This window comes from Meles meles, chromosome 6 (genome assembly GCF_922984935.1).
Source record: "Meles meles chromosome 6, mMelMel3.1 paternal haplotype, whole genome shotgun sequence".
Taxonomy (NCBI): domain Eukaryota; kingdom Metazoa; phylum Chordata; class Mammalia; order Carnivora; family Mustelidae; genus Meles; species Meles meles.
This window is the reverse complement of record NC_060071.1, coordinates 22,512,841-22,801,198: the sequence shown is the minus strand read 5'-3', so window position 1 is coordinate 22,801,198 and position 288,358 is coordinate 22,512,841. Positions and strand designations below refer to the sequence as shown.

At 40.5% G+C, this 288,358-nt stretch overlaps 2 protein-coding genes across 2 annotated transcripts; both read right to left on the bottom strand.

The window, feature by feature from the left end:
• Window positions 1–77,972: 77,972 nt before the first annotated feature.
• LOC123944937 (heat shock factor-binding protein 1-like) lies at window positions 77,973–78,203 on the bottom strand. The gene has a single exon (XM_046010413.1). It carries the CDS (start codon window positions 78,201–78,203, stop codon window positions 77,973–77,975), a length of 231 nt encoding a protein of 76 aa, XP_045866369.1.
• A 62,536-nt stretch (window positions 78,204–140,739) lies between these two features.
• CHRNA7 (cholinergic receptor nicotinic alpha 7 subunit) lies at window positions 140,740–274,348 on the bottom strand. Its single transcript, XM_046008917.1, has 10 exons — window positions 274,262–274,348; window positions 273,855–273,994; window positions 213,212–213,256; window positions 193,658–193,767; window positions 159,721–159,800; window positions 154,478–154,645; window positions 152,832–153,026; window positions 151,730–151,816; window positions 148,917–149,026; window positions 140,740–144,671 (listed from the first exon to the last, which is right to left on the bottom strand). The coding sequence occupies exons 1-10, from the start codon at window positions 274,305–274,307 to the stop codon at window positions 144,147–144,149; spliced, it is 1,506 nt and encodes a 501-aa protein (XP_045864873.1). The 5' UTR covers window positions 274,308–274,348; the 3' UTR covers window positions 140,740–144,146.
• Window positions 274,349–288,358: the final 14,010 nt, after the last annotated feature.

Here is a 288,358-nt window from a genome sequence, read left to right as displayed (position 1 = left end):
CAGTTTATTCAACTTTTATTCCAGTTACTTACATGGTTTTATATGTATAGTATGTGCTGTGCCATAATATGTACTGTATTTTTTACTATGGAATGATCCAACATATTCAAAAGCCAGTGCTCTTATACTACAGTAAACTAAACAACAAAAGGGTCTGTGTGGTCAGCTGAAAAGGCCAATACAAGAACATCCACCCTTTCTGTACTGTAAAAACACAGCAATAACTTCTCAAGGCTAGGCTATAATCAGTCTTTAATAGGCTCTTAGGTTACTGCTTTGGCTTTTCAGATTTGCAACCAAGCAGCAATCTTTGTTTGAAAGAACTTCCCCAGTTTCATGTAACTACCTTCAAGACTAGAAATTCTGGTTGCAGGTTCCCAAATATTTACAGCTGTGCCATCAGTTTAGAAGGCGCTGTCCCATCTTTCAAATCTTTATTCTGCCTACTCAACATAGAACAAACTTCTTCACCAAAAATGTAGGGATACCATTGTCTCTGCCTATTCCATCAGTCCAGTCCCAGCCTAGCAAAGCAATGTCAGGATGAATCTATAAACATGAGTGAATCTTATACTGTAATTTCCAAAAGGTATATGGTTTATTTTAACTATATTGTGTGGAAGGAGTTTATATTCATTTAATATAATGCATAGGCAACTATTCTATTTTCTGTGAGTAAACCTGTAATTATTATTTTTTATTATGTTATGTTAGTTACCATATGGTACTTCATTAGTTTTTGATGTAGGGTTCCATGATTCATTCTTTGTGTATAATACTCAGTGCTCCAGGCAATCTTTGCTCTACTTAATAATACCCATCACCAGGCTCACCCATTCCCCTGGATAATGAAGATATGGTGCATATACACAATAGAATATTACTCAGCCATCTGAAAGGATGAATACCCAAATTTTGCATCAACATGGGTGGGACTGGAGGAGATTATGCTAAGTGAAATAAGTCAAGCAAAGAAAGTGGTTTCACTTACTTGTAGAACATAAGGAATAGCATGGAGGACATTAGAAGAAGGAAGGGTAAAATGAAGGGGGGGAATTAGAGGAGGAGGAAAACCTGTAATTATTCTGTAACAAATGTCTAGTATCATTTCTTTTCTAGAGAAGGTTTGTAAGTCTTTGAAATTGAAAAGACAACATTTGAACTAATATAGTTGAGATGGCCAGAAAAATAGTTTTTGGTTTTTTTTTTACAAAACTACTAGAAATAATAATAATGGAGAAGAACATCAGAAAACAACAGTATGTACAAAAGAGAATGTGTTTTTTCCAAAAAACAAGGAATGAGAAATGAAAATGCATTTTTGATAAGGGAAAAAATAAAGAAATTTTATTCTAAAGTAAAATGATTATTTCAGAATAAGAAAGGAAAAAGATAAAACAAAACCTAAATGAATATAGAAAGTTGTAGATGGTGTGTGGAAAATAAATCTTAAGAAAAGGATTTTATATGTGGCCATACTGACTAAATTTAGAATGGATTTATTTATGTTATTATGTATTATGTTATTATGTATTATGTTATTATGATATATTATGTTATTATTATATTTTTGATATATATATATATATATATATATATAATATATATATGTTATTATGTTATTATTATTTATGTTAAAACAAGGAAAAACTTTAATATAAAAAGCACACCATGCAAAGTTAGAACATGATTTTTTCCCTATTAAAAAGACAAAGGTTTCTTTTTTTAAAAAATTTATTTATTTTTTCAGTGTAACAGTATTCATTGTTTGCACAACACCCAGTGCTCCATGCAAAACCTGCCCTCCCTACTACCCACCACCTGGTTCCCCCAACCTCCCACCCCCGACCCTTCAAAACCCTTAGGTTGTTTTTCAGAGTCCATAGTCTCTTATGGTTCGCCTCCCCTTCCAATTTTTTTTTATAAACATATAATGTATTTTTATCCCCAGGGGTATAGGTCTGTGAATCGCCAGGTTACACATTTCACAGCACTCACGATAGCACATACCCTCCCCAATGTCCATAACCCCCTCCCCCTCTCCCAACCCCACCTCCCCCCAGCAGCCCTCAGTTTGTTTTGTGAGATTAAGAGGCATTTATGGTTTGTCTCCCTCCCAATCAAATCATTTATTCTTCCCCTATCCCCCTAAACCCCCATGTTGCATCTCCATGTCTTCATATCAGGGAGATGATATGATAGTTGTCTTTCTCCAGTTGACTTATTTCACTAAGCATGATACGCTCTACTTCCATCCACATCGTCGCAAATGGCAAGATTTCATTTCTTTTGATGGCTGCATAGTATTCCATTGTGTATATATACCACATCTTCTTGATCCATTCATCTGTTGATGGACATCTAGGTTCTTTCCATAGTCTGGCTATTGTAGACATTGCTGCTATAAACATTCAGGTACACGTGCCCCTTCGGATCACTATTTTGTATCTTTAGGGTAAATACCCAGTAGTGCAATTGCTGGGTCATAGGGTAGTTCTATTTTCAACATTTTGAGGAACCTCCATGCTGTTTTCCAGAGTGGTTGCACCAGCTTGCATTCCCAACAGTGGAGGAGGGTTCCCCTTTCTCCACATCCTCTCCAGCATCTGTCATTTCCTGACTTGTTAATTTTAGCCATTCTGACTGGTGTGAGGTGATATCTCATTGTGGTTTTGATTTGTATTTCCCTGATGCCGAGTGACGTGGAGCACTTTTTCATGTGTCTGTTGGCCATCTGGATGTCTTCTTTGCAGAAATGTCTGTTCATGTCCTCTGCCCATTTCTTGATTGGATTGTTTGTTCTTTGGGTGTTGAGTTTGCTAAGTTCCTTATAGATTTTGGATACTAGCCCTTTATCTGATATGTCGTTTGCAAATATCTTCTCCCATTCTGTCAGTTGTCTTTTGGTTTTGTTAACTGTTTCCTTTGCTGTGCAAAAGCTTTGGATCTTGATGAAATCCCAACAGTTCATTTTTGCCCTTGCTTCCCTTGCCTTTGCCGTTGTTCCTAGGAAGATGTTGCTACGGCTGAGGTCGAAGAGGTTGTTGCCTGCATTCTCCTCAAGGATTTTGATGGATTCCTTTCTCACATTGAGTTCCTTCATCCATTTTGAGTCTATTTTCGTGTGTGGTGTAAGGAAGTGGTCCAATTTCATTTTTCTGCATGTGGCTGTCCAATTTTCCCAGCACCATTTATTGAAGAGGCTGTCTTTTTTCCATTGGACATTCTTTCCTGCTTTGTCAAAGATTAGTTGACCATAGAGTTGAGGGTCGATTTCTGGGCTCTCTATTCTGTTCCACTGATCTATGTGTCTGTTTTTGTGCCAGTACCATGCTGTCTTGATGATGACAGCTTTGTAATAGAGCTTGAAGTCCGGAATTGTGATGCCACCAACTTTGGCTTTGTTTTTCAATATTTCTTTGGCTATTCGAGGTCTTTTCTGGTTCCATATAAATTTGAGGATTATTTGTTCCATTTCTTTGAAAAAAATGGATGGTATTTTGATAGGGATTGCATTAAATGTGTAGATTGCTTTAGGTAGCATAGACATTTTCACAATATTTATTCTTCCAATCCAGGAGCAGGGAACATTTTTCCATTTTTTTGTGTCTTCCTCAATTTCTTTCATGAGTACTTTATAATTTTCTGCATATAGATTCTTAGCCTCTTGGTTAGGTTTATTCCTAGGTATCTTATAGTTTTGGGTGCTGTTGTAAATGGGATTGACTCCTTAATTTCTCTTTCTTCTGTCTTGTTGTTGGTGTACAGAAATGCAACTGATTTCTGGGCATTGATTTTATATCCTGATACTTTACTGAATTCCTGTACAAGTTTTAGCAGTTTTGGAGTGGTGTCTTTTGGGTTTTCCACATATAACATCATATCATCTGCGAAGAGTGATAGTTTGACTTCTTCTTTGCCAATTTGGATGCCTTTAATTTCTTTTTGTTTTCTGATTGCTGAGCTAGGACTTCTAGTACTATGTTGAATAGCAGTGGTGATAATGGACATCCCTGCTGTGTTCCTGACCTTAGTGGAAAAGCTTTCAGTGTTTCTCCATTGAGAATGATATTTGCGGTGGGTTTTTCATAGATGGCTTTGATAATATTGAGGTATGTGCCCTCTATCCCTACACTTTGAAGAGTTTTGATTAGGAAGGAAAGGACAAAGGTTTCTTAGGTTATTGATTTGTGCTTAATAAGAAATTGTAAAGAAAGTTTTTCTTCATCTTTAATGTTTGTAATCTGCCCAGAAAACAAAGATTCTGTGTTTCATCTTTGTCAGGTCTTTGATTACTTAAGAAACTGAACCTTCCTTATTAGAAGAGCTAAGGCTTTTTTGTTTGTTGGTTGGTTTGTTACAACTATTGTAACTTTTTGTATATGTGAAATTTCCTTTTTTTTAAAGATTTTATTTATTTATTTGAGAGAGAAAAGTGAGATAGAACATGAGAGGGGAGAAGGTGAGAGGGAAAGCAGACTCTCCATGGAGCTGGAGCCAGATGTGGGACTCAATCCTGGGATTCCAGGATCATGACCTGAGCCAAAGGCAGTCGCTTAACCAACTGAGCCACCCAGACACCCCGTATATGTGAAATTTCATGGAAAGCATTGTCAAATAAGAGGTGATGCTAAACTTTCTTTAGGAAATATCTATATGAAATGTATGAATATAAATGTTCCAGAAGCTATATAAAGTTCCGGGGAATCTGACATTATATCAGGACATAATGTTATCAGTCATAATTATAGCTGTTGCTTTAAACATTATATAGACCAGAAATAACTCATTTCCTTTATCAATTTTGTTATAATGAACTCTCATCTGATCTTACCCTTGCCATTTTTAAGGTTTTGGCTGTTTACAGCAAAACGTTTGTTTTACTCCTTTTTAAAAAAAAAAAAAGGTTTTATTTATTTATTTGACAGAGAGAGACACAGTGAGTGAGGGGACATAAGCAGTGGGAGTGGGAAAGGGAGAAGCAAGCTTCCTGCTGAATAGGAAGCATGATGCGGGGCTCGACCCCGGGACCCTGGAATCATGACCTAGGCCAAAGGCAGACACTTAAGGATTGAGCTATCCAGGCACTCATTTTATTCTTGATGCTTTTATAAATATATTTTACCTTCAGATAAATTTATGGAAAATACCCTTATTAGTACTCTAGAATGAGAGTTTCTGATATATATGATCATAATGCTGAGCTGGGTAAGAATTTCCAAAACTGGGGCACAGGAGTGTCTCAGTTGGTTAAAGTCTGCTTAGGGCACAAGCCTTGATCTCAGGGTCCTGGGATCCAGCCCCTGCATCTGGCTCCCTGCTCAGTAGGGTGTCTGCTTCCCTCTCTCCCTCTTCCCCTCCCCACTTATGCACACGCTCTCTTTCTCAATTTCTCAAATAAATGAATAAAATCTTTAAAAAAAGAATTTCTAAAACATTGATGGAAATTTCCAAATTCATAAAATTGGCAACAAAAGATCAAGATCAACAAGGATTAATTACAGGAGGCTAAATGAAATAATGAACATGATTATAATTTTTATGACTTCATTTAAAGCATTCATCATTCTTTAATGTTTTGTTTTCCAGATTTAAAAGTGTCTATATGGCCAATCATTATTCTTCCTGCACGTGTATAAGTAATCAGGCCAACTTTATTAAAGCTAGACTTAATTTGCAGACAAATTAGTCTTGCTATGGTTGTCTGTGATGGAAATGGAAATACTGTGGAGGAAAAATTACATTTCAGTAATATAACCATTGTTATTGATGTCAGATACTGGCACTGTTCATTGTCTTTGGAGTTGTTTTTTTTTTCCTACCTATAAAATGGACTGGGTCCTAATTTCTAATTTTCTCCAGTATGTGGCTAGAATTGTATAAATCAACATTTCCAATTTTTTTTCCCACTATTCTGGTTTGGAATCACTATGTAGCTAAAATTCTGCTTTTCCCAAAGCTAAGCTAAAGTTGGACAACTTGATACACACCTCAGAGATGTCACCACAATAGCACATGTGAATGATCTTTACGATTGTTGCTATGAGGCCACTCAGAAAGATTGCCAGTGACATTCACACACCTAACTGGGAAAATCTGTGTGATGGCCACTGCTTTGCCCTTCCTCTCTCTAAACATGCTTAGAATCCAACATTTAAAAATCTTCTCAACTGGCTAGGTCTCCAAACTTAGAAAACTGAATGTATCATTTGCTCAAAGTATTAACATTTGGTTTTCTTTAGTTTCAATAGAAATGTCTCTCATTATATTACCTGATTGCTCACATCATAATAAGGCCTGATTTCAATGAAAGCCCACCCACAACACCTCTTCCTGAAAAGAAACACCCTGATAGTCATCCTATCCTATGTAATCATGAGCGTATGAATTTGCTAATACATCACATTGTGCCTATGCAAATAACATGAAAAACAATTTGTAAATTGACTTAGAAAGGTAGAACCTGAATCTGATTATAATCCTCTTGATTTATTTGATTGTTTAAATCTTGGCTCCTGGGAATCTCTGTTCTGGGGAACTGTTCAATCGTGGGCTATTATGTATTCTTTCTATAGTCATCATATTGTGTTGTACACTCTCAAAGGTATTAAATGCCTGTCGGCAGCTGCTCATATGCAAGTGGTATCCATCAGGATCAGACAACTAGGTGAAACACACAGTAATAACCACACGAATGATGAAGATGGTGATGGTATGGACCTCTAGCCTAATGACTCAACTAATAGAAACAGGAAATGTGTGAATCTTCAGCTTGACTACATCAACAGTGATAACTGAGAAAAAAAAAAAACTAACAACAACATTCTAATGGTCAGTCATACTCTCAGCCTGCTGACAGAATGACCAAAAAGGGGGACTTGTTAATAATAAAGACAGATGGAGACGAGGCTTGAAGATTCCCTGGGGAGACAGAACCCGTTTAATCATGCAGGCAAACCTTGACATTACTTTGCTAACTTTGCTAACTTGACCTGCATCATTTCTTACTTGTGCATCTGGAAATGATAAGCAAAAGTTGAACTGTTTCCCAAGATTTATATGAGGGAACCACAGAAAACTGTAATATTGAATAAATCACCATGAAGAATAATCAGCCATTGCCTTCTCACTATTTAAGCTGTTTTATAACAATATACCCCTGAGCCTCATTCTTTGTTCTAGTTTGAGTGTTCCCAGTTTGCAAACAGTCTTCTTGGTGCATGCATGATAAATTTTTACTAATTACTACTTTGGTGATTCACTGGTTTTACTTTAGCTGTTTTGCATTTTTTACAAAGCTGTGAACCCTGAGCTCAAACTGTATAGCTGTGTGGACTCCAAGTGATGCTACCTCCTGAGATGGGACTTATCAGCTGCAGAGACCTCCTAGACCAGGTTTGGAAAATTCCAATGGCAAGAGCTCCATTTGTGTAAAGCTGAATATTTCCTCCATGTAATTTTGACTTGTGGGTCCTCCCCCAAGGTCTGGAAATGCCACAACAAATGTAATTTTCTTTTCTATGATGGCTCTTCCAACCTTTGCCCTGGGAGAAGTGGCTGGTACTGTGAGAGGCATCTGTGAGCAGAGGTCTCTGGGGCCATTCATCTTGGTGTACTGTGACCTGGAGGGGACAGCCTGAAGGTGTCTGGGCTCTGTCACATGCAGATGTGAAACCTGACAAGGAAGAGTTATGTTTGGAGAAAAGTAGTGGAATTGCAGATATAATCTTCTAGGAATCCAATTTCTTCGTATTTGGGAAAATGACTTCCAGGTGTGCAAAAAAAATCTACTTTTTATATACTACAAACTTATATTGATAACATGACCAAGGCAAGCTTCAGGCATCTGGTCAGTGGCAGAGATGAAAATGAGACCCCAAACCCAATGCTTTTTCCAGCACTTGATTCAACTCTCTAACTTAATTTTTTCCGTCAAAATGCTGGCTTCCTTTTCAGTATCCTAGACATGGAGACCAGCTTAGCGCTGTTTCCCTGACTGATAGTTTAACACGTGGTAAATATCATCATTCTAGTTTTAAGGTTTCTCCCTAGAACCCTCTCCTTTCCCAACTCTCTACCCACCTGTCATTTCTACATCATTCCATTTCCTTCCTTCTTTCCCCTTTTTAGCACTTGTCCTCTTCATCCTTATCCTTATTCCAGAAGGACATTCCCAGGTCCCTTTGCCTAGAATCTATTCTTTCCTTTCACTGCTTTTTATCCTCATGTCTCTTTTACCTTCCTTCTTTCCTTTCTATCAGCTTGCTCCTCACCATAAGAGATGAGGAAATGCAGACACAGACATTGGCAAAGACCCCCTTTCCTGCACTTCTGGGAATCTCCAGGTTCTTCTCACACTTGCATTGTGGGAATGGTGAGAATGAGATTCTCCTCCACTATCCTCCATTATCCTTTGCTGCAAGTCCAGACTGGCATCATAGAGACCAGGGTTCATATAGCTCCATATTAGGAGCTCTCAAGCATTTTTTACTTTGCCAGCATTCCCTTTCTGAGTCTAAATGTTCCTGTCCTCCGTTCTTCACCTCCTCCCCTTCAATACATCCAAATACCAGATCCCCCAATAATTCATGTCCCAAGTCCTTAACTATGTAGAAGAAGCACCAACTGAAGCACTAACCAAGCAAAATGGACACTGGGGCCCCTTCCAGACAGTTGGTGTGGGGTGGGTTAGGAAAGGTATTGAGGAAAGCCAGGATCAGCAGAAGGTCCTGGGGAATCTCATTCTTTTAACAAGTAGACCACAGGAGTGCCTGTTGAGTGTCAGATCTGCTCATCAATGCTATTATGTTTCCTGCACTTTTGTCCTTCGAAAGATAAGTTTGGAGGAAGGAATCTGCAAACTTCTTGAATCAATTTCCCAGTCCACTCAACCTCAGAAACATTCATGGCTTCCACCGGGGGGGGGGGGGGGGGGGAGGATTGCCCCCACTGCAGCACCAGTCAGCAAATCCCAACCCCAACCAAGCTCTTTGTCCCTGAGAATTCTGTCTACTCTTTCTATACTAGCAAAGATAGTAGCTGTCTTCCCTCTGGCTGGAGGAAGTTCTAGGAACTGCTGACAGGGCAAAACAAAGCAGAAACGAATTTCACCATGAGGGCAAGGTTGCTGCTGCTTCACCCTATCACCTGTTTTACCTAAACATTGCTATCTATTAGAGAAAATAACCTAAAATATTTAATTATGTTTACCTCATTTTTTTTAATTTTTTTAAAGGTTTGTTTGCTTATTTATTTGAGGGAGAAAGAGAAGGAGAACATAAGGGGGGAGGAAGGGCAGAGGGAGAAGCAGACTTCACACAGCAGGGAGCCCAATGGAGGACTCCATCCAAGACTCCAAGATCATGACCTGAGCTAAAGGCAGACACTTAACAAACTGAGCTACCCAGGTGCCTTCTTACCTCATTTTTTGCCTTTTTTAAATTAATTATTTGTATTAACATATAATGTATTATTTACCCCAGGGGTACAGGTCTGTGAGTTGTCAGGCTTACATACTTCACAGCACTCACCATATTGTTACCTCATTTTTTTTAAATTTTTTTTTATATTTTATTTATTTATTTGACAGAGAGATCACAAGTAGGCAGAGAGGCAGGCAGAGAGAGAGGAGGAAGCAGGCTCCCCGCTGGGCAGAGAGCCGGATGCGGGGCTCGATCCCAGGACCCTGAGATCACGACCTGAGCCAAAGGCAGAGGCTTTAACCCACTGAGCCACCCAGGCACCCCTTTAAAGGACTTTTTAAGAGGCTAACTTGAACAGAGGAAACTCTGTCTCCAACCTCCTTCTTTGGTCAATAAAGATCTCTAGTTACTACAGGATCATACTTGCATTTTTTTTAATCAACACATTTTCCTATTGTTGAGGCTGGACAGGAAGGGAAACTCTTTAAGATGGCGGATACCCCAAAATGGCCGAGGTTCCCGTCATCACCTCCTCTTGGGACGCCAATGGATCAATGACCTGCTGACAGCTCGATGCAGGCCCCTACACCTCTCCTTTTGGACTTCCCCAACTGAACCCAATACCCCTCAAACCCCAGAAAAGGAAGTAACTCTGACTGGTCGGATTACAATCCTTCCTTTGCATAGAGGAGGTAATTCTGACTGGTCGGATTACAATCCTTCCTTTGCATAGAGGAAGTAACTCTGACTGGAAGGATTACAATCCTTCCTTTGCATATGAGCCAACCAGTAGGAAATAGTTCTGCTTTTCAACTTTATGTAAACCCCTGCCACCTTGTCTTGCGTGCGACTTCCCCGACTCACTGCCCTATTTTGAGTCGTGGAACCTCGCCCAAGGGCGCCCATAATAAAGATCTGTTCTCGGAACCTCGCTTGTCTTGGTGGTCTCATTTCTATTTAGTTACCGAGAAACCTGACATTTGGTGCCGAAACCCGGGAGGAGATCGAGCCCCTGCACTGGCACGGAGGCTCTCTCCTCCTTCATCGGACTGGGACTTCGCTCTCTTTCTCTACTCAGGTCACAGGACTCCTTGCAGTGAGTGTTCTCTGGTCTCCAACCCTTCCCTGGGGCGCCCTGTCCTAATCGCGGCCGCGTCAGGGCAATTCCTCCTCCGCCACCTGGTGGCTCCGTGGTTCTAGGAGTAAAGGAGACGTCCTCACTCCATGGTAACCATTTCCCTAAGCTGCAGCTCAATTCACCGACGAGGGGACGCCCTCCTCCAAGTCTTGAGCTGATAAGGGAAGGGGCCATGGGAACCTCCCAGTCCAAATTCGATCCCAAAATGCCTTTAGGATGCCTACTGGCTAATCTCTGAACTCTGGAATTAGACCAGGACCTACGAAGGCGACGCCTTATTCATTACTGTACCGTCGCTTGGCCTCAATATGGGCTGGACAACCAATCACAATGGCCACCTGAAGGCACTTTTGATTATCAGATACTTATGGACCTAGATAATCTCTGTAGACGCCAAGGCAAATGGTCTGAGATACCTTATGTCCAGGCTTTCTGGACCTTGTGCTCCAGACCAGAACTCTGCTCTAGCTGCTCAACCTCTCAAGTACTCCTAGCCCGCTCTCCCCCGCCAACTCTTCCCCATTCCACCTGTAAAGACTAACTCGACCTCTCTATCTCCCCTCGCCGAGCCTCCCGAAAATCTCTCCAGGCCCCCTGTAAGGGTCCCACACCTTCCTCCTCCTCCCTACCAACCTGCTCCCCAACAGTCTATGCCCCCAACTCCTTCTCCAACCCCCGAAGCTCCAGGCACAGCCTCAAGCACACCCTCTCCTACCACTCCTCCCCTCCCAGCCCCAGAACCTCAACCACCTTCCAGCCCCCTCCTTTCTTCCACTCCTATCTCCACCTGTACCAGATCCAAAAACCCTTCCCCGGACCTGGTCTGCCCCTTGAGGGAGGTTGCAGGGGCTGAAGGGGTTGTCTGAGTCCATGCACCCTTTTCTCTACAAGACCTATCCCAAATAGAAAAATGCTTAGGTTCCTTTTCAGCCAATCCTGACAGCTACATCAAGGAGTTCCAATATTTAGCCCAGGCCTATGACCTAACCTGGCATGACATACATGTCATCCAGACCACCACCCTCACCACAGAGGAAAGGGGACACATCCAGGCTGCTGCCCGAGAACATGCAGATCAGGTTCACCTGACTGATGCTACGATGCCAGTCGGGGCTCAGGCCGTCCCAGCCGTGGAACCAGGCTGGGACTACCAAAATGGCCAGGATGGTCATCGACGCCGCAACTGCATAGTCCAATGCCTCATTGCTGGCATGCAGGCGGCCTCTAACAAGGCTATCAACTATGACAAGATTAGGGAAGTCATACAGGCCCCAGAAGAGAATCCGGCCATGTTCCTTAACCGGCTGACTGAGGCATTAACCCAATACACACGCCTAGATCCAGCCTCCCCTGCGGGGGCGACAGTTCTAGCCACACCTTTCATCTCCCAGTCAGCCTCAGATATCCGAAAAAAGCTAAAAAAGGCCGAGGAGGGCCCACAGACCCCCATTTCAGACCTAGTGAGAATGGCCTTTAAAGTCTTTAACTCCCACGAGGAAGCCGCTGAACTTAAATGGCAGGCCAGGCTCCAGCAGAAAGTCCAACTACAAACCCAAGCCCTGGTTGCAGCCCTGCGGCCTGCCGGCTCCGGGAGCCAGCAAAAAGGGGAAACCAACCGCACCCCACTGGGGGCCTGCTTCAAATGCGGGGCTGAAGGTCATTGGGCCCGTCAATGCCCTAACCCAAAGACGCCAACCCGACCATGCCCTCTCTGCCATTTGATGGGCCATTGGAAATCCGACTGCCCTAGCCTTGGGGAATCCTCGGTGCCTCAATGGGGGGGAAGACCCGAGATGGTAAGTCCAGCCTTCCAACTGCTTGGGTTTGAGGACGACTGACGGAGCCCAGACTCAGCCACCCCTCTCACCCAGGCCGAGCCCAGGGTCATGCTCCAGGTAGCAGGTAAGTCCATCTCTTTTCTGCTGGACACGGGGGCTACCTACTCTGTTCTACCTTCCTATGTGGGACACACTCGACCCTCACAGGTTGCTGTTATGGGGATCAATGGGAATTCCTCCACTCCTAGGGTCACCCCTCCCCTTATCTGTAGCCTGGATGGGTTCCCCTTCTCCCACTCATTTCTGGTGATTCCCTCATGCCCAGTGCCACTATTGGGTAGGGATATCTTCCAAAAGCTAGGGACAACTATCCAGTTGTCTCCCTCTCCTCCCTCCTCACCCTCAGCTCATCTCATCCTATATCTCTCCACTCCATCTACTCCTGCCCCCGATCAATTACCCCTTGTGAACCCCCAAGTATGGGATACCTCAGAACCTGTAGTGGCCTCCCACTACACTCCCATCAAAATACAACTCAAGGATGGTTCCAAGTTCCCCTCTAGACCCCAGTTCCCTATCTCCCTCCCCCATCGCCGGGGTCTCAAGCCCATCATAGAATGGCTGAAACGTCGGGGACTTCTGATTCCCATAAGTTCTCCTTGTAACTCCCCCATCCTGCCAGTCCGTAAACCATCCGGGGCTTATCGACTGGTTCAGGACCTCCGAGTCATCAATGAGGCAATAGTCCCTCTCCATCCGGTGGTTCCTAATCCTTATACCTTGCTATCCCATATCCCTCCAAGCACCACTCACTTTACAGTGTTGGACCTGAAGGATGCCTTTTTTACTATCCCCCTACACCCTGATTCCTATTTTCTTTTCGCCTTCACCTGGGAAGACCCAGACACACATACCTCTGGACAGTTGACCTGGACTGTCCTACCCCAGGGGTTCCAGGACAGCCCCCATATTTTCGGTCAGGCCTTGGCTGCGGATTTATAGCAATGCATCCTTAAGGCTAGTACCTTACTACAATATGTAGACGACATCCTCCTCTGCGGCCCTTCCCGCATCACCTCCCAGGACGACACCTCCTCCCTACTTAACTTCCTAGGGAGCAAAGGGTATCAGGTCACACCCTCTAAGGCACAGCTCTGCACCCCCGCGGTCACTTACCTAGGCATCCACCTGACCCCCACCTCTAAGTCTCTCACCGGGGACCACATCCGCCTCCTACGAGAGCTCCAACCCCCTCAGACGGCAGATGAGATACTCTCCTTCCTCATGTTGGTTGGCTTCTTTAGGCACTAGATTCCAAACTTCTCCATCCTGGCCCACCACTTGTACCAAGCAGCAAAGGACACTCCCCAGGGTCCCCTCAGTGATCCCTCTTTGGTCCGCCACCTGTTTTCCAAGCTAAGAGACTGTCTCACTGCTGGGCCGGTACTAACTTTGCCTGACCCTTCAAAACCATTCCACCTTTACACTGATGAGCGGTCGGGTTCAGCTACTGGCCTTTTGGCCCAACCGGTGGGACCTACTTACCGGATTGTAGCCTATCTATCTAAGCAGCTAGACAGCACCGCCCGCGGATGGCAGCCCTGCCTCAAGGCACTGGCAGCTGCTGCCTCCTTGACTAAGGAGGCTCTCAAATTGACTTTGGGACAACCCCTCATGGTTTACTCCCCCCATCGACTTGGGGATCTTCTTAGCCACCTATCCCTGGCCCACCTAACCCCCTCTCGTCTCCAACTGTTCCATCTGCTATTCATCGAAAACCCTCAAATCACCCTCGCTACCTCTCCCCGCTTAAATCCTGCAACTCTGTTGCCTACACCCTCACCTACCTCCGAACCCACTCACTCCTGCCCGCAGCTCATGGAGGATCTCACCCCTCCCCATCCTGGACTCTCCGATCAGCCACTCTCCAACCCTGACTGTATACTCTTTGTAGATGGCAGTTCCCTCCTGGCTGCAGATGGTCAGAGAAATGCTGCTTATGCTGTAGTCACCTCGGAATCAATTGCGGAGGCAGCTCCCCTCCCTATGGGGACCACATCCCAAAAGGCGGAACTTATAGCCCTCACTAGGGCATTACATCTGTCCAAAGGACAATGAGTCACCATCTACACTGACTTGAAATATGCCTACCTCATTACTCATACCCACTCTGTCCTCTGGCAGGAGCGAGGATTTCTGACCTCAAAGGGAACACCCATAGTCGATGGACAACTCATTGCTAAATTACTCGAGGCCCTCAGTCTGCCCACTGAAGTCGCAATTGTTCATTGCAAGGGCCACCAGGCCTCCAACGATATGGTCTCCTTGGGAAACAACAAGGCCGACTCAGTGGCCAGGCAGATGGCTCTGAATAGCCCCACATCTCCCATCCTTTTTCTCAATACTCCTCACCAACCATCCTACTCAGAAAAAGAGACCCAAGCACTTCACTCCCTGTGGGGAAAAACAGGAGATAAAGGATGGATTTACATTCAGAACAAAATCGCCCTCCCAGAGAACCTGGCCCATACCCTAATTACTGATATCCACCAGTCTCTCCATATTGGCCCAAGGGCACTGAACCAATTCCTCCAGCCCCTGTTTTACTATCCATCCCTACCTAAGGTGATTGAGGCTGTTCATAGGGCTTGTAAAACCTGCTCGGCCATAAATGCACAAGGAGGAATCCACCGGCTGGGGCCTAACCATCAACTCCGAGGCCATCAGCCCGGGGAAGACTGGCAGCTGGATTTCACTCACATGCCCCACCATAAAACCCTTAGTTATCTACTGACTTTGGTTGACACTTTTACAGGATGGATTGAGGCATACCCCACAGCCAGAGAGAATGCAGACATGGTGGCCACAATCCTCATCAAGCACATCATCCCGAAGTTTGGGTTACCCCGGACCTTACAGTCGGACAACGGGCCGGCATTTATCTCCAGCGTGACCCAACAGGTGGCCAAAAGCCTCAACATTACCTGGAAGCTGCACATCCCCTACCACCCTCAGTCTTCGGGTAAGGTGGAAAGGGCCAACGGGTTACTTAAGGCTCAACTCACTAAACTTACCCTGGAGACTCACCTTTGGTGGCCCACATTGTTAACTCTATCTCTCACCAGACTCCGGGCGTCCCCCCAAGGACCATCAGGTTTAAGTCCCTTTGAGCTGCTGTACGGTCGGCCTTTCCTTATCGACCACAACCTCCTGGCCATTCCTCCACCTCTCTTATCCTACCTGCCTTACCTTACCCTCCTCCGGGCCCTCTTGAGAGCCCATGCTGATGCTGTCATACCGGCCCCAAACGACAATGCCTCCGAGGAAGCCTGCCCACGAGACTTATCCCCAGGGGACCAGGTGCTTCTCAGAAATCTGTGGCCAGGCTCCCTGCAGACCCGATGGACTGGGCCCCACATGGTTATTCTCACCACCCCAACCGCAGCAAAATTGCTGGGACATACCTCATGGGTGCACATCAACAACCTTAAGCGGGCACCCACAGGTAACGAATGGACCTCCCAGATGGTGGGACCCACCAAACTCTGCCTGGCTAAAACTCCTTCTCATATTCCTCCTAAGCCCCGTGATCCAAGCAATAGAATGTGAATGTATGAGGAGCACATCCAGATACTCAAAATATCTACCTCAACTAGCCTCCCGGTCCACTACCTACTTTTCCTCCGATACCTATAAACCCGCTATCTGTTACTCGGGGAAAATGCCAACTACCTGTACTTCGAAACATGCCCCAGAAAAAACCTTTTGGACCTCCGAACTCTCTCAAACTAGTCGATCCCCTTGCACCCAGTACCCCAAAACTGGTAAAGTTTGCTGGAACTCTCTGGGTCATGCCGGTCTCACTGACGGGGGAGGAGTCCAAGACCAGGCGGCCTGGGAAGTAACCAGACAAAAAGTCATTCAATTAAATAACCGGCTCCAAGCCTCAACCCAGCTTACCTACAAGGGTATTTCCCTTGACATAAAAAATATCCCCACCACTGAACAACTAACAATAACTCTCCTAAATGCCAGCTATAATTTATGGCAGAATGCCACTGGCAGTGAGGACAACAACTGCTGGATCTGTTTTCCATTCTCTACACTCTCTAACGTCGTAGGGATCCCTCTCCCAACCAGCTGGCCACTCCCTAATAACACGATCATCAACCAGACGGTCCACATTGGACCTATTGGAGGAAAAATACCAATCATCCACTCCTCCAACTCTCTCACCTTTGACATGACTAACTCCTCCCTCCCATACTGTACTCCCTCAGGTGTATTCCTCTCATGCCCTCAGGGTACCTATCGTTGCTTAACTGTCAATGACTCCCTAGACTGCACATTTATCTTACTATCCCCCTCAACTAACATCTATTCTGATCCTCAACTCCAGTCCATACTATTCTCCCAGCACTGAACCAAAGGGCTGCCTTCCTCCCCTTCTTGATAGGCGCTGGGATAACTATGGGAGTTGCAACCGGAGCAGCGGGGTTGGGGACTTCCATGGACTTTTACTATAAACTTTCCCAAGCTCCTAACAGTGAGATGGAGCGGATCGCTGATTCCCTCACAGCCCTACAGACTCAGGTCACCAGCTTGGCAGCTGTCACCCTATAAAATCAAAGGGCTCTTGACCTCCTAACCACCAAAAAAGGTGGAACATGTCTATACTTAAATGAACAATGCTGCTACTTTGTTAATCAGTCAGGTATAGTTACTTCCAAGGTCAAAGAACTCCGGGACCGGATCCACACCAGATGCCAGAGCACATCTTTCTGGGGCTTAGACCCCCACACTTGGGTAACGTGGTTACTCCCTTTGGCGGGACCCCTATGCCTAATCCTTCTTCTCATCTCTGTCGCTCCTTGCATGTTTCAATGTTTACAGGAACGCCTGCAAGAACTCATCTGGGTATCTGTCAACCAACTTTTACTTCAGCCCTACTCTCACCTGCCCACCTCCGACTACCCCTAACGACGCCCCACCATCAGCAGGAAGTAGTCAGAGCAGAGTCGATGCCCCTGACACCATTGTATAAAACAAAAGGTAGGAATGTTGGGGCCAGACAGGAAGGGAAACTCTTTAAGATGGCGGATACCCCAAAATGGCCGAGGTTTCCGTCATCACCTCCTCTTGGGATGCCAATGGATCAATGACCTGCTGACAGCTCGATGCAGGCCCCTACACCTCTCCTTTTGGACTTCCCCAACTGAACCCAATACCCCTCAAACCCCAGAAAAGGAAGTAACTCTGACTGGTCAGATTACAATCCTTCCTTTGCATAGAGGAACTAACTCTGACTGGTCGGATTACAATCCTTCCTTTGCATAGAGGAAGTAACTCTGACTGGAAGGATTACAATCCTTCCTTTGCATATGAGCCGACCAATAGGAAATAGTTCTGCTTTTCAACTTTATGTAAACCCCTGCCACCTTGTCTTGTGCACGACTTCCCCAACTCACTGCCTATTTTGAGTCATGGAACCTCGCCCGAGGGTGCCCACAATAAAAATCTGTTCTCGGACCCTCGCTTGTCTTTGCAGGCTCATTTCCATTTAGTTACCGAGAAACCTGACACCTATTAGAATGTATTGGGTAATCAAAATACCCTCCACATGGTATTCCTCTTAAATCCCACAGGATTCACTAAAAACACAAGATTTGTAAAAAAAAATGTCAGCTCAGGATTATAAAAATCAAGTGTCATTTGGTTGGTTGATGTTGAAAGACCTGTAACTGACAGAAGTGAGAAAGAACATTTGATGTAATGTGTAGATTTTTTTGAAAAGTCAAATTTAAGAGCTGCGTCTGTGACTAGTGTAGGAGAACCTCTTTTTTAGTCTTCCATATTTAATTGGATTAATTTGCTATGAGGTTGATTGAGCAGACTTACAAACTTGCTCAAAAATTCTCACATTTTCATTCCTATCTTTTCTGAATTGAGTGAAAGTTTCCAAAGTTTTGTAAAGGCTGAAGAAAACGGCTGCTGACTTTACAACCTGCTTCAGCCCAACTGCAAGGGCCAAAGGGTGAGCCAAGTTCCTCCCTGGGATCATCAATCATTACATTTAGGAGGGTAAGGCTGGACCCTCAGCCTCATGTTCACAGTGATGTTTGAAAAACAGTTATTTTCTTTTTCAAGTTTTGGTGTTCAGCAGTCTGGGAAGTGTGCAATGCTGCTCTTCTCCAAGGTCACAGGTAGAAATTTCAATGTTTTGTTTCTCCTTTTTCTCTGAGAGCTTTTCTTTCTCAGGGCTTACACCCCACCTCTCTCTGCAAATGACCCTCGAATCAGTTGTTTTTTATATTAGTCTCTCAGCTGTTTCAAAGAGATTTTATTTTATTTATTTATTTGACAGATAGAGATCACAAGTAGGGAGAGAGGCAGGCAGATAGAGAGAGAGGAGGAAGCAGGTTCCCTGCCAAGCAGAGAGCCCGATGCGGGGCTCCATCCCAGGACCCTGGGATCATGACCTGAGCGAAAGGCAGAGGCTTTAACCCACTGAGCCACCCAGGCGCCCCTCTCAGCTGTTTCAATGGCCTTACTTCAATTCTTTGTTTGCAGAATGTTCTGATGAAAACAGTAACCAATTCTGCATACAATTGAAAGGTCTGCTTTCAGTTTGTCATGAAGGTGGATGCACCCTCCCAACTCACTCCCTTCAAACTTTTATTTGAGTAGTTCCTTAAAATGAGGCTATAGCGGTGTTTACTATAACAACCCAGCATTCATGCAGCACAGCAGGGGCTGGTGATCCACCCCAGCTGCTTCTGTGCATGCCCCAGAGATCCCCTTCCCTGTCATTGAAGTGCTGGCACATATGTCCCCATTGATACTTGTCAAATTATTTCCTAGCTCAAAGCTGGATCTCAAAGGTAATTTTCACTAAATTACAAAGCAGATCCTCTGACATGTCCCTGGAAACTGCCACTTTCAGCTGCCTACATGGAGGAGATGACAGGAGACATCTGCAGATGTCACTAGGAAGGCAGACAGACCCAAACTTGTCAGGCCAGCCTGCATCCCCCTTTCCTGTTGCCATACTCATTAACAACCCTGGCAAACTTTCCCCTTGAGACTGAAAGATCATCTTCCTGTGGGCATTGTGATGACCTTTCTTCCTATGCCTCTGTGCAGGAGCTGAGCCACGGCAGAGTAGCGTAGGCCTTTTGTGGAAACCTGCCATCAAATTTCACCACTTCTTGTAACAAGTGTTGACTGAGCACTTACTTTATAGCAGGCGTTGGGTGAGTCATTGCTGGTACAGGGGCCTACAGCCAGGTAGTCTGTCTAAAGTCTAGCTGCATATAAAGAACATTCAACAAATAATTGCATATACTGGTGATAAGCACCAGAAAATAAAGTATGTATTGTCATAAAATATACTATAAGATGGGTTCCTGAATTGGGGTAGAAATGGGATGTCTAGAAAGGTTCTCTCAGAGAAGTGTCATTTTAGAGGGAACCAAGAAATAATGGACCTGAGCCAGCCAGAAAATATAGGCCCTCCTCACTGGATCCTGCTGTGGGGCAAATCCAGAACACTCTGAGAAATGGGGCTTGGGATGGCAGGAACAGAGGCCATAAAGATAATGATGCAGGGTCATTGAGTTCAATTGTCAAGAAAGAATTCTTGAGATGTTTTATGTTGAAAAAGGTGCTTTTATTATGGCACGAGGATGGCAGTTATGGTCAGAAAGAGCACTGCTTGTGATTATGAGATGGGACTGATTATATATATTTTTAAGTTGGGAGGGCAGGTAGAGATAATGGAAGCCTCCAAGGGATTTCTGTATATTAAAGAAGACTTATAGGATCCTGGAGGTCTGGCTATTGTCAAGATAAGCTTGCTTTTAGTCTCTAGCAAAGAATTTACAATAACACAGCTGTGAGTTCCTTGAGGAATGTCACCCTCTGCATGTCTCAGGTATTTATCAATGAGCTGCAGGCTGAAGGAAATTTAATTTTGTCTATATTCCTCTTGCCTTTGTTCTCCTCATCACAGAGGAGTCGGGTAGCTGTGCAAGTCAGGGGTAAGGCTTTGGAGTAGGCACAGATTGTTTTGGTGAAATTGAGTGAATTTGAGAATAGCGGGTAATGGAAACACAAGGGAACCTTTGGGGAAAGAGAGGAGAGAATAAATGTGGGCTGCATGGGCTCCATAGCTACAAGGGCAGCCTTAGAAGGTGGACAGATTGTGCTGGGTGTTATGTGGGTGAGATATGGAGAATCACGGTGCCAGCCAGACCTTGGGATCAGGAGCTCACAGCCCAGGGCAGATGAGAAGCAAAAAAGGCCCACAGGAGGAAATTTACCAAATGGGGCCAGTGAGGAAGGTGCGTAAGTGGGTTGGAGACTGAGGATCAAATTTTCCCTAATTCTGTGGGCCAGGGCCTCCAAAATGCTTTTTCCTCAATTTTTTGAAATATATATGATTATTGAAGTAAAATGAACTTCTACATGCAAAAATTAGCATAACATGAAGAAATGAAGTGAAAAATTAAAGTCTACTTCACATCTACCCAACTTCTGGGACACCTCCTGAAAGGCAGTTTTTATTATTTATTTATTTATTTATTTATTTATTTATTTATTTATTTTATTCCTGTAAAGGATAGATTACCCCACATTTCTTGATTTAGACACTTTCTATTACTCCTCACCTATTCTTAACTCTGCTCACTTCCAGATTCTTCACAGTTATGTTATGATTTTTAGTTCTTCTACTGGTAACCTTTAAAATTTTGTAAAAGTTATGTAAGGCTATTTTTCTTATTGCATAGATTTGACAATCTCTCTTGTCTGCCTTGTACCTGAGATGAGAAAATATTCATCCCTGTACTTCCCTCCCACCTCTAGCTTCTGCTGCTGTGCATGACTTTCACATTTACATGCTTTAACACTTATAGTGCTTTTCTTAATCCTCAGTGTGTGTCTGCTCTAGATGTTGACTGAAAATTAAGAAGCCGCTTTCACATTATCTTAATGACTGTCTTTGCCAACATGAGTACTGTAGTCAGATGCAGAAAGAGAGAGTGAGGTTTCCTGAGTTGATAAACCTGAGAGGTATGGACCAAAATTCAAATGAAGTCTCAATGAAATTGTAGCTTATCCAATGTTCTACAGCAGGGGTTAACAAGCATTTTCTGTCAAGGACCAAACAATGCTTATTTAGGCTTTGCAGTCCCATGGTCTCTATCAGAGCTATTAACCTCTGCTGTTGCACCATGGAATGAACCACAGAAACATTTTTTTGTAGTTACATGCATACAGTAAAAGTGTAAACAAAAACTGTCCATGGCCAACTGCTGATCTAAAGCAGGGCTACTCGAATTTTAATTTACATCAGAATCTTGTACAGGGTTCCCTAAAGTCATATGACAGGGTGACACCTCCTTAGTTTCTTATTCAGCAGGTCTGAGATGGGCCTGAAAATTTGATTTCCAGCAAGTTCCCAGGTGGGAATTGCTAGTGATGCTGGTCTGTGCCACATGCTTATTGCTTTGCACTAGAGCACGACCCCCTTGAACATATCTGTTCATATTTTCCTGGCATTCCAATATTCTTTTTTTTTTTTGTACTTGGAACATGAATGCAATTTGTCACCAAGATTTTCCATCATTATGATAATTGTTCTTTCATGAATTTGCCTTTTTCTTCAAATGTTTCCTACCAGCACCTTCAATCTTGCACTTTGGTAGACCAGGTGTTCTCTGAGCCTCCTGCTCAGCAGCAATCTGAGACTGTCCTTTATTGTCTCCAGGAAGGGCTACTGTCTCTCAGGTTCTGTGCCTTCTTCCTTCTGTCCTAATTTACGTTGGTTTTGCTATAGTATATCATCAAGCATTAACTGTTTCACTGAAGATGCAGGAGATGAATTCTGACACTTAGGATGACTGAAAGTATTACTTTAACATCACATTTAATAGAAATTTTGACCAGGTAGAGAATTCTAAGTTGAAAATAATTTTCCTTCCAGACTCTGAAGTTACTACCTTATTGTATTCTAGCATCAAGTGTTATTAGATTCTTTATTTACAGATCCCCTGATTTATGTCCTATCTGTTCTAAAACATCTAATATTAGGGGTGCCTGGCTGGTAGAGCATGCAACTGTTGATTGCAGGTGGTGCGTTTGAGCCCCATTTTGAGCATAGAGATTACTTAAAAAAAATCTAGGAGTTTTTTTTTTTTAATTTCTCATGTTAAACTGTCAGTGTCTGTAGAAGCACTCATATTCCTCCCCTAGGCTTTAGAAAATGATCTCCTGAACAGATACTCTTTGATCATTTCTTTTCTAACATTTTCTCTGTTTTCTTTCTGGAACTGTTGGGTCCCCAATGTTGGATCCCCCAATAATGGGTCTGTGATTAAAGGAGCAAGACTGATACAAAATGAAGGTCAAGCAAAGCTTTATTTCACACCAAGTGTCAAGAATCAAACCATCAAACAGACCGCACAGGTGGCCAGTGAAATTGTAACACCCAGAGAAAGCTGCCCAGTCATGCTAGGTGACCAATTGAATTACAATTTACCCTAGTAGATATTTGAACCAGCCTATCACCTTGTCCAGAATTAGTGCCCAAAAGGTGCCCAAAGGGTGGGGCCCATCCTCCTTGGTAACTAGGGAGACACTATGCATGCTTTACTGATTGCATGTCTCCACCTGACCTGACCCACCCTTGTATTTGGGCTTTGTTACCTGGGACTGGTTTCCCAGACTTGCTTTTAAGTAAGTTCCCCGGGGGGGCAGGCAGGATCAATTTAAGTTTTACCACATAAACAACAAATTGGCAGTTCAACCGGGGTGGGGCCACTCTGGCTGAATAGGCCCTTACAGAACCCCTTGGACATCTTGTATTCAATTTCTACTACTAGAATTTTCTTCTCATAGGTCTCTTCATTTTTTTTTTTCTTTTTGATCTACAAGTTGAGTGTTTTCCTTATTTTTTTTTTTCTTTTGGACATTATATCTCTATTTACTATAACAGTCATATTTATTTCTTTTCTGATTTCTCTGTTTTTGTTGCTGTATGCCCTTGTTTTATGGACACAATATTGCCCTGATTTTCTCTAAGGTCACAGGTTAGGATTTCTTTTTTTTTTTTTTTAAAGATTTTATTCATTTATTTGAAAGACAGAAATTACAAGTAGGCAGAGAGAGAGAGGAGGAAGCAGGCTCCCTGCTGAGCAGAGAGCCCGATGCGGGGCTCGATCCCAGGACCCTGGGATCATGACCTGAGCCGAAGGCAGAGGCTTTAACCCACTGAGCCACCCAGGCGCCCCAAGGTTAGGATTTCTTAAAAAACATTTTATTATTTATTTGACACAGTGAGAGAGAGATCACAAGTAGACAGAGAGGCAGGCAGAGAGAGAGGGAGGAAGCAGGCTCCCTTCTGAGCAAAGAACCCAATGTGGGGCTCAATCTCAGGACCCTGAGATCATGACCTGAGCCGAAGGCAGCGGCTTAACCCACTGAGCCACCCAGGTGCCCACAAGTTAGGATTTTTTTTAAGTATATTATGTTTTATAATCTTTTAGCCTTCTTCCACCTGTGTCAGCATTTCTGGTTTATTATTATTATTAAGATCCTTCTTTTGAATGTACAGTTGACCCTTGAGCAATGCAAGGATTATGAGCACTGACCCCTGCACACCTGAAAATGCCCATATAACTTTTGGGTGACTCCCCTGAAAATTAACTACTGATAGCTTACTATTGGTTAGAAATCTGACCCACAACATAAGCAGTCAATTAATACATATTTTGTATGTTATGTGTACTGTGTATTGTATTCTTACAATAAAGTTAGAGAAAATAAAATTTTACTGGGAGAAAAAATAAAGAAGAGAAAATGCATTTAATTATCTCTACTGTATTTATCAAAAAAATCCACATATAATTGGCCTCATGCAGATCAAACCTGTGTCGTCAACTACAGTTGGGTTTTTTTATTGTTATTATTGACTTTGTTTGTTTATTTGTTTTTAAAGACTTTATTCATTTATTTTAAAAGAGATAGTGTACACATGAGCAGGGAGAGGATCAGAGAGAGTACGCATCAGCGTGAAGTGCCACATGGGGCTTGATCTCACAACCCTGAGATCATAACCTAAGCCAAAACCAAGAGTCGGGCATTTAACTGACTGAGTCAACCAGACAACCCCACCGCAAATAGTTTTATTTAACATAGCATGCACTTTTAACTGATCTACAAGTTTATTCTCCCACCCTTGAATGACAGACTGCTGCCCAGTTCATATGTGAAAATGTATTTGTACAAGTTAATGATCAAGTACGGAGCCCTAATACCTCCCTGCAGTTTACTCAATAATGAATGTATTGACTGCTGTTGAATGTCTAAGTCAGTGTGTGCTCAAGTGATAGCCAACTCACATTTGCCTGCAGAATGGATGTGCTGTAAAGTATGTGGAATTACTAAAATTGATTTGTCCATGTGGTTTGGGAAAATAGTGTTGCATTTTCTTGAGTGAAACCTCAGCACAGGGTCTGGGGTTACCTCTTGGGAGATGGCCTAATGCAGGTGGAAGCTAAGCTGAATTCTGGTTAACCCTCTTAGCACAGTGTTTAAATAGGTTTTTTTGGTGCTGGATGGGAGTTCAGGATTCACACCTCCTACCCAAAGGTTTTTCAAACAAAAATATTTGGAAAATCATGTAAGGCATATCTCTCCACCTCTGGAGACATAAGGTTATAAGAAGTTTTCCATGAAAAAAAAATCTTACTTTAATCCAACACTTCTTAAATGTTCTTGGTTTCCTACATAGAAACTAGCTATATGAAAAAAAAAAAACTAATATTCAGAGAAACTCACTTTATAAAATGGGATTTCAGTACTATTATTGTTGCTGAGTCACAAAAGGAAGGTCAGAAGAACCAAAGCTCATATTGCAGAAGGTCAAGCATGAAGATGGTTCTAAGTGGAATCAGGTTTCAGAAGGCACTACATATTTTTTTAAACTTTTTATTAACATATAATGTACTATTAGCACCAGGGGTACAAGTCTGTGAATCACCAGATTTACACACTTCATAGCACTCACCATAGCACATACCCTCCCCAATGTTCATAACCCAACCAACCTCACCCTACCCACCTACTGCCAACAACCATCAGTTTGTTTTGTGATAAAGAGTCTCTTATGGTTTGTATCCCTCCCAGTCCCATCTTGTTTCATCTATTCTTTTCCTACCCCCCAAACCTCCCCCCATGTTGCCTCTCAGCTTCCTTATATCAGGGAAATCATATGATAATTGTCTTTCTCTGACTGACTTATTTTGCTCAGCATAATACCCTCTAGTTCCAGCCATGTCATCACAAATAGCAAGATTTCATTTCTTTTGATGGCTGCATAGTATTCCATTGTGTGTGTGTGTGTGTGTGTGTGTGTGTGTGTGTGTGTATATATATATATATATATATATATATATATATATATCTCACATCTTCTTTATCCATTCATCTGTTGATGGACATCTAGGTTCTTTCCATGGTTTGGCTATTGTGGACATTGCTGCTATAAACATTCAGGTGCACGTGCCCCTTTGGATCACTATATTTGTATCTTTAGGGTAAATACCCAGTAGTGTGATTGCTGGGTCATAGGGTAGCTCTATTTTCAACTTTTTGAGGAACTTCCATGCTGTTTTCCAGAGTGGTTGCACCAGCTTGCATTCCCACCAACAGTGTAGGAGTGTTCCCCTTTCTCAGCATCCTAGCCAGCATCTGTCCTTTCCTGACTTGTTACTTTTAGCCATTCTGACTGGTGTGAGGTGGTATCTCATTGTGGTTTTGATTTGTATTTCTCCGATAGAAGGCACTAGATTTACCTAGAAACTGAAGAAAACTACCAAGTTTTCCTTCTCCTAATCAAGAGCCAGGGAAGAATCCAACATGGACCTGGAAGCCAAATCATAGCTGTGGTGCAAACTGAACAGAGGATACCCTTAATGGGTAATCAGGAATTTCAGATGTGGCTTCTCAGGCAGAAGAAATGGGAGACTCTGAGGGGTGAGGAATGATATAAGAACCATTCTAGGTGTTATGGGATGAATTTGCATCCCCTCCAAATTTTTGTTGAAGTTCTAGCCTCTAGTAGCTCAGAATGTAACTGTATTTGGATATGGAGTCTTTAAAGAGGTAACTAAGGTTAAATGAGGTAATTAGGGTGTTCGCTAATCCAATATAAATGGTATCTATAAAAGAAGGGGTGATTAGGACACAGGACTCTATACAGAAGGAAGATGATATGAAGATGCAGGAAGAAGAAGGACATCTATAAGCCAAGAAGAATGAATTCAGTAGAAATCAACCTGTTGACACCTAATCTTGGACTTCTAGCCTCTAGAATTTCTGTCCTATATTTTGTTAATTTAATTTTATTTTTTTCAGTTTTCCAAGATTCATTGTTTAATGAACCATACCCAGTGCTCCATGTAATAATATGTTCCCTCCTTAATACCCATCACCAGGCTCACATATTCCCCCACTTCCTTCCCCTCCAAAACCCTCAGTTTGTTTCTCAGAGTCCACAGTCTCTCATGATTTGTCTCCCCACTCCAATTTCCCCCAATTCACTTTTCCTTTCTTTCTCCTAATGTCGTCTACAGAGTGGAGAGTCCAGATATGTACCTGTAACTCTATGGCCAAATAATCTTTGACAAAGTGGGAAAAAAATATCCAGTAGAAAAAAGACAATCTCTTCAATAAATGGTGCTGGGAAAATTGGACAGCTACATATAGAAGAATGAAATTTGGTCATCCCCTTACACAACATACAAAGATAAATTCAAAATGGATAAAAGACCTCAATATGGGAGGAATCAATCAAAATCCTAGAGGAGAACATAGGCATTAACCTCTTTGACATCGGCCATAGCAACATCTTTCAGGACATGTCTCCAAAGGCAAAGGAAACAAAAGTGAAAATGAACTTTTGGGACTTCATCAAGATCAAAAGTTTCTGCACAGCAAAGGAAACAGTCAACAAAACAAAGAAGCAACCCACAGAATAGGAAAAGATATTCACAAATGACAATACAAACAAAGGCTGATATCCAAGATATATAAAGATCTCCTCAAGCTCAACACTCAGAAAACAGATAATCATGTCAAAAATTGGGAAGAAGACATGAATAGACACTTCTCCAAAGAAGACATACAAATGGCAAACAGACACATGAAAAAAAAAATGTTCATTATCATTAGTCATCAGGGAGATTCAAATCAAAACTACATTGAGATACCAAGTTACACCAGCTTGAATGGCCAAAATTAACAGGACAGGAAACAACAAGTGTTGGAGAAGATGTGGAAAAAGGGGAACCCTCTTGCACTGTCATTGGGAATGCAGGTTGGTGTAGCTACTTTGGAAAACAGTGTGGAGAATCCTTAAGAAATTAAAAATAGTTTCCCTATCACCCTGCAATTGCACTACTGGGTATTCGCCACAAAGACACAGATGTAATAAAAAGAAGGGCCATCTGTACCCCGATGTTCATAGCACAAATGGTCACAGTCACCAAACTGTGGAAAGAGCCAAGATGCCCTTCAACAGATGAATGGATAAAGATATGGTCCATATATACAATGGAATATTACACCTCCACCAGAAAGGATGAATACCCAATTTCTGTATCAACGTGGATGGGACAGGAGGAGATTATGCTCAGTGAAATAAGTCAAGCAGAGAGAGTCAATTATCATATGGCTTCACTTGTGGAGCATAAGGAATGATTTCTGTTCTTTAAACCACCCAGTCTGTTTGTTATGGCAGCCCTGTCTACTCTAGGGGAGTAGAATAGATGAGGGAAGTTAGATGGGATTTAAAAATATCCAATTGCCAAGGAAAATAGTTGCAGAAAACAAACTGTTATTACAGTTTATGACAGTCAGCTTGAATCTAATATTAAGCCAATTGGCCAAGGAAGAGGTATACAATCAAGACAAGGTTTTAGCAGAGACTGGGCATTCCACAACTGAAAGACAGGGTAAGGACTCAGTCTACATCAGACTGAATCAGAGACTTACAGCCACAAGGAGTTCTTAAATGCTATAGCTACATCCATTGTCAAGATATGAATCCATGTAAGTAAAGGTGGGATAATGAAGAAACTGATCAAAAGTTGTTCTGATACGATCTTGAATATATGATACCGGTCACATGAGGAGATCCTAAGTATTTCAAACAATTTAAATCTATGGTTATTAAATGTATTTCCATTTTCATCTAATAATTTGGAAATCAGTGTAATAATAAAGAAATTACTGGCATGTAGTCTCAGGAGATCCAAATTCAACTTCTAAGCAAAGAAGAAGGAGAACAGGAGGAGAAGGCGGAGAAGGAGGGGGAAGATAATATATTTTCCAGTGTTTCCAAGGAGAGCTATCATACAGGCCCTCTACAAAAGGTTGTCTGGGGACCCACAACTTAAATATGCTTTTCACTATGCCTGGAGAAGTAACAAAACACATTATGAGAGTGAACTAGGTATTTTGAAATGGTGAAGTCTGTTAGCCAGAGATTGATTACTCTTGTTGAAAATAGCCAAGTCTTTAGTGCCTCTTCAACTCTTCCACTACTTATTTTTCATTTTCTTGTTGTTAGTTCTTATTCTAGAGAATAAAGAAGAAAAGGGCATAGAGGACACTATTTTGTGAATTTTTAGCACACCTGAAACAAGTGTAAGTAGGCATAAAAGCAAGATAACCCAGAGTTTTGAAATTTTAATTAATTACACTTTTATAGAATGAGTATGCAAAGTTACACTAAAAGAAAAGGCTGGCTCGAGGCAAGAACAAGACACAATTGTGTTCCAGGTGATAGTATTGATCCACTGAAAGAATAATGCATCATTTAGAAGGAAATAGTCCAGTATGCATTTTCTATTTTCCCCATAAAATTTTCAGATTATCATTTGACTTATTTTAAATCAATACGAATATGTAGTTCTGTGGTAGTTAATGCTTTTTTATTATGACATGAATAATTATTTAGCTTTATATTTTGGATTCTTTTCCATTATTTTTAATTCTCTTCAGTGATGAGACAGAGCTGTGTTAGGCTATGGAGAAAAGTTTTCATGTGGCAAAAGAGGTGTCAGCCCCTGAAATGCCCTGGCACAAATCAGTATTTATGGGGAAAGTGCCCCTCTGGAGCAAGTATGCAAGCCTTCCTCTGGTAGTATCCTTTCACATGTCCTTGGACTGACATTCACTACAAGTTTTGGGGGAAAAGACATACCTTTAAGTGACAGGGGATTTGAGGAATTTATGTGGTTCTACTTGTGTCTGTTCCTTGATTATTTTTGACAAATAAGATTAAGCTGACCATAAACTTTATTGTTGGAAGATTCCTGGGAAAGGGAATTGTTGGGCACATTCAAAGATGATATTAAATATGGGGTGCCTGGGTGGCTCAGTGGCCTAAAGCCTCTGCCTTTGGCTCAGGTCATCATCCCAGGGTCCTGGGATTGAGCCCCACATCGGGCTCTCTGCTCAGCAGGGAGCCTGCTTCCTCCAATCTCTCTGTCTGCTTCTCTGACTGTCAAATAAATAAATAAAATCTTTTTAAAAAGATGATATAAAATAATCTGGTTATTATTTGCTTTGTGAAATTATTAACTTAGATAAGTATCTCAGCTTAATAAAATTTCCAGGTGTGCTTTTATTTCTTGCAGCTAAAACCATTAAGGTGGTTTTATTTTTTTAAGATTTTATTTATTTATTATTTGAGAGAGAGAATAAGCAGAGGGAAGAGGCAGAGCAAGAGGAAGAAGCAGACTCTCCACCAAGCAGGGAGCAAGACATGGTGCTTGATCCCAGGACCCCAAGAGATCACAACCTGAGCCAAAGGCAGATGCTTAACCTACTAAACTACCCAGAACCCCCTTTAAGGTAGTTTTAATGAGAAGCTATTTGCAAGTGACATTACAGATAAAGGGTTGGTATCCAATATCTATAAAGAACTTCTCACACGCAACACCCAAAAAAAAAAAAAAGTCAAAAAATGGGCAGAAGAAATGAACAGACCCTTCTCCAAAGAAGACATGAATGGATAACAAACACATGAAAATATGTTCAACACCATTAGCCTTCAGGGAAATTCAAATGAAAACCACAATGACATACCACCAGTTAGAATGGCAAAAATTAATAAGGTAGGAAACAACAAATGTTGGCGAGGATGTGGAGAAAGGGGAACCCTCTTACACTGTTGGTGGGAATGCAAGTTGGTGCAGCCACTTTGGAAAATAGTATAGAGACTCCTCAAGATGTTAAAAATAGAGCTACCTTATGACCAGCAATTGCACTACTAGTATTTATCCCAAAGATACAGACGTAGTGAAGAGACACATGCACCCTAATGTTCGTAGCAGCAATGTTCACAAAAGCCAAACTGTGGAAAGAGCCAAAGGCCCTTCAACAGATGAATGAATAAAGATGTGGTTCATATATACAATGGAATATTACACAGCCATCAGAAAGGATGAATACCCACCATTTGCATCAACATGGATGGAACTAGAGAGGATTATGTTAAGTGAAATTAGTCAAAGAAAGACAATTATCATATGGTTTCACTCATATGTGGAATGAAGGGAATAGCAAGGAAGACAATAGTGGGAGGAAGGGAAAACTGAATGGGGGGAAATAAGAGAGGGAGAAATACCATAAGAGATTATGGACTCTGGGAAACAAGCTGAGGGTTTCAGAGGGGAGGGAGGTGGAAGAACGGGATAGCCAGGGGTTGGGTGTTAAGGAGGGCATGTGTTGTAATGAGCACTGGGTATTATATGTAACTAATGAGTCATTAAACACTACATCAAAAACTAATGATGGGGGCGCCTGGGTGGCTCGGTGGGTTAAGCCTCTGCCTTCAGCTCGGGTCATGGTCTCAGGGTCTCTGGGATCGAGCCCCGTATCGGGCTCTCTGCTTGGCAGGGAGCCTGCTTCCTCCCCTCTCTGGCTGCTGCTCTGCCTACTTGTAATCTCTCTCTCTATCTGTAAAAAAGAAAAAAAAATTAAAAAAAAAAAAACTAATGATGGTGGCTAAATTAACATAATAAAAAAGATTTTTAAAAAGATTAAAAAATAGAATAAACATTTTAAAAGTTGAAAAAAATGTGCATGGGAGTATTTTGGTTTTTTGTTTTGTTTTGTTTTTAACTTTTTGAGAAATGAAAATGAAAAGCATCATTTTCCTTAGGAAGCTGAAGCTTTGTAATACTTATTTTCCCTAGAGTTTTCTCTTTTTTTAAATTAAGATTTTATTTATTTATTGACAGAGAGACAGAGAGAGAACACAAGTGGGGGGGGAGCAGCAAGCAGAAGGAGAGGGAGAAGCAGAGTCTCTGCTGAGTAGGAAGCCTGATGTGGGGCTCAAAACCTAGGACCCTGGGATCATGACCTGAGCCAAAGGCAGACACATAACCAACTGAGCCACCCAGGCATCCCATTTCCCTAGAGATTTCTATGCCTTGTTTGTAAATTGAAAAACCAACAATGAGAACTTGTCTTTTAATATTTTAACTATATATTTAATAATTTTGCCTTTCAACTTCTTTAAAATTAAAAGTTTGCTGTTGTCTCCATACATCATTGAGAACTTTGTGAAGAATAAAAACTATACCAAGAAAAAAAAAAGAAAGAAATAACTAAAATGGTGGAAAATGGATTTGATATGTCTTCATGAAATAGTATTTTTTTTCAAAAAGTATATCAGAAAAGCCAATATTCTCTAAAATTATTAAGTTGTTCAAACTTTCCATAAATCTGTTTGTATTTGAATGTATAGTTTATAAAGGATGAAACTCAAGAATAGCCAGATGGAAGAAATGCATAGGGCAAAGTATGGGGAGGTAGACATTAGTATAGGGCTGCTCTATTCTCTCTAGGTGCACCACTCTCCCAGCATATTGATTTGTTCACCAATCCCGATTTGACCCAAATCTTGCTATTCAAGAATTTTTATTAAAGTTTCATTATGTAGGTATGATTGATGTAATAACTGGCCATTGGGAATTGAGTTCAATCTCAAGCACTCATCCCTTCTCAGATGTCAAGGGGTGGGGCTAATAGTTCTAACCCTCTAATCAAGTGGTTGGTTGCTCTGCTAATCAACCCTTACCCAGAAGCTACTAGTACTGCACACACCCACCAAAAGTATCTCATTAATGTAAACTTGGGTCTCAAGTATGGTTGAAAGGGACTCATTATAAATAACAAAAGACACTGCTATCAATTAGGAAATTGCAAGGATTTTAGGTGCTCTGTGCCAAGAATCAGGGACAAATATCAGGGGATATATATGTGACTAATAATATATTATATACCTACATTAAGACAGTATGCTTTTGACAGAGGCTTATACATATAGATCAATAGAATAAAATAGATACCCCAAAAAAGAAACACAAATAAGCCCAACTGAGTTTTGTCAAAGTTTTTCAAGCAGTTCAGTGGAGCCAGGGTAGCCTTTTTACAACTGGGGCTGGAGCACTTAGACATCCATAGCAAAACAAAATTTAAAAAATGACAAACTTTATGACTAACACAAAAACTAACTCAAAGTGGATTGTTGACATGTGTGCAGAATATAATTTTTTTAAAAGACATAGGAGAAAATCAAGACATATAGCTAGGCACAAATATTTTGGACTTGGCACCTAAAGCATGTTCTATAAAAAGAAAAATTGGACCTTATCAAAACTATTGCCCTGTGAAAGACCATGTGAAGTGGATAAGCAACTAAGAGAAAATATATGCAACCCATATATCCAACAAATGACATATCTATAATATAAAAAGAATCCTCAAAACTCAACAGTAAAAACAATCTAATGAAAAAATGAGCAAAAGATATTTTACCAAAGAGGTATCTAGATGACAAATAAGCACCTGAAATGATGTCATCATTAACCGTTAGGAAAACATAAATGTAAATGAAATTCACAATGAAATATCCATAAACACCTATCAGAATGGCCAAAAACAGAAACAACAGAAACAAAAAAGTGATAACATCCAATTCTGGCAAGAATGCAGAGTAGCTGGAATCATTCATAGTTTATTGATGGAAATGTGAATTGGTACAGCAGCATAGTCACTCTGGAAAGACTATGGCAACTTTTTACAAAATACAATGTACTTATTATAGAACTCAGCAATTATATTCTTGGACACTTATTCTGGAGAAATAAAAACTCATGTTCACACAAAAACTTGTATATGAATGTTTATAGTAGCTTACTCAGTAAACATAAGAACTGAAAATGACTAAAATGTCCCTCACTAGTTGAATGATTAAGTTATGGTACACCTATACCATGGAATTATCACATCAACAAATAGGAGCAAACTATTTTCATACTAAAAAAGATGGATAACTCTCAAGAAGATAATGCTGAGTGGAAAAGAAAAACCATGAGTTATTATATACTGTATGTTTTGTGCTTTTATGTATTATATACAAAAATTTATATAGTGTGTGATCCTACTAATATAACATTATTAAAATGACAAAAATGGGGGCACCTGGGTGGCTTAGTCAGTTCAGCATTTGCCGTTGGCTCAGGTCATGATCCCAGGGTCCTGGGATTGAGGCCTGCCTTGGGTTCCCTGTTGAGTGGGGAGCCCACTTTTCCCTGTCCCTGTCCCTCTGCTTCCTGTTCTCCCTGTTCATGCATTCTATCAAATAAATAAACAAAATCTTTAAAATAATGGCAAAAATGTAGATATACAGAAGAGATTACTGGTTGCCATGGGTTAGTGACAGAGGGAGAAGGCTGTGGCTACAAAAACTAGTAAAAACTAGTAAAAAATTCTTTTAATGGATTTGTTTTACATCTTGATTGTGGTGGTAGTCACGTAAATCTATAAATAAGGTAAAACTGCATAGAACTAATGTCTACACACATACCAATAAATGCACATAAATTGGTGAAATCAGAGTAAGATCAATGAATCGCATCAATGTCAACCTCTTGCTTATGATATTGTAACTACAGTTATGCATGAAGTTAGCATTATTGGGGAATGAGGTGAAGGGAAAATGAGATCCCTATAATTTTTTAGACTTTATGTGAACCTATCATTATCTCACACTAAAAAGTTAGAAAATATATAAATTTATCATGTTCTGGCTCCAAGTTTACCACTAAAATTTGAGGATGACAAGAACATAACCAGGGTCTCTGTGAACAAAGCCATGCTCATTTATGGGGATTAATAACCTTCTAATCATGTTAGGGTACAGTTTAGCTAGTCTTGGGATGAGGGAAGCATAGAGCTGAACAATTTTGATAGTTATATTTTAATAGATTTCAGTCGTCATTATGGGAGGGGTGGGGAATGGGAGAGAGAATAAGAGAGAGAGAAAGAGCTAATGAACAAATTAGAAAAATCATCATTTTTAAACTTCAGTAAAATAAGTGATTGAGACAATGATCATCAAGAAATGCTAAAAGCACTAGAGGAAAGGTGGTAAGGAGCAGCATATTTCTAGTTTCATAATATCACCCTATAGAGTACTTGCTAATTAGAAAGAGGAAAAACATACCTTTATGACAGAGCATGCAGGCTGTTACACTTAGCTATGTGATCAAATTAGCATGACTAACAGAGACTCTTTAATTATCTGCCTCCTGATATGATGTGTTATGAAATATATGGAAGCTGTATTATTGCCAAAAGCCTTTAGTCTAAGTCTATACAAGTTTTTAAATTTGATTTTATAGCTTCACAAAATATGGAAAATAGAACAAAATAGCACAATCAACCATACAAATCCAGAATATAAAATATTCTGTATTCTTTTGGTGATATTATATAAAATATAAAATATTCCATAAGCTTAATTTCTTCAATAAATCAGGATCATTTAAAAAAAAGGGGGGGGAGTGCTCGCTTCGGCAGCACATATAAAAAAAGGGGGGGGATAAGGACAACTGGGTGGCACAGGTGGTTAAGTGGCTGACTCAGTTTTGACTCAGGTCATGATCCCAGGGTTGTGGGATAGAGTCCCACATGCAGTTCTGCACTCAGCATGGAGTCTGCTTGAGATTTTCTTTCCTCTCTACCTTTGCCCCTCTCTGCTCTTTCTTTCTCCCTCATAAGTAAATAAATCTTTAAAAAATAGAAAGAAGAGAAAAAAATAACATCAGCAGGATGACAGAATAGTAGTAGTTCTCTGCCTTCATCTCCTGACAGATCATCAATTTTGATAACATCCATGGATAATAATACCTTTGTAAGAGTCAGAATGACCAGCAGAGAAATTCTAGCACACTGTTGAAGCAAAAAACTCCCTGAGAGGGGCGCCTGGGTGGCTCAGTGGATTAAGCCACTGCCTTCGGCTCAGGTCATGATCTCAGGGTCCTGGGATCGAGCCCCGCATCGGGCTCTCTGCTCCACAGGGAGCCTGCTTCCTCCTCTCTCTCTCTGCCTGCCTCTCTGCCTACTTGAGATCTCTCTCTGTCAAATAAATAAATAAAATCTTTAAAAAAAAAAAAACCTCCCTGAGAATAGATACACTGAGCAAGGTAAGAGGGAAAACTCTCACTTTGCCCACATAACCCCTTCCCCAAAGCAGACAACTCAGTGTCAGGAGAGGCCTCTTCAGTCTGTGATTTGTCGCACAGAGAAAATAAGAACATATGAGTGACTGACAGGTTATACAAGATGCTTCCCAAGAAGACCATTTTTTCTTGCCTCACCCAGATTATTGAGGTGATTTCCAAGGCTGAGGGGTTGAGAGCCTGTGAGCACAAGCTTGGAACTCATCAAAGAATGCTACTAACAGCTTCCTCAGCTCTTTCTACTATCTAATTTGTGGAGCCCATCAGGAAGACCACCCATGAGCCACTGGGAACACCTCACCTGCAGAACTTCCCAACTTTCCCACAGGAACTACCAACACTTTGCACACTTCATCCCAGCCACATATTTCTCCCCACCATGTAGAGCCAACCAGCACATACTCACCGTGAACGGTAAGTGGAAGCCAATTGCAGACAGCTAGCAAGCAAGTCCAGAAAGCCAGATCAACTCTATGGAATTGTAAGAAGGCTTACAAACTTGAGCATTCCAAGACACTATCTTGGGGGAAACAAATAGAAGGATCTTAGCAATTAGCATGGTTTTTTGGGATTATGGGAAGGCATACGATCTCAAGAATTTCCCAGGAGGGAAGAAGTCTAGAGTGGGAATATCCATAGAAAAGATATGAGAAAGCCTCAAAATCCTTAGCTGAACTGATTTGTGAAGTTTTATCTCAAAGTCACTCAGTTAAGACTAGAAGGGGTTACTATTTCTTTGAATGCAAAGACAATAATGCGAAACTTCAAAGAGCACACAACAATCAAAGACATGACATCACCAAAAGAATACAGTAATTTTCCAGTAACTGACTTCAAAGAAATGGAGATCTATAAATTTCCTAAAATAATTCAAAATAGTTGTTTTAAGGAACCTCAGTGAGCTACAAGAGAACATTGACTGACAACTCAATGAAATCAGAAAAACAATAAATGACTAAAAATGTCAAACTGAAAGAAATAAAAAATAGAAAACAGGGAGCTAAAGAATACAATGAATAAAAAAATGCCATATAAAACATCAGCATAGGATTTGGTCAAGTAAAAGAAAGAATTTGTAGACTCAAAGATAGGTCATCTGAAAGTATCTAATTGGAGGGGGAAAGAAGAAAAAAAGGAAGAAGAAAGATTATGTGAATTATAGGACACTACTAAGAGAAACAATATTTGTATTTTAGGGTCCCAGAAGAAGAGACAGATACAGGGACAGAAAGTGTATTTTATAAAAATGTTGAAAACTTCCCAAATCTGTGGAGAGATATGGATATCCGGGTGCATGAAGCTAATAGTTCCCTATACAGATTCAACACAAAAAGACTTCACTGAGACACAATATAATCAAACTGTCAAAAATCAAAGATAAAAAGATTTCTGGAAGCAGCAGAGAATAGAAGAAAACTCCAATAAGGCTCTTAGTGGATTTCACAGCAGAAATCTTGCAGGACAAGAAAGAACGAAATGATATATTTAAGGTGTTGAGAGAAAAACTGTCAACCAAGTATACTTATTTGGCAAAGCTACCCTTCATAAATGAAGGAGAGATAAAGATTTTCTGAGATAAATAAAAGTGGAGAGATTTATCACCACTAGACCTTCTGTATAAGAAATGTTAAGAGAAGTACTTCAAGCTGAAATGAAAGGATGCTAATTCGTTGCATGAAAACATAAAGTATAAAACTCATTGATAAAGGGAAGTGTATTGTTATATTCGGAATACTCAGTATAATCATGATATGTCAATCACTTAACCATAGTATAAGGAAAAAAATCTAAAAAAAGAGAGAGTAGCTTCAAACATATCACTACAGCAAATCAAAAGGACAATAGTAAGAAAGAAAGGAACAAAAAAAAACTGCAAAAGAAATAACATGGAGTACATGGGGAGATGGAGAGGAGAAGGAGGTTGGTGGAAATTGGAGGGGGGGCAAACCATGAGTGACTGCGGACTCTGAAAAACAAACTGAGGGTTTTGGTGGGGCAGGGGGTGGGGGAATGGGTGAGCCTGGTGGTGGGTATTGTGGAGGGCATGGATTGCATGGAGCCCTAGGTGTGGTGCATAAACAATGAATTCTGGAACACTGAAAAGAAATTAAAAAAAAAAAAAAAACACCTACAAATCACCCAGAAAACAATGAACAAAATAACAACAGTAATTGCTTGCCTATCAATAATTATTTAAACAGAAATGGATCAAATCTCCAATCAACTGATATAGAGTGGCTAAATAGATGTCATGATCCAACTCTGTGCAGCCTACAAGAGACTTGTTTCAGGTCTAAGGACAACACAAACCAAACATGAAGGGGTAAAAAAAGATACTCCATGCAAATGGAAGCCATAAGAGAGCAGAGGTCACTATAATTACATCAGACAAAGTAGACTTTAAGTCAAAACCTGTGACAAGAGACATAGAAGATGAAGCACTAGTGGAATATTCTCCAGGATCTATTCTATATTAAGCCACAAACCAAGTCTTAGCTGATTTAAGATTTAAATCATATCAAGTATATTTTCCAACCACAACTGTGTAAGATAAAAATCTCAGTAACAGGAGGAAAGCTGAGAAATTCACAAATATAGGCAAATTAAACAATACGGCCTTAAACAACCAATGGGTTAGAAAAGAAATCAAAAGAGAAATGAAAAAGTTCCTTGAGACAAATAAAAATGAAAAGACAGTATGCCAAAATTTATGGAATGCAACAAAAACACTTCTAAAAGGGAGATTTATAGTGATAAATGCCTACATCGAGGCATAAGAAGGATCTCAAGTAAACAACCTAACTTTACACCTCAAGGAGCTAGGAAAAAAAAAAACAGATGAAGCTCAAAGTTAATAAAGTAAATAAAAAAGTAAATAACAAGGGAAGTAAATAACAAAGATCCAGGTGGAAATAAATGAAATAGAAACCCAAAAAAGACAGTAACAAAGATCACTTACACTAAGGGCTATTTTTTTAAAAAACAGATAAAATTGACACATCTTTCATAAACTAAGAAATAAAAGGGAAAGGATTCAAATATATAAAATTAAAAATGAAATAGGAGACATTACAACTGATACCACAAAAATATGATAGAGTATCATTTATTCTTCTCCTATCCCCCTACCCCCCCATGTTGCTTCTCCATGTCCTCATATCAGGGAGATCATATGATAGTTGTCTTTCTCCGATTGACTTATTTCACTAAGCATGATACGCTCTAGTTCCATCCACGTCGTCGCAAATGGCATGATTTCATTTCTTTTGATGGCTGCATAGTATTCCACTGTGTATATATACCACATCTTCTTTATCCATTCATCTGTTGATGGACATCTAGGTTCTTTCCATAGTTTGGCTATTGTAGACATTGCTGCTATAAACATTCGGGTACACGTGCCCCTTCGGATCACTATGTTTGTATCTTTAGGGTAAATACCCAGTAGTGCAATTGCTGGGTCATAGGGTAGTTCTATTTTCAACATTTTGAGGAACCTCCATGCTGTTTTCCAGAGTGGTTGCACCAGCTTGCATTCCCACCAACAGTGGAGGAGGGTTCCCCTTTCTCCACATCCTCGCCAGCATCTGTCATTTCCTGACTTGTTAATTTTAGCCATTCTGACTGGTGTGAGGTGATATCTCATTGTGGTTTTGATTTGTATTTCAAGATGGGATTGGGAGGGAGACAAACCATAAATGACTCTTAATCTCACAAAACAAACTGGGGGTTGCTGGGGGGAGGTGGGATTGGGAGAGGGGGAGAGGGCTATGGACATTGGGGAGGGTAAGTGCTATCGTGAGTGCTGTGAAGTGTGTAAACCTGGCGATTCACAGATCTGTACCCCTGGGGATAAAAATACATTATATGTTTATTAAAAAAAAAAAATTTGGAAGGGGAGGCGAACCATAAGAGACTATGGACTCTGAAAAACAACCTGAGGGTTTTGAAGGGTCAGGGGTGGGAGGTTGGGGGAACAGGTGGTGGGTAATGGGGAGGGCACGTATTGCATGGAGCACTGGGTGTTGTGCAAAAAGAATGAATACTGTTACGCTGAAAAAATAAATAAAATGGAAAAAAATATGATAGAGTATAAAATGCTACCATGAGCAATGATATGTCAATAAACTGGACAACGGAGAAGAAACATAAATCCTTAGAAACATATAACCAACTAAGACTGAAGCATGAATGCAACTCTGAATAGACCTATAATAAATAAGGAAATAGAATCAGTAATCAAATTCTTCGAAAAAGACCAGATGGCTTCACTGATGACTTCTACCAAGCATTTAATGAATAATTATTGCCAATCTTTCTCAAACACTTCAAAATATTGAGTAGAGAATCTTTTCAAACTCACTTTACAAAGCCAGTGTTACTCTTGAGACCAAAGCCAGACAAGGACACTAGAAGAAAATAAAATTGTAGACCAATATTCCTGATGAACATAAATGCAAAAATTCTCAAAACTAAATACTGGTAAACAGAATTCAACAGCAGATTGAGAGAATTATATACTATGATCAAATGGGATATAATCAAGTGTTGCAAGGCTTTCAGCACATGCAAATCAATTAAATATATACCATATTAAGAGAATGAAAGCTAAAAATATATGATTATCTCAATAGATACAGAAGAAAATGTGACAAATTTCAGCATCCATTCATGATAAAAACTCTCAACACATTAGGTGTAGAAGGAATGTCCCTCAATACAATGAAGTCCATATACAACAACCCCCCATCTAACATCATACTTAATAGTGTAAACCTGAAAACATTCCCTCTAGGATTAGGAACAAGACAGGATGTTTAACTCTTGCCACTTCTATCTACATAGTACTGGAAGCACCAGCCAGAACAATTTAGCAAGGGGAAAGGAACCAAATATCCATATTAGAAAGGAAAAAACATAAGTGTGTTTATTTGTAGATGGTGTAATATTGTATACAGAAAATCCTAAAGGCTCCACAAAAACAAAAACAAAAACAAAAGCAACAAAAAGTTTTTTAGCTCTGGGCCTTCCCAGGGGTCCTCGGCCCAGCAGAGCACCTGAGCCCATGGCCACCCATTCCTACTAGCAGGCCTAGTTCCAGGCGTGGGGCTGCCCCAGCAGAGCTTCTTGTGGAACGTTTTCCAGAGGGTTGATAAAGACAGGAGCGGGATGGATATCAGACAAGGAGTTTCAGCAAGCACTATTCAACAGGTTTGAGTTATATTTAGAGGCGTAGAAGACAGGGTTACTAGAAAGATGTTCAAACAAGCTTGAAATCCAACGGGCTATGATCTGGCAAATCTTGCTTAAAACTTTCTAGGTGTTGGGGTGCCTCGGTGGCTCAGTCGTTGAGCATAATCCTTTGGCTTAGGGCATGTTCCCAGGGTCCAGCCCAGGCTCCAGCCCCACTTCCAGCCTGGCGTCCACCTCCCTTCTTGGCAGGAAGACTGCTTCTCCCTCTCCTTCTCCCCCTGCTTGTAATCCCTCTCTCACTGTCTCTTTCTGTGTCAAATAAATAAATAAAAATTTAAAGAAAAAATTTTTTTAAAGATTTTATTCATTCATTTGGAAGAAAGGAAGGGAGAGCTCCTGCGCACCAACAGAGGGGTCCTGGGATCACAACCTGAGTCAAAGGCAGATGCTTAATCAACTGAGCCACCCAGGTGCCCCCCCCAAAAAAAAACCTTTTAAAACCAATAAATGAAATCGCTAAAGTTGTAGGGTTCAAAAATTAGTTTTGTTTCTATACACAAAAAACAATGTGACAAAGATTAAGAAGGCAATCCTATTTTACAATAACATCAAAAATACTAAAATATTTAGAGATGTATTTAACCAAAGAGGATAAAGATATGTATATTAAAAAGTGTAAGGAGGAGGAGTCAAGATGGCAGAGAAGTAGCAGGCTGAGACTACATCAGGTAGGAGGAGATCAGCTCAATAGCTAATCTAAACATTGCAAACACCTACAAATCCAATGGGAAATCGAAGAGAAGAAGAACAGCAATTCTTCTGTAGGTAGGACTGGCAGAGAAGTGAATCTAAAACGGCGGGAAGATAGACCGCGGGGGGAGGGGCCGGCTCCCAGGAAGCGGCGGAGCAACGGAGCACAAAATTGGGACTTTTAAAAGTCTGTTCCACTGAGGGACATTGCTCCAGAGGCTAAACCGGGGTGAAGCCCACACGGGGTCAGCGTGGCCCCAGGTCCCGCAGGGTCACAGAAGGATCAGGGGTGTCAGAGTGCCGCAGAGCTCGCAGGTATTAGAACAGAGAAGCCGGCTACAGAGACAGAGCTGAGGACTGAAGTCTCATCTCGGGGTTACCTTGAACTGGTTGCAGGCTGGGTGAGCTCGGAGCACAGCTAGAGGCTGGGGATACAGGAGTGATTGGGTGCTGTCCTCTGGGGGCACACTGAGGAGTGGGGCCCCGGGCTCTCGGCTCCTCTGGGCCGGAGACTAGGAGGCTACCATTTTCATTCCCGTCCTCCGGAAATCTACAGAAAGCGTTCAGGGAACAGAAGCTCCGAAAAGCGAACCCGAGAGGATTACTTAGTCCAGCCCCGGGTAAGGGTGGTGCAATCCCGCCTCAGGCAAAGACACTTGAGAGTCACTACAACAGGCCCCTCCCCCAGAAGATCAACAAAATATCCAGCCAGGATGAAGTTCATCTATCAAGGAAAGCAGATTTGCTTCCTAAGACAGCAGCGGAATTCCAGAGGAGGAGAAAGCAAAGCACGGAACTCATGGCTTTCTCCCCATGATTCTTTAGTCTTGCGGTTAATTCAATTTTTTTTTCCATTTTTTTTCTTTCTTTTTTCTTCTTCAGCTAAATTTTTAAAAATTTTACCCTTTTCTTTTTTTAAAGTTTTTTGACTAGTTTATCTAAAATATATATTTTTCTTTCTTTTTTATATTTTTTCTTTATTGGTTTTATTTTTTAAATTTTTTTCTTTTTTTTTTCTGAGCCTCTTTTTATCCCCTTTCTCCCCCCCACAATTTGGGATCTCTTCTGATTTGGTTACAGCGCATTTTTCTGGGGTCATTGCCACCCTTTTAGTATTTTATTTGATCCTTCATATCCTCTTATCTGGACAAAATGACAAGGCAGAAAAAATCACCACAAACAAAAGAACAAGAGGCAGTACCGAAGACTAGGGACCTAATCAATACAGACATTGGTAATATGTCAGATCAAGAGTTCAGAATGACGATTCTGAACATTCTAGCTGGGCTCGAAAAAGGCATGGAAGATATTAGAGAAACCCTCTCTGGAGATATTAAAGCCCTTTCTGGAGAAATTAAAGAACAAAAATCTAACCAAGTTGAAATCAAAAAAGCTATTAAGGAGGTGCAATCAAAAATGGAGGCTCTCACTGCTAGGATCAATGAGGCAGAATAAAGGATTAGTGATATAGAAGACCAAATGACAGAGAATAAAGAAGCCAAGCAAAAGAGGGACAAAAAGCTACTGGACCACGAGGGGAGAATTCGAGAGATAAGTGACACCATAAGACGAAACAACATTAGAATAATTGGGATTCCAGAAGAAGAAGAAAGAGAAAGGGGAGCAGAAGGTCTATTGGAGAGAATTATTGGAGAGAATTTCCCTAATATGGCAAAGGGAAGAAGCATCAAAATCCAGGAGATGCAGGAACACCCCTCAAAGTCAACAAGAATAGGTCCACACCCCATCACCTAATAGTAAAATTTACAAGTCTTAGTGACAAAGAAAATCCTGAAAGTAGCCCAGGAAAAGAAGTCTGTAACACACAATGGTAAAAATATTAGATTGGCGGCAGACTTATCCACAGAGACCTGGCAGGCCAGAAAGAGCTGGCATGATATATTCAGAGCACTCAACGAGAAAAACATGCAGCCAAGAATACTCTATCCAGCTAGGCTATCATTGAAAATAGAAGGAGATATAAAAAGCTTCCAGGACAAACAAAAACTGGAAGAACTTGCAAACACCAAACCAGCTTTACAGGAAATACTGAAAGGGGTCCTCTAAGCAAAGAGAGAGCCTAAAAGTAGTAGATCAGAAAGGAACAGAGACAATATACAGTAACAGTCATCTTACAGGCTAAAAATGGCACTAAATTCATATATCTCAATAGTTACCCTGAATGTTAATGGGCTAAATTCCCCAATCCAAAGACACAGGGTATCAGAATGGATAAAAAAACAAAACCCATCAGTATGTTGCCTACAAGAAACTCATTTTAGACGCAAAGACACCTCCAGATTTAAAGTGAGAGGGTGGAAAACAATTTACCATGCTAATGGACATCAGAAGAAAGCTGGGGTGGCAATCCTTATATCAGATCAATTAGATTTTAAGCCAAAAACTATAATAACAGATGAGGAAGGACACTATATCCTACTCAAAGGGTCTGTCCAAGAAGAAGATCTAACAATTTTAAATATCTATGCCTCTAACGTGGGAGCAGCCAACTATATCAACCAATTAATAACAAAATCAAAGAAACACATCAATAATAATACAATAATAGTAGGGGACTTGAACACTCCCCTCACTGAAATGGACAGATCATCCAAGCCAAAGATCAACAAGGAAATAAAGGCCTTAAATGACACACTGGACCAGATGGACATCACAGATATATTCAGAACATTTCATCCCAAAGCACCAGAATACACATTCTTCTCTAGTGCACATGGAACCTTCTCCAGAATAGATCACATCCTGGGTCTTAAATCAGGTCTCAAATAGTATCAAAAAATTAGGATCATTCCCTGCATATTTTCAGACCACAGTGCTCTGAAGCTAGAACTCAATCACAAGAGGAAAGCTGGAAACAACCCAAATACATGGAGACTAAACAGCATCCTTCTAAAGAATGAATGGGTCAACCAGGAAATTAAAGAAGAATTGAAAGAATTCATAGAAACACATGATAATGAAAACACAACGGTTCAAAATCTGTGGGACACAGAAAAGGCAGTCCTGAGAGGAAAATATATAGTGGTACAAGCCTTTCTCAAGAAATAAGAAAGGGCTCAAGTACACAACCTAACCCTACACCTGAAGGAGCTGGAGAAAGAACAAGAAAGAAACCCTAAACCCAGCAGGAGAAGAGAAATCATAAAGATCAGAGCAGAAATCAATGAAATAGAAACAAAAAAAAAAAAGAGAGAAAAAATCAGTGAAACTAGGAGCTGGTTCTTGGAAAGAATCAATAAGATTGATAAACCCCTGGACAGACTCATCAAAAAGAAAAGAGAAAAGACCCAAATAAATAAAATCATGAATGAAAGAGGAGAGATCACAACTAACATCAAAGAAATACAGACAATTATAAGAACATACTATGAGCAACTCTACGCCAACAAATTGGACAATCTGGAAGAAACGGATGCATTCCTAGAGACATATAAACTACCACAACTGAACAGGAAGAAATAGAAAACCTGAACAAGCCCATAACCAGTAAGGAGATTGAAACAGTCATCAAAAATCTCCAAACAAACAAAAGCCCAGGGCCAGACGGCTTACCAGGGGAATTCTACCAAACATTTAAAGAAGAACTAATTCCTATTCTCCCGAAACTGTTCCAAAAAATAGAAATGGAAGGAAAACTTCTGAACTCATTTTATGAGGCCAGCATCACCTTGATCCCAAAACCAGACAAGGATCCCACCAAAAAAGAGAACTACAGAACAATATCCTTGATGAACACAGATGCAAAAATTCTCACCAAAATACTGGCCAATAGGATTCAACAGTACATTAAAAGGATTATTCACCACGATCAAGTGGGATTTATTCCAGGGCTGCAGGGTTGGTTCAACATCTGCAAATCAATCAATGTGATACAACACATTAATAAAAGAAAGAACAAGAACCATATGATACTCTCAATATATGCTGAAAAAGCAGTTGACAAAGTACAGCATCTCTTCCTGATCAAAACTCTTCAAAGTATAGGGATAGAGGGCACATACCTCAACATTATTAAAGCCATCTTTGAAAAACCCACCACAAATATCATTCTCAATGGAGAAAACCTGAAAGCTTTTCAGCTAAGGTCAGGAACACGGCAGGGATGTCCATTATCACCACTGTTATTCAACATAGTACTAGAAGTCCTAGCCTCAGCAATAAGACAACAAAAAGAAATTAAAAGCATCCAAATTGGCAAAGAAGAAGTCTAACTATCACTCTTTGCAGATGATGTGATACTATATGCGGAAAACCCAAAAGACTCCACTCCAAAACTGCTAGAACTTGTACGGGAATTCAGCAAAGTGTCAGGATATAAAATCAATTCACAGAAATCCATTGCATTTCTGTACACCAAAAACAAGACAGAAGACAGAGAAATTAAGGAGTCAATCCCATTTACAATTGCACCCAAAACTATAAGATACCTAGGAATAAACCTAACCAAAGAGGCTAAGAATCTATATGCAGAAAACTATAAAGTACTCATGAAAGAAATTGAGGAAGACACAAAGAAATGGAAAAATGTTCCATGCTCCTGGATTGGAAGAATAAATATTGTGAAAATTTCTATGCTACCTAAAGTAATCTACTCTTTTAATGCAATCCCTATCAAAATACCATCCATTTTTTTCAAAGAAATGGAACAAATAATCCTAAAATTTATATGGAACCAGAAAAGACCTCGAATAGCCAAAGGAATATTGAAAAAGAAAGCCAAAGTTGGTGGCATCACAATTCCGGACTTCAAGCTCTATTACCAAGCTGTCATCATCAAGACACCATGGTACTGGCACAAAAACAGACACATAGATCAATGGAACAGAATAGAGAGCCCAGAAATAGACCCTCAACTCTATGGTTAACTAATCTTCGACAAAGCAGTAAAGAATGTCCAATGGAAAAAAGTCAGCCTCTTCAATCAATGGTGCTGGGAAAATTGGACAGCCACATGCAGAAAAATGAAATTGGACCACTTCCTTACACCACACACGAAAATAGACTCCAAATGGATGAAGGACCTCAATGTGAGAAAGGAATCCATCAAAATCCTTGAGAAGAATGCAGGCAGCAACCTCTTCGACCTCAGCCGTAGCAACATCTTCCTAGGAACAACGGCAAAGGCAAGGGAAGCAAGGGCAAAAATGAACTATTGGGATTTCATCAAGATCCAAAGCTTTTGCACAGCAAAGGAAACAGTTAACAAAACCAAAAGACAACTGACAGAATGGGAGAAGATATTTGCAAACGACATATCAGATAAAGGGCTAGTATCCAAAATCTATAAGGAACTTAGCAAACTCAACACCCAAAGAACAAACAATCCAATCAAGAAATGGGCAGAGGACATGAACAGACATTTCTGCAAAGAAGACATCCAGATGGCCAACAGACACATGAAAAAGTGCTCCACGTCACTCGGCATCAGGGAAATACAAATCAAAACCACAATGAGATATCACCTCACACCAGTCAGAATGGCTAAAATTAACAAGTCAGGAAATGACAGATGCTGGCGAGGATGTGGAGAAAGGGGAACCCTCCTCCACTGTTGGGAATGCAAGCTGGTGCAACCACTCTGGAAAACAGCATGGAGGTTCCTCAAAATGTTGAAAATAGAACTACCCTATGACCCAGCAATTGCACTACTGGGTATTTACCCTAAAGATACAAACATAGTGATCCGAAGGGGCACGTGTACCCGAATGTTTATAGCAGCAATGTCTACAATAGCCAGACTATGGAAAGAACCTAGATGTCCATCAACAGATGAATGGATAAAGAAGATGTGGTATATATACACAATGGAATACTATGCAGCCATCAAAAGAAATGAAATCATGCCATTTGCGACGACGTGGATGGAATTAGAGCGTATCATGCTTAGTGAAATAAGTCAATCGGAGAAAGACAACTATCATATGATCTCCCTGATATGAGGACATGGAGAAGCAACATGGGGGGGTAGGGGGATAGGAGAAGAGTAAATGAAACAAGATGGGATTGGGAGGGAGACAAACCATAAATGACTCTTAATCTCACAAAACAAACTGGGGGTTGCTGGGGGGAGGTAGGATTGGGAGAGGGGGAGCGGGCTATGAACATTGGGGAGGGGAGGCAAACCATAAGAGACTATGGACTCTGAAAAACAACCTGAGGGTTTTGAAGGGTCAGGGGTGGGAGGTTGGGGCAACCTGAGGGTTTTGAAGGATCAGGGGTGGGAGGTTGGGGGAACAGGTGGTGGGTAATGGGGAGGGCACGTTTTGCATGGAGCACTGGGTGTTGTGCAAAAAGAATGAATACTGTTATGCTGAAAAAATAAATAAAATGGGAAAAAAAAAAAGAAGAGGTGGTATATATAAACAATGGAATACTATGCAGCCATCAAAAGAAATGAAATCTTGCCATTTGCAACGACGTGGTTGGAACTAGAGGGTATCATGCTTAGTGAAATAAGTCAATCGGAGAAAGACAACTATCATATGATCTCCCTGATATGAGGACATGGAGATGCAACCTGGGGGTTAGGGGGATAAGGGAAGAATAAATGAAACAAGATGGGATTGGGAGGGAGACAAACCATAAATGACTCTTAATCTCACAAAACAAACTGGGATTGCTGGAGGGAGGTGGGTTGGGGGAGGGGGAGGGGGTTATGGACATTGGGGAGGTTATGTTCTATGGTGAGTGCTGTGAAGTGTGTAAACCTGGCGATTCACAGACCTGTACCCCTGGGGATAAAAATACATTATATGTTTATAAAAAAAAAAATGGAAGGGGAGGCGAACCATAAGAAACTATGGACTCTGAAAAACAACCTGAGGGTTTTGAAGGGTCGGTGTGGGAGGTTGGGGAACAGGTGGTGGGTAATAGGGAGGGCACGTATTGCATGGAGCACTGGGTCTTGTTCAAAAACAATGAATACTGTTACACTGAAAAAAATAAATAAATTAAAAATAAAAGAAGTGTAAGACATTGATGAAAGGAAGAGAAGAAAACAAATAAATGAAGAAATCTCTATGTTTAAAAAACTGCATTATAAAGTTAGACTAATCAAAACAGCATGGTACTGGTATAAAAAGAGACATGTATATCAATGGAACAGATTAAAGACCTCAGAAATGAATCCATGCGCCTACAGTCACTAGTGTTCAACAAAGGTATCAAGAACATAATGGGGAAGGCATAGTCTTTTCAATACAGAGTATTGGAAAAACTGGATATCCATGTGCAAATGAATGAACATGGACTTCTATCTTATACTTGAAACCATAAAAAAGTCTAGAAATAAACAGTGGAAAAGTACTTTGACATTGGTCTTTTTTTTTTTTTAAATCCAATAAACAAATACTTTTATTTGTCTTTTAGTTCATGGTTTTAGACAGTTTACCCTTAATGTCTTATTGATACATGTGGATTAAAGCCTATCATCTGTCTAGCTATTTTCTATTTGTTCTTTCTGTTCTTTGTTCCTTTTCCCTCTTTTCCTGCCTTTTTTTCCCCATTTTATTTTATTTTATTTTATTTCTTTTCAGTGTTTGAGCATTCATTGTTTATGCAACACACCCAGTGCTCCATGCAATACGTGCCCTCCATAATACCCACCATCAGGCTCACCCAACCTCCCACCCCCCCTGCCCTCCAAGACCCTCAGTTTGTTTCTCAGTATATAGTCTCTCGTGGTTTGTCTCCCCCTCTGATTTCGCCCAACTCACTACTCCACTCCACCTGTTCCTGCCTTTTTTTTAAATACCTTTATTTGTTTATTTACAGCATAAAAGTGTTCATTGTTTTGGCATCACACCCAGTGCTCCATGCAGTACATGCCCTCCCTATTACCCACCACCTGGTTCCTCAACATCCCCCCCCCGCCCCTTCAAAACCCTCTGGTTGTTTTTCAGAGTCCATAGTCTCTCATGGTTCATCTCCCTTTCCAGTTTCCCTCAACTCCCTCTCCTCTCCATCTCCCCATGTCCTCCATGTTATTTGTTATGCTCCACAAATACGTGAGACCATATGATACTTGACTCTCTCTGCTTGACTTATTTCGCTCAGCATAATTTCTTCCAGTCCCATCCATGTTGAAACAAAAGTTGGGTATTCATCCTTTCTGATGGAGGCATAATACTCCATTGTGTATATGTACCTCATCTTCCTTATCCATTCATCCATTGAAGGGCATCTTGGTTCTTTCTACAGTTTGGCGACCGTAGCCATTGCTGCAATAAACATTGGGGTACAGATGGCCCTTCTTTTCACTACATCTGTATCTTTGGGGTAAATACCCAGCAGTGCAATTGCAGGGTCATAGGGAAGCTCTATTCTTAATTTCTTCAGGAATCTCCACACTGTTCTCCAAAGTGGCTGCACTAACTTGCATTCCCACCAACAGTGTAAGAGGGTTCCCCTTTCTCCACATCCTCTCCAACACACGTTGTTTCCTGTCTTGCTAATTTTGGCCATTCTAACTGGTGTCAGGTGGTATCTCAATGTGGTTTTAATTTGAATCTCCCTGATGGCTAGTGATGATGAACATTTTTCAAGTGTCTGATAGCCATTTGTATGTCTTCATTGGAGAAGTGTCTGTTCATATCTTCTGCCCATTTTTCGATATGATTATCTGTTTTGTGTGTGTTGAGTTTGAGAAATTCTTTATAGATCCTGGATATCAACCTTTTGTCTGTACTGTCATTTGCAAATATCTTCTCCCATTCCTTAGGTTGGCTTTTTGTTTTGTTGACTGTTTCCTTTGCTGTGCAGAAACTTGATCTTGATGAAGTCCCAAAAGTTCATTTTCGCTTTTGTTTCCTTGGCCTTTGGAGACATATCTTGAAAGAAGTTGCTGTGGCTGATATCGAAGAGGTTACTGCCTATGTTCTCCTCTAGGATTCTGATAGATTCCTGTCTCACGTTGAGGTCTTTTATCCATTTCGAGTTTATCTTTGTGTACGGTGTAAGAGAATGGTCAAGTTTCATTCTTCTACATATCGCTGTCCAGTTTTCCCAGCACCATTTATTGAAGAGACTGTCTTTTTTCCATTGAATATTTTTTCCTGTTGAGGGTCCACATCTGGGCTCTCCACTCTTTTCCACTGGTCTATGTGTCTGTTTTTATGCCAGTACCACGCTGTCTTGGTGATCACAGCTTTGTAGTAAAGCTTGAAATCGGGTAACGTGATGCCGCCAGTTTTGTTTTTGTTTTTCAAAGTTTCCTTAGCAATTCGGGGTCTCTTCTGACTCCATACAAATTTTAGGATTATTTGCTCCAGCTGTTTGAAAAATACCGGTGGAATTTTGATCGGAATGGCATTAAAAGTATAGATTGCTCTAGGCAGTATAGACATTTCAACAATGTTTATTCTTCCAATCCAAGAGCATGGAACAGTCTTCCATCTTTTTGTGTCTTCTTCAATTTCTTTCATGAGTGTTCTGTAGTTCCTCGAGTACAGGTCTTTACTTCTTTGGTTAGGTTTATGCCCAGGTATCTTATGGTTCTTGGTGCTATAGTAAATGGAATCGATTCTCTAATTTCCCTTTCTGTATTTTTATTGTTAGTGTATAAGAAAACCACTGATTTCTGTACATTGACTTTGTATCCTGCCACGTTACTGAATTGCTGTATGAGTTCTAGTAGTTTGGGGGTGGAGTCTTTGGGGTTTTCCATATAAAGAATCATGTCATCGGCGAAGAGAGAGAGTTTGACTTCTTCCTTGCCAATTTGGATACCTTTTATTTCTCTTTGTTGTCTGATTGCCGTTGCTAGAAATTCTAATACTATGTTGAACAAGAGTGGTGAGAGTGGGCATCCTTGTCGTGTTCCTGATCTCAACGGGAAGGCTGCAAGCTTTTTTCCATTGAGGATGATATTTGCTGTGGGTCTTTCATAGATAGATTTTTGAAGTTCAGGAATGTTCCCTCTATCCCTATACTTTGAAGCGTTTTCATCAGGAATGGATGCTGGATTTTGTCAAATGCTTTTTCTGCATCAATTGAGAGGACCATGTGGTTCTTCTCTCTTCTCTTATTGATTTGTTCTATCACACTGATTGATTTGCAAATGTTGAACCAAACTTGCAACCCAGGGATGAATCCCACCTGGTCATGGTGGATAATCTTTTGAATGTGCTGCTGGATCCTGTTTGCTAGGATCTTGTTGAGAATCTTTGCATCCATATTCATCAGTGATATTGGTCTGAAATTCTCGTTTTTGGTAGGGTCTTTGCCTGGTTTGGGAATCAGGGTAATGCTGGCTTCATAAAAAGAGTCTGGAAGTTTTCCTTCTGCTTCAATTTTTTTGGAACAGCTTCAGGAGAATTGGTGTTATTTCTTCTTTGAAAATTTGGTAGAATTCCCCGGGGAATCTGTCAGGTCCTGGGCTCTTGTTTTTTGGGAGGTTTTTGATCACTGCTTCAATCTCGTTACTAGATATCGGTCTATTCAGGTTGTCAATTTCTTCCTGGTTCAATTTTGGGAGTTTGTAGCTTTCCAGGAATGCATCCATTTCATCTAGGTTGCTTAGCTTATTGGCATATAACTGTTGGTAATAATTTCTGATGATTGTTTCTATTTCCTTGGTGTTAGTTGTGATCTCTCCCTTTTCATTCATAATTTTATGAATTTGGGCTTTCTCTCTTTTCTTTTGGATTAGTGTGGCCAATGGTTTGTCAATCATATTGATTCTTTCAAAAAATGAGCTTCTAGTTTCATTGATACGTTCTACTGTATCTCTCGTTTCTATCTCATTGATCTCTGCTCTAATCTTGATTATTTCCCTTCTTGCATGTGGAGTTGGTTTGATTTGTTGTTGATTCTCCAGTTCTTTAAGGTTGAGAGACAGCTGGTGTATTCTGGATTTTTCAATGTTTTTGAGGGAGGCTTGGATGGCTATGTATTTCCCCCTTAGAACTGCCTTTGCTGTATCCCATAGGTTTTGGACCGAAGTGTCTTCATTCTCATTGGTTTCCATGGATTGTTTAAGTTTATCTTTGATCTCCTGGTTGATCCAAGCATTGTTAAGCAAGGTGGTCTTTAGCTTCCAGGTGTTTGAGTTCCTTCTGAACTTTTCCTTGTGATTGAGTTCCAGTTTCAAAGCATTGTGATCTGAGAATATGCAGGGAATAATATCAGTCTTTTGGTATCGGTTGAGTCCTGCTTTGTGACCCAGTATGTGGTCTATTCTGGAGAAGGTTCCATGTGCACTTGAGAAGAATGAGTATTCTGTTGTTTTAGGGTGGAATGTTCTGTATACGTCGATGAGGTCCATCTGGTCTAATGTTTCATTCAATGCTCTTATTTCTTTATTAATTTTCTGCTTCGATGATCTGTCTATTTCTGAGATAGGCATATTAAGATCTCCTACTATTATTGTATTCATATCAATATGACTCTTTATCTTGATTAATAGTTTTCTTATGTAATTGTGTGCTCCCATATTGGGGGCATAAATATTCACAATTGTTAGATCATCTTGGCGGATAGTTCCTTTAAGAATTATGTAGTGTCCTTCTGTATCTCTGACTACAGTCTTTAGTTTAAAATCTAATTTATCTGATATGAGAATCACTACTCCGGCCTTCTTTTGAGGCCCATTGGCATGAAAGATACTTCTCCATCCCTTCACTTTCAGTCTGGGTGTATCCTTAGGTTCAAAATGGGTCTCTTGTAGACAACATATGGATGGGTCCTGTCGTTTTATCCAATCTGCAACCCTGTGTCATTTTATGGGTGCATTTAGGCCATTCACATTGAGAGTGATTATTGAGAGATAGGTTTTTATTGATCGTGTTGCCTTTGAAGTCTTTCTGTCTGTAGATTGTTTCTATATTTCTGTTCAATGATATTCTAAGGATTTTTTCTCTTATAAAGGACCCCCCTTAATATTTTCTGCAGTCTCAGCTTGGTGGTTGCATAGTCTTTTAAGCCTTGCCGGTCTTGGAAACTCTTTATCTCTCCATCCATTTTAAATGTCAGTCTTGCTGGATAGAGTATTCTTGGTTGCATGTTCTTCTCATTTAGTACTCTGAATATATTTTGCCAGCCCTTCCTGGCTTTCCAGGTCTCTGTGGAAAGATCTGACGTTATTCTAATGGGCTTTCCTCTGTACGTAAGGAGCTTTTTTGTCCTAGCTGCTTTTAAGAGGGTCTCTCTTGAAATATAATTCTTCATTCTAACTATAAGGTGTTGTGAGGACTTTCGAGAATTTAAAATCTTTGGAGGAAATCTCTCTGCCTCTAGTACATGAACGTTGTTTCCATTCGTGAGATTGGGAAAATTTTCATAGACAACTTCTTCCACTATATCTTCTAGACTTCTTTCTTTTTCCTCCCCTTCAGGGATTCCAATAATTCTGACGTTGGAACGTTTCATGGCATCGTTTATTTCCCTGATTCTGTTTTTGTGGCTTCTGAGCTGTTTGTTCCAGGCTTCCTCCTGATCCTTTCTCTCTATCTGTTTGTCCTCCAGATCACTAATTCTATCTTCTGTCTCAGTTACCCTAGCTTTTAGAGAATTTAGATTAGATTGGAACTCATTGAGAGCATTTTGAACATCATCCCTGGTGGCTTTCAGTTCTGCCCTAACATTGTGAACATCATCCCTGGTGGCTTTCAGTTCTGCCCTATTCAATTCTGTTTTGTCACCCATGGCTTTCTCCAACCTCGCTATTGCCTGGATAATTGTTAGTCTGAATTCCTTTTCTGACATATTGTCTATGTCGATAGCCATTAGCTCTGTTGCAGAAGGCCCATCCTCTGTATTTTTCTTCTGTTCGGTATTCCTCCTCCTAGTCATTTTGGAAAGAGATGACTGAACAGATGCAGCTGGACTTATTGATTGTAGTGCAGTCAATGTGCACCCTGGAACGCTTCTGTGCAATCGGATTCCCCACCCAAATGAGAGAAAAAACGAAAAGAAAAAGAAATAGAGAAGAAGAAAGAAAAAAACGGGGAAAGAAAAAAGGAAAAAAAAGAGAGAGAGAGAGAGATAGGAAAAAAAGGGAAGATAAAAGAGAAGGCTCAGCCCAAATGGGCCACAAGGTAAGATTTATGAAGTATACAAACAAAAACAGACAAACAAAAAGACTGATAAAAGTATATGACAAGAGAAAATTAAAAAAATATATATATATATATAAGCAAAAAAAGGGAAGAACCTCATCAGAAAGAACCCCAAGTATAAGATTTATATATTGTCAGGACAAACACAAATTCACAGAAACACTGACAGAAGGAAAAATTGGGAGAGTGGTTATAAATTCTCAGTGTGGTTGACGAAGGTTATTTTGATTCTTCCTGAAGGTATCTTGATGTTTTTGTTAAGGGACTCAACTTTCCTAAGTTACAGGGGGATTAGGAACTGGTTTGCCTATAGGGGTAGCATTGATTGGGGAAAGGGGATTACCTTGAAGTTTAACTCTATATGTATAGTAGAAAATAAAATTTAAAAAAGAATAAACTAGACTAAACTAAGTTAAAATTAAAAAAGAATTAAAAAAATAGAAAAGCAAAAGAAAAACACGGGTGTATGTATCAAAAAGTTCAGGTTAGAAGGTTATTAAAGAATTTGATGTACTGGACATCTCAGTGTGATGGTAAATAGGTTAAAAAATTATCTGTATGTATAAAAAAAAAAGAACCAAAATATTGGTAAAGAGTTAAAAATAAAAGTTGTATTTATGAAGTAGTGGTGGTTGTTCTCTTGTAGTCTTTTTTTTTTTTCTTCCTTCCTGGTTGGTTTTCTGGGGGAGGGGCCTGCCACGTGGGTTTTCAGACAATGATGTTCCCTGAGTTATGTCCTCCTGCTCCCCTCAAAGGGGTGGGCTCTGAGGAAACTGTTTTTTTTTTTTTTCAGGCTTTTGTTCTCTGGGGTTTTTATGTTCTTTCATCTGCTTTCTCTCGCCTTGACAGCTTTTGATAGTTTTTGGAGGTTTAGAGGAGAGCAAACTGCACCCTGAACTCCCTCTCAGAGAGAAGCCCCAGAATGTTTTGGAAAAGCTGCTGGCTGAGCCAGTTCTGAGTCACTGTCCCTGGGGATGCAGGAGCTCCTCGTTGTACCCAAAACCAGGGCAGCGGTGGCTGTCTAGGCAGCTCCAGACTGCCAGAGAGGTTCCGAGCAGAGATCGCACACTGAGATTTTCCTGCTGTCCCGGGCGGGGAATGTCTGGTTTTTCCGGATGCCAGAGCTCCAGGCTAGCGCCTATGAGCACCTATCCCAAGGGAGGGTGTGGGATGCGCGCGTTTCAGGATTGCCGTCTGGCCAGGCTCCCAGCTCCTCACGGGAGCCAGACCCCACTCGTTCTCGTGCGCGCTGGCGTTCAGGCGCACTGGTGGCTCAGGGACAGAGACCTGATTTCTCCGCCACACTCTCTCTGGCTCAGCGCCAGGGGAGGCTGTCCTGTGTTGGGGGACTTAGGTCCCTGACCCTAACCGCCCAGGTTCCCACTATTACCCCCCGCAATCCTTTGCTGTTTGTTTTTTGAGGGCTTTCAACCAGACTCCAAGTTAATGCTGGTCCCCAGACGCAGAGCACTCTCGTGTTGGGGTATTACTTTCCAATAGGTCACCTCTGGTGGCTCCCTCCCCCTTTTGTTTATCTTCTGATATCAGTCTGACGCTCCCAGTCTGCTTTACCTGCCACTGGCGTCTTCTGCTCCTGTAGAGATCCAGACGTGTATAATTCTGATCTCAGGCTGATTTCATGGGTGGTCGGAGTTCTTTGGTAGGTAATCAGCTCACTTTAGAGTACAGGTTGAAATGGTGCCTCCTCCTACTTCCCCACCATCTTGACTCCCCCGACATTGGTCTTTTGAATGATTTTTTGGATATGACACCAAAAGCACTGGCAACAAAACCAAAATCAACAGAGGAAATACCACACACTAAAAACCTTCTTCACAACAATGGAAATCATCAACAAAATGAAAAAATAACCTACAGAATGGACGAAAATATTTGTAAGTCATATGTCTGATAAGGGATCAATATCTCATCAGGAACTCATCCAATCTGTAGCAAAAGTAATTATTAATAATAATAATCCAATTTTAAAAGGGACAGAGGATCTAAATAACATGCTTTCAAGAAAGACATCCAGATGGCCAACAGCACAAGAAAAGATGCTCAAATCTCTGATCATCAAGGAAATACAAATCAAAACCACAATGAGCTATTACCTCATACCTATTAGAACGGTTATTATCAAAAAGGCAAGAAATAACAAGTTTTGGGAAGCATGGAGAGAAATGGGAACCCTTGTTCACTCCTGGTAGAAATGCAAATTGGTTCAGCCATTATGGAAAACATTTGGAGGTTCTTCAAAAATTAAAAATAGAACTACCATATGAGCCAGCCATCCCACTTCTGGGTCTATATCTGAAGGAAATAAAATCAATATCTCAAAGAGATATCTTCACTCTCACGATTATTGCAGCATTATTCACAATTGCCAGGATATGGAAACAACCTAGGTGGCTGTTGATGGATGAACAAATAAAGAATATGAGATAAATGTTGTGACATATATTGGGACATACACAAATAAATATTATGCAGTTATGTATAATAAGTGATATAGCATTATATTGTATATGATTATAATCATAATATATAATAAACATAAAATACTAATATGTACAAAGAAATATTAATCAGCCTTAAGAAAGAAATTGGACAGCATTACTCTAAATGAAATAAACCAGTTATATGTGTAATATATATTTACATTTATATTTTATTTTATTTTATTTTTATTTTACTTTATTATATGTTTTATATAATTTATATACAATTTATATTTTATAAATGTATTATATTTTATATAATATATTATATATAATAGATCATGTATGGTTATTAATAATTATTGTTATGATTATTGTATATGATTATATGAATGTATTTAATATATAAAATATATAAATATAATTATAAAATATGATTATTAATGATATAAATATTTACATATTTATATTATATTTATTTTTATATATTTTATATATATAAGTGTTATATATTTTTAGACATATATATGTCAAGCTCAGGAGCAAAGTGTTGAATGTTGGTTCCCAAGGACTGGACAGGGGAGAGGGGATAATGGGATGTTTGTCAAGGGACATAAACTTTCAGAGTAAGTTGAGGGTCTAATGTACAGCATGGTTACTATACATAATAAAACTCTATTATACACTTGAAATCTTAAGCATTCTCACAACACACACACACACACAAAATATGTGAAGTGAGGTGATGGATGTGTTAACTTGATTGTGGTAATCATTATACAGTGTGACACAGTGTGGCAGTGTACACTTTAAATATATATAATTTCATTTGTCAATTATACCTCAATAAAACCAATTAAAAAAAGAAGAAAAAGTGAAAAGGAAAAAGGAGAGGACTTTCTTAATTAAAGAGTTATATTAACAGAATATAATGCATTAATGTAGATAGTTTTCTGGTTTTAATGAAAGTCGTAAAAGTCATTTTTGAAGCAACTGAAAAATTTGAATATGGACTGTGTATTAGATAATATTAGCAAATTACCTTGAATTTTCTTATCTTTGATTATGAGATTATAAGATTTTTCTGACAGTTCAACAACATAAAATACAATAAAAATATAATAATTCACAAATATTTACAACTGTTCATTGTAATGTTTATTTAGTATATGGTTTATCAACGTACTATTCTCCCAACATTATTGGATATTTGAAAGTTTCATTTTATGAGTGTTAAAAAGCAGAAGAACCATACAAAGATGAAAAAGGTACTTTGAGAGGTGTGAGTGTCACTGAAGCATAATTCCACTTAGGAAAGTTTTCTGGCAGACAAGTCCTGAGGGAATTTCTCCACTGGCTACAAAAATTGACAATGCTGTTAAGGTCCTGCCCATCTTAGAGGTCTATAACTCCAGGATAATCTGTCTTGTTCCTACAAAACAGCTTGGTTTAAGGGGAGATTAAATTAGATAATGTCTGTATCTGGCACAAGTACTTGATTTATGGGAAAAACAGGTCCTATATTAATGGAACTGAGAATTTCAGGTACGGAAAGATATTATGCTGAATAACAGGAATATCCACTGTAATCTTAGTATGTCCATAGCATCACTGCTAGATGGAAGGGAGGATTTTATTATTTCCTGAATATCTTTCCATAAAGGTACGTACCATAATGGACAGTGCATCTCTAGAAGGTGGAGAGTAATAAATAGGATACAATGTATTTCTTCTTTTTAAAAAAAGTTCTAACACTGTTGGGTTATAAACAAATGTAACCCTGTTTTCATTCAGGTACAACTTTGATTATCAAAAATACTAGTAATAAAGGAGAAGCATTTTAGTTTTTGGAAGTCAGAATGACAAAGAGAAAAAAAATCTTGGAAGTAGCCCTTATTAGAAACTGCAAACTCCAAGAGAGTTATGCCTGGTGTTGCCAGCTAAGAAAATCAAGGAACTAGAACTCTTCCCTGGTCTCAAATACGTTTTCAGACCTGGACCTGATTATAAGGCATATTCAGAATGTGATGTCACAAGGAACAGAGTTGGGTACTTCTTAAATACCCATACTTGTGCACAGCATTTTTTCCATATATATCTCATCTCATTTAATCCTTAAAACAATCCTGTGAATTGTGTAGGGGGCTCTGAACATGTGTAGGGGGCTTTCTACTAAGATTATCTGAAAGAAGAATCATCTCACATAAAATAATAGAAAGGTGTCTTTCTTAAGAAAAGAGTGAAGATTCTAAAAAGCATTCATTTGGGTGCATACAGCTAAGTGGAAACTTAGTCCTTAATGCCGAATCCTTTTCAGAAATTGAACCCTTCTGATGACCAGATAGACTCATTTTTGCCTTTACAAGATGTTATTAGCTTAAGTGACCCTAGTGATTTTAGTATTATGACTCCAAATCTTAATATACAAAATATGGATTTGAACAATGAAAACTTAGACAATTCCTCCTGTACATTAAGTTTGAGTTCCTTAACTTCACATTCAGTTTTGAATGAGTAATGCAAATATGGGCATAGCCTGTGTGTGATGGAGAAAGGAGAAACTCAGGTAGAAATAAGAGCTATAACTCCTTAAAAACCTGAATTAATAACATGTGTGTTCTTAGTTCTGTTGTAGATCTAGAATACTGTGGTAGATAAAGACTATCAATGAACCACTTCCTAAAAGTCAGGCAGAAGTTACAGTTTTATATAGCAGCAAGCAATCTTTCCTAGGTGTCTAAAAGTTACAACCGGAAGGTTGTGAATGAAGTGGAGACAATCTAGCAGTTACAGACCCTGGAGATGGTCTACAATCCTCTTTGAATTGTTTGATATTTTAAAGTCTGCACTGAGAACTTCAAATGAATTAAATGAGGAAGTTAATTTTACTGTCCCTTTTGAAATATGGAAAAATACAAATCTTCTAGAGGATTTTTTGAGATTTCAGAATTCCACAGAATAATTTATAAATGAAGATGAACAAGAAATGGGAAAAATTCTAATGGCTTGGAATACTTTGTAATCTGGTGTCAAAAAAAAATTAAATCATCATGTTGAACCTCATGCCAGGGATCTCTTATGAGAGAGTCTGGAATTGCCATTATCTGCTGAAATGGCTTTTCAGCAGAATGAATTAGTTTCCCCTGTAGGTATTGATTCAGGGTCTTTAACATTTGAGGATAATGTGGCTCATAGATCTGAGTCTAGAAAAAGTGATTCATAAAAGATTAAATGAATCTGTAATGGCTGGCAGGCTTCTTTTTATAAAGAATTCCTTTTGTGTCAATTTTGTTACTTTTACTCCAAGAAAATTTACCACATTATATGATATAATCCTATTGAATTTTTATTTTGAGAGTGAATTAACTTTTCCCAGTGAACAGGGTACTAATTTCCCACCCTCTGTCCAGGGTTTTAGGTTATCCTCAGACCTGCCAAATTATAATGATTAGAGATGAAACTCAGTATGATTTTTTTATAGTTTCTGAGGATAAAAACAACAACAATGAGTTTTCTATTCCTTATGTGAAAGACAGCAATGCTGACTGATGATTTTAGAAACAATTTATTTTTTAAATGCACAACTATTATAAGTGGAGAGATAATACAGATTTAACCATACCTCATATTTTTATTTAGTTTTATTTCTTTACTTAGATTTACCAGGAATGATTTGCCCTAGATTTACAAGGCAATATGGTTTCTAGACAAAAATAATATAAATATTTACCAATGTACCCATGCTCTGCCAATTCCCTGCTCTGTACTTGTGTTTAGAGCAACAAAAACAGAAGTGTCCTATGACAAGCTTATGCCAGAGCTACCCTTGGTTAGGCATATTGATCTTCATAGTTCTGAACAAACATCATCTCAGAGAAAAGAGAACAAAAGATTACTAAAGATTTTAGCATCTCTTTTTATGCTACTGTTAGGATCATTGGAAAACTCAAACCTAAAACTTGATCATTCTCTGTATTTGAGTCTAGTTTGTGGTTTATTTAGCTTATTTATTTGAACAAACTGGTGGTTGCCTGGAGGGAAGAGGGTGGTGGGGGATGGGTGAAATAAATAAAGAGGATTAAGAGGTCCATACTTCCAGTTATAAAATAAAAAAGTCACAGAGATGATAAGTATAGCACAGGGAATATAGTCCATAGTATTTTAATAATACTGTATAGTGACTACATTTATCATTGTGAGTGCTTAGTAATGTAGAGAATTATTGAATAAATATGTTGTACACCTGAAGCTAATATAATATTATATGTTAATTATACTTCAATTTAAAAAAAAAAAGTGACACTGACAAAAGTACTGTCAGAAGAAATTGCCTTACGGGAAAAGCAGGATTTGAAAAGGAAATCAATTATGTTGATAAAAGATTATGTCACTAAACTAAAAAGAAGCAGCTCTTCAAAATATTTGTAGTCATTAACCAAAATTTTCTGGTAGACATTTTCAAGGACGATAAATATTTCTTAGGATTCACTGTGCAATTTTTAAACTGTGTTCTTGAAAGAGACCCTATAAAAACCATTACAAATGCACACAAGTTTTTCACTAAAATGTGTCACTTCTGCATAGAAGGCTAAAGAGAAAAAAGGAAAGAAAGAAGCTGAAAATATACCTTACTGGATTGTTTCCCTGAGGAGGATGACTACACGGCAGTGGCTTTCTAGCACCAGGAGAAGAGAGGTTGGAGCAGCAAAACGCAAAGCAGAAGCAGCTCATTGAATGGGCAGTGCAGGGGAGACGGAGGGGCTGCCACATTTTATGCCCACCAGGGAAATCCCCAGGAGTAGATGAGGGGAGTCATCTGCCTGCTACTGCAGAGTTCTTTGAGAAAGTCAATTCCTCCTTGCACCATGCAATGTTTCAGACATCCATGGGCTGCTTGGGGACAAAGGGAGAGAACACTCCATGTTAGTGTTGCAGCAAAAAAACTGAAGAATTAAAGAAGAATGGTGGTAATTCCTACCTCTCTGTGATTACAGGGAGAGGAAAGCATAGGCAGGGAATAGTCTTTGGCATTGAGCCAGTCACCAGTAAATTCCTCCCAAGCACAGCTTCAGGCTCTCCAAAATTAGACCATACTGCTCGAAAGTCATACTGAAGTAAAGGCAACTTCCTTGACTTAGAAATGTAAAGAATTTAGTAGAGAAACCAATCTAGAATACATTTGCATACTGAAAGGATTTTTATGACTTCGCGTTCTGTATGATAAATTTTATCAACATTGTCCTTTACACTGAGCAATTGATTTGTATGGTCCAAATGGTGAAACTGTTTTCAACAAATGAATGAATGAACTGTGAGACTACTCATTAAAATGTAATATTGCAGCTATCAGTTGGGGAATACATTATAAAAATTTCAGCCAGTATGTGAGAAACAAATGTTTTTATTTGTACTATAAAGATAAAGTAATTCTGCTGTCAACTCTGTACATTTTTATGGAAATTTTTTATAATTTGTTTTTTTAAATTTCCTCTAAAACCATTTGCAAATTTTGTGCTTAGTTTAATAAAATACTTTAGTCACCCTCTGGCTCCCCTGCCAAATGGCTATTACGTGTATGCCAAATAGACATTATATTGTCCTTGAAGACCAGAAGTTTGCTTGGTCAGCCAGTCTGCTTCCTTAGGTCCTGCTCACTGACCATGGTCTTCTGTCACCACTACTGAAAGGCTTTGAGGTGTGTGTTATTTTCCTAGGAATTTTGTATCACAAACTGAGTCCCTTAAACAACAAAAAATTACTGTCTCACAGCTCTGGAGATAAGAATTCTGAATTAAAGAAATCAGCAGTTTTGGTTCCCCTCTAAGAGCTCTGAGGAAGAATCCATTCTATTCCTCTCTCCTTCTTCCCTCCAAGTATACATAGATCTATGTCCAAATTTCCCCACTATATAAAGTCAAGAGTCATATCAGATTAAAATCCTTCCAGTGACCTCATTTTTCATTCCTATCTCCAAATAAGGTCACACTCTGATGTATTGGGGGTTAGGACATTAACATATGTATTTGAGGGGGATGCAAAATCCAACCTATAACAAGATAGATTCCCCTTCTTGGAGCTGTTCTACCCATACCATCCCAGGCAGAGTACCAGGATCAGGGAGATGAGGAATGAAGGGCCCTTATTTGTCAGGCTTGAATTTCTCTTTTGCAGTGCAATTCCCCTAAATGTCCTACTGGCTGAACACTTCAAGAACCTCCGATATTCAGTGACTAAGGCCAATCTTTTTGCATGAAAATCTTCTAAGTGTGGACTTGCCCTCAGGGTATTTCTAGCTATAAGTATGTCTCTCTCCACTCCTCACGCCCCCAGATGAATGAATTCTACCCTGCCCTTTGCCTCTAACTATAAGGAAGGAAGTACTAGCCTCCACTTGCTCAATAGTCACCCTGTGGCAGGCTGTGTGCTAAGTTCCTTACAGAAAATATTCTCCTTTTATCTTCCTTATAAGCTTAGAAGGTAGACAATGGTATTTCTGTTTTATAGACAAGAACTCTTAAGTCATAAAGAAAGTAAATGATTTGCTCAAAGTGTGCGTTTAGCCCTTCATACTTTTTCTTTTAGTAGAGACAAAATATCCCGGAACACAGGAGGGGAGGAGTGCTAAAAGAGCAGAGAAGTTAGAGGAATCTCATGAGTCTCCAGGATTAGGACAAACTTCCGTGTTTAAAAATAAAGAGTGTTACATGTTTCCAGTAAAATTATTCATAATAGCCAAAGGGAGGAAATAACCCAAGTGACCATTGATGGATGAACAGATGAAGAAAATTTGATATGTACACAATGTCTTAAACAGGAAGGAAATTCTGAAACCTGCTACAATGAGGATGAAACTTATAGACATTGTATTAAATGAAAAAAGCCAGGCACAAAAGGAAAAACACTGTATGGTTCCACTTACATGATGTTCCTAGAGTCATCAAATTCCTTAGATGTGGAAAGTAGAATAGTGATCTTCAGGGGCCAGGAGGAGTGGGGAACTACTGTTTAATAAGTATGGAGTTTCAGTTTAAGACGATGAAAGGGTTTTAGAGATGGCTGGTGGTGATGGTGGCAAAATAATGATTGTGCTTAATGATATTGAACTGTACACTTACAGTTAAAGTGGTATATTTTACCACTATTAAAAATGATTTTTAAAAAAGAAAAAAAAAGACACTGTTTCCAACCCATACACTTAAAACTATTTTGAATCCATATTTCCTTGCATTGATATAAAAAGTCTTCTGATCAATCACTCAGAAAGGTCTATAGGGAATTCTGAATTTATATAGGAAATAATAACCTTGAGACAGAAGCTGGGTTTTTGTGTGACTCTTCAGTAAACATTTGGATAACACATCCTTGTTTCACTTAAAGGCTGGTTTTAGGATCCATTGGTTGATAAGGGGTTGGCACATGTATGCACACTCCTGAAGAACAGCTTTAAGGTGTGGGCTCTGGGACTTCTCACTACAGTTAAGTTCTTCTTCTTTCTGGGACTTCTCACTATAATTAAGTCGTTTTTCTTCTCCCCCTCTTCCTCCTCCTTTTTCTTCCTCCTCCTCCCCCTCTTCCTCCTCCTTCTCTTCCCCCTCCTCCTCCTCCTCCTTTTTCTTTCTCTTCTTCTGCCTCCTCTGCCTCTCCTTCTCCTTCTCCTCTGTCTTCTTTAACCAGCCTGTGCACAGGTGAGTCTGAGCAAGACAGGTGGTGATAGGTAACAGAAATGGTAAAAGGCTCATCCATTGACTCAGCCCTGACTGAAAAATGAAAGGGTGCTTGGATTAAGGTGATAGCTAGTCCTTGAGAAGCTCACTCCTTAACCAAGAATGGGGGCAAGGAGATGACCCAGGCACACCTAGAAAAAGACTTCCCACCAACTACCTCTTTTTCTCTCAGCCTCTCTGCTATGGCCACCAGTTTAACCCTCATAAATTTTGTCTGGCTTATTCCTCAGAGGTCTCCTCCATTCAGTCTTAAAAAGATTCCAATCCTTATACAATTGAAGCCAGGATGATGATTATAAAATATAAATTGAATTACACTATCCCTCTCCTTAAACTCCTCCCTATCTCCCACTTCGCTATGGGAAATGACTGAAACCCCATGAATTCATGTCAAGATCTCCTTCTTGTCCATTCATCTAGCCTCTGCTCTTACCAGTCATCACCCTGACCTAGACTCACATTCAACTTATAGTCTGCAGCACTGGCAAATTTATTCATCTAGCCTCTGCTCTTACCAGTCATCACCCTGACATAAACTCACACTCAACTTACAGTCTGCAGCACTAGAAAATGGTGTTCTGCCAGGCTGCACCCCAGGCTCCTCTCCTTTCTCCCACCAGCCACTTTCAGTTCAGCCATAAATCTTTCCACTGCTATAACCCTCCATTAATGGCTGTTTCATAAAGGCAAGTTAAGTTTCCCTACTTACTTTGATCCTCAAAGTTCACTGGTTGTTTATGTCCTCCATCTCCAGCTCTGGAAGGAGAGTCCTTTGAGGGGTTTTCAAATCCTTGGTATAGTGCCTGCTTCTTCATGGGATTCAATAAACTGTGCATGTTAAAAGCATGGTGCTAAGTATTTTTGCCTCTCATTTAACCCTTTCAAAGCCCCACTGGTCTTTTTATGTGCACCAGGCTTAAGTCCATCCTTCCAGGTGTCCTTGCAAGGTGCTACTACAGTGCATTGCACAGTGCATTGCACAGACCTTTTCTGGAAGTATATAGGATATATCAAGGACTTTTCAACATTCATTATCTATTAAGAATCTGAATCTGTGGGACTTTTCATATAGGTTTTACCCCATGTTCCTCTAGCTAATTGGATAAGGAGACAAGAGAGTTAAAGGAAATTGCCAGATTGGGAGAGTAACAAGAATTTTAAGTCAGGAAAGGGGCTTAGGTATAGTAGAGACAAGATGATCAAATTTAGTGTTTTCCCATGACAATATTAATAACTGCATTTATGATCTACAATCTTTCTTTACTTTTTTCTATTTAAACATAACAATGAGAATATTTTGTCATGATCATGATCATGATGATTATAATTACTATTACTATTCACACTTGCAGAGTGCTGTTTTCTATCAAGTCCTAGCTCTATCTATCTACCTATCCTTTGCAACATAAGAAAATGGCATTGGGTGAGTTCTCCAATTGGAGTCCTCCAATACAAGTACTTCATGGGGGATTAATCCAAAGGATGATTTGTTGTTGTTCATTTGTTTCCTATAATGAGTACACACTCCCTGCCACATTTAAATAAAAGCCCAATTATATCTCCATAGCTACAAGTGCTATTTATTTTTGTCTGGCTATAAAAGTTAACGAGTTTCCTATTGCTTTACAAACTTTAAAATTCTTCTCATAAAGGCTTCATAAAATAAGATCCACTCTGCTTTGCCTTTTTTTTTTTTTTTTGAGTGACCCAGGATTTTAATTATTTTACCCTATATTGCTTCTTACTTTGGAATATGGTCTTCTAAAAAAATAGAATATAGTCTTCTTTTCATGCCCCTCCTTTTTTGAACATAAGTATAAAAAGGGCATTAAACATAACTAGGCAGCCCTGAAGAAAATTGCATCCAATCAGTTGAAGAGAACTGAAGAACATCTTTATGGGCTACACTTTTTTTGAGGGACCTAGGACTTTAATTATTTTACCCTATATTTCTTCTTACTTTAGAATATTGTCTTCTAAAAAAAATAGAATATAGTCTTCTTTGCATGCCCACCACCCTTTTTGGACATAAGTATGAAAAGGGCATTAAATATAACTAGACAGCCCTGAAGAAAACTGCATCAAATCAGTTGAAGAGAACTGAAGTACTTTTTTATGGACTACATTTTTTTGAGGAGATATACAGGGCTGACAGCCTAATAAAAAATTAATACCGTGTGCTTCCCCACTTGCTGGGGGATCTCAAGGTCTTCTGCAGCAAGGATGCGCCTGGCAACTGCCAGGACAGATTCTCAATTATTAATTATCTACTGACCTCTGTATTAAGGCAACAATGCATCAGTCTGTCATTTGAACTGACTGATTTTAGTTCCTCCTGTAGATTCTGATTTTTAAGAATTCAATTATTATAGGGAAGAGAAAGCAAATAACCATCTCTAGAAATTTAGATTTTTTTCTTCATATTTTGAGAATTACTCTAAAAGCAAATGATAAAGTTTATATTTTTTCTCACTACATTTATTGCAATCAGTTCATTTTACATAAAAAGAAGCAGAGGCCTGGAAGCAGTGCCAGGTGGCCTTGTGCAGGTCTGGTTATAAATGACTAGTGAACTTCAAGGACCACAGTAAGCAGAGAAACTTAGTGCATGTTTATTTGATGTTTATAAAAATAAGCTTTAGTTTTTTCTTTTAAAAGTGGGTCAGACTAGTTTAGTGTTCCTGATTTCTTCTAATCTTATCCCTCCTCCATTTCATGTAGGGAAACTCAAGGATGAGGACCAGAATTTTAAGCTGACATCTATTTAAAGATGACTTTTCTTACTCTTAATCTTCTTCAACACTCACCAAAAATATATATAAACAACAGCAAATATATGGAAAAAGATAACCATCTTAAATAGAGAACAAGAGGTATCCATTCTCTAAAACAGGAACATAGTTACAATTTTATGTTATTTCTTAAGATTTATTTATTTATTTATTTTAGAGCAAGAGAATGCACAAGTAGGAGGAGAGGTAGAGAAAGGCAGAGAGAATCTGAAGCAGATTCCACATTCAACATGGAGCCCGACATGGGACTCAAACCTGCAACCATGAGTTCATGACCTGAGCTGAAACCAAGAGTTGGATGTTTAATATGGAGACACTGATTAAGCCACTCAGGTGTCCCCATATTTATAAATTTAAAGTAAAAGCTTTTTTTTTTCCTTTTTCTTTTCTTTTTTTTTTTTAAGATTTTATTTATTTGAGAGGGAGACAGAATTTGGAGGAGGGACGGGAAGAGGGAGAGAGAGAAGCAGACTCCGTGTTAAGCAGGAAGCCTGATGTGCAGAGATGAATCCAAGGACCTAGAGATCATGACCTGAGCAGAAGGTGACGCTTAACTGACTGAGCCACCCAGGCGCCCCAAAGAAAAAACTTTGACATCTAGACTGGAGCTAGGGAGTACATAAAAATTTGTCCTCTGTCCTCTGAGACTCCAGGCCAGCTTAGCCATGCTCTTCAAAGGGAGAGTCCATGCTCCATCTCTGAGTTCCAGTCTTCAGATGCTTTCTCCATTGGAAGAGAGCAAAAGATGTCCAGGACACAAAGGGTGGGCAGCAGCAATTGCCAATGTCAAGTTGGAGAGCTTTGGAAAGACTTGAGAGGTTAAAGGAGGGCTGAGAGCTGGGAGGAAGATCCTTAGGGCAAAAACACATACATAAGTAATAGCAGCATTTATTGAAAGATATTCAAGAACAAATGCAAGTGAAAACAGTAGCCAGGACCCCAAACCACTTCCTGCCACCACTTCCACTCCCACCTTCTCTACCACTAGCTGAACAGGGCTACAGCCTGTTCTCTTCAGAGGTAAGTCACACTAAGATAAACAGTCTGAGCCTATGGATAAAGACTGCCATCAAGCAGCCAATCAGCTGCATCTTTTGATGGAAGGGGAAAAGACAAGACAGGGAAATATCAAAGACACACAGCACAAGGGCAATTATCCAAGGAAACAGAGAGTAATTCTGACTAAAAATATTATGTGTAGCAAATAGCATGCCATGTCTTGAAATAAGGGCTCCTGTAAAAGTTAGGATGTTCAGATGACAGGCCAGGTGAAGGTGGGAGAGGATGTGATCAGAGCTTTGGAGTTCAGAGGTTGGAAAAGAGGAAGAGAACTACAGAAATGAAAAATCTTTATGAAGAAATGAAAAAATATTAAAAAAATACAAGGTGGATGATGCAATCAGATATCGGCAGATAGACTTGGGGGACATCTCATAAACTAATTATGATAACCTAGAGAGTTTTGAAAATGCTTTTAAAAGAAACGATAGTAGAGAAGCAAAAGATACAGGAGTGATGCAGCTTTGCCCTGATGTTTTAAACCTCCCAGCCTTCCAGTCCACACCGCTGGCCTTGATGGGGCAAGCAAACATGTTGCCCATTCTCATTGCTGTGTACTTCTTCTTGGATGAAGCTGTTTTACTGGAATTGGCCTCCCTGCTCTCTCTGCTAGATAATATCCTTTGCTTTCCATATTTTCATGAAGCTTTTTCTCTGTGAAATCTTCCTGGTGAACTCTGACACCCGTGCCTTCCACAGGGGCAGTGAAAACAGGTCATCTCAAAGTTCCTTTCCTGCTATGGTTCAGTGGCCAGAAGCAGAGTTGCCTTTGACCTTCCTGCCACCCCTGGTTGCCCTCTGAGCCCAGAGAATGTCTTTCCTCAGAAGAGATGGCATTTTGTGCTCTGACATTTTTCAGGTCAGGGCACCAGTCTATCTCCACATTGGTTAATTTCCTGCCCATTGAAAAGAAAGAAAACAACTTCAGTTTTATATCAGACAAAGGAGGGCTATTTATTGTGAAAAAAGGTATGATTCTCAGTAAAGAACTACCAGTCATGAAAATCTGCACCTAATTATACAATATCAACAGTTAGAATACAAAAGCTGTAGAAAATAGAGGTAAGAATGGTAAGGGACTTGATGCTTCACACTTGGTCCTTGAGAGGGCAGTATTGCCACCCAAAAGACTAAAAAATATTTAAATCATATAACTGACCAGGTAAATTATTGATCAAGTAAATTATTATTATTTTTCTTTTTAGAGAGAGAGAGAGTGTGCAAGTGGTGGGGGAGGGGCAGAGAGAGATGGAGAGAGAGAATTTTTTTTTTTAATATTTATTTATTTGACAGAGAGAGAGTACAAGTAGGCAGAGAGGCAGGCAGAGGGAGAGGGAAAAGCAGGCTCCCCAAGGGTCAGAGACAGCCTGATGTGGGACTCAATCCCAGGACCCAGGATCATGACCTGGGCCAAAGGCAGACGCCCAACAGACTGAGCCACATAGAGGCCCTGAGAGAGAGAATCTTAAGCAGGCTCCACACCCAGCACAGAGCCTGACACGGGGTTGATCTCACAACCTTGAGATCATGACCTGAGCCAAAATCAAGAGTCTGATGCTCAACGGATCCGTTCAGGTGTCCCTAAGTAAGTGATTATATTTCAACACGGAGTTTGGAATTTGTATACATAGTGAGTTGCACTTTATATTACATATATAACTATCAGGTGAATTATACCACATATACCTATTTATCTGTACATATATGTATAGACACATATGTATAATTCATTGATAAATACATATATAAATATATTCATTGATAAATACATATATAAATATATACTTACGTGTGTAAGCTATATATGTATATATATATGTATATATATACATACACTCAGATGACAGAGAATGTACCATCATTCTTTCACATTCAGACTGTAGAGAATGTAACATCGTTCTTGCAGGTGACCAAACATACACAAAATTTGACCATGTATTAAGCCACAAAGTAAAACCCAATAAATTCCAAAAAGTAAAAGAAAAACAAACAAAACATTTTCTGAATCCATTACAGTGAAACTAAAATATTACAGCAAAAATATCATACACAAATATCAGAAACTGGAAATAAAATCTCTTGGATTAAAAAATAAATTAAAGCTAGTATGCTATAAGGAAAATGATAATGAAACACATATATCGGGCACTATGGGATCCAGCTAGAATAATGCTCAGGATCAAATTCATGAAATACAACAAAATTAACTGGGGCAGAAAGAAGCTGGTAATAAGGATAAAAGATTTTTTAAATAAAAATAAAATAGAGGGGCACCTGGGTGCTTCAGTGGGTTATGCAGCTGCCTTCAGCTCAGGTAGTGATCTCAGGGTCCTGGGATCGAGTCCTGCTTTGGGCTCTCTGCTCAGCAGGGAGCTGTTTCCTCCTCACTCTCTCTGTCTGACTCTCTGCCTACTTGTGATCTCTGTCTGTCAAATAAATAAATAAAATCTTTAAAAAATAATAATAATAATGATAATAAAATAGAAATAGGAAATTGTAGAACCAAATTCCAGAATCAGATCTTTAAAACTAATTAGTTTCAGTTACCATAATCAAGGGGAAGGGGAAGTAGTTTTTTTGATACCAAAAAAAAGAGAACATTAATAAATAAGACTAATTGGCTCAATTTCATGAAAACATATGGAAAAGGGCTCAGTTGGTTAATTATCTGACTCTTGATTTCTTCTCAGGTCCTGATCTCCTCAGGATCATGACCTCCAGGTCCTGAAATTCTGCCCAGAGTCAGACTCCATGCCCAGCATGGATTATCAGAGAGATTATCTCTCTCTGTATCCCTCTGCTCCTCCCCCTGACTCTCTTTCTCTTCCTCTTTTAAAAGAAAAAACATATGGAAGGACCTAAATGAACTAGATGACTTCCTAAGAAATTCTTGGAAAAATACCAAAAATGATCTCAGGGGAAATTGAAAATGCAAACATAACAATTTTCACAAAAATGTTAGAATAATTTGTCAGTAAGTAAGTTATTCAAACACCAGGCCCAAATACTTACATGGAAAAAACTTTACCAAATCTTTAAGAAAGGCATAAATGCTATATTTAAGCCATTCAGAGCACAGTAAAAACATGAAATTTTCTTAATGAAACAAACAAAATTTATAATTATTTCAAGCAGATAGCACAAAAAGATACATACCCATCTTTATCATGAATATTAATGTAAATGTCCTAAATAAAATATTAGAAACAGAAGCCAGAGTATAGCATTATTCCAACAATACCAGAATGGCTTAATTTTGCAAAACCAATTTATCTAATTTATTATGTATTCAAATGATGTATTGTATTAAATAAAAAATGAAAAAAGTTATCTTTTTTAAAAAATTGATTTTTTAAAGAAATCAAGACTGATGAAATATATATATCAACCTCAAATCCATTATTATAATTATTATATTATAATACACTGAAGCATTCCCATTAAGGTCAGGACACTGATTAGGTTATCAAGCACCATTACGGTTATTAAACATTACTATAAGAGCAATAGCTGAAAAATTTAGGAAGAAAGAAGACATGTGGAAACTGGAAAGGAAGAGGTAAAGTTATCTTTGATTGCAATTAGAATGATTGTATACCTGGATAACCTAAGTAATCAACAGATATAAGATAAATAAAAAGAATTTGATAAAGGAGCTGGGTAAAAAATATTATATATATAATTTTTATGTGGAGATATATAGATATATAGATATATATCTATCTCTCTCTTTCTCTCTCTCTATATATATATCTCCGTCTGCACACAACACTTGTGACACCAAGGACAACAGAAAGAATTATCCAGCATTTGAATAAGAAATCCAAGACCTTGGGGCACCTGGGTGGCTCAGTGGGTTAAAGCCTCTGCCTTCAGCTCAGGTCATGATCCCAGGGTCCTGGGATCGAGTCCCACATCGAGCTCTCTGCTCCTCAGAGAGCCTACTTCCTCCTCTCTCTCTGCCTGTCTCTCTGCCTACTTGTGATCTGTCTGTCAAATAAGTGAATAAAATCTAAAAAAATCATTCGAAAAAAAAAAAAAGAAAGAAATCCAAGACCTTTATGAGGAAAATTGTAAAGTGCTATTGAGGGACTTAAAAGAAGTCTGAAACTGAAACAAATGGAAAACTGTACAGTGATGTTGAAGTGAAAGCAACAGTAATCAGATGTCAATTACATTAAGGTGTATTTGAGATCCAATAAAAGTACCATTAGGATTTTTCCTTTGGAACCAGAGAAGTTGATTCTAGATTTGAAAGAGGAAAATGGAAAAGGAAAGTAGTAAGAAAATTCTGGATATGAAAAAAAATGAGGGTAGAATACCCATTCAGATATTAAAAGATATTGTAAATATACACTTAATAAAAGAGTGTGCTGGTACATAAATAAAGAAATCCACAGAATAGAATTAAAAGTCCATAAACACAGCACAATATATGAAGGCATTTAGTCAGTTATGGCAACATTTTAAATAAGAAAAAATATATAATCTTCGAAGTATAATGTTGATAATTTGTATCTATACAGAAAAAAAAGTTAGGGCCCTAGTTGACATGGCACACAAATCCTAAATAATCTAACTTTGCTATCCTCAGAGAGAAAACATAAAAATACTAGAAAAGCAATGACATTTCCCACTAAGAAGTAGAATAGGGAAGGCATCTTAAACTATTGCACAAAAACGAACCTATAAAGTGTTGATAAATCTGATATTTAAATGAATATGATATATTCTGCTTAAAATAGATAATTAAAAAGAGAAATGAAAAACAGAAGCATAGTATTTGCAATTTATATGATTGTAAAAGAGTGATATATATAGTCCCATAATATACAAAGATTAACAATAAATCAATGAGAACAACGACCAAATGCTCAATAAAAGTGAACAAAAAATAAAATATTAAAGCACATAGTAAGAGAACACAAAACAACTACTGTGCTTCTTTTATCAGTTAAAGATGCAGACTAAAACCAGTAATATACATTTTTTGCTTATCAGATTTGATAAACAATTGGAGAAGTTATGGTTTATACATTGCTGGTAGGAGTGCAATTTGGCATAACCACTATAATTTAATATTTTATTTATTTATTTGACAGAGAGGTCACAAGTAGGCAGAGAGGCAGGCAGATAGAGAGGGAGAAACAAGCTCCCCACTGAGCAGAGAGCCCGATGCAGGGCTTGATTCCAGGACCCTGAGTACATGACCTGAGCCGAAAGAAGAGGCTTAAACCACTGAGCCACCCAGGCACCCCAACACATCTATTTTTAATAAACTTGCACCTTACTAAATGAGGTATGAACATGATTATTTTTTGCAACATTGTAATAGAAACATACCAGTGATGCATATATATCCTTCAATAGAGAGCTGTTGGCTTAAAGTGCGGAGAATCCATGTGATTTAATATGAAGCACATTAAAGACGAAGCTCTACATATACTGCAAAGGGATGAAACAAGTAAAAACCAAAACGAGAAGGTAGAAAACAATGCATCTGGGGGGCACCTGGGTGGCTCAGTGGGTTAAGCCACTGCCTTCGGCTCGGGTCATGATCTCAGGGTCCTGGGATGGAGTCCCGCATCAGGCTCTCTGCTCAGCAGGGAGCCTGCTTTCCTCTCACTCTCTCTGCCTGCCTCTCTGCCTACTTGTGATCTCTGTCTGTCAAATAAATAAATAAAACTCTTGGAAAAAAAAAAAACAATAAAAACAAGGCGTCTGGTGTGAGCACACATGCTTATAAATTTGAAGACCCAAGAAACCAATTTCTGATGTTGCTTCCTGGTTAAAAAACGGGCTGGGAAACTAATGGGGATGATGACCTTCTTCTCACTACAGACCTGATTTTAAAAAAAAGAAAGAAAGAAAGAAAGAAAGAAAGAAAGAAAGAAAGAAAGAAAAGAAATTGCACAATGCAAATGGTCTTCAGTTTAAAATTAATAAATAAAATGGCTATTGGAAAACTCAGAGGTGAAAAATACAAGAAACATGATGAATGCCTACAATGCTTGGAGTTTATGACTATCTTTCATCAGTTCTACTGCACCCGCTGCTGTTTATTTCTCAGTGTATGTGAGTCTATCATGGTCATGCGTGAAGAGAAGAGAATCTTCAGCAAGAGCCCCGAGATGGAAGAATCAGGTATGTGAAGGGTCAAAAGAGCATGGGAAGAAATGAAGACAGAAGTGAGGCCAGAAGGAGCATAAGCAGGAGAGAGTTTGGCAGCTCAGGCAGGGTACCCAGCCACATCAAATATTTTGGAATTTGCTCTAAAAGTCTCTAAAGTGTTCTAAGTACATAATTACAAAGTCAGATTTAGTTTTTAAAGGGCATTCTTTTTTTTTTCTCATTTTATTTATTTTTTCAGCGTAACAGTATTCGTTCTTTTTGCACAACACCCAGTGCTCCATGCAAAACGTGCCCTCTCCATTACCCACCACCTGTTCCCCCAACCTCCCACCCCTGACCCTTCAAAACCCTCAGGTTGCCCCAACCTCCCACCCCTGACCCTTCAAAACCCTCAGGTTGTTTTTCAGAGTACATAGTCTCTTATGGTTCGCTTCCCCTCCCCAATGTCCATAGCCCGCTCCCCCTCCCCCAATCCCACCTCCCCGCAGCAACCCCCAGTTTGTTTTGTGAGATTAAGAGTCATTTATGGTTTGTCTCCCTCCCAATCCCATCTTGTTTCATTTATTCTTCTCCTATCTCCTACCCCCCCATGTTGCTTCTCCATGTCCTCATATCAGGGAGATCATATGATAGTTGTCTTTCTCCGATTGACTTATTTCACTAAGCATGATACGCTCTAGTTCCATCCACGTCGTCGCAAATGGCAAGATTTCATTTCTTTTGATGGCTGCATAGTATTCCATTGTGTATATATACCACATCTTCTTGATCCATTCATCTGTTGATGGACATCTAGGTTCTTTCCATAGTCTGGCTATTGTAGACATTGCTACTATAAACATTCGGGTACACGTGCCCCTTCGGATCACTATGTTTGTATCTTTAGGGTAAATACCCAGTAGTGCAATTGCTGGGTCATAGGGTAGTTCTATTTTCAACATTTTGAGGAACCTCCATGCTGTTTTCCAGAGTGGTTGCACCAGCTTGCATTCTTTAAAAAAATATTTTATTTATTTATTTGAGAGAGAGAGTGAGAGACAAAGGGCACAAGCAGGGGGAGGATCAGAGGGAGAGAGAGAAGCAGACTCCCCACTGAGCAAGGAGCAGGATGCGGGGCTCAATCCTGTACTCAGAGATCATGACCTGAGCCAAAGGCAGAGGCTTAATCCACTGAGCTACCCAGGTGCCCCTAAAGAACATTCTTAATGAAAAAAAAAAAGAAAGAAAGAAAGAAAAGAAAAGAAGCAAACAAACAACAAACAAAAACAGACTAGAGGGAAATATTTATAATATAGGTAAGAAAAAAATAGTTGTTAGCCAGAAAAAAAAAAAAAAACCTGAATCCTGGAAAAATGACACAAAACTGACAGATAAACACTAAAAGGCCTAAAATTTAATATACTACCTTGACATCTTTGAACCTCATGGGGCCCCAAATGTCTATCTGTAGCTTCCCCTGCTTTCCCTTGAGAGGCCCTCCCACCTAGTAGGGAAAGGCTCCTAACCTGGCTAATTCCCATTTCAGCTGGACCAGATGCAGTCCACCTGGCCTTCACTTCCCTGCCAGCCCATGAAATTATTCAAACAAGTTAATTGCATCCTCTGGAAATCCTGTCTCCCACAGTTCCCCCTGCATGGTATTCAGTGTCTTCCTCCCTAAGACCATGAGCATATGTGAATAATAACCTGCTGAGAATCTCCTCTGCCCAATGTCAGGTGTTGTCTGTCTTATCCTATTTAGGATAGAGGATCCCTCCCTCCTTCACTTCCCACTATTCATACCGTACTCTTGGGAATGAAGTCACTGTAAATCAGCTCACACTTAAGTGTGAGTATACAGGAGGTGATCAGAACCATTACTTCATTTGTAATTTGAGAAACATTTACTGGAACAGTAACAAGGTGGGGTATTTTATGCAACAGATTCACAAAATTATGAACAAATGATTGTAAACTGTGATGGCAATAGTTCGGCTGGGCATATAAATTCGATGCTTTTTTTTTTCTTGTGGTATCTCTAATTTGTCTTCTATTTATCTTGTAGAAACACTGACTTATATGCGCTGTTGATAACAGAAAAAAAATGGATAAGGCTTAGAGGTCCACTAGTAAGGCAATAGTTTGATGAATTTTGATAAAAACACCTGTATTTGAGTCTTGTGAAATGGCTCATTCATCATCATTTCCAAACTTCTTATATGTTTTCCTGTACTGCAGAGGTTGGAAAGCTCAAAACTGTATTTGCTAAGCTCCGTTGATTACAAGCATAACTTAGGTCTGCGAATTAAATGTGCTCATGTGTGATTTGACTTTGTATTTATGTTAAGTGAGATAGAGGCAACATGAAGCACCATTAAAATATTTAATTTTTAGAACATTATTAGATTTATAGAAACAATTGAGAAGATAGTACAAAGCTCTTACAATACCCTCATACTCACTCTTTTATATTTGTTACAATTAATGAGCCAATGTTTCTTCTTCTTCTCCTCCCCCTCCCCATCCTCCTCCTCCTCCTCCTTCTTCTTCTTCTTCTTCTTCTTCTTCTTCTTCTTATTATTATTATTATTATTATTATTATTACTATTATTACTACTAAACTCTATAGTTTACTGAGATTTCCTCAGTTTTCACAGAATGCCTTCTTTTTCAGGAACTGCCAAAATTTTAGTGTTTAGTATTTAACAGCATGACTGACCAAGGTCCAAGATTTGGAGTTACCATGTTCAAGAAATGGGGGGGAAAATCACTCTATAGACTAACTATACAGTGTGTGGTAAGAAGAACTCACACTTTAGAACAGAAAACCTATCTACACACAGCCATTGTTTGGTGTTCTGAAGGACAGTGTGAATTAGCTGCCTTCAACTCTCTGGTGTGTCACGGATCTTGTTTTCAACCTCCAGCTCTTCCATCCCAGCCTGTGTCATGAGGTCAGCAATGTTTTTCTCCAGGTCATCAATGCAACTGCTCATGACATCAATTCTTCCAATGACCTGGTCGGACATGGTCTGAAATTTATCTTGCATCTGTTGCAGGAGTGTCTGCACCACTGAGGTGAGATCCTGTAAAGTCTTGGGGTCATTCTCAGCCATATCCCCAGTTCCCAGCTTGACAGCAAATTCCAGAATGTCCTTTTCTGTTTTAGAATTTTGTTCAGGATCCCACTTTAAATTTACTTGTCATTTTTCCTTGGGTTCATTCTTTCTCTCTCTTTCTTTCTTTCTTTCCCTCTTCCTTCTTTTCTTTATTTCTTTCTTTCATGTTATGTTAGTTACCATTAGTCATCATTAGTTTTTGATGTAGTGTTTCATGATTCATTGTTTGTGTATAATACCCAGTGCTCCATGCAATATGTACCCTCCTTAATATCCCAAACCAGGCTATCACATCCCCCACCACCCTCCCTTCTAAAACCCTCAGTTTGTTTCTCAGATAAATGGATGAAAGACCTCAGTGTGAGACAGGACTCCATCAGAATCCTAGAGGAGAACACAGGCAGTAACCTCATAGACATCAGCCACAGAAACGTCTTTCCAGACATGTCTCCAAAGGCAAGGGAAAAAAAGCGAAAATGAAATTTTGGGACTTCACCAAGATAAAAAGCTCTGCACAGCAAAGTAAACAGTCAACAAAACAAAGAAACAGCCCTTGGGGTTTTTCTTGGCTGTGGCATAATTCTCAGACATTCCTTGTTTTTAATGATCCTGACAGATTTGAGGAGCGTTGGTGAATTATATTATAGGATGTCCCCCAAATGCAATTTGTCTGAATTTTTTCCTCATGATTATAGGGGTTGTAGGTTATTGGGAGGAAAACTGCAGAGGTAAAGTGCCATATTCATCTCTTCATATCACAGATATACTGTCAACATTACCCATCACTGTCAGTGTTGACCTTGAATACCAGGTTGGGATAGTTTGTCAGGTTTCTCCACTGTAAACTTTATGTCTCTTTGCCACTTCTCATACTGTACTATTTGGAATGAAGTCACTGTAAATGAGCTCACTTTTAAGGAGTGGGGATTTAAGCACACCAGAATTGTTTCTCCACTCTAAAAATCCCCTCTACTTCATCTACTCAACTGCTCCACACTCCTGAGCCCCTGACAGTCCCTGATCTTATTAACTCTATAATTTTTCATTTTCCAGAATGTTACAAATAGGTATCAGACTATATTTATCCTTCTCAATTTGGCTTTTTTAATGTAGCTATATGCATTTGAAGTCCATCCATGTTTTTTCTTGAATTGATAGTTCATTAAGAAATAGAAAGAAAGAAAGAAAGAAAGAAAAAGAAAGAAAGAAAGAAAAGAAGGAAGAGGGAAATAAAGAAAGAGAGAAAGAACGAACCCAAGGAAAAATGAAAGTAAATGTAAAGTGGGATCCTGAACAAAATTCTAAAACATACATACCGCTGGTTTTGAAGTAAGGACAATGATTGTCTCAGAATGAGTGAGGAAGTGTTACTTCTGCTTATTTTCTGGAAGAGAATGTAGAGATTGGATATCTCTTTCTCAAATGTTTAACAGAATATGTCAGTGAAGCATATTTGGTTCTAGTGCTTTTGTTTTTGAAAGATTATTAGTTATTGATGTAGTTTATTTAATAAATAAAGACTTTTTATGCTGTGACTTTTGGTAGCTTGTATCTTTCAAATAAATGGTCATTTCACCCAAATTATCAAATTTATGGGTATAGAGTGGTCCATTATATTTATTTACAATTTTCTTTTAATATCCAAGGGATTAGCACCTTCAACATTTTTTTTTTTGTTTGTTTTTTTGGAAAGATACAGGAATCCATCAGAATCCTAGAGAAGAACATAGGCAGGAACCTCTTCGATATCAGCCACAGCAACTTCTTTCAAGATATGTCTCCAAAGGCCAAGGAAACTAAAGTGAAAATGAACTTTTGGGACTTCACCAAGATAAAAAGCTTCTGCACAGCAAAGGAAACAGTCAACAAAACAAAAAGGCAACCCACGGAATGGGAGAAGATATTTACAAATGACAGTACAGACAAAAGGCTGATATCCAGGATCTATAAAGAACTTCTCAAACTCAACACACACAAAACAGATAATCATATCAAAAAATGGGCAGAAGATATGAACAGACACTTCTCCAATGAAGACATACAAATGGCTATCAGACACATGAAAAAATGCTCATCATCACTAGCCATCAGGGAGATTCAAATTAAAACCACATTGAGATACCACCTGACACCAGTTAGAATGGCCAAAATTAGCAAGACAGGAAACAACGTGTGTTGGAGAGGATGTGGAGAAAGGGGAACCCTCTTCCACTGTTGGTGGGAATGCAAGTTAGTGCAGCCACTTTGGAGAACAGTGTGGAGATTCCTGAAGAAATTAAGAATAGAGCTTCCCTATGACCCTGCAATTGCACTGCTGGGTATTTACCCCAAAGATACAGATGTAGTGAAAAGAAGGGCCATCTACACCCCAATGATTATTGCAGCAATGGCCACGGTCGCCAAACTGTGGAAAGAACCAAGATGCCCTTCAACAGATGAATGGATAAGGAAGATGTGGTCCATATACATGATGGAGTATTATGCCTCCATCAGAAAGGATGAATACCCAAGTTTTGTAGAAACATGGATGGGACTGGAAGAGATTATGCTGAGCGAAATAAGTCAAGCAGAGAGAGTCAAGTATATATGGTCTCACTTATTTGTGGAGTATAACAAAGAACACGGAGGACATGGGGAGATGGAGAGGAGAGGGAGTTGAGGGAAACTGGAGGGGGAGATGAACCATGAGAGACTGTGGACTCTGAAAAACAACCAGAGGGTTTTGAAGGGGTGGGGGGTGGGAGGTTGAGGAACTAGGTGGTGGGTAATAGGGAGGGCACGTATTGCATGGAGCACTGGGTGTGGTGCAAAAACAATGAACACTGTTATGCTGAAAATAAACAAATAAAAATTAAAAAAAAAAGAATTACTAAAAAAAATAAAAAAAATAAATTAAAAAAAAAAGAAAGACAGACTGCCACATGTAGTGCCTCATTTGGATGTGTCTGGAATCTTGGAAACTTGGCTGCTCTACTGTTTTCCTACAAATGGACCTGGAGAGATTGTTTGGAGAGTCTACCAGGGAAGTGCAGGTGCTCCCATACCTTGACTGAAGTAAATGGTCCTCCTCTATGGAGGAAGGTTCGTCTATTGGGCCAAGCACTCAGTATCAGGAGGAGAAGTGAGGGAGAAAGGGGACTCCTATGCAGCCAGCTAGACCAGCCCAGTCAACAATGGTGATCAATGAAGTGACAGATATCACAGCCAGATCACCCTCACATCCTTAACTAACTTTTAACTACTGGTATTGGTAATTTTTGTGTTCTATTGTTTCTTGGTTTACCTCACTGGAATTTTATCAATTATATTGATATTTTCAAAGAATCTGTTTTTGATGTTTGTTCCCTATCATTTTCCATTTTCATATCCATTGATTTCTGTTTTATTTCTTTTCTTCTGATTGTTTGAGGCCTAAATATCTCTTCTGTTTGTAGTTTATTTTATTTTTTTGTTTTATTTATTTATTTATTCATTCACTCATTTTTATTTCTTTTCATCGTAACAGTACTCATTGTTTTTGCACTACACCCAGTGCTCCATGCAGTACGTGTCCTCCCTATTACCCACCACCTCGTTCCTCAACCTCCCACCCCCCAACCATTTAAAAACCCTCAGGTTGTTTTTCAGAGTCCATAGTCTCTCATGGTTCTTCTCCCCTTCCAGTTTCCCTCAACTACCTTCTCCTCTCCATCTCCCCATGTCCTCCATGTTATTTGTTATGCTCCACAAATAAGTGAAACCATATGATAATTGACTCTCTCTGCTTGACTTATTTCACTCCCCATAATTTCTTCCAGTCCTGTCCATATTGATACAAAAGTTGAGTATTCATCCTTTCTGATGGAGGCATAATACTCCATCATATATATGGACCACATCTTCCTTATCCATCTGTCCGTTGAAGGGTATCTTGGTTCTTTCCACAGTTTGGCGACTGTGGCCATTGCTGCAATAAACACTGGGGTACAGATAGCCCTTCTTTTCACTAAATCTGTATCTTTGGGGTTAATGCCCCGTAGTGCAATTGCAGGGTCATAGGGAAGCTCTATTTAATTTCTTGAGGAATCTCCACACTGTTCTCCAAAGTGGCTGCACTAACTTGCATTCCCACCAACAGTGGAAGAGGGTTCCCCATTCTCCACATCCTCTCCAACACATGTTGTATCCTGCTTTGCTAATTTTGGCCATTCTAACTGGTGTGAGGTATCTCAACGTTGTTTTAATTTGAATCTCCCTGATGGCTAGTGATGTTGAGCATTTTTTCATGTGTCTGATAGCCATTTGTATGTCTTCATTGGAGAAGTGTCTGTTCATATCTTCTGCCCATTTTTTGATATGATTATCTGTTTTGTGTGTGTTGAGTTTGAGGAGTTCTTTATAGATCCTGGATATCAACCTTTTGTCTGTACTGTCATTTGCAAATATATTCTCCCATTCCGTGGATTGCCTTTTTGTTTTGTTGGCTCTTTCCTTTGCTGTGCAGAAGCTTTTTATCTTGGTGAAGTCCCAAAAGTTCATTTTCGCTTTAGTTTCCTTGGCCTTTGGAGACATATCTTGAAAGAAGTTGCTGTGGCTGATATTGAAGAGGTTACTGCCTATGTTCTAACCTAGGATTCTGATGGATTCTTGTCCCACATTGAGTCTTTTATCCATTTTGAGTTTATCTTTGTGTACAGTGTAAAAGAATAGTCGAGTTTCCTTCTTCTACATATTGCTTTCTAGTTTTCCCAGTACCATTTATTGAAGAGATTGTCTTTTTTCCACTGTATATTTTTTTCCTGTTTTGTCAAAGATTATTTGACCATAGAGTTGAGGGTCCATATCTGGGCTCTCTACTCTGTTCCTCTGGTCTATGTGTCTGTTTTTATGTGAGTACCATGCTGTCTTGGAGATCAAAGCTTTGTAGTAAAGCTTGAAATCAGGTAACATGATGCCATCAGTTTTGTTTTTGTTTTTCAATATTTCCTTAGCAATTCAGGGTCTCTTCTGATTCCATACAAATTTTAGGATTGTTTGCTCCAGCTGTTTGAAAAATACCGGTGGAATTTTGATTGGAATGGCATTAAAAGTATAGATTACTCTAGGCAGTATACACATTTTAACAATGTTTATTCTTCCAATCCAAGAGCATGGAATGATCTTCCATCTTTTCGTGTCTTCTTCAGTTTCTTTCATGAGTGTTCTGTAGTTCCTCGAGTACAGATCCTTTACCTCTTTGGTTAGGTTTATTCCCAGGTATCTTATGGTTCTTGGTGCTATAGTAAATGGACTCAATTCTCTAATTTGCCTTTCTGTATTTTCATTGTTAGTGTATAAGAAAGCCACTGATTTCTGTACATTCACATTGTATCCTGCCACGTTACTGAATTGCTGTATGAGTTCTAGTAGCTTGGGGGTGAAGTCTTTTGGGTTTTCCATATAAAGAATCATGTCATCTTCGAAGAGAGAGAGTTTGACTTCTTCATTGACAATTTGGATACTTTTATTTCTCTTTGTTGTCTGATTGCCATTGCTAGGACTTCTAATACTATGTTGAACAAGAATGGTGAGAGTGGGCATCCTTGTAGTGTTTCTGATCTCAACGGGAAGGCTGCAAGCTTTTTCCCATTGAGGGTGATATTTGCTGTGGGTCTTTCATAGATAGATTTTATGGAGTTCAGGAATGTTCCCTCTATCCCTATACTTTGAAGCGTTTTAATCAGGAACAGATGCTGGATTTGGTCAAATGATTTTTCTGTGTCAACTGAGAAGACCATGTGTTTCTTCTATCTTCTCTTATTGATTTGTTCAATCACATTGATTGATTTGCAAATGTTGTAAATCCCTTGTAACCTAGGGATGAATCCCACCTGGCCATGGTGGATAATCTTTTTAATGTGCTGTTCGATCCTGTTGCTAGGATCTTGTTGAGAAACTTAGCATCGATATTCATCAGTGATATTGGTCTGAAATTGTCCTTTTTGGTAGGGTCTTTGCCTGGTTTGGGGATCAAGGTACTGCTGGCTTCATAAAAAGAGTCTGGAAGTTTTCCTTCTTCTTCAATTTTTTGAAACAGATTCAGGAGAATAGGTGTCATTTCTTCTTTGAAAGTTTGGTAGAATTCCCCAGGGAATCCATCAGGTCCTGGGCTCTTGTTTTTTGGGAGGTTTTTGATCACTGCTTCAATCTCGTTACTAGATATCGGTCTATTCAGGTTGTCAATTTCTTCCTGGTTCAGTTTTGGGTGTTTATAGTTTTCCAGGAATGCATCCATTTCATCTAGGTTGCTTAGCTTATTGGCATATAACTGTTGGTAATAATTTCTGATGATTGTTTCTACTTCCTTGATGTTAGTTGTGATCTCTCCCTTTTCAGACATAATTTTACTAATTTGGGCTTTCTCTCTTTTCTTTTGGATTAGTGTGGCCAATGGTTTATTGACCTTATTGATTCTTTCCAACAACCAGCTTCTAGTTTCATTGATACACTCTATTATATCTCTGGTTTCTACCTCATTGATCTCTGCTCTAATCATGATTATTTCCCTTCCTTTGTGTGGAGTTAGTTTGATTTGTTGTTGATTTTCCAGTTCCTTAAGGTTGAGAGACAGCTGGTGTATTCTGGATTTTTCAATTTTTTTGAGGGAGGCTTTGATGGCTATGAATTTCCCCCTTAGAACTGCCTTTGCTGTATCCCATAGGTTTTGGACCGAAGTGTCTTCATCCTCATTGGTTTCCATGCATTATTTAAGATATTCTTTGATCTCCTGGTTGATCCAAGCATTCTTAAGCATGGTGGTCTTTAGTTTCCAGGTGTTTGAGTTCCTTCTGAACTTTTCTTTGTGATTGAGCTCCAGTTTCAAAGCATTGTGATCTGAGAATATGCAGGGAATAATGTCAGTCTTTTGGTATCGGTTGAGTCCTGATTTGTGACCCAGTATGTGGTCTATTCTGGAGAAGGTTCCATGTGCACTTGAGAAGAATGAGTATTCTGTTGTTTTAGCATGGAATGTTCTGTATATTTCTATGAGGTCCACCTGGTCCAATGTGTCATTCAATGCTCTTGTTTCTTCATTGATTTTCTGCTTGGATGATCTGTCTATTACTGAGAGAGGCATGTTAAGATCTCCTACTATTAATGTATTCATATCAATATGACTCTTTATCTTGATTAATAGTTTTCTTATGTAATTGGCTGCTCCCATATTGGGGGCGTAGATATTTACAATTGTTAGATCATCTTGGTGGATAGTCCCTTTAAGAATGATGTAGTGTCCTTCTGTATCTCTGACTACAGTCTTTAGTTTAAAATCTAATTTATCTGATATGAAAATCGCTACCCCGGCCTTCTTTTGAGGCCCATTGGCATGAAAGATGCTTCTCCATCCCCTCACTTTCAGGCTGGGTGCATCGTTAGGTTCAAAATGGGTCTCTTATAGACAACATATGGATGGGTCCTGTCGTTTTATCCAATCTGCAACCCTGTGTCTTTTTATGGGCGCATTTAGGCTATTCACATTGAGAGTGATTATTGATAGATACGTTTTTATTGACATCGTGTTACCTTTGAAGTCTTTCTTTCTGTAGATTGTCTCTGTATTTCTGTTTAATGATACTCTTAGGATTTTTTTCTCTTTTCTAGAACCCCCCTTAATATTTCGTGCAGTGTCGGCTTGGTGGTTGCAGAGTCTTTTAAGCCTTGCCGGTCTTGGAAACTCTTTATACCTCCATCCATTTTGAATGTCAGTCTTGCTGGATAAAGTATTCTTGGCTGCATGCTCTCATTTAGTGCCCTGAATATATTTTGCCAGCCCTTTCTGGCTTGCCAGGTCTCTGTGGACAGGTTTTACATTATTCTAATAGGCTTTCCTCTGTATGTAAGGAGCTTCTTTGTCCTAGCTGCTTTCAAGAGGTCTTCCTAGAATTATAATTCTTCATTCTTACTATCAGGTGTCTCGAGGACACTCAAAAATCTATAATCTTGGGGGGGAACCATTCTGCCTTTAGTACATGAACACTGGTTCCATTCGTGAGATTGGGAAATTTTTCATAGACAACTGGTTCCAGTATATATTCTAGACTTCTTTCTTTCTCCTCCCCTTCAGGGATTCCAATAATTCTGATGTTGGAATGTTTCATGGCATCATTTATTTCCCTGATTCTGTTTTCATGGCTTCTGAGCTGTTTGTTCCAGGCTTCCTCCTGATCCTTTCTCTCTATCTGTTTGTCCTCCAGATCACTAATTCTATCTTCTGTCTCAGTTACCCTAGCTTTTAGAGAATTTAGATTAGATTGGAACTCATTGAGAGCATTTTGAACATCATCCCTGGTGGCTTTCAGTTCTGCCCTAACGTTGTGAGCATCAACCCTGGTGGCTTTCAGTTCTGCCCTAATCAATTCTGTTTGGTCATCCACGGCTTTCTCCAACCTAGCTATTGCCTGGATAATTGTTAGCCTGAATTCCTTTTCCAACATATTGTCTGTGTCGATAGCCATTAGCTCTGTTGTAGAAGGCCCATCCTCTGTATTTTTCTTCTGTTGGGCATTTCTCCTCCTAGTCATTTTGGTGAGACCTGACTGATTGGATGTAGCTGGATGTATCAACCATGGTGCAGTCAATGTGCACCCTGGAACGCTTCTGAGCAATCAGGATTCCCCACCCAAATGGGAGAAAAAAGAAAAGAAACGGAAAAAAAAAAAGAAAACAAAAAGAGAGAGAGAGACAGGAAAAAAAGGGAAGATAAAAGAGAAGGCTCAGCCCAAATGGGCCCCAAGGTAAGATTTATGAAGTATACAAACAAAAAGACTGATAAAAGTATATGACAAGAGCAAAAAAATATATATGTATATATATAAAAGCAAAAAATGGGAAGAACCTCATCAAAAAGACCCCCAAGTATAAGATTTATTTACTATCAGGACAAACACAAATACACAGAAACTGGTCAAAGAAAAAGATGGGAGAATGGTTATAAATTCTCAGTGTGGGTGAGGAAGTTTATTTTGATTCTTCCTGGATGTATCTTGATATCTTTGTTAAAGGACTCAACTTTCCTTAGATAAAGGGGGTTTAAAAATTGGTTTACCTATAGGGGTAGCATTGATTGGGGAATGGGTATTACCTTGAAGTTTCACTCTATATGAATATTAGAAAATAAAAATTAAAAAGGAATAAACTAGGCTACATTAAACTAAATTTTTTTTAAAAATTAAAAAAATAGAAAAGCAAAAGAAAAACACAGGTGCATGTATCAAAAAGTTTAGGTTAGAAGGTTATTAGGAATTTGATGTACTGGACATCTCACTGTTATGGTAAATAGGTTAAAAAATTATCTGTATAAAAAAAATGAACCAGAATAGTGGGAATGAGTTGAAAATAAAAGTTGTATCTATGAAGTAGTGGTGGTTTTTCTCTTGTAGTCTTTTTTTTTTTTTTTTCCTTTCTTGGTTGGTTTTCTGGGGGAGGGGCCTGCCACGTGGGTTTTCAGTCAATGATGTTCCCTGAGTTTAGTCCTCCTGCCCCCTCAAGCGGGTGGGCTCTGAGGAAACTGGTCTTTTCAGGCTTTTGTTCTCTGGAGGTTTTTATGTTTGTTCATCTGTTTTCTCTCGCCTTGACAGCTTTTGATGGTTTTTTGAGGTTTAGAGGAAAGCAAACTACACCCCGACCTCCCTCTCAGAGAGAAGCCTCAGCCTGCTCCCCGTGGGTGTTGGAGAGTGCATAAATTCCCCCTTGGCCACTGGCAGAGTGGGTTCTGAGTCGAGGTCCCTGGGAACGCAGGATCTCCTGCTTTTATCCAAAACCACGGCAGTGGCGGCTGTCTGGGCAGCTCCAGACCACCAGAGAGGTTCCAAGCAGTGCACACTGAGATTTTCACACTGGCCCAGGCTGGGAGTTCCTGATCTTTCTGGGTCTGAGAGCTCCCAGCTGGCACCTGTTTGACTCTCCCAGGGGAGGGTGTGGGGCACGCACTTCTCAGGCTCTAATGGCATGGCGCTGGTCTAAGAGTGAGCGCCAGGCTCCTGTCTGCCCGCACCTCTCTCAAGGGAGGGTATGGGGCACGCATATCACAAGCTCTAATGGCAGGCCTGGCGTTCTGGTCTCTGGCGAGGCTCCCAGCCCCTCACAAGAGCTGGACCCCATGCATTCTCAGGCACGCTGGCAGCTCAGGGACCAAGACCTGGTTTCTCCACTGCACTCTCTCTGGCTCAGCGCCAGGGGAGGCTGTCCTGGGTCCGGAGACATAAGCCCCTGTCCCTAGCCGCCCCAATTCCCACAATTCCCCCCCACCCCGCGATCCTTTGCTCTTTTTGAGTGCTTTCCACCAGACTCCAAGTTAATGCTGGTCCCCAGTCGCAGGGCACTCTCATATTGGGGTATTACTTTCCAATTGGTTGCCTCTGGTGGCTCCCTCCCCCCTTTTATTTATCTTCCGATGTCAATCCAAGGCTCCCACTCTGCTTTACCTGCCCACTGGCATCTTCTGCTCCTGTAGAGATCCAGACATGTGTAATTCTTCTCTCAGGCTGATTTCATGGGTGATGGGAGTTCTTTGGTAGGTAATCAGCTCACTTTAGGGTACAGGTTGAAAGGGCGCCTCCTCCTACTTCCCCGCCATCTTGTCTCACCCCTAACTCTTTCACCTGTCTGTAGTTTATTATGGTGAAAGATTAAATTATTGATATTGATCTTTTCTAATAAATACATTGAATACTATAAGTATTCCTTTGGGCATTGCTTTACTGTATCTCATGCAATGTTACAATTTGCCTTTTCATTTTTTTAAAGATTTTATTTATTTCACAGAGATAGAGAGAGCACAACCACAAGCAGGGGGAACAGCAGGCAGAGAGAGAAGGAGAAGTAGGCTCCCTGAGCAGGGGGTCCAATGTGGGGTTCAATCCCAGGACCCTCAGTTCATAACCTGAGCCAAAGGTTTAACCAACCAACCAACCAACTTAACCAACCAACCCAGGTGCCCCTGCATTTTCATTTTTAATTAGGTCAATTTTTTTTAAGTTTCTCTTCACACTCCTTCTTGACCCATATGTTATTGAGAAGTCAATTTACAGATATTTTCAGATTTTTGAGCTACATTTCTGTTAATGATTTCTAGTTTAATTCCATTATCATTTGAGTTCATGCTATATAATTTGTATTTGTTTAAAAGTATTAAGTGTATTTTATGGCCCAAAATATGGTCTATATTGGTGAATCCTTCATGGAAGTTTAAGAAAATGTGTATTCTGCTATTGTTTAACAGAGGAGCCTATAAATGTTACTTAAATTCTGTTGATTGATGTTCAGTTCCACAATATTCTTACTAATGTTCTTCCCTTTCATTTATCAATCATGGATAATGGTGTTGAAGTCCCCAACTCTAAGTATTAATTCATCTATTTCTACTTGTCATTCTATCAAGTTTTGTCACATGTATCTTAACACTCTTTTATAAATACATACAATGAGTATCATTATATCTTCTTGGAGACTTGGCCTCTTTCATCATTAAGTAATTATCTACATTATTCTTGATAGTTTTCCTTGTCCTGGTGTCTTTGATTAATTTGTCTTAAGTTAATTTACCCTAGATTTATTTTGATTAGTGTTAGCATAGTAGGTCTTTCTCTTTCCATTCAGAGGGATTTTTGCCCGTTCATTTTTAAAATAGTGAAACAGCCGGGGAGGAGTCAAGATGGCGGAGAAGTAGCAGCCTGAGACTACATCAGGTAGCAGGAGATCAGCTCGATAGCTTATCTAAACATTGCAAACACCTACAAATCCAACGGGAGAGCGAAGAGAAGAAGAACAGCAACTCTAGAAACAGAAAATCAACCACTTTCTGAAAGGTAGGACTGGCGGAGAAGTGAATCTAAAACGACGGGAAGATACACCGCGGGGGGAGGGGCCGGCTCCCGGCAAGCAGCGGAGGAACGGAGCACAAAATCAGGACTTTTAAAAGTCTGTTCCACTGAGGGACATTGCTCCAGGGGCTAAACCGGGGTGAAGCCCACGCGGGGCCAGCGTGGCCCCAGGCCCCGCAGGGTCACAGAAGGATCGGGGGTGTCGGAGTGTCGGAGAGCTCGCAGGTATTAGAACGGAGAAGCCGGCTGGAGAGACAGAGCCGGGGACTAAACTCTCAGCTCGGGGTTACCTTGAACTGGTCGCGGGCTGGGTGAGCTCGGAGCGCGGCTAGAGGCTGGGGATACGGGAGTGATGGGGTGCTGTCCTCTGGGGGCGCACTGAGGAGTGGGGCCCCAGGCTCTCGGCTCCTCTGGGCCGGAGACTGGGAGGCCGCCATTTTCATTCCCGTCCTCCGGAACTCTACAGAAAGCGTTCAGGGAACAGAAGCTCCCAAAAGCGAACCCGAGCCGATTACTTAGTCCGGCCGCCGGTAAGGGCGGTGCAATCCCGCCTCGGGCAAAGACGCTTGAGAGTCACTACAACAGGCCCCTCCCCCAGAAGATCAACAAAATATCCAGCCAGGACGAAGTTCATCTATCAAGGAGAAAGCAGATTCAATTCCTAAGACAGCAGAGCAATTCCAAAGGAGGAGAAAGCAAAGCACGGAACTCATGGCATTCTCCCCATGATTCTTTAGTCTTGCGGCTACTTCAATTTTTTTTCTTTTTTCAATTTTTTTTTCTTTTTTCTTTTTTCTTCTTCTGCTAAATTTTTTTTAAACTTTTACCGTTTTCTTTTTTAACATTTTTTGACTAGTTCATCTAAATATATATATTTTTTCTTTCTTTTTTGTATTTTTTATTTTTTAAATTTTTTTCTTTCTTTTTTTTTTTCTTTTTTTTTTCAGAAGCTGTTTTTATCCCCTTTCTCCCCCCCACAATTTGGGGTCTCTTCTGATTTGGTTACAGCGCATTTTTCCGGGGTCTTTGCCACCCTTTTAGTAGTTTATTTGCTCCTTCATATTCTCTTATCTGGACAAAATGACAAGGCGGAAAAAATCACCACAAACAAAAGAACAAGAGACAGTACCGAAGGCTAGGGACCTAATCAACACAGACATGGGTAATATGTCAGATCAAGAGTTCAGAATGACGATTCTGAACATTCTAGCCGGGCTCGAAAAAGGCATGGAAGATATTAGAGAAACCCTCTCTGGAGATATTAAAGCCCTTTCTGGAGAAATTAAAGAACTAAAATCTAACCAAGTTGAAATCAAAAAAGCTATTAATGAGGTGCAATCAAAAATGGAGGCTCTCACTGCAAGGATCAATGAGGCAGAAGAAAGAATTAGTGATATAGAAGACCAAATGACAGAGAATAAGGAAGCTGAGCAAAAGAGGGACAAACAGCTACTGGACCATGAGGGGAGAATTCGAGAGATAAGTGACACCATAAGACGAAACAACATTAGAATAATTGGGATTCCAGAAGAAGAAGAAACAGAGAGGGGAGCAGAAGGTCTATTGGAGAGAATCATTGGAGAGAATTTCCCTAATATGGCAAAGGGAACAAGCATCAAAATCCAGGAGATGCAGAGAACCCCCCTCAAAGTCAACAAGAATAGGTCCACACCCCGTCACCTAATAGTAAAATTGACAAGTCTTAGTGACAAAGAGAAAATCCTGAAAGCAGCCCAAGAAAAGAAGTCTGTAACATACAATGGTAAAAATATTAGATTGGCGGCAGACTTATCCACAGAGACCTGGCAGGCCAGAAAGAGCTGGCATGATATATTCAGAGCACTCAACGAGAAAAACATGCAGCCAAGAATACTCTATCCAGCTAGGCTATCATTGAAAATAGAAGGAGAGATCAAAAGCTTCCAGGACAAACAAAAACTGAAATAATTTGCAAACACCAAACCAGCTCTCCAGGAAATATTGAAAGGGGTCCTCTAAGCAAAGAGAGAGCCTAAAAGTAGTAGATCAGAAAGGTACAGAGACAATATACAGTAACAGTCACCTTACAGGCTAATAATGGCACTAAATTCATATCTCTCAATAGTTACCCTGAATGTTAATGGGCTAAATGCCCCAATCAAAAGACACAGGGTATCAGAATGGATAAAAAAACAAAACCCATCAGTATGTTGCCTACAAGAAACTCATTTTAGACGCGAAGACACCTCCAGATTTAAAGTGAGGGGGTGGAAAACAATTTACCATGCTAATGGGCATCAGAAGAAAGCTGGGGTGGCAATCCTTATATCAGATCAATTAGATTTTAAGCCAAAGACTATAATAAGAGATGAGGAAGGACACTATATCCTACTCAAAGGGTCTGTCCAACAAGAAGATCTAACCATTTTAAATATCTATGCCCCTAACGTGGGAGCAGCCAACTATATCAACCAATTAATAAGAAAATCAAAGAAACACATCAATAATAATACAATAATAGTAGGGGACTTGAACACTCCCCTCACTGAAATGGACAGATCATCCAAGCAAAAGATCAACAAGGAAATAAAGGCCTTAAATGACACACTGGACCAGATGGACATCACAGATATATTCAGAACATTTCATCCCAAAGCAACAGAATACACATTCTTCTCTAGTGCACATGGAACCTTCTCCAGAATAGATCACATCCTGGGTCACAAATCAGGTCTCAACCGGTATCAAAAGATTAGGATTATTCCCTGCATATTTTCAGACCACAATGCTCTGAAGCTAGAACTCAATCACAAGAGGAAAGCTGGAAACAACCCAAATACATGGAGACTAAACAGCATCCTTCTAAAGAATGAATGAGTTAACCAGGAAATTAAAGAAGAATTGAAAAAAATTCATGGAAACAAATGATAATGAAAACACAACAGTTCAAAATCTGTGGGACACAGCAAAGGCAGTCCTGAGAGGAAAATATATAGCGGTACAAGCCTTTCTCAAGAAACAAGAAAGGTCTCAAGTACACAACCTAACCCTACACGTAAAGGAGCTGGAGAAAGAACAAGAAAGAAACCCTAAACCCAGCAGGAGAAGAGAAATCATAAAGATCAGAGCAGAAATCAATGAAATAGAAACCAAAAAAACAATAGAAAAAAATCAATGAAACTAGGAGCTGGTTCTTTGAAAGAATCAATAAGATTGATAAACCCCTGGCCAGACTCATCAAAAAGAAAAGAGAAAGGACCCAAATCAATAAAATCATGAATGAAAGAGGAGAGATCACAACTAACACCAAAGAAATACAGACAATTATAAGAACATACTATGAGCAACTCTACGCCAACAAATTGGACAATCTGGAAGAAATGGATGCATTCCTAGAGACATATAAACTACCACAACTGAACCAGGAAGAAATAGAAAACCTGAACAGGCCCATAACCAGTAAGGAGATTGAAACAGTCATCCAAAATCTCCAAACAAACAAAAGCCCAGGGCCAGACGGCTTCCCAGGGGAATTCTACCAAACATTTAAAGAAGAACTAATTCCTATTCTCTTGAAACTGTTCCAAAAAATAGAAACGGAAGGAAAACTTCCAAACTCATTTTATGAGGCCAGCATCACCTTGATCCCAAAACCAGACAAAGATCCCACCAAAAAAAGAGAACTACAGAACAATATCCTTGATGAACACAGATGCAAAAATTCTCGCCAAAATACTAGCCAATAGGATTCAACAGTACATTAAAAGGATTATTCACCACGATCAAGTGGGATTTATTCCAGGGCTGCAGGGTTGGTTCAACATCCGCAAATCAATCAATGTGATAGAACACATTAATAAAAGAAAGAACAAGAACCATATGATACTCTCAATAGATGCTGGAAAAGCATTTGACAAAGTACAGCATCCCTTCCTGATCAAAACTCTTCAAAGTGAGGGGATAGAGGGCACATACCTCAATATTATCAAAGCCATCTATGAAAAACCCACCGCAAATATCATTCTCAATGGAGAAAAACTGAAAGCTTTTCCGTTAAGGTCAGGAACACGGCAGGGATGTCCATTATCACCACTGCTATTCAACATAGTACTAGAAGTCCTAGCCTCAGCAATCAGACAACAAAAAGAAATTAAAGGCATCCAAATTGGTAAAGAAGAAGTCAAACTATCACTCTTCGCAGATGATATGATACTATATGTGGAAAACCCAAGACTCCACTCCAAAACTGCTAGAACTTGTACAGGAATTCAGTAAAGTGTCAGGATATAAAATCAATGCACAGAAATCAGTTGCATTTCTGTACACCAACAACAAGACTGAAGAAAGAGAAATTCAGGAGTCAATCCCATTTACAATTGAACCCAAAACTATAAGATACCTAGGAATAAACCTAACCAAAGAGACTAAGAATCTATACACTTAAAATTATAAAGTACTCATGAAAGAAATTGAGGAAGACACAAAAAAATGGAATAATGTTCCATGCTCCTGGATTGGAAGAATAAATATTGTGAAAATATCTATGCTACCTAAAGCAATCTACACATTTAATGCAATCCCTATCAAAATACCATCCATTTTTTTCAAAGACATGGAACAAATAATCCTCAAATTTATATGGAACCAGAAAAGACCTCGAATAGCCAAAGGAATATTGAAAAAGAAAGCCAAAGTTGGTGGCATCACAATTCCGGACTTCAAGCTCTATTACAAAGCCGTCATCATCAAGACAGCATGGTACTGGCACAAAAACAGACACATAGATCAGTGGAACAGAATAGAGAGCCCAGAAATCGACCCTCAACTCTATGGTCAACTAATCTTCGACAAAGCAGGAAAGGATGTCCAATGGAAAAAAGACAGCCTCTTCAATAAATGGTGCTGGGAAAATTGGACAGCCACATGCAGAAAAATGAAATTGGACCACTTCCTTACACCACACACGAAAATAGACTCCAAATGGATGAAGGACCTCAATGTGAGAAAGGAATCCATCAAAATCCTTGAGGAGAATGCAGGCAGCAACCTCTTCGACCTCAGCCGTAGCAACATCTTCCTAGGAACAATGGCAAAGGCAAGGGAAGCAAGGGCAAAAATGAACTATTGGGATTTCATCAAGATCCAAAGCTTTTGCACAGCAAAGGAAACAGTTAACAAAACCAAAAGACAACTGACAGAATGGGAGAAGATATTTGCAAACGACATATCAGATAAAGGGCTAGTATCCAAAATCTATAAGGAACTTAGCAAACTCAACACCCAAAGAACAAACAATCCAATCAAGAAATGGGCAGAGGACATGAACAGACATTTCTGCAAAGAAGACATCCAGATGGCCAACAGACACATGAAAAAGTGCCCCACGTCACTCGGCATCAGGGAAATACAAATCAAAACCACAATGAGATATCACCTCACACCAGTCAGAATGGCTAAAATTAACAAGTCAGGAAATGACAGATGCTGGCGAGGATGTGGAGAAAGGGGAACCCTCCTCCACTGTTGGTGGGAATGCAAGCTGGTGCAACCACTCTGGAAAACAGCATGGAGGTTCCTCAAAATGTTGAAAATAGAACTACCCTATGACCCAGCAATTGCACTACTGGGTATTTACACTAAAGATACAAACATAGTGATCCGAAGGGGCACGTGTACCCGAATGTTTATAGCAGCAATGTCTACAATAGCCAGACTATGGAAAGAACCTAGATGTCCATCAACAGATGAATGGATCAAGAAGATGTGGTATATATACACAATGGAATACTATGCAGCCATCAAAAGAAATGAAATCTTGCCATTTGCGACGACGTGGATGGAACTAGAGCGTATCATGCTTAGTTAAATAAGTCAATCGGAGAAAAACAACTATCATATGATCTCCCTGATATGAGGACATGGAGAAGCAACGTGGGGGGGTAGGGGGATAGGAGAAGAGTAAATGAAACAAGATGGGATTGGGAGGGAGACAAACCATAAATGACTCTTAATCTCACAAAACAAACTGGGGGTTGCTGCGGGGAGGTGGGATTGGGAGAGGGGGAGGGGGCTATGGACATTGGGGAGGGGAGGCAAACCATAAGAGACTATGTACTCTGAAAAACAACCTGAGGGTTTTGAAGGGTCAGGGGTGGGAGGTTGGGGCAACCTGAGGGTTTTGAAGGGTCAGGGGTGGGAGGTTGGGGGAACAGGTGGTGGGTAATGGGGAGGGCACGTTTTGCATGGAGCACTGGGTGTTGTGCAAAAAGAATGAATACTGTTACACTGAAAAAATAAATAAAATGAAAAAAAATAAAATAGTGAAACACACATAACACAGAATTTACCTTCATAACCATTTGTAAGTATACAGTTCAACAGTGTTAAATATGTTCTTAAACTTGTGCAATCATCACCACAATCTATCTTCTTAATTCTTTTCATTTTGTATAACTGAAACTCTAAACACACTGAACAATAACTCCATTCCTCTCCCTCCCAGGCCTCTGGCAATCACCAGGATCCTTTCAGTCTCTGTGAAATTGGCCACTCTAAGTACCTCATATAAATGGAATCATACAATATTTACTTTTTTGGGACTGACATATTTTACTTCACATAATGTCCTCAAAGTTTATCCATATTATACCATTCAGAATTTCCATTTTAAAGCTGAATACTATTTCATTGTAAATACATCCCACATTTTTCTTATTCATCCATCTGTCTATGGACACTTGGGTTGCTTCCATAGTTTAGCTTTTCTGAATAACACTGCTATGAACATACAAATATCTCTTTGAGACCCTACTTTCAAACCTTTTGGGTATACACCTAAAAATGAGATTGCTGAATCACACGTTAATTCTATTTTTATTTTTTTTAAAGAACCACTGTTTTCCACAGCAGCTGTACCATTTTATATTCCCACCAAAATTGCACAAGAGATTCAATTCCTCACATCCTCACCAACGCTTCTTTTTTTTTCTGTTTTTCCTCATCATAGCCATCTTAGTTGTTCTTTTATTTATCTCTATTGGTAAATTCATTTATAAGGCTTCAAGTTATGTCTAGTTGCCTTTCATCTTGCAGGAGTCCCTTGAGCAATTCTTAAAGGGCAGGTCTAGTGGTAACAAATTCCTTCCACTTTTGTTTATTTGGAAAAGTCTTAAATTTCTCCTTATTTTTGAAGGGTAGTTTGGTTGCAGGGTTTCAGGATTCTTGTCTCAGGTGGTGGAAGAATAAATCTCATGGACAAATGGATGAAATGAAGTGAAAGTTTATTAAGTAAAGGTGAGAACAAAAAAGGAAAGGGAAAAAAGCTCTCCAGAGTGAAAAGTGTCCTGAATGGATTAGCACTGAGGGTTTTATGGATGGTCTTTTATAGAAAGCTGATCAGGTATTAAGGAGAGCAGTATTGCATGGAACACTGGATGTGGTGCATAAACAGTGAATCTTGGGACACTGAAAAAAATAAAATTAAGATGTTAAAAAAAAAGAAAACTGATCAGGGAAACTGATAAATATTTTTTCAATAACAAGTCAAACATACTGGATTTGTAAGTATAATGAGAATATCCTGTCTATGTTTAGAAAGAACATGGTGGATGTTAGGTTCCCTTCTCTCTGGTTAATATCTTGTCTATAAGGTTTCTTCACATCTGGGATTTCTATAAGCCTGGTTAGTAGCCCCCTTCCCAAAAGGGGGAAAAAGAGAAAAATGAAGGTGAAAGGAAAGAGTGCCAGTCTTTTAAATGCCATGGAGCTCCCTTCAGCCAGAGAACGAGGGGCTTGCAACAAATGGGGTCCATGCAACAACAATGTCCTCCACCTCTCTGTCTGCAGCTCTGTAATCAGAAGCAGCAATAGGAACACTGATTCCTGACATTTGGAAGAACTTTTTGCCTATCCTGGCTCCCCTAAGGTTGCCCTAGGACCACCTGCACAGTTGCCTGCATGAGGGTTGAGTTGTACTATGAGTTGAAATGGACTGCAATTAACTGCAATTTACCAATCAAATCTTCCCCTGGAAGTTGAAACCTTCAGTAGATTCCAGAGTTCCAAAACAGTTACATCAGACAGATTCTGCAGTACAGTTTTATTTATTTATTTGACAGAGAGAGAGATCACAAGTAGGCAGAGAGACTGGCAGAGAGAGAGAAAAGTAGGCTCCCTGCTGAGCAGAGAGCCTGTCGGTGGACTCCATCCCAGGACCCCGAGATCATGACCCGTGCGGAAGGCAGCGGCTCAACCCACTGAACCATCCAGGCACCCCTCTGCAGTACAGTTTTTGTTGAGGTGGGGAGAGGGATTCTTGGCGCTTCATATTCTGCCATCTTCCTCCACCCGTTTACTGTAATGTGTCTGTGCCTTCATACTTAAAAGGGGTATGCTGTGTAAAATATATATTTGGATATATTTTTTTAATAATTTATTTATTTGACAGACAGAGATCACAAGTAGACAGAGAGGCAGGCAGAGAGAGAGAGGGAAGCAGGCTCGCTGCTGAGCAGAGAGCCCAATGCGGGACTCGATCTCAGGACCCTGAGATTATGACCTGAGCCTAAGGCTTAACCCACTGAACCACCCAGGCACCCATATTTGGATATTTTTAATCCTGTATGACGATCTTAGTCCTTCAATTGGCATACTAAGATATTTTACATTTAATATGATTTTTGATATTATTGGATTGATAACTACCATGTTTAGAACAGTTTTCTGTTTATTATAGTTCTTTCTGGTTTTTTTTTCTTCTTTTGCTCTTCTCTAGTTTTAATTTTGCATGCATATAATTAAATTTTTCTTCTCTCTTTGTATAGGTTATACTTTAAAAAATTTTAGTGATTGCCTATAATTTGCAATATACATTTATAACTAATGTAAATTTATATTACATGATACCTCTTTATGGGTAATACAGGTAATAATAAAAGAATATTCTTAATTCCTCCCTGCCTCTTTTATAAAATTGCTGTCATTTATTTCCCTTATTGTATCACATAATCACACAGTACACTGTTCTGTTACTACTATTGTTTTAAACAAGCATTTCTCCATTAGATCAATTAAGGATAATAAAACTAGGGGCACCTGGGTGGCTCAGTGAGTTAAGCCGCTGCCTTCGGCTCAGGTCATGATCTCAGGGTCCTGGGATCGAGTCCCGCATCGGGTTCTCTGCTCAGCAGGGAGCCTGCTTCCCTCTCTCTCTCTCTCTCTGCCTGCCTCTCTGTCTACTTGTGATCTCTCTCTGTCAAATAAATTAAAAAAAAAAATCTTTTAAAAAAAAAAGGATAATAAAACTAAAAGGTTTTATTTCACTTTCATTTATTCCTTCTCCAATCTGCTTTCTGGTCTTTTAAAAATGTAGATTCAAGTTTCCAGGCTATGATTTTCCTTCTCTGTATAGATCTTCTTTTCTTGTAGGTGATGAGTTCCTATCATTTTTTGGTTTTCTGGTAAAGTCTGTATTTCTAATTCTCTTTTGAAAAATGATTTTTTTTTTGGATATAGATTCTAGATTTGAAGGGGGGTTTCTTTTAATATATTGAGTATGATATGCCTGGATGCAGAGTCTTTGTTATTTATCCTACTTTGTATTCTCTGAGCTTCCTAGATCTGTGGTTTGATGCCTGCCATTAATTCTGAAAAGTTCTTATCCATTATTTATTTATTCTACTCTATTCCTTCTTTGTTCTCTTGATATTTCATTATGCATGTTACATCTTTTGAAATTATTCCAAAGTTCTTGGATATTCTGCTATGGGTTTTTTTTTTTTTAATTCTTTTTTTGTTCTCTTTGCGTTTTAATTTGGGAAGTTTATATTGACACATTTTCAGGCTCACTGATTCTTTCTTTGGCTGGTTCCAGTCTACTCATTAGCCCATTAAAGGTATTCTTTATTTCTGCCACTGTTTTATTTTTTCAAACATTTTCTTTTGATTCTCTCTTAGAGCTTTCAGTCTCTTCTAACATTATTCATCTGTTCTTGAATTTTTTTTTACTTTTTTTCCATTATAATCCCTAGCAAATTAATTATAATTATTTTAAATTCCTTCTCTGATAAGTCCAAAATCTATGTCAGGTGTGAGTTTTATTCAGGTTTGCCTTTAGTATAAGGTTTTAAGTTAATCTGACTAGAAGTGTTTCATGTTTGCTATAGTGTAGATGCCAGTGGTTTTAAATTTGTTTAGTTTTCATGTTTCTGTTTCTCTTGTTGTCTGAGTTTCCTTAAGAACTTTTCAAATAAGGTCTGATCTTTGCCGCAATTATAGCTCTTCTAGTTGTAACTCACTGTTAACATATTGAAGCCCTGTTAGTGTAATGGTGAGAAGTGAAGGAGAGTCCCTCGTGGTTTAAATCCCTCTCTGTTTTTATCACTTAACTCCAGGAAACAAACTGAAGGTGAGTGGAGGGGAGGTGGGTGAGGGGATGAGGTAACTGGGTGATGGGCATGAAGGAGGGCACTTGAAGTAATGAGCACTGGGTGTTATATGCAACTAAATAGTCACTAAATTCTATCCCTGAAACTAATAATACAGTATATATTAACTAAATTGATCTTTAAAAAAGGGGGGTATGGGGAAGGGCAGGAGAGAAGTGTTCCATAATCTTATGATTAAATTTCAAGTTTTTCTTAGTGGACCTGAGTCCTTAGGCACTGACCATCACATTTTTTAAGTGAGATAGAAGGCCATGAGCCATTACGTATAAGCTGTTTTTGATGCCAGACATCCTGGGGTCATTTAATGAATGAAAACAGAAGAGACTCATTCGGTTGCCCAGATCTATCTTAGGTCTAGAGATCATAGCTTGCCCAGCCCCGCATGAGTCTGAAGGCACAAAGTAAGAACCTCAATATCATCAAGAAAGAAATGAAGTAGTTGTGGAGTTTCCTCACTCCCATTTGACTTCCTTGGAGAAGATATGGCTTGTACAAGACCTGGCACTTTCTGTCCACAGAGACACACAGGAGATACTGCTCAATCCTTAAAGTGCACTGTTGATAATATGAAAATGTGGGAACTTCCTCAGTGGCTATGACTTTCTCAGATGACCTGGTGCTATATTAATAAAATATTAAACCCACAAACTCCCCACTAGTCAATAAATAATGCAAGCTGAAATCACTAAATATTATGCCTCCGAGGGCTGTTTCATTGAAATTCACTGATTCAACAATTTTTCAAGGAAGTTCTGCCTCATTCAGCATTCTTACTCCAGAGTTTGCCAGCCTGAATACCAAGGTCCTTCAAGGCCCTTCTTACTGCTGTCACCTTTCTCAGCACTCAAATGATGGTGATAAAAGCCTGGTTCTCAGAGAACTACAATTGTATGGAGTCCCTAAAGGCTGGTTCATTTCTTCTCAGTCTCCAAGTCTGTGGGAGAAAATCAGATATGCTATCTCTGTGCCTGATGAGCAGATTTTGCTTCTCTCTACTCCCACTATAAAGTTTAAAAACACAAATTAAAAAGCTTTAAAAGGCTGACTCAAAGCCTTTCCTTCTGTTAACAATCTCTTAGCGTATTATATTTGGAAGACTTAGTTTCATAATGTATCAGTGCTCGTATTCTGTAATTTCCAGAGCCAATTCTTTGAAAATGGCTTCTCCATAAAGCCCATGCAAGTTGTGTGTTATCAATCTGTCTACTAACACTAAGGTTAAAAAATTCAGCAACCCTTTTTATGTTTCCTTCCAGAGTGAGGACAGAGGGTGTTCATTGGAGGGATTGTGGGGACAGGACGGGAAACACAAGCCCAGTTGCATCCTCAGAACAATTGTAGTTGGGACACAAACCACACATTGAAGAAAGTACCCTGACTCTTCATTTCCAAATTCCAAATTCCTGTAGTGTCATCCATTGCTTTGAGTGGTGTGTGTCTCCAGGCACAAAGATGTCTCATACTGACACCCAGGCATCTGTCCTGTATGTGCTGTCCTTGACGAGGGAGCAAGGAGAGAGTTTCAGAGCAGGTTTGTATACTCCAAGCAGGTCTGACTCCCCATAAATCTGTATGTTGGTCTCCACACTTGCTTCTTTCCACTTCCATAGTCAAAGGTAATTTATAAGTATCCTTCTGTATGAATTTGTGGCATTGAGGAAAGACCTGGGAACACCAAATTTAAAACAAACAAACAAATAGGGGCCAAAGTAAGTCCTGAGCCTTTCCATGTTAGTCATGTGTTTGGGGGCAGGGAGATCATTTAACTTAACACTTTCTCACCACTAAAGGGGGATCACTGATGACATCTACACATGGATGTAGTCAGAGGAGATAATGGGTATTTGCAAATAATTGTAGATGTCAAGGAAAACATAACGTACATCTACTCTGCTTTTCATTCCTTCTTCACTACGTTATATGTTTCTTATAACTTTAATTATGCAAGCTACAAGGGACAAGTCTTCTATCAAATTATTCAAGACTGACTTCTGGTGGGATATAATATACAAAACAATGGGTAAATTGTTGCAGGCATGGATGCAAGCAAGGTACAGTACAGCTGCTTAAGGCACAACTCCGGGTTGTGGCCACCACTCAAGGCTGATGGTCAGCAGAATGAATTTGATATTGGCATCCAGAACAATTCTTAGTCCATCAAAATCCTTTATCAAAATGCTAAAGTGTTTGTGCAGAAGGCTAATTTCTTCCTAGGACTAGGCTTTTGCATTATATCTCACAAAAAGTTCTGTTCCAGATCAAGACTAAAATGAGCTTTCTTGTGTAAATATTTGCCAAGTATCTAAAGCTCTGTTAGTATCTGTTAAAGGCAAAAGTCTGCACCAGCCTTTTAATATGCATTTGCTTTTTGAGTCTGGAGGAAGTCATATTGCCCAAGCAAAACATGTAGGACGTTTAGAGCCACCTGATGGACAGCACCAGGCCAGCTCCAAATCTAGAAGGGATACTTGATTTCATGAGCTCAGTGTGCTAATTTGTAAAGGAGGATAGAACTTCCTTTGCCCCAGAATGATGGGAAGGCAGACCTTGGCAGGACTCCCCACACCCACCCCTATGTGAAACCCCTGCCTTGGGTCCAGAAGGGACTGGCCATTTCAAGCTAAAGGTCAGGCTATCTTAGACATCGCGTTAAGAGATCCATCATTTCTGGTTGCAAGTTTTGAGGTTATTTTCTTCTTCCCTTGGAGGCAAATTTCACTGAAAAAATATAAACATTTTGTAATTTGAAATATTGGCTTCTATCGTCCTTATGCTAGCTCTGTGGGACCTGTTCTCTTAATAAGATCTTAATTTAAGAGTAAAGTTGCAGATCCCAGCTCAGTTCACAGGGGCCAGTTAACTCTGCCTGCATGTAACAAGCAAATTATAATTATCCAGAGGATAAAAGGTGTTATATACAGACAATCAAACCCCAAGATGCCATGATCCCCAGACTAGCAATGAAAGCAGCATGATCCCCCTGCCTACCCAAAGAGAGGATTTTGAGGTGTCAATGCCTTGGGCAGCATACTATGGCCTGGTCCATGCCATTAAGTCATTCACTGAGGAGTTCTTGAACCTCACCCCATACCTACAGCTTACAGCACAGCCCTGGGCCTGAAATGTACCAATTACTCATCCTTATCTTCCAGGGGTTCCCATTCTGGCTTTTGAGAGAGAAGACCTCAGAGAACAATCATCTTATCGCAGTGAGGAAACTTGAGTTTGAGGAGTTGTCATTAAATATTCATGTTGTCTCTGGCTGCATATTTAATCTCCCTGATCCTCAGTTGTTTATTTTTTATTCTTGTCTTTCACTGCAATGAGTGTATCTTGAACTGTTTCTAAAGCATAAGAATTCTGTTTCCAAATGAAGATTAACTCAGAAAATGCATATGCATATTTGAATAAATTTATATACCTAAGCACATGTACACAAATACATACATACCATATGTGTATATATTCACACATGTATATATATTCATACACTCACACATGTAGATACAGAAGGACACGTGCATATAAAAAACACAACTGCTTTGGTTGAAACTCATTCCCTGTCTCCAGTCTAGCATTCATGGTGACCCCAGGAACTTTCACGAAATTCTTAGGATCTACCCAACTCTGCTAAAATTGCCAAGCTTTACAATTCAAAGTCAAAGGCCTGTCTCCACCAACCATATTGCCAATAAATCTGAAAATGCAGACCTTCACATGAATCAATACTGCTTAAACCAAAATCTCTTGAAGGAAAAGGGAGAATATTTTTTATTTTATTTTAAGGAATTAAATTTGACGAAAAGCAAACTTCCTTCAAGAACCATGAGAGTTAAGATGGGGGGTTTGGGGGGTTGGAAAAGAATAAATGAAACAAGATGGGATCAGGAGGGAGACAAACTATAAGAGACTCTTAATCTCATGAAACAAACTGAGGTTTGCTGGGGGAAGGGGGGGAGGGAAAGGGGGTGGGGTTATGGACACTGGGGAGGGTATGTGCTATGGTGAGTGCTTTGAAGTGTGTAAACCTGGCAATTCACAGACCTGTACCTCTGGGGATAAAAATACATTATATGTTTATTAAAAAATAAAAAATAAATAAAAAGAACCATGAGAGTTCAGTGAGTGTGGGTCTTGAATACTCCAAACCTTTAAGACCTTTAGACCACCCAAAATAACATTGGAGTGGACAGTCTATGTTTTAAGCACTTTTTGTCACAAATAAACTCTAGCTTTCTGTGCTTTCTGCCTTTGGGCAAGTTCCTTAACTTCCATAAGCTTCAGTTTCCTCAGGAGTAAAATAAGAATAAAGATAACACCCATCTCATGAGGTTTTGCTGAGGATTGTACAAGATGACCCATGGAGAGGACTTAGATGAACATAATGTCATTTTCACAAGTTCCTGCTCTTGCTGTGGTAAAAGGACTAGAGTTAGCAGCACTGGCCAGAGAGCAGCTGGCAACAGTCATAAAAACATTTTTTGAGAAGAGTAAATGTGACTTGGTGACGTTTCGACTTTAGGGGGCATAGGAGAAAGAAGGAAGGATCAAGCCAGATGGAAGACATGTTATAGGATATGGAAGCATGAGGTGATGAAACAAAAGCTCGTCAAATGAAAGGAGGGGCATTAAGCATTCACTATGTGATACTGGAGGCTTAGAGTCAGGTGAAGATTTTGGGAGAGGTATGGTATGCAAGCTGAGCATTTAGAAATTGATGTGTGTTTGGATATGTAGGAGGTAGTATTGTGGGAGGGAAAAAGTGACTAAACTCAAAGCTCCTAATGATTACAGAACTCATGGGACTAGAGAAGTTTACACTATGAAAGGGAGAGCTTATAGTTGAGATCAGGGAGAAGATGAGAGAGGTTTGAGAGACATGTGGAGGGCTGATAAGGGGCATACAGAATGTAGGGCCTGATCTCTAAGTGGGGTAAGAGCTTTTCTATGCTGGGTTCAGGACTAAGTGAACGAAGGCAGTGTTCTCACCCAGACTTGCAATGAGTGAGCAAATAAATGGCTCAAAAGAAACTGTGATTACATTACCTTAGTTCCCTGCTGGGTGGGCACCTTCTGGTAAAATTGATGATAGTTTGTGTCAACTTTGCATGAAAGGTGTGTCTCATAGTATATCTCAGTGCCAAACATTCACATACTCCCATCAAAAAGATCAAATAGACTCTCTCTCTCTCTCTCTCTCTCTCACACACACATACACACACACACACTCCTAGTTGCTACAGTCCTTATTTCTGTAACTTATCACGGGGTCATAGCTGATATGTGTCTCAAATAGTTGTGGCTGTTTTCCCAGTTAGGTGACCTAAACTTTAAATCCTGAAGTGCCTGAGTCCTTAGCTGTACCACCTTTATGAAACTGTTGTTGTTTCCAAACAACAAACTGCATCTGTTTCCAAAGGATGCCAAACATATAATCACAAACTGGGTGTCTTAAAACAATAGAAATGTATTCTGTCACAGCTCTGGAAGCTATCAGCCCCAAATCAATGTGTCAGCAGGGGCAATTCCTTCTGTAGTTCTTGAATAAGGAACTATCCCATGCCTCTCTCCTAGTTTCTGGTGGTGGCTGACAATCTTTGTCATTCCTTGACTTGTTTCTACACAACTCCAACCTCTTTCCATCGGCACATAGTGTTCTGTGTGTGTGTGTGTGTGTGTGTGTATGTGTGTCTATATTTCTTCTACACTTCTTATAAGGACACAAGTCACATTGGATTAGGATTCACTCTAAGCCAGTATGACCTTAACTTGACTATATCTGCAAAGGTCCTACTTCCAAGTAAGATCACATTCACAGGTACCAGGGTTTAGGATTTCAGCCTATCTTTGTAAGGCATGCAATTTAATTCACTAATATCTACTCTTGGACATGACGGAGATATTCCAGAGCATCCTCTGTGTTCCAGATAGAGTCCTCCCAAATCCTTTGTGTAACAGAAATGCAGTTCCTCCTTAGTAATCAGAATCAATCACCCTGGCCAGGACAGTAATTCTCTTCTTTATAGCAGAATAAAGAGCCCCAAATAACAGGATACAGCTTCAACTTCAAATTCAATGGATATATCATTGTGTTCTCTGGCAAAAGCATTCCTCCCTTTGGAACTAAAACTTTCAAACCAGCAAAGCACAAAGTTATAGTGGTGGGAAGCCAAAATTCTGCAGAAATTATATTAGGCATAATAATGAGAAGAACCATTTCCAATAATGTCTCTTCAATTTCCAGATTAGTGTATTCTGATTATTGGTTGTTATCTCAAAGTGTATACCACTTCCAGGATGCCATCTCCCAATTGGTGGAATAACTGAGTCTTCTCAGGTCATTCTGACATTATATCAAGCCGACTGTTTCTGAGTGACTAGGAATATATAAATCGGGCATAAGCCTATGGCTATAATCCTTCGATTATGAAGCGAATTCCTGGATCAGAAGCAGTGTTGTATAAAATAACTGATTGTGGAGATGGCATTCTATATCCAGAAATGTTAGGGTTGAGAGAAAATTACCAATATGGAAAAAAAGCATAATTCACATCTGGAATGTTTTTTTTTCCTTTCCAAAAAGGACAAGGCAGCAATTTAGGGAAATGAGTGTTGTAATATGCTTGCTACCATATGACTGATTCCTCTAGGAGGTAAGTGTTGTTGAGCCCATGCGTTGCCTCCATCATTGCAGCCTTAACCACTCTGTACATGGCGTCATGGAGCCTTTCATGACACCCATAGGATGTACCAACTTGCCCACCTAATTACTTATGTATAGAGGGAAGTTTGACCTTTGATGAATATTCACATAAGACACAAATATGGCATCTTGTTTCCATTCTCAGAGGTCATTTGCATACTGCTTCTCCAATTTCTTTGTCACTCACCATCCAATTCTGTTCTTTCCCATCTAGTCAAAGTGCTGTGCATGAATTCGTGTAGATCTCTACTTCTGGCCATTTCTTATCCAGACAAAATGAAAGACTAAATGTACTGTTCAAACTTGTGTCCACTTAGAGAATATCCCTCTCCCTTGTTCTTCAGGGCCACCCTTGAGTGAAGCTGGAGTGTACAGCATTCTACCTATGGTTAGTGCCAGTGTATCAGGCAGAACCATCTATAAACCTGACTACCATAAGGAATACCCATGAAGTTATACATATAAATTGTGAGAAAAAAAGGCAGAGAAGCAGGACAGGATGCAGTAGGAGTCTGAGCTAACAGACCAAGAAACTTTCTGTACCCTCTAGACTTGCTCAAATCTATTCTCTTACAAAAAACTTCCACCCAATTGCCTGGTGTGTCAGAGTACACCAAAGTCATGATGAGTAGCTTAGATCACATTATCACTAAGTTGCCATTCTATCTTTACAAAATTTAGTACCATATCAATATAAGACCTGATTCTTTTTTTTTAAGATTTCATTTATTTATTTGAGAGAGAGAGAGAGAGATCATAAGTAGGCAGAGAGGCAGGCAGAGAGGGGGGTGGAGAGCAGGCCCCCTGCTGAGCAGAGAGCCTGATGTGGGGTTCCATCCCAGGACCCTTAGATCATGACCCGAGCCGAAGACCGAGGCTTTAACCACTGAGCCACCCAGGCGCCCTATAAGACCTGATTCTTAAAATTAATAATAATAATAATAATAATTGTATACAGCATAGAACATGGCTTTGCTCCCAAACCTGGATATTTGCATTTTAATTCTCTCATTTAAGCTTCCCAGAAGTTCCATACAGCATCTCTGTTGGAAACATATTTCAATTACCATTATGCTGGTCCATTAGGCCCAAGACACCTGTTCCAGGTCCCACTCAAATCTGGAATTTTGTAGATTAGTCAGTAAATGTATTATAACAGCACTTTCAAATATGGTATACGTTGTCTTCAAAGAGACCCATCCTAAATGGTCTATTTTTATTTATTTATTTATTTTCAGCGTAACAGGACTCATTGTTTTTGCACCACACCCAATGCTCCATGCAATATGTGCCCTCTCTATTACCCTCCACCTGGTTCCCCAACCTCCCACCCCTCGCCCCTTCAAAACCCTCAGGTTGTTTTTCAGAGTCCATAGTCACTCATGGTTCATCTCCCCTTCCAATTTCCCTCAACTCCCTTCTCCTTTCCATCTCCCCATGTCCTCTATGTTCTTTGTTATGCTCCACAAATAAGTCAAACCATATGATACTTGACTTTCTCTGCTTGACTTAATTCGCTCAGCATAATCTCTTCCCGTCTAGATAGAGGCAACATTCCTGAACTCCATAAAATCTATCTATGAAAGACCCACAGCAAATATCATCCTCAATGGGAAAAAGCTTGCAGCCTTCCCCTTGAGATCAGGAACACAACAAGGATGCTTACTCTCACCACTCTTGTTCAACATAGTATTAGAAGTCCTAGCAATGGCAATCAGACAACAAAGAGAAATAAAAGGTATCCAAATTGGCAAGGAAGAAGTCAAACTCTCTCTCTTCATAGATGACATGATTCTTTATATTGGAAAACCCCAAAGACTCCACCCCCAAACTACTAGAACTCATACAGCAATTCAGTAACGTGGCAGGATACAAAGTCAATGTACAGAAATCAGTGGCTTTCTTATACACTAACAATGAAAATCCAGAAAGGGAAATTAGAGAATCGATTCCATTTACTATAGCACCAAGAACCATAAGATACCTGGGAATAAACCTAACCAAAGAGGTAAAGGACCTGTACTCGAGGAACTACAGAACACTCATGAAAGAAATTGAAGAAGACACAAAAAGATGGAAGACCGTTCCATGCTCTTGGATTGGAAGAATAAACATTGTTAAAATGTCTATACTGCCTAGAGCAATCTATACTTTTAATACCATTCCGATCAAAATTCCACCAGTGTTTTTCAAAGAGCTGGAGCAAATAATCAGAGCTGGGGAATCAGAAAAGACCCCGAATTGGGGCGCCTGGGTGGCTCCGTGGATTAAGCTGCTGCCTTCGGCTCAGATCATGATCTCAGGGTCCTGGGATAGAGCCCCACATTGGGCTTTCTGCTCCTCAGGGAGCCTGCTTCCTCCTCTCTCTCTGCCTGCTTCTCTGCCTACTTGTGATCTCTCTCTCTGTCAAATAAATAAATAAAATCTTAAAAAAAAAAAGAAGAGACCCCGAATTGCTAAGGAAATGTTGAAAAACAACAACAAAACTGGTGGCATCACGTTACCTAAATGCTCTATTTTTAAGTGGTAGGCAGTAGAAGAAATAGCAACTTTTCTTTCACTTTGGAGGGAATGTTCCAACATGTTTCAGACCACCTGGTCATTAGAAACCGCTCCAAGGTCTGGGCCCCTCAGATTTCATGTGGGTTATTTCTTATCCTCTGCTACACATGTGTCTCATTAAGACATTTAAAGTTCTTGCTATACCTGCTTGCTAGGTTCATCATACCAGGGGATGAGTATGTTCTTCTACAGAATGCAGAGATTTCTGCACAAGGGGCTATCACAGAGAGCAGGACAGTTTGGCCTCACTGGGTGTGGGGCATTGTTGAATCTGGTTTTCATTCTGCCAAACAATGAACTGAGAACTACTCTAAGGTGCTCAATTAACCCATTTAGCTTGAATCTCTGTACATTCCCTCATGGGCACAAATTCAGCCTTACCCAGTGTTGAATTTCTCACTTTATGGTCTAGCATTCTTAGAATCCATGCCCATATACTCACATACATCTCTGGTGGTTTAAATTAGCAACTATTTCCCTTTTTATCTTCTTCCTTCTTTTCCCTTTCTTTCTGTACATTCCTTTTTCTCTCTCTCCCTCTGTCTCCCCTCCCCCTTTCTCTTAGCATAAACAATCTCTTCATGGATCAGAGTTTACATTTGTCTCCCTGAATCTTACTTGATATTTGTGACCCTAATTTTGGGTCCCAAGTCAGTAACACGTGATAGGGACAGTTCTTATGGATCATAAGCATCACCCCATGTAAATATTAAGGGATTTTCAAATAAGGAAAGGCTCTTCATACAGGGTGAGTGAGCTTCTTCTTCCAGCAAGGGTGGATCAAAGAGTCTTGGGAGTTCAAAGTTCCCAGCTTTCCTTGATTCCACACACATATCCCAATTCCAAGTCTCAGAAGTGCCATCTGTACCACAGTCAGAGCCTCACTATACACAAACGTATAAACAAGTCTGAGAATTCAACTTTCATTGTGATTGTGCAATCCACTCAATTAAACTCCAAGTCCATTTTACAGTCATATCTGCCTTCCTGCTAATAAAAAAAAAAAAAAAAAGATGTTTTGTCTTCTTTTGCTTTGAGCGTCACTGCAGAAGCTGTCTGATTCTCTGATTATGACAGGAGTCAATGGTTTAAAGTCAGTCATGTTGTCTGGGGCTGCTTCCCTGCGCAGTTACCATGTGGTTTTCCCATCCCTCCATGCAGGTCTTTGTCCCCACCATGAGTGTCAAGTACAGCACCCAAAGCATTTGCTTCAATAGGCATTTCTTCCCCGGCAACCTCAGGTGACAACTGAATCCTAATGCCGTTGCTCATTGTGGACTACTGGAATTCCATTTTCCACTCTGCATTACATTCAAGGTGAAGGGCATAGCCAAATCAATCCTCAAATCCCATATTGGATGTTAGTAACGGGCTCACACTAGCTGTGTGTGTATATAGATATATAGATAAAGATACAGATGATATAGATGTAGATATAGATGTGTGTGTGTGTGTGTGTGTGTGTGGAGAGAGAGAGAGAGAGTTAACTGTATATTAACTCTACTAAAGTTTTAAAAAATAATTTAAAAAAGTCAAAGGGGTGGGAAAGCTCTGGGGAAGGACACTCATTGTTATTGGAGTTCATGATTTTTTTTACTATGTTCAGTTAGCCAACATATAGTACATCATTAGTTTTTGATGTGTTGATTAGTTTTTGTTTTGATTAGTTTTTGATGTTTTTGATGTGGTGTTCAATGATTATTTAAGCTTCAAAACTACAGGTGGTGGGTATTAAGGAGGGCACATATTGCATGGAGCACTGGGTGTGGTACATAAACAATGAATCTTGGAACACTGAAAAAAAATAAATGAAATTCAAAAAATTAGAGGTCAAAAAGAGGAATAGTAAGACAGTTCGAAGTCAAACCTCTTATATAAAAAGTCACTTCTATTAAAGGAGAATTATATTGTTTAAGTAAAAAAAAATACAGCGTTTAAACACTACTTACTGGATAAATGAGTATATTTTGGTCAGTGCAGGTTTCCTGACTGTAACTATTAGCTCTACTACCATGAAAACTCATCAATAAGTACTTATTAGTGAGTGCCCTTTTGACTTCATCCCCACCTCAGTGTCTTTGAATGGCATGAGCCTTATTCCAGGACAGTAAATATCTGTCCTGGTAGTATCCAGAGAGCTGGATACACCACACACCACACCACCACCTGTTTGTGGCTGTGTATAGGGACCCTGCTTACATCCAAACTCTAGGATCCTTACTCAACAATATTGGCTGGATGCAGTTTGTGGTCTTTGTAAGGTCCAAAAGGGCAAACTTGGTTAACTTCCTTATTCAGAAGGAGCAATGTTAATATCGTTAATGTGGCTTGTACCATTAAGGTTATTAAAATTCAAGGACTTAATAGATTTCTCCATCTACTACATCAATGGTAATTATAGGAATTAGCTGAAATGCACTACCACTTAAATGCAATGGAAAAATATTTTGTCTTTTAGGAGAATTCCTTCCTACTGACCTCCACTTTTTTGATACTAAAAGAGTGAGAAAAATGTTATATCTGGGCCATTTTTATTATGTGTGTGTGTATATCTATAGACATATATACAAACACACACATATATAATTTTATATATATATATATATATATATATATATATATATATATCCCATATCATGTGCTTCATGAAGCAGGGGTTTTTGTTGTCTGGCCATTTCGGCAGTGTGGGGCTGACAGGTGCTATTCTGTGCCCATTGGATCTAATGGCTTTTCTTATTTGGGTTCAATCCCGCTGTCATCCCTGAAAGCAACTTCTGGTGTCTGGAATATGGTAGCCATGGCTAGAAATGCTTAGGCCATCTATCCATCTTATAATTTATTGGGCTTTTCAGGAATCATCTGGATCATAATTTTTTTTTATTTTTTTTTTTCTGATCAGAGAAATTCTAATGTTTTTAGTCATAGAGCAGTTTCCCCGAATCCCTGATCCATTTACTACCAGTCAGGGCACACTCCATAGAGCTCTTGATCTTGATCTGTTACATGTTGTTTAACTGAGGAAGAAGAAACTATTTTGTGGCTGAACTAGGACAAGAGACCCACATAAACAAGGAAATAGTTCTAAGGGATTTAGTGTCATTGGAAAGCCTAGTCCAGTGGACACAAAAAAGTCACCAAACAGCAGCTGCTTAGGAGCAGGGCATGGGAACAGAAAATAAACTAGTGAGAATACCTGAAAATCCAAAGCAGGAAAGTCCAAGTGCCTACCAGGTATGCATCTTTGAACTGGGCTGCAGTCCCTGGCAAGCACTTGTCAGGAACATGACTGAGTTCTGTGACCTCTCTGACTAAATCCTTCTACTCTTTCCTTTGTTCAATTTGCTGCAGCACCACGGCACCTCCTCTCCCACGAACACTTTGGCTGTGCTCTTGCCTCAGGGCTTTTTTGCATTTGTTGTTCCTCCATCCTGGAAGGTACTTTTCCCCTGATGTACAAATGGGTCCTTCCCTCACTTCCTTCACAGCTTTACCTAAAAGTCATCTTCTCACTCATTGACCTTCCCTAACACGTGATCTCAATTTTTGTATTCCCTCTCCCTGCAGACCAAATGCTATGTCTCTTTTCTGTTTTATTTTCCTCTTGAACTTATCACTACCTAATCCAGTATATATTTTCTTATTGACCTCATTTATGGTGTTTCCTTTACTAGAATGTAAGGTCCATGAGGGAAGGGCGTTTATAGGGTGATGACTTTTGTTCATTGTTAATTGCCCAATGCCTAGAACAGAGCTTGGTACACAGTAGAAGCTAATAAGTATTTATCAAATAAATGCGTAAAATAATCATTCAAAATCTTGTCTTGAGGATTAACACTTTAGTATATGTAGTAGATTGACATATTGGCCCCAGTCCTCTACTCCTATAGGCAGGGATGTCAGACCAGCAGTGTCTTGACTTTGGGCTCATCTCTGGGACTCATTTTGGCCAAGGGAAGGTGGGCAACAGTGATGGTGCACCAGTTCCATGCCCGGGCATTAAGGAAGTCTTGCATGTTTCTGTTCAGGCTCTTGAGCTTCTGCCACCAGGATGAGAAGTACATATCCTAACCAGTCTGTTGATCCAAAGAGGAGGAGAAACAGGTGGTGCATACCAAAGCATGGCTTACAGGCTAAGACAGAGTTGCTCCACAAATCAGAGATTCATGAGTATAATAAGAGATTGTTGGTCAGGCCCACTGAGTTTGTTACACGCCAGGATTGCGACAAAATCCAAGTGATCCAAGATGCATCCTTTCCATCATTTTATTACATAGTTACAGAATTGGTCATTCTATATGCATTGTTTTTTTAATGATATGTCTTAGGGATCCTCCAAGGTCAGTACATATAATCTAACCTTATCATTTTTAATGGCAACATAGTATCCCACCATATGCAGGTAGCACAATTTATTTAGTGAAACCCCTGTTGATGAATATTTAACTTCTGATCTTTCTTTAAATCAACAATACTGCAATGAACATTTCAGTATATTTACCTCTATTCACATATAGGAATATTTAAGATAGATGCCTACTGCAAAGTTCATGAACAAAATACATACACATTTTAGATTTTGACAAATATATCCATTTTTCTCTGAAACCAAAACTTTGAGATTTTCACCAAAGATGAATAAGAACACCCATTATTCTTCATATTTTAAATTAATCCCAATCTAATAGATGAGGGAAAAAATTTATTATGGTGGTAATTTGCTATTTCTTGATTTTTTTTTTTATTTTTTTTTTATTTTTTTTTTCCCTTTTTATTTATTTTTTTTTTCAGCGTAACAGTATTCATTCTTTTTGCACAACACCCAGTGCTCCATGCAAAACGTGCCCTCCCCATCACCCACCACCTGTTCCCCCAACCTCCCACCCCTGACCCTTCAAAACCCTCAGGTTGTTTTTCAGAGTCCATAGTCTCTTATGGTTCGCCTCCCCTCCCCAATGTCCATAGCCCGCTCCCCCTCTCCCAATCCCACCTCCCCCCAGCAACCCCCAGTTTGTTTTGTGAGATTAAGAGTCATTTATGGTTTGTCTCCCTCCCAATCCCATCTTGATTTTGAGTGAGACTTAACATCTTTTCATATGCTTGCTTATTGGCTGTTTCAGGGTTCTGTGAGAATCATGTCCGTAGTCTAAATTTTTCTATTAAAATGTTTTCCTCTTTATTGTTTTTTTAGATCTTTATACATTCTGCATATTAATGCTTTATTGATTAACTATGTTGCAAATATCTCCCACCAGTCTATTACTTACCTTTTAACTTTACAGAGACTTTTTTCTCTACAAAAGATTTCAGGTTTTATGAAGGCAAATATTTCATTAGATTTATTTGTGGATCCTGAATTTTACACTTTGCTTGGACATACTTTTATGCCTCTCCAACATAATGCAACAGTTCCCTATGTTTTATTTATCAAGTGCACAATTTCAATTTTTATCTGGCTTTTGTAACACTTTCATGTTATAAAAACACTCTGTAATATTTTTTCTAAGTTTATAAGTTCTGATTTTTATCATGAAATGTATTGTTTTTGTAATTATTTATAAGGGAACATTTTCTTCCATATGGGTATGGAATTACCACCACATTGTTTCTTAAATGTACTACCCACTTACCACTATCTTGAAACACCCCTTTTATTATCACAAGCTACTGTCCTATCAGTACAATAAAATATGTTTTTAAACTAATTTAATTAATTTTTAAAAAATATTTTATTTGTTTGACAGACAGAGATCACAAGTAGGCAGAAAGGCAGGCAGAGAGAAAGGGGGAGGCAGACTCCCCACCGCCGAGCAGAGAGCCCTATGTGGGGTTCGATCCCAGGACCCTAAGATCATGACCTGAACCTAAGGCAGAGGTTTAACCCACTGAGCCACCCAGGCACCCCTTATTTAATTAATTTTAAATGGTGGTTAAAAGAGTAACAGAATTTATCATTTTAATGTGTATGATTCAGTAGTATTAAGTATATTCACATTCTTGTGCAACAGATTTCTGGATCCTCTAGTCTGTTTATCTGTCTATGCATCTATTTTTACACCAATACCACTATTTTTAATTATGATAGATCTATAGTGATAATAACATTATAATGTCCTCTTTTACAAATTTGATATTCTTGGGGTGCCTGGGTGGCTCAGTGGGTTAAAGCCTCTGCCTTCGGCTCAGGTCATGTTCCCAGAGTCCTGGGATGGAGCCCTGTGTCAGGCTCTCTGTTCCGCAGGGAGCCTGCTTCCTCCCCTGTCTCTCTCTCTGCCTGCCTCTCTGCCTACTTGTGATCTCGGTCTGTCAAATAAATAAAATCTTTAAAAAAAATTGATATTTTCTATCATATGAAATTTAGAATCATTTTGTCAGGTTCTATAAGCATTCAGTTAAGATTTTTAAAGTTTCATGTGAATTCTAGACTAATATGTGGAGAACTTAGTTTACAGGCCTGTATCTTTCATAAAAGAACAAAATATGTCTCTCCTCTTCGTTTTTGTTTTTGTTTTTTTTTTAATGTCCTTCGGCAAACTTTAAAGTTTTATTCACCTAAGCCTTGCACATGCTTTGTTAGATTTGTGGCAGAATTTGCTGGAAGTTTAAAATCTAGTTTGCCCTTCTTCTTGGGCAAACAGCCAGACTTGTTGTCCAGCACTTTTTGCAATTAGGTCGGGTGATGTAACTGAGTCAGTAGAATGTGAGCAGAAATGATGGGTGTTACTTCCAAGCCAGACCCTTAAAACATGCTCACACTTTCTTCTAAGGTCTCCCCTCCTACCTCCTACCTCCTTCCAGAGTGCCTTGGAAACCATGTGCAATTCAAGAATCAACAGTATTTGAAAAATATGTACAAATTTATGCCATGGGGAAAACCCATGGCTCAGTTTAGAGAAATACATACATTTTTTTTTCCTCTTTGGATATTTTATGTAGAATTTCAAAGTTTGAACTGAAAGTGAACTTCATCCACACCAGCTCCATTTATTATACCAAGTAGAATCTCTTGAATTTTTTTAAACTGGTATCCATAATTAATATGCTGTTCATACTTTTATTCTTTTCATTGTATATCATGAAGACAATAGATTTGTTCTAGCTGATGCCTGGGCATGTTCCATGAATTTGGGTTTGGGCATGTTCCATGAATTTGGGTTTGGTGTCCTCACAGTTACATACTTCTAAATAATCTAAAATTTTGTTGTGATTTCCTCCCTAATTTAAGAAGTATTAAGAAAGGTGGGCTTGTTAAAGGGAGACAGATTTTATTTATTTTCTTTTTTTGCTATCCCTTCATTCTTAATTTCTGATTTCGTTGTTTTAAAAAAGGAAATGTGGCATGTATCATTTTTACTTTCAGAAACTTATAAAGATTTTCTTTGTGGACAAACACATGGTTGATTTTTCTGACTATCTGATGGGATGGGCTTAAAAAATACCTGGGGGCAGGAAAAAGGATCTTTGAGTATCCTAAAACCATGATCAGTCTGGGCTTTCCAGCATCTCATCTGTTTGGCACCAGAGAGGTTTCAGGCTGAACGCCTTGGATTAAAAACTAGGACCTCTCCTGGCTTTTGTCCCACTGCTCTGGAGGAAGAGCGAGGGGAACTATGGAAAAACCATATCCACCTCTTTTCTATGCACTTTTCTCGACATGATCTTTTTTTTTTCATTGACATATCATTATCATACAATATCATATTAGTTTCAAATGCACAACACAGGGATTTGTTATTTCAAACATTACTCAGTGACCACCTCAGTAAGTGTACTCACCGTCTGTCACCATGCAAACCATTACAGTATTATTGACCTTATTCCCCAAGCTATACATAGCATCTCTGTAATGACTTACTTACTGTATAATGGAAAGTTTGCCACACTGTCTTGAAAACCAGTACAACCATCCTGCTTGTAGAAGCCAGCACTCTGGGTATTCTAACCTGGGTTATAGGAGGAACAGGTAGGACAAAGTAAGGGAGGAAGTTCAGGTGCTACTTCTGTGGCATGGTGTACTTTGAGGGAAGCAAGACTTTGAGGACAGGATTTTAGAAACAAAGAGTGGAAGGAGTGTTCTAGAATCCTAAGGAAGAGCAACACGTGTCCAAGATAGGTCCTTCCCACCCCTTTCCCTAAACATGAAGATGTCATATAATGCTAGTCTTATGTCCTGGGCTTGCAAGACATGGTTTCTATTTTTCTTATAATTAAGCAGAGGTGATAACTTGTTTAAGTAAAAGACAAAACTAAGGGACTCTCTGGTAGGCTGTGTACTTTAGGCTAGTGAGAGTTTCCTGTGAGTTTTGCCAACATTTATGGGGAAGTGCAGAGAGAACAGGTGCAGCAAAAGTTTATGCAGCAGCAATCAGAGAGACTGGGGAGAATTCTGATGTTCAGAATTGCCCTGGACACCCCCATCCGCCCCAACTATTTTAAATTACAAATTATCCATACAGAAACAGGAGCCTCTTTTAACTTTCTATTCCAATTTTTGGTCATATTTTGTCTTAGATAATTTTCTAAAATTGGATAACCTGGAGACTAATTTATTTCCTTGTCACTTTCCCATTAGAGGGTTGAATTCATTTCTGTTTTCATTACTGGTACACAGTGGCTTGTCCAAAATTGCTTTCACCCAAATCCCACGTGGATGAACTTACAGCATTTTATTAAGTGGCTCTTTGCTTTGGGAAGGATTTATAATGGATAAGATAAATCTTCTTATCTTTGAAGTAATACCTCACTTTTGCCAGAAGACATATAGACACACAGTCTTAAAGGTTGGGAGGTTAGCTTGAATGTGAGACTAAAGTATGTCCTTTATACTGGGCCACATGATAATCCAGGATTCTTTCTTTAGAAGTTCAATACTGAAGTTGTTATGCAACATCTTATTAGATGATAAAAAGGCCCTTTTCTTCATATATACTCCATAAACTGCTGAGTTGTCAAAGTTCTCCATAAATAATGCAAGCCTCTTGCCCATCATTAACAAAAAACACCGCTAAGTGGACAGAAAATTCAATGATTCCCTTTTACGGAGATCATAGGACACATACTTAGCACAATTTGCTGACCTTTGCCCTCAAAAAAATAGTGTCTGCATAAACTCTGGCCTGGATCTTTCCTTATGGGAAACAGAGACGTGGGGATTTTAAAAGGAGACATTGAACATTGGTTAAAACTCTGACTTGAATTTAGAAGCGGTCTACTGAGACAAAAATAAAACTATTGCTTCTCTTCCATTCAGAGCACACTCTTCCAGCAAAGTCATGCTGAGCCAGGAATCTGAACTCTTTCAAGAAATCAGCTTGTAGGAAGCCCAAGTGAACTGCGGAGTCAAATCCCAGTGTGGTAAGTTATATTATCATTCACCATAGTCCATGAATCATCATTCATGTGTCTCATTTGTACCACCAGGAATATGCCAGTCAAACAGACTCACTGTATCTTTGTCCCCAGGAATTCACCTTGGGAAATGTAACATAAAGTAACAGGTGACTTGGTAAGTTTATGAATACAAAGAAAGCAGGTGCCCATAGGACAAATTTGCCTAAGACAATCAGATGTCAAGGTATTTACTCTGGGCATATTCTCCCCCAGCCCTAAATAGTAAGTTTTGGTTCTCCATTTCTCAATATTCTAGGCAGTAACAAAGCTCAATTCTGTGCTAAAAATCTCTGGTTAATATATGACTTCAGTATTCTGCCTGTCTACTCCCTGATTTGGAATATTACTGGTCAGTTGATCCTGTATTCTGGAAAGTGCAGTTAGACCGACTGTACTGTAGAAACTCTAGCAGCCAGTCCAGATTTCTTTCCAGCAAATGCACAAGTTAGACGCTAGCCATCCCCAAATGTCCCATTCCATACCTTGAAGTCCACCTTTCACTTGTTTCTCTTACTCAAATCAGAGTCCAGACTGCCAAAATACTTCCGGGGTGCCTGGGTGGATTAATTGGTTAAACATCAGACTCAGTTTCAGCTCAGGTCACAAATCCCGAGGTTTTTGGGATCAAGCCCTGCATTGGGCTCTGTGCTCAGTGTGGAGTCTGTTTCGGATTCTGTCTCTGTCTTCCTCTCTCAAATAAATAAATAAAACATTTTTAAAAAAGAGAAGATGGGGTGCATGGTTGGCTCAGTAGGTTAAGTGTCTGCCTTCAGCTCAGGTCATGATCTCAGAATCCCAGTATCAAACCCTGCATCAGGCTCCGGGCTCAGCAGGGAGTCTGCTTCTTATCCCTTTGCCTTTCACCCTGCTCATGCTCTCTTTCTCTTGACCTCTCTCTCTCCTGCTCTCTCACTCCCTCTCAAATAAATAAACAAAATATTTTTAAAAGAAGAATTATTTGCCATTTTGTGGTCATATGATTCACCAAAACTAGCCTCCATGACACACAAACCCGTGTTCTCAGAAGGGCTAATGCTCCATTCTAGAAAACATGCACTACCCCTCTCATCCTGATGTCTTTCTTTTCCATCCAATTGCTTCAGAGCATGTTAAAAATGCTCTGGGCATGCTAAAGGTTGGATTTCTGGTCCTTACCCCTGACCTTCTAAGTTAAAATTCCTGAGAATGGGGCTCAGAAACTTTTACGTTTTATAAGCAACCATATAGTTGTGTGTATGTTGTACTTTGAGCAGCACATGCAGAGGGTTTTCAGCGGGACTCATTTCTGCCTTACTGTTCTGTGGTTCTGGATACATCCAAAGATGTGCCTGCATGCCACAGAGAGACAGTCACAGGTTCCACTGCAGCCAGTGGTCACCCCATACTCTGACCATTGCAGGACCTCGCTCAAGGAATGCTGAACTGGGCAGAAGAGGGCTGAAGGACATGTGAGGGCTGGAAATTACGAATCTCCATTTGAGTTCAGCACCTTCATGTCTGACTCTGCTGTCTTAGTTATAGTGCTTTACCTTTCTATTGTTGGGTTTCTCTACAGGAACAAAAACAGTAAAAAACAGAACTATTTCCCAGATTGTAAAGGGATTGCATGAAGCAATGAAAAGACAGTACCTTACACATAATAATGCTCAATTGGTATCTTATTTAACTCAGTAAATGTTAGTTTCCTTCCCAGTTTCTCATTTGCAAAGGAATGACTACTGGCTCGTGGGTGGTTTTGAAGAGCATACTGGATGTATGTGAATGAGATTCTTTACAGAGAGCTCTGTGAGGAGCAGGGAACCCAGATGTCCTTCCTCTGCCATGAAAGAGGGACAGACAAGGCCACCAGTTCAATCTGAGAGAAGGATGGTGTGGTCAGCTGAATGATGGGTTCTTCCAATGCCCCGTCCTAATCCTTGGAATCTGTAAGTATCTTACATGGCGAAATAACTCTGCAGATGTGATGAAATGAAGGACTTTGAGATGGGGAGATTACCCAGGATCATCCAAGTGGGCCCTAAATGTAATTATAAATGTCATTCCAAGAGAGACCAGAGGGAGACTTGACACAAGAAAGGAAAGGCAGTACGATGGAGACGTAGGAGAAGAAAGGGCCGTGTGCTGCAAGGAAGGTGTCACAGTCTGGAGAACACAGGTGACTTCAGAAGCTGGAGAAGACAAGGACATTGATCCTCCCCAAGAGCCTCCAGAAGGAGCCAGTCCTGCCAACACCTTGGTGTGTTGTCCCCATGAGACTCATTTTGACCACAAGAATAGTTGGGGAATCCATTTATATTGTTTTGAGCCACAAGTTTTGGCCATTTGTTGCAATGGCCCTAGGAAACTAACACAGGTGGGTTTTAAATAATATTATTTCTAAGAAAGTAAGGGAAATATTTTAATAATTTATGGAGAAGAAGTATCTGAAACTCTAATAAGGCAGTTTGAACTTGTATGTATGTTCCCTGTCAACATTGACAGGACATGTGCTAAGTGCCTTGCACAATCCAGTGTCCGTGGCCGCAGTCCCCCTGCCCCACCTGAATGAAGCATCTCTGGGAAACAGGCTAGATCACTCTTCAGACTTCAGATCCTGGATGGAGCCACACTGGCACAGTTTCCCCAGAGCTGGATCTCAGTATCTCTAGAAACAGCTTCCTGGAATCCTTTTCTAGAGTGAGTTTCTCAGGTTGGCTCCAGTGAACCGGTCCCTCTGAGGCCTGCAAAGGTCAGGAGACCCAGGAGGGAAGGGTAGGATTTTTCCTCTGCATTCTTACCATTTTCTCTCCTGACTGTCTTCGTCTTATTTGTTTCCTTTTTGTCCCATTTTTCCTCAGCCTTGCTCTGTCTGCCAGAATCATATTGCCCCCCTATTGCAAAGGTGGATTCTGTGGTTAAAACAAAGCTGATGCAATCAGTTCAACCCATAGAGTCCCCTGGGCTAAGAATAGGATGATCATGTAATTTTTCATTCACAGCAGGACATGTCTGCATTAAAAGCAGCCTTGCTGACCGGAGACAGAGTAACTGCTGGAACTGGCAAGCTCCAACCAGAGACAGGCATGGCCAGCCCAGAGCAAGACAGCTGCTGGGACAAGGGAAATAAAAGCAGGCAGTCCCTCTATCAGGCTTCTGTCTTCCCTCTTGTCCACACTGAGCACTACAGGCCAGTGTCTGTAGTGCTCTCCTGAAGCAGTCTCCTGTAGTGTGTCCTGAAAGCCTAAAAATAGGCTTTCAGGAGAGCCCAAGGGTAGGCCATAGTCTTGTTGGGGTAAAGAAGCAGAACATGGACCTCTTAATGCGCTTTATCTAAGAACACCGCCTCACAGCCAGTCATTTTTGAGCCAAGAAACTTGACTCAATTTACTCCACTTAGCAGCACATACCTCAGCCTCCTGCCCTACCATACTAGGCTGATGGGTTACCAGACCTTCCTAAAAAGTCAGAGATCTTGGAGTGGTTGGGTGGCTCAGTTAGTTGAGCTTCTGACTCTCGATTTTGGATCAGGTCATGCTCTTGTGGTTGTGAGTTCGAGCCTCATGACAGGCTCCATGCTCAACAGAGAGTCTGCTTGGATTTCTCTCCCTCTACCCTTTCCCCCCTTCTCCCACCCCATCTCTCTCTAAAATAAATAAACAAAATCTTTAAAAAAGGAGTCTAGGACTAGACTATCTAGAACCCATCAACAGGCAATCCTGGGCCACTCACACTGCTCCCATGTTCTCCTTTGCCTAAACACTGGTTCCTGTTACAGCCAAAGCCTCTTTGTCATTTTCAGAGCAGTCAGGAACCACATGCCTGGAATCCCATCATAGGCCAAAGCTTTCTTAATTTAGAATAACACTTCCACCTGACTGGTTGTTAATATTATTTTTTTGTGATGACCTCTGGAAAGATTTAACACAGGGTACCCAGTGAAACTTGAATTTCAGTTGAATAGTTTTTTAGTGTAAAGATGTCTCATGTACTATTATCCATCCTGTATTTTTATTTTCTAGATCTACAAATCTTACCTTCCCTCATTCCCCTCTCCCAAACTCAAGGAGATATTTTCCGAAATCCTATTGTGGTTGTATAGTATCAAAAAATACATGTTTAAAAGCTTTATTTGTTTATTTAGATTAGGGTTTGATGTAAGATGCAGTGGTGACTACTTCATACCCACACCATGAATTCCATGAAGGGAGGATCACCCAGTGGTAGACACTGTGCATTCAGATTTCCTCCATGTCTTATACTCCTGGGAGGGGCAGAGAGAGACACTGTGCAGAGCTGACAATGTCTTCTGGAAGCTTCTCTAACTCCATCTTCAACTCCAGACTCAGTCGATATGTAGGCTGCTCAGGTATGTGTGTCAAAGGCTTCATATGATGTGCAAAGATTCCCTGATTTTGAATATCATCCTTTGAGCCATTGTTCTAAAAGTCTATAACCAGAAACTTTAAGTAAGTTCTAGTTATTTATTTATTTTTTTTTGTTTCCTTATGCTAACATTTAAAATGAGCAATTTTTGTGCAAGTCAGTAAGCACTCTGGTGGTGGATATCCATTATAGCACCTTTTTTGTTTGTTTGTTTTTTGAAAAAATACGTTCTTTGAAAGCAGATACAAAGTAAGTGAAAGCTAATGGAGTGTGTCTCTTGGGGACAAATAGCAGGAGAGGTGGGAAGGGGAGTTTAAAGGCATCAGGTGGTTTTCATTAGTCATTAGTAGAATCAGCAGATTAATAATTGAAGAAAAATGTGATCTCCAATCTCATTAAGTTACTCCTGTTATTTATTCATATACCACAAAAATTACAAGGATGTTCTTAGCTCAGAAGTTAAAATCTGGAGTGTTCCAGAATCCTAGGGTTTAGCAAAAGTTACATTGTCATGAAGTTGGTGGCCAGGTGGGAGTTAAATATATAAATTGTTTGACATATTTCAAAAGGCCTCATGGAAATTAGCCCATAAATGCTACCTGAGTATATTGTAACTGAAAATGTCCTTCAGCTGGACACCCCCTGGGAACATGCCTGCATTTGAACAAAGTAGGTTTATTGCTCTTTTGGACCTGGAGAAACCACCCATAGGGCCTCCATGGGGAACTGTGGGGCATCTGGGTAAGGGGGTGCCAGAAAGGATTCCTTACAGGACTAAGGTTAGTGTTGGGTGATTCTGGAGGAGAGTTAAAAGAAGTGGTTCTTTGCTCTGGATTGGATGCTGTCAGGAAGCATAATGCTTTGCTTGGCGACCTAATAAATCACATCTAGAAGAAGGGCAGACAGAAGTGAGGTGGCATTCTTTTAATTATAACGAAGCAGCACTCTCACTTTATCTGGGAGAGGGGGATGTTTGGCCAGTTTTGTAGCTTGAACAGTATTCCTGTTTTGTCTGTATTCAGACATGATGATGAACTGGTCTTGCTCTCACCCTGATCCATCACAAACACTGAATGGCTTTGCCTGCTGCATGCAATGTGACTGTTTACATTTGTCAGGAGAGCACCAAGGCCCAGCTGTGAGCGCCAGACCAGTGCCTGCCCATCATTTCTCTTTCCCATATCAAATCAGTAATAATCGATGCAAAATATGACTAAATTAGCACTTTTTTGTTTTTGTGTACTGCAGGATTATTGATGAATAACATATCATCAATGTTCTTTTCTTTAGAAACACTGGGATATGATTAAGTGGGTAGATATGATATTTCAAATTATGGGATTCATAAAGGAAAAGTAATAAAAAGGTCTTGGGCTAAAGATAATCATATCTTGCACTATTCAAAGATGCAGTGATGCTGCAGCCACTAAATTGAACCCCAGGAGACCATGGAGAGGCTACATCTGTCTTCATGAGTGCCTCTTGCACTGTGGTTCCCTCACTTAGAATGCTCCTCTGCCCATAGCCCTGGGGATATCTATCCAATATCTTCACACTTCCTGGACTCCATGTTTCCCAACAATCCCTGGCCATGCATTCCCCCCTCCAAAAACAGTCTATGATAAACATATAAGATGTCCCCATTTCACTACCCCATCTGCCATTTGAGCAAGGTGCATAGACCACTCCTTGCTGCTCCAAGCACAACCAGATATTTAGAGTAACACACGAGAGGCAATCAGAGAACTCTTTTTTTTTTTTTTTTTTTTTTTTACTGAAGTCTCCCTTATTTTATTTTTTTTTCATTTTATTTATTTTTTCAGTGTAACAGTATTCATTCTTTTTTTTTCCATTTTATTTATTTTTTCAGCGTAACAGTATTCATTCTTTTTGCACAACACCCAGTGCTCCATGCAAAACGTGCCCTCCCCATTACCCACCACCTGTTCCCCCAACCTCCCACCCCTGACCCTTCAAAACCCTCAGGTTGTTTTTCAGAGTCCATAGTCTCTTATGGTTCGCCTCCCCTCCCCAATGTCCATAGCCCGCTCCCCCTCTCCCAATCCCACCTCCCCCCAGCAACCCCCAGTTTGTTTTGTGAGATTAAGAGTCATTTATGGTTTGTCTCCCTCCCAATCCCATCTTGTTTCATTTATTCTTCTCCTATCCCCCTACCCCCCCATGTTGCTTCTCCTCCCTGATACAGTATTCATTCTTTTTGCACAACACCCAGTGCTCCATGCAAAACGTGCCCTCCCCATTACCCACCACCTGTTCCCCCAACCTCCCACCCCTGACCCTTCAAAACCCTCAGGTTGCCCCAACCTCCCACCCCTGACCCTTCAAAACCCTCAGATTGTTTTTCAGAGTACATAGTCTCTTATGGTTCGCCTCCCCTCCCCAATGTCCATAGCCCGCTCCCCCTCTCCCAATCCCACCTCCCCCCATCAACCCCCAGTTTGTTTTGTGAGATTAAGAGTCATTTATGGTTTGTCTCCCTCCCAATCCCATCTTGTTTCATTTACTCTTCTCCTATCCCCCTACCCCCCCATGTTGCTTCTCCATGTCCTCATATCAGGGAGATCATATGATAGTTGTCTTTCTCCGATTGACTTATTTCACTAAGCATGATACGCTCTAGTTCCATCCACGTCGTCGCAAATGGCATGATTTCATTTCTTTTGATGGCTGCATAGTATTCCATTGTGTATATATACCACATCTTCTTTACCCATTCATCTGTTGATGGACATCTAGGTTCTTTCCATAGTCTGGCTATTGTAGACATTGCTGCTATAAACATTCGGGTACACGTGCCCCTTCGGATCACTGCGTTTGTATCTTTAGGGTAAATACCCAGTAGTGCAATTGCTGGGTCATAGGGTAGTTCTATTTTCAACATTTTGAGGAACCTCCATGCTGTTTTCCAGAGTGGTTGCACCAGCTTGCATTCCCACCAACAGTGGGGGAGGGTTCCCCTTTCTCCACATCCTCGCCAGCATCTGTCATTTCCTGACTTGTTAATTTTAGCCATTCTGACTGGTGTGAGGTGATATCTCATTGTGGTTTTGATTTGTATTTCCCTGATGCCGAGTGACGTGGAGCACTTTTTCATGTGTCTGTTGGCCATCTGGATGTCTTCTTTGCAGAAATGTCTGTTCATGTCCTCTGCCCATTTCTTGATTGGATTGTTTGTTCTTTGGGTGTTGAGTTTGCTAAGTTCCTTATAGATTTTGGATACTAGCCCTTTATCTGATATGTCGTTTGCAAATATCTTCTCCCATTCTGTCAGTTGTCTTTTGGTTTTGTTAACTGTTTCCTTTGCTGTGCAAAAGCTTTTGATCTTGATGAAATCCCAATAGTTCATTTTTGCCCTTGCTTCCCTTGCCTTTGCCGTTGTTCCTAGGAAGATGTTGCTACGGCTGAGGTCGAAGAGATTGCTGCCTGCATTCTCCTCAAGGATTTTGATGGATTCCTTTCTCACATTGAGGTCCTTCATCCATTTGGAGTCTATTTTCGTGTGTGGTGTAAGGAAGTGGTCCAATTTCATTTTTCTGCATGTGGCTGTCCAATTTTCCTAGCACCATTTATTGAAGAGGCTGTCTTTTTTCCATTGGACATTCTTTCCTGCTTTGTCGAAGATTAGTTGACCATAGAGTTGAGGGTCGATTTCTGGGCTCTCTATTCTGTTCCACTGATCTATGTGTCTGTTTTTGTGCCAGTACCATGCTGTCTTGATGATGACAGCTTTGTAATAGAGCTTGAAGTCCGGAATTGTGATGCCACCAACTTTGGCTTTGTTCTTTAATATTCCTTTGGCTATTCGAGGTCTTTTCTGGTTCCATATAAATTTGAGGATTATTTGTTCCATGTCTTTGAAAAAAATGGATGGTATTTTGATAGGGATTGCATTAAATGTGTAGATTGCTTTAGGTAGCATAGACATTTTCACAATATTTATTCTTCCAATCCAGGAGCATGGAACATTTTTCCATTTTTTTGTGTCTTCCTCAATTTCTTTCATGAGTACTTTATAATTTTCTGTGTATAGATTCTTAGTCTCTTTGGTTAGGTTTATTCCTAGAATCAATGAAACTAGGAGCTGATTCTTTGAAAGAATCAATAAGATTGATAAACCCCTGGCCAGACTCATCAAAAAGAAAAGAGAAAGGACCCAAATCAATAAAATCATGAATGAAAGAGGAGAGATCACAACTAACACCAAAGAAATACAGACAATTATAAGAACATACTATGAGCAACTCTACGCCAACAAATTGGACAATCTGGAAGAAATGGATGCATTCCTAGAGACATATAAACTACCACAACTGAACCAGGAAGAAATAGAAAACCTGAACAGGCCCATAACCAGTAAGGAGATTGAAACAGTCATCCAAAATCTCCAAACAAACAAAAGCCCAGGGCCAGACGGCTTCCCAGGGGAATTCTACCAAACATTTAAAGAAGAACTAATTCCTATTCTCCTGAAACTGTTCCAAAAAATAGAAATGGAAGGAAAACTTCTGAACTCATTTTATGAGGCCAGCATCACCTTGATCCCAAAACCAGACAAGGATCCCACCAAAAAAGAGAACTACAGACCAATATCCTTGATGAACGCAGATGCAAAAATTCTCGCCAAAATACTAGCCAATAGGATTCAACAGTACATTAAAAGGATTATTCACCACGATCAAGTGGGATTTATTCCAGGGCTGCAGGGTTGGTTCAACATCCGCAAATCAATCAATGTGATAGAACACATTAATAAAAGAAAGAACAAGAACCATATGATACTCTCCATAGATGCTGAAAAAGCATTTGACAAAGTACAGCATCCCTTCCTGATCAAAACTCTTCAAAGTGTGGGGATAGAGGGCACATACCTCAATATTATCAAAGCCATCTATGAAAAACCCACCGCAAATATCATTCTCAATGGAGAAAAACTGAAAGCTTTTCCGTTAAGGTCAGGAACACGGCAGGGATGTCCATTATCACCACTGCTATTCAACATAGTACTAGAAGTCCTAGCCTCAGCAATCAGACAACAAAAAGAAATTAAAGGCATCCAAATTGGTAAAGAAGAAGTCAAACTATCACTCTTCGCAGATGATATGATACTATATGTGGAAAAACCCAAAAGACTCCACTCCAAAACTGCTAGAATTTGTACAGGAATTCAGTAAAGTGTCAGGATATAAAATCAATGCACAGAAATCAGTTGCATTTCTGTACACCAGCAAGACTGAAGAAAGAGAAATTAAGGAGTCAATCCCATTTACAATTGTACCCAAAAATCAGAGAACTCTTAAAGGTGGTCAGAGGGGGGAGGGCTGGTTTGGGACCCTAGGAAGGAAGGAACAGTGGTAGGAAGACCCGAGTTTCTCCAGCCCAACTGAAGATGATCCTAGCCCAGAAGCTAAAGATGGCAGGATGGACATGTTCCTTCTCTGATGAAAGATGTTCTTCTGAAAATTCCAGCTCAACACCACCAGCAAGGGAAATGGATCCCAAGAACCCCCAGTAAGAACTGTCAGGGGAGGCACTCTCCCTTCTCAAAAGCTGAGATCTTCCTCGCCACCTAGGGATACAGGATAAATAAATGGTACCTGCAGGGGAACTGCACCTGAGAGGCCTCTTTGTCCAGCACAGATCACCCTGCCTCACCGAGAGACGCCCAGGGCTGGGGGAAGACGCTTCTGTCCATCAGGCAGCATCAGCAGGGACCATGGGAGATCCAGTGACATCAGAGAAACCAACAGGGGAAAATAACACAGCAGAGACTCTGACACTGTCATCGGAACCACAGCACACAGAATAGGCCAGGGCGTGCATTCTTAAATAGGTGACTGCCTGCTAAAGTAGAAGATTTGAAAAAGACCCAGAGTTCCCTGCATGACAGACAAAATGTCTACAGTATACGGGAAAATCACCTGTCATATCACGAACCAAGAAAATCACAACTTGAATGAGAAAAGACAAGGGCCACCAACACAGAATGAATCAGGTATTGGAATTACCTGACAAGAACTTTCAAAGTAGCCATCACACCAAAAATGCTCCAAAAATGATACATCATCTTTAAATAAATGAAACCCTGGAAAATCTGTCTTTCCCCTCAGCTCTAGGGCTGGCAGCCATTTTCTGTGATCCCAGACTCTATACATATTAGAGCCCTTGATCCCTCCTTTCAGCCTTGGAGGGATTCAGTCTTTAAGGATGGGGAAACTGAGGTTGAATAGTGGGCTGGAGGTCAGTCATTGAGTCATTGCTGTACCTTGTCTGCTTGACGGTTCTTCCAATGAACTTTCCCATGCACACATTTCTGCCTCCCGTCTGCACTGACTGGCAGATGAGGCTTTGCAAAGTTTAGAAAATACCATTTGGTGAGATGGAGGAGAGGGTTTATATCATACCTGTCTAGAAAATGCCTCAAAATCCTCTTTTGACTTTGTGTTTTTTTCTAGGTCCCTCTGTCCTGGGCTTTGATAAAAGATTGGTTATTCATTCATTCATTAGTCAAGTCTCATTGGCTGTGATCTTCCATCCCCCATCCTGCAATTCTCACTCCGTTTCTCACCTTAAAAATGGTGGTGGGGAGGGGAATGCTTAAGGGGTGACTGGGCAGCTCAGTTGGTTAAGCATCCAACTCTTGTCTTCTGTTCAGGTCATGATCTCAGGGTCATAACATCAAGGTCCACACTGGGATCTAAGCTCTGTGGTGAGTCTGCACAAGATTCTCTCTTCCTCCCCCTCTGCCCCACCCCATGTGCTCTCTCTCTCTCCCTCAAATAAATAACTAAATCTTAAAGGAAAATGAGGGGGCTTCGGCTTCTACTGTCAAACTTGTTCAGGCTTTCAGCATAGTCTCATGCCCTGTGGGGTGGAAGTGGTGGGAGGGGATATGCTGTCTCCCTCAAATCTGTCTATAAGAATCTGAAGACAAACTGGTTATACCACCATCCTGCTGAAACCTTCAAAGCCTCCCCATTGCTCTGAGGATAAACAGGGACACCCCAGTGTCACCGCTCCCAGCTCTTATCCTTACCTGACTGCTTGTCCCTCTGGCGCTACATAGGGTCAGGGGCCTCCGCTGTGCTGCCGTCACTCCCACCCACCATGCTGGGTTACTCTGCTCATCCTTGCTTTATGTGCCACATGAGGTTGCCTCCAGAAAGACTCTCCTGGCCCCTTCCCTCCACTCTACTGCCCTAGGTCTTCATCCTGTCACGCCCATCCTGTCTCATTCATGTCCATGTCTGTACACAAGTTTATCACACTCCCTACCAGACTCTCAGACTCCCAGACGCGTGGATAGGCTTCTCCCTCTTTCCGTGTGGGAACCTGTGGAGCGTGTAGGAGGCATTGAATTTGTACTCATTCTGTGACGGCTCTGCTGCTTTTCATGCGGAATGACCCCTCCCTACCCACCTGCCAGCTTTTCTCGGGGTTCACTGCCAAAGCCCCTCTCTATGAGTTTGACTTGTGCTTTTCAGTACTGGGGTTCTGGAAAATACTACTCAGAAGAGATGTCAGACAGTGTCTCTCTGAACTGCTTTTTCTCCCCAGGAACATGTGGCTGGGTGTCCTTGCCAGCGGGGCAAGAGCAGTTTGTTAAACTTGAAGGCAAAGCCTATGACAGAACAATCGGGAAGCTGTTTGTCATAAGCCTTTAAAAACAAGAATAGAATGTCTCCCGTGTGGGATGATGAGGTTTGATCCTGGTGAAAATGAACTTAGCTCACATTTTCTGAGTGTTTCCTGTGTCCTGTGTCTAGAAACCTGTCTCAGCAGATAGAGCTATTAGTCATTTACTCTTTACGGATGGGGAAACTGAGGTTGAATAGCGGGCTGGAGGTCAGTCATTGAGTCATTGCTGTGCTGGAGTTGGGTGTGCGGGTGTGATGGGCTGACCTGGGGTGGCCGTTTCTAACCGCTGCACTAGAGAAGTGACAGAGGGTTTGAAAGGAATGGATTTGCAAGCCACAAAGTGCCTTGGAGAGATTTTCTTAATCACTCCCACTTAAACTTACTCGATCTGTGGTAGCTGAACAGAGCCCTAAACCACTCTGTGGGAAGCTCTAGACGCAGGGCCTCAGGGCACCATTCCCAGTTGCCCCTTGCCGCCCATGCTTCAGCTAAAAGCACTTTCGGGACCACCAGTGTCCCCAAAATCATGGCATTGAAGAATTAACTTTACAAAGAAAAATGGTTTCAGACAAAATTTTCATCCACAGCTAACTAATGAAGACAGCACACACCAGTGACAGAAAAAATAATCACTTTGAAGGATGTAATGCTGAGTCGGCAAGGCAGTCATAGCATCTCTACACTTTTGTTTAAATCTGGGTATTGAAAGACAGGACAGCATTCTCCATTTCCAAATTAGGACAGACGCGTTTGGGGTAAACGCATACAGCCTTAGGACATAGAGTCTCCAGTCCTAATTCAAAAACAACCATTTGCGAGAAACTGAACACATGATCAGTTTTGGCCTCACCCTGGCTGGCTGATTATAGCTGAGGCATCACCTTCTCTGGGAAGTCTTCCGTGATTTCCCAAGCCCGAGATGCCTCACTCCTGTCTATTTCTGCATCTAAGTCTTCCTGGGAAAGACCTCTTGTTCTGGATGAAGAACTGTTCTGGCACATGACAGCACCCAGTCTGCACCGCAGAGCCTGACGGGGCACACTGCATCATGGGTGGTTTGTTAGTCTGCCAGAGCTGCCATACAGAGAACAGCGGACTGGGGTCTACACGACCAGGGCTTATAGTCTCAGAGTTCTGGAGGCTGGACGCCTGAGATTAAGGTCTCAGCAGGCTTGGTTTCTCCTCAGGCCTCTCTGCTTGACTTGCCAATGACCTTCTTCTCCATGTGCCCTCACATGGCCTTCCCTCTGTGGGTGTCTGTGTCCTGATCTCCTCTACTTAGAAGGACACCAGTCAGACCCAATTAGGCCCCACCCAGATTGTAACTGAAACAACACGACTTCACTCCTTGGGGAGTCCTAAACTGCACCGGGTTGTTGTGGCACAGAGAGAACTTTATTTGCAACAAATAAGGAGATCACAGGAATGACTTTCAAAGCAGTGACTCCTCAAGCAAGGGTGGATGTGATCCTTTTATTTAGGGTTAAGATGAATATTTAGATAAGGAAGCCTTGTATGTATGTAGGGGTGGGCATAAGGAAACAGGTCTGTACCTGCATTGTATGTATGTGAATGAGGCTCGTGCTCCTCCTTGGGTGGGAGTTGTAATATTATAATGAGGTAAAGGTAGTTGTTGGTCATTCTAGAGGTCACTCCAGGGTCACATCTGTACAGGCACGAGTCAGAGGCTACTCTCAAATTACTCTGGGTGGTCTGGGCCAGCTGCAAGTCTTGTCAGGGAAGCTGCTATTGTTCAAGGGTGAGTTTCATTGTCCATTTGCCTGACTTAAGAGATAACATGGAAGGAAGAGCGGGAGGAAAAATGTAGAGCAAAGTCGGTGAGCACAAGCAGGCGGGCAGTGAAGGTCAGGTTTGGGGGTCTTTCTAGCTGGTAACAAACTTAACCTCATTCCGCAAAGGATTTGAGACACGACTTTCTCAAATGCATAACCATGCTTCCCTCTGTAGAAAGCACGTGGGCCTTGGCAAATGAGGATGCCTGAGGTCATCACAGAGGAACCAGAAGGCCGAGGTCGACAGGGTATCGGCAGCATGCCGCAGTATGGACAGGATGAGATCACATTATAATTTCAAATGGGTAGTTATTTTCTGAGCCCTATTACGTTTGAAGAGTGTAACGGCAGTTCACACTGTATAGTAATTACCAAAATGCACAGGAGAAAACACAACACTCACTTTAACTCAGAAGTATTTATTCCTTCAAGACTGTCCATATCTTAAAAGATAGTTCAGTATAACAGGTCTTGAAAAACAGCTATGTCATTAGTATTAATAGAAAGATACATTACAATAAACGGCCAGCTCTTGGCTTTCATTTACCATGGGGAGAAAAATGGGCAAATAGAGGTGGAGAAATATTAAGCTGCACAACCAGATGCTCCTTCAACATAAAGTTAAAAATACCTTCCAGGATACTTTCAAGTGATTGAGAATGTAACTTTCCACTAGCCTTGGTATTGAAGGATACAACACTTATTCTCCACTGTTACTCATTTTTCTGAATATAGGTCAAGGGCCTTAAAAAGGCATTATGAGTGGAGGAAAGCAGAACCAGATATGCTCCCAGCCAGAACAGCGAGAATGCGAAGCAGCAGCAGGGAGGTAACTGAAGTGACAGACTTGCCTGCCACACTCTTCAAAATACTGCAGCCACGAAGAGAGAGATGAGACTGTGTGGACCTGCAGGGCACAGACCCTGCCTCAGTGTGACACCCCTACTACGTGCATGTCCCACCGAAGCACCAGACTCCACTCTGCCCAACCCCATCCACACCAGTCTGGCATGTGACTCACTGAAAAGAGAAGTTGGAATTCAGAGGGGAACATTTCTAGAAACCCCGTGAGTGCGGAATGCCCTACGGGCCCCTTGAGGATCTCTGCAGAAGCCAGAAACCTACCAGGGGTCTTCACATCGCCTTTCTGAGATGGAGGGGAAAAAAGCGGGAATGTGATTTTTCACCACCTCAGAGGCACAATCAGATGAAAAGGTAGTGTTTCCACATCGCACCCATTGGTGGGACCAGCAGCTCTGTCCACGAGTATTTTTTCTTCTCTCTGTCCTGAATGAATGGGTTTAAGGGTAAGGGCTGGGCCATGCTGCTGCAGAGATCAGGCTAAAATAATCAGCTGGTGGGAGGCTCCAGAACTTCATGCTGAGTTAGAGAAATAAATGGAAGTCTCTCTAAGTGGTACCTCACTTGTCAGTGGCACTTAGCAGGTCAACAAGTGCAGCAAAAAGGTAAACATAAACCCTAGATCTTCTATCCTTCCTCCCAGAATCTCAGGGCTAAAGAGCAGAAGAGGGAGGAGTGGGCTTTCACCTCAAGCTTGAATGGGAGAATAATTAGAGATTTGGGAAAGGGGATCAGAGATCTTCTCAATCAGAGGAAATGGAAGGTCCACACAGAGCTGCTCAAATTAAGCAAAAGCAAGAAGAAAATAAATGGCAAGGCATCCATGCAAACAGGCTCCTGGAGAACAGAAAGGAAAGTGTGGCCCATGTGGGAGAAAGTCAAAGATTCCACTCAGCAAGGACAAAGAACCCAATGAACAGAAGGAAATGCTCCGAAATTGGTTATAGGAAGTTAATGAGAAATTAATTTCAATAAAACAAGAGCTAAAAGAAAAGATCGATGAATCAAATGAAAGGCAAATTGTAGAGCTTGAGAAACAAATTGAGAATCCAAAACTCACCATTTCAGAACATGTGAGAACACTGGAAATAGGCTCAGATTGATAAATCATGAAATATAGGTTTGATTTAAAAAAAAGAAATATAGGTTTGATTATATTATGTAAAAGTATATAGGTAGCCACTTTAAACAGATACAAATAGTAAATCTTCCATTTTAACAAAAAGAAAACCCATATACCCAAAAGAGGGGAAAGAAAACCCAAAACATAGGATGCAAAAGATTTATATTAATACAGAAATCATTTGAGGAAAAATAATATCAGGACAAACATATCAGTTACATTTCAAGTTTAAATGAATTTCAAGATGAACCTACAACAAAGTGACTCAAAAACGGTTAAAAATAAAATCATGAGGGAGGATATATGAGGTATAAGCTCAGGGAAAGAAATCTGGGGCCCTGATTTTGAAAGCAGACAAGGGTGTATTCAAGGAAAACATTTAGAACAGAAGCAAAATATGATGTATTGTTAGATATCATATGGTAAAAGGAAGAAAAATGAAAGAAGTACAGCTAATAGAAAGTGTGGCCCCTCTTGCCAGACTCTGACAGTTCAGTGTGAAAGGGTGGAACTCCAAGGTCATGCTCTGGGAAGGACCCATTCCTACAGACTGATTATATTTAAAACAAAACAAAATAAACCCCCTCAAAATATAGCTTAATAAATTATAAATAATAAAAACAGTACAGAATACATGGAGCTCAAAGAACAATGTAATATAATAATAAATTTTAATTTTTAAAAATGTGGAAAATTTTTAAATGCTCAAGAAAGTTCATTTCAAGGAAGATGTCAAAACAGAACTTAAAGAATATCTAGAAAATGAAGGTTAAAAAAAAACTACATCTCAGAATATGGATTGCTGTTAAAGCTTTGGTGAGAAGACTATTCAGGCCTTAAAGTACTTATACGAGTAAGTCAGAATTAATGAAAATAGATGAACTAGCTATCTACTGAATGAATTAGAACACCAACAAAATAAACAATAAAAAATAGAAAAGAAGCTACAACTTGGATGAACCTGAGGACCTTATGATAAGTTAAGTAAGCCAGTCACAGAATCTCAAATACCATGTGTTTGCACTTACGTAAGTTACTTAGGATAATCAAATTCATAGAGACAGACAATAGAATGGTGATTGCCAGGGTCTGGGGAGATGGGAAATGGGGCGTTAGTACAAAGTTGGATATAGAGCTTCAATTTTGCAAGAAGAAAAGAATTCTGGAGATGGATGGGGTGATGGTTGAACCACAATGTGAACGCCTTTAATGCCACTGACCTGTACATTTAAAAATGGCTAAAATTGGGGACATCTGAGTGGCTCAGTCAGTTAAAGATCTGTCTTTGGCTCAGGTCATGATCCCAGGGTTTAGATTGAGTCGTGTGTGGGGCTCCCTGCTTAGTAGGGAGCCTGCTTCTTCCTCTCCCTCTCCTTTTGCTGCTCCCCCTGCTAGTGTTCTTTCTGTGTCTGTCTCTCTCTCTCTTTGTCAAATAAATAAATAAAATCTTTAAAAAAATTGTTAAAATCATAAATTTTACGTTGTTTATATTTTAGCACAATTATATATTTATAATAGTTTTCTAAAAAAATAACTTCAAGACTTACTATAAAGCTATCGTAATCAAGATAGTGTGGCATTAATAAAATGATAGACAAATAGAACAGAATAAAGAACTCTGAAGAAACCCAGTGTAACAGAAGAGAGAGTCCAGTAATAGACACATATAAATACAGTCAACTGATTTTTGACAGAGGAGCAAAGACAATTCTGTGGGAAAGGATAAATTTGGGTTTTTGTTTGTTTGTTTGGTTGGTTGGTTTTGGCTTTTTGAGGGGAGAGGGGCAGAGGGAGAGGGAGAAAGATAATCTTAAACCAGTTCCATACCCAGCAAGATCCCAACTCAGGGCTCTAGCTCACAAACTTGAGATTATGATCTGAGCTGAAATCAAGAATCAGATACTTAACTGACTGAGCCACCCAGGCACCCTGGGAAAAGACAGTTTTTTAAGCAAATGATGCCTGAAAAACTGAACATCCATATGCAATACAATGGAGCAAATAGTTTTTTCAATAAATGGTACTGGAACAACTGGATATCCACAAAAAGAAAAGAAAAGAAAGAAAAGAAAAAAAGTGAAATAAAAGAAAAGAGAGAAAGGAAAGAAGAAAGGAGGAAGGGAGGGAGGGATGAAGGAAGGAAGGAAGGAAGGAAAGAAGGAAGAGAGAGGAAGAAAGAAAGAAAGATAGATATAGATTTTACATTGTTTAACTCAAAATGGATCACAGGCTTAAATGTAAAACATAGAATTATAAAACTCCTAGAAGATAATGTAGCAGAAAACCTAGATGACCTTAGATATGCAAATGAGTTTTTCAATACAATAGTAAAGGCATGATCCTTGAAAGAAATAATTGATAGACTAGACTTCATTTAAATGCAGTACTTTGTTCTGTGAAAGACAAAGTTAAGAGAATGAAAAGACAAAGCACAGATTGGGAGAAAAAAATTGAAAAACACATCGGATAAAGGTCTGCTATCCAGTACATACAAAGAACTCTTAAACCTCAACAACAAGGAAAAAAACCAACTTAATTAAAAATAAAATAGGCCAAAGTCCTTAACAAATACATCATCAAACAAGATAGACATATGGCAAATAAGTATACTGAAAGATGCTCCACATCCTATGTCATCAGGGAAAGGAAAATGAAAACAAGAAGGTACCACTACACACCTATTAGATGGCCAAAATCTGAAGGCTGAAAACACCAAACTCTGGAAAGAAAGGGAAGCAACAGAAACTCCAATTCACTGCTGGTGGGAAGGCAAAATGCATTCCACTTTGGAAGAGGGTTTCTTACAAAACTAAACATATTCTCACCATATGATCCAGCAATCGCACTCCTTGGTATTTACTCAAAGGAGTGGAAACATTATTTTCAAACAAAAATCTGCACTTGGATATTTATAGTATCTTTCTTCATAATTGCCAAAACTTGGCAGCAACCAAGATGTTCTTCAGTAAGTGAATGGCTAAATAAACTATGATACATCCAGACAATGGAATACTATTCACCTGTAAAAAGAAATTAGCTATCAAGCCATGCAGAGACAGGGAGAGACTCTAAATGCATATTACCAAGCAGTCAGTCTGAAAAGGCTATATACAGTATGATTCCAACTATGTGGCATTTTGGAAAAATAAAAGCAGAATTTGAAGACAAAGATCAGTGGTTGCCAGAGGTTGGTGGGGGTAGGGGGATAAACAGGCAAAGCACAGTTTTAGGGCAGTGAATCTATTCAGTGTGTTACTTTAATGGTGTATACATGTCTTTGTCCAAACCCATAGAATGTGTAACATCAAGAATGAACCTTAAAGTAAACAATGGGCTTTGGGTGGTTATATTGTATATAATATACATTGACAATGTATCTTTATCAGTTGTAACAATTGTGCCACCCTGGTGGGGGGGGGTGTTCGTAGTCAGGGAGGCTGTGCCTGTGTGTGTGGGGGGGGGGTATATGGGAACTCTCTGTACTCTCTCGTTATTCTGTTCCTGAAACTGCTCAAAAACAAATCTTAAATGTAAAAAAATAAAAATAAGAGTAGAGGAAAAGGGATGAAATATTAAAAATAAAAGTAGAACTTTAAGAATTATAAAACATTTCTGTAGAATTTGTTGATGGGCAGTATTTGTTAGAAGGTAAATTCATAAAAATCTAATACAGCAGAAGAGGGACTGGTAATAAGGTTTTTGGAGAAAAAAAAACTTTAGAGAATGTACAGTTTTAAATGAGACATTGGAGTCCGACAGGAAAGGTTGAAGAACTGGGCTGAACTGTGGAATATCGTGCATTCTAAATGGGGTGTGCTGAAGATACAGTGATATTTGACCACAAGAGTTCAAAAAGGCTGAAACTGTGGATAGTACCTTCCTCCCCTTCCCTCCCCCCAGGTATAAACTATCAGGACCCCTCCCCATATTATCATAATATCTGATATTAGAAAAATAAAACCCATATGAAAATGGAGTAAATGGTTTTTAGTTAAGGAGCCATGAGCAGTGAGGTCAGTCCTGTGTGGACTGGGGAGGGTTTGGGTCAGAAAGAATGCATTAATGAGAGAACATTAAATTAGGTGAAAAAGGGATACTTCCAGAGGCCTGTACCTCAAGATGGCTTCTGGTTAAAGCTTTAAATCCATCTATTTTCCAGCAAACTATGGTCGTCTCTTCAGTAGAATGGTTATTCACGTGTGCCACATCTGTCCTGCCTGGCCTGGTTTGACCCTTGAGCTCCCTCTACCTAGTGATACTCCCGCTGTGGCCCCGGAAGCCAGCGGGAAGGTGGCTCCTCACAGCTGTGGCTCCCTTTGCACAGTATACAAGCTGTCCCAGGACAGGTCAGGTCAGCACAGTGCCAACAGGGGCTGCACGAGTTCTCCAAACAGATGAAAATGTCTAAGGGTTTGGTGTCCGAAAACACAAAAACAAAATCCTTTGGCGAGCCATATCAATAAAAAACAGAAGAAAGGAGAAATGTACACAATTAAAAATGAAAATCTGAGAATAAGCCACCAACACAGAGGAAATTAAGAAATCCTAAGTGCCTATATTGTAAAAACTATGCAAATATGTTGAAAAAAATGGATTGTCATTAATTTTCTTAAACATCTGTAACTAAAGTTGACTCCAGAAGTGCTTGAGGACCTAACCTTACCAAATGGGAGGAATTCAGACACACACCAGTGGATGCCCAGACAGCCCCCAGGTGAGTTCTTTTACACTTAAGAAGATGATTCTCAAACCAAGTAACCAGTTGCAGAATATAGAGATTTTTGCTTAGTACACAAAAGCAAGCGACAGAATGATTAATTTCAATTACCAGTACTAATAGGGAAAAATCACATGTAGGCATCATCTCAGGACTCTAACAGTGGTTTGGTCTTAAGGAACTGACTAATATAATACCACATATTATTAGAGCAAAGGGGAAAGCTTTCTGATCATCTCCATAGATATTGTGAGGCTGTGACAATAATCTAACATCTATATATTCCCCCAGAAAGCCTGAATAGTTTGAGAATACACAGATCCTTTTTTTATTATGACAAGGAAAATACATGTCTTCATACAAGTTAAATAGTGAGACATTGAACCATCCCATTAATGTCAGGAACAAGATAGGTATGCCACCTGAATCACTATTATTTGACACTGTTCTCAAGCGCGATTGCCTAAGGGAAAGAAATAAGGGAAATTATTGGAAAGGAGAAGGCAAAAGAAAATCTTAGAAACAGTAAGAAAACACAGTTAAAGCAGTTATGGCATTAATATACAAAATCAACTGTATTCCTATACATCCAGTTATCAAATAAAATGGAAGAAATATTCCATTGAAAATGGTAGCCAAACAATAAACTATCTAGAACTAGACAAGAAATTCATAGAACCACACTGGGTGTGATGCCAAAACAATGAACACTGTTATGCTGTAAATAAACAAACAAAAAAAAATTCATAGAACCTATCTGAACAAAACCATAATAATCTACCAAGCGGCATAAAATTAGATTTGAACACAAGCCTAGACTGCAGCACTCTTGAATAGGAAGACTCACATAAATTCATTGTGACCTCAACGAGGGAGACAAACCATGAGAGACTCTTAACTATAAGAAACAAACTGAGGGCTGCTGGAAGGGAGGGGGTTGGGGGTAACTGGGTGATGGGCATTAAGAAGGGCATGTGATGTGATAAGCACTGGGTGTTCTATGAAACTGGTGAATTACTGAACTCTACATCTGAAACTAATGATGTGCTCTATGTTGGATAATTGAATTTAAATGAAAAAAAAATGTGTGTATAAGAGAGGGAAATGGAGGAGAGAGAGTAAGAGAGAGAGAGGAAAGGCAAGGCAAGAAATGTTAAGGGGATGGTTAACTTGAAAATATCGATATGTGAATATTTAATATTAACATGAATGAAGCTTCAGAAATGAACAGCATTCACAGAGAGACAAACGAATAAGGAGAAATAGCCCCAAAACACTTGACAGGAATTTGGTTTACAAACAAGGAGCCGTTCTGAACAAAATGGGGAAAAGACTAACTGTATTACAGGGATACACTATTATATATTTTGTTGGCACAACTGAAAACCATTTGGAGAGAAAAAAAAAATGCATTTTTACCTTCAATTCCTGCAGTAAATGAATTCCAGGGAGTTAGAAGATGTAAACAAATGAAACCATAAAAATTTAGAAGAAAATATGAGTAAATTTATTTATAATCTCAGAACGAGGAAGGCCTTTTAAAACTGGGAACAAATCCCAGAATCTACCAAGGCAAATATGGATAAGTTGACAACATAAAACTTTAAACTTTCTATATGCTAAGAAATAAACAAATGGATAAATAACATCAAAAGACAAAAATAAACGAATAAAAATATTTTCTAAACAAATAAGAATATTTTCAAGATATAAGACAAGAAAGTTCCAAAGTACACAGGTAAATTAATTAAGAAAGAGCCAAATAACCCAAAATTATGTAAAGGACATAAATTACAAAAATTGAAATTTCTAAAATGTATCTGAAAGATACATAACTTTATTCATAATAAAATGAACTAAATCAGAATAACATTGCAATATAATTTTTCACCAGATTGGAAAAAAATATATATTAAGTTTGCTGATACCCAGTACTGAGAAAGTTGAGAAACTAGCCTTTTCAGTATATTCTTGGTAGGTATATCCATTGATTGGTATTTGGAGGGTAATCTATCAATATCTACTGAATGGTAAATGCACAGAGCCTCGAATCCAGCAATCCCATTTCCCACTTATACCATTCCCATTTATACCAAGATATGGTCACAAATGCTAAGATATAAATCAAGGATGTTCATTACAGATTTGTATATAAAAATTAAAAAAAAACTGGAAATTTTATGTTCACTAATAGACTAACCAAAAAAAAAAAAATGTCCATCGAGACAATGGAATGCTAAGCAGCTATTAAGAATGAGGTAGATCTTTTTATGTTGCTATGGAAGGATAAAACACAAATCACAGAAAGCAAAGTGCAGAGTGCTGTGCATAACAGGAGCGTAGCAAGAGTCTCTCTGAGTCCCCTTACGCCCCCTCCCAGCCTCTCTCCCTTTCTTTTTCTTCCTTTCTGGAAATGCCCCCCAGTCCTCAGAAGCTCATTTACCGGTGGTCCCTGTAGCTATTTATGCTTTTCTTAATACATGTGCATCTTTTCCTTATTATCACTTTCTAAAATGGCAGAGTACCGGTCAAGGGGTCAACATATAAACTGCTTTTGTTTGCTTTTTTAATGTTTTTCTGTATAAAATACAAAATCAAAAAGTTTTTTTTTCCAAGCAAAAGTGTTACAGAGGTTAATTTTCAGGTAGCAATAAGAAATGAAGCATTCTCTTATACATCAAAACACTTCTACTTGTGTCTACAATAGGAAAAAAAAAAAAAAAGATTGTGCATTGTTCATCCATCCCATGTAGAACGGCTGAACTCTGAGGACAACCATGCTCCAAACGGCATGATGTTAGCTAGAATGTCCTTATTTATCAACCTGCTTGTCCCCTCTGCAGCTGCACACTCAGCACTCATGCACACCCACACTCAGAGCATGTCCAAGCCTCCATTCTCCTCATGCAAACAAATCCATGTGCATTACCCAGAAATGAGTGAAATAAGTGGCCGGAGAAAGGTATGCAATTTCTTTCTCTCTGAAAACATAATCTTCCCTCATAATACACCCATCTCAGGGGTTAGAAGCAAATTAAAGATTTCCAGGAGCTCAAAGCCTTCTGCGGTTTTGAGCTCTGATCTGTTCCTAGATGTAACGACAGAGCAGGAGAGATTTTGTTGTGTCTCCTTTTTGACTGCATTAAAAAATAAGGAAAATGGGAAGAGTCAAAGTGACCACTGTCAGCTAGATAATTTAACTGGAGAATTCTGTCACCACACATGTTTAAAATGAAAGATTCCTCTGCTCTCAAAATGCTTATCTCCAGTGAATCTACCTTTTCAAGCTACTTTTCTGGGCTAACGTTGGAGCTGTTGAGCTGTGAGAAAGTGGATCCCTAGAAGCCAGAGACTGGAGTTACTGGTCCAGGAAAGCTGCTGCCCACATCCTCCCCTTCCCAGTTCCTGCCATACAAGAAACCAGAAGAGGTCCCAGATCCTGCTCCTTGGCCTTGACACATAAGGAAAGGCATAGCATATTTTCACTTTATATTGTGCATTTGTACGGACCCACAAGTTTCTAAGACTAATCAACTCTAGTACATGAGAAACACCAAATGCATTATTAAACACACACACACACACACACACACACACACACACACACACACACACAGAGAGAGAGAGAGAGAGCTGGCTTAGTTTAACTTTAGCTATTACATTGGGCTTATCATTCTAACAGAATTCTATTTGCCTTTTGGGTTTTTCCGAATAGAGCAAACTCAGCTCCCCAGTGTCTGAGGGCAGCGCAGGAAGTTTGGGAGCCCCTGGTATCTACAGACATCCCCCTGACTGGGCCAGGTGTAGTCCTAGTTCAGAATCAACATACATCTATGTCCCTCCTGATTCCCACCACAGGGTAGCTTGGCAGAAAACCAGACTGGTAAAAGCATAATTTAAAAGACCAATTATGCCTCTCTCTCTAATAAAATGCAGGAGCAGTGTAAAATTGTCTCTCTCTACCATCTTTGGCAGAGAAAAATAAAATCTGAATCACAGAAAAATGAGCAGTTAGGTTTTTAGTTTTAGTTTTGTGTCCTTTTACCAATTATCCGAATGGATCTAGTGAGGGTACTTTATTACTATTATTGTTACTTTCCATCGAGGTTTGTAAACAGGCAAAAGCGTATGTTGAATTTTCACATAGGCCTTCTGGCAAGTGACATGCAAGCATGCAAAACCAACTGTACAGGCCTCCCCTGGCGGTCTTGAGCCACCCTGACCTCTCTGAAGGGCTCACCAGGCATTGGGGAATGGGCAAAAACAGCTTTCAGTGGTCCTGGTGACCCTAAGGATGTTCCAAGAATATCAAGTAGCCCATCTGAGAGGGTTAAACAAAACGTGCTGAGATTCTATTATTCAAAGTAACAAGGAAACTATAACGGATATGACTGGCAGCGAGCGCTCCGGGTACATCAGCATTCTCACGTCTAGTGTAGCACCCCGAATTCTCCCCAAGCCAACGACATCGCCTGTCGATGCGATTCCCACATGCTGGGGACCAAGACCAGGTTAAGCAAAGTCTTTCGACACTGCCTCGACGAAGTTTGGAGCCGACATCAGGATGCCGATGGTGCAGATGATGGTGAAGACAGAGAAGGCCATGAGACACAGGCGGTCCACGACGCACGCCGCGAATTTCCACTCACTGCAGATGGCCTCGCTCTCGTCCTGGCAGCGGAAGCGGTTGGCGATGTAGCGGACCTCCTCCAGGATCTTAGCCAGGTCCGGGTCCCCCTCGGAGGGCTGCCCACCATGCAGGAGGTGCTCGTCGTGCGTGGGGGAGCAGGCCATGCGACCGCACACGACGCCCGAGTCGGGGGTGGGGGCACAGTGCACCCCATCCAGGCCGCGGAAGCCGATGTACAGCAGGTTGCCGTTGGTGGTGGGCGGTCCGGCCACCGCACTCATCTCCACACTGGCCAGGCTGCAGCGACGCTGACGCTGCTTGTGCTGGCAAGCCGGCCTCACCTTGTCCTCCCCCGGCCTCTTCATGCGCAGGAACCATGCACACCAGTTCAGAAGGATAACTCTGGTCTGGGGAGACAACAGCGCAGTTAGGAGCTGGAAGCAAGCATCAGTGGGTCTTGATCACAGCCCTACTTGTGGGGGGAAGGGGTTCCTGGGGGAGCCAGGCTCCCACTTCTTCCCTGAGCTTACACAGGCAAGCAGTGCCAACATGTTGCAATGGTTGGATCAAATGTGTGCCTAGAATAAACCAATCCAGAAAGTCATCCTGGGAATGAGCAGAATTCTCAGTGGCAGACACACCGCAGTCTTGGGAGCAGACAGGCATACAGGAGGAGAGAGCCGTCTTGGAAAAAGAGCTCTGCCTGAGTTGTGTGAACAAAACAAGTCACCTTCCCTCTCCAATCTTCCCCCATCTGTCATTAGCAACCATCATACCCAGCTGCCTGTGGGGCACCCCAGTGTCAGGGCAGACTTGCAGGGGCACAACGCTAGAGATTTTAAAATCTGTGATGCCTATCAAACGCTGCGTGAACCCCTAGCTTGAAATAGCTCCTATTGGAACACAGGTTCCCCTGTAAGGATGGTGTATCATGGCAAAGCAGGCTTTTGTCTTGATGAAAAGCAAGTGCCAAGAAAGTCAACATGGAACAGAAAATGGGGGCACTGTGCTCCTAAGATTTGAAGGGGTGTGCTGTGCCAACAGGTGCCTTGGGGTCAGGACATAAATATTTATGTTATTTTGACCACCTTAATAAAGAGAGCCATTAGGTGGGTTTATTTTTGTTGTTGTTTTTGTTGTTGTTTTTTGTTTTTGCCCTAGGGCCTGTGAAAAAAAATCCCTAAAAGACATTAAAAGAGCTGTGAACCAGGAAAGTTTAGGGACCTCTAACCTAATTCATTAGGCTGCAGTGAAGACAGTCAGATGATGTGCAGGAAAGTACTTGAAAAAGTCTAAAGCAGGGGTTGGCAGACTTTCTTTAAAGGGCCACATAATAAACTCCGTGAGGTCTCTGTTGTAACTACTCAGCTCTATTAAAAGTATAGAAATAGTCATGAAAGCATGTGAAAAAAAAAAAAAAAAAACATTTGCAAAAGCAGCTGGTGGGCCAGATTTGACCACTGGAGCCACCGTTGGCTGACCTCCGATTTAACGTGTTTTATCAACATATACTGCCTTTTTGCATAGAAGATGCTGGAGTGAAATCACTGAGATTTCTGGTTTTTCCCTCTAATGAAAAGAAGGAGCCATGCAAAGCCTCAATTCAGGTTAAAAAAATTCTTGGAAACTTTTGAGACAAGTGTAGGAAAAGTGGGCCCTTTCCCTGAATTTATCCAGATACTGATTTTAATTGAGGTTTAGGATTGTGGTGAATTCCATCAGCAACATAACAGGTATGTGTCCCATCTATAAGTACAGGCAGTAAATTGTGAAGTTCATGCCTGTAGCACTTTAATGGCATCTGCTCAGAGAGAACTGCAGTAGACCTGTCTGGAGACAGGCAACGAAAAGAACAAGAAGGCGTAAGTGCAGGTTCACTCCAGCTGTAAAGATAACCCTTTGCTCAGGGCAGAGGCACTCTGTATATCCTGCCCACACCTTATGGACAAAACTCTAGAGCCTGGAAAAGCCTGTCTGCATACCCTGCAGGGTTTTCCATGACCAGTAAGGAGCAGGGACATATAGCCCCTCATGAATCTGCAGGTCAGTCTGGCCTTCCACAGGAGGCTGATAAGACATGCCGGTTCAGGGGCACCTGGGTGGCTCAGTGGGTTAAAGCCTCTGCCTTCAGCTCAGGTCATGATCCCAGCGTCCTGGGATCGAGCCCCGCATCGGGCTCTCTGCTCAGTGGAGAGCCTGCTTCCCTTCCTCTATCTCTCTGCCTGCCTCTCTGCCTACTTGTGATCTCTGTCTGTCAAATAAATAAATAAAATCTCTAAAAAAAAAAAAAAAGACATGCCGGTTCAGTTGGTTCTCTTAGGGCCTCTGTGAAGTGAGTATAACTCCCCCACCCATTTTACAGATAAAGAAACTGAGGCTTCAAAGAGGCTAATAAATTGGCTCAAGGTCACACAGTAAGCAAGTCATCTATGCGTTTAGGCTTTCATGGCTCATCTGCGAAAGGGTCTGTGAAGTCTGTTTCAACATTCCTGTGACTTTAGTCCAACCCCCACTTCAAGGGAATGCATTGGGCAGCGAGTGCGTCCAAGCCCAGAGATAGCTATACACATGGATTGTGTATAGGGACCCTGGAGCACATCTCAAGCTAATGTGGTCCACACTACCAAGTCTGTTCTGAGTTCCATGGCTTGAATCATTAGCTTTCAAAGCTAAAGCATCTCCAAAGATGCAATTATCCTCTTGACACTTATCAAACTGTGCTCATGACCTCTTCTGTTGGGTTATGGTTTTGTGTCTGGCTGTGTAAATGTCACATAATGCCACGGCACCAGCAATATCTTCTTCATAGCAACACATCATAATAAAAGTTCCTTGGAGGCTATTTATTTTTCAAATACACACAAAAAAAGAAAGAAAAATGCAGGAGGCTATATAAATTGAAAGTGAGAGATCCAAGCTTCATATTTCATTTGCAGCCATTGGTTTTAACACACTCCCATGCTGAGAGGTGAATAATTAGCATAGACTCTTAATTAAGATTTTTTTTTTTTCTGGGCAGTAAAGTACTATCAGGTCTTTAAAAATGGTTTTGTGTCTTTGTGTCTTAAACATAAGGAATAATAATATGTGTTTTTAGTTTTACATTTGCATAAATACACACTTGAAGGATAATGGGGAAATTGCTTAAAACGGCTATCAGTATTGGTGGCGGAAGCATAGTGAGAGGTGGGAATGAGAGCAGGATTTCCTTCCGTATGATTTTACTTTCACTTTGACTTTTGAAACGTGAATGCATTACCTTTTTCACACGGAAGGAGGATAGCCAGAAAGTGTGTCAGGGTGTAAGTGTCAGCTGACAATGTAGGGAATGTGTGCAAATGTGTCCCACTTTTTAATGGGGGGACCTTCTCAAAACAAGCCCACGGACTGCAGTGATGTGACATGTGTGGGAGACAGCACCATTTCTGGGGGCTCATTCCACTGCTGATGCAATGAGCTATGAGAGAAAGTCGTTATTAAGTGTATGAAATTGCTGTGGGAAAGAACCTAAGAGGACACAGTAACTTGGTAAAGCAAAAAAAAAAAAAAAAAAAAAAATTTTTTTTTTTAAATCGATCTTTCCTAAGTTCACTTTGGGTAACTGTAAATTATTGCACAATGAATCGTTTTAGAAGGCCTGGGAACGCTTTCTTCCCGGAGGTTCACAAAATGCACCTTACTTCTTGCACCTGCATTTAGCGTGTGTCGGGGGGGGGGGATGGGGGGGTAGAGTCCCTTCTGAACTTGGATGCAAGGTTACAGATCTCCAAAGAAAACAGCCTCGTTCTGACATGAGAGGGCTCCTTTAGCACCGACTGTGCCTAGGCCATGCTCTCTGGACAAGAACACTGGAAGGTCTGCAGGGCCCAAGTAAGGATCAATCCCTCTCCTGGCCCTGGGTGCTGTCACACTGTGCTGAGGTGAGGAAAGCCCAGGCCATACTTGGCCCTAATCAAGGTTTCCTGAGAGTCAGGTGAGGACGGGCGTTGAGCTTCAGATCCTGGACTCCCAAGGGGACAGCTTGGTCAGCATCTGCGTACATCCCAGTGCCCAGTGGTGAGCAGGAGCTGGAAAGGTATGGCATGACCCAGGGCTGACATAACAGGCTGTTATATTCAATCATTTATCTTTTTCCCTTTTGCTTTTATCCTAGCCCCCCTCCCCACTGGTAACCACTAACCTTTATTAGATAGGCCTGTGGTACGGTGGCATTCCTCCATGCACTGACTACCTGGGTTAAAACATGGCTAACTCTCTCTCACCCCGTTGGTCTTCATTCTGTTTGAAGATCCAGCCACATGGCTGGGTGCTTATCTCTGCTGCTGCTTCCAACCACTGTCCTGTTCTCCACAGCGTACGTGCAAAACATTTTAGAAACACACGGGTAGCCAAACGTAGAGAGCGGCCAGTGTGTGGGCCCCATTCTGGAATGTCAGATTGCAAGACCATTGCCATGGGCCCCTAAGAGCATGCTCACCATAACAGTCCAGAGATAATACAATAGTGCAGACAGGTGAGGTCCTATGGGAGACATGGCTTTGTGTTGAGGGCTGCTAGCTGTCTGTGGGATTTTTAAAAGAGATAATTCATCTGTGGAGTCACCCACGCTGAGGGCCCCTGACTCCCTGTGGTGAAGAGCAGGAGGGACGCACCCACTTGGGCATCTTGCCGCCGTCGGGGTCGTGGTGGTGGTACTGCAGCACGATCACCGTCACGACCACGGAGAGGCCCACGATGATCATGGTGCTGGCAAAGTACTGGGCTGCAGAGACAAGAGATGCAGGGTGAGCCCCGGGCCCTCCATGGCACAGGCATCATGGCATGGCAGCAGAACCAGATGGCGGTCTCTGACTGCCTGGGACCATATGGCAGAGCTTGGAGCAGGGCAGGACTGTCTACAGGCTTGCAGAGCCCCCCGTCCACACTCCTGGCAGGCAGAGGCCAGTCCGGAGCACAGGGACCAGCTTTGCCATCCATGGCAGCTGCCTGGCTTGGCTGACCACACTTTTGTGAGCTCTGCCAGCCTCTTCCTCCAGTGAGGGTTAACAGTGCCTCACAGGACACTGATAAGGTTGTTCCTAGGAGAAAGGCTGTGGACTGTGATGGGAACTGAGAATACCGGGGTAGTGAGGGTCTGGTCCCCATAGTGATAACTGCAGGCCAGGGACATGCTGGGGGCAGGGATGTAACAAGGGCAAACCAGGGCATCAGTGGCGGGGTACCTAGAACTAGTGTGGGAAATGAGCCTGGTCCCATCTAATGAGAGATAGGGGGAGGTGCCGGGTGTCTGAAGAAGACGTGAAAGACAGTGACTTCCCTGGCTGAGAATGCCAGCTTCAGCTCCGGTGGGCAAGGATGCATTTCTCCTCCTTGGCCCACGTGAGAAGCATGGCGCATCCTAAACAGCTCTCCACTAACCCACTGCCTTCATCCATGAGTTCAGACATCTATGAGTTTAGACAGGCCACTCAGCCTGGGCCTCAGCTTCTTCACCAGTACGACAGGGATGGCAATGCCTTCTTTTGTGGGGCTGGTGCAGGTATTAGCAATTATATGAGCTGAGGATCTAGAAGAATGCCTGGCAAAGGGAAGACATTCCTTGATTGGCAACTCTCATTACTAAACCTTTGGTGTGGCTTTCAGCTCAAGGGGGCTGAGCTCAAAGCAGAAGACATCCTGGTGCAGAGGCTAAGGGCATGGCCACACACTCAGTTAAGAATGCCTCCTTTTCTCCGGGCAGGAAGGAACTCACTGCCCCACTGTGGGAACCAAGAGGTACATGTGAGAAGCTGTGAGAGATGGATGTCTGAGACTTCAAGTTAGCACCAGGTGTTTCAAGTTAGCACCAGGGACCTCTAAGAAAAGGAAGCAGATAGAACAAAACTGTAACTTCTGTTGGCTGAGTTTATATTTATATGTTGAAGCTCTAGCCCCTGGTATCTCAGAATATGACTGTATTTGAAGACAGGGCCTTTAAAAAGGGAATTAAGTTAAAATGGATTCCTTAGAGTGGGACCTGAACCGATCTGACTAGTGTACTTGTAAGAGGGGAACTCTGCACACACAAAGCGGTACCAGGAATGCATCCAGACAGGAAAGACCATGTGAGGGCACAGCAAGAGGGTGGTCATCCACAAGTCAAGCAGAGAGGCCTCACTAGAGATCAAACCTGCCAGCACCCTGGTCTTGACTTCCAACCTCCAGATCTATAAGCAAATACATTTCTGTGTATTGATACCCAGTCTGTGGAATTTTACTGTAGCAACTCTAGCCGACCAAGACAATGACCTGTGGAGGCATGTGGGGTCAAAGGATCCCCGCAGCTGAAATCTCATTTTTCTAGACATGGGTTACGCACCAACCATGCCTTTTGCTCATCGGTTCATCGGTCAAGGCAGGGATGCCCACTACCCCACAGAGCCTGCTTTCTGTTTGAAGTCTCTACTGAAAGCATTGTGTTAGAAGGTAGGAAGAAGGGGATGAAGCATGGTTTCTTGACCTCTGGATGGTAGTGAGAGAACGAGGAACACCCACAAAGTCTTTTCATAGCAATACTGTCTCTCTCTGGTCAAAATATCACACATAAGGGGAACAAAGGAGAGACTTGCCTTTGTAGTTTGTGAAGCCTGGGAGAATCTGTGTAAGAGAAATAGGCCCCCCTAAACCTACCCTCCCTTGTTAACCACACAGGTGGACCTCAGGTGGCCTGGGACAACAGGAGTAATCATAGACTCCATTTGTCTTTCTGAACTCCATCACCCAACTGGAGCTGGGTGGTCCCAGGAGGTCCCAGGATGGTCCCAGGAGGAGTGATGCTCATATTAAATCTAATATCCCCTATGAGGCTGTTTGCTTCCCATTCTCAAAACTGGCTTGGAGGTTTGGTTCCCTGACCAGGAACAGAGCCCTGGCTGTAGTGGCAAGAGTACCAGATCCTGACCACTAGACCGCTGAGCACCCCTCTGCACGTTCCTGCTTATTCCAATCCAGGGAGGTACATAGTCACAAACAATGCTATCTCCTGTTTCTGTCATCCTGTCCTGAGCAGAAGGTCATGCTTTATATCTGTCTTGTCCAAAACATATTTATCCTGTTTACATTTCCTCACAAGCTTTAACTTTATCCAGAGACACTGAGGTATCTCAGAGTTAAAACATGAGCTCCTCCAATTTTGACAAAGGATTTATGGAAAAGCAATGACTCAAAGATAAAGTAACAAATCTCTAATGGGGTAAAATCTCTGGCTGCATAAGTGTGAGGGGGAGAACAGTGGGAAGAAGGGTGCATTTCTGTACCTTCAAGCCAAACCATGAATCTTGACTCCCCATACTGCCTTACATGTACCCAGGTAAGCAGAGTCTATGGGTCACTAAAACAGTTATAGAAAATCACTCCTCCTGGGACCATGTGGCTCTCCAGGGCCCTCTCTAAGCCCACATCTTCAAGAGACCTGACACTTGCTTACCTATCAAGGGCACCGAGTCAGATGTCGCAGGCATGATCTCAGCCACCAGCAACATGAAGACAGTAAGAGAGAGTAAAACTGTTATCCCTGAAACATAAACACAGCAGTGCCTGAGAGAGAAGAGATGATAACGCCTCAAGTCCATTAACTGTGCCTAATCTGAGATTCAAAGGAGGGAGGTGTGGGGGAGGGGCCAGTGATGGCCTAAAAGTGAATTCAGGGTTCTTTCTCTGTCTGGAGGGTATGGTCATTTTTCTGGGGATTGTTCACATCAATTATCAGAATCCCAGATGGAGGCAAGTTTAGGAGCAAGAACTTTAGAACAAAGATACAAAATGAATTACTGAACTCAACATAACCATCTCTCATTTTCTTAATTACATTAGAATTGAGAGGTAGTACATTTAGCAGGAAAACAAAAACAAAGCAAAACAAAACAAAAAAGCCATGCAATCTTAAGACCTCACTTTTGGTCTTGACTTTGCTATTTACTACCTGTGTGACTGTGGATAAGTCACTGAATGTGCCTGAGCCTTGCCTGCAGTCAGAAGGTATGGGTTTGAGGATGACTTCTACATGTATTAAATATGACCTTTAATAACTCTTTAAGATGTTGAGAAATTCATTTCACCATTCTAAGTCTTAGTTTTCTTATCTTTCTATTGGATGATCGGAAGGAATTACCCTGTGTACAGCAATATACAGATGCAAACTGATACTGAACTAACTAAAGTGTTGCCTCTCCATAACAAATGCTGGCCAGTTGCTCCCCAAGAAACAGGATACAGTGGCAGACGAAGAGAAAGTAATGTCCCTCGGGACAGAACCCAGTAGTCTCTTCTTGGGCAGTGCCATCTTCTGTAGAGGATCAGAGGATCTTACAGATTCTCAGGAGGGCACTGGGCATCGAGCATGAAGCTAAATCAGGAGGCTGCGGTGTCAGGGAGATGCCCTGGGCTGGGAGGTCAGTGTGTGACCCCACATCTCTGCCCCCATAGCCATGACATGTCCTGCATCATCCACCGGGATCCCTACAGAGCTGACCTCAAGGCAAGGGCCTCCCATCCCGTCTCAGACTCCCACCCAAGATCAGGACACTTACCCAGGGAAATTTTCTCCCCTGAATCTGCAGGGAGCAAGAAGACAAGGAGGGCCAGTGCAGAGATGAGCACACAGGGGATGAGTAGGTTGAGGCCATAGTAGAGGGTCCTGCGGCGAATGGTCACTGTGAAGGTAACGTCTGGGTAGGGCTCTTTGCAGCACTCATAGAACTTCTCACTCCGCTTGCCTGGGATTCCTCCATGAACAAAGGGGGAAAGGAAAGGTGTCTGAAGAAAATTACCCTGCTTGTTTATTTTAATGGGCGTATCACACAAATGACCATGACGTTTGTTAGGTGCTAAAAAAATTTTTTTTTTAAATAATAAAACTGGGTAATCAGTGTTTGAATAAATTCTTTCTGGTATATTTGAGTTGTTCAGGGGTATCTTAGTGATATTGGGGCAAGCCGGGAGAATTTTTTTTTTTTTTTAAGATTTTATTTATTTATTTGACAGAGAGAGAAGTCACAAGCAGGCAGAGAGGCAGGCAGAGAGAGAAAGGAGGAAGCAGGCTCCCCGCGGAGCAGAGAGCCAGATGTGGGACTCGATCCCAGGACCCTGAGATCATGACCTGAGCCGAAGGCAGTGGCTTAACCCACTGAGCCACCCAGGTGCCCCCGGGAGAATTTTTTTTAATGGTTTGAACTAGATGAGGTATAGAGTAAATGTTTGTGTCCCCCTCAATATTCCTATGTTAAAATATTAACCCCCACAGTGATGACATTTGGAGATGGGGCCTTTGGAGGGCACGCCTAAGTCATGAATGGGATTATTGCCATTATAGAAGAGGCCCAGAGAACTCCCTAATCTCTTCAGCTGTGTAAGCACATAGCCAGAAGACAGCCATCTATGAACCAGGAAGCAGGCCCTCAGCAGACACTGGACATGCCTTGATCTTGGACTTGATCTTGTATTTCCCAGCCTCCAGAACTGTGATAAACAAACTTCTGCTGTTTATAAGCCACCTAATCTACGGTATTTTGTTTTAGCAACCTGAATGGACTAAGATACCATGATTATAAATAATACATTATGAGCTTTATACCATTATAAATGTAATTACTATTTTTTTCTAGTAAAAATCATCAAATATAAGTTTTTGTGAACTGCAATTTGCTGTCCAACCTGATTTTAGGAATGGAGCAGATTCTAATAATATAGTCATGCCTATACTAGCACTGACTTCTTTAAATGGCTGCAAGTTTCTCATGGAAAGCTCTGAATTTTCTAATTGTTTTTTGTTTCTTATTGTACAGCTCTCAGTAAATTATAGAGATTGCCTCAGAGTTCAACAAATGCTTACACTGAAAAGCAGAATGGAAAATCACAGACTTTTAAAGCCAGCACAGGAATAAAAAACAGCTTTTGGGGGGTGGGGGGTAGGGATAGGGTGGCTCGGTTATGGACATTAGGGAAGGTATGTGCTATGGTGAGTGTTGTGAAATGTGTAAACCTGGCGATTCACAGACCTGTACCCCTGGGGCTAATAATACATTATATGTTAATAAAAAATAAAAAAATTGGAATTAAAAAAATTGAAAAAAAAAACCCTAGAGGCTAATAAATGGGTACTGTTTTATAAATATTAAAAAAAAAAAAAAAGCAGCTTTCTACAAGGTTGCTAGTCTCATGTCTTTGCTGGGCTTACCCACAAGGTCCCATTCTCCGTTTGGGATATAGCCGCTGATATCTGCCTCTTGCATCTGTAGATCCAAGGACCACCCTCCGTAGGACCAGGACCCAAACTTCAGTTTGCACTGCTGCACATCGAAGGGGAACCAGCGCACGTCGATGTAGCAGGAGCTCTTGAATATGCCTATGAGGGCAAGAAAACAGTCAGAAAACCGAACTGGAAGGGGACCAAGCCCGGCTTTAAATACCCAGCAGTCTCACACTGCTGGTGGGAATGTGAACTGGTATAGTCATTATGAAAACAGTATGGAGCTTCCTAAAAATATTAAAAATGGAACTATTATATGATCCAGTGACCCCCCACTTCTGGGTATACATCCAAAGGAAACAAAATCACCCTCCGGGAGAGAGAACTGCACCCCCATATTCACCATGTTCACTGCGACATTATTAGCAGCAGCTGAGGAATGGAAACAAGCTAAGTATTCATCGATGAATGAATAAAAAAAGAAAAAGATTATCAAACCATACACACATGCAAACGCATACACACACACAGTGAAGGACTCAGCTTAGAATAGATGGAAATCCTGCCATTCGCAGTAACACAGATGAACGCGAAGGGCATTTTGCTAACTGAAGTAAGCCAAAGACAGTACTCTATGATCTCACTTACATGTGGATTTTGAAAACAAACAAACAAACAAAAAACAGAAACAAAAACAAAAACAAAAAACTGAACTCACAGAAACAGTGAGTTTCCAGGGGCTGGGAGACGTGGGGGAATGGGCAGAGGCTGGTCAAGGGGTACATTTGGAGGATCAACGGTACAGCAAGGTGACTCTAGTTAGTAACATCGTGTACTTGAAATGCTAAGAGAGCAGATCTTAAACATTCTTATCAAAAACAAAACAAAACAAAACAAAACCCAGCCCTGTACAGTGATGGATGTGTTAACTTCGTGGCATCATTTTACAATGCACGTGTATGTTCAGTCATCGTGTCGCACACCTCATTACATTCTCATTTGTCAACCGCACTTCCGTAAAGATGGAAAAAAATGAAATAATTATGAGTAAATAAAAAAATAAACACAGAGCTATTCTTTGGGTCTCTAACCTCATATGCTGTTCATAATACATGCTGCCTCTTCTTCCTGGAAAGGGCTGGTGAGTTAAATAATACATTATTTTTGGGGTGCCTGGGTGGCTCAGTGGGTTAAAGCCTCTGCCTTTGGCTCAGGTCATGATCCCAGGGTCCTGGGATCAAGTCCCACATCTGGCTCTCTGCTCAGCGGGGAGCCTGCTTCCCTTCCTCTCTCTGCCTGCTTGTGATCTATCTGTCAAATAAATAAATAAATAAATAATCTTAAAAAAATAATAATACATTATTTTGATGTTCATCTTTATGATCATTGCCTCATGCATACGTTCTTCTGGCCTACCTGTGTTCCCTTCAAGAAGTGGAGACGTAGGCTCCTGGGCCTCTAGACTGGGTGTGACCAGAGAGGCCTCCAAACCACAGCTAGACCTGTCCAGAACAAGCTTGGTATTTTTTAGAAAAAAATCACTGGAAAGGAATCTCAGCTGAAGCTTTATGGTCTTAAAATTCACAGACAATGCTGCAAAGCTCTGTTGAAGACTCTATTTAAGGGTTTCTGTGCAAAGAATTAGAAGTTCTGTAAACTTGCTCCTACCATCTCTGTAGGAGATGGTAAAGAATGTCTAATAGGAGAAAAACTCTAATAGGAGAAAAGTAAAGAATGTAAAAAAAATCAAAGAAAAGTTAATAAAAATGATGAAGGGTTTAGAAGCAGAATATAAAAGGGACGTATGCAGGGGGAGGATCAGGGTGGGCATTTCCTGAGGTTAAAAATTGAGAAAAAAACAAAACAAAACATTGGGGGTGCCTGGGTGGCTCAGTTGGTTGAGCGTCTGCTCAGGTCATGATCCCAGAGTCCCGGGATTAAGCTCCATTTTGGGCTTCCTGTTCTGTGGGAGTCTGTTTTTCCCTCTCCCTTTGTCCCTCTCCCTGGCCATGCTCCCTCTTTCTCAAATAAATAAATACAATCTTTAAAAAATTGAGAAAAATACTTGGTTATCTAGAAATGTATGTGGAGGATAATTTTAACTAGTTTAGATCTTAGATTAAGAACAAAGACTGATAGGTTTAAAATGAAGACAGTGCTTGGGCACAAGAAAGAGTTTCCACTGAAAAGAGTGATTTCAGCCTAAGACAAGCTGGAGGTGAATTTTTGGCAGGTTATGGAGATGAGACCAGATAAGCCCCCTTCAGCAATTTATGCCCATGTGCTCCTCCCTGCCCAGAAAAAGGCTTGAAGGCTGTGGAAGGCACAAAGAGCTAAGGGTGCCCCCTATTCCTGGGGACAGGGTTAGTGCTCCATACATTTCTGCTAGTAAATTAAAAAGAAAAGAAAAGAAAAAAGAAAAAAGAAAAAAAGTGAATGGAAGAAGGTACTCAGCAGCCTTGCAAACACAAGCCTTCACTCCACAACCAAGCTGGGAAAGGATAAACAATGCCCCATCCCCACAAGTTCCTTTAAGTGCCATGTCTCCTGTTTATAGGAATCCACAGATGCTGCCCTCCTATTAATGGGCGAGATCCCCCAAAACCCATACTGCTTGTGGAAAATGTAACTCCGTAACTGAATTATTCCATTTCCATGAAATGGCCAGAGAAAGAGAATCCCTAGAGATAGAAAGCATATCAGTGGTGGTCTGGGACTGGCAGTAAGGGTGGGGATCAACTACAGGATGGTAAAAGGGATCTTTTTGGGGTGATAAGAAATGTTCTAACACTAGATTTTGGTATTGGTTGTACAACTTTGTGAATTTATTAAAAATCACTGAATCATGTACTTAAAATGGGTGACCCATATGATATGTAAATTATATAATAAACCTGTTAAAAATAAAAACATGAAATAGAAAGATAATTTCATAACCAAGTCTTTATTTGAAATCATGCACCCAAAACACTTTTTTTTTTTCATGCCTGTACTTGGTTGCATGAACAGAACAGCATCCCAGATCAGTCCTACATGACCCCAGGGCACAGGCTTGCTGCCCCAGGCCAGAGTGCTCCATTCTGCTCCTGCCAAAGTAGGGGAGACTCCCACACTCACAGAACAACATGCCCTGTCCTTCCCAGGCTCCTGGGGCCATGAAGGCTGGGATATAGGCAAGGAGCCCCAGAGGGCTTTGCTGCACACAGGTGGCCTAGGGCTCAGGAATGCTACTGCTTGTAGCTGAAAACAGCCTCAGCCCTCAAAACAATGTGCAGTACCATATTCTTGTACACTGATGAGTACCGGAGGTTGTTTTCTAAAAGAGCCCTCATAATAGAAACTGTAACTCCCAGGCTGGGGAAAAAGAACCTATGGGTGTGTGATGGAAGACTCATCCCATAGCCTCAGTCCCCCAGGGGCCTGCTGTTAGGCAGAAAGCATGCTTGGGCTGGGGGAGGGGTGAAGGAACAGGGGAAGCAGCAAGGAAGCACATGCTTTCAGGTAGAAAACCTGAAAATCTGTGGTTTTTCAGTCTCTACAAGCATTATTGGGAGGTATCTGCCTTTGATGGGTTTAATCACTCACACATTCATTTATGAACAAGTGGGCCAGGCGCCTGGTTGATTAGTGGTGGTTCTAAGGTGTGTAAACACAGAATCTGCCCACGGGATGCTTATCATCTGCTAAGGAGGAAGAATGTGTAAGCAACAACCAAGAAGACAAGGCCAGGTTTGCTGTGTGCTGTGAATGCAGGTGTGAGAATGGGGTTTACTGAAGCAGAGAGGCTGTGTGTGTATGTGAGTGTGTGGTATGTATGGTGTGTAGTGTGTATGCAGGGGTTGTGGTTGGTGTATGGATATGTGTGTGCAGGAAGTTGGTGTGTAGGGCGTATATGTGGGATGTGTGGTGTGTAATGCATGTGTGGTATGGGGGGATAGTAGATAGTGTGGGTATGTAGTATATGTACATGGGAGATGTGGTTAGTGTGTGAATGTGTGTGGATTTGAGGTGGGGAGGTATGAGTGTGGGTGCATATGTGGGGTGTGGTGTGTGTGTGTGTGGTGTGTAGTGTAGGTATGTGGGGGATGTGGCTGGAGTGTGAATGTGTGTGGATTTGTGAGTGGAGGAGATATGTATGTAGTTGTATATGTGAGGTGTGATGTGTGACATGTTACGTGTGATGTGTGAGGTGTATGTGTGGTGTGTTGTGGGGGGGCTGTGGTTGGTGTGTGAATGTGTGTGGATATGTGTGTGGGGGAGATATGGATGTGGGGTGTATATGTGGGAGTGTGTGCGTGTGATATATAATGTGTGTGGTGTGTGTGGGAGTGGTAGGTGTGTGCATATGGTATGGGGGGTGTGTGTGGTGTGCAATATGTGGGGAGTTGTAGGAACGAGGATATGGTGTGTGTGTGTTTATGTTGGTGTTGGGGTAGGAGTTAGCTGCAGATTGCCTGGAACAGGAAGTTGAACAGTTGCAGTGGGGGAGATAATCCTGGAAAAGAACATGTAAAAAAAATCATCTAAAAGATTTTTAAAGCTCTGTTAATATCTGCCTCAAAGCATTAAAATGCAGGTTCCCCATGCTCTGTATTATTCAGTGAGCAGCCTAGGGCTCAATGAATGGAGAGAAATGAGAGGCTGGTGGGAAAAAAAAAAATCGATCCCAGGAAGCAGTTAACCAGCAACTGGCTTCGAGGGAGAGCAGCTCAGTCAGGAACAAGACACTAATGAGCCCCACTTTGAAACCACTTGCTCTTCTATCTAACATGCAAGTTTTTTAATGCATAGTCTCAAAAAGCCCGCAAGTCCATCATGTTGCCCCCAGCACTTGGAGAACAGCCCCTGCCGAGATACGCTGTCTGGCGGGAGGGGAAACGGTGAGCTGAAATGGTGGAGGGAAAGGCCGGGGTGCTTGCCATGCAGACTGTAAGGAGACGTGGAAGTGACCTGAGGAGGGAGACTTCCTTTAACTGTGGATTAACTTTAAAGAACACTTGGCACACAATAAGGACATATGACACATTTCGGCAAAGGCAGTTTGAGCCATGACCCCAAGATAAAAAGGAGGAAGATGGCACTGTCATGTTCAGGAAATATTTGCAAACACAGGAGGGGTTGGGTGTGAACGAGGCAGAGGATGCCCCACACTCATGTGAAGACCATTGGGACTGGCACCTGAACTCGTTTAAATTGTCTAACTCTAGAAGGACAAAGGAAGCGGGTCTTACCTGGAGGGAGGTACTGGCAATGCCCAGAAGAATTAACTAACACGTTGGTGTGGAATGTGGCATCGAATCGCTCATCAGCACTAGAAACACGAGAAGGATTTCATGAGTCAGCACTGCCAGGCGGTGGATTTCCCGGGGCGCTGAGGTCTGTCCCGACTGCAGCTAGAAAAGCTTAAAAAGTGCCACCCTTTGTGCTTGGATCATGCCGACACCATTTGCAGCTGGCCTGGGAGATCTTCTCAGAGCACAGGCTGGTAGTGGCCAATGTCCATCCATGCCACCCATTTCATATGCACTCTGATTTTCATAGGCACATAAAACAAAGTTTTCTTAGCAGAAGTTAAACCTGAAGACAATTTCACAGGACATCAGCAGATGAGACATTCCTATCTATCTGTAGGAAATAAAGAGAAGGGAAAGCATTCTGCCCCGGACAGCCCCATGTGGGCAGGGATTCTGATCCACTACCTCCAAAGCTCCAGTTCCCACCTCCTGAATGCACCCAACGCTTGGCAGGTGCTTAACCAATACATCTTGAGGGAATGAACTGCAGGCACCAGCAGAGCCCAGAGGCATTCTGGGCCCCATAATTAGCGATGACAGGAAGGAGGGCAGGTGAAGAGAGCAGAGATAGGAACAGGCTTCAGATGGGTACACCCCAGGCCCCTCCCTGCCGGTGTTCAGAACCTCCTGCAGCCAGAAGTTACCAACTTGAACAAAGACACGAAACAGGAAAAAAGAACAGTTAAAGCCATCAGCCTTTATTATTCACATCTTGTATCTTCTGTATTCTCCCATCCAAGTACTAACCAGGCCCGACCCTGCTTAGCTTCCGAGATCAGACGAGATCGGGCGCGTTCAGGGTGGTATGGCCGTAGACTATCTTCTGTATTCTGATGCTTTCCTGACCCTAGAGGAATTGCCCCCCTTCCACTGCCAAGTTAGCCAGTTCCTAGAGACAGGAGACAACATGCTCATGAGTGCATCTCTCAAATGCAAACCATCTAATCCAGAGCCCATACCCCAGCCCCCTCCTCCAGGTATCACACTCCAGCCCTCTATTCCTCTGTCCTAATTAACTGAGCACAAGGTACCAAGCAACTAGTGATAGGCCCTATGACCCAGAGCCCACTGACATCCTTCACACCAGCCAAGCCTAACCCTGTTCACCCTGCCTCACCAGTTCCAGTCCACGGAAACCACAGCAAAGGCTCTTTCCCTTCAAGAAGTTGCCATCAATGAAAGGAATAAAAAATTTCTCCTTAAAAATGTAATATCCTCTCAGAAATTCAAGAGGACATTGCAATTAGTAAAACAAAGAGAAGTATGAAAGTTAAAATATGATTTATGAAATAAATTTTTATAAATGGGTGGGAGATTTGGCTGAGAACAATCAGAGATGAAATGTAGGACAGAGACAAGGAAAGCCTCCAGAGCACAAGACCCAGGGAACTCACTTGACAGATGCTGGAGAGACAAAAGGGCGGGAGACAATTACTCAAGAAATCACACAGAGAAATGCCGGAGTTGAAAGAAACCAGTCAAGCATGAAGGCAATGGGAGGCACTTTCACAAAAGTTAAAGGGCTCAGAGGGCTTGTGTCCCACGTGTATTTTCTTGGTCATGGATTTGAGGATGAGCTCTAGGAAAATGAGGGTGAATACTGAAAAAGGAAGGAATAAACCTGGGGACCAAGTAAATGTATTTCCATAATGAGCTGTGCAGTGGGCCTAGAAGAGGAGGGGTTGGGAGACCTGTCCAAATTACAGCAAGAGATGAGGGGTCTCAGGAGAGTGAAGTAGATTCAGAGCAAGTGAGAAGAGAAATAAACTGGAAAACACCATGCATTCTATCAAGAACACATTTTTTAAAATTTCAGTAAAATATCAACCAGAAACTTCGGAGTTAAAAAACTATACAAAAAAGCCAGGGTTTGGGGGCACCTGGGTGGCTCAGTGGGTTAAGCCTCTGCCTTCGGCTCAGGTCATGGTCTCAGGGTCCTGGGATCGAGCCCCGCATCGGGCTCTCTCCTCAGGAGGGAACCTGCTTCCCCTCTCTCTCTCTGCCTGCTTGTGATCTCTCTGTCAGATAAATAAAATCTCCAAAAAATAAATAAATAAATAAAAAGCCAGGGTTTGAATATGGAACAAATATGTGATGAGGTGCAGAGGAAGAAGCAAGGGAGAGAGACTAAGCTCCTAGCTTTGGGATGAAGGACACTCCTACATCCTTACTTGCAAGCCTGCACAGGGAGAGAGAGGGGGAAGTCGGCTCAAGATGCAAATATTCTCTGCTTGACTGTGGTCTGTGCCCAACTGTCTCCATGAATCAAATGATAAACAGTGACTGGGCACAGAAAAGCTGAACATGTGGACCATCACAAAATCGCTCTGGCTCAAACCATGATTTTCAAACCGGGTTCTCCGGAACCCTGAGATTTTCTGGGTGTGCTCTGGAGTTTCTATACATGTAGATTCTGATACTCTCTTTTCCTTGTACTTGAAAATACGAATAAAATTCCAAAGATACTCAAAGACTTTTAGAAAATTCTACCTCTTCAGACTAGACAACAGATGGATTACTACCTGTGGTCCATTTGCCCATTTAACTCCCTTCTGGCTGAAAGTTAAGCTAAAACTTCTCTTGCCATGTCTGTGCATGGATTTGAACCTCTTGCAAATGAGTCACCCGGTAAGATTTCAGTTTTGCACTGCTCTTTTTAAAAATCCACATTTGAGCCTACAGTTCCAGCACAGAACCTGGACCCCACTGCACAGCCCCTGTTCCCACCACTGCAACAAATGAAACCGTCTCAGGACATATAACATAGGATGCATAGTTCTGCTTATTTTAAGCTTGGGTTTCTTCTTGTCTGATTTTTATATTTATAACAAAGGCTGTGAGCATCTGTTAGATCAGTGACTTAATTCTAGAGGAAAAAAAAAAAGAATTCCTCTCAGCTCTTCCTCCACACATTTGGATCAATTTAATTGAAGAGACTCTTGAGATCACAAGACAAATGCGTAAAAACAAGATAAAAATCGGTTTCCATTAGCGACAGTTTACCTGTGTGACTCACTGATTTCTAAACACAGTTCAACCAAAACAGAATATTGAGATAAACAGAACTGTAACACTGTTATCATTATCAATGGTCAAGTCTTAATATTCATTTTGGCAGTCTTAGAGTTCTTTGCTATTTTCTACACCAGCGATGTAAAAGTAAGCTGCTGTAATAATTGTATGCTAATCCCGCTTTATCTGTTTTGGCCATCAGAACTGGAGATGAGATTTGTTTGCAAAAGGGCTCTCTTGCTAAAAACTGAGGCTGAACAGAGCTCTGTGAAACATGAGTGGCCCCAAGCCACTGGACACAGGGGTGTGACAGTGTCAGTGGAACGTGTCCCGTGGCCCAGCACTAGGTCATGCAGTGAGGTATAATGGGTGCCAGGGGAAAGGGAGCATGAGGTGTGAGATCACACAGCTTTGTAGCCAGCAGACACTGATAACCATGGGAGCTGGGGTGGGTCCACAGGACTTGGCTCATTCCTCCCTCTGCTCTGGTGTGTATGTGAAACTTCCTGTATTAAGCAGTTTGAATATATATACTGTTTATGTCCTTAAGACATAATGAACCCTCAGAGTTCTTGATGACTCAGGCACATGGCCGCTTCATTCCCATTGACAGCTCCTCTTTCCAGCTGCCTGTGTCCTTGTCCAGCCAGAGGAGGACAGACAAGCCCTCCACTGGTGTGAGGAGAACTCTGGGTACACTCCCCCACACCGATGGGGCAACAAAGGGCAAAGGGACTTTGTCACTGAAAAGTGATCATGGAGAGGATGGATATTTAGCCTAATTATTCAGACCCTAATGTCCTTCATGGGGTGGTCAGGAAGAAAGGGCAACTAGACAGGCTTGAAAGGTAGGTATAACTCCAGCAGGTGGAAAAGAAGGTTGGTACATACCCAGCAGAATGCATGGTCCGATCATATACCTTTAAGTAAACCATAGAGAGGGAAGCCCTGTGAAGGTGTGGTTTGACTGGATGCTGGGATGAGTGAGGTTTGCCCCAATACCTTACCATAGCACTTGCCTTAGCAGGAAGGTTAGCAGGGCTTGAGGGCAAACCATGGGTAGCCATGTCTGCAGGGTCTAGGGTTCAATGCTCAGGGAGCTCATTGCAAGCTGTACTTTCAGAAGTCAATGAAGGCACAGGCAGAGATGAACTTGGGGGTCTGAGATTAGATGTCTTCCTGTTCTCCATCCCCCTGAGGCTCTTGTACTGTTCCACCCTGGCTCCTGACCTGGGAAGCAGAGTCTCTGAAGCCAGCTCACTGTAGCCTCGTTCTTAGCTTGCCCTACAGCACGGACCTCCATAGTCTGCAGGAGCTCAGCCTTAAGCAAGGGAAAAGAAAAAGTGGCCCCATCGTGCCACTCACAGCATATCTGTCCCTGGAGTCCAGCTGTCAGTGCCCTGAGAGAGAAGAATGGGGGGGCCAGTCATCAAGGAAGCCCAGAAAGACCAACCCCCAACAGACACATGCTCACTAAACTAAAGACTCTGAATATTAGTAATGCAGAAGGATTAGGGAAAAAAAAAAAATCCAGGGTCACCCTGCTATATGAAAGAGCCCACTAGGTGTGTGGGCTCATGAAGATCTTGATGAATAAGGGCTCATGTGCAGCCCATCCTGTCCTCTCTGAGCTCACCTTGTCCTTCAAAGAGAAATGGAAAAGCAGAAGAGAAGAAAAATGATCTCAACTGTTCTCATCGCAAAATGAAATAATGATTATGTGATGTGCTAGAGGTGTTAGCTAATGCTGCAGCAGCAATCTTACTGCAATACACACGTGGATCAAATCGACACATCCCACACAGTAAACCTGCATGTTACATGTCAATTATATCTCAATAAAAAATAATAAAATTAAAATATTGGAATAAAAAAAAGGAAGAAGACAGAGAGAGCCAATCTATCTCAAAATACAATGGATTTAAGGTATCATTTATATTAAATCTCCTGCCAAAAAAAGAAATGTTATCAATTACACATTAAAATACCTCTTAAGTAAGGCATACCTAGATGTCAGAGGGGAAACAGTCTATTTAAAATAGATGATTTTTGTTTCAAAAGTAATGAGTCCTGTTTCTGGATACTTTGATTTAGTTCTTTTTATCTAAGATGTCAAGGGTCTACAACCAGCATTGTGGCCAGTCATAGTCCATGAACAAAGTCTTGAGCAGAACTACAATTTTATGGTCATTTCTACCCGTCAGAGATCCCAGGAGGCAGATATCAGCATTAGCAGGAGGCTTCCAGAGGAATGCATTCAAGATCCTTTCTTTATCCACCAATTTACATGTCAGGTGGCATATAACATGGATGTTATTATAACAATTGAACGTAACATCGGATGGATTATAATAATGTTATGAATAAGATAATGTTAGCACAGTATGTATCAACTTTCTGAGCTCCCTATTTTGTTCTTTGAACTGTATGACTATCCCTGACCTAGTACAATATTATCTTTGTTTTTAAAGAGAGGAAGAGAGATGGTGAGGGGAAGGGCAGAGAGAGAAGGAAAAAGAATCCCAAGCAGGCTCCATGCTCAGCACAGAGCCTGACTCTAGGCTTGATCTAAAGACCCTGAGACCAAGACCTGAGCCAGAATCAAGGACGGATGCCCAACTGACTGAGCCACCCTGAACCCCTCATATAATATCATCTTAATCTACAAAATAATGAAAATGTTGGTATTTAGCAGAGTAAGTCCCCCAACATCATTCTTTTGTTAAAACATTGTATTAGCTATCCTTGACACTTCCTTCATCATTGTAAATTTTAGGATCCACTTATCCAATCCCACAAAGACCTTGTTGAGACTTCAGTTGGAATCACATTAAATTTATAGAATAGTTTGGGAAAATTGGACATCTCTGTGATACTGGGTTTTCCCAGAATTAAATATGATATAATCCATCCTTTATTTTGGTCTTTCTCATGTTTGTTTATTAGTAATTCTTGCCATTTACAGATATTGGAAATAAAACTGGTTAACTTACATTTTCTAACTGTTACAAGGGCAAAGAAATACATTCAATATTTTCACACTTGTTTTGTATCCAACATATTTTGTCTATGTAGTCTCTAAAGAGTTCTTTTTAATGTAAAAAAAAAAACAGTCTATGAATGATGGTTAATTTAGTTTATTCCTTTCTAATCCTTGATATTTTAGTACTTTGCTTTTATTACTACTTAGATTCATACCATTATTAAGATATATGATGACAAGGGGTATCCTTATTTCGTTCCCACATACAGAAACTTCTAATGTTTCAGCATTAAATGGGCTTTTGGTAAAGATCTTACATCACCTGAAATCAAGTTTTATTCTATTTCACAAATGGGTATCACACACTGTCAGTTGATTTTTCTCCATTTACCAAGATGATCATATGATGATGAATTATATAAATGGATTTTTCTAAAGTTAAACAAAACTTGTATTTCTAATTGAAAACTAAATTTGGTTGGATTTATTTTTAATTATTGCTAGGTTTATGAGCTAATATTTTGGTTAAGATTTATACATGTGTGTTCATAAGTGACATTGTATGTTAGGTGGAACTTGCCTATAAAACCCATGTTTTCTTCTTTCTTTTTCAAAACATGTCAATCAAGAGAAAGAAAAGGCAAGCTTCAGATGGGGACAAAATATTTGAAGAAGACATAACTGATAAAGACTGTTATCCAAAATATACAAATAACTCTTGAAATTCAACAATAAGGATAAAAACAACCTGTATTTTTTTAAAGCTTTTATTTATTTATTTGACAGAGAGATCACAAGTAGACAGAGATGCAGGCAGAGAGAGATGGGGAAGCAGGCTCCCTGCTGAGCAGAGAGCCCAATGCAGGACTCAGTCCCAGGACCCTGAGATCATGACCTGAGCCAAAGGCTTAACCCAGTGAGCCACCCAGGCGCCCCAAAACAACGTGATTTGAAAATGAACCAAAAACCTGAATGACAATTCAGCAAAGACATACAAATATCAAATAAGAATAAGAAAAGATTTTCCACATCATAGGTCATTAGGGAAATGCAAATTAACAAGGATTTTGGCCATACAGACTAGCCAAAATCGAAAACACTGACAACACCAAATGCTGACAAGGATATGGTGCAGTAGAACTCTGATTCATTACTGGCAGGAATACAAAATGGTACAAACTTTGGAAGACAGCCGGGCAATTTTTTACAAAACCAAACATACTCTTACCATACAATCCAACAATTACACTCCTTGGTATTTACCCAAAGGAGTCAAAAACTTAGGTACACAAAAATCTGCACATGGATAATTATAGCAGCTTTATCCATAATTCCTAAAACCTGGAAGCCACCAAGATGTCCTTCAGTGAGAGACTGGATAAATCAACTGTGATACATCCAGACAATGGAAAATTATTCAGTAATAAGAAGAAATGAACAAGCCATGAAAAGGCATGGAGGAATTGTAAATGCTTATTACAAGGTGAAAGAAGCCAATGTAAGGTGAAAGAAGCCAAAGTAAAAAGGCTGTATATATATGATTCCAACTACATGACATTCCAGAAAAGGCAAAACTATGGAGACAGTAAAAAGGTCAGTGTTTGCCAGGGGTAGTGCTGAGGGAGGGATACATAGATGGAGCAGAACATTTCTAGGGCTGTCAAGCTACTCTGTATGATACAACAGTGGCAGATATGTGCTATTACACATTTGTCCAAACCCAGAGAATACACATCAAGAGTGAACCCTAATGTAAATCATGGACTTAGGTGATAATGATGTGTCAATGTAGGTTCATCAATTATATCAAATGTGCCGCTCTGATGTGGGGAGCGGGGGGGGGGGGGGTTGTGCATGAGTGGGCACAGGGGATATAGGGAAAAATCTCTCTCTTCCACTCAATTATGCTGTGAACCTAAAACTGCTCTAAAAAGTAAAGTCTGGGGGCGCCTGGGTGGCTCAGTGGGTTAAGCCGCTGCCTTCGGCTCAGGTCATGATCTCAGGGTCCTGGGATCGAGTCCCACATCGGGCTGTCTGCTCAGCGGAGAGCCTGCCTCTCTTGTGATTTCTCTCTGTCAAATAAATAAATAAAATCTTTAAAAAAAAAAAAAGTAAAGTCTGTTTTTAAGAAATATGTTGATTCAATCTTATCTATTTTTTTTTCTGTTTTTGTCTAGAATAAGCTTCTGTTTTTCCAGGAAAAAAAATAATTCTGGCTGAATTTCCACATTTATTGGCATAAAATTATCCATAATAGCCCCACTTGTTTTAAAATACCTGTCCGCAGTTATAAACCCTTTTTATTGCTAATTAACATTTGTTTGTATCTTTTTTATTTTCTTGGTAATTATTCTGAGGTATGTTCATTTTATTAGTTCTTTTAAAAACCAGTTTATTGGGACACCTAGGTGGTTCAGTCAGTTAAGTGTTTGCCTTTGGCTCAGGTCAGGATACCAAGGTCCTGGGATTAAGCTTCACATCAGGTGTCCAACTCAGCAGGGAGTCTGTGTCTCCCTTTTCCTTTGCCCCTCCCCCACACTTGTGCCCTCTCTATCTCCCTCTATCAAATATATAAAATCTTTAAAGAAATAAAATGAATATAATCAGCTTATTCCTTTTTGATTTCTATGTTTCTTATTTAAGGTAATTCTACTCTTTGTTCTTCCTTCTTTCTACTTAGTATTTTTCCTAACTTCTTGTGATTGGTGATTAAATCACACATTTTCCTTTTTAAATCTTTTCTAAAGTAATTATGTAAGGCTACGTATTCTCCCTACACACACAGGCACACACACACTTACACCAAAGTTTTTATTCATATGTGATATTCAGTTCTCCAGATATTTATTTTTTGTATAACAAGAATAAATGTATTCCTATATCTGTCTCCATGTGTATCCCTTTAACTGTACATATTTATATATTGGATAAGTCTTGTTAACTGTGTAGTTTAAAACTTAGATATCCTTATGCTTTTTTCTCTTCATAAACTATTTTTATCTTCGTAAACTATATTTGATGTACTGAAAAAAGTACATCAAAATCTACCATAATTACGGATTTGTCTGCCAATTTTCTTCATTTGTTTCAAAGGTATTTTGTATTTAGTACATCTGAGATTTGTTACATATTCTTAGAAATTGTTTCTTTTTTATCATGGGTTTGGCCTTTAATTTTTTTTTTTCTTACAGTGTGTGTTATGGCTTTTGGTTTTCTGTTTTTTGGGGTTTGTTTTGCTTTTGGTTGCTGTTTTTCTGTTGTAAACATAGTCATTCTCATTCCTTGTTCCTCTTTGTCAAGTATACCTTCTCATTTTTTACTTTTCACTTTAATTAATGTGTTTTGTTCCTTACGTACTTAAATGCTTTAGTTCTATCTGAATGACCTATAGCTAGATTCTTAAAAGTATATATAATATAGTTGGGAAATCTCAGTACTTTTAACCAGCTGCCTAATCCATTTACTTATATCTTCTCTGTGGATATGCTTGGTTTTTAACTCTACTACTTAATTTTGTGCTTTTGATTTCTCTCTCCTTTGACTGCATTTTTTCCTCTTTTCTTTGGTTTACTCATGTTTTCCTTATTCTCCCATCCCCACCTGTTTGAAAGTTCACTATATTATTCTTACACTTCTAATGGTTCTTATTACACTAGTAACATGTGTCTCTTACTCAGAACTGACTGCTCTGTGGCCTGCCAGAGCAACAAGGGAGTATTTTACCTCCTCCCGCTATCCAAGTACCACCTTCCATGTTACTATTTTCTAGCTTCTTAACCTCTTTGTTTTTAATACCTCCAAGTTCATCATTATTATTTTACATATTCCAACTTGTTTGTATTTACCTGACCTTTTTAAAAGATTTTATTTGAGAGAGAGTATATACCAGTGGGGGAGGAGCAGAGGGGCAAGCAGGCTCTTCACTGAGCATGGATCCCCCACCTCAAGTCTCCATCCCACAACCCTGAGATCATGACCCGACCCCATTAACCAATTGAGCTACCTGGGTGCCCTTATATTTACCTGAATTTCTAACCAACTGCTTTGCTTACCATTCCTTCTCAAACCTTGTTCCTAAATGTTTGTTCTGACAGTTTCTTTAATAGTACTATTTCTGGTCATTTCCCCTTCATGGGAAACTCTTTTTGTCTTTGTTTTCCTGAAGATGTCAGGATGTCTAATTTGCCCCTAAAAAATGGTTTAGCCGGGGAAAGAATTCTAAGGTGATAATAATTTTCTTTCAGTATTTAGAAAATACTCTCTTTTTTTCCCCCTAGCTTCTACTGTGGCTTCTAATTCTAATTCTCAGCTCTCATTAAGAAGCTGCCTTTTTTGTCTTCCCTTGTTCCCAGGATCTCCTCAGCTTCGGGTGTTCTGCAGTCTTTCGCGCAGTATGTCTAGGGGCTCATTTCTTACTATCCACCTTTCCTTAGGCTTGTTGTATGTCCTGAAGCTAAGGATTTATGTTTTTCATCAATATTATTAAATTTTCGGCTATTCTTTCAGAATATGACTTCTGTTAAAAAAAAAAAAAAAGATGTATTTCAGTGGAAAATCTCATCCTCTCTAACACAGTTCTGAGTTAGCCTGTATTGTGTTCAAGCTATTTTGCAGTTCTTTGTAAGCCGTAAGCAACTGATAGATGTATAAATTATGTTGTCTGGTTCTGATTTAACTGGCAGTGATTTGACTTTCTGTGCCCTGTAGAAAAACAAGTTTTGTGTACACCTCTAATTTATCTCAACATTCCCAGTCCATATAAATTTGTCCTGATTTGACTTCTCCTTTGAACTGACTCTAACATCTGCCTGGTTCCCTTGTGTTTCATGAGTAAAATAAATTCGTTAACATGTGTTCACTTTTTATATCTGTTTACAAGTCACAATTTTATCTTTCTTCTGAAAATAATCTTTGAACACTTCTCTCACATTCTATTATTTCCTTCTATTGTACTAGCAAACATGTGTGGGAACACTAATCCTACATATGAGAGGAACCCATACTCCAGGATTAAGTACATGGTGTCTCTTGGGTAGATTCACGTGTCTGTATCTGTTTTCCACATAACCTCAGACACACTGTAGTTTATTATGATTATGATCAATTAGTCCTATTTTTCCCTATTTGAAAATAGGAATAATAATAGCACCTTCCTCATAAGGTTGTTAGTCTATATGAAATTTTGGGACCAGGACCTGGCACAAAGAAGCATCATAGAAGTGTTAGAAATTTTTGCAACTGTTCACTATTCTTTCATATTTTCATCTACTTAGCTTGCTAAGATTCAACTGGGAAATAGCTTCTTTTTCAACTGTGCCTCATTTGATAATCAATGTCTCCACCGAGTTTTTCATTTTGATGGCTAAATTTTTCAATCTATTAGTTTTACTTGACTTTTAAAAGGTGCTTTCTAGGGATGCCTGGGTGGCTCAGTTGGTTAAGCATCTGCCTTTGGCTTAGGTCCTAATCCCAAGGTTTTGGGATCGAGTCCTGTATCAGGTTCCTTGCTCAGGGTGGAGCCTGCTTCTCCCTCTGTCTGCTGCTCCCCCTGCTTGTGCTCGCATGCTTGCACTCTCTCTCTCTGACAAATGAATAAATAAAATCTTTAAAATAAATAAATAAATGGTGCTTTTTAGAGGGTGTGCCACTCTTTTCTTGTGTTTTCGATTCTTACTGATGTTTAATTGCCTTAAAATTATTTGTTAGTTTCTATGACCTAAGATTTAGATCTAAATCTGTTGTTTGCCATGTTTACTCTTTGCTCCAAGTGAGCTGTTTCTTTATAAATTTTATAATTTTAATTTTCAACTCATCTTCAGCAGGGTGTGTGTGTGTATCTGTGTGTGTGCATGCATGTGCACATGTTTAATTGAGTTCCATCTCACCTTCCCTACTGCTTCATTTCTGGTAGAGTCTTTGTACCATTTTCTGTAAAAGAACGAGAGCTCAGGAGGCATCAATGCAGCAACAGTGCTGGTGGGAGAGGAGGCTGGGGACGTGAGGGGACAGTGGGGGAAAAAAGAGTCCTGTGGCTTTCTTCTCACAGCTGTACGCCTCTCACTCCAGACATTTATCTACTTGTGCCTGTACTATTTGTTAGGCTGCACAAAACTCTTGGCTCAATGCAGATTTCCCACCCACAGAGCTTGAATAGGGCATGTTGAAGCTTTTTGATGGGACAGACCAGAATGAACCTTCAGCCTTTTAGCCCCAGGAGGCAGCTTCCCCTAGCACAGCCAAAAACAGGCAAGCTTCTTTTTCATCCTCCTGCACTGAGAAGCAAATGCTTTTCAGCCCAGTTTCTCACTGAGGGCAGCATTTCCACAGCCGGCCAGCTTTCTCAGTTCCAACTCACCTTGTATGGGACAAAAGAGCAGAAGCACCGCTATCATTCCTGCCTTAGTTTTGTGACACAGAACAGTTCATTGAACTTCTCCAGGGCTCCATGCGGGAAAGAGAGAGCTGATCTCCATTTTCCTAAGTCTGCTACCTGGGCAGAAAAGAAAGCCTGGGCATTCCTTCTAGTGGTGTTTTAGGTAGCCTATATAATCGATATGAAGACCTCAATGAAACAAAAAGTAGATTTTCATTCCTAAACTATGCAACCTATGACATCCCTTCTGGCTCCAGATCTGTGAAACAAAGAGAAAAAGAGGAAAAGCTAATCACCCGTGCCAGAGGACAAAGTATTCTGCCACTGGTATTATTATGTGTTAAAAGACTGTAAATCATATGCAGAAATTCACACGTGTGTGTATGTGTGCGCGCGCCCGTGCAGGGTGAATGAAAAACACAATGGTAAATGCAACAAAATCACACTTTGCCCACCTGTGCTCCAGCAATCTCTTGTCAGCTTAGGAAATGCCTACATAAATGGTGGCCAGAGGTCCACACTGAGGTAACTGGCTAAAAAGTGACCACATTAATTTTTTAAGGGGAATTCCCTCTTCGGACAGAAGATAGTAAAGAACTCCATCAGCATTAATCTGAATCAATATGATGTCTCTATAAACTAAGCATATGCTTTCAAAAAATACCATTTGCTATGACATTATAAAAAAATGATAAACTCAATCTAAAGATTTCCTGCCCATAATTACATCAAGTATTTCCACCAAAAAACTGAAACAGGTTAATAATTAATTATAAAAACCAAACTTGTTTTAGAGTAAGTGGAATATAATACTGGGGGCCTAATTTTCTTTTTTCTCTTCCTCTTTTTCATTTTCTTTTCTTTTTTTTTTTGAAATTATGCAAAGTTTAGGCCAAAGAAGTGAAATTTTAAAAAGCTGCTGGGAATGAAGGCTCCTATTTTCTTTATGAGTAAACCACATTGGTATAGCAAGCTTGGAAAGAAATTTCACAAAATATAATAAGAGCATTTAGGAGCCTTATAATTTCCATATTTTGTCTGGAAAGTTACCTGAAATTAAAACAATTATAGTCACATATGTTTATCACTATTTTGATAGAATATAGAGCTCAGACTTTCAGTTATAGAAAGACAGAACATTATCTTTTTATGATGGATTGATTTGTGTCCTCCCACCCCAAAATCCACATATTGAATCCCTAAAACCCAGAGTGACTGTACTTGAAGATAGAGCTTAAAGGCTTAAAGGAGGTAATTAGTTAAATGAAGTCATAAGGATGACGCCCTAGTCCTACAGAGTTGGCAGCCTTATAAGAGGAAGGAGACTTCTCTATTTCTATTTTCCTTCCCCCCTACTTTCTATATACGCCATATGAGGACATGAGAAGGCAACAATCTACAAGCCAGGAAGAAAGCTATCAGCAGGAAATTGGCTCGCTCCTTGATCTTGGACTTCCAGCCTCTAGAACTGTGAGAAATAAAAGTCTCCATTTTTATGTATCCATTAAAATCACTTTGAATGCTTTTTGGGAGGAGCGCAGTATATAAATAAATAAGAAATAAACTTTAATGTCTTGAGAATTTAGCTCTCTAAAAATATCTACTTTGATACAAAAAAGAAAAACAAAACAAAACAAAACAAAAACAAACACGACATCTAACATATAGTACTTTGTTATGGCAGCTCAAGTTGGCTAATCTATCATTCTCTCTATTAATTATAACTAAAAACTCTGAATATAATATATAAATAAACATAAGGAGAAAAGTGCAGAGAAGAAGGCAGGAGGAATGACATGAGGTCTCTGCATGCTCCATTTACCTCCCCAAATTCCAAACTGGGTAGTTGAGAAGCACCATTAGGCATAGATCAAAAGAAAAAAAAAAAAAAAAGCCCTGAGAAAAGTCTGCTCTATCTAGCCCAGTGACCAGAAGGGTAGCAGAGAGAAAAGTTTTAGACAATATCCGTGTATCAGCTAAACACCAAAGAAGAAAATAATATACCATTACTAACCCCATCCAGCAACGGCTAAGTGAGGACTCTAGATTTCCAACCAAATTGTATATATCAAGAAAATAATATCCAAAAAAGCAAGCATTAATATGTTATTACGAGATAAAGTAGACACTAGAGGAAAGAAAATTACAAAGGACAGACATATATATACACACACTGATGAGGGTTCAATCCACCAAAAGACACCGTAATCTTACGTAATCATATGTAATCTTTCCCACAAACAAGTTGCAGAATATGTGAACCAAAACCAGATAGAAGCAAAAAAAAAGGAAGAGACAAACCCACAGTTATAGCTGGAGACTTCAACACTCCTCTCTCAACAATGGAAGACAGGACAAATAGACATAAAAATCAGCAAGGATACAAAAGAACTTAACACACCCTCAACCAAAAGGACTTAATGGAGAGAAAACCCTTCCCCCAACAACAGCAAAAACACATTGTCTTCATTCTTTTTTTTTTTTTTTTGAAGATTTTATTTATTTTATTTATTCACTTGAGAGAGAAAGAAAGAGAGAGAGTACATGAGCAGCGGGAGTGGCAGAGGGAAAAGCAGACTCCCGGTTGAGCAGGAAACCTGATGTGGGGATCGATCCCAGGACCCAGAGATCATGACCCGAGCCAAAGTCAGATGCTTAACCATCCCTAAGCCACCCAGGTGTCCCAACACATTATTTTCAATACTCTAGGAAAGGTATACTAAGACCATATCCTGAGCCATAGGACAAAGCTGGACAGCATTTATTAGAATTGAAACTATATAGAACATAATATGTGACTTCAACAAAATCAATTAGAAACAACAGGAAGTGTCTCAAAACACTTGGAATCAAACACCAAATTTCTAAGTAGTCTACGTGCCAAAGAGTAGGTCTAGAGGGAATTCAAAACATACACTGAACTGAATGAAAATTAAAAAAAAAAAAAACAAAAAAAATGTATCAAAATATGTAAGATGTAGACAAGGAGCTGACAGGGAAATTTATAGTAGCAAATTGCTTACGTTAGAAAAAAGGCTGAAGTTTATAATCTGTGATTACCTCTCCACTAACTAGAAAAAGAAGAGAAAAATAAACCCATACTAAATAGAGGGAATGGAATAATAAATATAGGAACAAAAATCAATGAAAGTGAAAAGAGAAAAAAAATAGGGAAAATGAATGAAGCAAAATCTACCTCTTTGAAAGGATCAATAAAATTGACAAACCAGTATCAGGAAGGAATCTGAGTAGAACACTGCAAGTTCTATAACAATGAAAGGAGATAAGGTGATAAGGGAACAACTCTTCACACATAAATTTGACCGTTTAGATGAAATATGCCTATTCCTTGGAAATCACAAACTACTAAAAATTTATTACTAAAATGTAGCCAAGAAGAAACTGAATAGCCCTAAAGCTTTTTTTACAAATTAAATTAATAATTTAAAAAAGTTCTTATATGAATTCTCTAGATCCTGATGGTTTTACTAGAAAATTTCATCAAACAATTAAAGAAGAATTAATACTAATTCTGTAACTCTCTCCCAGGAAACAGAGGATGAGAGAATGTCTATCAACTCATTTTAAAAGGCTAATATTCTGCAACTAAAACCACAAAGATAGTACCACACCACCCCACCTCCCCAAAAAAAGGAAAAGGAGAGAAAAGGGAAAAAAATAGCTACAAACTACATTCCCTCATAAATAGACATTAAGAAAACCCTTAATAAAATATTAGCAAATATAATTCAGCTGCATATTTAAGTTATTGCACCTAAGACCAAAAGGGGTTTAGTCCATAGGTGCAAAACTTGTTCAGTATTTCAAAACTGATTGTGGAATCAAGCATATTAAGAGCCTAAACAGCATATGATTAAACCAATTGGTAGGAAAAGAGAGAGTGATAATAGTCAACACTTATCCATAGTAAAAAATTTCAGAAAACTAGAATAATAACGAACTTCCTCAACCTGATAAAGAACATCTAAAGACAAACTAAGCTAGCATTATACTTTCTGGTAAAAGGACTGAATGTTTCCCCCCTAAGATCAGGAACAAAGCAAAGATACCTGTTTTCATCACTGTCATTCAACACAACACTGAAGTCCTCACTACGAAAATAAAAGAAATAAAAGGCATAAAGATCAGAAAGAAAGAAAATTGTCCTTATCTGGGTTGACGTGACAGTAGAAATCATCTACTTGATTATGTAGGAAAAAAAAAATCCCAAGAAGTCTCTTAAAAAAAAAAAAACAACAAAAAACAGCTCTTAGAATACATGAGTTCAAGATCAGAGGACACAAGATCACTTTTAAACAAACAAACAAAAAACAATTATGTGCTATAAAATAACAATAAACATATGGAGACTGAAAACACAATACCATTTATAATCACTGAAATAAATGAAACGTGAATATAAACCTAACAAGACATTCATGGGACTTTTATGCTGAAAATTACAAAATTCTGATGAAAGAAATCGCAGAGGATTTAAATAAGAGACACATACCGTGATCACGGATTGGAAGACTCAACATAGGATGTCAATTCTCCTCAAAATTATCTGTAGCTTTAACAAAGTTCCTATCAACATTCCAGTACGTTATTTTGTAGACACAGACAAGGTCATTCTCCAACTGATACAGACAGGAAAAGGAATTAAAATAGCTTAAACAATTTTGAAGAAAGAGGAGTGAAGTGGCAAAAAATACTCAATGTTGAAGTCTTAGTGTAAAGCTTAAGCAAGGAAGACAGTACAGTATCCGTGGAGAGACAGACAAATTAACAGAACAGAGAACCCAAGTGTGCACTCACATGAATATAGTAGTTCCCCCAGCCCTTACCCAAGATTTAACTTTCTGTGATTTCAGTTACCCGGAGTCCAGAGGCAAATCATCTTCCTTCTGATGCACTGTAAGAAGGTCAATAGTAGCTTAAGTCAATGTTACAAAGCCTGCATCATTTACCTCACTTCATCTTATCAGTGAGGCATTTTATTGTCTCCCATCATCACAAGAAGAAGGGTAAGCACAGTACAACAGGGTATTTTGATAGAGAGAGACCACATTCGTATAATTATTACTACAATATGTTGTTAAAATTGTTCTATTTTATTATTAATTATTATTGTTAATCTCTTACTGTGACTAATTTATAAATTGAACTTTATCATAGGTATATATCTATAGGGAAAAAAACATTCAGGGTTCAGTACTACCTGTGGTTTCAGGCATTCAGATCTCCACTGGGGGACTTGGAATATCCCCCATTAATAAGAAGGGACTATAACCCTGCTGATTTTGACAAAAGTGTGACAAACAAAGGAGGAATAAAGCCTTTGCAAAAAGTGGAGCTGGAGCAATTGGAAAACCATAAGCAAAAAGATGAACCTACCTAAGCTTCACCTGTTATTCAATAATTAACTCAAAATGAATTATAGACTTAAATTCAAATCTTAAAACTATAAAGCTTGGGAGAAAATCTTGGGGACTTGGGTCTAAGCTAAGAGTCCTTAGACTTGATACCAAAAACAATCCATTAAAGTAAAATTTGATGAACTAGATTCCACTAAGTTTTTTTTAAAAATGGTCTGTGAAAGACTCTGTTAAGAATGTGAAAAGACAACCCACAGAATGGCAAAAGCTTTTTTCACATGGCATGTCCCACAAGTGACTCATATTTACAACATACGAAGGATTCTCAAAACTCAACAGTAAAAATTAAATGAATAATAAAAAGCAACAATCCAAATAGAAAGAAGGGAAAAATACATGAACAGAAATTTGATTAAGAGAATATACAGATGACAAGTGAATACATGCAAAGATGTTCAGCCTCATTAGCCATTATGGAAATGCAAATGAAAACCACAATGAGATATCACTACATGCTTATCAGAATGAAAACTAGTAATAACATCAAATCTTGGCAAGGACACAGAGTAACTCAGTCACTCATACACTTCTGGGGGTTAGGGGATTGTAAACAATACAGATACTCTGAAAAAGATTATGGCAATTTCTTGTAAAACTAAATATCCACTTATTATGTAAGCCAACAATGGCATTCTTATTTAATTCATACCAGATAAATGAAAACTTATGTTCACATAAAACCTGTACACAAATGTTCACAGGACATGCACTTGTAACAGCTAAAGACTTTAAACACCCCAAAAGTTCCTCAATGGATAAATGGGTAAACAAACTGTGGTACATCATACCATTGAGTACTATCCAGGATAGAAAGATAGACTTCCATGTATACTTTTTAAGATTTTTTTTTTTAATTTATTTGACAGAGAGAGAGATCACAAGTAGACAGAGAGGCAGGCAGAGAGAGAGAGAGGGAAGCAGGCTTGCCGCTGAGCAGAAAGCCCGATGCGGGACTCGATCCCAGGACCCTGAGATCATGACCTGAGCCGAAGGCAGCGGCTTAACCCACTGAACCACCCAGGCGCCCCCATGTATACTTTTTAAAAAATTTCTTGTGAACCTATAATTATTTCAAAATGAAGGTAGGATTTTTTTTTTTTTAATTAGAAACTTGGGGTGCCTGGGTGGTTCAGTCGTTAAGCATCTGCCTTCAGCTCAGGTCATAATCCCAGGGGCCTGGGATGAAGCCCCACATCCGGATCATTGCTCGGCAGAAAGGCTGCTTCTCCCTCTCCCACTCCCCCTGCTTGTATTCCCTCTCTTGCTGTCTCTCACTGTCAAATAAACAAATAAAATCTTGAAAAAGTTAGAAACTTACAAAATATCCAACAATGTTCAATAAAATACATCTTCTCAATGGGCTACTATGTCACCATTTAAATGATGATTAGGAAAAGTCCATGGAAACAGAAAACATCTATGATGACTGAAAAATACAGTCATTATAATCCCATAAAAGCATATTAAGCAGATGGACTGAAGGAAGACATAATAAAGTGAAATTTAGCTATTTAGGGAAGAAGGGACAGAAATTAAGCATTTTGACTTTTTCATGGCCATTGATGGTAGTCTTTAAATATGAAGAGGTCCTTCTTTACCTTGCTCTCAATCTGAAGTTAGCTCTCATAATAAATAAGGGTCAATAGTGACAACATAAAAAGTAAACATCTACTGGAAGGTCAGAAGGTACTGAAACCTTCAAACCCAGATGCTACTCCCACCCAATCTTTAGGAAGTCTTTTGGAGGCACCATCTGGAAGACCATAAAATGGAATCCATACAATGTTCTGCATACCAAGAATATCAAAAGACTATGTAATAATAACACATTTGTTGATTACAAAATAGGTAAGGAATCCTGTAATGATTCACTAAAGCTGTCTAGCATTAATGCATCCCTGGGAAAAATGAGAAGCACTCACTAGGTAAGTACCAAAGAGAAACACTCAGATGGTTAGAATCAAGTTCTCATTGGTTCTTTTGCCGTAGCCTTCAGTGGCATGAGCATAATTCACCATTCAATTGGTATTTCTCTGGACAGCAAGAGGGAGACAAGAATATAACGGAGGTTAGCGTATGGGCTGAAATTCAGGACTTCCAGGCACTAAATCCCTGCTAGCTTCCATCTAATTAAAGGAATGCCAGCAGGTATTAGTGTTAAGCAAGCAGAGTCTTTCAAAGCTTGGTCTGGGGACCATATGTAGCAGAGTCCTGAGCTGTACTTCACACCTGCTGGGTCAGGCCCTGGGGGAGGTAGAAGGGAAGTCTCCATTGTTAACAAGTACTCAAGGAGCTTCTTAAGGCAAAGCAGAGGCAGGAAAGTCAAACCAGAAGAGTTAAAATGGGCAGCAGAATGTAAAAGACCCTTACGACCCACAAGGATTCAGAGAGCGGCTGATAGAACCACTGAGCAATCTGAAAATTTTCAAAGCTAATCTGTCTCCTTGTGGCCCCTTTGTCCTGGTACGGAGAGGCTGCAGATAAAGTTGTAGAGCCAGATCCAGGAATCTTCCCTAGCAGTCCTCCTGCTGTATGCTGCTTCCATGTCTGGGTGGCCACATGAGGAAGAGGGTTAGGAAGAACACATATGCCACTTCTGGCTGTTTCACTCTCCTTGAGGTGCTTTGGTGAATTTTTATAATTTTCCCAACAACAGTATGGTGCCTTTGTACCAGATTTATTCCTCTGTATCTCAGGGTTATCCAAGACCCTTTATTCCATGTTGCTATCCACTGATGTGTAATTCAGCTGTTATCTTGCCTTCCTTACTCTCTTATTAGCTCAAAGTTTGTCAGCTAATTCTATTTTTAGCTAAATAATCAACTAGGAGCAATGACAGTGTTATGTCTTCCTCTGTAATATTTAGATTACTTATTTTTAATTTGCTATGGTTAGGGCCTCCCAGCAGACCGCTGACAACAGGAATATCTGGCATCTTCACTTTATCTCTAACTTGGATGTGAATTTGTCTAACGTTTCAACAGTTAGCTTTATGTCTGCAGGAGTTTTCTTGTGGATAATATTTATCCAGTTATAAAAGTTTTTTTTTCTAATCTTAGTTTATAATGTGTTTTGATCAAGGATTGTAGCTGAATTTAAAAAGTTTTCTGTCATTCAAGATTTTGTCTTTGTTTCCTTGTTCAACATGGACATGCAGTGAATTCCATTAGCAAGCCTACCAAGTTAATCCATCTTTGCATACCTGGGTTAAAATTTATTGGCTTTTTTTCACCTAATGCACTGCTGGATTTTACCTGCCAGCATTTCCTTTAGAATATCTGCATCCATATTCACATGCAAGATTTGTTGATAGTTCACTTCTATGGAGATATCTTTACCACGTTAATTTATATCAGTGTTATATACTTTCCATCTTTTATGCATGTTCTAGAATAATTTATATAATAATTTATCTATTCTTGTAGATGCAAAAGTCCAATGTAAAAATGTATCTTTTAAAATATAAATCTTGGCCTACTTTTTCCATTTTTTAATGTATTTTTAAATCTATCCTGATTTTCTTCTCTTTAGGAATATTTGGTAATTTGTATCCCCCTAGAAAATCATCCATTTCAACCAGGTATTTTCTCTCTCTATATGTATATATTCATTTAGGGTTTATGTTTTCAAAGAACTAGATTTTAGTTCTTTTTTTTCCTCTAAATGTGTATTTGTTTTTTATCTTTTAAAAATAATTTCTGTTTTGGGGCTCTCGGGTAGCTCAGTGGGTTAAAGCCTCTGCCTTCAGCTCAGGTCATGATCTCAGGACCCTGGGATCAAGACTGCATCCAGCTCTCTGCTTAGCCTGCTTCCTCCTCTCTCTGCCTGCCTCTCTGCCCACTTGTGATTTCTGTCAAATAAATAAATAAATAAAATCTTAAAAAAATAATAATAATTTCCATTTATGCCTTCACTAATGCATTCCTTCTGCTTTCTTCAGATTTATTCTGGTATGGATTTTCTAGTTTTTTTTAAAGATTTTATTTATTTATTTGACAGAAAGATCACAAGTAGGCAGAAGGCAGGAAGAGAGAGAGGGGGAAGCAGGCTCCCTGCTGAGCAGAGAGCCTGATGCAGGGCTCAATCCCAGGAAAAAGACTATGACCTAAGCAGAAGGCAGAGGCTTAACCCACTGAGCCACCCAGGTGCCCCAATATTTTCTAAATTTTTGAGGTACAAACTTACTAACTAAATTTCAAACTTTCTTCTTTTCTAATTTGTGCTTTGACAATATCGCCCTGGTCTTGTTATGTTCACTCTCATTGTCATTCGTTCCTTAAAAGATATTTCTTGAAGGGTCTATAAACCAAGATTAATTTGAGAGTGTCTTTAAAAAAAAAAAAAGTACAGATTATAGATACATATGCACACAGAATACCCTATCATAATCCCTCTGTTGTTATTCATCTTTTAAAACATTTGATCAGAGAATATGAGCTATATGAGATCTACTTTTTTAGAATACACTAGATACTACTTATAGTTCAAAAATAATTTCGGGGGGCACTTGGGTGGCTCAGTCATTAAGCATCTGCCTTCAGCTCAGGTAATAATCCCAGGGTCCTGGGATTGAGACCCACATCGATCTCCCTGCTGGCGGGAAGCCTGCTTCTCCCTCTCCCACTTCCCCTGCTTGTGTTCCCTCTCTTGCTCTCTCATTCAAATAAATAAGTTAAAAATAATAATAATTTTTGGCAAATATTTCAAGTGTTTAAAAGTATTTTTTGTTTATTGAGTATGAATCTCTGTATTTCTTGATTCGGTCTTATCAACTATTTTATTTCATCCTATTAACCAAATTTTTTCCCCTGAGATTACGATTTTGTCTACTTCTCCTACGTACTTCATCAGTATTAGCTGCAAATGTCTTGAATCTATATTTTTGCTACATAACTGCTCATAACAACTTTGTTTACTCAGTAACTTTGCCTTTAATCAATATAAAAAGATTCATTTTGTTCCTTTTCATGCCTTTTATGTTCTATTTTTTATTTTTATTTCTTGAATAAGAACACTGCTAAGTCAGGTGTCTTTTTCTGGCACTTTCCAGACATAACTTTTTCAATTCATTTTTACTCACTCTGTTGCATCATTTTGATGGAAATTCGTCTTCTGTATATAGCCTACAGTTGGAGTTTTGTTTGTTTTTCTAACCAATCAGTCTATTTTATTTTAGGAATTGTTATGGGATGTCAACGTATTTGCATTTTTATGATTAGTGACCACTTTAACTTATTTCTGCTTTTCTCTTGTCACTTTACCATATTTTCTTATGTTGTTTCTTATTTTTCCATTCCTGCATAGAATAACTTCCAAACCACTAGACACAAAACAAAGAAATCAGTCAGGATTTCTGTGTTTTGTGTCTAGTGGTTTGGAAGTTATTATACCATGTCTGTCCCTCTAATATCTACCAAAATTTATAACCAATAAATTTACTCGTACTTTTTGTCCATCCTATACACTTAACTAGGGTATCTATCTATCCCATACACAAACCAGAGTAGAGCAAACTTCCACATCACTCCTGGATGCCTCAATATCCTACTGACTCAAACAGCATATTAATTTATTGAAAAATATTATCAAATATTTAAACTTAGCTATAACTTCTAGTGTTTTCTTTGGAAACCACTGCTGACTGTACAACAGTCTTTTTTGCCTCTCTTTTGGTTTCATCCCATTTTGTTCAGTCTATCCTTGAGTAAATCACTCAAGTCTTCACAAATTCTAAACTACCTTAGTTTTTGTCTGGGTAGTACAGACAAGACATTAAAATATTTTATTCTGAAAAGAATTTTACCTCTAATACTAGGAAGTAAGGCTCTATTAACTTAGGCAATTTTTTTTTCCTTTTATAAAGATCTTTCACTTTGAGAGCTTTGAGAGGTTTTCCCTTCATCCTCAACGTTTGTAAATTTCAAGTGATATTCAAGATATAAGTCTCTTTTTGTTTACCCTACTTAGTATTCAGTATGCTATTGGTACATGAAGAGACAAATACAACCATCCCATTTCAATTCACTGCAGAAAAGACGGAATGCTCAACCAGATCACGTTAATCATTTCCTATTCTTTAGAGTGAAATAATGTTAGACTCTTACCTCATACCATACAGGAAAATTTCAGGGGAAAAAAAAAAAACCCCACAATATAAAAAAACTTCTCTTAGTTTACTTTAGCTGTCAGTTTAGTTTAGTACAAACTTTTTAAAGTATTAAAAGAAACTACAATAGAATGCACGTGTAATCTGCTGGCATGGAATCCCAAAGTCTTAGAGGACACATAAAAAAAATAATAACAAAATAGATCTGATTTACTAAGAATGAAAATTTATTTTAAATAAAAGACCATACATCATGCTAAAAGACAACTTGAGTAATTTAAATTGAATAATCCTTCATGAGAGATCGGTATGGAAAGTACTGTAGAAAAGAGAATGACAATCTCTAGGTTAATTTGTTTTTCAGGCTACACCCATGTATATCTTAGGACCCATACCCAACACTCCCATCCCAAACAACCAAAATTCATGTATGTTTATATGTATGTATGTATGTGTTTGGTGTTGGGGAGAGCAATCGGTCAATCCAGTGTGAGTTCCCAGTGCCATTACCCAAATTGTGGGCTCCAGCTATTCCCTACTGAACCCACCTACTGGCCCCAGTAGTGCAACTACTCACAGTAGTTTGATGCTCTCTAGTGCTATTTGCCACACTAACTTCTGGGGATAAAACATGTGGACATAACATGGCCTGACAGATATCACTGGCCAGTGATGAGGAAGGAGAGTGTTAAACCTGATTTTCTATGGGCCGTGTTGCTTAGAAACAGCAAGTTCCCCCATGGTCCACAGTAGCCAAGGCAGGGACAGTCCCAGAGGAGACGCCTGGCCAGACTGATCTGAATTCCTCATTGTAGTTCATCCTGACCTTACTCTCTTATTCTTCATCCCCTCCTTTGCATTAAAAGCAAATGCCTGTACCATTCACTCCCTTCCAAGTTTGACTCCCACCACCTCCTCAAGAGCCCTCTGCACCCCATGGCCTAATTCATATTTTCTCATGAAAATGCCATATATCTTGGCTCCCATGTCTTAATGTAACTGTTCTCTCTAGACAGATAGACACTGTCCCAAAGTGAGGCGACCACTTAAATTATTATCTAAACTGAGTTACTCTTCGAAGTGAAATGAAGCATTATTAATAGCTGTGCCAGGACAGAAAACTGAACTCAGGCCTATCCCAGGCTCCCAGGTAGACAGATCTGGTACAGCCACCCTCCCACAGACAAGTACTCCCCTCCTGCCTCTGGATGAGGCTTTCGGTCTTCCAGATCCTTCTAAGACACCAGATCCCTGACACATCATTTCTCCTCTGAAAGATGATCTGTTGAGCCTTTGCCATACCCAGGAAGAAGGTGTCAAGCATTGCAAGAAGCAAAAGGGTTTGGAGTCAAGGCTGTGGTTCTGTGTGAACAGACCATTTAATCTCAGAAACAGCTGAACTGGGGATAGTAATTTGATGAAATCAAATCAGATGAGCCGACCTAGGGTAAAGTGATTTTTTTTTTTTTCCTGATTACAAGTGCCTTCAGGTCGCTGAATGTGTGTCCTTTTAGAAGCACAGAATCTCACACATAGTAGGTCCTCAGAAAATCCTCCAGAGCTAAACTGATAGCATCAGCCACATCAGACAAGTAAAGTCTCGGTTCCTCCAGGTTTCCATACACTCTGATACACTCCATGGGGTACAATCAGCTAGGGCCCCACACTCTGTAGAGGAGGTTGTGAGGACTTGGCGGGGAGGACCAGTTTCTCTCCCATACATCTCTTCCTGTGACTCACAAACTCCTGTGTGCAGCTCCATGCAGGCAGCCTTGAGCACAGCCCTGGGCAGAGGGCGGTGGAAATTTGCAGGGACCCCCAGAGCAGTCTGAGGAGGGCAGGCAAGGGCTGACCTTGCCCCCCACCACTGTGCTACCTGCCCTGCCCCTCCCTCAGACAGCTCATGATGATGACTGAACTTCCCATCGAATTCCTGTCTCACATATTTATTACACAGACCCTTACAACCATGTTGGCTCTGTGTCCAATGTCACTAAGATCAATAAGCTCATCTCCAAAAGCCATGCTCTTGGACTCAATCAGTCTCACAGGCCCTCGGGGTGCAGGGAGGGGGTGGGTGCTCAGTGGACTGGCCCTGCGCCAAAGGCAGAAAGACCGTTTGCCTGGGCCATCTGGATGCAAAGCCCTCCCTAGCAAACCCTGCTCGCTGCAGCACCTGGCCCTCTGTTTGAAATTCTGCTCAAACCCTTGCACAGTGGTTTGCATTTTGTCATCCCGCTCTGGCTGGCAAGGGATTTGGTGAAAGAGAAGTTGGATGTCAGATGCTCTGAAAGTGGGAAGAGACAGACCCACCTCTCCAGAATGAAAGACAGAAGAGAGGCCCAGTGAAGGTCTAAAAGTAGAGTCAACTCAGAGGGAGGGAGGGAGGAATTATTTTGCTTTTTCTAACTTGTAGAAAAATAAAGGATCTCTATATGTATGACCAGAGGCAGGCCAGTCTGTGGTACATCAGACCCTGGCATTGGGCACACACTGCTGGGTCACTCTGGACAAGTGACTGAAGCTCTCTGGGTACCAGTTTCCTGTCCTGAGACATGTGGATGCCAAAGACTGACTTTGAAGTCATCCAGCCCTTTGCAGAAAGAGTGGGACCAAGCAGAGGTGCTAAAGGTCCAGTGGGGACAGTCTGTGATGTCCAGTGCAGACAGGCTGGCCTCTGAGTCAGCTTGAGGCAGCAAGTATCTGGGCTGGCAGGGGCTGAACGACGGCATGTGTTCATGCGCCCTCCCCCACTCAGCATGACCGAAAAGCTAGAGGAAACAACAGAAGCAAAACACATCCCCTACCATCAGCTGGGAGCAGTGTATAAGCAGAGAACAGGTAATTTCTGGACAAAATAACCATGGGATGGGAATCATCTGCTGGCAGAAGGAGGAGTCAGAAGGAGAATATGAATAAGTATTTTGACAATTATTCAGAGAAAGAAAGAAATTAAATTCTACAAAAAGGATGAGAGCCTCTCCCGTCTCACTCATGATAAAAGCCAAGCCCTCCAACACATGGACCACCTCCCATCATGTCTCTGACCTTCTCCACCCACTCACTCCAGCCACACTCTCCCTCGTGCTCCCAGACAGACCCAGATGACATGTTCCTGCCTCAGGGTGATCAAAAAAGGCACATTTTCTCAAAGACAAAAGCATGACACTTGCACAAAATACAAAGTGAAGATGTGTCAAAGTTTTTACTTAAGTCAGTAATTAATTAGGGAAGAAGCAAGGCGTCAAAAACCAATTCTAAGGAGCATCCAAAAAGTAGACACATACAAAGGCAATCAAGAGTGAGGATCACATCTGTTAACGGAGAAATCAGCCCAGCAGACAAAATCCATTTGCTTCTCTATGCACTGCAGTCATTTAAATGCATTACTATCGTTTTCCTAGAATGTACAGAGTTGGAAAGTAGTTCAAAAACCATGACAGAGTGAGATAGTTTCTGCTAACCTAGAAGGCACGTGTGACCACACACAGCATGCCATAGGCCACCTGGTCATCTTTCTCTTGTCTGTTTTGCTCTCACATTTCAAGGCTTTTCATAACCTTTCCTGATAGGCCTTATTCTTTCTATCAAGAACATTCATCTCCCTGATGCCACATGACTTGTTACCCCACCTCCTCTGGACCTTCAGTTGGCCTCACATCCTACCCATGGCTCTACCACTCCCTATGTGCTCTCCCTGCTTTCTTGTTCTTGGAGTCCCTCTAATCTTGCGTGTGTGCTCCCCTCTTTTCTCCCTCTCCCTTTCTCTAGAGAGCAGGGATTTCTGTCTGGCTTGATTGCTGCTGTGTCCTCAGATCCTAGACAGTGTGTGATAACAGCGCATAAGCCTTCACTAAATATTGGTTCAGTGAATGAACAAATTAAAAACAAACATCAAAGGCCCAGGGGTAAGAAAGGGGAGGTTTGGGCAGACAGTTTGGAGGACAGTTTTGGAAATGCACACATAGATTGGCTGGTTCCACTCACTCCCTGAAAACAGGTGACTCCCTGCTATACCTTCTTAGGAACAGCCTCCCTCCAGAGTAGGTCTGAATGTTTGATAAAGCAGATAATGCTGTAAGAGCACATCCTAAAACCTCTTTCCCTGGGAGGTCTAAAGTTGCAAAATTACCTGTGTTCAACTGGAGAGTCCTGCTGCATCCAAGACCTGCTACTGATGTCCTTTGGGTGATGGCCTCCTGCCCCCAGCCCCGCCCCCCACAACCAGCCATGACTACACATGGGCTGTTGAATACCAACTCATTAACCTTCTCCAAGAGGCATTAATAGTGACAACACTGAATAAGAGATTCGCTCCCTAAGATCCTTTTGCATATGTAGACTGATGTGAAACCATGATAACACATGAAGGCCACAGAGGGGCTATGGTCACTCGCAAGGATATAGGTCCTGGCTCTTCTCTGTTACTTTTGCTACCTGCCTGTCTCCTCTCTGCTTTGGCTGAGAAACCCGCCTAGTCCTTATGATGTTCTCCCTCCTACTTGCATCACTGCTGCCTTCCCCAACAGGAGGGGGAACTGGAACTTCAATCAGGCCAAGGTGACAACAACTGAAACGTGAGTGTGCAACTCATCTGCACTGCAGCTGACCAGGCCGACAGCTGTCCTATTGCAGGCATCAGCAGCCCGGCTTAAGGCTTGAGGACCAACTCACACTCGGTCTCTGCACGGGGCAGGCAAGCAGAGGTGGTGTCAGGGAGGTCACATTCCTGGAGGCAGCGGTCAACCTATGACAGGCAGCGGGCAGCTGGCAGATAAATACCCCAGAGGTTTCCAGCGAGAATGGGCCCCACTGCCCAGAGCAGTAGCTTGCTTTTTAATTCATCTTACGTTGGCTTCCTTCCTTCCCTGTCTTGCTTCTCCCAAATAAACCATGTGCTGAAATACTTGTCATAGATTGACTTCTAGGGGGAACAAAAGACACTTGAAAAGGAAATAAACTCTATTTCATGGGTGACTCACTGATTAGCACACAATTACTGGCCCTCATAGGCTGGAATACACTGCATCCAGGCTTGTTCTACACACATCACCCTTTCCCCAGGCTCTGCCATCAGGTACAGGGTTATGGGAATACGTGACAGAAAGAAGGTTATAGCCAGAGGACTGTAGTCTCCGAGCCAGACATGAGCCTGCAGACATGCAAATGCAGTTTTGCACAGGCAGTAAGAAAGGGATGGTTGACATATCATGCTGTCCTAAAAATACAGAGCCAACAAAAACACCTTCAAATATATTCATCAACAAAGATTCCACTACTATAACTGACTAAGCAGCTCAGGAATGGAGAAGCCCAGAGATGCTGAGGCAGTTGCCTGTGGTTGCACAGTGCAGGGCAAGCCAAGGTGTCCCGGTGGTTCAGGCTTTCTTCTGTGAGCCGACTGCTGATAAGTGATGCCTTTCATTCCATCCAAATGTGAAAATCATGAAAAGCTATCCACAATTGCTACTCACTTTGAGCAAAGCCGTGTTCAGAAAAATCCTTGAACTGCAGGCTTAAAGTAAAGCAGAATAAAGCAACTGAGAAACTACTGGGATCAGCATCCGGCAGGGATGCTTTTATCAGCGCCCATCCTCTCCTCGGAGCAAGCCGGCCAGCTGGCTGGCAGCACTGTAACTTGTTCTCCATCCATCAGGGAAATAAAGCATCCCATCCCAGAAATGATGCAGAGATGGCTGTTTTGCAGTGACCCAGCCTCTTCAAAGCACAGAAAATGTATTCTATCCCCAAAACCATTAGTGGCTCACACTTGGACTCCATTATCAAACCAGAATAGAGCAAGAAACGTGATGGACATGTTTGTGATGCTTCCCCTAACCTGAATCAATGCTCCTTTCAAAACCATGGCTTACACAGAAAGGATGGCATGCCCCCCCCCCCCCTTTAAGGAAAAGCTCCCCCTGCAAACACAACATGTTAATGAACCATCACACAAGCCTACTGAGGGAACATACCATTTGGAGTGCCTGGAAGCTGGCAGAAAGTATTAAGCTCAACATCTCTCAAAATCCCCAATAACAGAATATCAGAAGGTCAGGATCCTATTAAATTCAAGCCTGTTTTTGCTACTTCCTGTGTCAATTTTTTGGCTCCATCACAGGTTCATATTTTCCAGTTTGCCCATATGATTTCTTTCTTTTCTTTCCCTGCTGTTCTTAACAGCACCCACATCACATGGATCTATCATCTTCCCTCCCTCCTCTTAATTCCTGCATGCTCCCTTCCTCCTCCCATCCTGCCTGTGCACAATATTTATTAACCACCCCCTAGACCCCTGAAAGATGGCAGACCCCATGTGCTATGGGCAACAGGGACCTCCCTCTGTGACAGAGCATGACAGAAACACACACCAGGGACTCAGTGGGATAGGGCATCAAGCTGAGGCCCGTGGGAGGACAGAAGGGTGACCATGTCAAGAGGGGAGCTCACAGAGATGTCCTGTAGTGGGAGAGTCCAGACACACCAAGCAGCTAGAAGACAAACTTCTAGCTAGGGAGCAGCATGTGTTAAGAGGCAACTGGAGGGGATGGGCTGGGCCACTCCCCCCCTGCTGGCCAGGCCTTGTGACTTCCGTCCAGACAGCAGAGGTAAGCCAGTGAATGGAGTCAGGGGATGAGAGGATCACTTTCTGTTTGGAAGCTCTCTCTGCTTGCCTCCCTGTGCTCTCTCTCCCTTCTACAGGTCCCTCCAGGGTGCACTTAACTGAGTCCTCCTTCAGGACACATGTCTGTTTTGGTCCTTCATCCCCTCCCCCCACAACCATGGAATCTGGCCTTCCTGCTTCACCACTTCCCTTCCACAGAGCACAGCATACCTTTGTCTTCCTTTCCTTCCCTCCCTGTGTGCCCCGGAGAGGTGAGGTTGACTTCTGCTCCCCTGATCCAAGCTGAGCCCCTGCCTACTCTGCCCAACAGGGTGTAGCGAAGGGGCTTTTCTGGGGTTCTTATGATCAGTCCCTACAGAGCCTCATGGCCCTCACTTCCTTCCTCTTCGAGCACCCCACTGGGGGATGCCCAGACCAAGTGGAAAAGGCTTTTAAAGGAAGCTGAGGTGGCACAGGTGACAGCCCCAGCCAAGCTCCCACGGGCAACCACCATCCCCGCCAGCCGTGGGGCTGCGGCCCTCCACATTCCAGCTCGCCTGAGCCCCAGCCCGCTGCTTCCTGCCAACATCTCACATGCAGAGACAGGCAGCCACATGGGTCCAGTCAGTCCACAGCCTGGCGAGAAGTAACATGCACACAATTTTTTAAGACACTAAGTTCAGGGTAGTCTGTCAAAAGCAAAGGATAAATGACACTGTGTCTATGACAGACTTAAAATATATTCTGTAACCTGCTTATGCTACAACATGTTTGTGTGGACATGCAAGCGTATATTTAACAATTACTTCAGAAAGGAGGCTCTACCTCCCATTTCTCAGAAGAACTGAAGCCGAAGAGGAGGCAGTCTCGACAGATTCTATGAGAGGAAATAATGAATGTGGCCAGCAGGGAGGTGGAGAAAAGGGGAGAGGGAGAAGATGGACATATACAAGTTACAGAAAAAGATAGTTATTTAGAGCTCAAGGGGAAACTGAGAGGAAAGGGTTTCTGGGGCCGTTGGTTGGGTCAGACATACGGGGGGCAGTGTTATTTCTGAGGGCCTGCTCCCTGGTGATGGCAGGTGGAGACTATTCCTTTGCTCCTTGAAATTCAGTTTATATAGAATTCTTGGTAACTCTTCATTATCCAGAACATTAGAATCATCAAACATTTTATTTACTAGGGTTTGAGGCCCAACATATAAACCATAAGAACCATCTCTATGGCCTTATTAAGATTGTACCGGGGTGCCTGGGTGGCTCAGTTGGTTAAACCTCTGCCTTCGGCTCAGGTCACGATCTCAGCGCCCTGGGATCAAGTCCCAAATTGGGCTCCTTGCTCAGTGGCAAGCCTGCTTCCTCCTCTCTTTCTGCCTGCCCCTCTGCCAACTTGTGATCTCTCTGTCAAATAAATAAATAAAAATCTTTATAAAAAGAAAAGATTCTACCACATTGTAATATTTATTCTTGACTTCAAATGAAAAAGAGCTAAGTTAGGCACAATGCAAAACCCTTACAGACATTTCCTTCTGCATTGCCATACCCTCTTACTCTAAGCGGAAATCCTCATTACCATGTCCTTAAATGCACTGCCATTCAGTCTTTGCCAAGTACCACACCGGGCATGCTAGGTACATCCACAGAGTGATCCCTTCCAAATTCTGTGAAGCTGGCATCTCCCCCGTTCTGCAAAGGAGGAGTCTGAGACTTCACAGTTGTACACACAGTAAACATTACAGCTAAGATTCCAACCCAGACTTCTCCAGTCCTGACTTGTTGTCCTTAAGGAGTCAACTGCAGTGCCCCTGTTAGGGGCTGAATTGTATTTCCTTCAAATTCATGTGCTGAAGTCCTAGATTCTATGCTGAAGTACCTCAGTACGTGACTGTATTTGGACAGTCTTTAAAGAGGAAGCTAAGTTAAAATGAGGTCATTAGAGTGGGCCCCAATCCAGTATGATAGTTGTCCTTATAAGACATGCACAGAGGGAGGACCATCTGAAGCAAGAGGGAGAAGATGGACATGTACAAGTTACAGGAGAGGAGCCTCAGAAGAAGGAAACATGCTGACACCATAATCTTGGGCTTCCAGGCTCCAAAAGAAAATACATTTCTGTGAGAAAACAAATTCTTGTTGTCCTGGTCATTCAGTATGTGGTATTTTCTTATGGCAGTCCTGGAACACTGATGACCCAAAAGATGAGCTATAGGATTTCATGTGCTTCACCTACTCTGTAGGGGACCACTTACCCTGACTTTAGACATGTTGCAAAACTCAGGTATTGGAACTAATTTAAGGAGCTGAAGACTGGCAGCAAATCAGGAAGGGATAATATTCTATTAGAAACAGGTCCAATAATTCAAATGAAATGTAATCTCCAGCAAATTAAATTAATAGCTGATGCAAGATAAGAATCATCCAGTCTCCTAGAAGCAGTCAATATAGGTCAAACATGTCAGCTGGTCCCAGAATCACTCTGTGGAAACCAAAGGCAAGGGCCGATGGTCACACTGTTTCCTAAGTCAGGAAGGCATGGGGCTTCCTTCTTTTCCAGGTAGGACCAAAGGCAGCAGTTACCACTAGGAAACATCTTTCTTTTACATTAAGTTCGTTATCACATTCTACACCTTACCAGAAAGTGATGTTCTGGATCCCTATTTTGATTATGTAGTGTAGCCCAAAATTTTGTGCTTCTAGAAAATTATCCTGCCTGAATACTCGCATTTTGGGCATCTGGTCTACAAATCAGAGTGTCCTGGATTACTCATGAATCCCTCATTTCTTGATCTCAGGAGCAGGAGGACTATTAGAATATGACTGTTATGTGCCTTCTGTCACTCGACCTGTATCACAAGCTTCCAAGCACAGCTAGAGATGACAATCTCATGCACCCAGCTACACACAGCGGGACTCTCCCAATGCACGTTGGACAATGCACCCAATGAGGACTTGGGTCCAAATAGTAGATTCCAGTCATGCACGCCATGGGCCAGCAACTTAGGCTGTGACCATAATGCTGCCATTCAGGTGCAAAGGTACTTCCACATGCAAAAATGCCTCAGTGCCAATATGTACAAAAGTATGTATGTATCTATCATGCACAGTCCTAGAGACATGGTCATCATAGGGAGAGTAGTAAGTAATACAAGCCCGCATGCCACAGCAGAGAACATGGGAGAGGGGGACAGAAGGCTTCTCAAAGGCCTGGGCATTCACAAAGCATCATAGGCAGCAATGATCTCAATACAGATAATGCGTCTGGTGTTTCTATAAAATATGTAAATATGCTTGGTTATTACCAAGAATAAAATCATGTATGCAAGAATAAAATCATTTTTCCTTTTGTCCAGCGTGCTTACCTATTATAGAGAAGAATATCTGGCTTCCAAATCAGGCCATCTGGGAAACGGACAGTCTTCACACCCGGATATTCTGACATATTCCATTGTAAATAGTGATCTGTCCAAGACTGACACACAGAGACAATGACATTAGCAGCACTTTGCTTCCCTGCCTACTTATATTTCTTCTACAAGATTATTAGATACATTCAGAGCCAAAACGAGATCCAGATACTTATTTACATAATTGAATTGTTATCTACAAAATATAAGGAAACTGGGAATTAAGTAATCTCTTCCAAAATGACCATGAATAGCACAAAAAATCACATTTAAGATTCTGCTGTCACCATGATTACATTCAGACGGTAGCAGGAAAGTTAATTCTGGTCCACTGCATGCCCCCAAGCCTTTCCCTCCCACAGCAGATGGGGTTTTCCTAGCCAAATGAGTGACTGCTCTGCTTTCAAAGTTCTCCACTGAAAGGACACTTGGGGAAAATAAATTCACTTATTTCAACTGGAATACGAACTAAGCTGGAAAAAAGGAGAATATTTATTTCCATGAAACAATTTTGTGCAGCTGCTGGGGAACCTCTCAGAACCTTCTAATGGGGGGCTGTTTTTGGACTGGGGTCTGTATTCTCATGCAGGAATAGTCCTTCTGATGTCACAACCGAAAAATGCAAACACTCGGCCTTGGTGGTCAAACACTGAATCAGGACAAGTGTGCAGATGAGGACTCAAGAAATAGTCCTAAACACACCAGCGCAGGTGCATCTCCTTGGGGCCAGGCCTTAAATTGGTTCTTGAGTGACCTCTGCCAGAGGAAGGCCCATACCTGGGGTCCCTTATCCAGGACCACATACTCCAGCCTATCTGGAGTCCACTAGCTCTAATAAAGACTGGTCAGGAAGGATCCCACAGGCAGCTGCTATACAAAGGCACCACCAAGCCAGGGTTGCTGAGCTAGCCCATTTGGACTCAGCAGCTCCTATAAATGTGCCATAATCAGAGCAGACCCCAGCAAATGCCCCATCCTGTATCCAGTCTTCCTGGGACCACTGTACTCTGGAGTTCAGCCCTTCTCAGACTTAGAAAGGTACCTGATACAACACTTCCAGCTGGGACGAAGGCAACTCCCATAATCAAACATATCATTATTTCTGCAGCAAAACATGCATACTGATACTAAGTCAGAAAAATAAATGCCTTCACTGCATATCTATTTCAGTTTGATTTTTAAACTCCGTGAGTCTGTTGCAGAGTTACAAAAACAACATCAAGGGGGACAAAAGTCCTTTAATTTTCAAAGCTGTTGAGATTTGGGAATTGCAGCCATGCAGTAGTGGATCACAGAGCATGTCCCAGAGATCCCTCCATCCTCTGGAGAGGACAGGCCAGTATCTGGAAGGACTGGGACCCTCTGAAGTCAGATGAGAGGGGATAGCTGGGAGAGTAACGTCACTTTACAGCCATGAGGCTCTGAGAATAAAGATTTGTCAATGCATAATGTGCTGGAGAATCACCTGGGGGTATTTAGGATAGAAAGCCACCCCACTGATATTTCTAATTGATGTGGGTGGTTGGTGGAGGGGAGGGGAAGGAAAGTTCCCAGAGGGCCAGTCTTGGTGAAGCTGGTTTGCAAGAATCCCTGGGCATCAACCAAACTGTGTTTGCTCCAGACTGCTCCATCTCTGTCGCCACTGGCCCAGGGCGCCATTATCTTTCCTCTTTTGTCCTGGTGATGAGCCCGTTCATACCCAACACCTGTGATTTCCTTACTAGGATCTCGTCTTATCCTGGGACGCTTCTCTGGGTTGGTGACTCATCACATAGCCTGTCACTGTCACTATCAGCACCATGTTAATGAAGGTCACAGGGCTCCCAGAACGAAGGTGGGCATGGGAAGAAAATACCCATCATCCCAGCCTGCTGAAATGAGGGGCAGAGCAGGGAGGTAAGGCAGGGAGTGGGAGTGCTTGGTTGGTCAAATCTCAGTCTCTTCTGATGAGCTTTTGGATACCTCCCCAGCAATCTCCCCCTACCTGAATCATGATCTTAGCTGCATGTGTCCTGTAGACATAAACCCTGACCATCTTGTTTGTTTCATGTCATGTGTATACCTCGCTGGCCATGATCCAGGAATGCTAGCATGACAACTATTTCTATTTACAAGAGGAGACTGGAGCACAGAGAAGCAACATCCTTTCTGTCAGTCACTGGGTCAAGACTCAGGGCTGCATTGTTTGACTTCAAGAAGAGTGATCAGGGGGTGCCTGGGTGGCTCAGTGGTTTAAGCCGCTGCTTTCGGCTTAGGTCATAATCTCAGCGTCCTGGGATCAAGTCCCGCATCAGGCTCTCTGCTCAGCAGGGAGCCTGCTTCCCTCTCACTCTCTCTGCCGGCCTCTCTGCCTACTTGTGATCTCTCTCTGTCCAATAAATAAATAAAATCTTTAAAAAAAAAAAAGAAGAGTGATCAGGATATAGAAGGAAGAAGATGGTGCAGGAATAGCAGACTGAAATATCATCGGGTCCCAGGAGTTCAGCTACATAGTTATCAGACCATTCTGAACACCTACAAACTCAACAGGAGATAGAAGAGAAGAAGAGCAGCAATTCTTGGAACAGAAAATTGACCACTTTCCGGAAAGTAGGACATGTGGAGAAGTGAATCCAAAATGAGGGAAACATAGACCACGGGGGAAGGGGCCGGCTCCCAGGAAGTGAGAGAACAGCGGAGCACAAAATTGGAACTTTTAGAAGCCTGCTCCACTGAGGGATGTTGCTCCAGAGGCTAAGCAGAGGGTGGAGACCTCGGAGGGACAGTGTGGTCTCAGGACCCATGGGGTCACAGAAAGATCAGGGGTGCCCGAGTGTGGCAGAGTTCCTAGGTATCAGAGTGATGAGGCCGGCTGCAGAGATGGAGCTGAGCAGTGGGCTCTCAGCTCAGGATTACCTTAAACTGTGGTCTGAGGCAGAGTTGGGCCACTGTTCTTTGAGCAGGGACCCCACAAGTGGCAGATCCAGAGACCCCCTTTCTTCCTCCTCTGGGAGGAGCTACACGGGAGCATGCTGCAGGAATCTGCTGGATTTGGAGACTCCAAATGGGGCCATGCACCAGATATAGAAATGCATGTCACAGGTTGGATGAGCACAGTGCTGGATGGCTGGAGACCAGGGAGATGGGAGGGATTAACTGCTTTTCTCTGAGGTGCACTGAGGAGTGGGGCCCTGAGCCCTTGGCTCCTCTGGACAGGAGATTGGGAGGCTGCCATATTCATTCTCATCCTCCAAAGCTGTATGGAAAGTGTTCAGGGAACAAAATCTACCTAGAGCGAACCTGAGCAGATTAGTTAGCCTGGCCCCTGGCAATATCAAGGGCGGTGCAATTCTGCCTCAGGCAAAGATATTTGAGAATCACTGCAAGAGGCCCCTCTCCCAGATCAGCAAGAACATCCAGCCTAGACCAAGTTCACCCATCAGTGAGAACGGTGGAACTCCAGAGCTAGGGGAAAGCAATACATAGAATTCATGGCTTTCCCCCATGATCCTTTCATCTTTAAATGTTAAATTTTTTAAATTTTATTTTCTCTTATTGTATTTAACTTTTCCTCTTTCCTATTTTAATATTTTTAAATTATTTTATCTTATCAATACCTTTTTTAAAAAAATCTTTTTAAATTTTCATTCGTATAGTCCTATTTTATCCCTTCATTGTATTTAACCTTATTTTTTGTATACATATGGATATTTTTTCTTAAAATTTTGGACATAATTTCTTCTATTAGATCAAAATATACCCTAAATCTAGTGCATAGATTTGTTCTAGTCTCCAGTCTGATCATATTTTCTCTGATTTTTTTCTTTTTCCAAATAACTTCTTATCAATTCCTTTTTTAGAATCTTATATAATTTTCATCGGTATAGTCATATTCCATCTCTTCATTGTGTTCACCTTATTTTCATATATATTTAAGTTTTTCTTTCTTTAAAATTTTGGGAGGTTGTTTCTTCTAAAGACCAAAATATACCCAAAATCAAGTGGATGGCTCTGTTCTATTCACCAGTCTAGTATATATTTATTTTTCATTTTTTAATTAAAAAAATTAAAATTTTGTTTGATTTTTTAGATTAAACCAGAGACACTGGTTTTGTGTCTCTTCTGATTTCATTAGTGTCTTATTTTTCTGGGGTCTTTGCCACAGTTCTCAGTATTTTGTTCTCTCATTCTTCTATTCTTATCTGGATAAAATGACAAGGCAGAAAATTCTCCACAAAAAAAAAAAAAAAAAAAAAAAAGAAGAAGAAGAAGAACTAGAGAACTAGAGGCAATACCAACAGCTAGGGATCTAATCAATATGGACATTAGTAATATGTCAGAACTAGAGTTCAGAATGATGATTATCAAGGTGTTAGCTGGGCTCAAAAAAAGCATGGAAGATATTAGAGAATCCCTTTCTGGAGAAATAAGATTCCTTTCTGGAGAGACAAAAGAACTAAAGTCTAACAAAGTTGATATCAAAAAAGCTATTAATGAAGTACAATAAAAAATGGAGGCTCTTACATCTTGGATATATGAAGCAGAAGACAGAATTAGTGTTATAGAGAACCAAATGCTGGAGAATAAAGAAGCTAGGCAAAAGAGAGACAAACAACTACTGGACCATGAGGGGAGACTTCAAAAGATAAGTGATACCATAAGATAAAACAATATTGGAATAATTAGGATCTCAGAAGAAGAAAGAAGAGAGCAGCAGAAGAAGGGTGTATTGAAGCAAACTATAGTAGAGAATTTCCCTAATATGGCAATAGGAACAAGCATCAAAATTCAGGAGGCAGGGTGCCTGGGTGGCTCAGTGGGTTAAGCAGCTGCCTTCAGCTCAGGTCATGATCTCGGGGTCCTGGGATCGAGTCCCGCATCGGGCTCTCTGCTCAGCAGGGAGCCTGCTTCCCTCTCTCTCTCTGTGCCTGCCTCTCTATCTACTAGTGATCTCTCTGTGTTAAATAAATAAATGAAATCTTAAAAAAAAAAAAAAATCAGGAGGCACAGAGAACCCGCCTCAAAATCTACATTCCATCATCTAATAGTAAAATTTACAAGTCTCAGTAACAAAAAGAACATCCTGAAAGCAGCTTGGGACAAGAGGTCTGTAACATACAATCATAGAAATATTAGGCTGACAGCAGACCTATCCACAGATACCTGGCAGGCCAGAAAGGACTGGCATGATATATTTAGAGCACTAAATGAGAAAAATATGCATCTAAGAATACTATATCCAGCTAGGCTGTCATTGAAAATAGAAGGAGAGATAGAAAGTTTCCAGGATAAACAAAAATTAAAAGAATTTGCAAACACTAAGCCAGCCCTACAGGAAATACTGAAAGGGATTCTCTAAGAAAAGAGAGGACCTAAAAGTAACAGACCAGAAAGGAATAGAGACAATATACAGTAACAGTCACCTTAAAGGCAATATAATAACACTAAATTCATATCTTCCGATAGTTACCCTGAATGTAAATGGGCTAAATGTCCCATTCAAAAGACACAAAAAAAACAAGACCCATAGATATGCTGTTTACAAGAAACTCATTTTAGACCCAAAGACACCTCCGGATTTAAAGTGATGGTGTGGGAAACAATTTACCATGTTAACAGACATTAAAATGAAGCTGGGTGGCAATTCTTTTAAATTAGACTTTAAGTCAAAGTTTATAATAAGAGATGAGGTAGGACACTATATCATATTTAAAGGGTCTATCCAACAATAAGATCTAAAAATTTTAAATATCCATGCCCCTAACATGGGAGCAGTCAACTATATAAACCAATTAATAACAAAATCAAACAAACATGACAATAATACAATAATAGTAGGAGACTTTAACACACTCCTTACTGAAATGGACTGATCATCTAAGCAAAAGATCAACAAGGAAATAAAGGCTTTAAATGACACACTGGACCAGACAAACATCACAGATATACTCAGAACATTCCATCGCAAATCAACAGAATACACATTCTTCTCTAGTGCACATGGATCATTCTCCAGAATAGATCACATCCTGGGTCACAAATCAGGTCTCAACTGATACCAAAAGACTGGGAATCATTCCCTGCATATTTTCAGACCACAATGATCTGAAACCAGAACTCAATCACAAGAGGAAAGTTGGAAAGAATTCAAATACATGGAGGCTAAAGAGCATTCTACTAAAGAATGAATGAGTGAACCATGAAATTAAAGAAGAACTGAAAAATATTCATGAAAATGAGTAAAATAAAAAACACAAGTGTTCAAAATCTTTTGGACACAGCAAAGGCAGTCCTGAGAGGGAAGTATATAGCGATATGAGCCTTTCTCAAGAAACAAGAAAGGTCTCAAGTACACAACCTAACCCTACACCTAAAGGAGCTGGAGAAAGAACAAGAAAGAAACCCTAAACCCAGCAGGAGAAAAATAATGAATATCAGAGCAGAAATCAATGAAATAGAAACCAAAAGAACAGTAGAACAAATCAATGAAACTAGGTGCTGGTTCATTGAATTATTAAGATTGATAAACTCCTGGCCAGACCTATCAAAAAGAAAAGAGAAAGGACGTAAATCAATAAAATCATGAATGAAAGAGAAAGGATCACAAACAACACCAAAGAAATGCAAACAATTGTAAGAACATATTATGAGCAACTATATGCCAGCAAATTTGATAATTTGAAATGGATGCATTCTTGGGACATCTAAACTACTAAAACTGAACTAGGAAAATAGAAAACCTGAACAGACTCATAAACAGTAATGAGATGAAGCAGTCATCAAAAATCTCCCAACAGGGGCACCTGTGTGGCTCAGTTGGTTGGATGGCTGCCTTGGCTCAGGTCACAATCCTGGAGTCCTGGGATCTAGTCCCACATCAGGCTCCCTGCTCGACAGGGAGTCTGCTTTTCCCTCTGACCCTCCCCCTTCTCATGCACTCACTCGCTCTCGCTCTCTCTCTCTCAAATAAATAAAATTATTTTTAAAAATCTCCTAACAAACAAGGGCCAAGGGTCAGACAGCTTCCCAGGGGAATTCTACCAAACATTTAAAGAAAAAATAACAGCAATTCTTCTGAAACTATTCCAAAAACTAGAAATGGAAGGAAAACTTCCAAACTCATTTTATGAGGCCAGCATTACCTTGATCCCCAAACCAGACAAAGACCCTATCAGAAAGGAGAATTACAGACCAATATCCTTGATGAACACAGATGCAAAAATACTCACCAAAATACTAGCCAATAGGATGCAACAGTACATAAAAGGATTATTCACTATGACCAGGTGGGATATATTCCTGGGCTGCAAGGGTGGTTCAACATCAGCAAATCAATCAATGTGATACAATACATTAATGAAAGAAAGAACAAGAACCATATGATACTCTGAATAGATGAAAAAGCATTTGACAAAGTATAGCATCCTTTCTTTTTTATTTTTAAAGGTTTTTTATTTCTTTGACAGACAGAGATCACAAGTAGGCAGAGAGGCAGGCAGAGAGATAGAGGAAGGGAAGCAGGCTCTCCACTGAGCAGAGAGCCCGATGTGGGGCTTGATCCCAGGACACTGAGATCATGACCTGAGCTGAAAGCAGAGGCTTTAACCCACTGAGCCACCCAGGTGCCCCTAGCATCCTTTCTTAATCAAAACTCTTCAAAGCGTAGGGATAGAGGCTACATACCTCAATACCATCAAAGCCATCTATGAAAAACCCACAGTGAATATCATTCTCAATGTGGAAAACCTGACAGCTTTTCCCCTAAGGTCAGGAACACAAAAGGGATGTCCACTATCACCACCGCTCTTCCACATAGTACTAGAAGTCCTAGCCTCAGCAATCAGACAACAAAAAGAAATTAAAGGCATCCAAATAAGCAAAGTCATCGTCAAACTCTCACCTCTTTGTAGATGATAAGATACTTTATGTGGAAAACCCAAAAGACTCCATTCCAAACCTTCTAGACTTCATACAAGAATTCAGCAACGTGTCAGGATATAAAATCAATACACAGAAATCAGTTGCATTTCTATACACCAACAGCAAGACAGAAGAAAGCAAATTTAAGTAGTCAATCTCATTTACAATTTCACCCAAAACCATAAGATACCTAGGAATAAACCTAATCAAAGAGGCTAAGAATCTATATGCAGAAAACTATAAAGTACTCATGAAAGAAATCAAGGAACACACAAAGAAATGGAAAAATGTTCCATGCTCATGGATTGGAAGAATATATATTGTGAAAATGCCTATGCTACCTAAAGCAATCTATACAGTTAATGGAATCCTTATCAAAATCCCATCCATTTTTTTCAAAGAAATTGGACAAATAATCCTAAAATTTATATGGAACCAGAAAAGACCTCAAACAGCCAGAGGAATGTTGAAAAAGAAAGCCAAAGTTGGTGACATCACAATTCCGGACTTCAAGCTCTATTACAAAGCTGTCATAATCAATACAGTATGGTATAGGCACAAAACCAGACACATAGATCAATGGAACAGAATAGGGAGCCCAGAAATGGACCCTCAACTCTATCATCAACTAATCTTCGACAAAGCAGGAAAGAATGTCCAATGGAAAAAAGATAGTCTCTTCAACAAATGGTTTGGGAAAATTGGACAGCCACATGCAGAACAATGAAACTGAAGCATTTCCTTATATCACACACAAAAATACACTCAAAGTTGATGAAAGACTTCAATGTGAGACAGGAATCCATCAAAATCCTTGAGGAGAATACAGACAGCAACGTCTTTACCTCAGCCACAGCAACTTCTTCCTAGAAACATTGCCAAAGGCAAGGATTTCATCAAGATCAAAAGCTTTTGCATAGCAAAGGAAACAGGCAACAAAACCAAAAGACAACTGACAGAATGGGAGAAGATATTTGCAAATGACATATCAGATAAACGGCTAGTATCTCAAATCTAGAAAGAACTTATCAAACTCAACACCCAAGGAACAAATAATCCAATCAAGAAATGGGCAGAAGACACAAACAGACATCTGCAAAGAAGACTTCCAGATGGCCAACAGACACATGAAAACGTGCTCCACATCACTCAGCATCAGGGAAATACAAATCAAAACCACAATGAGATACCACCTCACACCAGTCTGAATGGCTAAAATTAACAAGTCAGGAAATGACAGATGCTGGCGAGGATGCAGAGAAAGGGGAACCCTCTTACACTGTTGTGGGAATGCAAGCTGGTGCAGCCACTCTGGAAAACAGTATGGAGTTTCCACAAAAAGTGCTATGACCCAGCAATTTCACTACTGGGTATTTACCCCAAAGATACAACATAGTGATCTGAAGGGGCACGTGTCCCCAAATGTTTATAGAAGCAATGTCCACAACAGCATCTATGGAAAGAACCTAGATGTCCATCAACAGATGAATGGATAAAGAAGATGTGGTATATACATATATATAATGGAATACTATGCAGCCATCAAAAGAAACGAAATCTTGCCATTTGCAACCACATTGATGGAACTAGAGGGTATTATGCTGATGAAATAAGTCAATCAGAGAAAGACAATTATCATATGATCTCCCTGATATGAGGAATTTGAGAGGCAAGGTGGGCAGTTTGGGTGTTAAGGAAGGAAAAAATGAAACAAGATTGGATCAGGAGGGAGACAAACCTTAGAAACTCTTAATCTCACAAAATAAACTGAGGGTCACTGGGGGGTGGGAGGGTAGGGATAGGGTGGCTGCATTGTGGACATTGGGGAGGGTATGTGCTATGGTGTGTCCTGTGAAATGTGTAAGCTGATGATTCACAGACCTGTACCCCTGGGGCAAATAATACATTATATGTTATATGTTAATTTAAAAAAAAAAAAAAAGAGTGATCAGTAGGCTCTACCATGGCTGGTTCTCCTAAGCAAATATCTCTGCACTGACAGACTTCCCATCACAAGGAGGTAGGCTCCTCCTCATCCCAGAAGGTGCCTCATATCTGCTCACTTGAAAGCCAAGCTGGGTCTTCCCCACCTGCAGGACAGGAAAGGTGGGCTGCAGGGAGAGGTGGAAATCAGGCAGACTCGGGTTTTCACCAAGCCTGTGGCAGAGTCAGCTGTGTGAGCTCAAGCACGTTGTTAAACAAAAAAACACAGGCTCCAAATTACTTGGCCAAGTCACCGAACTGGGGCTTAATACTTACCTGCAGTTTCAATCACCCCCAGAGTTTTGAGCCTTAAAGGGCCAGTCTGGAATTTTCTGAGCAGCATCAGTGAGGCCAACTGTCAAAAGCCCCCTCCATCCCCCAGTGGAAGATGAGGTGATCTGCTTGATAAGACCCCCTGCCCTTCCCTCTAAGGGAAGGTGACCTTGTCTGAAACAATCCTTTCTTTTCTCTTGCTTGTAACCTTCTGGCCCTGCCCTCCGTCCTATAAAAACTTTCCATTTTGTGCAACTCCTGGAAGTTCATTCCTCTCTACTGGCTGGGTGGGGTGCCACCCAACTCACAAATCGATCATTTAATTAAGCCAATTAGATCTTCAGCCTTACTTGGTTGCAATTTGTTTTTTCACAAGGTAAACCTCCCTCTCTGAGCTGTGGCTTCCTCACAGGTGCCCTGCCTTGCAGGGCAGGATGGTGCTGTGAGGATGAAATGTGTACAGTAGCAGGTCAGTCACATGACCCTAGCAGGAATGTGACAAATAATGATGGCTTACCAAAAAAAAAAAAAAAGCAAAAGAAGGACTTCTCCATTTCACAAGACACTATAGGACAAGACAACTGTAAGAACCAAGCTTTACCCAAAGGTATAGAGGCACCATCAACAGGGCACAGGAGGCTGTGGCAAGGAACCTGGGCTCGGTGTGTCCTGGGAGCCGGATCAGAGCCCAGGATCCCAAAGGTTTCCATGAACATTTCTGAAGACGGAATATGTAAAAGGGCTTGTAAGCAATCATGTTCCAGAAAGAGGTTTTTTATCCCCTCGAAGAACTCACTACTCACTCAGAAAGTAGGTCCCTGGAAGGCAGAGGTCCTGCACAAAATCTTGGGTACCTGATAATAAGTGTCAACCTAGAAACAAGGGCCACATTCTCCATCTGGGATCAAAACAGTTGACTCAAAGAATTTTCAAAACACATATGTGGGGCACCTGGGTGGCTCAGTTGGTTAAAGCCTCTGCCTTCGGCTCAGGTCATGATCCCAGGGCCTTGGGATCAGGCCCTGCATCAGGCTCTCTGCTCAGCAGGGAAACTGCTTCCCTTCCTCTCTGCCTGCCTCTCTGCCTACTTGTGATCTCTGTCTGTCAAATAAATAATAAAATCTTCAAAAAAAAAAGAAAAAACACATGCATATGGAGTTTTCCAAAACCAAATCTTTCACACCAACAACCAGCTCTTGATTCTCTGGACAGGAACCGGGTTTCCAGACATTCAGTTCAATTCTGATCCTCTTTTCCTGGAGTTAGTGTCAGATAATTACTCCCAGAGCATCTGGAAGAATCTCTGCTTTTCCTTCTCTTCCATTTCTGTGGGATCCCTTCTCATTACGTCTTCAAGGTATGATTATGTAGGGTTGTTACGGGGACATACAAGGGAGGAAGGGGCCCTGGATGTGAAACACACTATAGGAACCCCAATTCTTCCACGCGTCTGAGAACTGGCCTCATTAGCGTTTGCCTTGAGCCCACAGGAAACTTTTTAGGTGTGTGTGCATGCACATGCATGAAAATATTTATAGCAGGAGAGCGAGAGAGAAGAGAAAGTACGTCTGGTATAATAAGAAACATATTTGGTCTATGTCCAGGTTCTTGGCACAGGGTTTCTAAAACCTTGGTTATTCCCTGAGGATAGGAATGTCTCTTGTTATTCATATATCTGAGCCCACCTAAGATTATTCTAAGGAGGTGAGGTGACTTAAGCTGGGACCCCTAGATCACCTCAGGTAGCCAGAATGCAGCTGGTCATCAGAGAGACCAAGCTCTGACTCCCGGGTGGGAATTTTCAGCCCACCCAAACTTAATATCCAGGCAGAGGAGAGAGAATGAAGAATGGATTATAAAACCCCTTGAACAAAATTCAGAGCTTCTGGATTGGTAAACAGGTGCCAGGACAGTAACCCACAGAGGGCAGAAAAGCTCTGTGCCTCCTCCATACCTTTTCCTATGCCTCTCTTCCATTCACTTGTTTCTGACCAGTATTCTTTATAATAAATCAATAAATATAAGTGTTTTCTTGAGTTCCATGAGCTGACCTGAAATTGAACTTAGCTGGACAGAAATATGGGTAGCCTGGACAACCACGTTGTGGCTAGCATGCTTTGCTATCAAGACTGAGACCTTGACTTATAGGATCTGATGCTAACTGCAGGTAGAGAGGATCAGAATAGACCTGAAAGGCTGGACACCCAGTCTGTGTCCAGAGAATAAGAGAACTGATTGTAGGTGTGAAAGAGCATGTACTTGGTGTCAGAAAACTCCATACATGTGTGTTTTGAAAATTCTTCCAGTCAACTGTTTTGATCTCAGATGAAGAAAGTGGGTCTCCTCCTTCCTCCTGCCCCTCTCTCAGTATGACATCACGATTGAAATCATTAACTGTGGGTTGTTATGAGGGCCCTAAGGAAGGCATTGGCTAGCTTGTGTGTGAATGTAATGTGCATTTCTACGTATCAGAGATGAAATGGTAGAGAAAACAGAAATTTAAAAGGTAAATGTTTTAGAAATAAACATGGTTTACAACCTAACATTCTACAATGTGAATACTATTCATTCCATAATTAGAATCAGGAAGTACAAAATAGCAAACATAAAAAGGATGGGGAATGTAGAGCCAGAAGAATGGTCAAAATTCCGAGATCAGAGGCCAGACTCTTTTGAAAAGCACAGGCAAGTCTTTGGATTTCTCCTCAGAAACCGAAATGGTTCTTCTATTTCTTCTCATAGATTAAATCAGATTACATCTGACAGGCTTCCCAAAATGATAAAACTACTCTATAGAAAAAATACCCCAAGAGCTGCCTCCTAGGAATAAGAAGAGGTAAACAGAACAGCAACTTTCTCCTCCTGCAGGTTCTCTAAATAACTGGAAATTCCTGCCAAATCAAGGGTGAGTGCAAAAAAGGAAAACACAGTAATAAACTGTAACTCAAAAGAAAATCTAATTAATTTATTTATTTTACTTTTCCATCCTTCTATTCATACTGCATAGAAAATCTCTCATTTGCAGAATATTGACCTCAGCTTTCAAATACCCTGGGGGATAAGATTATGCAGATTCAGGTTTTCAGAACAGCAAGTCAGCAAGAGGAATCTCTGGGAAAGAAAATTTGCTGAAGTCAATTTCCTTGATTTTTCTGTCCTGTCCTGTCCATATTTCTGTCCTGGTCTTCTGCTCTCTGATCTTCACATTAGACATTAGGAGAAGGAAAGGAAAACTGAATTGGGGAAAATTGGAGAGGGAGACAAAGCATGAGAGACTGTGGAATCTGAGAAGCAAACTGAGGGTTTGGGAGGGGAGGGGGTGGGGGATGGGTGAGCCTGGTGGTGGGTATTAAAGAGGGCACATATTGTACGGAGCACTTGGTGTGGTGATAAACAATCTTGGAACACTGAAAAAATAATAATAATAATAAAATTAAGATGTTAAAAAGAAAACAAAACAGTCCATTTCTGTAAAGCAGAGATTTTTCCCACCCGTGAACTCCACTGTCCCCCCCCACCAGTCTGCCTCTTGCCTATCTCTAGGGACTCACTTGGTCACAATATTTTAACCTTTTTGGTAGAATGTAAATTGCACAGCCTGATTATAAATGGCTTAAGAGAAAAAGCTGGTTCTCATCTACTTCTGGGTCTCCCTCACATGACCCAGTTCAATGGGTCATAACAGGTGCTCAAAAAGATTTGTTAAATAGATAAGTGAGATAAGGTGTGTTTTAGAACAAATGAAGTTGCAGACAATTCTGCAAGTGCGAGAATTAATTAGAAACAAGCTGTGCTTGAGAGAAATTTAGAAGTCTCCAGTGACATCCTCCAAAGCAAGCATGTTTATTTATGGAGCCTCTGAACTCAATGTAATAAGTAATAATCTGGCAAAATAATATTTTCCTGGAAAACAACAACTTTGAAAAAAACATTTGCCAAGTTATATATGTCACTGAAGATCATTTTCTTACTGTGGGATAAGGAATGTAGGCATCAAGAAGACAGACCTGTCTGCGACCTCACATGCAGTGAACATATTAGGTGTTTCTCTCTATATAAGAAAAATGGCAACAGCAGGACTGTACCATAGAGGATATGGGCAATGTCTGGTTTTATGCTAAAAAGGAAGCATTTGCTTTATCTCCCAGAATTTCTAGAGCTCAACCTTACACTACAGTGTTCAGATGTTATTTGGAGTTGGCTCTACTTTGTATCATGGTATTTTAGCCCTTCCTAGGTATCTACATTGAGTTTTTTGTTTCATTCGTTCCACAAAAATTATTCAGTGCCCGCTGGGGGTAGAGTAGTGAATAAACACAACTGAGTCCAGTCCTCCCATTGTACGTTCCAGTTGTGAGAGGGAGACTCAGAGCCAGAGAACAAATAAACAAAGGATAGGACAAGGGCTTTAGAAACAAAATGAAATGGCCTTATGGAATGCATGAGTCCCTCAAATTGCTATGCTGAGCCCTAATTCCAATGTGAGGATGTCAGAGAAGGGGCCTTTAGCAGGTAGTTAGATCATATGGAAGAAGCCCTCCCAAATGAGATTAGTGCCCTTATACAAAAAGACCAATGGCTAGCTCACTCTCTCTCAACCATGTGAGAACACAACACAAAGGTAACTCAAAAGAGGGCCCTAATAGAACCCAACCATGGCTGGCGGCACCAAAATCTCAGACTTCCAGCATTCTGAACTGTGAGAAATAAATATCGGTTGTGTATAGCTACCCTGTTTATGGTATTTTCTTATAGCAGCCCAAACAAAGGCACCAGGTAAGGAGAATGGAGTGAGCTGGGGTAGCAGGGGACGGTTTGAGACAGTAGCCAGGGATTCAGGGAAGACCTCACTGGAAAGGTGATTTTCAGGAAGAGACTAGTAAGAAGTGAGGGAGAAAAGAAGTGGTTCTTGGGGAAAGAGCCTTCCAGGCAGAGGCAGCAAGTACAAAGGCCCTGAGGAGGATGTGTGCTTGGGTAACGTGTGCAGGGCATTAAGCAGGGCAGGGAGCACAGCAAGAAAAAGAGGGCTGGAGGGGATGTGGCAGAAGCAAGGGCCAGGCCGACAGAGTCAGAGAATACCTCAAGGACCTCAGCTTGTCACTGTTGAGACAGGAGCCTCTGGAAGGATCTGGGTCAATGAGGCTTGTGGGTGAACCTTCATTTTCTCTTATTGGGATCATACTGACTGGTATATTGAGAACAGACATCACTAGGGGAGGTAAGGACTGACACACAAAGTTGGGCTAGGATTCTCCGCAATAACATGGGTGAGAGAGGATGATGGATTAGACCAGAGTGGAAGCAATGGGGTTGACTTGCGGTGGTAAGAATTGGATCTGTTTTTTTTTTTTTTTTAAAGATTTTATTTATTTATTTGACAGAGAGAGATCACAAGTAGATAGAGAGGCAGGCAGAGAGAGAGAGAGGGAAGCAGGCTCCCCGCTGAGCAGAGAGCCCGATGTGGGACTCGATCCCAGGACCCTGAGATCATGACCTGAGCCGAAGGCAGCGGCTTAACCCACTGAGCCACCCAGGCGCCCCAGAATTGGATCTGTTTTAAAGGTCGAACTACCAGATCAGAAGTGGGTGTGAAAAACAAGAGTTAAGGGTGACTCTGAGGCTTCTGCTCTGAGTAAATGAAGACAATGGAGCTACCATTTATCCCTAATGGAGACAGCTACTGTAGGGGCCAAGGGCAGGCAGCCCAAAATGTTCCACTTTGTCATACTGATTATTTTATTAATTTACATTAAATTAGCCAACATATAGTAAGTACATCATTAGTTTTTGATGTAGTGCTCAATGATTCATTAGTTGCGTATAACACCCAGTGCTCATCACATCGCATGCCCTCTTTAATGCCCATCATACTGATTATTTTAAATAAAAGTTACCTAAAAAGGCCTGTGCAAGGATACTCAGACCCTCCTCTGTCCCGCTGAAAGCAGGAAATAGATTTCTCCTATGAAAGGTACCCTCCCTGGACCAGGAGCTAAAGAGACATCCTTATCACCAGAGATAGGAAAATTTAGAGGCAAGAAGGCTGTAGAAACAATCTTTGTTACTTTTTGCTAATTTCCCAGCACAGTCCAAATTTCTTTCAGAATTCCTTACTAATTAAAACTCCCAAAGCCAAAGGTCTTTGTCTGGGCAATTCCTCACAAATTTATTGTCTCTTTGTCTAAGAAGCTTAAAAGTATCTGTCTTGGTCATTTCTGTAGGTCTCAATGTCATTATTGGGCCTCCACGTGCACATAACAAAACTTTGTTTTCTCCTGTTAATCTGTCTCATGTAAATTCAATGTTAGTCCAACTGGAAGGACCTTAATGGGTAGAGAAAGACTTTTGCTTCTCTTCACTATGGAGGTGGCAAGTGTGAAAGGGCAAGAAGGGATGGTCTGGAATTCACTAGGGTTAAGAGCCTACTGGGTGCCCACATGGGGACACCAGGGAGGAAGCTGGGTTGGTGGTGTCAGCTCCTGAGTGGTGCCTTAAACCAGGATGCTGGATCCTCCAACTCCTGAGACAAGGAATGGCTGGACAGGCATGAAGAGACAGCAGAGGGAACTTAGGAGTCTGAGTGAATTAGGGGAAAAGCCTAAGAAGAGGTTTCCAGACACTAAATGAAGAAAGATTTAAGGAAGAGGGACCAATCAACTCTACCAAATGCCCTGAGAGACCCAGTAAGATAAGAGGTGGGGGAAAAAAAAAATCAATCCCTGGAAAAGACAAAACAATGGTATTCGACCCCTGGTGGGGAGTAGGGGGATAGGGCAGGTATTGACAGGTAAGGGACACAAGATATCACCCTGGATGATGGCACAGTTCTGCTTCCTGAGGAGGGTGGGTCTGAAGAGCTGAAACATGCCTGGCAATTCACCGACCAGTACACTTAGAATCTAGGCATTGCACTGCACATAAATTTTGCCTTGAAAGACACCCTCGTCAAAGAGCTGCATGAAACACATGGGAGAAGGTGACCACTGTCCGCTCTTCCACCTCAAACAGAGTTTAAAAAGAAGCTAGATCGGGGTGCCTGGGTGGCTCAGTGAGTTAAAGCCTCTGCCTTTGGTTCAGATCATGATCTCAGGGCCCTGGGATCGAGCCCTGCATCAGGCTTTCTGCTCAGCAGGAAGCCTGCTTCCTCCTCTCTCTCTGCCTGCCTCTCTGCCTACTTGTGATCTCTGTCTGTCAAATAAATAAAAAATCTTAAAAAAAAAAAAGCTATATCTATAGGAAGATGGATAGATGGCCAGGTATGGGAGAAAGCAAGAATTACAAAGTGCTAATTACAGAGTCTAAGAGGTGAGGACATAGACTCACTGTGACTTGACTGAGCTTGACATTTTTGAAAATGTTCATCAAAAAAACTGGGGAAAATTGTTATTCATAGTATAGCATGCAGCCAACTGGGGTTAGTGCTTTGTTCACCCCAAGCCAGGCCAGGGTGAGTTTAACTGAGAACACATGGGAAGAGGCTGGGGACAGTCCAGGCCCAGGAAGGCACCACTTGGAGGAACATTCCTATAAAGGTGAGGAGGAAACCAGAGTCACTGGAGGGGTTAATGGGGACAAACTGAGCTCTGCCTGTATGCTGAGAATGACCTGCAGACACTCTTACGACGTTAGAGGCAACAGGGAGGACTATGAAAGCAAGGTTCTCAGCAGGTACCAGGAGAGGGAACCCCTTCCCAGGAGGGAGAGCCCTTCTCTAAGGGGAGCATTGACCCTGTGCCCATGATAAAAGGAGGGAAGCTAGAGCAGGTGTGCACAGGCTTTGAGGGAGGATGTGCTCACTAAAGAACGTTGCTTTAAATCCTGCAGTGAAATCTCTAAAAGGTTCTTTGAGGGATCTCATGTAGAGCAAAGCTTACTTGTGGGACACATAGCAGATGGCTTTGCATGAATCTATTTTCTTTCCCTCAACTTCCACATACAATCCCACTAAAACTCACCTGCCCAAGAACCACCTGGGAATACCCCTTTCTCTCATTTCTCCTTACAAAGAAAGGCATATTTCCCTTACCTCAGCTCCTATCTTGGGACAGTGGCCCAAGAAGGAACAGGTCAATTCAAAATGTCAGTATCTATGCATTAAAACTTGGGTGACAGAAACTTTCAAATGATCTTTGGTGGATTTTAATTCCTTTAATTCCTTGCTTTCAACAAAACTGAATGAGAAACTAATCAAGTTGTCAGCTGATACATCCTGATAAAACTATATTATCTTTGGCATGTCATCTGGAAGAAGTTCAAGGAATTGATTAACATTGCTGTAACAAAATGTCTTTCATTATGAATGACACATTATTACATCTATTTTAAAAAGTCATAGAACTGATGGTGAAATCTGCATCAGTGTCTCATTTCTGATAATAAAAAATAGTCATCCATGAATACATGAATTAATTTAAAACAAAAATCCATCTTTGGTAGAGAGATGAATGTCACCTTGATGAATTAAGTACCAATAATCATAGTAAACCTAAATCAATCTAGAAGAAAAAAATTAACATATTGTCTAAAAGAATAGCTTTTTTATGTAAATATTTATATTTAAGAGAACCAAGATAGAGTGATTAATAAAAGACCTGCAAACACAAAATTATATTATGTTAGGATAAAATTCTGTGTGGAAATTAGAATCGCAATGCCAGTGCAAAGAAGACAGGGGCTGTGTGAAATATCTGGCAGTTAAAGAAGGCCTTGTTTATATTATTTCTTAAGTGAATGATATGGATATCAAATTATTATGGCAGTTAGATTCCACTTAAAATAGAGACTAACAGTTTTACTTTCAAATGTCAATATTTATAATTTGCTGGAAGAGACATCATTTGCAATTCATTAATTTAGGTGAGAATTTTAGATGTCAAGTTAAAAATCTATGAATGGAATATAGCGTTTCCAAACATTTACAGGGGCCACTGGAGCACTAAGTGTGGAGGTCTCTGGCTTAGGCAACTCCTTAGGATTCCAATATGTGCATCCAGGGGGCATGGCGAGGTAGGGGAGGCAGGTGCCCCTGAGTCCTGGGGTCCAGTTAGTGTAGGTTACAGACACCTTACAGACAATGCAAATCTTAATTTTATTATTTGTTTTGCATGAAGTGGCTTTAAAATGTCCCTCAAATCACCCTGTAGAAAAACACAAGCATGCGCTCGATCCTGCAGGATGCAATGAGAAACCCCAGAGTGGGCATTCTAGGTCACATACACTGGCACGTGTGCAGTGAGGGACGACTGCCCTGGCTCTTCTCAGGGGTCCTCTGCTTCCCCTGCATTTAAAGCACTGGCTACTGGGAAGCAAGAGCAGGAAGACCCACAGGGGAGGACTGCCATTGTCTCGACTTACCATCTGCAGCCAAATGTTGGTGGTTAAAACTTGGTTCTTCTCATCCTTCAAAGAAAAAGAAAGAACCGTAAATATGGTTTATACGGTTTACAAAAGAGGGAATGATACTGATATTCATGCAGGAATCGGACTGCTGAGACTGCTGGAGTGTGTGGAAATTAGGAGGCATTGAGCGCTTCCAAACACACACAAGCAGCATTTCCCCAGAGTTAAGTTTTTCTCTTTATCCTGAAATTATGTACATTATAGAGCACTTACAAAATATGAAGAAGTATAAAGAAGAAAATGAAAACCCCAGAGCCCCATCACCCAGAGATGACACATGCTAATGATTTAGCTTATTCTCCTTTGTACCCTTTACATTAATTAATATGCTTAAGAAAATAAAAATGGGTACAAATTCCAATTCTTTAAAGTCAAGTTTATTACCAGAATGTATATAGTTTTAAACAAGTATCAACAGCTCGTGCTTCCCTCCCTCAGGAAAGGGAGTCTGACCCTATGGCAGCAGACACATTGCACGCCAATGCTGCTGCGTGGGTCACATTTCTGCCTACTCCCTGTGGACCTGCCTACCTTTTCTCTCATCTTCTAGCTACCAAGAAGGATGCCCGGCCCCTGACACACACCTAAAAGGTAAATTCTGTCCTAATGAGCAAACCAAGTTTCGGAAAGGTAAGATGACTCTCGGAAGGAGCTAATCAAACTTGGATCTCTGACCCTAGCCCCTTTTCCCCACATTTCCAAACCACCTAAGGATGGGATCCAGCAGGGTGCCAAGTCTGTACTCCAAGCAGAGCTTGGGATAGTGTACCAACCATGGCTTTGTCCCGGCACAGGATATCTAAAGAAGATTCTAGGCAATATCAACCTTTCCAGCTGGGGTGCAAGCATCATCTTATCACAGCTGGCCAAGCCCAACAAGGCCCAGCAAATACCAACGTGTGCAGGCTAATGAGCAAGTTTCCTGCAACAGTTCTACTGCGATGGTGTGAGGCAGAACTCAGCACCCAATTCCCACCTAAATGACTCTGTAAATTGGCAACTGCCGCTCTCTGTAGGAGAAAGTATTAAGCAATGCCCCCAACTAGATGTGCCTAGAAGCTGAGACTGTGAGTTCCTCCACCAGGATTTACCTGGCCCCGTTAACTGATGGCATACACAAAAACAGACCCAGTAGCAGAAAGAACATGGCATCTGCTGGGGCGTGGTCAGAGGCCTGGGATGCAAATGAGCAATAAATGCTGTTTCCCATTAAAATAAAAATGTGTTGAACATGTAAGGATTTGGCAAAGATTCTTTGATGCACCAATGCCCCTGGCTCAGCAGCTCACACCCGGAGCAACTTTGAGAGGTGAACTTGGCAGGCAAGGAGTTATGTGAATCCCAAAGGAGGAACAGAGCTTCTTGGGAAGGGACAGGCAACAACATCCTAGTAAAGTCTCAGGTTGCAGCTGTGTCCAGAAAATGCTGTCAGTCTGGTTAAAGCAAAAATACACCCTATTTTCCAAAATAAAACATGGCAGTGCCTTTTTGGTGGAAAAAGTTATGTAGCTGATGTCTCTCGGTATTCCGTACTGAGCAAATGGCCCCCGATAGAGCCATGTATTTGCACCGCAAGAAAACTCTCGTTCTAGGTCAATCTCCGATATTATTTGAAAGCATCAGTGAACTCCTTTAGGACATATATCCGTTGTGTCAACTTATTAAGGAGTTGTTGTTTTTAATGGACTTAAAATTAGCCAGTGTTCCATTTGGGTGGCTTTCCTTCTTTTAATTGCATCTGTGTCTTCAGCTTCTGAGAAAAAAGCTTCTGTGGTTTGGGAGCTCAATTACTACCAATCTAATTAAAAGGCTTTCTTCTTTCCAACATTCTAACTGAAACCTCATTAGAGTGAAACGGAATTTCTGTGGTGTGTAGCAGCATGGGACTGAAGTGCCGGCATTTCAAACTGTAATCAACACTGAGCAGCAGCCAGCTACCGCCGGAGAGCACAAGGATGCCAGGTAGGGGAGCCCTCCGCAGAGACTCCAGGGACCAGCCTGCAGATCAGCAAGGAGGCTGCTGTGTGCATTCCCAGAGTGGGTCTCTTTCTCCTGCTTCCATCCCAGGGCCACCCGCTGGCTGTGTCTCTCAGCTTTCTCAGTCTGCACAGCGACAAGATGTCCTACCTCTTTCCCACCCCCAGGTGCAGTGCCTCCTCTCCACCACATGCTGAATGTTTGTGTCCCCTGGAAATTCCCATGTTCAAACTTAACCCCCACTGTGACGACATCTGGAGGTGGGACCTTTGGGAGATTAGGTCATGAGAGCAGAGCCTCCGTGAATGGGATCAGTGCCTTATAAAAGAGACCCCAGAAAGCCCCCTCACCCCTTCGGCCCTGTGAGGACACAGGAGAGAAAATAGCTGTCTATGAACCACGAAGCAGGTTCGCACCAGACACCAGATCGACCAGTGCACTGATCTTGGATTTCCCAGCATCCTCACCTGTAAAAATTATTGTGTGTTGTTTAAGCCACCCAGTCTGTGATATTTTTATTATAGGAGCCCAAGCTGATGAGGACAGTACCCTACCACACACTGACCTCTACTCAGCTACAGATGGGGCTCTCTGCCCTTTTCCAGCTGCACGGCTGAAAGAATGAAGTCTAAGATTCTTAGTGTAGTACACAGCCTTTTCTACAAGCCACAGTCCAGCCAAGTGTTCATTCATTTATTCATTAATTCACTCATTCAACAAATGTTTGCAGAGCACTTCCTATCTCATTGCCATCCGGACGTATACAGTAGGAACTGAACATCATTCTTAAGTTCGTAGAATGTGGAATGTGAGTCAGGAGTGGGATTAGACAACTCAAGAATGATATACTTACAAAAGATGAAAGAAAAGGAACAGGGTGCCTTCAGAGAGAATGACAGGGGTGGAGTCCCAAGGATGAGCCTTTCTTTTGACACCCTATGTTACTGGAAGACCAAAAGACATGGCTCCCTTATGACATCACCTGTATTATTTGCCCTTCAAGACCTCACTCCTCCTCACCTCCCAGGACCTGCCCTCCCCTTATTCTCCTCCTTTCTCCTGCCCTGGATTGAGGCTGCCTCCTGACTCAACAGTGGCTCCAGCACAGAGCCAGCAACTCAGCTCAGGACCTCGGCTTTGCAAAGGAGAATGAGGAGCACTGAGGAGAGATGTAAGAGAGATTACAGCCTACAAGAATCCAGCCTACTTCAGAAAGCACCTGGCAACCAGCTCCTGGAGTTATAAACACAGAGGACAGCCACCTGCCTGCAGAGGACACTGACACCCCTCAGTGGCCGTCCGAGGGTACAGTTTAGGTGACCCAGGGCCTGTGCAGTCTACAGTGGCCAGACCTCCTACACACCCTGGTGCCCACGCCAGCCTCTAGCCCTTCCTTCTTGCCACCCGCATTGCCTTACTTCCTGAGCCTTCTGTAAGAGAGCCCAAGGCAGAACTTCAGCCTGCATTCAACTATCATGCCTCAGGGTTTGCATTGCTGCCCATGCCGAGGTGATATAGAGAACTGGGCACAGAGACGGAGGCTTTGGTTTAAAAAGTTGGCAGATGGAGCTGTGGTTCCTAGATGCCTCTCTAGCCTCAGGCATTTGGATGTTCCTGGCAGGGTATGCAGGGGCTCCACTCTCATTGCCCAGAAGCTGTATTTATTCAACCCAGGAGGGAAGCTTCCTTCCCTCTCAAGTAAACATCCTCCACTGACAGAAAAGCCATCAGCCTTCTGCACTCCCTTGAGCTTGTTTAAATCCTGAATTAGCTGATAAAGCTGCTTTCAATAATCTCTTTCCTCATGAGCTGGGTGGCACACTGGTCAAACACTGGGATTCCTGCAGGGAGGGGGAATGATATCTCCAAACCCTAGTCAGAAACCCTGGCCCCAGGGTCTCTGAATAAATAACCAGTAAGCAGCGCAGAATCTGAACATGGGTTTCAGTGATTCCAGACCCTCAGGCGGCCACCTGGTCATCCCTGTCCTAATCCAGCCCTGCAGGACAGCGTGGGGGCAGACCCATGCCAGCAGAAGACCCTCCAGGCTCCAATCTCAGCCCTCCAATCTTAGGCACTCAGTTTCTGTGGGTTTCAATTTTCTGTCTGAGGAAACAAGAAGATAACAGTTTCCCTGACCATCTTCTAGAGTGGAAGAGGCAAGGAGAGCATCCTGCAAACTGTGACATATGACTCAGTGCCAGTGGCTGTCCCTGTGCTGCTGCCCTCACCACACAGATCTCCTGCAAGACCCCATACTCGTTCCTGACTCGTTCCTGGGATGACACAGGATGACCTGTGGTTGCCATGGAATCACAGGAGGCCCTTGGCGCAAAGCAACCTCAAAGCCAACTAGTCTAATGCGTCATTGGTTTTTGGTTTTTTGTTTTATTCTGAGCACTTCAGAATATTATTCAGCCTTAAAAAATATGGAAATTCTTGATCTGAGAAGATGGCGGGGAAGTAGGAGGAGGCACCATTTCAACCTGTACCCTAAAGTGAGCTGATTACCTACCAAAGAACTCCGACCACCCATGAAATCAGCCTGAGATCAGAATTATACACGTCTGGATCTCTACAGGAGCAGAAGATGCCAGTGGCAGGTAAAGCAAACTGGGAGCATCGGACTGATACCAGAAGATAAACAAAAGGGGGAGGGAGCCACCAGAGGTGACCGATTGGAAAGTAACACCCCAACACGAGAGTGCTCTGCGTCTGGGGACCAGCATTAACTTGGAGTCTGGTTGAAAGCCCTCAAAAAACAAACAGCAAAGGCTCGGGGGGGGGGGGGGGGGGGTAATAGTGGGAACCTGGGCGGTTAGGGTCAGGGACCTAAGTCCCCGGACCCAGGACAGCCTCCCCTGGCGCGGAGCCAGAGAGAGTGTGGCGGAGAAATCAGGTCTCCGTCCCTGAGCCGTCAGTGCACCTGAATGCCAACGCCCCTGAGAATGAGTGGGGTCTGGCTCCCCTGAGGGGCTGGGAGCCTGGCCAGATGGCAATCCTGAAACGCGCGCGTCCCACACCCTCCCTTGGGATAGGTGCTCATAGGCGCTAGCCTGGAGCTCTGGCAGCCAGAAAAACCAGACATTCCCAGCCCAGGACAGCGGGAAAATCTCAGTGTGTGATCTCTGCTCGGAACCTCTCTGGCGGTCTGGAGCTGCCTAGACAGCCACCGCTGCCCTGGTTTTAGGTACAATGAAGAGCTCCTGCATCCCCAGGGACAGTGACTCAGAACCGACTCTGCCAGCAGCTTTTGCAAAACAGTCTGAGGCTTCTCTCTGAGAGGGAGGTTGGGGTGCTATTTGCTCTCCTCTAAACCTCCAAAAACCATCAAAAGCTGTCAAGGCGAGAGAAAGCAGATGAAAGAACATAAAAACCCCCAGAGAACAAAAGCCTGAAAAAAACAGTTTCCTCAGAGCTCACCCCCTTGAGGGGAGTGGGAGGACCTAACTCAGGGAACATCATTGTCTGAAAACCCATGTGGCAGGCCCCTCCCCCAGAAAACCAACCAGGAAGGAAGAAAAAAAAAAAAAAAAAAGACTACAAGAGAACAACCACCACTACTTCATAAATACAACTTTTATTTTTAACTCTTTACCAATATTCTGGTTCTTTTTTTTTTATACATACAGATAATTTTTTAACCTATTTACCATCACACTGAGATGTCCAGTACATCAAATTCTTTAATAACCTTCTAACCTGAACTTTTTGATACATACACCTGTGTTTTTCTTCTGTTTTTCTATTTTTTAATTCTTTTTTAATTTTAACTTAGTTTAGTCTAGTTTATTCTTTTTTAATTTTTATTTTCTACTATACATATAGAGTTAAACTTCAAGGTAATCCCCTTTCCCCAATCAATGCTACCCCTATAGGCAAACCAGTTTCTAATCCCCCTGTAATTTAGGAAAGTTGAGTCCCTTAACAAAAACATCAAGATACCTTCAGGAAGAATCAAAATAACCTTCCTCACCCACACTGAGAATCTATAACCATTCTCCCAATTTTTCCTTCTGTCAGTGTTTCTGTGAATTTGTGTTTGTCCTGATAATATATAAACCTTATACTTGGGGTTCTTTCTGATGAGGTTCTTCCCTTTTTTTTTTTTTTGCTTATATATACATATTTTTTTCTCTTGTCATATACTTTTATCACTCTTTTTGTCTGTCTGTTTTTGTTTGTATACTCCACAAATCTTACCTTGTGGCCCATTTGGGCTGAGCCTTCTCTTTTATCTTCCCTTTTTTTCCTATCTCTCTCTCTCTTTTTTTTCCTTTTTTCTTTCCCCCTTTTTTTTTCTTTCTTCTTCTCTATTTCTTTTTCTTTTCGTTTTTCTCTCATTTGGGTGGGGAATCCTGATTGCACAGAAGCGTTCCAGGGTGCACATTGACTGCACCACAATCGATAAGTCCAGCTGCATCTGTTTAGTCATCTCTTACCAAAATGACTAGGAGGAGGAATACCCAACAGAAGAAAAATACAGAGGATGGGCCTTCTGCAACAGAGCTAATGGCTATCGACATAGACAATATGTCAGAAAAGGAATTCAGACTAACAATTATCCAGGCAATAGCTAGGTTGGAGAAAGCCATGGATGACCAAACAGAATTGATTAGGGCAGAACTGAAAGCCACCAGGGATGATGTTCACAATGTTAGGGCAGAACTGAAAGCCACCAGGGATGACGTTCAAAATGCTCTCAATGAGTTCCAATCCAATCTAAATTTTCTAAAAGCTAGGGTAACTGAGACAGAAAATAGAATTAGTGATCTGGAGGACAAACAGATAGAGAGAAAGGATCAGGAGGAAGCCTGGAACAAACAGCTCAGAAGCCACGAAAACAGAATCAGGGAAATAAACGATGCCATGAAACGTTCCAACGTCAGAATTATTGGAATCCCTGAAGGGGAAGAAAAAGAAAGAAGTCTAGAAGATATAGTGGAAGAAGTTGTCTATGAAAATTTTCCCAATCTCATGAATGGAAACAGCGTTCATGTACTAGAGGCAGAAAAATTTCCTCCCAAGATATTAGATTCTCGAAAGTCCTCACGGCACCTTATTGTTAGAATGGGGAATTTTGTTTCAAGAGAGACCCTCTTAAAAGCAGCTAGGACAAAGAAGCTTCTTACATACAGAGGAAAGCCCATTAGAATAACGTCAGACCTTTCCACAGAGACCTGGAAAGCCAGGAAGGGCTGGCAAAATATATTCAGAGTACTAAATGAGAAGAACATGCAACTAAGAATACTCTATCCAGCAAGACTGACATTTAAAATGGATGGAGAGATAAAGAGTTTCCAAGACCGGCAAGGCTTAAAAGACTATGCAACCACCAAGCTAACACTGCAGGAAATATTAAGGGGGGTCCTATAAGAGAGAAAAAATCCTAAGAATATCATTGAACAGAAATATAGAAACAATCTATAGACAGAAAGACTTCAAAGGCAACACGATGTCAATAAAAACCTATCTCTCAATAATCACTCTCAATGTGAATGGCCTAAATGCGCCCATAAAACGACACAGGGTTGCAGATTGGATAAAACGACAGGACCCATCCATATGTTGTCTACAAGAGACCCATTTTGAACCTAAGGATACACCCAGACTGAAAGTGAAGGGATGGAGAAGCATCTTTCATGCCAATGGGCCTCAAAAGAAGGCCGGAGTAGCGATTCTCATATCAGATAAATTAGATTTTAAACTAAAGACTGTAGTCAGAGATACAGAAGGACACTACATAATTCTTTTTTTTTTTTTAAGATTTTATTTATTTGACAGAGAGAGATCACAGGTAGATAGAGAGGCAGGCAGAGAGAGAGAGAGAGGGAAGCAGGCTCCCCACCAAGCAGAGAGCCCGATGCGGGACTCGATCCTAGGACCTGAGATCATGACCTGAGCCGAAGGCAGCGGCTTAACCCACTGAGCCACCCAGGCGCCCCCAGTACATAATTCTTAAAGGGACTATCCGCCAAGACGATCTAACAATTGTGAATATCTATGCCCCCAATATGGGAGCACCCAATTACATAAGAAAACTATTAATCAAGATAAAGAGTCATATTGATACGAATACAATAATAGTAGGAGATCTTAATACGCCTCTCTCAGAAATAGACAGATCCTCGAAGCAGAAAATTAATAAAGAAATAAGAGCATTGAATGAAACATTGGACCAGATGGACCTCACCGACGTATACAGAACATTCCACCCTAAAACAACAGAATACTCATTCTTCTCAAGTGCACATGGAACCTTCTCCAGAATAGACCACATACTGGGTCACAAAGCAGGACTCAACCGATACCAAAAGACTGACATTATTCCCTCCATATTCTCCGATCACAATGCTTTGAAACTGGAGCTCAATCACAAGGAAAAGTTCAGAAGGAACTCCAACACCTGGAAGCTAAAGACCACCTTGCTTAAGAATGCTTGGATCAACCAGGAGATCAAAGATGAACTTAAACAATTCATGGAAACCAATGAGAATGAAGACACCTCGGTCCAAAACCTATGGGATACAGCAAAGGCGGTTCTAAGGGGGAAATACATAGCCATCCAAGCCTCCCTCAAAAACATTGAAAAATCCAGAATACACCAGCTGTCTCTACACCTTAAAGAACTGGAGAATCAACAACAAATCAAACCAACTCCACATGCAAGAAGGGAAATAATCAAGATTAGAGCAGAGATCAATGAGGTAGAAACGAGAGATACAGTAGAACGTATCAATGAAACTAGAAGCTGGTTTTTTGAAAGAATCAATAAGATCGATAAACCATTGGCCACACTAATCCAAAAGAAAAGAGAGAAAGCCCAAATTAATAAAATTATGAATGAAAAGGGAGAGATCACAACTAACATCAAGGAAATAGAAACAATCATCAGAAATTATTACCAACAGTTATATGCCAATAAGCTAAGCAACCTAGATGAAATGGATGCATTCCTGGAAAGCTACAAACTCCCAAAATTGAACCAGGAAGAAATTGACAACCTGAATAGACCGATATCTAGTAATGAGATTGAAGCAGTGATCAAAAACCTCCCAAAAAACAAGAGCCCAGGACCTGACGGATTCCCTGGGGAATTCTACCAAACTTTCAAAGAAGAAATAACACCAATTCTCCTGAAGCTGTTCCAAAAAAATTGAAGCAGAAGGAAAACTTCCAGACTCTTTTTATGAAGCCAGCATTACCCTGATCCCCAAACCAGGCAAAGACCCTACCAAAAAGGAGAATTTCAGACCAATATCACTGATGAATATGGATGCAAAGATTCTCAACAGGATCCTAGCAAACAGGATCCAGCAGCACATTCAAAAGATTATCCACCATGACCAGGTGGGATTCATACCTGGGTTGCAAGGTTGGTTCAACATTCGCAAATCAATCAGTGTGATAGAACACATCAATAAGAGAAGAGAGAAGAACCACATGGTCCTCTCATTTGATGCAGAAAAAGAATTTGACAAAATCCAGCATCCGTTCCTGATGAAAACGCTTCAAAGTATAGGGATAGAGGGAACATTCCTGAACTTCATAAAATCTATCTATGAAAGACCCACAGCAAATATCATCTTCAATGGGAAAAAGCTTGCAGCCTTCCCATTGAGATCAGGAACACGACAAGGATGCCCACTCTCACCACTCTTGTTCAACATAGTATTAGAAGTTCTAGCAACGGCAATCAGACAACAAAGAGAAATAAAAGGTATCCAAATTGGCAAGGAAGAAGTCAAACTCTCTCTCTTCGCAGATGACATGATTCTTTATATGGAAAACCCCAAAGACTCCACCCCCAAACTACTAAAACTCATACAGCAATTCAGTAACGTGGCAGGATACAAAGTCAATGTACAGAAATCAGTGGCTTTCTTATACACCAACAATGAAAATACAGAAAGGGAAATTAGAGAATCAATTCCATTTACTATAGCACCAAGAACCATAAGATACCTGGGCATAAACCTAACCAAAGAGGTAAAGGACCTGTACTCGAGGAACTACAGAACACTCATGAAAGAAATTGAAGAAGACACAAAAAGATGGAAGACTGTTCCATGCTCTTGGATTGGAAGAATAAACATTGTTAAAATGTCTATACTGCCTAGAGCAATCTATACTTTTCATGCCATTCCGATCAAAATTCCATTCCACCGATATTTTTCAAAGAGCTGGAGCAAATAATCCTAAAATTTTTATGGAATCAGAAGAGACCCCGAATTGCTAAGGAAATGTTGAAAAACAAAAACAAAACTGGCGGCATCACGTTACCCGATTTCAAGCTTTACTACAAAGCTGTGATCACCAAGACAGCGTGGTACTGGCATAAAAACAGACACATAGACCAGTGGAATAGAGTGAAGAGCCCAGAAATGGACCCTCAACTCTTTGGTCAAATAATCTTCGACAAAACAGGAAAAAATATACAATGGAAAAAAGACAGTCTCTTCAATTAATGGTGCTGGGAAAACTGGACAGCGATATGTAGAAGAATGAAACTCGACCATTCTCTTACACCGTACACAAAGATAAACTCGAAATGGATAAAAGACCTCAACGTGAGACAGGAATCTATCAGAATCCTAGAGGAGAACATAGGCAGTAACCTCTTCGATATCAGCCACAGCAACTTCTTTCAAGATATGTCTCCAAAGGCCAAGGAAACAAAAGCAAAAATGAACTTTTGGGACTTCATCAAGATCAAATGCTTCTGCACAGCAAAGGAAACAGTCAACAAAACAAAGAGGCAACCCACGGAATGGGAGAAGATATTTGCAAATGACAGTACAGACAAAAGGTTGATATCCAAGATCTATAAAGAACTTCTCAAACTCAACACACACAAAACAGATAATCATATCAAAAAATGGGCAGAAGATATGAACAGACACTTCTCCAATGAAGACATACAAATGGCTATCAGACACATGAAAAAATGCTCATCATCACTAGCCATCAGGGAGATTCAAATTAAAACAACATTGAGATACCACCTAACACCAGTCAGAATGGCCAAAATTAGCAAGACAGGAAACAACGTGTGTTGGAGAGGATGTGGAGAAAGGGGAACCCTCTTACACTGTTGGTGGGAATGCAAGTTAATGCAGCCACTTTGGAGAACAGTGTGGAGATTCCTGAAGAAATTAAAAATAGAGCTTCCCTATGACCCTGCAATTGCACTGCTGGGTATTTACCCCAAAGATACAGATGTAGTGAAAAGAAGGGCCATTTGTACCCCAATGTTTATTGCAGCAATGGCTACGGTCGCCAAACTGTGGAAAGAACCAAGATGCCCTTCAACGGATGAATGGATAAGGAAGATGTGGTCCATATACACAATGGAGTATCATGCCTCCACCAGAAAGGATGAATACCCAACTTTTGTAGCAACATGGATGGGACTGGAAGAAATTATGCTGAGCGAAATAAGTCAAGCAGAGAGAGTCAAGTATCATATGGTCTCACTTATTTGTGGAGCATAACAAATAACATGGAGGACATGGGGAGATGGAGAGGAGAGGGAGTTGAGGGAAACTGGAAGGGGAGATGAACCATGAGAGACTATGGACTCTGAAAAACAACCAGAGGGTTATGAAGGGGCAGCAGGGGGGTGGGGGGGGTGGGAGGTTGAGGAACCAGGTGGTGGGTAGTAGGGAGGGCACGTACTGCATGGAGCACTGGGTGTGATGCCAAAACAATGAACACTGTTATGCTGTAAATAAACAAATAAAAATAAATATAAAATAATATGGAAATTCTTTATTTCTTTTTTTAAATTTAATTTTATTTTTTCAGTGTTCCAAGACTCATTGTTCATGCACCACACCCAGTGCTCCATGCAGTACTTGCCCTCCTTAATACCCACCACCAGGCTCACCTAACCCCTCACCTCCCACCCCTTCAAAACCCTCAGTTTGTTTCTCAGATCCCACAGTCTCTCATGGTTCATCTCCCACTCCAATGTCCTCTAATCCACTTTTCCTTGCCTTCTCCTAATGTCCTCCATGTTATTCCTTGTGCTCCACAAGTAAGTGAAACCATATGATAATTGACTCTCTCTGCTTGACTTATTTCACTCAGCATAATCTCCTCCAGTCCTGTCCATGTTGATACAAAAGTTGGGCATTCATCCTTTCTGGTGGAGGTGTAATATTCTATTGTATATATGGACCATATCTTCTTTATCCATTCATCCGCTGAAGGGCATCTAGACTCTTTCCACAGTTTGGCGATTGTGGACATTGCTGCTGTGAACATTGGGGTACAGATGGCTCTTCTTTTCACTACATCTGTATCTTTGGGGTAAATACCCAGTAGTGCAATTGCAGGATCATAGGGAAGCTCTATTTTTAATTTTTTTTAAATATTTTATTTATTTATTTGACAGAGAGAGATCACGAGTAAGCAGAGAGGCAGGCAGAGAGAGAGAGAGGGAAGCAGGCTCCCCGCTGAGCAGAGAGCCCGATGCGGGACTCGATCCCAGGACCCCGAGATCATGACCTGAGCCGAAGGCAGTGGCCCAACCCACTGAGCCACCCAGGCGCCCTCTATTTTTAATTTTTTAAGGAATCTCCGCACTGTTCTCCAAAGTGGCTGTACCAACTTATATTCCCACCAACAGTATAAAATAAGGAAATTCTGCTATTTGTGAGAGCATAGATGAACAAGGAGGGCACTATCCTAAGTGAAATAAGCCAGACACAGAAAAGCAAATACCACATGAATCCACCTATATGAGGACTCGACAAATAGCTGAGCACAAAGAAGCACAGAATGGAATGGTGGCTGCCAGGGGAATGGGAGGTTTTAGGCCAGGGGAACCAAGGTTCAGCTCTGGAAGATAAATAATTCCTAGAGATTTCTAGTGAGGCATGGAGCCTATACTTAACAATACTATATTATATACTTAAAAATCTATTAAAAGGGTAGATCTTGTATTAAGTGTTATCATAGAAATAAATAATAAAGTTTCTGTATGGCAATCATCTTCAATAAAGGGAGTGTTGTTTTCTTTTAAAAGTACACTTTGATTGGGGCGCCTGGGTGGCTCAGTGGGTTAAGCCTCTCCCTTCAGCTTGGGTCATGATCCCAGGGTCCTGGGATCAAGCCCTGCATCAGGCTCTCTGCTCAGTGGGGAGCCTGCTTCCGCCTCCCCCTCTGCCTGCCTCTGTGCCTACTTGTGATCTCTCTCACTCTGTCAAATAAATAAATAAAATCTTTAAAAAAAAAAAAAGTGCACTTTGATTTAAGCAGCCATGCTTTTTGAAACAATCTCCCAGAATAAGCATGTATCTGCTTTGGGTACACCAGTTCTGATAATGTGTTAATGTGTTATCTTGTATTTCATATAGCAATTATTCTTCTGGAAGTTGTACAGCAACATTATTCAACATTATTTTGCAAAGCTCCCAACACTTTTTCTTTGCTTTTGTATAGAAGCTGAGAAAAAGTAGATAACAATACATCTCACTGTGTCTAAATTCTTGTTTGCAGAGAAAAATTGCTGGATAACATAAATTCCTATTTGTGTAGTCTCTAGTTTATACCAAGGATTACTTCTTTTATCTAATTTAATTTTACACCAACCATATTTTTGTCCTAGTTTTACAGAATAATAAACTGAGAGTCTGTGATTTTCCCTAAGTCAGCAAGATAATAGATCTAACAAAAACACACACACAGACACATACCCCTCATATCCAGAATAAGAAATAAACTCCTATAAATCAATAAGAATAAGGCATACAATCCAACAGAAAAATGAGCAAAAGATGAACAAGCACATGATTTTCACCACAGAGAATATCAGTAAATGACATCTGAAAATACTGTGGTTAAATCTTCAGTAGACATTTGCATTCTTCCAAATGTCATGCGTGCACACAGGCACGCACGCAGTTTTTTTTTTTTTTTAACTCATTCAGTCTGTGACAACAACCCAGCTAAGTCAGTACTATTATTATTCTCCTTTAATAATGGGGATTATGGGAAGGGTCCCAAATTTAACTTAATATATGTCTCCATTCTGCTCAAATATGTTCAGGTGAATATATTCAGGTCTACCTTTATAATCAAGAGGGAAGGGGTGCATAAAAATATCAACTGTGAAACAAAAGCAGCTCCCGCCCCATGTCCCGCAGCTCAGTGTGGAAGTGGAGATCCACCCCCTTACCTCTTTATCCCAAAACCTGTGTTTGAGCCACCATGAGACTCTGCTCCCAATTTCAGAACAGTGAGCACCTTGGTGATGTTAATGAAAAGTGGTTCCTGTTGGTATTTGTTTTGTAAAGGAGTTCTCGAAATATGGTCTGGAAACCTCTGAGGTTCTGAGATGCTCTAGAGAATCAGTAAAAAAATTTTCATAATCATTAGAAGTTATTAGGCTGTTTCCCCCTCATTTCCTCATGAGCACTGAGCAGAGCTTTGCAGAGAGCCTATGGCATAAGACGTCACCAACAGACTGAATACAGAAGCAGATGAGAGAATCCAGCTGTCTTCTATTAAGCTTGGCATTAAGGAGATTGGCAAAATATAAAACAGTGCCACCCTTCTAACTAAAATTGTTTTGCTTGGATAAATGTATTTACTTTTTTAGAAAAATATTGGTTACATTAACATGGCATGGGTTTATCATAATTTTAAATTAATTAATGAACTTAAACTGTTTTCTTAATTTTCATTTCTAACATGGTAAATATTGATAAATATAACTCATATAAGAAAAATTGGGGGGAATCCTCATAACTTTTATGAGAGTAAAGAGGTCCCGAAGCCTAAAAGTTTGACAGCCACTGATAAAGGCCCTCATTCATTAAGAATTTCTGTTTCTCATACCTAAGACTTTGCCCTCTCATGGTGCAGAGCCCTACTGCCTCCCTGTTCTCCTTTTGAGGTTGCTCATGGTCTGTGACATGGGAGTACAACTGAAAAGTCCAGACATCACAGGCGACCTGGCTGTGTTACCTACAAGCTGTGTAGACTTGGGGTGGTCACTGGGCTTTTCTGAGACTCGGTTTCCTATACATAAAAATAGGAAACTGATTGCCATCTCTCCAGCAAACTGCAAGGATTAAACGAGTAGCACACAAGAAGTCCCTAAAGCACAGGAAAGTTTTCTGCCTTTCTTTCTTTTAAAAAAAAAAAAAGGTTGCTTATTTAAGAAAAAGAGAACATATGTGAGGAGGGGCAGAGGGCAAGGGAGAAGCAGGCTCCCCACTGCGCAAGGAGCCTGAAGCTGGGCTTGATCCCTGGACCCTGGGATCACGACCTGAGCCAAAGACAGATGCTTAACTGACCCATCCAGGTGTCCCAAGTTTTCTACTTTTCAGTGATCAGAAACAAGTTCCTCCAACACAACGGTACTGGGAAGACTTAGAAGGTTGTCCCACCCACAGGGGCAAAATCTCCTCTCTACCCCCAAATGCCTACCTTTGCAGGTGGCACATAATTACATTTGTTTTCTCACAGAAATCTGGGCCTAGAAGGTAAGTGTCTTGATCTCAACATTTAATTTTCCTAACGGGTTAAGGGTATTTGATATATGAATGTGCAGATGTGAATTAAAAAAATGTGTACAACACAGTTTCAAGGGCTGGGTGTTTATGTCCTTCCACCAGCACCCAGCTTCTCAGCAGGCTTGGCCTTGGAACCTCACCATTTTCCTACTAAGGTTCTGGTACTCTTTACTCATCACTGAACTGTTTAGAGATATATACTTATTTCTAACAGTATGGCTAAGTACTTATAAATAAAGGAAATGTGTTATGCTGTGGTCCTTTAAAGCACAGCACTCTAAAGAGCCTGATACTGTAGACAGTGCTCCAAAGAACTCCACCAATGCAAATTATGGTCCTCGGAAAACTGCCTCTCGAATTCCCCAAAGTGATTTTTGAACCCTCTTATCCCATTTTTAACCACCAAAGTTAATCTTGCATAGCATTAGAACACTGTTTTCAGGAACAATGCAGAGAAAGCCTGGAAGAAATCTGTAAAATCAGACCAGAGTATTATTCCAACAGGTTAGTGTGTAATTCCTTACTGACTTAAGCTCAGTTAAGACACATTATAACCGAGGGTACAAAACTGGCCCATCAAGCTGTCTCCTTGGAAAGTTTGCATGCCAGGTGAACTAATGGCAAGTCTGTCTCCTGAGCTTAGGTCCTTGATTTGGCCAATGCCAACTGATTTTCTTTCCCCTATAAAACCCACCACCCAGGGCGCCTGGGGGACTCAGTGGGTTAAAGCCTCTGCTTTCAGCTCAGGTCATGATCTCAGGGTCCTGGGATCCAGCCCCACGTTGGGCTCTCTGTCAGCAGGGAGCCTGCTTCTTCCTCTCTCTCTGCCTGCCTCTCTGCCTACTTGTGTTCTCTCTCTGTCAAATAAATAAATAAAATCTTAAAAAAAAAAAAACACTGCCCAGTGCAATATTGCCAAGCCACTTCCGCTGCCTGTGTGTGCAGGTATGAGAGGGATTCCCTGGGGAAGTAATCTTCCCTGACGTTATATGGTTGCTGCTGGGTGGACCCCATCCCCAGCACTGCCCAGGCTCCCCAAGGAGAGGGAGTGATTTCAAGAGTGCACTTTTAACTGAGACTGAAAAGCTTTCTTTCCACTTCTGCAAGAGGACGGGCCTCCCTATCTCCCCCCAAAGACCCAAATTTGGAGGAACAAAGCTGGGGAAGGTGATCATGAGAGTGGATCCTAACCGAGAAGACACTGTTCCTTGAGTTTACAGAGCTGAGAAGTGGAGGACATGGTGGCAGGAATGGGGGAGATTATGGAGTGCAGGAGAGGGAGAAGCGCCTCAGTGGCCCTGGGTGACCCAGGAATCAACTTTATCTCAACTCTGCTTGAACAGACACAATAAATTTCCCTTTACACTTAACCATCATCCTAACTGAATCAGTGTCCAAGCACGGCCTTCACTAATACACACGCAGTGCACATAAAACATTATCTTTGAATGGGCTAAGAGCAAAGAATCACATGCACCACCAGATCCCCCACAAATGCCTGAGAATTTACAGAGATGTGTGCAGCATCACCACCAGGCTTTTCCAATGAACTCTGGCAGGAACTGACCGTGGTGTGTCTCATTACAACCAAGGTCTTCTAAAGACATCAGCTAGAGACACAGGGATCCCAACAGAACACCCCATGTGTAACTGATGCAAAGGTGAGTTCAAAAGGCCAAAAAGGAGGGAATGAAGGGAAGGTAGGAACGAGATATAAGAGAAGTAATGTTTTTCTCTCTTGGTTATTATTTGGCATTTCTAGTATTTCTACAAGTAATATAGATTAATTGGTTTAATAAATTAAGGAAAAATAAACAGGACTACGAGTAAGGAAAGAATGATGGAAAAAAATAGTTCACTACCATTACAACTCAGAAAATTAAAAATTAAGAGCAGACACATTATGAGGATAAGGCCTGGGCAAGATGAAAAAAAAATGGAATGACAGCTGCATAAATAAAATATGGTAATAAATGAATGAATAAATGGATAGATAATACATTTTTTAAAAATAGAAAATACAAGGAAGAAAGGAAGGCAAGCAGATAGGCACCATTAAAACCTCATTTGTTCCAGTGTTCGAAAACGCAAAGAGCCTACACGGGGATTTCTTCCAGAATCAACGTTGAGATTTTCACATGTTATCTGAAAAGCAGAGAAATTTCTAAGTTTGCAGATATTCCTAAACTCATTCAAACGGAGAAGGCTGATGGGAATAACCTATAGGAGTATGTTGCTAAACTTAGGAACTAGAAAAACAAGGAATTTCATTGTGGTGGTTCTAGGACACTAAGAACGACAATTCAGGAAAAGAAGTTGAGAGTCCTCGTCACCATTCAAAACAGCATGTTACCCAGAACATCTTTTTTTTTTTTAAAGGCTTTATTTTAATTTATTTTACACACAGAGATCACTAGTAGGCAGAGAAGCAGGCAGAGAGAGAGGAAGAAGCAGGCTCCCTGCTGAGCAGAGAGCCCAATGCGGGGCTCGATCCCAGGACACTGGGATCATGACCCGAGCCAAAGGCAGAGGGTTTAACCCACTGAGCCACCCAGGTGCCCCTACCCAGAACATCTTAATCAAGAAGCAGATAAGAAGCAAAATGAGAATACTTCCCTCTTCCAAATATCTCAACAAAATATTTCAATAGAAGAAGAAAATATGGCATTTAAAGCAACCAAAGATCTAGTAAGGGAGAGGCCAGATGGTGGGGTCTTCTGTAAAAAGATAAGCCAATATTACCCCTTCAGAGGACTCAGAGTTCAGGTGGTAGCTAAGACTGGGCATGCGTGCAGTCTATGCATATGTCCCCAACATATGCATGGGGAGTGAGCACCTCTGAAGTAGCCTACATTTCCTTCCCATAGCAGCTGACTCCAAGTGTCTTCCTCCTCAACCTAATTATGGGACCAAATGCCCACCCCTGGTGATGCACTTTTATTAAGGACCTGCTCTCTGCCATACAGATACCTGAGTGAGAACCAGGAACATTATATGGCCACACTGCATCCTCCACATAAGTTCCACAGGTCCCACGCTGTCCTAAAGGTGGCCCAACATGGCCCAACATGCCTGTTCTGAGTTTTGATGTTCTTATGCTTGCTGCTACCTAGGCAGACCCCAGTGCCAACTCCGAGTAGCAACACAGGAGCAGAGAAGTCTGCATTTAAGGTTCTACCCTTTAAAGAAACCAGGCTGGGGTCATCTTGGAAACCCCAGGGCTAAAGCGTACAACCTAATGATGTATATCAACAAAGAAAAACACTAGGATGCCCTCTCACAGACCCCAGTTCATGCTGTTATCACAAAGATTTTTTTTCTAATTTTTAATTAATTAATTTATTTTTTCAGCATAACAGTGTTCATTGTTTTTGCACCACACCCAGTTCTCCATGCAGTACGTGCCCACCCTATTACCCACGACCTGGTTCCCCCAACCTCCCACCCCCCCCTTCAAAACCCTCAGGTTGTTTTTCAGAGTCCATAGTCTCTTATGGTTCGCCTCCCCTTCCAATTTCCCTCCACTTCCTTCTCCTCTCCATCTCCCAATGTCCTCCATGTCATTTGTTATGTTCCACAAATAAGTGAAACCATATGATACTTGACTTTCTCTGCTTGACTTATTTCATTCAGCATAATCTCTTCCAGTCCCATCCATGTTGTATCACAAAGATTTTGAGAAGTCCCAAAGAACCTGACTAAATCTGTGGTTTCCAAATGGAATTATAGGATCCTTTTTGTTCTTCTATACGAGCTATAAATAATGAGTCCTCTACAGATCCTTAGGCTCTAATCCTTTTCTTACAGGCTTGTACAAAGCGAACAAATGACCAGTACCAGAAATAATTTGGCACTTCATTCTAACTAATCATCGCAGAGTTCTAACACTAAGAAAGGAGAAGTCTACACCTTTCCCTTCCCCAGGATAGAAGTCCATTTCCCATCTAATACAGAGCATATTCAGATGCCCTATTCTACATGGAACAATGAGGAGCTAAATAAGCCAAATTCAGACTATTCACAGACCTCATTTCTTCTCCTGGAAAGTACAATGAAGTGATTCATGCCATAAAGCACACTATACCAATTACCAAGAAAAATGTTCCTATCACAAAAGCAGGAACAGATGACTTTGGAACTTTCTTGTGATGCCGGTGATTAAACAGTTTGCATAAAGTTCCAAAGTATGCCCTTCCTTAATAAATGACTTTTTGTTACATGTCAGCCACTTAGTATTTCAGGGAAATTTTTTTTCATTACAAACCCTGAATTCACTTAAGAAAATGCTCGGTGCAGAAGATGCCTGAGTTGAAATCTACAACAGTTGGAGCTGAATCTCTCTTCCACAACTTCCCATCTCCTAACCCTCTCTATCTATAATCATGCCTTCACCAGTAGATCAAAATTAACCTGCACATATTTTTATATTCATTATAATCTAGAACAATCAATTCCCCTTCAGTTTAACAAAGGGGGTGCACTTGCCTTAAATTGGATTCCATAAACAGATTGTTATAAAGGATTAGGTTATGAAATAGAAGAGATTCCCAGGGAAGGAAGTGCCCCCTTGACATTTCCTAAGAACTTTCATCAACTTCCACAGTAAGTTGTTATCTTCTTCCTAGCTCCTAAAGATGCTTCATAACCTCCCCTGATCAACCACATGCTGAAGCACTCACTTCCCCTTTTGCCCCCTGTAGGACCTACCCAAGATGCCATCTAACTTATTTGGCAGAAGTTTAAATGTACCCCCCTGTCCTCATGTGTCCTCATAGTCTCTGACAGTGGTCAGTTCCATCAGTGGCACAGGGGAATAACAGGTAAGAGGATCAGAACACACCTTCTCTTCTGGCTCTTGAAAACTGAATAAACACACGAATAAGAAAGAAAATCTTGTCTAACTCACAAGTGAAAAGGAAAGGAATAATAGCACAAAAATGTGAATATGTATTGCTGATTTGGAAGAGGGGGAAAAATGAGACATCTCAAAACACACAAATGGGAAAAAAAAAGTGACAGATTGCACTGAACATGTTTGACTTCTCTCATTTTATTGGATTAATTCTAATATCAAATTTATAGATAATGAACAAAACTTTGAAGTATTGCTACATTTCCACATCCTGGACTTGTCCTCCTTTGGGTATGAGTTCATGGATAGATAGTAGGAAATGATCCTGAGAAATTGAAAGAATGATTAGCTCCCGCAACTGTGGACCATTTTCTTAAATCTGTATTAATACAAAGGTGTATGTTCATAAAATAAACCAAGTCACCTGTTAAGTAAGTATTTTAAAATGATAAGACTCAGGACTGATGATGGTATAGCAAAACTGGTAGCTTCCAATACTGTGAGTCAATGTGTAAAGTGCTACATACTTTCTTCAAAGCAACCTTTAAATTTGCCTTTATGTAACAGAATTTTAAAAAATATTACTAAATTTGGGCGCTAATTCCACATCTAAGAAATGGCCTTAAAGAAATAGTCAGGAATCAGAATTAATGAGGAAGTCCGAAGGTACTGATTATATTACTTATAGTGCTCACAATATTATAAGCAAGTTAACTGCCCAACAATAAATTGTAGCATATCCTTAAGGGAAATACCATGTAATTACTAAAATGTTTCTTTAAAAAATATAAGCATCTGAGAAACACATTAAAATGTATTTTGGGAGAAAAACATCCCATAAAATTGTATTTAGAGTATTATCCATTGTTTAAATTCTATTCTGTGATTCTCCTATTTCTCATCCCCTGCTTACTCATGAATATAACCTTTCAATACTGAACTGCTCTCTGAAATATTCTCTCACAACCCACCTGCTTTACTAAGAGTTATTTGACCTCTCTAAATAAAATATATAGAGGATGTGATACTGACCTTAACATACACACAACTATGGGAGTTATAATTCTTATCTCATTTTTGATACTACATATGACTTACTGTAGAATTTTTAAATGTTCATTGCAAGAGCCATAAAAATGATTAAGTTCCAGAAAGATGGAGTAGGTATAATTTTTCCCACTCTTACCACTAAATACAACTGAAAGCAACTAAAAATTCTAAATGTTATATATAAGGCAAACAGGAAAAGACCCTAAAAGGTATACAGGAGAAGGCAGACTGCCTCTAGACCTTAGTACCAAGGAATAACACTTCGGTGAATCCCCTGGGTTTTATTCTTGATTCTTATGTCCCAGAAAGACAATTTGGAAGCCATGAGTTTCTTTTCCACTAGGCAGTAATGGAGGGGGGAATAAAAATCTGTATCCACGTAGCAGTAAAAAGGGGCCCATTCCACTTCCCTTCCCTCATGTCAACCAACAGAAGCCAAGTAGGATATCTCAACTTCCACCCTTACCTAGCAATTAGGCAATGCCCCCTCTTCCTCTGCTAGAATGGTGTCAGAGAAAGATACATAGATAGAAAGATTATAAGACCCAGAGTCTCATAGCATAATAACCAAAATGTCTGGGTTCTTACTGAAAATCAGTCATCATACAAAGAAGCAAGAAGATCTCAAAGTCAATTTTAAAAGACAATCAGGGCCACCTGTGTGGCTCAGTGGGTTAAAGCTTCTGCCTTAGGCTCAGGTCATGGTCCCAGGGTCCTGGGACTGAGCCTGGCATAGGGCTCTCTGCTCAGCAAGGATCCTGCCTCCCCCTCTCTCTCTGCCTGCCTTTCTGCCCACTTGTGATCTCTGTCTGTCAAATAAATAAATAAAATATTTTTAAAAAATAAAAGACTATCAACATGGGTGGCTCAGTCAGTTAAATCTGGGATTAAGACCACCCCACATCTGGCTTCCTGCTCAGTGGGGAGTCTGCTACTCCCTCTGACCCTCCCCCCTCTCAATTTCTTCTCTCAAGGTCTTTCTCAAATAAATAAAATACTTTTTTAAAAAAGACAATCAACAGATGCCAACAATAAGATGAACAATTCAAAGATGTTAATTGTCTGATAAAGATTTTAAAGCAAACATCATAAAAAAACTCAAAGAATTATGAGCAAAACAGTAATAAATGAAAAGATAGTCTCAGCAAAGAAACACAAGATGTAAAGAGAAATTCTGAAAACTTCAGAGGTGAAAAGTAAAATAACCTAAAGAAAAACTAAGTGGATAGGCCCAAGAGCAGAATGATTGAGGAATGAGTGAACAGGTGGATAGAACAATGGAAATTACACAATTTGAAAAACAGAGAAAAAATAAACTAAAAAAAAGAAAAAATGAACAGAGCCTCAGCAACCTACGGGACTACAACAAAGATCTCACAATTGTATTATTGGAGTCTTGAGTAAAAAGAAGATAGAACTGAAAAAGTACATGAAGATATAATGGCTGACACTTTCCAAATGTGAGAAAACATACAAATCTATAATTTCAAGAAGTGAGCAAATCCCAAACAAGAAAATCTAAAGAAATCCGTACCAACACACATCATAGTGAAAACTAAGGACAATGAAAAACCTTTAAAAGTAGCTAGAGAGGAGCACCTGGGTGGCTCAGTGGGTTAAATTCTCTGTCTTCTGCTCAGGTCATGATCCTAGGGTCCTGGGATGGAGGCCAGCATCCAGCTCTCTGCTCAGCGGGGAGCCTGCTTCCCCCTCTCTCTCTGCCTGCCTGTGATCTCTGTCTGTCAAATAAGTGAATAAAATCTTTAAAATAAATAAATAAATAAATAAAAACAACTAGAGAAAAACAATACCTTACCTATTGGGCAAAGGCAATTCAAATGATAGTGTATTATTCATCAGAAATCACAGTGGCCAGAAGGACATGGCATAACACATCCAAGTGTAAAAAATAAAACAAAAACAAAAACAAAACACAGAGTTTATTCCATGGACTTGAGCCTTGTTTAACATTTAAAAACCAAACAATATAAAAACACCAGAATATTAATAGGCAAAACAAGCCTATTTTTATATTCAATATATTGAATATAAGCCTATTTTTATATTCAATATATTTTATATTCAATATTTTTATATTCAATTCACACAATCATTATCAGTTGCATATTGACAGAATAAAAAGTAAACTCTAAAATAAATAATGGGAATAGAGGGAAATGCCTTCAACTTCTTAAGGAACATCTGAAGAAATCTACTCCTATTCAATATAGCGCTGGAAATCCTAGCATTGCAATAAGTTCAAGAAAAAAAAATGAAAGGCATATATATGGGGCATGGTAAAATAAACTGTCACTATTTGCAGAAAACAAAAAGCTCCAGTAATAAGAGTTTAGCAATGTGGTAGAATACAAAATGAATACACCAAAACACAGTTCTATTTCTACATACTAGAAATGAACAAAACATGAACTAAATTAAAAATACATTACTATTTATAACTGCTTACAAAAAGAAAAGAAGGCATAAAGGAAAGGAAGGGAAAGGAGGAAGGAAGGAGGGAGGGAGGTAATTTTAAACAGTATCTACAGACTTACACACTGAAAACGAAAAATATAGATGATAAAAAAATCAAAGATCTAAATAAATGCATAGCCATAACATATTCATGAATCAGAAGACTCAATATAATACTCTCCAATTTGATACATATATTTATTTGAAATTATTATAATTTATAACAAAATCCCTACAAGATATTTGCAAATTTCACAAGATTTTAAAATGCATATGGAAAGATTTAAAAAAATGAATAAAATAATTTTGAAAAATGTATGAGAAATAATCCTACTATATTATAGTTCTTATTAAACAGATTCAGTAATCAAGACCATGTGGTTTCAGTAGAGGGCTTAACATACAGATCAATGGAATAAAATAAAGAACCCACTAATAGACTCACAGAAGTGTGGCCAACTGATTTTTGACAAAAGTACAAAAATTCAATAAATAAAGGATAATCTTAACAAATAGGGCTGCATCAGTTAAATATCATATTAAAAAAGTCAACCTAAATTTCATATCTTATACAAAAGGAACTCAAAAAGGGTCATAGATTTAAATGAAAAATGTAAAACTGTAAACTTTTAAAGAAAACATAGGAGAAAATCCTCAGAACCTTGGGCTTATCTTTTCACTTTCTTATACTATCCTTTCATGCACCAAGTTTTTAATTTTGACAAATCCAATTTATTTTTTGTTTCAGTACTTGTACTTTAGATGTCCTAAGAAAACACAGCCTAATCCAAGGTTGCAAATATATACCACATGTTTTCTTTTAAGATTTATATAGTTTTAGCAGTTAAATTTAGTTCTTTGATACATTTTGAGCTAAATTTGGTATATGGTAGGAGGTAGAGGTCCAATTCTATTTTTTAACATAGATATCCAATTGTCCCAGAATTGTTTATTTAAAAAAAAATCCTTACTTATCTTGGCACCTTTGTCAAAAAGCAATTGACTGATACTTTGTAGATTTCTAGATTCTAGATCCTAATCCATGGATCCAGATGTCTAATCTTATGCTAGTATCATACACTCTTGATTACTGGAGCAAGTATTCCAACATTTTTTTCAAGATTCTTTTTTCTAAAAAAGCCAGCTAGAAATTTGATAAGAATTGCATTGAATCTGCAGATTCATTTAGAGAGTATTCCCATTTTAATAATATTAAATCTTTGAATCCATGAACATGGGATGTTTTTCCACTTATTTCAATATCCTTCACTTTTTACTGAGGTATAATTGATATATATTAGTTTCATGTATACAACATAATGATTCAATATTTGTATGGATTGTGAAATGATCACCACAGTAAGTCTAGCTAATATCCATCACCACATATAGTTGCAAAATTATGTGGAGTTTTAAAATCTGAAAATACATTAATTTCTCCTTCATTTTTGAAAGACGGTGTTGCTGGATATAGAATTCTTAGTTAAGTCTTTTTTCTTTCAGTATTTTTAATATGCCTTCCAATTGTCTTTTATCCTTTATGATGTGTATAGATAAGTCAGCTGTCAATCTGAAGATCTTTGCATTGTTTTCAAAATTCATTCTGTATTTGGCATTCAATATTTTGATTATGAAGGTTTTTTTTAAAGTTTTTATTTTAATTCCAGTTAGTTAACAGACAGTGTTATCTTGATTTCAGGGGTACAATACAGTGAGTCCACACACAAATTTCATATACCACCTGGTGCTCATCATGACAAGTGCACTCCTTAGTCCCCATCACCTAATTAACCTACCCCCTCACCTGTCCTCTGTTGACCATAAGTTTGTTCTCTATACTTAAGTGTCTGTTTCTTGGTTTATCTCTTTTCCCTTTGTTTGTTTTGTTTATTAAATTTCACATATGAGTGAGACCACATGGTACTTTTCTCTGACTGTTTTGATTCACTTAACATTATGCTCTCTAACTCCATCCATGTCATTGCAAATAGCAAGATTTCATTCTTTTTTTTTTTTAAGATTTTATTTATTTGGCAGAGATCACAAGTAGGCAGAGAGGCAGGCAGAAAGACGAGGAAGCAGGTTCTCTGCCAAGCAGAGAGCCCGATGCGGGGCTCGATCCCAGGACCCTGGGATCACGACCTGAGCTGAAGGCAGAGGCTTTAACCCACTGAGCCACCCAGGTGCCCCAAGATTTCATTCTTTTCAATGGCTGAACAATATTCCATTATATATATAAATATATGTAATAGTAATATATAATATAAATACATATGCATTATACATAATATATAAAGTATATATATATATATCTATATATATATATATAGATATGATATCTCACATCATCTTTAAGCATTCATTAACTGATTATGAAGTGCTGATCCCTTTAAGTTTACCCTACTTGTAGTTCATTGAGCTTTCGGGATTTGTAGATTAATGTTTTTAATCAAATTTAGGGAGTTTTCACCCTTTATATCTCCAAATATTCTTTCTTCCCCTTTTCCTTCCCTCCTTGTAGGACTCCCACTTTACATATGTTGATATATTTGTCGGTGTCTCACAGGTCTCTGAGACTTAGTTCATTTTTTTTTTTCTTCAGATTGGATAATCTCAATTTATACTCGGATTTCTAGTTATATTCTTTCACTTTACTCTGCTGTTGACATTCTCTGGTGAATTTTTTATTTCAGTTACTATAATTTACAACTCCCGAATTTATATTTGGCTCTTTTTTAAAATACCTCTTTCTTCAGTATTTTGTGAGACATCATTCTTATATTTTCCTTTATTTCTTTATATGTGGATTCTCCTTAGTTCATTGGACCTATATAAATTTAATGTGTCTGCTTCCTCAGAATAGTTTTATTGATTGCTTTTTTTCTGTGTATTGGCCATACTCTCTTTTCCACTGCATGTTTTATATAATTTTGTTCAAAAGTGGACACTTTATGTAATATAATGTGACAACTCTGAAAATCATATTCTGTAAACCTCCCCCAGGTTTGAACTTATTGTTAATCTATTTAGTAACTTTTGTCAATTAATTCTGTATTCTTTGCTGTGTGTGGCCAGTAAAGTAAGTGTTTGATTACTTAGTTTTCAGTTGTTGATGGAATAGAGATTTCCTTAAATGCCTGGAACTAATAAGGCTCCTAATGTTTGTCAGCCGGCTCTTTGTGTATGTTGAGGTAAATTTTCAAAAGTCAGACAGGCAGTTGACTACTTTTCTTTGACATTTAGTTCCTGCTTCCACACAGCCTCAAGGTCGACCAAAGGTGAAGAGTAAGGGCTTCTCAGGTCTTTTCTGACCATGTGCATAGCCTTACATGTGCTTTTTGGATATTTTCAAGGGCCATATGGGCATCTAATTCCCCAGCTTTCCTTTCAGTCTTTGGGTTAGTTTGGTATATTTCCCACATCCATTGACTCAGGCAGCTCCACGCTTAAGCAATTACTTCTAAAATTTCCAACCTGGAGGCGCCTGGGTGGCTCAGTGGGTTAAAGCCTCTGCCTTCAGCTCAGGTCATGATCCCAGGGTCCTGGGATCGAGCCCCACATCGGGCTCTCTGCTCAGCAGGGAGCCTGCTTCCCCCTCTCTCTGTCTCTACCTGCCTCTTTGCCCACTTGTGATCTTTGTCTATCAAATAAATGACTAAAATCTTAAAAAAAAAATTTCCAACCTGGAAAATATATAATTCAATAGCAAAAACAACAAATAATCCAATTTAAATAATGGGCAGAAGATCTAAATAGATTTTTTTTTCAAAGGAAGATATATAGATGGACAACAGGTATGTTAAAATATACTCAAGAATAAATGAAACAAGATGGGATTGGGAGGGAGACAAACCATAAATGACTCTTAATCTCACAAAACAAACTGGGGGTTGCTTGGGGGAGTTGGGATTGGGAGAGGGGGAGGGGGCTATGGACATTGGGGAGGGTATGTGCTATCGTGAGTGCTGTGAAGTGTGTAAACCTGGTGATTCACAGACCTGTACCCCTGGGGATAAAAATACATTATATGTTTATTAAAAAAAAAATTTTTTTTGGAAGGGGAGGCGAACCATAAGAGACTATGAACTCTGGAAAACAACCTGAGGGTTTTGAAGGGTCAGGGGTGGGAGGTTGGGGGAACAGGTGGTGGGTAATGGGGAGGGCACGTTTTGCATGGAGCACTGGGTGTTGTGCAAAAACAATGAATACTGTTACACTGAAAAAATAAATAAAATGGGGAAAAAATATACTCAACATGATCAATCATCAGGGAAATGTAAATCAAAGTCATAATGAGATATCACCTCACACCTGTTAGAAGACCTCTTACTAAAAAAAAAAAAAAATTAAAAGAAAATAAAAAGAAATAAGAAGTGTTAGCAAGAATGTGGAAAAAGAGGAAAAACTTATGTACTGTTGGTTGGGAGCATAATTTGTTGCAGTCATTATGGAAACCAGTATGGAGATTCCTCAAAAAATTAAAAACGGAATTACCATATGATCTAGCAATTCAACATTGAGTATTTATTCAAAAACAAAAACACTAACACTAACTCGAAAATGTATCTGCATTTCCATGATCATGGCAACATTGTTTATAACAGCCAAGATATGGAAGCAACATAGTGTCCACCAATGGATGAAAAAGTTGCTTATACATATACACAATGGTATATTATTGAGCCATAAAAAATGAAATCTTATGATTTGTGTGAACATGGATGGACCTAGAAGGTCATATGCAAAGTGAAATAAGTCAGACACAGAAAAATAAATTCCATATGATCTCTCTGACATGTGGAATCTAAAACAACAACAAAAAACAAGCTTGTGGATACAGAGAACAGGTGGAAGTTGGAGGCAGAGAGGAGAAACAAGTGAAAGGAGTCAACAGATACAAAGAAAAAAATACAAAAACAAAGCAATTATGATGACACCAAAGAAAAATAGAGAAATGGGTGTCATAGGGAAAACATTTTTTTTTTTCAACAAATCCTGCCAGGGAAAAGCCTTTACAGACAGAGAAAGCTCTGGATTAAGTCTGCTAAAGATAAATTTGTAAGTAGGGTTTTCTAAAGAATCACCAGATGAAACAAACAATGACCATTCTCTGGAACTGAGACTATAAAGAAACTTTAATGCTGTTCTGTTCCCTTCAGTGCTGGTAGGCTGATGTCTTTCAGTATGATTGCAGACTAAAGGTTTCAAGGCTACTGGGTGGTTGGAGATAGGGGAATAGAAATAGGGCAAGTTACAAAGTTTACTGTTATTACCAGTATTCAGCTGATTTTCTTGAATAAATATTCCCCCAGCCATCTACAAGCCTTGGATTAATTTCCAAAGTTTTCAAAAAAAAAAGTTGTTTTTGGAAAAAAGTGTTCCACTTTCCTTCTTTATTTTTATGGAGGAAAGAATCTTTAGGGGTTCCTTATTCTACATTCTCAGATATATCTTCAGGCACTTGTATTTGACAAAGTTCTTCATAGGGTTCTGGCACATAGTCCTGGGTCAGTACCACCATTCAGAAAATTCCTATTAAGATGCCATCTGGATGTAAGCATACATCCTTTTCCTCCCAAATTAAAAAAAGAGTTAAAGAAATGTGTCAAGGCATAAATCCACATTTACAATAAAAGGCAAATAGGAAAGGAGATAACATAAATAACTTATAATCTGAAACCAAAGTGAGCAAGAAATACAGACTTGTCAGAGTCTACAAAGTGCAAAACTAAGTCAACAAAGAGCAAGCTGACACAGAACCCAGAACAGCTTACAAGTCAAAACGAGCAGCTCACTGTGACTATAAAAGTATAAATGGTGTTAAAACAGGAGGACTGGAACGAAGTATGAGTCTCATTTATGCCCCAATATACTCACATGCACATCTGGCAATTGCTCCTCCCTGCCTGCCAGAACACTAGAACTCTCTGAACACAGAGACACGGGTACAGGTACAGCCATAACACAGGCAACATACTGAAAAGAGACATGGGGTTAAGAGTACTTGTTGGGGCAACCTGAGGGTTTTGAAGGGTCAAGGGTGGGAGGTTGGGGGAACAGGTGGTGGGTAATGGGGAGGGCACGTTTTGCATGGAGCACTGGGTGTTGTGCAAAAAGAATGAATACTATTACGCTGAAAAAATAAATAAAATGGAAAAAAAAAAAAGAAAAAAAAAAAGAGTACTTGACCTCTCTAACCACAGTCCCTTCTTGGCTCCCAAAACTTGGTCAGGCTCATACTGCCCAGTCTGCATAATAGCACTACTTTCTCTAGGCAAACTGATCATCCCAAAGAAAAGGTCTAAAAATACTAAGATCCTCAAAATATCTTGCCAGCAAGATCATGCTACAGTGAAGCCCACTCCACCATAATCACGGAGATATCTGGACACACACACACACACACACAGTTCTTATCAAGGATTGCTTCTCTTTATGGGAAAGACTTTAACATGAAAAAACAGAAAACAAAATAACCAAAGAAAAAACTTCGAAGAAACAGACAATATGGGGAGATGAAAACTGTCAAAACATAAGAAAAAATAACTTTAGAGATGGAAGAGAAGCTATGGCATCAATGTAAAAAGAACAAGTTTCAGTAGGAGGCAGATACCACCACCAAGGAACAAAGTACAAAACAGAGCTCTTGGAAATTGGAACACTGGAAGATAGAAGACAAACAACAGAATTCTGAGGAAAAATTCAGTTTATTCCCAGACAAACTATCTATCAAGTACAAAAATAAATAATTAATAAGTAAATCAATAAATAAAGTCACATAAGACCTTGAAAACATGTTCTTCTATGCTCCCTTTCCCAGACTGCTACTAATGGACATCGTCCACCAGAATGAGAACAGAAACCTATAAAGATGTCATGGGTTCCTGAAAGGGATATAACTAGAGAACAGCAACAGGACTTCTCTACTTGATAGTTGTAGTACAGTATAGTAAAACAAAACAAAACCCCCATATACACAGTCTTTGTTCCACCGTCCTGAAATTACACAGAACTTCAAAAATTTTTCAATTTCCTGAATGACAGGAATGACTTCATTATGTCAATGAAGTACTTAAGGCAAAAGCAGGGGATTCCCTGAAAAGCTTTAGGACCTGGATGGTCATCAGAGAAAAATCTAGATGAGATTAAAGGGCTGGAACTTTCAGTTCAACCTTCAAGGAGGGGGAGGAAGTCCTGGGAATTGAGTTCCATAAGGTGGCAAATAATTTAATCAAGATGTCTACAAAAAGGAATTTCATTAAAAATTCTGGACAACAAGATGGGATTGGGAGGGAGACAAACCATAAATGACTCTTAATCTCACAAAACAAACTGGGGGTTGCTGGGGGGAGGTGGGATTGGGAGAGGGGGAGGGGGCTATGGACATTGGGGAGGGTAAGTGCTATCGTGAGTGCTGTGAAGTGTGTAAACCTGGCGATTCACAGACCTGTACCCCTGGGGATAAAAATACATTATATGTTTATTAAAAAAAAAAATTTTGGAAGGGGAGGCGAACCATAAGAGACTATGGACTCTGAAAAACAACCTGAGGGTTTTGAAGGGTCAGGGGTGGGAGGTTGGGGGAACAGGTGGTGGGTAATGGGGAGGGCACGTTTTGCATGGAGCACTGGGTGTTGTGCAAAAAGAATGAATACTGTTATGCTGAAAAAATAAATAAAATGGAAAAAAAAAATTCTGGACAACAAAGCTTGGGAGAGCTTCCTGGTTGGTGTACGAGAGGGTAGCATGATCTGGCTTCTGTGCCTGGGACTCTCCTAGACCTTGCCCTATATACCACTTTATCTGGTTATTCATTTGTATCCTCTATAATAACATAGCATTTTCCTGAGTTGTGTGTGTTGGTGCTAGTGAATTCTAGTAAACCTGAGGGTTTTGGAAAGCCCTAAATTTGCTGTCAACAGGACAGAAGTTCTGATAGCCTGGAGACCCTACTTGGGCTGGCATCTAAAGGAAGAGCAGTCTTGCTGGGCTCTGTGACTTTTATCTTGTCAGATCTGATGCTAACTCTGGGTAGCTGGGGTGAGAATCGAATTGAATTGTAGGACACTGAGTTGCTATCAGAGATTTGTTGACAGAACCCAATGGTAAAAGAAAATACCAGTTTGACAGCTGTGCAGCAGACCCAAAGAACAACCAATTTAGTTTCAAATAAGAAGACAAAATGCTTCAAAAGATATGTCTCTGAGAACCAGAAACATTCAAAACTACATGTACCTGAACATAGGAAGAACAATTTAGACTTCTACTAAAAAGTAGGGGATGAAACTGATTTTTTACATGAAAAAATCAACAACTGAAAAAACATAATAGCATTAGCCCTAAGGAAAATTAAAAAATATATATACTAGCAAACGAATATAATCATAGGCTACTACATGGTTCAAATGTGAATAATATCACATGACTTTGATATACATACTATACATTAACTTAACCAAAACAGTGATATAATGCCATTGAGAGAAAATGGGAAGAAAAGGGGAAGCGTATTACTTGTTTGGCAGTAGGGAGTGAATGCAGGAATAAATCCTCATCATCTTCAGTATTAGAAGTCCTTAAATAAGGGTAGGGGGATAGGAGAAGAATAAATGAAACAAGATGGGATTGGGAGGGAGACAAACCATAAATGACTCTTAATCTCACAAAACAAACTGGGGGTTGCTGGGGGGAGGTGGGATTGGGAGAGGGGGAGGGGGCTATGGACATTGGGGAGGGTAAGTGCTATTGTGAGTGCTGTGAAGTGTGTAAACCTGGCGATTCACAGACCTGTACCCCTGGGGATAAAAATACATTATATGTTTATTAAAAAAAAAATTTGGAAGGGGAGGTGAACCATAAGAGACTATGGACTCTGAAAAACAACCTGAGGGTTTTGAAGGGTCAGGGGTGGGAGGTTGGGGGAACAGGTGGTGGGTAATGGGGAGGGCACGTTTTGCATGGAGCACTGGGTGTTGTGCAAAAAGAATGAATACTGTTACGCTGAAAAAATAAATAAAATGGAAAAAAAAGAAGTCCTTAAATATTGAACATAACTGTAAACCAGAAAGTAGTGGTTATAACAAGGATCTTATTTAGAGATCTAGATGTACATCTCAAAGAAACAGCTAAGAATTGAAAGCGGTTGCTTCTGGGTAATGCAAATGGAGGCAGGTATATAAATAAGCCATACAGATCTATTTCAGTGTTTAATTTATGTGCAAGAATTATATTAACAAAAATACAATTTAAAAAAAAAAGTATCACCACCTACAACAGTACTGTGACATTATCACAGGAAGTATTATTATTTTAAGGGACAGGATCCAAGAGGTGTGGCACCATTCCTGAACTCACACAATCATAGAAGGTGTGAGTTCAGTTTTAAACTCTCTTCTTATGATCTCAAACCCTGTGTATCTCTTTGACTCTCCCCAGCAGCAACTTGTAAGTAAGCAACGTGTCTTGATATCACCAAACAGAAAAAGATTGATTCTGACTAGAGGGGACCAGGAAATCTCTATAGAAATGTCATTTGAAGTAGGCTTTGAGCCATCTCAGGCTGCTCTTTGCAGGCAGGGAAAGTGCCTGGATGAGTCTCCTCCCTTCTTTCTGGCCTCAACCTAACTTCTGGTCTGGGCTGGGTGGAGGATGAAGTAAGTGCAGTCCACACAGCATGACTCCTAATGCAGGCACCTGAGGAGCTCCCAACAGTCTGTAAGTCATATGCAGTTATCAGTGCCTCATGATCCCACTTTTACAATTCCCCTGAATTCACACCAACTCTGGCGTTCAATTAGCTAAATAAGGTGAATAGCAATGTATCTGACAGGGATGTAGCAAGGACTAAATGAAGAGCCAGGCATTGGCATTGGCTACTGCTGTTATCCCTCTGAATTTTCAGCCCACAGTGAGCATTCAGACCCCTTGCGGCACACAGTGCTCCTCAGGGTATGCAGCTCTGCTATCACCCCTGGACATGTATGCTTTTCCTCCCATTGGACTTTGATACCTGCATCAATGCCTTCACACCATACTGAAGCCACCCTCCCACCCATGCCAGTTGCACATGGCTTTCCTTGATGAATGCATTAGCCAGGATTCCCCTAAAAAGAAAAAAGGAAGGAAGGAAGGAAGGAAGGAAGGAAGGAAGGAAGGAAGGAAGGAAAAAAAGGAAGAAAGAAAGAGAGGGAGGGAGGGAGGGAGGAAAGAAGAGAGGGAGGGAGGGAAAAATGTATTACAGGAATTGGTCCACAGAATTACAAAGGCCAAAAAGTCCCATGATCTGCCATCTGCAAGCTGGAGAATGAGAAATTGTGGTGGTGTAATTCAGTCTGAGTCCAAAAGCCCAGGAATTGGGGAGCCACTGGGGTAAATCCTTTCAGAACTGAAAAGTTAGAAAGTCCGTGAACCAGGAGCACTGATGTCCATGGGTAGACGATGGAGGTCTCAGTTCAGATAGAGAAAATGAAATTCACCCTTCCTCTGCATTTTTGTTCCATTAGGACCGTCAGTGAATTGGCTGATGCTCACCAGCATCAGTGGAAGTGATCTTCTTTACTCAATCTATAAATTCAAATGATACTCTCTTCTGGAAGCACCCTCACAGACAACCTCAGAAATAATGTTTTACCAGCTATCTCAACATCCCTAAGTCCAGTCTAGCTGACACATTAATCATCCCAGTGAGCCCCAAAGAGAGGGAGATACAATAGTGAGTCTACTATTAACATCTCCCTGGTGTAGCTTTTTCCCTATCTAATATTTATTTAGATCTGTTTCTTTTTACCTGAGTATTTTTATTTTAAAAGTAGCACAAGTACTGGCATAAAAACAGACACATAGACCAGTGGAACAGAGTGGAGAGCCCAGATATGGACCCTCAACTCTACGGTCAAATAATCTTCGACAAAACAGGAAAAAATATTCAATGGAAAAAAGACAGTCTCTTCAATAAATGGTGCTGGGAAAACTGGACAGCAATATGTAGAAGAATGAAACTTGACCATTCTCTTACACCGTACACAAAGATAAACTCGAAATGGATAAAAGACCTCAACGTGAGACAGGAATCCATCAGAATCCTAGAGGAGAACATAGGCAGTAACCTCTTCGATATCAGCCACAGTAACTTCTTTCAAGATATGTCTCCAAAGGCCAAGGAAACAAAAGCAAAAATGAACTTTTGGGACTTCATCAAGATCAAAAGCTTCTGCACAGCAAAGGAAACAGTCAACAAAACAAAAAGACAACCCACGGAATGGGAGAAGATATTTGCAAATGACAGTACAAACAAAAGGTTGATATCCAGGATCTACAAATAACTCCTCAAACTCAACACACACAAAACAGATAATCATATCAAAAAATGGGCAGAAGATATGAACAGACACTTCTCCAATGAAGACATACAAATGGCTATCGGACACATGAAAAAATGTTCATCATCACAAGCCATCAGGGAGATTCAAATTAAAACTACATTGAGATACCACCTGACACCAGTTAGAATGGCCAAAATTAGCAAGACAGGAAACAACGTGTGTTGGAGAGGATGTGGAGAAAGGGGAACCCTCTTAGACTGTTGGTGGGAATGCAAGTTAGTGCAGTCACTTCGGAAAACAGTGTGGAGATTCCTGAAGAAATTAAGAATAGAGCTTCCCTATGACCCTGCAATTGCACTGCTGGGTATTTACCCCAAAGATACAGATGTAGTGAAAAGAAGAGGCATCTGTACCCCAATGTTTATTGCAGCAATGGCCACAGTCGCCAAACTGTGGAAAGAACCAAGATGCCCTTCAACGGATGAATGGATAAGGAAGATGTGGTACATATACACAATGGAGTATTGTGCCTCCATCAGAAAGGATGAATACCCAACTTTTGTAGCAACATGGACGGGACTGGAAGAGATTATGCTGAGCGAAATAAGTCAAGCAGAGAGAGTCAAGTATCATATGGTCTCACTTATTTGTGGAGCATAACAAATAACATGGAGGACATGGGGAGATGGAGAGGAGAGGGAGTTGAAGGAAACTGGAAGGGGAGTTGAACCATGAGAGACTATGGACTCTGAAAAACAACCAGAGGGTTTTTGAAGGGGCGGGGGGGGGAGGTTGAGGAACCAGTTGGTGGGTAATAGGGAGGGCACGTACTGCATGGAGCACTGGGTGTGGTGCAAAAACAATGAACACTGTTACGCTGAAAATAAACAAATAAAAATAAACAACAACAACAAAAAAAATACACATGGAGGGAGCCTAGGTGGCTCAGTTGGTTAAGCAAGTGCCTTCAGCTCAAGTCATGACCCTGGAGTCCGGGGATCGAGTCCTGCATCAGGCTTCCAGCTCCACGGGAGTCTGCTTCTCCCTCTGATCTTCTCCCCTCCCATGCTCTCTCTCTTTCTCTCTCTCAAGTAAATACATGAATTCCTTAAAAAAAAAAAAAATACACATGGGGTTGCCTGTGTGGCTCAGTGGGTTAAGTGACTGACTCTTGACTTGGGCTCAGGTTATGATCTGAGTCATGAGATGGAGCCCCACTTAAGGCTCTACACTCAGTAGAGAGTCTGCTTGAGATTTCTCTCCTTCTGCCTCTCCCTCTGTCCCTCCCCACTCCTGCCAGTTGTGCATTCTATCTCTCCCTTTAAAATAAAAAGGATGAATACACAACTTTTATTATCAACATGGATAGGACTGGAAGAGATTATGCTGAGTGAAATAAGTCAAGCAGAGAGAGTCAATTATCATGTGGTTTCACTTACTGGTGGAGCCTAAGGAAAAACATGGAGCATTGGGTGAAGGGAAGGAAAAGTGAATGGGGGAAAGTCAGAGGGGGAGATGAAGCATGAGAGACTGTGGACTCTGAGAAACAAACTGAGGGTTTTGGAGGGGAGGCGTGTTGGGGGGATGGATGAACCTGGTGGTCGGTATTAAGGAGAGCACGTATTGCATGGAGCACTGGGTATGGTGCTAAACAATGAGTATTGGAATACCAAAAAAATAAAATTAAATTTAAAAATTAAAAAAAAGTAGCACAAGTTGATTAATATAAATTAATTTGAAAGTAGCATATAGCTGGAACTTTTAAAAATGAGTCTGGGGTTCCCATTTTTAAATAGGTTTATCTCCCCATTTCACAGTAGTGATTATGAGATTATGGGTAGGACTGGGCCTGTTTCTTTCATCAAAATGTGTTGCTATTTTCCCTACAGCATTTTGCTGTGTTTGTTAAAAGCATTTCTGTATATTACTGGAATGCTCAAATTTCTTTGCTTCATTTTTCCTCTTTGAGGTTTGAAAATTTCACAATTTTCTTAAAGCAGTTATTTAAACATTTTTAAAGATTTTATTTATTTGAGAGAGAGAGAGAGAATGAGAGAGAGCATGATAGGAGAGAGGTCAGCTGGAGAAGCAGACTCCCTGCCGAGTAGGGAGCCCCATGTGGGACTCTATCCTGGGACTCCAGGATCATCACCTGAGCTGAAGGCAATTGCTTAACCAACTGAGCCACACAGGTGCCCCGGTTATTCAAAATTTTTGAAATTTACATATATATTATATATAGAGAGAGAGAGAGAGAATGCATGCACGCTGGAGAATAGGAGAGATCTGGGTTACAGATTGCTATGAACATTTCAGGGACTGTTGTTGCTTGACACTTCAGGCTTAATAGGAATTTTTTCTGGTCTCTGACTACTTGCATTTCTTATACCCCTCTTATAAGGATTTGGTTAGGGTGTGGTTTGTTTTTGTTTTTGCTTTTGCATAACTGGAATGCACTTCCTAGCAATTCTTTCAGAGAGTTTGTGGGTGGTAAACATTGAATCCTTCATACTTAAAAACTTTTTTTTTTTTTTTTTTTTTTTGCTTTTCTACTTATCTTTGTAGAGATTTGGGAGACAATAATCAGTTTGTCATCTGAGCTTTGACACTATAGTCCACTGTCTTCTTAAATCCCAGGTTTTTCTTGTAAGATGACAGATGTCATTTTGGCAATCATCCTTTGGCAAATTATTTTCATCTGTTCTGAATGAATTAAAGATTTTCTTTTCTCATACTTGGTGTGTTGAAGTATTCAGTGTGACTTTTTCATCGGCTTTCATGTCTTCCTTTAACTCTAGAAGCTTTTTCTAAAAAATTATTTTTTATTATTCTTACTTTCCATTGGTTCAGTTATCTCTTTCTGAGATGGGTAGTAGACTCCAGTCAGAAGTCATTCTATTACCTACCATCAATCAGTGATTTCCAAACACAATTCCCCACTGACAAGTTTCTTGATAAATGGGGATCCAGGTCTGGAGAGGGAGATATACGATAAGCCTGGAACATTTCATTTTATTTTGTGCTAGAAACATAAAATACCCATTGTCACAGAAACTACACCAAAAAGATAAAGGCATCAACCTGACAATTTGAGCAACAGAAACAATAATTGTAATGAAACAGACATATCAAATACCCCCCAAAATAATTCAAAATGGTAATAAAATCTCATTGGTCACCTATTAAATATCCTGAATACTGTATATTTTTTTAAAATCTCCAAACAAACCTGGATCCAAGTCCCAAAGCTTCTCTGCCTACACAAGAATAGAATACATTGTTCACGTGACCACTGAAGAGACAAAAATAAGGTGTATGACAGCATTTGAAAACCTTAAAGTTATATACATACAGATGATGACACTTTAAGGTTCTTTTCCAAATTCAGACATTGAGATACACACCCAGAGTCAAACCATCAAAGCTACCTATTAGTAGGGGAGCCAGGCCCTGAATTCCACCCATCTCAGGTCATACCCACAGTCCTTTCCAGATTTCCTGACAGATACAGAGATAATGTCAGAAGGAGACTCATTTTCCTTCAAAAAGCCAATTTCTGAAATCAGTGGAATCTTTCCAATCTACACAAAACAACATGTATCCCATCTTGCTATTCACCTCCTTTGAGATCAAGTCTCAAGCACTTTATAAGAATTTCTCTCTAATTTGGTGTGCCTTTAAAGTGATATTTGGAAAAATGCAGGAAGCCAGTGGAAAGATGGTTTGTGATGAGACATCAGCTGCTCCCTGCTGATGCAAACCACCACTGGAAAGGAAACAAATTTCCTGTCATGAATATTTCCTTTCAGCTTTTAATTTAATCCACTGCCCATAATTTTCGCTGTCAAAGACAATGAAGGTGCCATCTGTATGCTGCTGTTTTAATACACACCCGAAGGTTACTAACAAAGGATTGTTCAGGCCATGACCGTTGCATTAATTGCTCCATACACTGGAATAAGATGAGGGATCCAACTGGCCTGACTCCTTCTGAGGGAAATAAACTAAGGAGAAATTCCTTGTGGCTGTGGACCAACTTCCAGCTCAACTCCAGCTTACAGAGAGCTGCATTAAATGTCTCTCTCATTCCCTCTGATGCAGTTTGTTCACTCCAGAGCAGTAAGATACACAACTACTAACATAAAGAACAGGAAAGCCTCAAAGACATATTTAGAGAAAGTTTCCTGCTTTAATTATCTACAGTCTGCTCTTTGCCTAACTTAAAAAAACAAATATATAGCATCTCCTGACTTCCATCTGTCTCAGGGATGTACCTGTGAAAATTAACCAGAAATGTTTGAATGTTTGCAAATATCAAGATTTTATGTGATCTGCCCATTTTTAATCAACATTCCTATTATTATTTAGCTTTCATCCGTTCAAATTTTATTGTTCTTCAATCTACAGATATTTTAGGCAAATATAAAATATTGGTCTAAGTGATTCAGTAACAATTTTCTGAGGATAGCTATAATATCTCATGAAAAATCTAAAAGTAGCACTTTCAGTTGTTTTTTTTTTAATTTTTTTTAAGATTTTATTTATTTATTTGACAGACAGAGATCACAAGTAGGCAGAGAGGCAGGCAGACAGAGAGGAGGAAGGAGGCTCCCTGCAGAGCAGAGAGCCCGATGCGGGGCTCGATCCCAGGACTCTGGGATCATGACCTGAGCCGAAGGCAGAGGCTTTAACCCACTGAGCCACCCAGGTGCCCCCACTTTCAGTTTTAAAAAGAAAACATTGTAAAGAAGTTTTTAAGTGTGTTTTTTATAAGTATATTTAGAAGCTTTGGCCAATTCATAAAAATAGACAAATATATCAATGGAGTAGAACAGAAAACCAGACATGAACCTACAATTACATGGTCAATTAATCTTCAACAAAGCAGGAAAGAATAGAGACATATAGGTGGTGTAGTCAGTGAAATCTCTGACCCATGGTTTTGGCTCAGGTAGTGATCTCATGGTCATGAGATCGAGCCCTAAGCTGTACTCCATGCTCAGCGCTGAGTCTGCTTAGAGTTTCTACCTTTCCCTCTTCCCCTCACCTTAGCTCTCTCTTTCTCTCTCAAATAAATAAATAAATCTTTAAAAAAAGAAAAAGCAGGAAAGAACAGTGAATGGAAAAAAGTCTCTTCAACAAATGATGCTGAGAAAACTGGACAGCTACATGCAAATGAATGAACCTGGACCATTCTCTTACATCACACACAAAAATAAATTAAAAATGGATGAAAGACCTTAATGTGAGACAAGAAACCATCAAAAATCCCAGAGGAGAACACAGGCAGTAACCTCTTGGACATTAGGCATAGCAACTTCTTACTAGATATATCTCCTGAGACAAGGGAAACAAAAGCAAAAATGAACTATTAGGACCTCATCAAAAGAAAAAAGCCTCTACACAGCAAAGGACACAATCAACAAAACTGAAACATAACCTATGGGATGGGAGAAGATATTTGCAAGTGACATATCTGATAAACAGTTAGTATCCAAAATCTATAAAGTACTTATTGCACTCAACACCCAATAAACAAAAAGTCCAGTTAAGAAATAAGCAGAAAGGGGGAGGAGTCAAGATGGTGGAGTAGTAGCAGCCTGAGACTACATCAGGTAGCAGGAGATCAGCTCGATAGCTTATCTAAACATTGCAAACAACTACAATTCCAACAGGAGATCGAAGAGAAGAAGAACAGCAATTCTAGAAACAGAAAATCAACCACTTTCGGAAAGGTAGGACTGGCGGAGAAGTGAATCCAAAATGATGGGAAGATAGACCACGGGGGAGGGGCCGGCTCCTGGCAAGCAGCGGAGCAAAGGAGCACAAAATCAGGACTTTTAATTAAAAGTCTGTTCCACTGAGGGACATTTCTCCAGAGGCTAAACCGGGGTGAAGCCCACACGGGGTCAGCGTGGCCCCAGGTCCCGCAGGATCGGGGATGTCACAGATATTAGAACGGGGAAACTGGCTACAGAGACAGAGCTGAGGACTGAGCTCTCAGCTCGGGGTTACCTTGAACCGGTCACAGGCTGGGTGAGCTTGGAGCGCGGCCGGAGGCTGGGGATACGGGAGTGATTGGGTGCTGTTCTCTGGGGAAGCACTGAGGAGTGGGGCCCCAGGCTCTCAGTTCCTCTGAGCCAGAGACTGGGAGGCCGCGATTTTCATTCCCTTCATCCGGAACTCTACGGAAAGCGTTCAGGGAACAAAAGTTCCCGAAAGCGAACCCCAGCGGATTACATAGTCCGGCCCCTGGTAAGGGCGGTGCAATAACGCTTCCGGCAAAGACACGAGAGAGTCACTACAACAGGTCCCTCCGCCAGAAGATCAACAAAATATCCAGCCAGGACGAAGTTCATCTATCAAGGAAAGCAGGTTCAGTACCTAGGCCAGCAGCGGAATTCCAGAGGAGGAGAAAGCAAAGCACGGAACTCATGGCTTTTCCCCATGATTCTTTAGTCTTGCAGTTAATTTAATTTTTTTTCTTTTTGAATTTTTTTTCTTTCTTTTTGGTTCTTCTGTTAAATTTTTTAAAACTTTTACCCTTTTCATTTTCAAAGTTTTTTTAGTTTATCTAATACATATATTTTCTTTCTTTTTTATATTATTTCCTTACTTGTTTTCTTTTTTAAATTTTATCTTTTTTCTGAAACTCTTTTTTTTATAAAATTTTTTTTCAGCGTAACAGTATATATTATTTTTGCACAACACCCAGTGCTCCATGCAATATGTGCCCTCCCTATTACCCACCACCTGGTTCCCCCAACCTCCCACCCCCACCCCTTCAAAACCCTCAGGTTGTTTTTCAGAGTCCATAGTATCTTATGGTTCGCCTCCCCTTCCAATTTTTTTTTTATAAACATATAATGTATTTTTATCCCCAGGGGTACAGGTCTGTGAATCGCCAGGTTTACATACTTCACAGCACTCAGGAGAGCAAATATCCTCCCCAATGTCCATAACCCCCTCCCCCTCTCCCAGCCCCACCTCCCCCCAGCAACCCCCAGTTTGTTTTGTGAGATTAAGAGTCATTTATGGTTTGTCTCCCTCCCAATCCCATCTTGTTTCATTTATTCTTCTCCTATCCCCCTAACCCCCCATGTTGCATCTCCACGTCCTCATATCAGGGAGATCATATGATAGTTGTCTTTCTCCGATTGACTTATTTCACTAAGCATGATACCCTCTAGTTCCATCCACGTCGTCGCAAATGGCAAGATTTCATTTCTTTTGATGGCTGCATAGTATTCCATTGTGTATATATACCACTTCCTCTTTATCCATTCATCTGTTGATGGACATCTAGGTTCTTTCCATAGTTTGGCTATTGTAGACATTGCTGCTATAAACATTCAGGTGCACGTGCCCCTTCGGATCACTATGTTTGTATCTTTAGGGTAAATACCCAGTAGTGCAATTGCTGGGTCATAGGGTAGTTCTATTTTCAACCTTTTGAGGAACCTCCATGCTGTTTTCCAGAGTGGTTGCACCAGCTTGCATTCCCACCAACAGTGGAGGAGGGTTCCCCATACCTAGGAATAAACCTAACCAAAGAGGCTAAGAATCTATATGCAGAAAACTACAAAGTACTCATGAAAGAAATTGAGGAAGACACAAAGAAATGGAAAAATGTTCCATGCTCCTGGATTGGAAGAATAAATATTGTGAAAATCTCTATGCTACCTAAAGCAATCTACACATTTAATGCAATCCCTATCAAAATACCATCCATTTTTTTTCAAAGAAATGGAACAAATAATCCTAAAATTTATATGGAACCAGAAAAGACCTCGAATAGCCAAAGGAATATTGAAAAACAAAGCCAAAGTTGGTGGCATCACAATTCCGGACTTCTAGCTCTATTACAAAGCTGTCATCATCAAGACAGCATGGTACTGGCACAAAAACAGACACATAGCTCAATAGAACAGAATAGAGAGCCCAGAAATAGACCCTCAACTCTATGGTCAACTAATCTTCGACAAAGCAGGAAAGAATGTCCAATGGAGAAAAGACAGCCTCTTCAATAAATGGTGCTGGGAAAATTGGATAACCACATGCAGAAAAATGAAATTGGACCACTTCCTTACACCACACATGAAAATAGACTCAAAATGGATGAAGGAACTCAATGTGAGAAAGGAATTCCTCAGAATCCTTGAGGAGAACACAGGCAGTAACCTCTTCGACCTCAGCCGCAGCAACATCTTCCTAGGAACATCGCCAAAGGCAAGGGAAGCAAGGGCAAAAATAAACTATTGGGATTTCATCAAGATCAAAACCTTTTGCACAGCAAAGGAAACAGTTAACAAAACCAAAAGACAACTAACAGAATGGGAGAAGATATTTGCAAATGACATATCAGATAAAGGGCTAGTGTCAAAAATCTATAAGGAACTTAGCAAACTAAATACCCAAAGAACAAACAATCCAATCAAGAAATGGGCAGAGGACATGAACAGACATTTCTGCAAAGAAGACATCCAGATGGCCAACAGACACATGAAAAAGTGCTCCACATCACTCGGCATCAGGGAAATACAAATCAAAACCACAATGAGATATCACCTCACACCAGTCAGAATGGCTAAAATTAACAAGTCAGGAAATGACAGATGCTGGTGAGGATGCGGAGAAAGAGGAAACCTCCTACACTGTTGGTGGGAATGGAAGCTGGTGCAACCATTCTGGAAAACAGCATGGAGGTTCCTCAAAATGTTGAAAATAGAACTACCCTATGACCCAGCAATTGCACTACTGGGTATTTACCATAAAGATACAAACATAGTGATCCGAAGGGGCACGTGCACCCAGATGTTTATAGCAGCAATGTCTACAATAGCCAAACTATGGAAAGAACCTAGATGTCCATCAACAGATGAATGGATAAAGAGGAAGTGGTATATATACACAATGGAATACTATGCAGCCATCAAAAGAAATGAAATCTTGCCATTTGTAACAACGTGGATGGAACTAGAGGGTATCATGCTTAGTGAAATAAGTCAGTCGGAGAAAGACAACTATCATATGATCTCCCTGATATGAGGACGTGGAGATGCAACATGGGGGTTAGGGGGTTAGGAGAAGAATAAATGAAATGAGATGGGATTGGGAGGGAGACAAACCATAAGTGACTCTTAATCTCACAAAACAAACTGAGGGTTTGCTTGGGGGAGGGGGGTTGGGAGAGGGGGAGTGGGGTTATGGACATTGGGGAGAGTATGTGCTATGGTGAGTGCTGTGAAGTGTGTAAACCTGGCGATTAACAGACCTGTACCCCTGGGGCTAATAATACATTATATGTTTTTGAAAAATAAGAAATAAAAAATTAAAAAACAAAAAGGCAGAAGGCATGAACAGACATTTTTCCAAAGAAGACATTGATGGCTAACAGAGACTTGAAAGATCATCAATATCATGCAATATTAAAGAAATGCAAATCAAAAAGTACAAGGTGATACAAACTTATACCTGTCAGAATGGTTAAACTCACAAACACAAGAACCAACAGATATTAGCAAGGATGTGGAGAAAGGGGAACACTCTTACACTGTTGGTGGGAATGTAAGCTGGTTCAGCCACTCTGGAAAAAATAGAGGTTCCACAAAAAGTTAAAAATAGAAATACCCTATGATCCAGCAATTGCACTACTAGGTGTTTTCCTAAGGAATACAAACATACTAATCCAAAGGGATAAATACATCCCAATGATTACAGCAGCATTATCTATAATAACCATATTATGGAAACAGCCAGTGTCCATCAAATGATGAATAAATAAATAAACGTTGCATATATATATACACATATATACATATATACTTCATATATACATATTGTATTATATATATGTATATATATACACATATACACAATGAAATAATACTGAGCCATAAAAAAGAATAAAATCTTGCCATTTGCAATGACATGGATGAAGCTAGAGAGTATTATACTAAGTGAAATAAGTCAGAGAAAGACAAATACCACATGATTTCACTCATACATAGAACTTGAAAAACAAAACAGATGAGCAAAGGGAAAAGGAGAGGCAAACTAAGAAACAGACTCTTATCTACAGAGAACAGACTGATGGTTACAAGAGGGGACATGGGTGGGGGATAGGTGAAGTAGGTGACAGGGATTAAAGAGGGCACTTGTGATGAGCAAGGGGTGTTGTATGGAAGTGCTGAATCACTATATAGTACACCTCTGAAAGTAATATTACACTGTATGTTAACTAACTGGAGTTTAAATAAAAACTTAAAAAAAAAAGAAGAAAAGCCTCAGCCAATTAATTTTTAAAACCCATAAAACACTTCATTTAATATATAAGCTATGAATATAAACTAAAGCTTTTTCAAGCTTATGTACTAAAAAGTTGATTACCTCATTACAGGCTCTCTTTGAAAATAGTATAGGAAGGTTTTATGTTGCTTAGGACACTTTGGGGAACTTTATTTTGATTTTTCTTCAGTATCAGATTATAAGCATCCAAAAGAATGATAAAAACAGAAAATCCATCCCCATCTCATTTAAGAGCACCGACCTTCATTGCAAAGACCCTACTTTGAGGTACACCCAGTCATCCAAAATAAACTCATCTTGAAAATAAAAATATCCCTGCTGAAAATTTTCAAACGATAGTGCTTTAAACCTAATAGGAGTCTAAAAGTATTCAGTAAGTTAGTAGTGTTTTTAGAGTAAATGCATCATTTTCTACAGTGACTATTTTAAAAGAAAGCATTTATTTACATTTAAATAAATTATATATGTAAGAGGTGTGAGAAAATGCTTATTATATCATTCTTTTAAAGTCAAAGCTGTTGTCAGGAGCAGGGAATTATAACTTTTAATTGTATTTTTTAGACAGTACCTTTTAAGCATATATTCAATAAGTCACAAAAGGCCACCTGAAGGACATGATCATACACCATTCTGAGGAGCTGCACTGATCTAAGAAAATGACAGAAACAACTCTACCCAAGTGTTCATCACTCAGTTTAAAGGACCCAATTATATATCAAAGTGAATTACAGAAATACCAACACGGACTTGTGAATCAAACAATGGATTAAACATACATAACAGCATATTTACACCATTGGCTGAGTTGCTGGTAAGAATCTCCTGTCAGTTTCTAGTTGAAGAGGTCAGCTTAAAGATACCTATTTATTTCCCCTGTCCCTCTATGATCACTAGAATTAAAGGAGTGAAATCGTATAAATGCCTCAAAACAAAGAGAATGGGAATGGGATCACAAAAAGGCAAGATATTTCAGTACATTACATACAGAGAGAGCACATACAGGGAGGCTTAGTATCTGCAAATGTAGAGTGAAGGAAGCCCTGTGCTAAATACTGGTGAGGGGGCTGCTGGGTGAGAGAAGCTGGTATGCCCATGAAACCTGAAACCTCACTGAGTTCAGAAGTAAAATGAAGGACAGCAGGGAGGACAAAGGGGAGCTAACACGGGTGAAGTGACAGAGAGCTTTGGAATAGAGCATCAACTCCTTTCTGAGGATAATCATCACAGCCAGGGTTTCTCCTTACTCTACTGAGTCAAAACGCAAAAAAAAAAAAAAAAAAAAAAAAAAAAAGCATTGGTTAGAACTGTGTCGCCTAATATGGTAGCTACCAGCAAAATATGGTTACAGAGGGGGCGCCTGGGTGGCTGAGTGGGTTGAGCCTCTGCCTTCAGCTCAGGTCATGATCCCAGAGTCCTGGGATCAAGCCCCGCATCAGGCTCTCTGCTCAGTAGGGTACTTGCTTCCCTCTCTCTCTCTACCTGCTTCTCTGCCTACTTGTGATCTGTCTGTCAAATAAATAAACTCTTAAAAATTAAAAAAAATATATGGTTACAGAGTCCTTGATATGTGACCAGTGCTGAGATGGGCTATGAGTGTAACGCACACTCTGGATTTCTAAGCCTTAGCTCTCCCCTCCTCCCAAAATGTAAACTATCTCAGTAACAATGTTTCTACATTGGCTATGTGTGGAAATTTTAATGACTAGGTATATTTTGTTAAATAAAATATCTTATTAAAATGAATTATACCTATATCTTTTTATTTTTTTAAGTATGGCTACTAGAAAACCTAAAATTACACCTGTAGCTGACATTGTATTTGTATTGGATAGCACTGATAGCTTCTATATAGAAGAAGCTAAGGTGACAGGAAACGACACTGAGACAAAGCATCCAGTGCTTTGGCATTTAGTGTCTTCAAAGAAATGTAACAGTCCTCACCCAAGCCCTAAAACCACAGCTGACACTAAATTCTACCCTCAAATACAACACTCTCACCAATGTTTCTCTTCCTTAATTTTAAAATACAAAGAGAAATCTAAGAATCAGAAGGCATTTTAGGAAAGCTTGCCAAACAAATCATAAAATTTGTTTTATGAAGAAGAAGAACAAATAAATGAGCAAATTCAAAGAAAAAGGAAAAATTGTCTTAGAAGAAATAATATCATTCAGTTTGAAACAAATGAATTTAAAAAATTCATGATTTTTTAAATGATGATAAAATAATGATGATACCCTCAACTAATTTCCTCTGAGAAAGGAAGTCAACTCTATAATGAACAGAGGGAATAAATAGCATAACTAAAGACTTGGAAAAAAGAAAAGAATGCTAAGATTTGGTGAAAAGTATAAAAAAGGAGAACATCTAAACTTGACACCAGGATAGCTAACAACAGAAACATTCAAACAGAAAGAATTATAGGCTCAGAAAAAAATGGCTTTGCAGAGACTATAGTTACATTGTCACAAAATTGTGAAGGCAGCTTTAAAAAAAAAAATCAAGATACAATAGAATCAAATTACAGATAAATTACATGTGGTTACAGGAGAGAATGTAAATGCTACCAACATGGAGATAGAGGTGGTTTAAAAAAAAAATCCACAAAAAAGTGGAGACAGCACTCTAGTGCTTACAGACTAGGAAACCAAAGTATGGTTAACAGAAATGACAGTCTGAAGACTGTTTTTTGAAGGTATAAAAGTGATCAGTGGAAGTGACAAGAGTCGCATGACAGCAGATAGGGAGAGCTCTGAGTGAATCAAGTTCATATCTCATCATAACAAGAAGTGAATAGCAAACGGATAAAGCTGATCAATCAAGAATAATAAATGAGTATTGAATCAGGAATCATAACCAGAAACAGAAACTGCTGAAGGTCTCAGGGGAATGGACAGAAATGTGAAAAATGGGATATGACTAGGACTTCTCATAAATCCTTATTGTTGGCTCTGTAAATGTGTGTCACACTGACATTCTTAAGTATTAAAAAATGTCATAGCCTATACATTTTCTGCATAGTATACACACATTAAATAACTGAAATATCTATCCGGGGGCCAATATAGTGGATAATAAAATGTCCAAGTGTGATACAGTTCAACAATCACATAGCAATTACACTAACACACCTTTAAATTAATCGTCAGTCAAGATTTCCATAAAGCTACTTAAAAGTGATCACCTTTATACTAAACTAAAAATCAACTTGAGGTGGAGGGTACATAAAATATGAAAGGTAAAACAACGACAACAGAGCGCCTCTAAAGGAAAATATCTTCATGAGGTTGAGAAAGGGAAGGAGTTTTTAAATAGGACACAGTAAGCTTAAACATAGAAAAAGGGTTTTATGAGTTGGGTCACATTAAAATGAAGAATTGCTGTGCATCGAAAGACACCATCTTTCTGGAACCATATTATACTTCAATTAAAGATTTGCAAAAGACAGAAAAAGCAAAGCTCAAAAAAGCAAAAAGACAAGCCAAAGAATCTGAGAGAATATTTGCAAAAACATTTAAGTGCCTAAGGGCTCATGTCCCTAATATAGAAAAATTCATACAAATCATTAAGGAAAAACTAAACAAACAAGCAAACCAAGAAAAAATAGGCAAGAGACATGAATAGACACTTCTCAAAAGAAAATAATTGCCTGGGGCACCTGGGTGGCTCAGTGGGTTAAGTCTCTGCCTTCAGCTCAGGTCATGGTCTCAGGGTCCTGGGATGGAGCCAGGCATTGAGCTCTCTGCTCAGCAGGGAGCCTGCTTCCACCTCTCTCTCTCTCTGCCTGCCTCTATGCCTACTTGTGATCTCTGCCTGTCAAATAAATAAAATCTTTAAAAAAAATCTGCCAAACTGTGGAAAGAGCCAAGATGCCCTTCAGCAGACAAATGGATAAAGATGATGTAGTGCATATATACACTGGAGTATTATGCCTCCATCAGAAAGGATGAATACGCAACTTTTATATCAACATGGATGGAACTGGAGGAGATTACGCTGAGTGAAATAAGCCAAGCAGAGAGAGTCAATTATCATATGGTTTCACTTACTTGTGGAGCATAAGGAATAACATGGAGGACATGGGGAGATGGAGAGGAGAAGTGAGTTGAGGGAAATCGGAGGGGGAGAGGAACCATGAGAGACTGTGGACTCTGAGAAACAAACTGAGGGTTTTGGAGGGGATTGCAGTGGGGAGTTGGGTGAGCCTGGTGGTGGGTATTAAGGAGGGCAAGTATTGCATGGAGCACTGGGTGTGGTGCATAAGCAATGAATCTCGGAACACTGAAAAAATAAAATTAAAAAAAAGAAAATAGGAATGCGTCGGTGGCTCAGTCAGTTAAATGGCTGCTTTTGGCTCAGGTCATGATCCCGATGTTCTGGGATCGAGTCCCACATCAGGTTCCTTTCTCGGCAGGGAGACTGCTTCTCCCTCTGCCTCTGCCTGCCTGGGCTTGCGCGCTCTCTCTCTGACAAATAAATAAAATCTTTTAAAAAAAAAGAAAGAAAGAAAAGAATCAACTTGAAAATTAATAAATGAAATAGCCCTTGACTCCACTGGAAATCAGTGGAACTGCTAATTGAAATCATAAAGAACTGTCACTCCGTACCCACCAGAATGGTGAATTAAAAACACTGAAAATACCAAGGGTTGGTGAGTATGTAGAACAATAACGACTTTTCATATACTCCTAGTGAGAATGTTAATTGGTCTAGAATCATTCTGAAATCATTTCGTTTGGCTTCATTTGGAAAATTTAAAGGTATTGCCACCTTATGACTTAGAGCACACCCCCATCTATATACGTATGTGATAGACAGAACTGCATTCACACGAGCCTCAAAAGACATGTAAAATAAGAATATTTATGACAGAGGTCTTCATAATAGACAAAAGCTGGCACCTAATTACCAATCAATAGAATAATAAATGTTACATTCATATAATAAAGATGAATACACTACAACCATAGGCAACAACTTGAATGTCACTCTCAAAAATAAAATCTTAAAAAAAAAAAAAGATTATCCACCATGACCAGGTGGGATCCATCCCTGGGTTACAAGGTTGGTTCAACATTCGCAAGTCAATCAATGTGATAGAACAAATCAATAAGAGAAGAGAGAGGAACCACATGGTCCTCTCAATTGATGCAGAAAAAGCATTTGACAAAATCCAGCATCCGTTCCTGAGGAAAACGCTTCAAAGTATAGGGATAGAGGGAACATTCCTGAACTTCATAAAATCTATCTATGAAAGACCCACAGCAAATATCATCCTCAATGGGAAAAAGCTTGCAGCCTTCCCGTTGAGATCAGGAACACGACAAGGATGCCCACTCTCACCACTCTTGTTCAACATAGTATTAGAAGTTCTAGCAATGGCAATCAGACAACAAAGAGAAATAAAAGGTATCCAAACTGGCAAGGAAGAAGTCAAACTCTCTCTCTTCACAGATGACATGATTCTTTATATGGAAAACCCCAAAGACTCCACCCCCAAACTACTAGAACTCATACAGCAATTCAGTAACGTGGCAGGATACAAAGTCAATGTACAGAAATCAGTGGCTTTCTTATACACTACACTAACAATGAAAATACAGAAAGGGAAATTAGAGAATCGATTCCATTTACTATAGCACCAAGAACCATAAGATACCTGGGCATAAACCTAACCAAAGAAGTAAAGGACCTGTACTCGAGGAACTACAGAACACTCATGAAAGAAATTGAAGAAGACACAAAAAGATGGAAGACTGTTCCATGCTCTTGGATTGGAAGAATAAACATTGTTAAAATGTCTATACTGCCTAGAGCAATCTATACTTTTCATGCCATTCCGATCAAAATTCCACCGATATTTTTCAAAGAGCTGGAGCAAATAATCCTAAAATTTGTATGGAGTCAGAAGAGACCCCGAATTGCTAAGGAAATGTTGAAAAACAAAAACAAAACTGGCGGCATCACATTACCCGATTTCAAGCTTTACTACAAAGCTGTGATCACCAAGACAGCGTGGTACTGGCATAAGAACAGACACATAGACCAGTGGAACAGAGTGGAGAGCCCAGATATGGACCCTCAACTCTATGGTCAAATAATCTTCGACAAAACAGGAAAAAATATTCAATGGAAAAAAGACAGTCTCTTCAATAAATGGTGCTGGGAAAACTGGACAGCGATATGTAGAAGAATGAAACTCGACCATTCTCTTACACCGTACACAAAGATAAACTCGAAATGGATAAAAGACCTCAACGTGAGACAGCAATCTATCAGAATCCTAGAGGAGAACATAGGCAGTAACCTCTTCGATATCAGCCACAGCAACTTCTTTCAAGATATGTCTCCAAAGGCCAAGGAAACAAAAGCAAAAATGAACTTTTGGGACTTCATCAAGATCAAAAGCTTCTGCACAGCAAAGGAAACAGTCAACAAAACAAAGAGGCAACCCACGGAATGGGAGAAGATATTTGCAAATGACAGTACAGACAAAAGGTTGATATCCAGGATCTATAAAGAACTTCTCAAACTTAACACACACAAAACAGATAATCATATCAAAAAAATGGGCAGAAGATATGAACAGACACTTCTCCAACGAAGACATACAAATGGCTATCAGACACATGAAAAAATGTTCATCATCACTAGCCATCAGGGAGATTCAAATTAAAACTACTTTGAGATACCACCTGACACCAGTTAGAATGGCCAAAATTAGCAAGACAGGAAACAACGTGTGTTGGAGAGGATGTGGAGAAAGGGGAACCCTCTTACACTGTTGGTGGGAATGCAAGTTAGTGCAGCCACTTTGGAGAACAGTGTGGAGATTCCTGAAGAAATTAAAAATAGAGCTTCCCTATGACCCTGCAATTGCACTGCTGGGTATTTACCCCAAAGATACAGATGTAGTGAAAAGAAGGGCCATTTGCACCCCCAATGTTTATTGCAGCAATGGCTATGGTCGCCAAACTGTGGAAAGAACCAAGATGCCCTTCAACGGATGAATGGATAAGGAAGATGTGGTCCATATACACAATGGAGTATTATGCCTCCATCAGAAAGGACGAATACCCAACTTTTGTAGCAACATGGACGGGTCTGGAAGAAATTATGCTGAGCGAAATAAGTCAAGCAGAGAGAGTCAAGTATCATATGGTCTCACTTATTTGTGGAGCATAACAAATAACATGGAGGACATGGGGAGATGGAGAGGAGAGGGAGTTGAGGGAAACTGGAAGGGGAGATGAACCATGAGAGACTATGGACTCTGAAAAACAACCTGAGGGTTTTGAAGGGGCAGGGGTGTGGGAGGTTGAGGAACCAGGTGGTGGGTAGTAGGGAGGGCACATACTGCATGGAGCACTGGGTGTGATGCCAAAACAATGAACACTGTTATGCTGTAAATAAACAAATAAAAATAAATAAATAAATAAAATTAAAAAAAAAAAAAGTAACCAGACCCAAAAGAGTACACACTGTGAGCTTGTGCTATCCCACCTGTATACATCCCCAGAGAAGGGCAAAATTAAACCCTGGTGCTCAACATCATGCTAATGGTTTTCCGGTGGAAATTAAACAGATTTTTAAATTTTTTTAAAATTTATTTATTGGACAGACAGAGAGCACTAGTAGGCAGAGAGGCAGGCAGAGAGAGAGGAGAAGGCAGGCTCCCGCCGATCAGAGAGCCTGATGCAGGGTTCGATCCCAGGACCCCGGGATCATGACCCGAGCCGAAGGCAGAGGCTTAACCCATGGAGCCACCCAGGCGCCCCAAACAGATTTTTATTGCTTTAGTGATACGCCTTTTCCCTCCAATATAGACACTACCTCTTTTTCCCCAAGACGGAAATCTTTACAGACAGTGATCCAAGAGTAAATTCCCCACTTTGAGAATCATCTCACAGGTGCCATTTGTTAACGATGACAGTTTCAATTCCCTCCCTGTCAGCTTCCACCTGTCACAGACAGGTCAGCTCCTTCATCTACTACCTGAGTTGCAGACTGGAGTCAGGCCCACATTGAAGACCTTCCCACAGCCCATTCTCCCTCAGTGGCTTTTAACCCATAATATAGGATTTTATACAATTCCTTATTTAATCTTGTTAGTTTCAGCCAATTATTTTGGCATTCTGAGGGCTGTGATTCCTCAGCTTCTGCTGTAACTTACAGCTTTTCTCCATGAAAACTTATGCATATTATGTGATATCTTATTTTGAGATATCAAAATAAATATTCAACAAGAAAATATTCAACAAGGAGAGATAAGACAAGTGTGTGTGTGTATGTGTGTGTGTGTGTCTATATTTATATACATATAAATATGTACACAGACACACTTTTACAATAGTTTGGTTGGGGGGTTGTATTTTCTGGTTTTTTGCTAAAATGGTTTATGGCTGATGTTGACTGTCAATAAGTAAATCACTGAAATAAATACCATGGGAACTGCTATTAGAAGGTTCTAAATGACTCTCTTCTCCTCTGAGGAGTAAAACACTACCTAATCCTAATAAATCAATAAAAGGACAGAGATTTTTCGTTGGCATCCCTCCATAACAAGACTATTTCTCTTCCTTTAATAGCATGTCAGGGATGAATCAGGGGCTCTGAGAAAACTGAACCCTTTGGGGAATACCTTCAGTGGTAGACCAGAAAAGCAACATTTACAAGAAAGATTCCTTCAGTAAAAGCACCCATAATCCTCAGTCTATAAAGCTAAAGCATTTTGTATGTTTGTTTATGTCCCAAAGCCATAAAGAGGTTTGAGAGGGATAAAATTTCTACATAGTAAATCTGGATCAATTACAAAGGTGCATTGTAAACAACTTTTAATTTAGAATTTCAGTTCTGCTCCCAGCAGTGATGAACTAAGTGGTTCTCACAAACCCTCCAGTGAGAACAATTAAAGAGGATGGAAAATGCAGTGATCATGTGTATAAAAACACCAGAAAACTTAACAGGGCAATGAAGAATTGCAGAGCCAAGATCCAGCAGGGGAGGGAAGACCTGAGAAGATAACAGGTTTGGGAGCCACTTTTCAACAACCCCTTGATGATTCCTAAAACAATGCCTAAGGGGCCAAAAAATTAAGCAGAGCTAGGGGAACAAAACTGGAGCTCAAGTCCATTGAAGAGAGGGAAGACTCGAGTAAATTCTCTATATTTACATCATAGTATGTACAAGCAGATCAGCCCTTACAGAAATGGAAAGCCAGCTCCCCATCTTCTCAACGACTAACTGGATTGAAGCAATTTGTGCTTGCTGATGTCATGACCTGGATGTTGGTCAGAAACAAACAAAAATTGGAAGAAGATAGTATCCTTAAGACCTTCAAATTATCCCTGCAATTTTCTACATGCACTGGCACAAAATGAAAAGGAAACCAGGCTTAGAAACAACATCGTGAATCATTTCATTTAACTTAAAAGTAACATCGTGAATCATTTCAATACATGCTTTTTAAAATGATTTCTAAAATGAAAAGAGGGACAGAGATTGAACATGCACTGATGGTGAGAAATACATGATAGTGAAAAAGAATTCAATTTTTTTAAGAATTCAATTTTAATTTAAAATCTGTATTTGTTTACTACTTGGCATATTTGTATCACTTTAAAATTAATACCTGCTAATATTGTTTAAAGTGTGGTAATGGGGTTATACAATTTTAATTTTTAAATACTTCTATATATAGAAGTATTTAAATACTTCTCTGTCTATAAACACAGAGAAAAGAGAGCATGAAATACACCAGAATATCTTGAGTGATGGGATTTGGGTGATGATTTCTCCTATTTTTTTTTTAATTTCATTTCCTGCGCACACGTGCGTGTGCACACACACACACACACACACTATATAACATTTATAGTTTTAAGAAATACAATGTATAAAAACATCATTAGGATACTTACCTGTACCTTGGGCTTTCTGCACAGAAGGTATTCAACATGTACAATTTTTACAGTTAATATTGGATACTATTAAGTGAGAGTTGTAGCATTTTAAACAGTGGCCAGTAGATGCAAAATCATAGGTTTGACAAAAGCAAAGCATTGCCATGGGGATGTCAGATAACACACAAGCCCTTACAACACTGGGCTCCACAAACACACCTGCCGTCATTTGTAGCAAACCTCAAATGCGGGACCACTTAGCTCTACTGTCTTGTGATTAAAGCTTCTAAAATGTTGAATCTAAAAGTAGAATCCATAAAATACCAAAAAATCATTCATGCATAATTATGTATTTTACATTGTGTATAATTATGTGTTGATTCACATTATTCATTTTAAATGCCTTGCCTTCTGGACATGCTTTCATAACTGTGCACATTTATTGTATGCAAATCAACATCTAGAATGGCCTTAAGATGTATGCGTACAGGTGAATGACTACATGGCAGGAATAAAGGAGAAATATTATGGAAAGTGCTGGCAGATTAGAACCCTGCATTTGTATCACTTCAAAATGATTTCTTGTGTATCATCTCATTCCCAGCCCAGTTACAAGCCCACAAACTAAATTAATAAATGCCGTGAGTCAGAGTATGCATTTAGGAATAAGTCAGACACTGTTACATAACAAATTTATCTATGTAGCTACATGAAGTTTATATAAACAGTTACATATCATAGGTTGGATATCCAAAGTGTCTCTGGATTCTGTCCACTTCTCACTTTCCCACCATGTGGGAAGTTTTGACCTCTTCATACCTTGTCTACACTTCTCCTCCTCTCCAATCTATCCCACATACATACTGCCCTCAGCATCCTCTATCTAAATAAACACAGATCTAGTTACATCCCTCCACTGCTTAAAATTCACCACACCTTCCCACTCTCCACCTAACAGTTCACCAAGTGGCCTGTTAGATAGCTAGAACAGACCACAGCAGGTAAAACAATCCCTTTGAAAATATATGCTTTGTCCTTAAAATGTATGCATCTTTTTTTTTTTTCTCATTCTAACCTATAACGTATACTTGTTGGATTTAATACCAATATCATGGTTTGGATTGTTTCCATTTCTAGGAAAATCTGCTATGGCAAGCTGATCTTTCAGCCTCACAAATCCCCTGGCACACTGCCTCCTCATGCTCTCAGAGATACCCATACCCAAGCCAGGGCAAAACCTTAACTCTGCAGAAACACTCAAGACACCTCACGCTCTGTTCCCTTCCTGTCTCTGAACTCAATGCATTCGTCCTCCCAAAAAATAATCCTATCCTGCATTTGTAAAGTGCATTTCTAGAAACTAATTCTTACCAGAAAACTCTGCAAAGAAAAATTACTTTGGTCAATACTATACCCCTCTTTTGGAAATTCTCAATAAACACAAGAACACTCAATATTCTAAGAAGTCTTGCAGTAAAACCTATAGCCAAGAATAACTGAGAGCCAGCGTTTCTTAGAACCTACCTTGCTGAAGCTGTCCTGTCCTCCACCAAACTCTTCTCACCCTGCCCCCATCACCTGGAGAGTCATTCTTACTTTCTCCAACTGGCAAATTCCTACTCAATTTTAGAAATCTGACTACCTCCGCTTTGAAACCATTCCCAGTCACCCTCGCTGGAAATAAATGTTTTCTATGTGTATTTGTAGCACTTTGCACAAGCATGTATGTTAAATTACACATGTGGTAATCTTGGATCTACACGTCAGTCTCCTTAGCCTGATTGTGAGTTTTAAAAGTAGAAACCATCCTTTATTCATTTATGAATCCCCAGAATCTAGCAAAGTTCACAAAACGAGCTCAGTAAATATGTGTGGATAAATTGGTGAAATAGAAATGATCTTTCATGAAAATAAAATATGCAACATCATATGTCATTTCCCTATCACTCCAGCCAGGAAATCTCTGCTGGCAAAAAGGGGAACAATAAGAACACTTGGAAGGTGGGGTAATGATGTCCAGAACAGCCCAGTCAGAGTAAGTAAATGACCCGTATTACCAAATTTATAAAGAGAATTTCACGCCAGTCAAGACTATCACATGAATCCCTTATGAGAGCCACTGTATCCCTGTCCAGGGTGCTAAGATTCCAGCTGGAGCGCCCTGGCTCTGCTTCAAAACCAGGCAGAGCCAAGTCCGAATGGATTACAAATGTTTGCATATTTCATTATTTCTGATATAGAGACTTCCTTTCCACCTAGGATCTCAGAGTAGTTGCACTCATTCAGCTACAGTGCAGCCCATGTAAATAAATTAAGCTAACTCCTCTGTAAAAGAAGTTACCCACTCCAAAGGAGGTAAGAGACAAAGCACTTCAAAAGTTAGATGTGGGTTTTCCTCGCAGCCCTGCCTCTAACCAATTAACAACTTTGGGAAAGTGACCATGCCTTTCTAAGCATCAACTTCCCAACCTCTGAGTTGAGGAGCTACATAATTAAGATCAAGCAAACCTTCAGTGAATTACCAGTGAATGTCAACCATTTTTTCTTACTTAATCCTCTTGAAACCCTTGAAGTGGGTATTACTATTCTATTTTACACATGAAGAAACAGGGCTTAGAGAGGTAAAGTAATTTGTTCAAGGCCACACCATGAGCTTGCAGCACTGCCTGCCTGGGAAGCTCAATGGGTTCATGGCTGGATGGCCAGGGGGAGACCAAGGCTTTTTTCCTCCCACCTTCCCATGACCTCAGGCTGCTCATGGCTATTTTCCGGTTTTTCCAACACTGGAATGATGATGATACTCAGTACTCATGTTTTTTTGTTTGTTTGGTTGGTTTTTTGTTTTTGTTTTTGTTTATTTGACAGACTGAGATCACAAGTAGGCAGAGAGAGAAGGGGAAGCAGGCTCCCCGATGAGGAGGGTGCCTGATGCAGGGCTCAATCCCAGGACCCTGAGATCATGACCCGAGCAGAAGGCAGAGGCTTAACCCACTGAGCCACTCAGGCGCTCCAGTCCTCAAGTTTTTTGATAGTTTTTAAAATTTCCTAACTTGACAGAAGCTTGTGTTTTATTATTTCTTTGTCACATCATGTAACCCTAGCTGACACTTAAACTTCTCATAAGACCCTCAAATCCTTCATTTAAGTTGATTCCTTAAGGATCTCCTAAAGAGATAAAAGCACCCAGAAAGAAGCTTGCAGCGGCACAGGGAGTGAATTTCCCTCCCAAAGAGATTGCCACAGCCTTAGGAGGACTGCTCACTATTCCTGCTCCTTGGCTAAGCAAGCCTTGTACCCTCACATGCCATCCAGCCAGCACGAGGACTGCTCCAGAGAAGCAGCTGTGGAACATAGCCATGGTGAGGCCATCTGGCTAGCTGGAGCCAATCCTGAGCAAGTGGGGGTGAGGGAGGGCAGCTTTCACCTTCTCAGCCTACCATGCACCACTTGTGAAGTATGTTAGCTTCACTGATAGGTCCTCTGCCATGTGCAGGGGGTGGGGTGGGGAGTGTTGTTTGGTTTGGTGTGTTTTGTTGAAAAAAGACCATAGTCGTGCGCTAGCTTTGTGATCTCTCAAAGTTGCCTTCACATCTTTAGCTCATCACAGTGCCAATGAAATACCATCCTGTCTCTTTCATTAATAGGAAAATACAGATTCAGGACACTTACAAAACTTACCAAAGAGCAACCATTCAGAAACTGTGAGAGCTAGAACCCAAAGAGGGGCCCAAGGACCTCTTGAAGTAAGAGAGAAGCTGCTCTTAAATAAACTACTCCCTCCCCCCGAACAGGCAGAGCCTTGTGCAGCTCCCAAAGCCTCCACACTGGCATTTCTCTCACCGGGCTTCATTCAGTACTGTAGCTTCTTTTTCAGCCTCTCTTCCCCTAACTGCAAATCTACATCCTTTCCCCTCTCCTGAAATCCAAGCTCCGTAAACAGTGATTTTTGTTCTTTGGTAACCTCTAGGCGGCACTTGTCTACATCCCTCCTGATAAGTCGTCTATGTCATCGCATAGTCACTGAATATTTTAAGGATAGTTCTGTCTGTAGGAGGAAGTGCACATTTAACGCAGGTATAGTATGGAAGAGGAAGCCGTTCATCACGGCAATTCTACTAGCTATGTTAAGTGATGCCACGTGCATCAGTGTGGTAGCGTGGGCCCTCTTTGTTTGTAAGATCATGAAATATCACCTGTCTTCTTACACCACTTATCTGCACCTCTCTGGTGGATCGCAGCACTTTCTACGTGGAACTGAGGCTATCTGAACACTTCTTTCCCACCACAGTCTTCCCTCTCCCTGAACACCATCGTCCCTGTGCCCCAGAACAGAGTCTAATACTTTGTACAAATTAGACACAGAAACCCATTTATAATGAATCAAACACTTTTGTAAAATATTTGTATTGTATGAAGGATATGTCAATGAACTCTGAACATTCAAAGCTGTCTTTGAGCAAATTAAAAAAAAAAAACTTACACACATTATTACATTATTTAGATTTGTCAACTAAAGTGAGCACTAATACATCCACAAAGAAAGAACCCCATGCGGCTGGGAGCAGCTGCCTGACCGACAAGTATATCTCGAGTGCGGAGCCTTGCTCACCATCAGAGCGGGACTGCCAGCACTACTATCACCAGGAAGGGGGGAAAAAGCCCATTATTGGAATTGGGGCAAAGGGGGCGTGTAAACGCTCACAGCTGGCCATCTGGCTGGACAGATTAACCAGCTGCAAAGCCCAAGGCCAAGCCCCTACCCAAAGAGGCTACATACTACAGGCAGCAGTAAAGTCTAGAGATGGCCAGATTGACACAGACAGCATGCTAACACTTATACCATAACGGATACTGCAATGTGACCATTTGGACCCTATTCTTGCTGATTCTGACTCAAGATGGGGATACGTTCATCCTGAGTTTCAGGCTGAGGGAAGGGTGGGGCTGGAGTACTCACGCACAGGTGGCCGGAGCAGTGGAACATGCTATACCGGGTTCCTTCGGCGGGCGGGGAAACTGAGGCACGCAGCAGTGGGCAGGCTCAGGTCAGGGGCAGAGTTCTGGCCCTCCTGGCCTTGAGCCAGCTGGTGTGTCCCAGACAAACTACACCACCTGGCCGCCTGATGCTTCTGTGACCCCTCGGAACCCACGGCGGGGAGAGGACAGCCTTGCGGCCGGGCCGGACTCACCACGTCCATGATCTGCAGGAGACTCAGGGAGAAGTAGACGGTGAGTGGCTGCGAGTCGTTGGCCACGGGCCTCTCCAAGGGGTTGTAGTTCTTGACCAGCTCCTTGTAGAGCTTCCTCTGGAACTCGCCTTGCAGGGACACTTAAGGAAAGGAGAGCCCGGTGGGCTGCTCAGGGAAGGCCAGCGGGGGTGCACCCCACGCCCCCTGCCTGTGACCCCCGCAGCCTAAAGCAAGCAGCCCAGACGAACGGGGCTCGCCCTTCCCGGGCACCCCCGGTAGCGCCACCCACCGTCCCTCCTCGCGCGAGCCCCGAAACCTGGCCCCGGCGCGGGGCGCTCGGAGCCGCCGGAATGCGCCCGGGATCCCGCGGAGGAGGAGTAGAGGGCTGGGAGACCTGGCGGCTTTACCGTGCAAGAGCGACGCGGCCAGCGCCAGCCAGACCGACCGGCGCATGTTGAGACTCGGAGCTGCCACGGGCCGGCGCGCCCCGCGTCTTCCTGGTCGGCCCGGGCCTGCGCCTGCGGCCGCGGAGCCGGGAGAAGCGGCTCGGCTCGCGCGCCTTTAAAGAGCCAAGCGCGCGCCCCCGCCCCGCCCGCCTCCGCGCGCTTCTCCACGTGATGAGCCCCGCCCCCGCCCCCACCCCAGCCAGCCCGCGGGGGCCTGGGAGGCTCGGCGGCTGCCCGGGGAACTGCAGCCCGCGGGTGCAAGTGGGAAGTGCACCCCGGCGCTGGTTACAGTGTGGGCACCCCGCCCAGCCTCTGTCTCCACCGCATCACGCCTCCACCAAGCCGGGGGCTATCCAGGGCCAGCGCTGTCTCTCCCTTCTGTCCTTGGTCCCTACTCCGCTCCCTCCTGCGCTCAGACTGAAGCTGCGCGGGGTCCTTGGGAGAGAGCGGGACAATTCTGGGGTGCAGTCCTCCAGGGTCCTCCCTCCCTTATGCCAGTGGCTAGGTGTCAGCGACTGGGAACCAGGCTTCCACAGGTTGGGAAGTCTCTCCAACCAGACAAAACAGACCTGGGAGGAAGTCCCCTCCTGCCCCCGCCCCGGTGTTCTGTCAGCAACCATTTGCTGGGCATCACCAGCCGGATTCTCATTTAGGTTCTGGAAGTGCTGAGAGCAGAGGGGAAATCTCTGTCTGGGAGACATTCTATAGGGGAGGAGAAAAGCTGCAAAAGTGTGTGATGGAATTCCCATTGGACGTCTTCTTTATGTCTCATTCTCTTCCAAAAGAGATTTAGAAGATTGAAAAGTTACTCCCCCAACCCCTTTCTGGAAAGCTAGCCAAAACTTGGTGGTGTAATCTAGGTTTGTTTGTTTGTTATTGTTTTTTGTGGTTTTTGTTTGTTTGTTTTTTAACCCGGGAGATAGTTAATTCGCAAGGGGAGGCTCGCGGTGGGGGGGGGGGGGGGGGGCGTTTCAAAACGTCAAGGGCTAAGCCGAGTCCTAGATGTCAAAGAGGCGGTATGGTTTTGGAAGAGCAAGGAAGTGAAGGTATTGAAGAGGGGTTTCTGCATAGGCGGAGAGCCCTGCCCCATTTGCTCTCAGCAGGCAGGTTGCAGAAAACTGAGTGCAGCAGGTTCCCTGCGCTCTGGTAGGGGGCGCTGCCCCTTGCCTTGGTTCAAGCCCCAGAGCTTTTGAACCAAATCCAGAGCTCAGGCACTGTGGACCAGCTAGGCAATGCCCACATTTCTAAGCTGTATAAGACACGGGATTCTTGGATGACATTCTCACCAAAACATGACTACCCTTGAATATATCCCAGCAGCAGGAATGGGCGACCGAGCCAGTTATTTGATTTGGAAAAAGGAAGAAATGTGACAGCCTTGCAAGAAGTGTCTGATAGCATATTCGCTCCTGTTAACTGATCTATGTATAAACAAGTAATCAGTGAGGCTTTGATAACTGCGATAGGGTCCTCGCGGAAGAAAAGATTCATTCTTTCTGGAGAAGTGTTGGTGGAAATGGCAGGGAACCTGGGCTTGCCACGGAGGAGGTATTCAGCCAGAAGAGGGGAACAGAGCTTCCTGGTGAGCAAACAAGTGTGCTCTTCAATCAATTATGAAATCTGCGCCGTCTGGATACCCATAGACCTTGCACCAGTGAAGAAATGAACTAAAGTGAGTTGGGGGAAATCGGAAGGGGAAAGAAACCATGAGAGACTGTGGACTCAGAAACAAATGGAGGGTTTTGGAGAGGGTGGGGTGCGGTGAGTAAGCCTGGTGGTGGGTATTAAGGAGGGCACCTATTGCATGGAGCATTGGGTGTGGTGCATAAACGAATCTTGGAACACTGAAAAAATAAAATAAAATGAAGGTTTACAGCCGCTGGCAAAAAGGGAATAAGAGAAGGAAAATAAAACAATAGAACAGAAGGGGCATAAGAGGTATCACCGGGAAGATTCTCACTGGCATGCCATCTCCACTGGTCCTGTGAATGCAGCACTGGCTGTCAAACACATTTCCTGAAAGTGTCTAAAAAGCCCTGCCTTCCATTCTAGAGGGGCCAAGGGAATTCGTGTGCCTTGAGTTTGGTCACTGGGATCACTTTCCTAAAAGCATAACTACTTCCTTACATCCCTTGTGCCCATAATATCAGAAACCTAGTAATAAACTTTTTTCCAGTGGGAAAGTCAGTCAATAAGTTTTTATTTATGCCCTGTGCTCTGTCTGCTAGGTGCCTGGAGGAACTGCGAGCACAATCCACTCACTCAGTTTACATTTTAGAGCTGACCTCAGTTTGGAAAAATAAATTCCAGTATGTGCTATGCCATTAAGTAGGTCTGTGAGTTTGGCTATGCTCCCTCCATGTATGGGACTATGTTTTTTCATCTGTAAAATAAAGAAGGTAGTAGGACATTCTTGGAGTTGAGCTGACAGACCACACAGGTCCTCATCTCACTCCTATTCCCTACATGAATGGGAAATAAAACTTAAGAGTAGATTAATACATGCTTGAGCTTAGAAAAGCAGGGACCAGAAATAAATCCGGAGTAGTTACTCACAAGTTGGTGCTGTTGTGACAGTCCAGGGGAGGGGCACATCTGGACATGAGCTCCAAGGATGAGAGTCTGAAATTTTAACATACCCCAGTGAAGCAACCTGGCCTTGAGTCTGTGAGAAGTGGGGGATTAAAATGAAGATATCCACATAAATCTGGAGTCTGGGAAAAATCTCCCCTTCCATGTAAAAGAGATTAATAGGAAGCCCGACCATGACCAAGGATAATGGGAGGAAGCATGTTTTCTGCTCTGACTCTGGTTAGGAGGGAAAAGGTAACTAAAACCCAAAAATATGCAGTGCCTAAATATGTGTCCAAATGTATAATACCTACATGGATTAGAATTCAAGAATTCCTCTGGAGTAAAACTTCTATAACTTCACATACATGGTTCTCAAAAAAATTATGACTTTCATGAAAACGAACTCAAACTAAAAAAATGTATAAAATCTACAGAGAAATAAACTGCATGCCCCATGAGGCAATAGTCAAAAGTAAGGGAAAGTACACAGGCAGAATGAACAGGAAAAAAAAAAATAGTACTCCACAAATTGAAATAATAGAATGATCTGGGGGAAAAAAAAAAACTTATAAAATAAGTATGTTTAAAGTGCCCAAGTTTTTGATCCTGGTGAGTAATATCAGCTACAGTAATAAACCACAAATCCTATTGGCATAACACTATAAAGTTAATTGCTCCCTCATATCATAATCAAAAATTCCAGTGACTCTCGTAGGTGTCTAAGCTCCTCAGATCTTTCAGAGATCCGAGATCCATGGAGATCCTTGGAGAATCCTCCTGGATTGACTGTGTTTTGAGGACCAGAGGCGTGTGCTAATTGAAGTTTCTGCAGGAGCCTCAACATTTACACAGCTTGCAAACAAGTAGGAGTGTACCAGGGCCAGGTCTAGAAGTTGCTTGTAGTATTTCTGTCTATATTCCTTTGGCTGGAGTCACAGCCTCAAGCAAGGGAAACTAGAAAACAGTCTTCTTACCTGGGTCTGAGAAGAGAACAAAGCTAAGCAGTGTTAGGAATACAATATACAAGGAATAAAGTAAGAATTAATAGCATAGGGAGAGAACAAAGCACAAAGGAATAGAAACAAACAAAATAGAAAAATATGAGCGCCTAGGAAAAAAAAACATAGCTATTAAAATTGAAAATCCATGTTAAATAGGAGATTGACTAATGATGAAGAGAGCATTGGTACTCTGGGAGCAAGATCTGAAAAACATACCCAGGAAATCACCCAGATAAGAACGGTTAAGGGATGAGAAGGATAGAATAAGAGGTCAACTAATAGGAGTCCTAGAAAATATTGATAAGAATAGGTGAGAAATTATTTAAAGAGAAAATGACTAAGAATTTTCCCACTGAAAAAAATGTAGATCTCAAATTACAGAAGTACAAGAAACAAGGATCATGTTAAATAAAAGATTCATCCCTAGGGGTGACTGGGTGGCTCAGTCCTTAAGCGTTGCCTTGCTGGTCATGATCTGAGGGTCCTGGGATCCAGCCTGCATTGGGCTCCCTGCTCAGCAGGAGGCCTGCTTCTCCCTCCATTCCCCTTGTTTGTGTTCCTTCTCTCACTGTCTCTCTCTCTCTTTCTCTCATCAAATAAATAAATAAAACAAAAAAAAATTCATCACTAGATAATGAAGCTGGTAAAACTACTAAAGAGCAAAAATACAGCACAGATTTTTAAGGAAGACAAAGAGTAGCAACCTACATGCAAATCTAAATAATCAATGATTGCTAAATAATAAGAATAATTTGGAAGGGAAAAGGTGTAATTGAAGAGGACATTTCTGGTCCTTGTAAGATGGCAAATTCAAGTAACAGCAAAATCTGCTGCAAAAATAAACCCATTTAGCCAAAATTACAGAGTATATTGGAGATTGAAAAATTTACTTTTAAGAAATTTGATCTGGTGGACACTTAAAACAGCATTTGCAACCAACAGCGAAAACTTGGGACGCCTGGGTGGCTCAGTTGTTAAGCGTCTGCCTTCGGCTCAGGTCATGATCCCAGGGTCCTGGGATAAAGTCCAGCTTCTGGCTTCCTGCTCAGCAGGAAGCCTGCCTCTCCCTCTCCCTCTGCTTGTGTTCCTTCTCTCCCTCTCTCTCTAATAAATAAATAAAATCTTAAAAAAAAATTGGTGAAAAAACATTCTTCTTAAACGAATGAAATATTTACATAAGGTTCCTCCTTTTAATTCTCAATATTATTTTTGTATATTCTATTTTTTTCTTATTCTATTTTATTAGTCTTTTAGTTTTTCAAATAACAACTTTTTAATTTTGTTGGTCAACCCTATTAGGTGTTTGATTATTTTTTCATTAATTTCATATCTTTTTAAATTCCTTCCTGCCTCCATGCTCCTGTGCTGATTTATTTCTATTTTAACGTCTAAGTTAAATGATTATGTCAATAATGTTTAATTTTTTTTCTTGTCTAATAAAAAACAGACCTAACTACTAAGGCCAGTTAAGTACTATGAGAAGAAAGAAATATAGAGCAGTACAACTTACAGAATTAGATGCAAAAAACACATTACAACTAGCATACCAAATCCAAAAAAGCCTAACAATTCATAATTATCAAAAGGATCATATTAGTCAGCTACCATAATAAAATGGGCCAGTCTTGGTGGCTTAACCAACAGAAATGTATTTTCTCATCATTCAAGAGGCTGGAAGTTCAAGAGGACTTCCAGTCCATGGTCAAGGAGCTGTTAGGGTGGGTTTCTGGTTACACCTGGTTTGCAGTGGCCACCTCTTCCCTGTGTTATCACACAGCCTTCCCTCTGTGCATACAGCAGGGAGAGAGAGTGAAACAGGTGTGATGTTTCCTCCTCTTTGTATAAGGACATCAGTCCAATCAGTTTTAGAGCCACACCTTTATGACCTCATTTAACCTTAACTATCTTCTTAAAGGTCCTGTCTCCAAATACAGTGACACTAAGGAGTTAGGCCTTCAACGTATGAATCTGGGAGGGCACAATAAAGTTCATAACAAGGATTATCCCAGGAAGGCCATATATGGGCATACCTAAAATATATTTTGGATTTGATTCCAGACCACTGCAGTAAGATAAATATTCCAATAAAGCAAATATTATAGGGCTGCTTGGATGGCTTAGTCTGTTATGTGTCTGCCTTCAGCTTGGGTCATAATCTCAGGGTACTGGGAGGCCCTGCACCCTGCATCAGGCTTCTTGCTCAGGAGGGAGCCTGCTTCTCCCTGTCCTTCTGCCTGCTGTTCCTCCTGCTTGTGTTCTCTCTCTCTATGTCTGTCAAATAAATAAATAAGATGTTTAAAAATAAAAGCAAATATTATAAAGATTTATTTACTTACTTACTTACTTATTTATTTGAGAGAGGGAATGTGTGCCCCTAAGTGGGGGGAAGGAGCCTGGGAGAGGGGACGTAGATTCCCTGCTGAGCATGGAACCTCACCTGAAGACCCCGAGATCATGCCCTGAGTCCAAACCAAGAGCTGGTTCCTCAATGGACTGAGAAACAGGCACCCCCCAATTAAGCAAATATAGTAAAACAAGCCAAATTAGTCTTTTGGTTTCTCAGTGTTTGTAAAAGTTATGTTTGCACTATACTGTAGTATTTTTTTTAAAGATTTATTTATTTATTTGACAAACAGAGATCACAAGCAGGCAGAAAGGCAGGCAGAGAGAGAGGAGGAAGCAGGCCTCCTGCTGAGCAGAAAGCCCAAAGTGGGGCTGGATCCCAGGACCCTGGGATCATGACCTGAGCCAAAGGCAGAGGCTTTAACCCACTGAGGCACCTAGGCACCCCATACTGTAGTATATTAAGCGTGCAGTAGCATTGTTGAAAAAAAAATCAATGTACACACCTTAATTTAAAAAATATATATATTGCTAAAAATTGCGGACCATCCTCTGACCTTTCCGCAAGTTGTAGGCTTTAGCAGGTGGAGGGTTTTGCCTCGATGTTCGTGGCTGCTAACTAAACAGGGTGATGGTTGTTGAAGTCAGGGTGGCTGTGGCAATTTCTTAAAATCACAATTGCGTTTGCCACATTGATTGACTCTTCCTTTCATGAACAATTTCTCTGTAGCATACGGTGTGTTTGATAGCATTTTTACCCCCAGTAGAACTTTCTACCCCCATTAGCATTTCTACCCCCAGTAGAACAAACCCTGCCGCTGCTTTATCAATTAACTTTATGTGATATTCTAAGTCCTTTGTTGTCATTTAGATAATCTTCAGAGCATCTTCACTAGGAGTACATTCCATCTCAAGAAACCACTTTCTTTGCTCATCCATAAAAAACAACTCCTCGTCTATTAAAGTTTTATCATGAGATAGCAGCAATTCAAATATAATAACAGTAAAAAGTTTAAAATGCTGTGAGAATTACCAAAATGTGACACAGAGACATAAAGTGAAGAAATGCTGTAGGAAAAAATGGTGCTAATAGACTTGCATAATGTAGAGTTGCTACAAACCTTCAATGTGTACATACCCCGCCCCCCGCCAAAAAAAAGAAATATCAGCAAAGTACAATAAAATGAGATATTCCTTTAATCATTAGCACATTTACAGGCCAACAAAAAATATCATCACATCAGCATATATTGAATAAAATTCAACACATATTCAGGATTAAAATATCACCAACCTAGGACTGAAGGAAATTATCTTAATCTGATTAAGTGCATCTTCTAAAAGCTTACAGCAAATATCATGTCTTTGTTTTTGTGTTTGAATAAACTTTTATATTTAGAAAAGTTTAGAAAAGCTTTTCTTTTTTCTCACAGTCAAGGAGAGTATGACCTACTGTTAACATCTAACATTAGTATGGTACGTTTTTCCAACTAATGAAAGAATACTGACACATTATTACTATGGACCATAAAGATTCAAATTTTCTTAGTTTTCACCTACTGTCTTTCTCTTCTGGGTTCTCATGTGAGACACCATATCACATTTAGATATCTTATCTCCTTGGGATCCTTTTGGCCATGATAATTTTCCAATAATATGTGGTTTTTGCTGAGCTTGATAGTTTTGAGGAGTATTGGTCAAATATTTTGCAGAATGTCTCTCAGTTAGGGTTTGTTGATATTTTATTGTGATTAGACTGAGGCGGGTGTGGAGAGGAAGTCTACAAAGAAAAAGTGCCATTCTCATCAGATCATATCAAGAATACACACTATCAGAATGACTTATCACTTTTGATGTTGATCTTGATCACCTGGTTTGACACAATGTCAGATTTTTCTACTGTAAAGTTACTCTTTTTTGCCTCCTTGCCTATACTGTGCTGTTTGGAAGGATATCAGTATTCACAGCCCACGTGTAAGGAGTGGGGAGTTATGATCAACCTCCTTAAAGTATTCTCATAAATTTTAAATACTTCTTAAAGTATTTACATAAATTACTTGAAATCCTTCTGCATGAGAGATTTATCTCTCCTCTCTCACATATTTATTTAATCTTTTATTTATATCAATGTACTCAATGATATTTACTTTATACCTTGGGTTATAATCCAGCATGACTTCATTTTTTTGCTCAAAGCGTTTCCGCTTTGATCATTCAGAGTTCTTTCATTTGATTCCTGCGTCTCTTTCATACACCCTCTTGTGGGATTTTTTCTGAGTACTCCCATCTTTTCTAACACTACAAGAGACACTAGACTCATAATATTTCTGGCCCCAGTCCTAGAATCAACCATTTCTCCAAGGATCCCTAGATCTTTTTGATTGAAAATGGTATTAGAAATGAAAATCTGAGTACAAGGTATGCTTGTTGCTACTGGATGAGGATGTTTCTAGATCTCCTGAAGCTGTCGGAGCAAGGAGATTTATATTTATGTAACCCATGTGCACACGCATGCCTATCTATAGCTGTTGCAAGCCACACGTAAGTTTACCCTAACATCTGCAGCTCTAAGCTAATACCACAAGGATCATTCTAGCCTCCTCCCCATTGTCTGTGGGTAACCTCCAACTCCAACAGTGAGAAATGGCTCCTGCCATTGCCATCAACTTACCTGCTGGTTGAATGCCAGTACATGTGTACAAAGGTTTCAGATTTGTGCATTATCCATGGGAGTGCAATGCTTACATTGTCCTTTTTGCCTTCCGTCGTGAAGTCTTCACTCAATTCCAAAGTTTCTTAACTCAGTACATTTCCCCCAACCTCTTCACTGAGGATATTTCAAATATTCTTAATACCATTAGACATTTTTATCATAGTCAACATTCCACCATCAGATCCCCAGGTGATGTTGATGATCCCCTAAATGATTTCTTTTTAATTTGCAACTATTGAGGCTCATTCATTTTGCATAAAGTTCTAATTTCTCTATACTATAAGCTACTCCCCCATGACTCACTTATTAATAATTTAGCTCTTCCTGAATCCCTGGCAACGGCGGATCCATTGATCATCCTTATAGTTTTGCCTTTTCCACAATGTCATATAAATCGAATCATACCATATATAGCCTTTTAAAACTGATTTCTCTCATCTAGCAATATACATTTAAGATTCATCCATGTTTTTGCATAGTTTGGTAGCTTATTTCTTTTTATTGTTGAATAATATTCTAACACATGACTGTAACATAATTTGTTTACCCATTCACCTACTGAGGGACATCTTGGATGCTTTCAATTTGGGGCAATTACAAATAAAGCTACAAGTATCATTCAAGTCCAGATTTTCATGTATGTATGGACATAAGGTTTCAAATCATTAGATAAATACTTAGAAATGTGATTGAGTATCTTACAAACAGACTATGTTTAGCATATAAGTTTCCTAGGGCCATCTTAAGAAAGAACTACAAACTGAAGGGCTTAGACAACAAACGTTCACTGTGTCACAATTACGGTGTCTACAAGTCTAATTATTAAGGTGTTGCATGGGTTGGTTTCTTCTGAGAGTTGTAAAATGGAGTCTACCACACATTTCTCTCCTGTCTTCTGATGATTTTCTGGCTATCTTTGGCATTCCTTGGCATGTAGAAGCATGACCTGATCTTTTCCTTCATCTCTGCATGGTGCTTTCTGTGTGCTGTGTATGTCTCCAAATCTCCTTTTTATAAGGACATTGGTCATATTAGATTAGGGGCTTACCTTACTCCAGTATGATAACTATATCTGTAGTGTCTCTATTTCCAAACATTATATTCTGAAATATTGGGACTTAGGATTTCAACATACTGAGGGGTGGTGGGGAGGACAATTCAATTCTAATACATGGAGAAGCAACATGGGGGGGTAGGGGGATAGGAGAAGAATAAATGAAACAAGATGGGATTGGGAGGGAGACAAACCATAATATTTTTGGTTTTTTTTAATAAATTTCCAAATTATCTTTCCAGTTGCCATATCAATTTGCATTCCCATCAAAAATTAGAAAAATCTTGGTTGCATTGTATTCTTGCCAGCAATATGTATTATGTTTTTTTTTTAGTTTGTTTCGTTTTGTTTTTTGTTTTTTGTTTTGTTTTTTTTTTCTTCTTGTAATTTTGCCATTGTAATAGGTGTATAGTGGTAACTCATTGTTTTGACTTTCTCTAATGACAAGTGATGATTAGCCTCTTTTCACATAATTATTTGCCATCTACATATCTTCTTTGATGAGCTGTCTGTTTAGGACTTTTTCCCATTTTTAAATTCTTGTCATTTGTTTTCTTATTGTTCAGTTTTAAGTAGTCTTTTTATATTTTAGATAGATGTCCTTTATCAGATATGTGATTAGTAAATGTTTTTCTCCTTATTGATGAATTGTCTTTTCATTCTCTTAGCAATATTTTTGCAGGACAAAGTTTTTAATCTTAACAAATGCAAGTTATCATCTTTTTCTTTCATATATTATCCTTTTAGTTGTATGTAAAAACCTCTCAACAAACTGAAGATCACATGGATTTTTTTTCTAAAGTTTCATAGTTTTATAGTTGCCCTCTATAGATTTTTAATTTGAATTTTGTTGATTGTATAGATCAAATTGGGAAGAACTGGTATTTTAAAAATAGTAATTCTTCTAATTCATGAACATGGAATATTTTTCAATTTATTTATATCTTTTCTGATTTCTCTTATTAATATTTTTCAGTTTTCTGAATAATATATCTTGTAAGATGTATTCCAAAGCACCTCATTTTTTTAGTGCTATTGTAAATGGTACCACACTTTGAATTTCAAATTCCAATTTCTTGGTATACAGAAAAGCAGTTTACTTTGATATATTGACTTTATATCCTGTGTGCTTGCTGTACTCATTAAATTAGTTCCACAAGGTTTTGTTGTCATTTGCCTACCCCCAGGCAGGAGGGGGGTGATAATAGGGTAGATCCTTTGGTGTTTTTCACATAAACAATCATATTGTCTGAGAATAAAGGTACTTTTATTTTATCCATTCCAATCTGTATACAATTTATTTCTTTTTCTTGTCTCCCGAGATGATAATGAATAGAAGTGGTGAGAGAGGGCATCCTTGCTTTTTTCCCAATCTTAGAGGGAAAGAGTTTAGTTTTTACCATCAAATATTGTTCTGGGTTGCTTTCCAATATCCACGTGAGTAGAATAAAGCCATTCTCTTTCACTTCTAATGTTTGTTGTGTTTTTGTTTTTAAAGCTATACTATGAATTTGTATCTAATTTCATTAAACACTTTTACTGCTTTAATGATATCATATATCTTTAAAATTTAATTTTTTGTTTATGAAGGCATTCTTTTTTTGAACTATTTAAGTTAACATATAATGTACTATTTGTTTCCGGGGTACCAGTCTGTGATTCATCAGTGTTGCCAATTCACAACACTCACCATAGCACACACCCTCCCCAATGTCCATCACCCAGTCACCCCATCCATCCCACCCCCTCCACTCCAACAGCTCTCAGTTTGTTTCCTAAGATTAAGAGTCTTTTATGTTTTGTTTCCCTCTCTGGTTACATTTAAGGTATCCTTAAAATCAGGAACAGTATAAAGTTGCTCGCTACTGTATTTTCTTTTTTTTTTTCCTTTTTTTTTTACTCTCAAAATTTGCTTTATTGCTTATCTCATTTTCTTTTTTTTTAATTTATTTATTTTTATTCAGCGTTACAGTATTCATTGTTTTTGCACAACACCCAGTGCTCCATGCAATACGTGCCCTCCCTATTACCCACCACCTGGTTCCCCCAACCTCCCACTCCCACCCCTTCAAAACCCTCAGGTTATTTTTCAGAGTCCATAGTCTCTTATGGTTCACCTCCTCTTCCAATTTTTTTTTAAAAAACATATAATATATTTTTATCCCCAGGGGTACAGGTCTGTGAATCGCCAGGTTTACATACTTCACAGCACTCATGATAGCAAATACCCTCCCCAATGTCCATAACCCCCTCCCCCTCTCCCAGCCCCACCTCCCCCCAGCAATCCCCAGTTTGTTTTGTGAGATTAAGAGTCATTTATTGTTTGTCTCCCTCCCAATCCCATCTTGTTTCATTTATTCTTCTCCTATCCCCCTACCCCCCATGTTGCTTCTCCATGTCCTCATATCAGGGAGATCATATGATGCTTGTCTTTCTCTGATTGACTTATTTCACTAAGCATGATACCCTCTAGTTCCATCCACGTCATCGCAAATGGCAAGATTTCATTTCTTTTGATGGCTGCATAGTATTCCATTGTCTATATATACCACTTCTTCTTTATCCATTCATCTGTTGATGGACATCTAGGTTCTTTCCATAGTTTGGCTATTGTAGACATTGCTGCTATAAACATTCGGGTACACGTGCCCCTTCGGATCACTGCGTTTGTATCTTTAGGGTAAATACCCAGTAGTGCAATTGCTGGGTCATAGGGTAGTTCTATTTTCAACATTTTGAGGACCCTCCATGCTGTTTTCCAGAGTGGTTGCACCAGCTTCCATTCCCACCAACAGTGGAGGAGGGTTCCCCTTTCTCCGCATCCTCGCCAGCATCTGTCATTTCCTGACTTGTTAATTTTAGCCATTCTGACTGGTGTGAGGTGATATCTCATTGTGGTTTTGATTTGTATTTCCCTGATGCCGAGTGACGTGGAGCACTTTTTCATGTGTCTGTTGGCCATCTGGATGTCTTCTTTGCAGAAATGTCTGTTCATGTCCTCTGCCCATTTCTTGATTGGATTGTTTGTTCTTTGGGTGTTGAGTTTGCTAAGTTCCTTATAGATTTTGGATACTAGCCCTTTATCTGATGTGTCATTTGCAAATATCTTCTCCCATTCTGTCAGTTGTCTTGTGGTTTTGTTAACTGTTTCCTTTGCTGTGCAAAAGCTTTTGATCTTGATGAAATCCCAATAGTTCATTTTTGCCTTTGCTTCCCTTGCCTTTGCCGATGTTCCTAGGAAGATGTTGCTGTGGCTGAGACTTCTTCTTTTTTAGAGTTTTAATTTTTTTAAATTTCTTTTCAGGATAACAGAATTCATTGTTTTTGCACCACACCCAGTGCTCCATGCAATGCGTGCCCTCCATAACACCCACCACATGGCTCCCCCAACCTCCCACCCCCCTGCCCCTTCAAAACCCTCAGGTTGTTTTTCAGAGTCCATAGTCTCTCATGGTTCATCTCCTCCTCCAATTTCCCTCAACTCCCTTCTCCTCTCCATCTCCCTATATCCTCCATGTTATTTGTTATGCTCCGCAAATAAGTGAAACCATATGATAATTCACTCTCTCTGCTTGACTTATTTCACTCAGCATAATCTCTTCCAGTCCGCTACTGTATTTTCTACTCGATATTACTTTAAGTGTCTCTCTACAGCTCAACAACCTTGTAAAAACATTTTTTTACAGTAGCTTATTCATAATACCAGCAACGTACTACCTAGAACTCAATCAATCAAGCTTGCCTAACTTTTATTTTGAGAACATTTTAAGACATTGTTTAGTTTCAACTTAGTTTAATAAATGGAAAGATGATGTATTTATAGCTAGGGAAATTCACCCTATTAAAAGATGTCAGTGGTCTCCAAATTAGACTATAAATTTAATGTCATCATTCAAAATCCTGAAATATTATTTTGTGAGGATTTACCAGCCAATCCTAAATTTCATATTCCAAGAGTAAATTAACAAGAAATTTCCAGTTTCTGTAATGGCAGAATTGATAATTCGGAAAGACTCATTGAGAACAATTAGAATATTAGTCAAAATACACTTTAAAATTCTGTTTGGCATTATGCTTAAAGAAAGAAGCCAGACAGTAAAGTATGTATACCATATGATTCCATTTTATGAAACTCAAGAAAAGATTAATCTATAGTGAGGAAACAGATTAGTATTACTTGGGGCCAGAGATGAATGTTGTTGAGTGTAGAACATGTGGGAAGTTTTTATTATGAAGAAAATGTTTCATACCTTAATTATGATGGTTGCTACACAAGTATATACATTTGTTATAACTAATGAAACTACGTAACATCTTACTAAAGTAAATTATCCCTCAATAAAGTTGTTGGGTTTTTTCCCCCCAGCAATGAA

What these genes read in the sequence shown, in the direction of transcription:
- CHRNA7 (XM_046008917.1), bottom strand. Translation starts at nt 274,307, where the DNA reads ATGCGCCGGTCGGTCTGGCTGGCGCTGGCCGCGTCGCTCTTGCACG. An exon ending in TCCTGCAGATCATGGACGTG is followed by an intron (nt 213,257 to 273,854) that starts GTGAGTCCGGCC and finishes TTTTCTTTGAAG; the next exon opens with GATGAGAAGAACCAAGTTTT. An exon ending in TTGCCAGTACCTCCCTCCAG is followed by an intron (nt 154,646 to 159,720) that starts GTAAGACCCGCT and finishes TTGCCCTCATAG; the next exon opens with GCATATTCAAGAGCTCCTGC.
- LOC123944937 (XM_046010413.1), bottom strand. Translation starts at nt 78,203, where the DNA reads ATGGCTGAGAATGACCCCAAGACTTTACAGGATCTCACCTCAGTGGTG.